Source organism: Anabrus simplex, chromosome 9 (genome assembly GCF_040414725.1).
Source record: "Anabrus simplex isolate iqAnaSimp1 chromosome 9, ASM4041472v1, whole genome shotgun sequence".
Taxonomy (NCBI): Eukaryota; Metazoa; Arthropoda; class Insecta; order Orthoptera; family Tettigoniidae; genus Anabrus; species Anabrus simplex.
In genome coordinates, this window is record NC_090273.1 from 44,663,661 (window position 1) to 44,952,018 (window position 288,358).

Here is a 288,358-nt window from a genome sequence, read left to right on the forward strand (position 1 = left end):
AAGGATTTTTCCCAGAACCTAGAAGCTAGTTCAAGGTCTACTATGCCTATGCGATTAGAATTCGCCCTGTAGGTAGAGAAGTGGTAGAATAACACCGGCGGTATACCCTGCCTAACGTAAGAGGACACTAAAAGGATTCCCCAGGGCTATGAACTGGAGAGTGTAAGTTAAAGACCACGGGACCCTTAGCGGAGTCCTAGCATTGCTTTCACTTACTTATGCCAGGTTCTTCTGTTTAAAATGTGCTTAACAACGTGCTATCCACCCCTGTAGGTAAGGGCGGTAGTATAACACCTACGATATCCCCTGCGTGACGTAAGAGGACTACTAAAGAGGCCGCAAGGACTTTGAACTAGAGAGCATGAGTTGACGACGACGAGGCCCTTAGCTGAATCCTAGCATTGCTTCCTACCTTTTCACCTATTGTTCTTAAATAAATAATTACTTTAAGTAATGTCATAACGAATGCAGAACAAAAAAAGCATATATGTATTGGAGTCTTAATGAAGATCCCTCTATCGGTAGGGGCGGTAGAATAACACATACGATATCCCCTGCCTGCCGTAAGAGGTGACTAAGAGAGGATCCAGGGGTTCTTAACAACACCTACGGTATCCCCTGCCTGCTGTAAGAGGTGACTAAGACGGGCCTCAGGTGCTCTTAACTTCGGAACGAGAGTTGGCAACCTAGGGCCCTGAGCTGGGTTCTGACATTGCTTCCACTTACTTATAGCAGGCTCCTCACTTTCATCTAACCTATCCGACATCCCTTGGTCAGCTATTGATCCTTTCCCACACAAACACATCCTTTTGTAGGTAGGGGCGGTAGAATAACACCTACGGCATCACCTGCTTGCCGTAAGAGGTGATTAAGAGGGGCTCCAGGGAGCATGAGTTTGCGACCCTAGGGCCCTGAGCTGGGCCCTTAGTCCTGTAGAATCAAACTCGGCGCTTTCGAGTAAGAGGCATTAACAGACTTGTGCAGCAGTTGAATAACAAACACAGTGTGCCCTGTTTGTTGTATGAGCTTTTACCTAGAATCGAAGATACTGTTTCACCGTTGGATAGCCTTCCTGAAAACAACGCTAAGATGTAATTACTCGAAACTAATTCTATCAACAACATAGAACAGAAACGAACACAAGAATCTGTTTTACTTCCCGGTGCCTTATGTATGGCCAAAGGTCTATCAAGTAACAGGACATTATGTCACCTGGATTTAAGCCGCGGTTTCCATCATTTTATTTCAAATTAAATGTGTGTGTCTTACCTGTCTATACGCGAACAAGGTGATGTGTATTTTTGCTGATTTGTCATGTGATATCCGTTCACCTTTTTGCAAGCAGCAGCAGAAACTCACAGTATTCGCTCTCATTTGCTTTTATGACTTGGCGCAGACTACATGCATACGTACAAAAAAATGATGATTTGATCTTTTTCATTATTTATATGTAAGTATCTCAGGTAATTCATATATCTGTGTGTAGAGTAAATTAAAAATCGTGTGTAAGTTGTGTGTACGTGCTATCTCACAACATTCTTGCCGGTGTGTTCAGTTTTTCGAAAAAAGGACTGATGTGTACGCGTATATCAGTGTTCTGCACGATAACCCGTGATGTGGTGTATTAATATTTTGCAAATTTGCAATCACCGAGCGTGTTAGCTGCGCGGCATGTGCAATATGTGTTTCCGCGGTTCCTGATTTTCACACTAGGCAAATGATAGAGGATGAACGTTACCTGTATTCATATTTTGTAAATTATCGTTTACCAAGCGAATTGGATACGCGGTATGTGCGCTATTCATTTCCGCGGTTTCCGTTTCTCGCACTTAGCAAATGAGAGAAGTTGTACGTTTGCTGTATTCATATTTTGTAAATTGCCGTTTACCGAGCGGGTTGTCGACGCGGTAAGTGCACTATGTGTTTCCGGAGTCTCTCTTTTTTCGTACTTAACAAATCATAGAAGTAGTATGTTTGCGGTATTCATATTTTGTAAATTATCGTTGACCGAGCGAGTTGGCTACGCGGTTTGTGTGATATGTGTTCCTGCGGTTTCTGATTTTCGCGCTAGGCAAATGATAGAAGTCGTACGTTTGCTGTATTCATATTTTGTAGATTATCATTTACCGAGCGAGTTGGCTACGCAGCATGTGCAATATGTGTTTCCGCGGTTTCTGATTTTCGCACTACGCAAGTGAGAGAAGAGGTACGTTACCTGTATTCATATTTTATAAATTATCGTTTACCGAGCGAGTTGGCTACGCTGTATGTGTGCTATTTGTTTTCTCGGTTTCTTGTTCTCGCACATAGCAAATGATAAAAGTTGTACTTTTGCTGTATTCATATTTTATAAATTATCGTTTACCAAGCGGGTTGTCGACGCGGTAAGTGCACTATGTGTTTCCGGAGTCTCTCTTCTTTCGTACTTAACAAATCATAGAAGTAGTACGTTTGCTGTATTCATATTTTGTAAATTAGCGTTTACCGATCGAGTTACCTACTCGTTAAGTGCAATATATGTTTCCGCAGTTTCCGATTTCCGCACTTAGCAAATCATAGAAGTTGTACTTTTGCTGTATTCATACTTTGTAAATTATCGTTTACCGACGGAGTTGGCTACGCGGAATGTGCACTATGTGTTTCCGGAGTTTCCGATTTTCGCACTTAGCAAACGATAGAAGATATACGTTACATGTATTTATATTTTATAAATCATCGTTTACCCAGCGAGTTGGAGACGCGGTATGTGCAATATGTGTTTCCGAAGTTTCTGTTTTTCGTACTTGGCAAATCATGGATTGTATACGTTTGTTGTATTCATATTTTGTAAATTATCGTTTACCGAGCGAGTTGGCTACGCGGTATGTGCGCTAAGTGTTTCCCCAGTTTCTGATTTTCGCACTTAGCAAATGATAGAAAACATACGTTACCTGTATTCATATTTTGTAAATTAGCGTTTAGCGAGCGAGTTGGCTACGCGGTATGTGCGGTAAGTGTTTCCCCAGTTTCTGATTTTCGCACTTTGCAAATGATAGAAAACATACGTTACCTGTATCCATATTTTGTAAATTACCGTTTTCATTCATAACCATCAACTCTAAACATGCATAACTATGAAGACGTCGCCGTTGCAGTTTATAAACAGAATAATGGCAAGTGCTCACTCTAGCGTTATGCATGAGATAGCGTCGTTATAGTAATATATGTTTAAACTTAACCAATGGAGACATTAAGCTATGCCTTGGCAGAGCGGGAAGAGGAGGAGGCAGAGGAGGAGGTGGTTATAACAGCGTATGTATAGCCGCTATCTTGCGCAAGCTGTTCAGAATTCTAGTCTTGTTACCATAGCAGTAGGCAATATATTTCTCTTCTGTTCGACAGCAACAACAGCTTCGTCTTTAGAGTGTTCAAAAGAGCAGCTTCGTTTAAGTATATCTAGAAACTAGGTTCTCTAAGATAATAGTATGTTGAGAAGAGCTGCTCGCTATAAGATAGTATGTGTCGACAAGGGCAACTTGCTTTATAACGAAGATGGTAGTAAGTTGAAAAAGGCTGCTTGATAGTCCGCAGCGTAGCTAAGTCCGGACAAGATCAATTTAAATTCCGCGCTATAAAGTTCACTTCCTTTAAAATAGCAGCAATCAAGTAAGCCATCTTCAAAACAAGTGCACGTAGTTAAAGATGGCGGCTGTTATCTTGATAGATGTCAGTAAAAGCATGTGGAATTTCAAACTGCCCACTACCACGCGCATAAGGTAGCAGCCATGCAGATTTAGCCCCGTCAAGATGCCAGCACTGAAGATTGTGGTAGTCCCTTGTTTAAAGATGGCAGCTTGACAGATGCCAAGAAAAGCGTGTGGAATTTCAAATTACCCGCCACGACGTGCCTAAGGTAGTAGCTATGACGCTTAGTGCATAAACATGGCAACACTGACGTTACCAGCTGCCAAAAAACACATGACTTTGCTTATAGAGAAGAGCACTTGGCAAAGGTAGCAGCTATGGGATTTCGAGCCGTAAAGAAGGCAGCAATGACGTTAGCGATGCTCTGTTGTTTAAAGATGGCACGTGATTTTGTTTACAATTTCAAACTCCATGTGCGCTGAATTCAAATTTCCCGCGCGCAGTCACCTGACGCGCTCCGTGGTCTTGGATAGGCTCCTATTCAGGAACCGCTTTACTCTACTACTTGTCTCCTCTTTGTTTATTTTTTGTTCATCTTTTGTTTGTTCGGGCAATTTTATGAAAATAAATCCTATTTATGTTAATCTGATCTCTGCTCTGGATGCACGCCTTTTATACTTATATTCATTAGTGTAAGAGGCCGGGATCAGTTTCTTGCTGTCTAAAGCCAGATATTTCGTTAGTAGGTGAGATGACTAGGTGGATAATACGCGATATCATGCGGGAATAAATTCAGGAAACGAATTATTTTTTCTTATTTGGTACGCATGTTGAGTAATCAGTACCAAGGTGGGTTGGTTCTTCTAAGTTACTATTATCGTGCGTGATTGTGTGTGATAAGTCACATACTCTTGTGGGACTAAATTCCGGCACCAGATTGTTCTTCTAATTGTGTAAGCATATCAAGTATTCAGCACGAAGGTGGGTTGTTTCTTCTGAATTATTATTAGGGTACGTGGTTGAGCGTGATAAGTCACGAACTCTTGCGGGACTGCACTCTGGCACAAGACTATTTTTCTAACTCAGTATGCATGTTAAGAATTAAGTACGAAGGTTTGTTGGATACTCTAAATTATGACTGTTATTATTATTAATAAGGTGTGTGATTGTACATGATAAAGTTGGGAACTTGTGGAAACAATGAACTTTGTATTCCCTGTCCAAGCAAATGAGTTATTTCCGAGTATAGTCAACTTTCTCATTCAGTCATTTTTGCTGATATGTGCGTACCATTCTAAATGTAAAAACAGTGAACTTGGTATTTCATTGCTCAGCAAATTCTTCCAAATCTAATCAACTTGCACGTACAGTCAAATTTTTGCTGATGTGCGCATACCAGGCTAAATGCTAAAACGACGAACTTTGTATCTTATATCTCAGCAAGTACATACGATGAACAGGGTTCGAATTCATTATTTTCTAGCGTTAGAAATCCACCACGCGCCCTCCTTCTATCATATAATCAAGGTAAACTTTTTTGTTTAGAACACCATGGGAAATGTATACTGACTGTTCAAATCTTTACTGTAAGATAACAACAGATATATATATATATATATATATATATATATATATATATATGTTCTACGTCCTCTCTAACAGTACTGAACCTGTACAGAGTGTCAACATATCCTGACTTGTCGGATGGAGACATAAAGTCTTAGCGACCATGTAGAGGAAGGTCATCTACCGCAGGAAGGCATCTGTCCGTAAAAGTGTGAGTAGGAGGAGGAACTCGGCTAAGCCCGGTCGGATGAGGAGAAGGAGGACGAAGGACGCGGCTATGGCTTCTCCTGATTATCTCGTTTTATTACCAGATACCCCTTCCCTCTTCCTCCTCCCTCTCCTCCTCCTCCTCCTCCTTATAAGGTGCAGTTTTACAGATAGATAGATAGTTGATATTTGCCGGTTGCAGTGTAAAACTGTATATCATATCTACGTGTAAAATATCTATTATGTTTATTTGTAATCAATGTAGTGCGATTTTTCAAGACTTGACAATCTTCAACGACATAAAGATGAAAAACATAACTTCAGAATACAGTATATGCATGCAAACAATGTACTGCTACATTCTACAGACGTGATAATCTCACACGACATGTAAATTTTAAACACGTTTGTTTAAGTAATCTACCAGTAAAACGCTTAGGAACTTTGACTAAATGTCAAAAGCGTAACCCAAACGATAAAACATCGTCTCAGCTTCCTACAAGTTCGGTTACTAACCTCAGACAACCAGATAAAGAGGAGATGCATAAAGAAGAAGAATAAGAACTCAACGATTTTTACCATTGGATACTTTTCATTCTACTTTACTTTCTAGGCCGACTACACGTTCTGTTGTTGTGCAAGCATCTCAAGAGGAGAAGCAAGATATGGTTATAGAAGATAAAGAAAAAGTTTTAACCGCTACTTTTCAATCACACCCTGTTAAGTTTTATCTACTGATAACATTCCAGAAGCACATAACGCATCGAGACAACTTCTTCCGTTTCCTACGCATCGACTGTCTACACATATTAGCAAAACTCTGTCACCCTAGGCAGATATAAGATACTGAGAAGACATTATTTTACTCGTTGAACGATTACAACTCTTAAGAGCTTAATAAGATTCTGGATACATAGTGTTCGAACGAGAGGTTCAGAAATAGAAGACGAATTACGTCGTAGGCGTATTATTCTCTAAATACGCACATCAGTTACAATAACGATATCATTGTGACATTACATTAGAAATAGGATAAATACCAGAAGTAGTGTGTAAATAAATATTTTATAAAATTTAAAATGTTCTACTTATTATATTCCCTTTTACACCTATCGTAAAGGCACGAGATTACAAGAGAATAACCTTAATAACGAACATGACTAAACATGCATAACCATGTTGTCGTCATCGCTGCGGATGAGGAAGAGGAGAAGGGATTGTGCTGTCCTCATGACGTCACACTTTCGGATACAGAACTACGAGGAGGAAGAGGAGGGAATTGAGCTGACCTCCGTAACTGTCAGGAGGAGGAGGAGGGATTGTGCTGACCTCAATGACGTCACGCTGTCGGATACAGAAGTGTGAGGAGGAGTGGGGATTGAGCTGAACTCCATAACTGTGAGGAGGAGGATGGATTGTGCTGGCCTCCGTATCGTCAAGCTCACAGATACAGAACTGTGAGGAGGAGGGTCTGTGCTGTCCTGAACGGGAGGAGGACGGCTAGGCCCCTTTGGAGGAGCACGGCTATGTCCTGTGGAGGAGGAGGAGGAACGCGGCTATGTCCCTTCGAAGGAGGAGGAACGCGGCTATGTCCCATGGAGGAGGGAGAAGGTTTTACCTGACCTCCGTGACGTTATGATGTTGAGAATGGCAGCTAGCAATAAAACCATAATCCCCCTTGGTTAGGCCAACTGGCTTGGTTAGCCTCGTTCACTTGTTCAATATGTGCAAGTGGTTAGGACCTGTCAAGACAGCGGCTGTCAAAAGCACGTGGATTTTAAATCCCGCGCCCACTACGTTGTTAACATGGCAACTGAGAGGTTAGGACCTGTTAAGATGGCAGCACGGAGGTCAGCAACGCTCACTTGTTCAAGATCCGCGCCCACATAGTTGGGACCTCTCAAGATGACAGCTGTCAAAGGCACGCGGTACTTGTCACTTATTAAAATTCCGCGCTTCCACGCAGTTAAGTTGGCAGCAGTGAGGTAGGACGGTGTAAAGATGGCAGCATTGAGGTTAGCCACGTTCACTTGTTCAAAAATCCACGACAACGTGGTTAGGACCTGTCAGGTTGACAGACGTCAATGCACGTGGATTTTACATTCCGCGCCCTCCACGTTGTTAAAATGGCAACAGTGAGGTTATGAAGTGTTAAGATGGCAGCACTGAGGTTAGCAACGTACACCTGTTGAAAATCCGTGCCCACGTGGTTAGGACCTGTCATGATGACAGGTGTCAAAAACACGTGGATTTACAATTACGCGTCCCTACGTGCATAACGTGGCAACAATGAGGTTATGCCTGTCAAGATGGCAGCAGTGAGGTTAGTGACGTTCTCTTGTTCGAAAAAGTGACTGTCAAAATGCACGTGGATAAGCACGTGATTTGTTTGTAAAAAATGTGACCTCACGGCCACGTGGTTATGACGTCATGGGTTCAGTAACCTTGGCCTGGGTCAATGACTTCGGGTGCTGACTCAGCAGAAAAAATGCTGACGAGGTGGTTCTCAATCACCACTGCTCTAGTACTCACGCACCAACTGTGATTTGTGGTTGTACACAATAGCACCGCACGCGATAATGCATTCCATGAGTTGGCGCTGTATGTCTTGTGCGAATGCAATCAGTGTGATGCTTCTTCCCCTGTCCGCGGTGAACCAAATTGCGGCCAGCATTTTCAAACAAACAGAACCTGTACTCGTCCGTAAAAAACTATACAGCCACTCCAGTCCCCAGGGCCGTCGTTCCATACAACGTTGCAGTCTAACATATTTATGTACATTAGTCAAATGTAGATGGCGAAGTGCACGACGCACCGGTAACCCAGACCGTAGTAAACGGTGACGGACTGCCACTCCTGATATTTTCAGCATGCTATTTGTTCGGAGCATCGACCTAGGAAGATCTGTAGCCCCTACTTGCACCATATGTGAGGAACCTGCGTGTATTATGTATATGTAAATGGCGGAAGTGTAACGTGTTGAATGTGAGGAAAGGAACATTAAGGACGACGCAAACACATAGACAACGGGCAAGGGATATTAACCATTTTTACAATTAAAACACCGTAATAGACCGGGAATCGAACCCGGGACCGGTGGGGGACAGGCGAACGCGTTGCCTCCTACACCGCGGGGCGGGACAAGATGTCACTCCTGATAGTGTACGAAGTTGCGCCAGAATCGAGGAGCATGCAGATCTGTCCTGCAATTGCCTATCGGATGAGGTATCGTTCTTCTCGCGAGTTGGTCTGGGTGGTGCGACCAGACCCATCTCGTCGTATTCTACGGCCTTCTTTTGAATCATTCTGTATACACCCCTTGCACTGCCGACACACTTCGTCCCACACTAGCAGCAATTTCCCGGATGGATGAATCACGCTCTCTCAAGTCAAACTCACTCATTTGGCGGTATGGTTCTCGCATACGTCTGCGAGGCATCCTGCACGTCTGCTCTAGCCACATTGATCCCTTACGTTCGGCTTGTAGCGACAACGAGAGCTGCATGCACATTTTACCAGTCAGTGGTGGCGCGCCGATATATTGATGTGGACTTTGAACCTGTGGGCCGATATTTTTCAAATGATAATAATTTCAGCACAACATACTAATACACATGTTCTGTGAATATGAACTTCCTATGTCTAGTCTTTCAAGATGTTGTTATTTTTGATGAACATGAGTGTATATTGCTAAATTATAAGTATTAGTAAGTTCATCCGGCCCCATGAAGTAGGGGTAGCGTGCCTGCCTCTTACCTGGTGCCCTCAGGCTCGATTCCAGGCCGGGTCCGGTATTTTTACCTCGATCTGACGACTGGTTCGAGGTCCACTCAGCCTACGTGATTAGAATCACCTGATTGTGATGTAAGAGCCCCGGTCCTGAAAGCCAAGAATAACGGCCGAGAGGATTCTTCGTGCTCACGACACGACACCTCGTTATCTGTAGGCCTTCGGGCCCTGCAGCGGTCGCTTGGTAGGCCAAGGCCCTCCGTGGCAGTAGTGCTATGGGGTTAGTTGGGCAGTTGTAAGTGCTGTTAATATCGTGGTTTATAATGTATGATAGCATCAGTAATTTGAGAATTAATAACTCTGTTGATTATAAATAAACAAATCAAATCGAATGGGACAGAAAACTTCCAACCTGGCAGAACTTAATGCTTCACCAAATATGTGGGCATTTCGTTCTTTGATCTGTTCTAGTGTGGGGGTGTTCTGAGAGATGTTCTGTAATTATATATGATGCGTTCTTCCTTTAGTTCTTGTCTAAATCATATCTTGCTTTCCAGGTGACTACAACTACGGCGTCGGCGACAGCAGCCACAGAAGCGGTTTCAGCAGCCACGGCAGCGACGGTGGCCATGGTGGTGATGGCCACGGTGGTGGTGGTGGTGCTGGTGGTGGTGGTGGTAGCGGTGGCCGCGTTGCTGGTCGCTACGGCTTCCGCAAGGGCTTCGGCAAGGGCCGCGGCATGGGCTTCGGCAAGGTCTTTGGCAAGGGCATCGGCATGAGCTTCGGCAAAGGCTTGGGCATGGGCTTCGGAAAGGGCCGCGGCAGAGGATTCGGCAAGGGTTTCGGCAAGGGCTTCGGCATGGGCATCGGCAAGTTCTTCGGCAAAGGCTTCGGCATTGGCTTCGGCAAGGGCCACGGCATGGGCTTCGGTATGGGCCACGGCATGGGCTTTGGCATGGGCTTCGGCAAGGGCCACGGCATGGGCTTAAAAAAGGGCTTCGGCAAGGGCATCGGCAAGGGCTTCGGCAAGGGCCAAGGCATAGGCTTCGGAAAAGGCTCCATCGGCAAGGGCTTTGGCAAGGGCTTCGGCAAGGGCTTTGGCTGGACCTTCGGCAAGATTTTCGGAAAGGGCATCGGCAAGGTGGTGAAGGCGGGCCACAGCAAGATCCACCGCAAGATTCACGGGGGCGGTGTTGGTGGAGGTGATAGCGATTGGGTTGGTGGTGGCGGTGGATACAACAGCTACGATGGCGGTGGCGGCGGTGGTGGTGGCGGCAGTGGAGGTGGCGGCGGTGGAGGTGGCGGTGGCCTCGGTGGTGGTGGCGGTGGTGGTGGCGGTGGCGGTGGCTGTGGCGGTGGCGGTGGCTGTGGCGGTGGCGGTGGCTGTGGCGGTGGCTGCGGCGGTGGCGGTGGCTGTGGCGGTGGTGGTGGCGGTGGCGGTGGTGGTGGCGGTGGCGGTGGCTGTGGCGGTGGCGGTGGCTGTGGCGGTGGCGGTGGCGGTGGCTGTGTGGGCATAAGCCACGGTGGCGGCAACGGCTTTGACAAGTGGGTGGGGGGCCGCGGCAAAAAACGCGGGGGCGGTGGTGGTGGTGGCGGCGGTGGTGGTGGCGGCGGTGGTGGTGGCTACGGTGGTGGTGGCGGTGGGGGTGGTGGGCTTGGCGGTGGTGGTGGAGGTGGCGGTCGCTAAAAAGACGACGAATACTCGCACAGCAGTGATCGTAAGTAAATTAATGTCTTGCTAAACATAAACAATTGAGGGGGATTCACAAAGCATGGCATCTGCAAAAAATATTAATTTTCAGGAGAATGTTTTTAGTTAACTCACAAATGAAACATAGTATTTTTGCTCTTTAATATAAGTTTAAAGTGAAGGATGTAACTGAAATAGACAGTGGAAATTTTACATGTTTTTTGAACTAAATACCCTCTCTAACTTAACAAAGAAAATAACAATATTTTACAAAAGTCAACGTCTACACACTTCTATTATCAGTTTCTAAACTAATTAATCAAGATTTTCAAGATAAAACGTACTGTCCTCAGACATTTAAAGCTTATTGTGCAGTAAAAGGAAGAATAATAAATCTCAGGCATTTACATGTCTTTACTGATTAATTTTGCAAAAATATTTTAAAGATTTTTCTTTAAATAATAGGGCGCTTCACTGATCAACACAACATTATCCACACATATGAGGTTTCTTAATCAGAATACACAGATGCTGTTTTATCGCTTTATCCTCATCATTCTTCTGACAAATTCGGCACACGTCTTCGTGAAATGTTAACGCTTCTGGTGAAGACACATGAAAGTACTTCACGAACTTATTTATGTCAGCACTCTTTTTTATTTCACTAAAATGATTTATGAATGGAAGTTTCGTAGCTGTACTAATGGTCTTTGCATTACTTATTCTCGGGTTAAGAACTTGAGCTTCAATGCTGGACCCTGCGTATATTGTTTAAAAGGACGTCAGTCAATTTGAATGGAAGTCTCTTCTTCAATATTTGCTGAGATATAGATTTCATATCAAATATTTGCCAGTCTCTACCAATATTATTAGGCATTTACCATGTTTTCCTACTATCGCATGATATTCTGATGGAGAAGTGATCGTGTCTACTCTTCTGTACTCTTTCTCAATATTCCCAAAGATGCTGTCTGGGAGGTGGTAACTGTGACCTCGGATGGGGAAAAATAAAGAATCTTCTTGAAACCAGTAGAATGATCTATTATTTCTATGAGAATGAACGAGACTGTATATCTTTTTCTGTGAGCCACATGATTCCGAGAAGAGCCGTAGGTCAAGGTCATTTTTCTCTTTCCTTCTTCAAATTGCTTTCCAGATTGGTTATGTTGTAGTTCTATGCAAATATATTGCACCTTTACAAGGCTTCAGTACATAAATAAATAGTCGTGGCACATAAATATGATATCAGTATAGAGCGCCTTTGATGAGAGCTTCGAACGCAGCCCGACGTCAAACTTTCATCTCCCTTATTAGAGTAAAGTTCTAGCTCTTTCATTCGCAGGAACTGGTGAACGAAGTTCTCGCAGAACCGCGTCTGCACTGTCGCATAGTATCGCCTAAAATACAACTCCAGACGCAGATTCTGCTGTGTCTCAGTTCCCCAATATTTCTCCAAAAATCGACGCATGAACTCCTCGTAGCCATCAAAGCAGTATTTGAAGGCTTTAAACCGTATGAGTGGCTGCTTTGCGAGGTACCGTTCGACTACTCTCAAGTTTTTGTCTGCTGAGATATTATGATCCGTAAAGTAATGGTCCTTTTCAAAAACGAACCCCTTTGGCATCATCTGGAAGTTCGAAGCGAACTTCCTAGGTTCGTCACGATTTAAGCAAAGAAAGTTGTACAATACCATCGAACCAAACTCTTGCAGCGTTGAGCTACACTGTGGCATAAAACGAGTTGGATTGGTTTCATTTACCTGGGATGAATCCCCCATCATATCAGATTCATTGCGATTTCCTAAGATTCCCTGATCTTTCTCTTGGACTTCTTCAGTATCGACTTAAACATTTCGTGTCCTCAAGAGTCTTGAGTTTTGAGATTCTCGACCTCTTCTTGGAGTACCAAGATCAATCTCTCGTGGACGTCAATCTTGATCGTAGCTTCATGAGCCTTCACCTCAAATTTTTCTATCTTCTCTTTCAATCTTGAAACTTGCCTTGAGTTTCCCGTTGCTTTCCCTCGACGGTAGTACTCAAGTCTACCTTCGCTTGGTCCACCTGCTGGTCAATACAATCTTTACGCTTTGTGTCTGTATTATCCACAACCCGTATTATTTGTCCTTCAATCTCTTGAGATCTTAATGACAAATTCTCGAACTTCGCCCGTAAATCTATCATGGCTTCTGCACCTGAATTTACTTTTGTTTCCACCTCTTCAAATTTTCTTTCTTGTGCGGCCACATTTGTTTCCAATCCGGTTATTCGTTCATCCAGAGGGGTGCTCTTTTGGTCTAGTTTTAACTTTAAGGAGTCTATGCCATTCGTTATATCACTGACGTGGGAGGTAAAATGTCCTTTAAGCTCCGCGGCATGGGCTTTGCACGAGCCTCGTATCGCTCTAAACGTGCAGTGTGCTGTCCCACCTGACTAGTGTGCTGATCTGAGCGTTCATTTAGTATACTGTATTGCTCTTTGGTTTCCTCGTTTGTCTGCTCTTGTTTCTCAAAACGTTCGTCTAGTTTATTTAAAAGTTCCGGCTGCCTTCCACTTTCAATCTTCATCTGCTCAATAATTCACGCATTGGTCTGTACTAATTTATTAAACTGTTCCTGCAAAAGCCATGTCTGCCTGTCACTCTGTTCGGCCTTCATCTGGGCGAACATCGCTTTCTTCGCCTCCATATCCATATCGATATCTATTTGAGAAATCTGTACCCCCTGAATTGAGCTGCTCGCAATGCCTCAGTTCATATGATTTGTTTTCCTAAATTAAGGAAGTTGTGCCCCTTTAAAAAAATAACAACCCGTATTATGCCGAAATCGGCTTCACAAGAAATGCATCACGCCTCCTAATAGTTACTTGTGTTTCCTTAGTATACCCGTAAATAATTAAAAAATGTTATCCCGAAATATTATTAAAATAAATTTATGTAGCCCTCAGTTAAAGTAAATATCATCCTAATTCGCTACCTAAATGGGCTCGGCAATTTACGTACACCGGAAACATGGAATATTTAATAAACATTGGGCGCTCTGAGCTTCAAGATTGGTAAGGTGCACTAGCAGACAGTTGCCCGTCCACGAGCTGACAACATTTCGCTGTTCATTTTTGAATATACGAGTAATGCGATGTGGCTTCCCCTCTTAACCGCACTACCTTATTTATTTACCTGGGACTTATCCCCTAAAATACCAATGCCTGCTACAAATGCATCGCCTTTAGCATAGACCCGTAACCAGAAGAATTTGAAGAGTTCTATATAGTCATTTTATCCTCAATATTGGGAAAGACATTTTATTGTTACTCTGAAGTTCCACAACTCCACACTTTCATCGGGTCTGCCATAATTTTGAGTGACTGTCGTGTATGTTTCCACTTAATCTGGATACACGACCGCTTCATTCTTCTCCCTATATTCATTAAAATGTAATTTATTCCAGTCATTCATATAAATACCTTTACGTGTGACATACCTGTCTATGGTAGTGGCTTAAGCACGCTATCCGACATATTATTCATAGTGGCTACTATATTCACACGCACTGATTCTATTTCATATTCCTCTTTCCGAACAAATTTGATATACAGATAGATTCGGCGTTTCCATGCCTTCAGTTCTAACTATACCAATTTGGTAATACTACTTTACTGGGTACTCCTTCTATAGTAGTTGTATTCGAACTAAGCCACGCGTTCAGAAGCGAAAGTATATCCCGGATTAAGGGTATAGAATTTTGATCCTAAACAACAATGGACCACGTTCTTGGGCGTCAATTTTATAGCGCCGCAAAGCAATATAGAAATTGCCCAAACAATATGATCACGCCGCACGTGCGGAAGCCAAGTTTATGTACCTGTTCAAGGCCTCAGTACATAAATAAATTATCGTGGCATATAAATATGATTATCAGAATTGAGCAGGTTTGATGAGAGCTTCGAACTCAGCCTGGCGTTGAAGTCCCAACTCCCCTACTTGAGTAACATCCTAACTGAGTCGTAGAGTATTACGGGACAGTGGTGCGTTTGGTAGGCAAATACTAATTATCTCTATAGTAGGGGAACCATTATTGTGAGAGGAATACGTCTACACTAATAAATGAGGAGAATTATTCTGGTTTTGAACACAAGTTTAATAGACTAAAAACCACATATTAATATCTACACGGATATGCCATTTCACTATAAATTACAAAAAAAAATGATATTTAATCTCGAGTGTTTTAAATGTCCGTAAGTCTAATTCTCAATGTCAATTTACACTAGAAAACCCTTTAAATCTCGAGAATGCGTCGCCTCTCTGATTATTTAATTATTAAATAAACACTTCTCACATTACGCACTATAACATTTTACACAGGAATTATTAAATATGGACATAAACAGCGGCGGTTCATTCTATTATGACGTTAATTAACACATTTTCCAAATAGCAAATAGTAAATAGCAAGTTACGATATCCTGAGGTAAACATTTATTTATCATGAGTACACTTTCAAATATATGAAGGTCGCATGACGGCATTTATCTAGCAAGCTATTTCAATCATCTATGAGCTACTGTATGAAACAAGGCGCTGGTTTAATAGGATTATCCTAACACAAATAACATGACATGATTTAAACAACGTTGCCTCCTGTGAATAACACATATAGCGATCCAACATAAAGAACATCACATAACATAACATTTTAGCACTCTCTAAAATAAAAAGACAATGAAAAGATACACTTCACATTCACAAGATGGACCACAGATGGCACAGTCCACCTGTAGTTGGCAACAGTGAGCATTAGGTTCTCACTGTCTCCTAGGAATGAACCCAAGGTCTTCCAGCACATAGGGTATCTTTGACCCGAAATTTCTTACATTTTTAAAATAATTATGGAAAGAAATGTTGGGATTCTTCCTCTAATGAACACTGGAATCTATGCGTCGGCAGTAATATCTAAATTGTGGCGTGTGACCGTTGTATCGAGAAAGAACTACCTAGCTGCCTGCATTCTCATTCCAGTACGGAGGAGCAAATTTCACCCTGGCTCTCCCTTGTCGGTTCCCCTTATTATTCATACTCTCGCAGCAAATAACTTCATCTCTATATTTCCCCGGCTACTATCCGTAGCAATATCGCATGTCGGCTCTAATCTAGCCTTAATCATCACAATTATAATGCCGTATTCCACCTTGTGCTTATCCATTACACATTGGAGAAATTCACTTTTCATCTCTCAGTACAACCTCTGGATCACAGCCTGCATAATAAGCTTTGCCTTCCCTCACGGTACCACAAACACGTACTTTCTTAAGATGAAACCCTGCCACTCGGGACAAAATTTTACCATACACTCACGAACTAAATAACACTCGAACATACCGCAATGACATATCTTCATCCGTTGGTCCAGCAGTATTAAATTACAGGTAGGAGAACTTTCCTATCTCATGTGAGAAGTGCATAAATAAACAAATTGAAAATCTTTGCTGACTCATATTAATTTATGAAACGGTGATGATTGGAGTCACTTAATGAATATTTAAAACCCTTTTACTTTACGGCACTTCTCACTTAACTCTAAGGCCATAAAATTACGTCATCAGAAACCATGAAGAAAATACCCTATAAAAACCAATTAAGTAAAATATTATCATCCCTCTGAAACAGTGTATTAACAGTCAATGTTCTGATACATTTACATGCATAATTACTGATATAATATTTACATGATGCTACTAGCTTTATGCAAATGAAATATTAAAAATGTACTCAACACTTCTGCATCACGAAACAACTCCTCAGGTAGGTACAAGCATGGATTTACACCGACATCATGATGGCTTCAGTGGCGTAGAGTCCCTGGTTTAGATGCTGGTGAGTCGCCTGCATGGTGGCTGGATCCTCGTTCGACGTTCGACGATCTGTAAGTTCTCTGCCGTACACGATGAATATCAGGCAAACAGCTCGATGTCTCGTTCAACACGACCTCCTCGCTGGTTCGATTATGAAAATGAGAAGAATTGACTTAGGGTAAATGTGTTAGTCAATGTTACACATTATAAATCACTTTGATTCGAGTATTCTAATCTAGCAACGGTATTGTTCAGTCGCCCTTTACTAATCTACAGTATCCATTTTGCTTATCTCGTTCATTCACATCAGATTTAGGCCCTGAAGCTACACTCGTTCTTCTGGTTAACGTCACTGGATATACATTGTCGATTCTTTCAGCATTTTACGCGTTAATAACGGTAACTTGGCTTACTTCCCTGCACTAGTCATAGGTAAGATGAGCTATTCGCTGCATTTTGTACCTACTTGGCAGACGCTGCCCATTTATGATACCGACAATAAGCCGTCCATTATTTCACCACGTCTTCCTCCTAACTAACATTGATACACAGTTAATAATTCCTAAATCACTCCCTCGCCGTCTTTGCCTGCGCACTTGGTTAGACGATATGCATAATTTATGGTAATTAAGTCGCATTCGAATCAGTCATTTGCGTGGTTTAACACGCGACTTCCTATCACATGAACAACTAACCCCACAATTTCGTGCCGATTTATGAATTTTCTAGCGACGAACTTTAGATGCACTGTACATGCAAATCACTTCCTTATACTGTGATCAAATTTACAGAAAACCACAAATATTCATTATATCACCGTGCTACACTGTACACAATTACATTTTCAACTTTAACACATTGGAGACCGTGTCTTAAGGTGGCATGTGGGCAGGCAGACCGCCATATTTGGAAGGTTTTTAAAAAAATTGTAGAAAATGGTAGGTAGGTTGCAATTGTAACGCGTACATATCATGAAAAAATTAAAAGTGTCTATTCTACAGATTAAAATGTTGCATTAATATCTACTGAGTACTTTTCACATTACACATTTTCCAACGGTATGCCTTTTCCAAAAACAACAAAAAGTCTGACAACAAAGTCTTACAAATGATGAGCTTAAGTGCGGAATAGTTTGAAGCATTCAGGGACACAAAGTGCTAAAGAACACATTTGATACCACCATTATGTTTCTTTCCTCGTTACTTTCCGCTTTTCCTTTATCTGCACGGGCGTTGCTAGTGCATCCGAATCACCAAAAGTACCCGGCGAATGTGAATCAGTCCCTGCCTTTGAATTATCATCGCTTGCGTCACTTCGTTCTAAATGAAAATCCAGTCGTATGAAGATCGTGAAACATTAGCTAAATAAACTACAAAGTGCAAAATCACACCTGGGTAAAATATGATAGAATAGGTTATAAATACCTTCATCACTAACATGAAGCTCGATATCAGGGTCTATATCTGAATCATCTACCTCTTCTTCTGGACCACTGTCATCAAAAATCTCTTCTAAAATCTCTACAATTCCACCTTCATTTAATGATCCAATAATTATAGCAGAAACAAAACGCTGTCTAAACACTTCGCACGATGTAAACAAAACTCTGAAAGCGCGCGCCTTGAGCAGCTGGGAGCAAGACTGGAAGCATGGAGTGTACAAGCGAACTTGAGCAAAAATTAGCTGCTATAAGTTCAAGAAAACAACGACAGAGGACACGAACGCACGGTATAGCTGTTATAAAAGTACTTTAAAGTGGTATGTATACTTCCTGAGCGAATCTCGTCCTGGCTGTGTTGATAATATAACACATACGCAGGCCCGAGTTAGCCTCGGGCGCGGTCAGTCTGAGCTGTTACCCGACCCTGATACACACTCGGGCTCGGTCTCCAATGTGTTAACAAAGAACTCGGTCAACAGTAGTAACGCGTACAACCAATAGCAAATTGACGTAGTCACCGAGAACAGAAAGTAGAATGAGGTCTGTTTCGAGGCGCTTTCATTTATAGGCAAGCAGTCCTGATGCGAATGGTGAGGGACAAACACGCCCCTTTACCAAACTTTGCCCCGCTAATCCGCGATCCTCGACCTTGACTAAGGTATCAATTCAAAGTTTTTGCGCTCCCATTCTCACTGATCGAGTTTCATTACGATCGCATCGTAGCTTTTAGTGTAATCTTGAAAGCGTCATCTGGCATTTTCCAGTAGGCGCTGCCAAGCCCGTGGAATTCCTACAGCTTGCTCGTGTTGTCAGAGCCCAACATCTGTTTCTTATTAAGTCATACACTTGTTTAGTGCGTATTTATTTTTAATTCAGTTATGTAGAGCACTTCTTGGCCTCAAAATTTGGCGAAAAATTCCCTGATTCAGAGGAATATTAACTTTTAAATATCCATCATACTTCGTGACATCAGCGATTATTATTATTACTTTATCATTATCTGTTGAAAACTGTAAGTTGTTACTGGTGCATATGCAAGGGAATTCATGGGATTATTATATCTCGTACGTTGAGACGACTACTTGAGTCCTGCATGGTGACCTAGATTCATAGTCACGTGAGGCTTGCCTCATTCGAACTCCCTGGCACAAGAGAGAGAACATCTTCAAATCCAGGCGCTTGTACTCGCTTTCCAATCTAATCACGCGCAATGAGCATTCAGCCACGCGTACCAACAGAGAGCCACTCGTGTCCCGGAACGGGTGAAAAGTGATAATTTGGACACTATTTGTCGTACAATCGCGCGGAAAACAGCATACTTAATCTTCCGGGTAACATGACATGCTCTTGGTGATGCTGTGAATGATCACAATATAGATATCAATTTTCAGTAAGTGCAGTGTAGATGTTCACTTTTGTGAAAACCCGCTGCCAGCAGATTTTAATTTGGTGAAAACTCCATGATTTTGTTCACCTTTTACGTCACTAGATGTTAAGTTTAGCTAAATTTTGTCTACGCCAATGAATCCTGCAGGTACTATAACATAAAGACACAACAATATCTCACAATTGATTATTTTGTTGATGTAAAGGTCTGTGAAACCTCCCCTCAATTCCATCTTCGCTTATCGACTAGAAGAGCTCTCAATAATCACGGATAAGGATTATGTTATACTGTACTAGCAGATGTACCCGTGTTTCGCTACGGTGTTCCACACTGTATAAGGTTTTGTACGGAAATTGCTGTGCAAACAGTGAGTAGGATTATATTAAAATGCACGCCACTTATCGTTATCCGAGAAACTGGCATTCACAGTGGAGATGTGGTGTTATCATTATAAAGACAGGCACATTTTCCCAATGCCAGTCAGAATCGAGTGGGGTTTTTTTGATTATAATCGCGAAATGCTGCTCTATCCAAAGCTAAGCGAAGTGGATAAATTGTAATGATAGCAGTTACGGATTCAAGAAACGGTAACAGAGGAAATATTCAGACGCAGGGATTCTTCGATAAGGTGACTTATGGTGTTATTGTTAAGCCTGAAGAGGTAAGGCAGAGACAAGAAATAAAATAGGAGAACGGAAGTAGAAAAGAACTACAGGAAAATATATAGCAATGTCATAAACAGATTCAGGTGCGAAATGATGGCCTATAGCCCGCAGTATTGTGGAAATATGAACAGCCTCTCTTTGTGCTATTCGAATACAATTATAAACCCCAAGGGGATTCCACAAATATCACGGAGACTGGCAGCCTGATGCCTCTCCCTCGTCTTCTACTCCACGGTACGGTCTTATTTTCTTCATTCTTAATGTTAATTTTAATTGTTATCTCATGGCATGCTCGGATAAAGTGAGCGAAGTGCCGCCCTTGTTACTAGGCCGCGGAGCGGGGAGTGATGAGTCAACTGGAGGCAGGTATGCTGGACCGGTAAGAGAAACTCACTGTATTAAGCGGGTCATGTAACGAAAGAAACTCTGAAGCAAGTCAGAGGGAAGCGTGTGCCTGGGACCCTTAAAAGTGAACGAGCTGCCTGAACGGTTAGTCCTATTAAACATTGGAGCAGAGGAGGTGAACTTAAAATTCGATATGCCAGGAAAAGACTGTAAATGGATTTTCTTCGTAACTCAAATTATTTCCGTCAAAACATTAATAATAATTTTTCGTTTGAATTTGTACTTACACAGATACTTATTAAAATAAGAACTTTATAATAAAAACACCCCAAATCGATTCTGGCTGGTAGTAGGCCTTCATATGTGAAACGACGTATGGCGACCTCCCCGTCATATTTCTGTGATAACGCTAAAAGCTATCCAATTTAATAAAATCTTACTCACAGCATGAACATTACGGGTACATCAGCTAGTACAATAATATTTGACTAATTCGTCCTCTTGAATTCCAAATTTACCTTCGTATTATGATATTTCCCACTTTAAAAAACACCACTCAAGATTACTCGTCTAAAGCGTCATTCCACGACGAATCTTCAGTGACTGCCCGGAACATACCGCTTAGTCGAACAGCTCCTCTCCATTCTCCCTAGTCTTCGCAGCGCAAAGTTTGCAATATTTTCGTAATGTTACTCTTTTCTCGGCAATGTTAAATTTTATTTCCTAGTATGGGCATTGCCCAGTGGAACCATTTATATCATATAGAGTATAAATTCATGGTGTTTATACAACACAATTTACTCTCTCCAGTTATACTTTAAAATCTCCCACATTTTTAAGAAATAGTAGGGCTAACTAACATTTCTTCAGGCAGTTTGTTCCATGCGCCATTACCCCAGTTTGTAGGAGAGAACTTTTTCTAGTTTGTCATCGGAGCGCTCTTTCTAATTTTACGTAAATAGTCATTCTTACTTTGATTTCTGCCCAGGCTGGCTGATCTGTACATCCGCTGTACATCCCTTTAAGACGCCGTATGTTCCGTCTATGCTGCAAGGATTGCCATCCCAATGTCTTAATCATCTCTGAGACAATCGGTGCGCGAAATGTTCCCAAGTACAAACCTTGCCGCCTTTCTCTGAACCACTTCAAGTTTATGTTTTATCATTGCATTTGAAAACGTGATGCATGTAATTTTAGTTGTATTCTACTTACTTCCTTTTGTTTGTTTTTATGTCCACTTTCTAAACACTCCAAATCACTTTGTACGTTTTTGCCGTCTGATTGTGGCGTAATTTTCCTCTGAATTGATGCAGACGTCCGCAAATTGTCTGACCTTTCACTCTATATTTTACGCAAATCATGTATAATTAAAAGAAACAACACGTGCCCTGACGTCACATTTATTTCGCTTGATAAATGGTCCTCCACATTGATGACTTGCGTTCTGCTACAAAGAAATTCCCCGCTTCAGATTACTACCCTATTATCAAGACCAACACTATCCAACTTTTTTGTTAATAGTCCATGGGGGACTTTATCAAATGCCTTTGCCATTTCGATGATTATCCTATCTACTTGCCCCCTATCACCTCAGACGTCAGCTATGTCTTGGATAACTCCAACTAGCAGTGTTTCGCAGGAATGACCAGTTCTGAAGCCATGTTGACGCTGTATAGCCAACGATTTTCCCTCCAATCAGTAGCGCCAATCGGGGAGGGGGGAGATAGGGGGAAGGAATAATTTTTTAAAAAAATATTCTTTCCTTTATTTTCTTTAATTATTAAGAAAAATTACGCAAAAAAATGTCGTTCTTCGCGGCTAACGGATTTGTACAGCGTCATAGCAACTAGTGGAAACTTTGCAAATGCTGTGAGGAAGGGTAGCAGGGATAAGCAAGGTCACGGATACACAGGTAAGATTCACACGCTTGCCGCGCGCATTCGTCTGTCTGGCAGTCTCTTTAGTGCGCGTTAATTTCTTATTGTGTAGTCAAATGCTAAAAGATCTTTAATTGCAAATCACGCCGTACATCTTTTTAATTGTAATACACTTGTTATGTTGTTCCTTTGGTGAAAGTTATATTGTATAATACTGAATCAAAAAACTAATAGTATCGCATTTAAGTTGGTAAACTGTCAACCTTTAACTCTCTATTGAAATTCTATCAGAGAGCATTCAAAACTTACCATTATGTACTTTTATTTCTCAGTTTTGATGTATATATAACCAAGCCCGGGTACTTTTGTTGTCTGTATCACTAGCGAAACTTTTAGTGATACCTGGACTGCCTAGTGCTGAATCGGTGGACCTCGGCAATCTTCGAGATTCGTATAGGCAACCTTTGGCACACAAACTATGAATCGCCATGAGACATCTGGCTGACATTTTACGTTCTAGCACTGTTGTTGTTTACACAGCAAATCCAAAATATAAAATGCATGCTAGCAACATGATTCGCATCGACAAATGTTATATAGTATGGGTGTGACACAGTTGTTCGTTTAAAAATAATAGAGGTTTAGAGAATTCCTATCGATCGGTCATAATATATATTCAAACATATTTCATTTCCATTCAGTTCGCAGTATTACCGGAACCCGCATAGCTCCCTAAAATTTTCGCGAGTAATAATTTTTTGCTCTCCCCCTACTGCTAATTTCCAGTCGCCACTACTGCCTTCCAAAATGTTGTAATACACTCCGCAATTAGTTGTTCCATTTGCTTTCAAACTATTGCAGTCAAACTAACAGGTCGATAATTTCTCGGAATGGTCTTATCCCCTACTTTGTAAACTAGGACCACAACAGCCCTTTTCCAATAGCTTGGGGCTCCCCATTATTTAAAGAGGAAAACACCCAGAACCAGCGGAATTGCTTTTCTTTATATTTTTTTTTTTCCAGATCACGATTCAAGTAATCGTGGTAAGGGTCCCATACAGAGGAACGATAGTCCAATTGCGGTTTTATCAATGACTTACACGCCACTCCTTTTCATCCTAAGCACAATCCAACTTTACTGAGAGTTACCAACGCTATTGGGAAACCCTAATCTCAAATGAGAAGGATGGAAATCTAAAGCACATTATAATATAAGCATCAGGCACATTCTTCTATTTACAAAACATGAACGCAGTGACATAAAACGTCGCTAGCGTTTCTGAATGCAAGGCATCCGAGAAAGGTATTTCAGCCCAGGCAGTAAGTCCTCCCCTTGCCTCACCTCTCACAGCTTGAGGATGAACGCCGTTAGGTACAGGGACCTGGGGGAGGGGGGGGGATAGTTGCGCTAGGCTTCGGTCCATCAGATCGCCACTGCTAGCGAAGGAGAGATAGCGTAAAGACTCCAAGTTATCCGGAAGTTTCCGACTGACTGACACGAGCGTTTCTCATCGTACCGTATATATGTCCTCACCTCATACTTATAACTTAATTATGCAGATAACAGAGTGTTGGTATTTCACTCCCTTTTGCTCCTACATCCTAGCAGGAAGAGACTGCAGGCTACTGTTATAGGAGTAATAACGTTTATCTTCTTTAGGTGGATCTGCTAAAATGAAATACAGTCTTTTAAGTTTACTGTTCTCTTTGGTTGGTTGGAATCTAACCTGTGATCATGGGTCGCACTCCACCACTGATCTCCCAAGGAAAGTAGTATACCAGTGAGCGTTGGATACGACTGCTGGTAATGCTGTAAATATTCAACATTTTAATATTATAATAATAATAATAATAATAATAATAATAATAATAATAATAATAATAATAATAATAATAATAATAATAATAGTGGTGCATGACATCTGTATATGCTTGGTGGTGAGCTATTGAGAATGAAATTAATTGCGAAGACGTGTTAACCTCCCAGTCCCTAAACCAGGGGAATTAATCATACAAGGCGTGTTATGCTGAGAAATGAAGCATCCCCATCGGACCAAAGGCAAGCATCTGTCCATTTGGCCACAAAGCTGTTCTTTAGTTTGCTAAACCTTAGGCTACCAACTCGACTGATCAGGTGCTGATTATTGACAGTAGCAGAGACCAGGGCAGTAGCTTGTCAAACAGCCTTGACAACACAGCAGGCTACTCATTGACTTTTTTTTTTTTTGCTAGGGGCTTTACGTCGCACCGACACAGATAGGTCTTATGGCAACGATGGGATAGGAAAGGCCTAGGAGTTGGAAGGAAGCGGCCATGGCCTTAATTAAGGTACAGCCCCAGCATTTGCCTGGTGTGAAAATGGGAAACCACGGAAAACCGTCTTCAGGGCTGCCGATAGTGGGATTCGAACCTACTATCTCACGGATGCAATCATTGACTATTGGCTGTAGCTCAATTCGCTTAGGGCTTGACATTCACTAAACCAGCAATAGAAAATTGGTAACCTAAGTCTAGTGGTAGCTCACGTCTTGATCCCAGCATACGTCACTGTTTTACTTACAACCTTGTTAATGAGATTACCCCAAAATTTCCCACTGCCTCTTCCACTCATTGTGCCTTCTGAATGATGATCTACAACGAATTAATTTTATTTCTCCTGCTGTAGGTTCAGTTGTAATTAGCTATATTGAAACATACGAATATTACATTTACTCATCTCGATAATTATTTTCCAGATGACTACCAGTACTGACGTCTCTCAGGTAAGATTTTTATTGCCGGTATTTTTATTATTATTATTATTATTATTATTATTATTATTATTTATTTATTTATTTAAATTATTATTTTTAAATTATGTAGGTGTTCTTACAGGCATTTATTATACTGTTACTTTTCCGTTATACTGAACCCTTTACGGTCCTTTCCAGGATACCTACCTTCCTTATCTATTATAAAATGGGTATGAGAACTTTCTCTTGGATCGTTTACGGGTTCTTCGCCACTTTCTTAGGCAAGGGGCGGTTTTCAGTAAATTAATCTATCTACTAAATGTGAGGAATCGAGTCAAAGAAATCGATGTTTATTTGAGTAATTTAAAATGAGGTCGAAGAGACACGTGACATTTTAACAACGAACTCGGTCTTGTCCGTAAAACAAATAATAACAATAATAACGCCGATGAGAGGTACTGGGTTTGGAGACCTTAACTCAACTGCCTGAGAAGCATCCTTACTAAAAACCACTGTCATAAGTTGAAAGTGAATAAAGAACATCTGGTGATCCCAAAGATCGGCTCCCATGTGAGACTGCGTGTACCATCATAATGATTCGTGATGATCCTGAACCCGTATTATGAGCTCTGGACTCTTGGTATAATTAATGCAGTCCAGTCAGTATAAGCCACACAGCGGTTGTACGGCAAGGACCCTTAATTGAACCGATGTGACTTGAGACTGTGTCATTGACCGACATCTAACTTTGTAATTTACGTTAAAGTCATTGTGGTTGAGGAGCGCAAGGAAAATGATGCTATAATGGCAAATGGCCCTTATCTAAGTCACTGAGGTTGATGCGCCAATGACCATTCAAATTTCTAAGTTGAAGGCTGAACACAAGTAAGTTCTGGGGATATACTAAAGACAATGGGTTGGGATATAGTACCATATCTGAAGTACTTATTTGATTATTGTTTGGCCGAAGGAGCTATACCAGATGAATGGAGAGTTGCTATAGTAACCCCTGTGTATAAAGGAAAGGGTGATAGACATAAAGCTGAAAATTACAGGCCAGTAAGTTTGACATGCATTGTATGTAAGCTTTGGGAAGGCATTCTTTCTGATTATATTAGACATGTTTGTGAAATTAATAACTGGTTCGATAGAAGGCAATTCGGTTTTAGGAAAGGTTATTCCACTGAAGTTCAACTTGTAGGATTCCAGCAGGATATAGAAGATATCTTGGATTCTGGAGGTCAAATGGACTGTAGGGCGATTGACATGTCTAAAGCATTTGATAGGGTGGATCATGGGAGACTACTGGCAAAAATGAGTGCAATTGGACTAGACAAAAGAGTGACTGAGTGGGTTGCTATATTTCTAGAAAATAGATCTCAGAGAGTTAGAGTAGGTGAAGCTTTGTCTGACCCTGTGATAGTTGAGAGGGGAGTTCCTCAGGGCAGTGTTATCGGACCTTTATGTTTTCTTATATATATAAATGATATGAGTAAAGGAGTGGAATCGGAGGTAAGGCTTTTTGCGGATGATGTTATTCTCTATAGAGTGATAAATAAGTTATAAGATTGTGAGCAACTGCAACGTGACCTCGAAAATATTGTGAGATGGACAGCAGGCAATGGTATGTTGATAAACGGGGTTAAAAGTCAGGTTGTGAGTTTCACAAATAGGAAAAGTCCTCTCAGTTTTAATTACTGCGTTGATGGGGTGAAGGTTCTTTTTGGGGATCATTGTAAGTATCTAGGTGTTAATATAAGGAAAGATCTTCACTGGGGAAACCACATAAATGGGATTGTAAATAAAGGGTACCGATCTCTGCACATGGTTATGAGGGTGTTTAGGGGTTGTAGTAAGGATGTAAAGGAGAGTGCATATAAGTCTCTGGTAAGACCCCAACTAGAGTATGGTTCCAGTGTATGGGACCCTCACCAGGATTACCTGATTCAAGAACTGGAAAAATCCAAAGAAAAGCAGCTCGATTTGTTCTGGGTGATTTCCGACAAAAGAGTAGCGTTACAAAAATGTTGCAATGTTTGGGTTGGGAAGAATTGAGAGAAAGAAGAAGAGCTGCTCGACTAAGTGGTATGTTCCGAGCTGTCAGCGGAGAGATGGCGTGGAATGACATTAGTAGACGAATAGGTTTGAATGGCGTCTATAAAAGTAGGAAAGATCACAATATGAAGATAAAGTTGGAATTCAAGAGGACAAACTGGAGCAAATATTCATTTATAGGAAGGGGAGTTAGGGATTGGAATAACTTACCAAGGGAGATGTTCAATAAATTTCCAATTTCTTTGAAATCATTTCGGAAAAGGCTAGGAAAGCAACAGATAGGGAATCTGCCACCTGGGCGACTGCCCTAAATGCAGATCAGTATTGATTGTGTATTACAATCGTTTATGACCAAGCTTTCCACTTTAATAACTCCGCAGCACATCTGATGTTCAACAAATCAAAATCAAAAGTGATAGCAACAAAAAACGCTCACAACCCTTCTGGCAGTAAAGTCCCTTGCCATCGGGTATATCCCCTTAATAGTTACGTTAATAAGTTGAGATTTCCCAGCAAAATATACTAAGTATTCCAGAATACATTTTCAAGTCGGTCACTTTGTTCTATGTTAATTCTCAGAATATGATTTCAGTGAGTTTAATAATATAATGAATTGAAATAATCATATAATCCTAATTAAAAACAAATTCTACCTGCCCGGACGAAAGGTTTCTTTAAAAATTCCTAATTATTTCAACGACAGAATTTGTCTTGTTTATTGCTTGTATTTTCTTCATCGCTGCTGGAAATGCGATACCTTTTGTAGTCTCCAGTACTATTTATTTATTCCATGACGTCACTCAACAAGTTTACATTAATACTAACAATTATTAAGAAATTAGCTTGGATAATCCTAACATTAAATTCTACAATCTGCATAAAATAACGCACAACTTGAAGTAACAAATCCCCGTCACATCGCTTCGTGGCATTAAAAATAAGACTTTGTACAACCCTCGAATAATGTCAGATAACATTCATTTACCGATTCTCAATTTTAACATCCCTGAAAATTGTTATATCCAACCCTATCGTCTCATTTCCGTCGCTTCAAAAATGAAATCAAATCTTTACTAAACGAGGCTGTGCTGAAGAATGAAATCCGATTCCAAGCATGTATTACACATGACAAATTCAAGTTACAGTTAGTTCCTTTCTAGCAGCGAGCTAAATCAAATAACTGCTGGCTTGAGTAACGGAACACACTTCTCCTCTCTGTTTATCGCGAGACGACACACACATGGCTGCTGGTCGTGCTTTAACTGGCATTTAATGAAACAACAAACTCGCTTTCGCTGACAATTCACAAAAATATAATTCTTGACCTACAGGAATTATGCGAGGAGGTTTAATTTAGGACTTCACTCAAATATGCTCATCCATCACGGTCCTACAGTTTCACGAGGAATACTACTTATGGACTGATCCTTTCCCATCTCTATAAATTACACAAAATAGATACTCGAGTTTCTTACACTGAACATCCCGGCATCAGCACTGCAGGATTTCAACAACCTAATTCACAATCCCTCATTTCCTCCCATTTCGCAAGACTTGAAACACTCACTCGACAAAAAATCTCGACACGACACTAATACGGAATATCTCTCTCGGGTCGTTTACAACGCTGTTACACAAATACTCTGTGACAATTAACCATCTCTCCCCGCACATCAGAGTTAAATGTTTCCAAAACCGAAATTCACAATCTTGAATTACAAAAATTTGACTGTTATTTTTCTCTCATTAATTCTACACCAATTCCTACAGACTTCGGTTTAGCAATCCCTGTAACACAATTTGATCGATCTCGCCTCGTAACTTCCCTTGAATAAAATTTACATCACTTAACACAATGGTTTGCCTTTACACCAGCTTTAAATGAATAACCGCGGATTACGCTAAAAAGAATTTCGTCTTTACATCGAACAGAATTTTTACGATAACTTGATGTCTTAACTTTTTCAAACCACATAGAGAAAATAAACGTACGAAAATGATACTTTTATACATTAAATTCGTTTATCCACCATTAAAATCTACTATTCTACAACACTTCACATGCTAGTTTCATGACTTTCCCAATTATCCAAGAAAATAAACAAATGGCCTTTTGTCATATTTCTCTGACATTTTCACAAAATAATAGGGTGGCCAAAATGCATCACGGATACACACACAAGAAATATGTAATGACGTCATGAAATAGATAAAAGCATTTTTATCAAGGTGGTAATTCACATACCTGTTACTCGCACGTCTTCTCCCATCTTTACAGATTCACCAGAATCTCAATCTTTATATTTAGCCATCTCGACAGATAGTGCCTTTACAAACACAATTTTCTTTTATTTCCATTCACCTGAAAATAATGATACATACAAAAATACCCTTCACACGCTTTCTTCCTTGCACGGACCAGACACATCCGTCGAATTTCGACCCGCACACGCAATAATAATTTTTATTTATAACTTCAATTGCAAGAATTGCAGGATCGCGGCACTAGAATGACCGTCTGTTACCTGTCACTAAAAAAACGTGATGATTCAAAACCCATCTCCACTGGAAATGATATTACAGTCACCTTCGGCCAAAACCTATCTTCCCTTTGAACTTAGTCTTTCAGACGCTGATTTATAAAGTTACTCTGAAATACGTGGACTCGCCTCGAATTAAATTGACACAATGCGTGATTTCAAGATGGCGCATCGCTCTTTTATAGTTTTTATTCCCACTCTCATTCCATTTTAATTTACCACCAAGAATTTTGCAGACACTGTTCCCACCCCATAAAAATGTATTGAAGGCAGGTGTCACTCTAACACAAAATTTTTAATTTAGTAGCAATTTCTTAATGAGCATTTAAGAAATTCTTTCAACGAATTGAATTGTTAAATTCCCTCATAATATAGTCTCTATATTTGGTCGATGTAACCGAGTTTGAACGAACAAGTGCGTCTTTTGACAAGTTTCCTTCTGGAGCTATTTAGCGTCTAAAATCTCAATCATTAATGACCAAATTGTTTCACATACAGTTTCCTAATATTTATTACGGCAGTTTCATTGTCAATTCTTTTTAAAATATACTTTTTATTAGAATAAGTAGTCCGCTGCATCCATGCTCCTTTTCCACGTGCGGGGGACGTAACTTCTTTAGCGTGAGAATGGGAACTAACACCTGCGCTCAACGTTCCGTCTATGTTCACAGATAAAAAGTAGGTAGAGCTCCTGACTCGTAATTTATATGAGACTTCATGTAATGACTTTAGGACTCTGCTTCGTTATCATAGAAATGTCATGGGTTCAATATATTTTCCGCTTACGTCAACTCTTGAAACTGCACATGCAGTATTATTCAGTCATTCATTCACGGATAGAGCCATCTGTGGACCACAATTTACTGCCATTTTGTCATGTAGACTAATGCCCTTCTCTCTGCACTCCCGCCACAGATCCTTAAGTCTTTGGCTTCTCCTTCCTCTTTCCAACGCCAAGATGTTCCGTGGCTTGGCCTATGGCTTTTAGGATAGATCCCTCTCTCCCTAAATGTTGTTCTCTGCTGTATCTCTTCCAGCTTGACATCCACTCATGCTAGGTCTTTGTGCATTTGTCAAAGCCACTCGTTCTGTGTTTTCCACTTTTCTTGTAGAAGGAGTATTGGCCAACTTATCTTGATTCATCCTTATTATTATTATTACTATTTCGTTTCACCATCTTTGGTGTATGTTCTTTAAACCAGCTGTGTTTTGTTTTGTGGTAACGGAAGAAGTCAAAGATGTGTTTGGTTAATCTATTAGAGTCCATTCCGAGAAGGTGACCGTAAAAACGTATCCAATTTTCATATACTGCATTATCTGGGAGATTTTCAGTTTTCTGGTACAGTGTTTCATTCTTGACATACTATAACCTTTCAATGGTCTCTAGGTCGAGTATGAAGGAACCATTGAAAGTTATAACAAAAATAGATCAACAGAAATTGTGCAGAAGTACACGTCCAGCGGGAATACGTCCAATCTATATGTCAAACTACGTACGTAAACCGAGATAAGTCGCTCACTTAAGAGGAAATTTAATGGAGTGCAACCAGGAGGAAATCATAAGCTCAGAACCCCGTGGTATTCGGATGATTGAGTTAAGAAAACATGAGTTGGGATACGAATAGAGACCAACAAAAAAAGATCACATCAACGGCTGTGGAAGAAGTTAAATCTCATATCGATGGCTTTCTTTAAAAACCTCGTAAATCCGAATGCTCTTCCCACCCATTATATTCCTTAAGACTGGTCACGCCTCCCAGCCACATATTTAAATGCAGTCCATCAGAATAATTATCGTTGTGGTTATTTTCCTATGTTGATGTGTAAAGGAAAATGAACCTTAAATACATTATACTGTAGGAGTGTGTAAATTCGCCATGCAAACAACATCCCTACAATACGGTACGGTAAGGTCCATATTCATTTACACATCGGCATAGGAAAATGAACAAAGCGAAAGTTATTCTGATGGACTGCATATAAGTATATGTCCGGGCGGCGTGACCAGTACTAAGGAATATGATGGGTAGGAAGAATATTAGGACATACGAGGTTTTAAAAGAAAGCCATCGATATGTAACATTCAGGTCCACAAACGTCACGCGGCGGAGGCCATGGAACGGTTCTGAATAGTGCAAGTTTAATCATCAAGAAGGCGTGTGCGGAGTAATGTATTGTATGCATTGAGAAGATGAATGAATGGCAGAGTGTGTTCCTTTGCGTATTTCCTTGAAGGAAGAGAGCGACTGTGTTAGACAAAATGTTCCTCAAATGTCAAGAACAAATGTAAGGGAGATTACAGCATAGTAATTTTAGTATGAATCATAAAATGCGAACCGAAGTATTATTGTAACATTATAAACTAAGATTTTGTTTTTATGTCAGTGAATTTAAAAAATCTAAGAAGGTTGATTTAAGAACAGCTCTGGTTCATGTTGAGAAGGAATTGATGAGATTATAAAGGATTTTAAGACATCGTAAGGTTTTAAAGAGCTCAATAACCGATTAAGCAACGTCAATATACGAAAGGCGAGTGTCGTGAACAAAATTGAGGATTTAAAATCTATTTGGCACTGTACTAATCTCATTTGTACGAGTTTAAGGGTGGAAGAACAACGAGACTGGTTATTATTATGATGAATCCAATCAAGGCGGAAATTTGGGCCTAAGTCAAGACTGGTATCTTGATGGGTCCGAGTTCTGATAGAATAACCACAATGATGTGGAAATGAATGTCCATGACTACCGCAACCAAAAGGATGGGATGAACACCAGACTCGCCAAATGATAAGTACCCAGGCATTGTCTTCCTTTATTCTATCTGTAGAGAGCTTATAGTAGTATTAGATTTGTTATCAGATGATGCAGGTGATCTACGGAGTATACAGCTTCAGTAACCTAACGTGACTGCCATTGTGTATCTGTCAGAGAATCATAACCTGATCATCGGTAAGAGTAATAATTCGGTTTACCGTGAATGTCAAGTGATGAAGGCATACAAGTGTGGTAATATTTTATGGAATTTCCTGATACTGTCTGAATGATTGTAAGAGTCTATTCGTAAACAAGGTAATATTGAGTGCTGTGTATGTAATTCTGGTGAGTGATTTTACGTAACTAATGAAAATGTCGAGATCTTCTATAGAATGTCTTGTGCCACACAATAATTTAGTGAAGTGCGTGTATGCTGTCAATTATATGATGATTTTATACGCGAATAGTTGAGGTACTTCGAGTGCATGCGCTTGTGTATTTAGAATGATGATGTAGGCATGGTGCACATTTTGAGATGAGATACGGTAAATGTTAGGGTCGTCGAATATATTATGATGGGGTAATGTGATTATTATGATAATATGGTTTGTTGAGAATGATACTATTGTAACGTAGTGAGTCCTCGAGAATGTCATTGAACCTAGATTGGTAATATTTAAATGAGGTGTTCATCATGCGAGTATTAAAGATTTTTGGATAGGCAAGCGATATAACGTGATGTTAGTATTTTCCAAGGTATCCCGGAGGTATTAAATGTTGAACGTGTGTTGTTTAAGAGGTTAATGTCACCTGTTTCAGTACGTTAGCATTCAGAGTAGCTGCTTGTAGTAGTTAATTTTGAGCAGTCGTGTTATTCACAGGAAATCTTTGGAGGAGAGCGGACCCAGTGTGGACATCCCGATATTACCGTTTACATTGAATATGCCAGTAGTTAGACGTTGTTTATTTTAGGAACGGCGAAGCTGAAAGTTCCAGATGAGTACTGTCATCATCATGATTGGTTTACGTTTTGAATTTATTTGGTCGTTTTGGCTGATTAACAGATGATTATATTTTTATGCAACGTTAGGAAGACTGGATCGTTGGGATATTCAAGTTGTATGTTCGATAGTTAGATAGTTAAACGATCAAAAGAGATATAATATGAAAAGGCAGACTGTGGGCTTATATGTGACTCAGATGAATGAATAATGTGAATGATACTTTATGATTGGCAGATTTTCGGAGAACCATTAATAATTCATTATTTGTGGATAAAAATTTCAGAAATATTGTGGTGAATTGTTTATGAATTTTTAGGAAGTTAACGTCAGATAATGTTTATAATGTATTAGTGAAACCAACAAAGATTAATCAGTGTGATATTTTTTCATTATTTTCCATCATGTTGTCTAGTAAAATGATTATTACAATTATTATATTTTCTTTCATGAATTGTTAATTAAAGTGGAATATCCTTCCAAAGTTTTATTACGATCTTCTCATTTCAAATTATAATTGAATAGTCTTATGCAGTTAAGTAGGACGTAGAAGTTACTCTGTGTTTTGAGCCTGACGTTGGAAAGATATAACCGGTACTAGCCGAATGACCATGCCCGTGAGAGGAATTTCTTGCGAACCGTTGACACTAGCCGAGGTCTAATTGAAAACAAAACATGTCATTTCGAACTACCCACATCCTCGAACGGTTATAATATATTATCCTGAAATGTGGGTCCTATGATCTTTGCTAAAATTTTCCTTCATTTTAGCTCCAGTTTCTCGATCTGGTAGTAAGTTACAGACAAAAGGACCTCTGGTCCTACTTGTAATTAGCTTTAAATAAGTATATTTATATTCTGTATCTCTCAATTCGCTACGAAATCACTGCTAAACAGGCTGAGAGATTTTGTTGAAATTTAACATTTACACCGACGCATAACCAGGTGGTTCACTAGCTACATATTATTAACTTGGTACATAGTGTCCCAGGACTACTGTAGAGTTCCAAATCGGTATTCTCAAATAACTCCATTAATATTAGTTTTTTCTGGAAAATCGTAGCCAACAAAATGAATGCAAAATATATGTACTTTATATTTTACAACCGGAATTACCTCGCATCGATACAGGCAGGTCTTACGACTACGACAGGATTTGAAGGGGCTAGAAGTGGAAAGGAAGTGGCCGTGGCGTTAATTAAGATACAGCCCGAGGATTTACCTAGTGTGAAAATGGGAAACAACTGGAAAGGATCCTCCAAGCCGTCGACGGTTGGGTTAGAACCCAATACCTCCCGAATGCAAGCTCACAGCTGGGCACCCTTAACCGCATAGACAACTCGCTCGGTGATAAATATATTTCCCAAAACTTTATATTCTGCAGGGTGGTTTGAAGCAACGCGAAGCGGGCCAATGAGCGTTAGTCATATTGATAAATAATTTGAAAAAGTGCAATTCGAGTTCTCGTGCCTTTGTCGCTTTGTCAGCTTCTAACCTCAGCCCAGGGCCTCTCAGGGTGCACGCACCGGTGTTTTGCGCGGCACAAGATGAAAAAGAGGGCTTCACTAGCTTGACCAGAGTGCAGATCCCCCACTTTTCCATTTTGAGTTATAGCTCTCTCTCTCTCCCTCTCTCTGTTTCCTTACGCCTGTCTCCCTCACTACGTTTGTCTCCCCCTTCCTCACTTGCCCAGCAGCGCTCCGCAGTCCAAGCAGAGTTGAACCGAACTTAGCCGATCTTAGCAGAGTCGCCCCGAGTCAAAGTGCTGGTCCGAATCGAGCCAAGTCGGGCCGATGCACGGAGCACAAAACCCCTGCGCCTCGGTTCGCACGCGTCAGATTTTGAGCGTTTGAGAGGCCCTGCCTTAGCAAATCAGATCACTTGAAGGGCAAATTTAAATGAGCTTTGCCAGGCGATGTTGCTAAATCTGCACGCGGCTTAAGATTATTTTGGGCGCCATGCCCAGAAGTGAGCATCAAGCACAAACAATCCATGGGATTTAGCCGGTATTGCCGTAGCGCGGTCGTGAGGTAAGTATTTAAATTGAAGTTCTTTTCTTCAACTGGTGCCTTCAAGCCAGTAGAATAATTAATCTACCTGGCCTGCTGTAGGAGCATTCATTTATGATGCTCGAAATGGCCATACGCAACAACGTGATGTTGGAGAAGTCGACGAACGTTGGAGGGGGTGCAACTAAGCAGGAATCGAACATTACGGTATTTATTCAAACGGTACGTGAGGACTCTGTGGATAGTTCGGGGTGAAAACAACAATAGCGCGTAAATTTTAACTCTATTCAAATGCATACTTGACATTAGACAAACCGGGCGAGTTGGCCGTGTGGTTAGGACCGCGCAATTGTGAGCTTGCATGCGGGAGATAGTGGGTTCGAACCTCACTGTCGGCAGTCCTGCAGATGATTTTCCATATTCCCACCAGGCAAATGCTGGGGTTGTACATTTAATTAAGGCCAGGCAGCTTCCTTCCCATTCCTAGGCCTTCCTTATCCCATCGTCGCCATACGAGCTCTCTGTGTCGGTGCGACGTAAAACAAGTGGTAACGATATTATACGAATGATGAACTAGTAGATATTCTGCTTTTTCTTGAAAGTGTCACCCTTATGGCCCGAATTTTGATGACATGTCAACTTTTAACTGGTGCACCAGACACAATTCTGACATATAAAGATCCTAATTATACCTCCATTATACAGAATATGTACTTGTACTTGGTACTTTTTATTTTTCAAATTTTCTCATTTTCTGCCATTCATTTTTTTACATTTACGTCGAGTAACGAAAAGAATACCAAGTGAATGGTTTTACGTAGGAAAGAAGATGGTATCCGTGTGGTCTCAAAGCAGGAAAGGCCCTGATCGCGAGAGTGGCAACATTTAAATACCAGGGTTGTCCCATCAATGATGACTGGACCCTTGCTCATGAGATCCCTTGCAGAATTGAACAGAACACCTTTTCAGAAACTTAGAACACCTTTTTGGAAGCCGTGACCTTCGGAATATGTCACCCTCCAGGACACTGCCTTTTGGGGTGGTAGAAATGGGATCTCTCGCTGAGTCCGAGAGAAAACCAACCCTGGACGGTAGACTGATTAAATAAAAATATTAACATTAATAATGTAAAGGGAAATTCAATAATTACCACGGTACATATTTCATTATTGTTTACAGTGATTGATTTTTAAATGAAAATAAGTAAAATTTGTTATACTATGTGTAACACTGGCATGCTTGCTGCACAAGAAATACAGCTGTCAATTTTATTTGTATTACAAGATAATGATTCAAGATTACCTCGATTAACGTTCACATGTTTATTTTCAGGATCTGACAGTATAGAAGACTACAAGGGACCAATTCATCGTTTTTATAGCTACTTTATATTGTTAGTACACAATTGTAAACCTTCTGTGTCGATATGTAATACATAGGGTGATTCATTAAAATCTCACTCTTAATGTCGTGTTTCTTATTTCTTTTGTCTCTTATCTTCAGTCAGCGGTTTGAGCATAAGTAGTATGAGCTAGGGGATTCCAGGGCAATGGGAGCTGAATCAGCATTTTCCCATTAGGTGATTGACTCCGTCCGAGGTCATCGATATCACGACGTCATGACCACGTGCTGCCATCTTGATAGGGCCTATCCTCAATTCTGCCATGTTAAGCACGTGCGGCGCGGAATTTTGGAAAAGTGACAGCTGTCAAATGCCAGCTTCCATCTTGACGGGTCCTATCCTTACTTTTTGAGCAGGTGGGCGCGGAATTTAAACACGAGAACGTCGTTAACCTCACTGCTGCCATCTTGACAGGACGTAATAATCTCACTGCTGCCATCTTAACCACGTGGGGCGGGGAATTTTGAAAAAGTGACAACTGTCAACATGACAGCTTCTGTCTTGAAAGTTCCTAACAACGTTCACTGCTGCCATCTTGACAGGTCCTAATCCCGTGCACTTGTTTTGTCGCGGAATTTTAAGAATTGATCGATCCCATAACCTCACTGGTATTATCTTGACGGGACTTAGCCACATGCCTTTTTGTGTATCGCGGAATTTTTCAAAAAGGGAACGATCCTAACCTCACTGCTGTTATCTTGACGGGACTTATCCACATGGAGGTGAGGAACGTCTAGGGGGCCTAACCAAACAGAACCTAGATTTACGGCTAGATGCCCTTTCCGCCACTACGTTAGAGGGGCCTACTTTCAGGGCTAGCTTCCATTCTCGACGTGCCCCTCGCGACACCATCTTAGAGGGGCCTAAGGAGCCTGGTTTTAAGGCAAGATGCCCTTCTCGACATGCCCCTTTTCCCGACACCATCTTTGAGGTCGTGTAAGGACTATAGTTAAGGCTAACTGCCCTTCTCAAGATCCCCCTTCCCCGACACCATATTCGCGAGAACCTCACTCCACATGCTTTTAGAGGATTATAGTTTTAAGGCTAGCTGCCCTTCTCGATATAGCCCTTCGCCGACACCAACTTCCTCCTTCTCCTCGTGACGTTACGTAGGGCAAATAAATCCCAATCCTCCTCCTCACAGTTACGGAGGTTAGCTCATTCTCTCCTCCTCCTCCTCCTCCTCCTCCTCCTCATCCTTACAGTTACGGAGGTCAGCTTAATGCCTCCTCCCCCACCTCACAGTTATGGAGGTCAGCACAATCCCTCCTCCTCCTCCTCCTGCTCCTCCCCCACCTCACAATTACGGAAGTCAGCTCAATCCGTCCTCCCCCCTCCTCCTCAAACTTTTACCGTTATCGGACAGATGCCCCTCCTACGCTGGATGGCCCTTCTAACGACACCGTCGCTAAGGATTTACGTCACCATCTGATGCGTGACATCCCCTGCTGAACAAGACACATCATGTTGTTAATCAATCCTATTACAGAGGACCGGAAATGCTGTGCTCTTTACTGGGAGCATATTTTTATGTTTATAACATATACAGTCTATCGCTTACTTACAGTAAAGTTTTAAACGGTCAACATGCATTCCCATCGTGTTCTGAACAGAAAAACTACACCCCCCTCTCTCTCCTTATTTCGCGAAAATAACATCAACTTTTTTTTTTTGCTAGGGGCTTTACGTCGCACCGACACAGATAGGTCTTATGGCGACGAAACATCAACATTTTATGTCACAGACAAAAATAGTCATCGTAAACTCTCTCTGTTTGAAAAACTCTTGGATTCGAACCCCGTCTCCCGTTCATCGTCAGAATGAAAAATCTCTGATACATGCAATCTCACTGGATTAATGCAAGAATAAATATACCTCACTCCTTTTGTCGTATGCTGTCTACACATGTTTAAATACACAGTCACCGTTACTGAAACTCTCTGATGTGTAAGATAACAACAGACTATACATGTTAACAAACGCAGTACTTATTTAACGTTATATGCGCACAACATTCGCTCTCGTAAAACCGAACACACGAAAAATTACGGAATTTATTGTAGGACAAGCAAATGCTGTGAGGTAGCCCTTACACTCATACATTTCATCACTACGTGCAGAAACGTACACGAGTTTTAATTCTCTGCACACTTCATTCACAGATATAACAATTTCATTTTTAGTATATAATTTGGATATCCTGAGATACTTACATGTGAAAAATGACACCAAGGTGTCGTTTTTATTCACTTTCTCCCCATATGCTTTAGTTGTGGGCTAATCACCATTGAAATTCGTGTCTTATAACTCTAATTTTCCTCAAACTAGATTCTTTCTTTTTCCTTACTACTTCACGTTTTATTTAATTAACAACTTCTCTGAGCATAGCGCTCATAGTTTTGGTTGACACCTCCTTAAGTTTTGTGTTTCTGGGTTGTCTGGCAGCCGTGTGTGATTTTTTTAAATAACGTGAACTGTCGGTAGCCGTTCCTGTTGGAGATTACCCCGTGGTGAAGCATGTAAAAAATCTAATGTTGAACGTCTTGATGAAGATAATGTTGCTAGAGTTAGTGCCATCCTTTCTGATCAGCCTTTGCTCTACCATGAATTCGAAGATCATCAGAAATCTGATCCTGAATTAAGTGAAATCACCAACAAAATTAAAGAAGGGATTCTAGTAAAGCCTTACTTCCTAGTCAAAGGTGTCCTGTGTTGTAAAGGTCGTGGCGACCATTGTTTCAAAATTGTTGTTCCTAAGGTTACTAGTACCAATTACCTTCAAATATTTTCACTACTCTCCATTTGGGGGGCATTTAGCGACGTTTAAAACTAGGCAGAGAATTAGGCAGTTTTTAATTTGGAAAAAGATGGACAGAAATATCCAAACCATGGTTAAATCTTGCAAAAGTTGTGCTATCAGTAAACCTAGTCTGAACAACCGTGTTGGTTTGTTATCATCTTCCTAAGCCTCTCGCCCGATGGAGAGATTATTTTTCAACTATGGGCGGCTCTTACTTAGCTGTTTGTTATTACCGTATAATATCTGACCTGTACACTTTATGTTTTTCCTTTACTGGGTTTTGACATTTATTTCTCATGCCAAGTCTGGTATGATAGTGAGGTGGACTAATGTATTGAGTATTGCGAGTCTGCCATCCGTCATTTACCTGCTGATGCTATGGTATTTCAAATATGTTATGATTCTGTGTAGTAGATATGTATCTTTCCTCTTGTACGGGGGTGCCTACTTTATTGTAGTCACCTGAGCTATTGCTTGCTTGATTTTATTTCTTCACCTGGGTGATTATTTCTAAAATTATTAAAAATTGGTTATCGAATATTACCTAACAGGGGCCATGATTTAAACATGGGTTATCATCGTTTTTATCTTTGGTCTTCTACAGGTTTTGTAATCTTAATCCTTTTTTTACCTCTTGAAAATTATTCCAGCTCTGTCTCTTAATTCACCCCTTGTAGTAGAAATTGGTTAAGATGTTGTGTCTTATATCTACTTCTTTATAATTATTTTGGGGGCATTATCGGTCTTTGATAATTTACTCTATTTCTCAGTTCATTTCACGTTTGGTTTAACGCTTTGAAACTTATCATCACTACTTGTTTCTGAGCAGTAGCTATTGCTCTATGGTCTAAGTCAAACCGTTCGGGTGTTGTTAGTTATTGGGTAGGTCTGTTAATCTGTGTTGGAGTTGGTAGCCTGTGTCTTTACGGTCTTCCCTCCTCTAACTATTGGTTGCTCTGCCTCATCATTTCTAATTGTTCTGTGTCCCTCTTCGTAATTATTCTGGCAACCGACGGTGGTATTTCTATCCTAAGTAAGCTCTACCTAAAGCCGTACATGACTTGGAGAATTTCTGATGTCGAAACTAGTATCCATCTTATTTTGAAATTTGATTTTTTTAAACCACATTTCTTCTATTGGTTGTATTAACGTTATCTTTTCCTATGTTCAACGGTGTTGGGGTATTTGATTTCACGCACTACTATAACCACTATGAAGCTAATATATTTACTTGAAATTGGTAATCTATTTGAGTATCATGTTGTTCTGTTGTAGATTGTATGTGGGTGCGTTGTAAGTGATCATTTTCCAGTTGTTGGTATTATGTTAAGCTGTGTAATATGAGCATGGATTAATAACCTGAGAAGTTTATCTTCTTTTGCCTTAGTGGTTGGTTTAGTAGTCCAGCATGTGGTGATGGTGAGATATTGCACTATCGATTTGTTAAGTTGAAGGGTGGCATGTTGTTGTGGAGTGTCTTTATCGTTTAGACTCTTGGTGGGTTAACATCTGTTATGTGGAGTTGCTATGAGTCAATATTGATTGTCTTATAACACTATGGTGGGTGGTTAGGCACCTTTGTTGAACCATTGTGTCCTAGTGGAGATGGAAATGAGTAATTTAGTGTGTATCTGCAACTCGTGTAGAATAGTATTATCTTGGTGAGTGTAATTTGTGTTTATCCACATAACCTGTTGCTCTGATGTCATCTTTGTTTCCTTTAATGATATTGTAAAGCTCAAATAAGTTTAACCTACCTCCTATGGTGTTTTTCTCAGTGGAATTTTCTAAAATTCGAGGATATTGTTGATTTATCACCTTATCGTTCTGCGTTTAGGTCGGATGAGCATGTGATTGTCTACCAAAGTTCTGTCGCTACTGGAGTCATCCTACTATTTGTTTATGGGATCTCGTAGTAGAGTTGCCTCATTCTTCTACATGTTATCGAGAGAATTCTATCCACCAACATCATTACCTGCTATGTATATTTTATTTACCCGTTCTCCTGTATGATAGGAAGTGGCCCTGTTATTTATCTGTTCCTCTGTATGCTGAAGTTTCTAAAACATTAGCTTGAGTTATGACAAGTTCATTTTCTTTTTTTTTAATTGCGTTGTAACCACGATTTGTAATGTTAACTTTCCGTTTGTAGTTTTAACTTAACTTGATTTACTATTTGTTTCTCTTTTAATTTTTCCTGGGTGGACGTTTTCCCTGTTACCATTTTCAATTTAATCTTAGTTTTTTGAAATAAATTCTGTTATATTTTTTCAAGAAAAGACATGCTGTTCTTTTTTTTAAAGCTAGCATTTTGATACCAGGTACTGTTGTAATTTATCGACGGGTTTAACTGTGACACCTTTCCATCAGTTCAGGTAAGTTTCTCTTCTTGTTTATTTTGGTGGTATTTTCGGGGTGTCTGATTTCGCTTCCTGTTTTCCTTTGTGAACTAGCTCATTTCCTGTAACAGCTATTTTGTTTTTCCTTTTATAGTGCCGTTATCGTAGTGTTTGTGTGTTTCACTACGTAACAGGTCAGTAAAGAAAGGACATGTTATTAGGGGAAGGGTAGTAACACACACACCTTTTTCTATCGAATAGCATTGTGAGCTTAGCATAAGGATTTACGTCCCCGTCCGAAAAACAAAATGACTATTAACAGCGTCCTCTCTCTGCGGAGAGATATTTTAATTTAACCATGGCACACACACAGAGAATGGAATACTTACTCTGTTACTTGAATGGCTTGGACGGCGCTGTCTTTCTTGTCTCAAAGAAACTGGTTCAATCCTGTTTTCAGCTGTGCGGGTAGAGGGAGAGTGGGCGAGGTACCGGAAATAGAGTCATATAATGTCTGTTGTGAACTTACCTTGTTTATAAAATGATTTTCCCCTTTTAGTCACTACTTACGTCAGGCAGGGCAGTACAATAAAAATATCTCTAATATGGCTATAAATCGAACATAGTCAAAAAAATTAATCTGTTTGGCTGAATAGCTCGGACGACTACTCTGGCGTCACCCTTTTAGTCACATTTCTCAACAGGTTTTTGATAATTAGAGGTGGTGATGGGGGTGGTGATTATTGTTTTAAGAGGAAGTACAACTAGGCAACCATCCTACTACCATAATACTTAGAGTATACTTATACATGACATAATAATAATACTTAGAGTCCTTAGAGTTGAAGAAGATAGCCAGAACAGAGAGTATCTCTCTCTCGGATGCAAGCTTACAAACGCACGCCCCCCAAACCGCACGGTGTACAACTAGAGAGAATGGCCAGTAACTTGCTCCCTAGGAGATTCTCACCTGCTATGCAGAACAGAGGGTATACAGGAGGAGAGGAAAACATAAACAACGTTAATGAACTCTGTTATAGATTGGCCTAGAGTAAATTCGTTTTTTAAACCCAATATCTCTCGCTCTAGGAATTTAATCTCTAGATGAGTAGTCACTGTTCTTGTTCTGTTAAGAGGTGTAAATTAAACGCGTGCCTCTGGTGTGTGAGCATTATACAAGAAATCACTAATAATGTTCATCAAGTATTTTTGATGGTAAAATTATACAAGATAAAAAGGAGGGAAGGGGCTTCTATCTGTAAAACTGTGCCTAATAATGAGGAGGAGGGGAGGGAAGGCGTATCTGACGATAAAACTAGATAAGGAGGAGTGAAGAGGATCTATCCATAAAACTGGGCTACACGATGAGGAAGAGTAGTGGACCCAAGGTAGTGACCGCGGACCGTCCAAACTCTTGCCCTTACAGACTTTGTATTTCTATAACAAAAGGAAAAGTGTTACTACTTATATTCACGTAACAATCAGTTCTACTTATAGACAGTTGTTATTGCCGGCGGTTGCAGAGTAAACCTACACATCATATTTACCCAAGTGTACACATTAATAGTGAAACATCTATTATGTATATGTGTGATCTTTGTAGTGTGAATTTTCAAGAGTTGACAATCTTAAACGACATAAAGCTTTAAAGCATAACTTCGGAATATTTTCATGAAAACAATGTACTGCTTCATTAAATAGGCGTGGTAATCTCACACGACATGTAAAATCTAAACACCTTTGTTTAAATAATCTACCAGTAGAACGCATAGAAACTTCGACTAAATGTTGAAAGTGCAATATAAAAAAGCGTGATCCAAACGTTACAACATCGTCTCAGTTTACGACAAGTTCTGTTACTAACCTCACACCCCCAGATAAAGAGGAGATGCATTTGGAATAAGAAGAAGAACTCAACGTTCCTTTTCTATCGGAACTTTTTCATTCTACTTTATTTTCTAAGCCGACCACATGTTTGTAACTGTGCAAACATCTCATCAAGGGAAGCAAGATGCAAGATACCTTAAAGTCATTAACTTATTCGTTGAAAGATTACAACTCCTAAGAGCTTATTAAGATGCTGGATACACAGTTTATGAACGAGAGATTCGAGAAATAGAAGAAGAACTGCGTCGTAGGAGTGTTATTGTGCAATAGCTCTTTAAAGTGAAGACGCACATCAGTTACTACAACGAACTCATTGTGGACATCACATGTAGAAATCTGATAAAAACCGGAAGTAGTTTGTTTCATTTTGTAAATAAATATTTTATTAAATTTAAAATGAGCTGACCACCGTAACTGTGAGAAGGAGGGAGTGAGCTGACCTTTGTAACTGTGAGGAGGAGGAGGAGTGGTTGAGCTGACTTCCGTAACGTCACAGGTGGGAGGAGGAAGATGGTGTCGGGGGGGGGGGCATGTCGAGAAGTGCAGCTGGAATTAAAACTATAATCCTCTGAGGTTAGGCCACCTTTAAGTTCGTGCCATGTCAAGAAGAGCAGCTAACCTTAAAACTATAAACCTCTAAGTTTAAGCCCCCTCTAAGATGGTGTCATGTCGAGAAGGGCAGCTAGTCTAAATCCTCTGAAGTTAGGACACCTGGCTATGTCCCGTCAAGATAACAACAGTAAGCTTAGGATCGTCCACATTTTCAAAAGTTCCGTGGCACACAAAAGCATGTGACAAAGTCGCCGTCATGCTACAAGTGCACGTGGTTATTACCTGTAAAGGTAGCAGCTGTTATCTTGACAGCTATTACTTATTAAAATTTCGCTAGCAGTGAGGTTAGGACCTGTCAAGATGGCAGCAGTGAGGTTAGTCATGTTCACTTGTTCAAAACCTGCGCCAAAGCAAGTGCACGTGGTTAGGACTTGTCAAGATGGCAGCAGTGGGGTTAGGACCTGTCAAGATGCCATCAGTGTAGTTAACTACATTCGGTTGTTCATATTGTGCGCCCACGTGGTTAGGACTCGTGAAGATGCAACCTATCAACTTCACAGCTGTCATAAGCACGTGGATTTTAAATTCAGCGCCCCCTACGTGGATAAGATGGTAGCAGTTAGGTTAGGCCCTGCCAATATGCTAGCTAGGAGGTTAGCGACGTTCACTTGTTGAAATTCCACGCCCACGTGGTTAGAACACGTCAAGATGGCAGCTTTCATCTTAACAGGTGTCAAGAGCGCGTAGATTTCAAATTCCGCGCCACATACGTGGTTAAGATAGCAGCAGAGAAGTTATTCCCTGTCAAGGTGGTAGCAGTAAGGTTAGCGACGTTTGCTTGTTCATATTCCTCGCCCACGAGGTTAGGACCCGCCAAGATGGCGGCTGTCAACTTGACATCTGTCAAAAGCACGTGGATTTCAAATTCCGCGCCCCATGTGGTTAAGATAGCAGCAGTGAGGCAAGGTCCTGTCAACAAGACAGCAGTGAAGTTAGCGAAGTTCTCTTTTCCAAACAAAGTGAGGTTAGCGTCCATCAAGGTGACAGATCTCGTGTTGACAACTGTCAAGAGCACGTGGCGTAGCACGTGGCCTTCTTTGTAAAAATGTGACGTCACGGTCACGTGGTCATGACGTCATGAGGTTAATGACATTGGCCGGGGTAAAAGAGCTCGTGGGAAAATGCTGATTCAGCTCCTATTGACTGGAATCACCCTAGCTCATACTACTAGCATACAATGTATATATATGCTCATGTAGCCAGGCGTCGACAACGACCAGCATATTTGCTGAAATTCAGATGCATTAGTATGGCATTTAGTCATCTGCTTAAGAGGATCTTCGACAAGCATAATATCACTGTCCAACCATGCTACATCAGGTGGCCCTCCAGCCCCTTACTTTTTACTTATAAGTGTCCCGCATCCAGTAATGATCGACGGGATGCCTAATCGCTGGTTTACAAAGGAGCGCTACAACGTGCTGTATTTCGGATGTGAAATACATAGCAATCATTCTACTAAAGACGTCCTGTAACAGGATGCATTCGTAAGCACGCCGTACATGCAGAAAATAATGTTTAAATACAAATTGTTTTATATACGTACAGACATTCCACTTTACCAAATAGTTGTGTGTATGTGCCTTAACAAACAGTTAGTATTAAAAAATCTATTCGCTGATATATGTGTGTAGATGGCAGGCGGATGTTTGGATACTCCTGCGCATACCATCTGCCAGCTTCGGCTGCATTCCGCCCTGATTCTACATAGATCGAAATTATGTATGTGCATCGTCGTTGTTGAAGACATTGTTAATATGTTGACAGACGTACCGAGTACCAGCCTACAACATTTTTATTTTTTTGCTAGTTGCTTTACGTCGCACCGACACAGATGGGTCTTATGGGGACGAAGGGACAAGGAAGGGCTAGGAGTGGGAAGGAAGCGGCCGTGCCCTTAATTAAGGTACAACCCCAGCATTTGCCTGGTGTGAAAATGGGAAACGACGGACAACCATTTTCAGGGCTGCCGACAGTGAGGTTCGAACCTACTATCTCCCGAATACTGGATACTGGAGGCACTTAAACGACTGCAGCTATCGAGCTCGGTCAGCCTAGAACTATAGGTTGGAAAATGAGGTTTACTATCGCTAGGGGAGGTAGCATTGAGGAGCATGCAGTTAGTAGCCATACGGTTGTTATCTCTTCGTATTCTGCCGTAACCTTCCTGCAAGCAGTAATACCCCTGTTAACATAAGTTTTAGTCATCCCATACATCATTAGTGCATGCGGGACACTTATCAGTACATCGTTCAACGCTGGTGGGCCATCTGGTATGTTACGATCTTGGTGATTATAGTTTTAACATCCTTAGGCCTGACATTTTGGAAGTAGGTCAAGTTTAAAAATCCGAATGTTCTACAAAAGACAAATATTGAATACGTTTTATATTTCAATTCGTAGCCCACAAATTAGTATCGGTAAAAGTTTATAATTCTATGAATCTCAAGTATAACACCACAATGGTTCTAGGTTGAAATAGAGAAAATCTAGGGCATCCTTCATAACCTTACTTCACATCCTGACGTTAATCGACATTTCCTGTGAGAAAGTGATTACAGTTTAGAATAAAAATATAATTTCAGGAAGTTTTATAGTTCACTTAGCTATGTTACATCTCAATTATCTGTGAAGAAATACATATAAAATGGTTGAAAAATGAGAAATCTTATATTCACTGGCAAATCTGCCAACTTTCATGATGTAGAATTGTCAGTAGTTTGCAATATACTTCGATATTGACAGTAATTTAATGTTCAAGCTAAGTTTTCAACAATTTGGTGAATTCACATGTTTCTGATTAAGAGGTGTTGGTAGTGGTGATTATTGTTTTAGGAGGAAGTACAACTAGGCAGCCATCTTTTATACAACACTGATTAGAGAGAAAAATGGAAGGGATGCGACACTTCGAAAAATGATGGTATCGGCCAAAGAAAGACAAGCGCCACGAAGAGCGTGAAAATAAGGGACTCCCCAGGAATCGAAAATTCATACTGTTCGGGTAGGAAAAGGACAAGAGTTGACCAAGGGAGGTCAGATGGGATAGATAGGAGTCTGGCGCATGTAAGTGGAAGCAATGCCAGGACTCAGATAAGTGCCCCGTAGTCGCCAACCCACGCTCCAAATTTGAAACTCACAGGGACCTCTAATAGTCGCCTCGTACGACAGGCGTTATTCTACCGCCCCCACGCAAAGGGGGATCTGATTGTGAAGTCTTGAATGAATGTTACCTTTAACTGAATCTATTCCTATGACAGTTGCTACTCTGTGTTCGTAATACGTCAGAACGAAATACGAACAAGTGGCGTGGTTGGGGTCACGTAGTTATCCGCTTGCATTTGGCAGATACTGTGTTAGAACCACATTGTCGGCAACCCTGAAGATGGCTTCCCATTATCACACCAGGCGAATGTTGTGCGGGCTCCAGCGAAATGAATAGCAGGATATAAAAAGGGAAAGCACGTCGAAACAAACATAATGACTTTCTGAAACACACACATTAAAAATAAAGATATATTCCATTTACATGGTTTTGAATGCAACACCCTATATTTAGTCGCCATCACGTTCAGCGCATTCCTCCCTGCGGCGAACCAAAGTTTGCATCACCCGCTAACTATGTTCAATGGGATCTGCAGCTCGGCTGTTAAATGCACCAGGAAACGCACCGTAAAATTTCGTCGGGCATCTTTACCTTGTTCGTTTAGTTTCTGTGCAACTAGCATTTTGTACGGGTGGAAGTGTCCTGCAGGGAACTATCTGACATCCATAGCGCCAAGGCATGTCCGGCAACAGAACACCGACGACATCAGATAAGTGCTTGACGGGCCTCTTATACTCGTTCTGGGTTCCGCCATATCATTCATCGTTCCGAGCTTTTCATCTTTGCATACGTTTCAGCAGTCCTTAATTGTTGCACCCACCAGAAACTCGTCCGACGATCCCGAACTCTACGACGTCAACCCAACTGGAAATGGCAACGAAATGGTCGCTGAACGGTGATGGGAGACTCGTTATTTTTTAAATACGCCTCAACGGCGAATGCTGGATGCTCCGAACTCCACAAGGCCATACTTACAAATGGCAGTCCTTCCTCGATGCAGCGCGCGCATGCGCAACAGCGGTGCTGTACTACATAACACAAGTCAGGCTACTCATTCCGCCGGACCTGTACCTTATTTAAGGCCACGGTCGCTTCCTTCCCACTCCTGGCCCTTTCCTCTCCCATCGACGCCGTAAGTCCTATCAGCGTCGGTGGGACGAAAATCAAACGATCATAAATGTCTCCCAGTCATGGCCCACCCATCAAGGGCTGCTAATTTCAGACGACAACCAGCCATAATACAAAGCCTCCACGGTTGCTAGGTAACATTGTCTGACCATCCATCCTCGTCTTACATCACTGCCTGCACGGTTACGCTTCCGTCACACATTTTGTCCTGTCACGTTACACACATTTATACATGTATATCAAACTGAATGTACTGAAACTGTTGAAAGAATGTGAATTGAACATTAAGGACTAAGCTGGCGTTAAAGAGAATAGTTTTAATAAAATTCAACTTTCCTTGTGCAGAATATAAATCTGGATATTACAGATATAAATCAATAGGGGGCATGATGGTGATGATGATTATTATGATGATTGATGTGTTAAGGGGCCTAACAGCTAGACAATCTGACCCTTGTGGTACGAAGAGCAACGAAATGACGCGATCATTAAAAATATCCACTGACTAGAATCTAAAAAGAACGTGGATCAAAGACAATCAATGGATCCCGCTCATAATGCCTTAAGTTCTGGGATTATGCCTGTTGTCCAAAGGGGTCCAAAACCCAGGTAACCGGTCCCTCTTAATAGAACTAATCACTAGTAAAGCAGAACCATGGTGTTCCTCACACAGTGGTACTAATTACAGGCTACCTATACTCATGGTGTTGTTCACATAATGGTACTACTCATAGGTACCGCAGACACATTCTGAACACAGTGGAACAACCCCCATTCGAACGCAGTGCTTGGGACCTGTTCCCGCTAGTCAACCCAACAACCTAACTAACAAACCCTCGTGGACCTGTCGAGACTGGCTAAAGACTGCCAGGAATTGAATTCGGACATCATAAACTAAGGAATAGCAGTAAAAAGGCAAGCACAAAATGATTAGGAGAATAAAATAAGGTTTATTGATATAACTTGGTAAATAGAAGAAAATGAGAACACAATAAAACAATTAGGGGAATACAAAGGGAGAAATGATACTCACATTTATAATCTTTTAGGGCATTGTGAACACAGTCGAGTCATTTGAATCAAAAGATCATATATTATGCTTTTCAATATATGCGTCACAAGGAGCCTAGCGAAAATTGATTACAATAATAATCAGTTCTTCCTTTTCTTGACAGAAATTACTAAAATTTGAGACCGAGCATTTCTTTCCTCAGAACAAAACGTTAATGATACGTGAAAGAAACAACGCTTCACATAAAAAGAATACTATCATGGCAACGGAATGGACAAGACCACAAATAAATTCATTCCTGTATGAAAAAAGTTAGAAACCAACAATCTCCAAGGACACGTTATTCCCCCATAAAGATGCCAGAAAAGTAAACCTGGCAGAAAAGGGATAAATAAGGAACACAATAACTATATTAAGGGAGTTGCATTTGTTACGAAGTAAATAAACAAGACTTAGATAAAATAAATAAAACTGAGATAATATTCCTAAAATGGGCAAATTAATAGGCAGAAACAGTCGAGAACAAGTGTAAGATAAAATAATAAGTAATAGAAATAAAGCAACATCCGTAACACACGAAAAATAACATGGATACAGCAATCATACATCAACACACACACACACACACACACGCAGAGACCAAAGTAAGCAAGGTAGAATAAATGATGTAGTGACAAGACACGTTACGACGAGACTCGTAACAGCATGACAGAAGTAACCATAGGCTCGTGAGCTTGATCCAAATGCACAGATCAGAACCCTGGGCTGCAGAAATATAGGCAAGGCTCACCCAGTCGTCAACATAACAAAATATGAGCATGAGCACACACGCTACGTAACACTTTCACATCGCCCGAAAAGACAATAATGAAACGCACATTAGCGTCAAACCATATAGACAGAATATAAGCTCCAGCCAGACGTAGAAACCTAAGAGAATGATAAAAAGTCTCTAACAAAATCATACACAAACACATCATCCACACGGATCACATGGGCCAGTGTTATCTCCCGCCCCTACGTAGCGATAAATACACAAGCAGACGAGAAGAAGATGAAAGACATAGAAGGTCTGCAGCAAATGAAATAAAATCAATCTACAGGACAAAAATCTCTCAGCATGTAAGATCAATCATATCTATGCCAAGCGAAGAAAGGCAAAAAAGATAAATACCTGAAGTCTTGAGAAATAGAACCCGTAGATTCTATTTAAACATAAACATTGATTCAGAACAGAGAATCATGTAGGGCAAATAAGTAATCATTTTAAAATACTAGTAGAAATCTATTAAAGTAAACTGATAGCCCAACACCTCTATTTCTTCAATCCAAGTCATTCTTGCCTCTCTCTCAAAGAGTAAAAGAAGCAAAGAATAGTAAGAAAGATATGCTACGTCTATCTTTCATAACAAGAGCTGCCACCTGTCAAATAAACGTGAAATACATGTCAAGTTCAAGAATACTAAAGCAGTCAGATTAATCTATGGCTTCGATAAAGAACACGATGTCAGAAGGTACAAAAATATGTGTAACTTGGTGTGTCACAATAGATACAAGACTGTGCAGTCGAGCACCCGCTCCCCCGCCAAGGTGGGATGCATTCGATGGTACTAATCACAGGCAGCGCCCACATAATGGTACTGTTCCTAGGTAACGTAGACCCACGGTGTTCCTCATATTATGAAACTAATCACAAGTAGTCTCATGGTTCTAATTCCATCATACCCTTGTCGCACCTCTTAGTTACCTCTTCCAAGAGGCAAGAGATACCGTGGGTGTATTATTCTCCTGCGTCCCCACCCACAAATGGTAAGAGGAGCCTCTACATCCTTAGATTCACCTATAATATTTCACTGTGTGTAGTCTCATTGCAAGTTGGTGGCCCCTTTTAGTCACCTCTTACGACAGGCATAGGGCACCGTGGATTTAAATTTCATTTGCGTTCCCAACCCACATAGGCTGAAAGGAGGCCTAACAACCAGAGATTCACCAATAATATTCCATAGATTGTTACGATTTTCAAGATCTCCAAACCTTGGTTACAGATCTTGGATCAGAATGGCTGTCAGTGGGAAGATTGAACCTGAACACTTCCAAAAATCAAAGTTAGCCATGTCAAGCACATGGGTTCTGACACATTGAGCGTGTATATCTAAAACACACCCTAGGCAGTGGCGTGACGTCATTGGACTAGGACTTGCCTGGTCCCCTGAGTGTGTTGTATTCCCTCAATTATATCAATTAATCAAATTGCATCACCCAGAAACGTTTAACATGACGACTGTGTACCTCCATGTGACCGCTCCCCTTAACGCGCACGTAAATTTGGACTCATCCACGCTTGGCTGAAGAGGAAGGGACTGGGTTTAGATTCCTAGTCCTCTCTGCTAGATATAAGGTCCGTATGCACCGGCTTGCTGTCGTAATAATGTTTAATAGCACCATGCTCTTTAATAGGATTTCCTTAGTGATAAATATTTCTAGTAGATTATTAGCTAATTCCAGTCAGTGTTTCAGTGCAGTGTTACAACGATTTTAAGCAGAAGTGTGTGTTTCACGCTGTGTAATAACATGGAAAGGGGCTAGCTACGAAAATCTATTCCTTTGCCTTGTACGTCATCGGCAGAAGGTATTGGGGGACTGCTGTACTCGGACAAACACAATCCAGTCACGATTGCAAATAGTCAGAATTTGTACTTTGGATCGTCAGTTTAATACTTCTTATGGCGACTTGAATTTTCAGAATTACCAAGATAACACAATACGAGGAATGCTTATACCGAACATTAGTAGAAGTACGAAAATGAAGACGTATCTTCATCATTTCGAGACAATATTATATTTTTCAAAATGGTTAACTGCATGCCAAATCTCAAAAATAAATATGTTTCTGACCTTGTGTTCTTTCTCGAAAGAGATAGATGAGTTTGGAATAGTAATGATTTCTCAGTCATCAGTAAATTTTATGAAGCAAATTTCCGTCATGAAAAGACTCGGTCGCATTTATCAGCAGTAACGAGATGTAAAACTTTCGCTAAATCAAGAATAGACTTTCAGGTAGTAGAAGTAGAAGTACGAGAATGAAGACGCGGGGTGGACATTTCAAAGCGTAATGCAGAAGTAGATTTCAACAGAGAAATAATGAAAGGATTAGTTGATGTAGCTTGCCCATTTGCGAAACAAAAGCTGCCTTTCATAGGTCACGAGGAACACAAGGAATCTCTCAACCGAGGAAACTATGTTGAGTCAATGTAATTGCTAAGAAATTGTACACACATTCACAAAACACCGAAGTACTGAAAGGTACCTGACATTGAATCCAAAACGACATTATTGAAAGTGTCAGTGACGTAATTATAGGCACAATAAAAAGAGAAAAAATATAAAATATGCAGCTTTCGTCGGAATAATGATTAACGAACTACAGATGTTGAAAAATTATCGCAACTTTCCACTGTAACTCGTTATGTAAAAGAGGGCAAAATTCAGGAAATATTTTGTTTCACTGACATCAGAAAATATCGCTCTGCCTTTTCCGAAACGAGATCTAAGATGAGCTAAAAGTACTCTTCATAATTATAATCTATCCAGCTGAACTATTTACATATTTATTACTTTAGCAACGACTTATATCAAATCATCTGAAAAGCAAGACAGCTACAGAGTCGTCATAGACGACTGAATAGCAGGAATATATAAAAATTTATGGCGTGATTTTATGATGCTATTATCTGACTAATATATTCCGCGTGGCCTTAATAAGACAAGAAAGAAGGATGGTTAAGATCGCAGTGAATGCTGCGTAATCCAGGAATCATGCGTTATAAAATTCAAATATTCTTATTCATACAGGTAAGTAGCCTAACTTATGTAATTTTGGAACTTGGGACATTTAGTGGGTGTCTACGAGACCGACGTACGCATTAGATTTGCGTCAATTCATATAGAGAGAAGTAAAAACAAAGAAAGTATCACATAAAAGGCCGTTCAGAGTGCTGAGATGGTGCAATCAGAACGAGGAACAAGGACAGGACAAACTTCACATCTTGATACATCATCGTATTTTTCTTATTGTTTAATTATCACATTTGAAGGCCAAAGATAGAATAGGGTGAAAGTACCGAAATATGAAAAATGTGGGTTTTGTTGTAATAAGGGAATGTTTTAGCCATGTCGTATATGGTGCAAACTTGTGCATGTGCCTGAGGTCCTTGGGTTAGTCGGTAGGATTTTCAACAGGTAGAGCCACAGTCCAGTGTGTCCAACGGAGAGTGGTGGGGAAGGGTGATTGTGCCAGCATCTCACGCTGCAATTCTTCTGTGCTGCTCAATGTGCTATCACTCATGTACTTTTTAATTTTTTAGCCACTTAACTAAAGAAATGTATAGAAGCTAAATATTGTCTCGTAACTATATAAAATGTACTGGATGTACACTACTAGTGTCCGAAAGTTAAGCATAATCAATAACCGTGGCCATACCGCCTGGTAGGAATGTCAGACGGATTGCTGAAGAAACGGAAGCTGACTCACACACCATATGTGACACAACTTGTCCAAAGAAACAGTGTCCGACGGGTTCTCATAGCTAAGGTATACCTTGGACAACAACTAACAAAACTTGGCAATGTCTTCCACAACAAAATATGCTGTTAATAGGGTGTATGGTTACCCCTAACGGCCACACATGCTTCGCAGCGACGTGGCATGCTCTTTGTTAGATGGGCCAAGAGCTCTGGTGGCAGTCGACCCTATTTCTCCGAAAGGGCAATTCGAAGGTCTTGGAGGGTCCTTGGTGAAGGCAGACGGGATGCAATTCGCCACCCCAATGCATTCCAGGCATTGAATATTGAATTTTCACGACCGCATTGTAATCAAAACTGACTTTCAACGTATTAGGTCGTGTTACGTACATGTAGTACGTGTTGAAGAGATGTTAAGTACAGAACAAAAATGGCCAGCCGGACACCAGTGGGAGGTTGTGGGTTCGGATCCCACTGGTGTCCGGCTGGCCATTTTTGTTCTGTACTTAACATCTCTTCAACACGTACTACATGTACGTAACACGACCTAATACGTTGAAAGTCTGTTTCCTTTCCAGGCATGTTCTGTAGGATTCAGATCCGCAGACATCGCTGGACAGTCCATGCGATGATTGTCTTCAGCAGCCAGGAATTCATCCAACAGAGAAGCGCGGTGCGGTCGGGTATTATCGTCCATTAAGAGGAAGTCTGGACTAACCGCACCTCTGAAGAGTCGAACATGTGGTCTCAGTAGCTCATCCCTGTATCTCTGAACGTTAACGGTGTTCCTCGGACCAACCCATGAAGATGTGCAGGTCCGTAGGGCTATTCAACATGATACCGCTCCACAATGGTGCCATCACCACCATACTGGTCCCGTTTCACGATATTCCTGTGTTGTATCGGCTACGCGGTTCTATCAAAATTAATGTGCTACGGAAATTGTTCTGCAAACTGAAGCGGGATTCATCTGCGAACAGCACAATCCTCCATTAATTTGTTTGCTAGTTGTTTTACGTCGCACTGACACAGATAGGTCTTATGGCGACGATGGGACAGGAAAGGACTAGGAGTGGGAAGGAAGCTGCCGTGGCCTTAATTGAGGTACAGCCCCAGCATTTGCCTGGTGTGAAAATGGGAAACCACGGAAAACCATCTTCAGGGCTGCCGACAGTGGGATTCGAACCTACTATCTCCCGAATACTGGATACTGGCCGCACTTAAGCGACTGCAGCTATCGAGCTCGGTGCTCCATTAATTCATGGTCCAGTTTCGATGTTTACGACTCCACAGTAAACGGGCCCGCCTCTGTGCTGGAGTGAGAGGGGCGCACACCGCTGGACGTCGGGCAAACAGTCCTGCTGTTCTGAGTCTCCGACACACAGTTTGCCGGGAAACGACAATCCCTGAGACGGATGCAATCTCCGCCGAAAATTGCCTTGCATGTGCACTTCGATTTCGTCGGGTGGTTAGGGCCAGATATCGGTCCTGCTGCGGGGTGGTTACCCTTGGTCGAACTGGTACTGGCCTACGACTAACATCTCCTGTGCCACGAAATCGTCTCCAAACCCTGGAAATGATACTTTGTGGCACATTCATGGATTCGGCGACATCGGTCTGTGTCTGGCCTGCTTCCAGGCGGCCGAGTATTCTACCCTGCAAAACGGGGTTCAAATGGCGTCGTTGTGCCAGTTTGTTGTCATGTTCACCTCGAGGGTACACTCTGGACACAATAACAGGGCAAACACGACTGAGGGAATATGGGGCGCAGGCACTGGCCTTGTGTTTAACTTGCGGTTACGCCGCTAGTCAAAGCGGGGAACACTCCTTTCATATACAAAGCGAACACGTAATGTTGGTAAGTGCATTTATCGTGTGATTTGCGATCTATTTCCTGTTGCCCTGCTTACTCACAAACTTATGCTTAACTTGTGGACACTAGTGCAGTATACTTGCACTTAAAATAGCAGTAGGTAATCGTTAATTACTGGTCTCCTTTGCTAGAGGAGGGTGAAAGTCCCTTTGTGTTCGGGAACTCTATTATTGGCACTTTCCCCTTTTCATCTTTGGTCCTCAATTGTGTAAGTGTACATCATCTGCAGAATTTAAAACATAAGTTAAATTCTTCTAATTTTTCTTCTTCTTCTGTATTTCCCAGTTGCAGTCTCCTGGGTTGTGTTGTGAACCAAGGACCTGCACATTTCTTTTTATCTCTCCACCGCTCCCTTCCTTCCTCCAAAATTTCTTCTACATTAACTCCTCCCTCCTCTACGAGTACACTCTCTTTGACTGTATCCATCCACCTCTTTCTGGACCTTCCCCGTTGTCTTCCTCCTATTATTCCCGCCATAAATATTCTCTGTCCGCCTCTATGGTGTAGAGGTTAGTGTGATCACCTGCCACCCACGAAGGCCCCGGTTCGATTCCCGTCTCTGGCCTGAAATGTGAAAAGTGGTGCGAAGTCTGGAACGGGTTCCACTCAGCCTCAGGAGGTCAACTCAGTAGAAGTAGATTCGTTTCCTACCTCAGCCTTCCTCAAAGTGGTTGTCCGTTGTTTCCCCACTTCTCCACCAGGCAAATGCCGGGATGGTACCTGATTTGAGGCCACGGCCTATTCATTCCCTCTTCCTTGTGTATCCCCCCCGATCTTCCCATCCCCCCACACTGCCCCTGTTCAGCATACAAGGGGAGGCCGCCTGCACAAGGTATGAGTACGGTACGAAAATTAGCCTTTCTAAATTTATGTCAGTAGGTAAGAAATCCAAGAGAAATGAATGTCAGACTGGGGACAGAAAGCTGGAATAGACAGATAATTTCAAGTATATAGGATATACGAATATGGAACTTAAATAGTGGCAACTATTTATTTACAACAGATACAAAAGAGTTACATGTTAGCAACCTTTACTGTTCTTCAGTGTAGCCACCAGCGTTGTGTGTTGCCAGCGATGTGGAAATCGTAGTATACATTTAGCAGGGCCTGTTCTGTTGATGGCGCGAATGGAGCGGTCTACAGCCTGTAGAATCTCTGCAACAGTTCTGTAGCGAATGCTCACGAATCTTCTCGTTTCGATCACTGTCCAGTAACGCGGCAAGAGCATGCACTTCTTCTTCACTCGTAGGACGACCTGGCCGATGAATGTCCGCCACAGTTTGCCGACCATCGTTGAAGGCTTTTAAGCAACGTGCCACTGTTATGTAAGGCAATGCAGATTCTTCGCAAGCCTCTTGAAGACCTTGATGACACAGTCGTTCTGTACGACCTCTGGCACATTCAATCTAGATCCAACTCCATTGTTCCTGTTTGGTAAACATAGTGACAACGTTACGTTAGACCGTAGCTCACACATGACTGTGTTTCTCTCGCTTGTGCGCACGCAGGTGATGTGGGAAGGGCGAGTCAATTTGCTCTGAGGTAAGGTGTACTATTGTCGCGCCCACCAAATTAGGCGGGTGAGGAAAACTGCGCTGTCGTCAGATATGGGAACGGCGAAGCGACAGATTGTCGAGAGTCGCTTACCTCCGAGCACGGATTGGCAACGCTGATCGTGCAGTGCTGTCTAGTTGAAGCCCATCCGCTCCAGTCCACCTTACCCGAGTCATTCCCTGTCATGCGGCTGTTGAGCTTGCACCGTAAGCGCAGTTAAAGATGGATAGTGAATGTGTTCAGCGTGGTGTTTTTTCGGGTCCATTATCTTAAGAGTACTGTTGGCTACTGAATGCATGATTCGAAGCAGTGTATCGATTCATTCAAGTGTCCGAGTGAATCGATTCACAGGAACGGCGAGCTCATGGCACACGATTCAGCTTACTCCTAGCGGACAGTGCTGAGTGGCGCACTCACTGGACGTTGACGGGGAGCCGAGCTTCCGCTGCAGCGAGACATTGAATCATGGCACATCGAAAGAATCGTGAACGAACGCGGCTCAGTGAGACACATGATACACACGGCTCCTTATCGGCTCACTGGACACGCGGAGAGCCGAGCTTCCGCTGCATCGAGACATACAGTGATCCATGGCACACGGAAAGAATCGTGAACGAGCCGGCTCAGTGAGACACAAGATACGCACGGCTCTTTATCGGCTCACTGCAGCTAGACATGCAGTGAGCCACGCTACACTGAAACAATCGTATGCTATAATGGACTCTCGAGCTCAGCTCATTTAAAAATAATACCCATTTGCATTCACTGTCCTCTTCTTACAGGGAGGTTTAAATAATAGATGGATTTATTTGCAGTGTTAAAAAGGTAGTCACAACATAATTCTGAAGTAGCTAGTAAGTAGGTAGGCTATTAGGTTATACTATTTATTAGTTTAATGAATCTTAGTATTATAACTTAATTGACATTTGACAATTAAACTCGACTCTAGCCTGCCCTATGACTATGAGTCATGCTCATGACCACTCAAAAGTACCTGTTTTATACTGGGAAGAACGGCTTAGTATTTTCTCAGTTCATATGTCACATCGTTGCACAAGACTTCAATCATATGTGGACAGACGCAATAACAGTATGTTGAATCAGAAAACCAGCGGGCTACTGTACATCTCGGGTAGCCTATACAAAATATGACGATTTAAAAAAATCCTCAGCTGATAGAAAAATACATATTTTCAAAAATGACTGAGCGAGTTGTCGTGCGGTTAATATCGCGTGGCTATGCGCTTGCATTCGGGGGATGGTGGGTTCGAATCCCACCGTCGGCAGCCGTTAAGATGGTTTTCCGTAGTTTCCCCATTTTTACACCAGGAAATGCTGGGACTGTACCTTAATTCAGGCCATGGCTGCTACCTTCCTAATCCTAACCTTTCCCACCCTGCGTCGCCGGAAACCTTCGATGTATTAAAGTAACTAGCATTTTTTCTAAGAAAGGAGTTCATAGTATGAAGACCAGGTGGCAGCTGTGAGCACTGAATGCTGTTGGTGCTGTCTCAGCACATACTACACAGATGCAGTAGGAGCGGTGACCAATGAGCCGTGAATCGGATCACTGTATCGATTCAGTAACGTGAACGGAATCAAATGAATCGATTCAGTAAAATGAATCGAATGTCCCATCACTACTTAAGAGGACGAAGTAAGTACGAGAAACGAGCAAGAAACTCCTCTGAAGCGTCGTCAGTTGGAAGGGCTAAAGAAGAAGGATTTATCCAGCCAGAGAAAATCCGTAATTGTGAATGTATTGCAATACGTGCAGAAGTTGGCCGACTCAAATATTTTTCAGACTGTGAGCTTCAAGAAAAGCCAAAAATTGACTGCAAGAATGTGTAGTGTTAGCTTTCGTTCGGTCCAGAGATGTGTTCATGAAGCGAAATATTCACCCAACCATAAAATGCTTTCATCTCCAAGGGAAACTTGATAAATTAGCTCTCTCTTGGGGCCATGACGTAGTAAGTTTGCCACCCTACCACTGCCAATACCACCGAATTGAAATAATTTGGGCTCAAGTCAAGAGAGAAGTGGCAGAGAGGAACAAAACATTCAACATAAAGAACGTAGAAAAACTCACGTCAGAAGCCGTGACTGCTGCAAACTGGGAAAAGTGCTTCAATCGCGCGGAAAATCCTCAAGCAGACGATTGGGCCAAGGAAATAATAAAGGACGAAACAATGGATTCATTCATCATCAGTGTAAATTACGACTCGACAGTGAGATGAGTGATGACAGTGACTATCATAAGAAATCATAGACTGCCTTTTAGCTAGAAACCGATTCTTAATTCATTGTAAATTAATGTAAACCGATTCTTTAAAGTAGTTATTTTTCTATATTACTTAGCCCAGTATGTATTATTTAAATATTCAAAGATATAATGTAACAAAACCGATACAGATTAATATGTAATCCGAAAGCATTTACGGCGTCCTGCAGCCTGTGCTGGCGCGCGCGCCCCGAAATGTCTCAGTTAGTGTCATTTACATGATCGCTTTCCGGGCAATTTTCCAGGAAAACTACAAGACTCACGGAAATATGTTTCAGATAAAAATGTAAGTCAGGCGATTTTTTACATTTTTCCCGCAGACAAAATTTTATTGGCTGAAGAAATAAAAACTTGGCCGCTTACTGAAATTTTCAATATATGATTCTACGGATTTAAATTTACTCGTTCAAGATTTTATTTTTAATAATTATTTAAGGTGGTTTGTGTGGAAAATAGTCATACCATTGAAATCAGCAGTCTTTTCTGGAGTTTGTAGTATAATTTGTCTCGAAACATTGTATTAAGTAACATCAGGAGCTTGAGAGAGAAAAACCGGCCTCGCGCTCCGAAATGATGTGCTCAGTTAAGACATTTCTTCGCCAGTTACTACATAACCTTGGCAACAGCGTAATTTCTCTGACCCGCCTAATTTGATGGCCGCGAAAATAGGTATGTAACCAACGTGTGCTATCAGCTACAATATTAGATTCCGCTGCATAGCGTCTCGACAACAGTGTTGCCACTATTTAAGTTCCAACCCTCGTATGTTCTTCCAGGTTGGTAGTATAATAAGTTAGATTGAATCAAGGTGCATTAAAGCTAATGCAGTGAGCTCGGAGTTGCGGTCAGCAGCATTGTGTAAGAAGGAAGGCAGTTCCTGGACGAAACTATCTTTACATCGGTCGGAGTTCAGACCAATTATGCTTTACGGGATAGAAAGCTGGGTTGACTCAGGATATCTTATTCATAAGCCAGAAGTAAGAGACTCGAAAGTAGTGATAATGATGATTAGTGCAAACAGGAGGGAACAATAGCAAGAGGGTACTCGGAATGAGGAGATAAAGACTCAGTTCAAAAAGATAAGAGATAGAGTATAGAACTAAACGAGACCACAGAACTAGTTACAAATAGAGGATTATGGCGCAGATTATTAAATTCACAGTCTTGCAAACTGACTTCTATAATGAAGATGTAAATTAGGATTAAGAATTAGAACACATATAAAAACTATTATTTATAATTATTTTTAATACGTCCGGAGTGGAATCCCCCCCCCCCCCCAATATCAGCGATGGATTCCACCTCTGCCGCCTCAAGGACAATATCCCTGAGAGTGAGACATTTGGTTGTGGATAAAACAGGGGAGGAGGACCAGTACCTCACTCAGTCACTCTCACCTTCTATGCTGAGCAGGGGTCTTGTAAAGGATTGGAAGGGATGGGCAAAAACGGGGGAAGGAAGCGGTCGTGATTTTAGGTCAGGTACCATCCCAGCATTTGCCTGCAGAATAAGTGGAAAAATCACGGAATGTCATTTCGATAATTCTGTGCTGATAATCGAACGCCCCTTACTCATTTGACCTCCCGAGGCTGAGTGGACTCCGTTCCCGCCCTCGTACCTACTGTCCATCTCACAACATTATCGAGGTCAGTTTGCAATTGCTCACAACCTTGTGAGTTATTTATTACTCTGTATGGAATATCATCCACAAAAAGCCTTATCTCTGATTCCACTAATTTACTCACATCATTTTTGTACATAACGAAACATAAAGGTGCAATAGTACTGCCTTGAGAAATTCCACTATTAATGGGTACAGGATCGGATGACGCTTCACCTATTCGAATTTCCTGAGTTCTGTTATCTAGAAACATAGCAACCCATGCAATAAGTTTGTCTAGTCCAATTGTACTCATTGTTACTGTAGTCTCCCACGATCTACCCTATCAAATGCCTTGGATAGGTCAGTCGCGATTAAGTATCTCTATATCTTGCTGGAATCCTACAAGCAGAGATTCAGTGGAATAACATTTCCTAAACCCGTGCTCCCTCCTATCGAACGAGTTATTAATTTCGCAAACATGTCTAATATAATCAGAAATAATTATTTCCAACAGCTTACATGCAATACACGTCAAACTGACTGGCCTGTAATTTTCGGTCGATGTTTATCACCCGGGGCTACTATAGCAACTCTCCAGCCGTTTGGTATAGCTCCTTCATGCAGAGAGTAATCAAATAAATACTTCAGATATAGCACAATATCCAACACGTTGTCGTTTGTATATACGCAGAAACCTTATGAAGCTTTTCTAGCTTTCAACTTCTGTATCTTATTTTTAAATGTTTTGTTATCATAAGTAAATTTCAATATTTCGAGGTCGCCTACAGGCGTCAGATCAAAAGACCTGCACCTGGCGAGCCGAACATGTCCTCGGACACTCCCGGCACTATAAGCCATACGCCATTTCATATTTTCAATACTTCGTTAATATTAGTCGCCTCCTCTATTACGTCCTCTTGTAACTGCCAACAATCTTTACATACTGCTGACTGAATACTTCTGCCTTCTGTTGATCCTCCCACGCACACACACTCCCCTTGTGCAGTAATGATTCCTGGAATGTCCATTTTGGTATCTATTTCTTCCTAAGAGTACCTACTCTAAATATAAACGTTTCCGTTTTTCACTAAAATCTGTATGACAGCGAATTATGCTTGCCATCATGTTATCCTTAGCTGACGTCTTCGCTACGTTCAATTTTCTTTGTAAGTTCCTTTAATTTCTCCTTACTTCAACAACAATTTCTAACTATTTCTTTCCAGCGTGCACTTCGTTTAGTATCTTTACTTCTTTGCCATTCCTCACCACCTTTCAAGGTACGTACCTGTTTTCACATTCTTCAACAATTGCTTTAAACCAATCCCGCGTCCTGTTTACATTTTTATTTTCGTTTCCAACAGATCATAGGCAGATAGATAATCTATTTATAGTAAGGGTTATTCTGCCCGAAGGCAGGTCCGAACCTCCGCAGAGGTGTTCCTGAGCCGGAGTTTACGTGCGGTAGGGTGGCCAGTTCCTTCCCGCTCCTCCATTCCCTTACCCCCCCACCAACAGCGCGTGGCAACCCATCCAACTCCTGACCACGCCCAATGTTGCTTAACTTCGGAGATCTCACGGGATCCGGTGTTTCAACACGGCTACGGCCGTTGGCCTTTTTATAGTATCAAAGTTAAAGGAAGCTGCCCCTGTCATACACTTAAACAGTAACATAATTATTTTTTTTTTTTTTGCTAGCGGCTTTACGTCGCACCGACACAGATAGGTCTTATGGCGACGATGGGATAGGAAAGGCCTAGGAGATCGAAGGAAGCGGCCGTGGCCTTAATTAAGGTACAGCCCCAGCATTTGCCTGGTGTGAAAATGGGAAACCATGGAAAACCATTTTCAGGGCTGACGATAGTGGGATTCGAACCTACTATCTCCCGGATGCAAGCTCACAGCCGCGCGCCTCCACGCGCACGGCCAACTCTTCCGGTCTACTTGTATGTTATGGGGAAATAGAACAATATTACAGAAAAAAGGGTGCATTTGTGAAGATAACATAAACACTAAGTTTGTAAATTTAAATACAAACGAAACAAAATAGAAAAAAATAAAAGTTACTCTTGTACTGTGAGTTTCCATCCAAGTTGAGAAAGGTACAGAGGAAGAATAAAGTAGAAATGTGGGAGGGGATTTAAAAGAAAAGAGGACGTGGAAGTAGGAAAGTGATAATATCTTGCTGCCTTGCAATTTGTGTTTTCCCATCAGATATTTTTTGCATGCACGTTTAAAATTATTGGACACTGATAACGCTCTGACGTCTTGAGGCAGGTAGTTGCAGTTACTGTGGAGGAATTTCCATATGCTGAGGACTTGTGACTGGGTATGGTAAGGATATGCTCTTGTGATTTCGTGGTGCAATGAGAGATTACAGAAACGTTCTTTAAGATAAGGATGAGAGATCAGTTTTAAAGTTCGTTGCAGTAAGTTTAGAAGTGAAGATTACGTCTGGCTTGTAGCGGAGCCAGCCGACTTTCGTGTAGGACGATGTCACATGGTTTGTGTATCCAAGGTTGCAGATGAACCTTACACATGGCCCAGTAACTTCTGCAGTGATTCATCTGTGCAGTCGCTGTAAACTGTATCACTATATTACTTTTAAGAACACCCTCACACCTGTTTAATAAGCGATATGGTACTGTGTAACTGTCCTACTCTTACGACCTTCTATGCTTCACATTTATGTTGCCTTCTTCTGTGAATCTGTCTTGGGACATGGGTCAACTGGGCATCCTCCATGATTTTCGGTCCTGAGCACCTTGCTTCAGTTGTTCATAGCCTCTACCTTGCTTGACATCTGTCAACGTCCCAAACTTTCTTCCTCCTCCTCTTCCATATACTCTTTTAAACTACGACAAAAACAGCTTCGTCATCACTAATACCCTTTCCCACGATTGCCTCGCCGAATACCTCTGATGTGTGGTGCGACTTTAGCAAAAATATTAAGAAAATTGAAAGGATTGCTAATGTGCACGATACAGAGACGATATCAATCATTTTCGTGTAAGATTTGTATGTTTGTCTTTCATTCTGATTGAAGTGAATGGCCGAGAAAACGGCTCTCACATCAAAAAAGGGTTGGAACTTGAAAGCCTAGCCTCAAACACCCTAATATCAGCGAACCAGAGGACATCAAGATGTGATGACCAACAATATCCTGTCATATCCTATGGACTAACAGGCTCGGGACTGGATTTGGTTCTAATGCACTAGTGCTTCTACTATGAAAACACCAGTTAAGGTGGCTTGATGCCAAACAGATTATATTGAAATATTACTGAGTTCTCTGCACACAATAATACATATATATACAATTATATGCAAGTGATAAAGATTCTTCTTGCTGCTAGAGAACTTCTCACTCTACACACATTGGAGCTAACTAAGCAGTCTTTGGTTCCCAATTATTACTAGTGAATACTGATCTTCCGAGATGAAAGATGGCTTCCACGATGTCTTCTTTCTTCGTTTGTCGCGGTTACGAGCACTTTTTAACACTCACTAACTTCACTCCCTTCACACACCTCAATCCAGCTCTGTTCACCTGTAAGCGTTAATGTCTGTATGGGGTCTCGGGTGTTGGACTCCGTAGCTATACTGGATCTACTCCTTTAGTAGTTACTTTTTCCCAACTGTCTGCTTCGCCGTCAGTAAAGTTCTTAATCCCCGCTCGAGTCTATGACCTGAATGCTCCACGCCACTTACGTGAGCTTCCTCTTACGTGACCTCTGTAGAGATTTGCGAACTACTCGTTGGGCTCCTTCAGAGACCTTCAACTCGCCCTCATTAAGAACAATCAATGTTCATATACAGTACAGTCACTTCCTCTTAATAAGTGCCTTTATACTGTTGATATATGTTTGTGAGGATCAGATCCTTGCCTAAATACTTGTACTGTGCCCTAGTCGCCTGTTGCTACCCGAAAGGCTTTAATTTCGTTCTCACGGTCTTAACTAACCCGCTCAAGTGCTATTCCAACCCTCTACTCTAGCATCCTAGATTAGATGATTTCCGGGCAAACTGCCCTGAATGATTTTCAACAGTGACTTAGTGATCACCGATTCCCTGACTGTAGGTTCCGACTTCGAGCACTTACTTGATTACCGTCTCGCGGCTTTACCGGCTTACCGTCCCGCTGGACTTCCCAACTGACATGCTGCCCCCGACTTCTCCACCCAACTGATACCGACTGCCTTCCTAATCTTTTCTTACCTCCTTAAGTCACCTTTGCTGTTCTCTAAAATACCGCGCAATATCGACTTCGAACTCCTCGTAATTCTGATTTGTCGTTTTTCTATTGGTCAGTAACATCCCTTCTCTAATAAAGTTATCATCTCTCAGTTGTTCTGGAAGCTTGAATATCTGAAATTTTTTCTGTCTACGTGAATCTTCTAAGCTTCGTTCTGCTGCCCTTTGACCGTGTACCCACCATGCTAAGGAAGTTACAAACATCCTGTGTGTACCTTAATGTTTCACCATGCCTAGCTGGTTTCAACTTCTCAAATCTGTATTGTCTTGAGATTTCCAATATTTGCCTTAAACTTATTTCCCTAATATAATTATATTACTCTGACACTCTCAAATCTTGGACCTGGCATTTTCACTACTGAGTTGTGAGATACACTAGGATTGAGTTTCCTCTATTCTTTGACTTTTTGACTCTTATTTTACATTACTCTTTGTACTGGGAAGTCTCGGTTCCACTCTAGGTCGGACCGTTTGCTCAATCGTGTACAGACTGCGGGCGGCGCCGTGTCAGCGACACGACAATCCTCCGCTCCTAAAATCTATCAACAATTACGTTACACTGATTGACCATTGTCGGTAAGTGTGCTGTGTTCCTTCTGCTGCCGGTAGGGAGTACTACATACACATCAGTCACCGACGGGTACAACATAGCTAGTAGGACAAGACCCAGAAAGTAAACAGAACTGATGAATTCACAACCTTTGGCTACTAAATAACGAAAACCATTATGGTAGGGATAAATATTAGAGAAAATTTAGTTCGATTTGGTCTATGCTCTTACTAAGATATGGTTTACATTCGTCATCATTAATCGCTTGTTTTTTTTGTCTTTTACAGGTAGTCTTCAATGTACTTGCTGGTAAGTCCGTATCGTTATTTTAATATACAGGGAGAAGCGTAATTCGCGCACTCGGGCGTCGCAGCGCGACTCCTCACATGCCAGCAATAAAAAAATGTCTCTTACAAAATTTCGTCTTGCGAGTATATCCGGCAGAAAAACGACGTTGAAGAGTAGGAATCTGGCAACACTGTAACCACATGAAGGGTAACTAGCTCTGTCAGCACACCTTACTCGTGCTGTACAGTTGGTGCAGTGGATAGAGTTTTGGGTTAGCATGTAGGAGGTCGAGTGGTCGATCCTGGGTTGAGGCGTATGTTTTTTATTTCGTAAATGTAGTCCAGGTGGTATGGTATCTGGCATCTTAATCGTCAACAGCGATTGCACTGGGTCCTCTAGAAACCATTTGCTCTTACATACTCATCATCATCATCATCTGTTTACCCTCCAGGTTCGGTTTTTCCCTCGGACTTAGCGAGGGATCCCACCTCCACCGCCTCAAGGGCAGTGTCCTGGAGCTTCAGACTCTTGGTCGGGGATACAACTGGGGAGTATGACCAGTACCTCGCCCAGGCGGCCTCACCTGCTATGCTGAACAGGGGCCTTGTGGAGGGATGGGAAGATTGGAAGGGATAGGCAAGGAAGAGGGAAGGAAGCGGCCGTGGCCTTAAGTTAGGTACCATCCCGGCATTCGCCTGGAGGAGAAGTGGGAAACCACGGAAAACCACTTCCAGGATGGCTGAGATGGGAATCGAACCCACCTCTACTCAGTTGACCTCCCGAGGCTGAGTGGACCCCGTTCCAGCCCTCGTACCACTTTTCAAATTTCGTGGCAGAGCCGGGAATCGAACCCGGGCCTCCGGGGGTGGCAGCTAATCACGCTAACCACTACACCACAGAGGCGGCCCCTATAGATTAGTACCAACTATTATTCTTGCCTCGTTCAGGTCCATTATATTTCGTTGGGGAATTACGTTACGTTACGTTGTTTCAGCGTTACAAAATGTTGTAAATATAGGATACATGTGACCTCAGAAACGGTGTCTTACTGTATTACAGTAGGTAATGTCAGATGGAAATTAGCAAATGAAAAATGCGCCTCAACCCAGGATCGAATCTGCATGCCAACCAAATACTCTACCCACTGCACCAACTGTACAGTACGACTAACTTCTGCTGACAGAGGTAGTTACCCTACATGTGGTTACAGTGTTGCCAGATTGCTACTCTTCAACGTCGTTTTTCTGCCGGATATACTCGCAAGACGAAATTTTGTAAGATAAATTTTTTTATTGCTGGCATGTGAGGAGTCGCGCTGCGACGCCCGAGTGCGCGAATTACGCTTCACCCTGTATAATTTTACGCCGTTTACGAATATTAAATACACCATTAGTTACTATCTGGGAAGACAGTTTCGTAGGCTAGTGTAATCACTTATTCCTTCTTTGTCTGTCTGTTTTCCTTTCTTCATCCATCCGTTTTTCTACATTTTTCTTCGTGGAAATCCATGAAACTGTTGTTCCGTAATCTGTACATTGTTCGGTTTGAAATATTTCTTTCAAGGTTCTCCTCAATTTATCGAAACGATTAAATCCGTTGTCAACCTTCTGAAAATCTATTTCCGTAGCGCATTGTCATGCATTCACACCTCCGTTTCATTGTTTATATAGAACAGGCAGTAAAGGAAATCAAAGGGGAATTTGGCAAGGGAAGCACAATCCGAGGAGAGGAAATCAAAACCCTGAGATTTGCTGATGATATTGTTACTTTATCTCAAAGTGCAAAAGATCTGGACAATTAGCTGAATGGAATGGACAGAATCTTGGATAAGGAGTACAAAATGAAAATAAATAAGTCCAAAACAAATGTAAGAGTGCAGTCGGACAAAGTCAAGTCATGCAGGAAATATTAGATGAGGAAATGAAACCTTAAAGGAGGTTGATGAATACTGTTAGTTGGGTAGTAAAATAACTAATTATGGTAGAAGTAAGGAGGATATAAAATACAGACTAGCACAAGCAAAGAAGGCCTTTCTTAACCCATTTATTCCCACCAAGGTCGTTAACGATCCATGGGTGTATATTCCCCACTCCCGATTCATACAATGTCTGAATTATTGCAATAATGCTCTGCATTGTTGTTTGTACCTCAAAATCTTGGCAACTTTCACGACAATAATGCGCTAGCTGTTTCCTTACTTATAAATGCATTCGTATTCTACAGAAAATGCATTACTGAGAAGAAATGAAAGTATCACTTAAAATGGCATGATATACCAGGTGGCTCCCGAGCGCCATACTTTCTACTTATGTCCCGCATGCACAAATGATGAATGAGATGTCTACCAACTGATTTTCCCAGGGCACTACTGCTAGTGGGTAGGTTACGTCAGAATATGAAGAGATAAGGACCAGCCTGTCGTTCGCAGCATGTTACTCAGCGATACAGGTCTAATGCACCCCTTGCAATAGTAAACATCGTTTTCCATCGCATAGTTCTAGGCTGGATTATGGTACAGCCGCACTATATTTGCTGTCAGCATGTTGGCAATGGCTAGTGTGTTCATCAGTGACAAATACACAGACATTAATTTAATCTGGATAAAAAAGCTTGGAATGCAGCCGAAGCTCCAAACAGACGTAGGCCTATGCCTTCTACACACGTATTTCGCCAAAGAGTATTAGTTTTTGTTTCATACAAGCAACTCTATTATCGAGTGGATTGTCTACACGTGTATAAATTAATAAGTTATTAAATTTCCTTTTCTGCATCTTTGGCATGTTTACAAACAGTAGCGGTGATTAGGGGGTGGGGCGCAGAGGAACAGTCGCACCTCCCCCACATTTTGGAATAAACATTACATTTTTATTTCACTTTAGCCACCTGGAACTAGGAATTATTTTATAAAAGCTATTTGTACAAGCCTTGTTGCCTTATCTGCTAATTCTCTCCTTTACTTTTTAATTATTATCATAATTGTTGATGGAAATACGCACAAAATGCCGTTCGTCGCGACTAACCGATTTGTATAGCGCTACGGCAAGTAGTGGAGACTTTGCATGTGCTGTGAGGAAGGGTAGTAGGGGTACATGTTTTTGTGACAAGGTCGTGGACACTGAGTTATGATTCACCCGCTTGCCGCGCGCATCCGTCAGTCTGGCAGTCTCTTTCAGTGACTATTATTTTCTTAGTGTGTATTCAAATTCTAAATTATTTTTAATTGATAATCATGCCGTACTTCAATTTAATTGTACCGAGCGAGCTGGCCGTGGGGTTAGGGGCGCGCAGCTGTGAGCTTGCACCCGGGAGATAGTGGTTTCGAATCCCATGGTCGGCAGCTCTGAAGATGGTTTTTCCGTGGTTTCCCATTTTCACACAAGACAATTGCTGGGGCTGTACCTTAATTAAGGCCAAGGCATCTTACCTTCCACGCGTAGCCATAAGTCCTACCTGCGACGCTGAGTAGAGGGGCTAGGTGCGTCCTAAAGCGGGCCATTCGAGGCCGCGGAGCGGGCCACGTGATCGCTGTGGTCATAGCGCAAAAATTTGAATTTTTGCGGGAAATTTGAATTTTTGGCGGGAAATTTTAATTTTGCCGGGAGATTTGAATTTGTAAACAAAGCTCCGTGCTTTTTGACAGCTGTCAAGCGGCCATCTTTAAACAACAACGCATCGCTAACCTCAGTGCTGCCATCTTGACGGCACTAAACCACATATTTGCCACCTTAGGCACGTGGTGTCGGGCAATTTGGAAAATTCTACGTGCTTTTGACAGCTGTCACCCACCATCTTTAAACAACAACGCATCACTAATCTCAGTGCTGCCATCTTGACGGCACTAAACCTCATAGTTGCCACCTTATTCACGTGGTGGCGGCAATTTTAAATTCCACGTGCTCTTCAAAGCCACGTGCTTTTTTGACAGCTGCCATCCTTAATCAACAAAGCATCGTGCTGTTACCTTTACGCCACTAAACCTTATATGCACGTAGTAGCGGGTAATTTGAAAAATGCCACGTGCGTTTTTGGCAGCTGCCATCTTTAAACAACAGAGCATCGTGCTTTCAACTTTACGGCACTAAACCTCATACCTTTTGCATGTGGTAGCGGGCAATTTGAATTTTCACGTGCTCTTCAAAGCTACGTGCTTTTCGACAGCTGACAGGCTGCCATGTTTCATCAACAGGGCACCGTGCTGCTATCTTTACCTATAGGCACGTGGTAGCGCGCTTTTTGAAAAATTACATGTGCTTTTTTACAGCTGCCAGCCGCTATCTTTAACTACATGCACATGGCTTGCTATTATCTTGACGGAAGTAAACTTTATAGCGCGGAATTAAACAAGACAAGCAAGCAAGTTGCTACTTGTCGATACACCGCCATCTTGTAGCAAGGTGTACTTCTCCACATACTATTATCTCAGAGAACGATCGTATGCCCTTCTTGACGGTCCCCATCCAACGGGGAAATCTCTTACCTAGTAAGGATTCAAAGTGACAAAGCACGCAGCGTACACGACGGGGAATCAAGCAGAACACTAAACCTCTACAGCCTTGGTTTACGATGCGACTGCTGCTCAACACGACTGTTATAACTAGGCTACTTGTATCCTCGATCTCGAGGTGTCTGGGAGCGAGAAGCAAATAACAAGTAGACATGCTTTATCTTAAAATATTCTTTGCTTCTTGTGCGGCAACTATAAGAACGCATTTCTGGTCTGCGAAATTTCTGACCTAGTAAGGAAGAGAACTAAGAGACAAAGCATGCACCCTGCACGACGGGAGAGGTAAGAAACGACATTCAACTTCTACATACTTACATGTAATCGAAGGGGTAGAGGAAAAAGAATAAATCAGCCCTTGCATGTAGTCTGCTCTTAGTACTGCGAGTTTCTGCTACTGCTTGCGAAAACATGAAGGGAAGTGTCTTAGCAAAAATACACATTACATTGTTCGTGAAGTAAACACTGGACACTGCGATTCAAAATCCCGGTAACTTAATGTCCTGTTATTTGATTGACCTTAGGAAGAGCATCCGGCCGTAAAACAGATTCTTGTGTTGTCGTCAAGAAGGCAATCTAGCAGTAAAACAGTATCTTTGATTCTGGCGAAAAGCTCAGCGCACACTCCGTCTGTTAATGCCTTTTCTTCGAAAGCGCCGAGTATACAACTAGCTCAGGGCCTCGTGTTATTCTATTTACAGGGAATGTGTTTAAAAGGAACAAGAAGTGACCAAGGGGTAGTCAGATATGTTAGAAGCAATGCCAGGACACAGCTCAGAGTCCAAAGGTTGCCCCTCTTAAGTTAAGAGTCGGAACTCTCTCTTAGTCACCGCACACATAGGTACACTAACATTACTTATAGCCCCGCCTAGTAGCTATGATTGTTAAGGCGCTGACACCGGGGTTAGCCGGTTCGAGTCCCGTTGGTCGAAACATTACAATGTTAGCTTGATTCTAGCTAGGCCAGCTCAGGGTCCTGAGGGTTAAAAGCTTACACTCTCGTAGTCCCACCCGAGATAAACCCCACTATTAGTCATAGCAGACAGGGAATACCATGGGTAGTACTCTACTGCCCTTACAGGTGAAAGTAAGGAGTCTAGCCAGGACTCAGCTCTGGGCCTGCTAGTGTTCTGTCTAGGTACAGAAACAACTTATAAGAATTTATAATTACTAAATTGCGTACGAAACGCCTGCATTAAATTCTAGCGACGTTAAGATTTGATCAGAACTCTTGGTGCTAGAGTAGGCTATGTGCCGGCACCGGGCTGTAGTTTTACACGAACTAAATGCTGGGAAGCTGTAAGGGCATAATGCGCTGTTGATCTGTTGGACAGGGGGCCTTAAGCCTTGTGCAAACCCCTTGGTGCTGGAGTAGGCTATGTGGCGGCACCGGGGTTTTTTACTCCCTCCGAGATGCATATTAAGCTGCTGATCCGTCGAATGAGGACGTTCAGCTTTGTGCAGACCTCCTTGATGCTGGAGTAGGCTATGTGCCGGCATCGGACAAGAAATACGGTGTGTGTTATTCTTTACCTCTTACAGGGGATGTGTTTGTAATCTCTTACAAAAACGTTGTTGTTCGAAGTCGTACTTGCTGGGAGGAGAGATTGAGCTCCAAGAAAAGACAAGCTGCTGCTAGACTCGGCCAGCGCATATTCCCTTATCTCTGGAATGTCGTACACAGCCCTTTTCGCTGAGTTCGAAGTCCATCGCTCGCTCGGAACTGTATCATAAGAAATTACACAACAGTAGCTCAGTCAGTTGTAACATGCTCTGTCTATTAATATGTCAATCGCTAACACAAAACCCTACAGACTCATACTAAGTGCCTAGCTCAGAGCCCGAGGGTCGTTCCCATGTTAACAGGCAGGGGATACCGTTGGCCGCGCCCAGCTCAAGGCCCCAAGGGTCGCTCCCAAGTTAACAGGTAGGAGATACCGTCGGCCGTGTCTAGTTCAGAGCCAGTGGGTCGCTCCCAAGTTAACAGGTAGGAGATAACGTCGGCCGTGTCTAGTTCAGAGCCAGTGGGTCGCTCCTCAAGTTAACAGGTAGGAGATACAGTCGGCCGTGTCTAGTTCAGAGCCAGTGGGTCGCTCCTCAAGTTAACAGGTAGGAGATACCGTCGGCCGTGTCTAGTTCAGAGCCAGTGGGTCGCTCCCCAGTTAACAGGCAGGAGATACCGTCGGCCGTGTCTAGTTCAGAGCCAGTGGGTCGCTCCCAAGTTAACAGGTAGGAGATAACGTCGGCCGTGTCTAGTTCAGAGCCAGTGGGTCGCTCCTCAAGTTAACAGGTAGGAGATACAGTCGGCCGTGTCTAGTTCAGAGCCAGTGGGTCGCTCCTCAAGTTAACAGGTAGGAGATACCGTCGGCCGTGTCTAGTTCAGAGCCAGTGGGTCGCTCCTCAAGTTAACAGGTAGGAGATACCGTCGGCCGTGTCTAGTTCAGAGCCAGTGGGTCGCTCCCAAGTTAACAGGTAGGGGATACCGTCGGCCGTGTCTAGTTCAGAGCCAGTGGGTCGCTCCCAAGTTAACAGGTAGGAGATACCGTCGGCCGCCTCTAAGCGTCCAGCTCAGAACCCGAGGGTCGTTCCCAAGTTAACAGGCAGGGAATATCGTAGGTGCTGTTAAGAGCTCTGCAACTCTCAAATTCAGAAGAGACCTCGGGGCACTAGCCAGGGAATACCGTCAGCCGCGCCCAGCTCAAGGCCCGTTGTTGTCAACTTACACACTACAGCACGTTTGTTTCGCTTAGACTCAGCTCACGGCCCCGTTCTTGTCAACGTACACACTACAACACGTTTGTCTCGCTAGGACTCAGCTCAGAGTCCCGACAACACGTTTGTTTCGCTAGGACTCAGCTCACGACCCCGTTGTTGTCAACTTACACACTACAGCACGTTTGTTTTGCTTAGAATCAGCTAAGGGCCCCGTGGATGCCAACACACACACTACAGCACGTTTGTTTCGCTTAGACTCAGCTCACGCCCCGTTGTTGCCAACATGCACACTACAGCACGTTTGTTTCGCTAGGACTCAGCTCAGAGTCCCGTACACTCTCAGTCGCTCCCAAGTTAACAGTCAGGTGTAGGCGTTGTTAAGAGCCCTTCTCTTAGACCAGGCAAGAGATACCGACACGAGAAAGAAAAGCTAGGGAGAGGGCCTTAGCCTACTGCTCCCCCCGAAGGCCTGTGCTTTTGTAGTTTTTAACTATACCGACCGCTACTTTGAAGAAGGAAGTCAGTGCGTAAACTTTTGTTACAACTGTACTGCAGAAAACCTCAGGTATCGCCGCCGTGATCGTGAATGACTGGGAGAACTTCGCTCAAACTTCACGTCAGTGTGTCTATTAGCGTACGCTTATCGTCTGTTGACTGCGCTCTCTGCCCGCGGGGCGAAATGCCCATCGTACGCACCTCTGGTCCAGAGGAACCCGGGTTCTATTCGAAGCGAAGTCGATGGTTTTTACTCTCATCGTTTAGTTACTTTGGCACGGGGCCTGGGTGATTGTGCCGTCTTCAGTATTAGAATTCATCATAGCCAGAACCACATCTTCACATCATGTAGGTCACCGGATCAAAGCGAAAGAACTACCCTGGCCTGTTCGGAGGTGACACATCATTGTTGTTTAGTTTATTGTTATTATTAACGTCCCCTTAGAGCCTCCGGGGCTCAGGCGGTAGCGCGCCAGTCGCTCACCGCTGGGCTCCGTAGTTCAAATACCGGTCACTCAATGTAAAGTTTGGGCTGAACAAAGCGGAGACATGACAGGCCTTTCTCCACATACTCTGGTTTCCCTGTTATTTTTATTCCAACAACAGTCTCCAGTATCACCGTAAGCATTGACCCATGGGAGATGGACAAACTTCGGCAGCCGGCACAATTCCTATCCTCGCCGCTAGAATAGGGCTTCATTCATTCCATTCGTTATCCGACCGAGTGACTGGAATCAGGCTGTGGATTTATATGTATATATTTATAAATGCTTTACGATACTTCCTACTAATTCGAGTGTTTCTCTTTGTTCTTCTAGCGCCGCCTTTCTATCTCCCACCGCTTTATCCCGATAAAGGTAAGTAACATTGTGCAGTTCTATAGACAAGTAGTAGTCTCCCACAGTGTGTCATATTGTTCATTAATGCCCTCACTGATGTACTTGAAAAATTCATGAACAACAACACATCAATTTATTCATTACTACATTTAATAATTTAATATTAGATCTACATTTAAACCTATTACTGATTACGTCTCTTACCCTACTCTATTTTCGTTGATGCTTGTTTTATTTTTCTTATGCCATTTTGCCACATATTTTTATAACACCAAAAAGTTGCAATTCTTACTCGTGCAATCCATTTCTTATTGAATAACTTAACAATTGTGTAGAAGTCTTTCTTTCTGGTTGTTTTATATCCTCTTCTTAGATATTTTACACTAACTGCCTCCGTCTCCCTACAAACTGTCAATAGATGCACCTCTTCCACTATTTTCCCACAAAGTAGATAACAGTTCTCGTCATGTTTTTGTCTCTGACCCTTATTCTTATATAGTGCTCTTAGCCTCCACACCATACATCTCACTTCTCTCTTTGGAAGCCTTTATTTCTTAACTGAAATTTCTTGAGTAATTTTATGGAATTCGGATAGCGTCCTTTTAGTCTTCCATTCAGCCAAAATCATTTGCTTCTCAATATCCTTCACTCTAATCGTTACTTTCTTGCACCACTTCTTGTCTTTGTTTCGCATCTCTCTTTCCCAATATTCTCCCATGCCTACTCTGTTAAGCATACTTTCAACTTTCGTAATCCAGCAGTCATTAGTTAAATGATTCATCTGATGTTGGTACGTTAATCTCAACACTCCACCCCCCACCCCACCCCGTTTCCCCTTCATAAACTCACCCAATCTCTGATTACCTCTCCAGCTTGTATGCTTATATCTTCACACAGTATTCTGACTCCGCAGTTCGCTGCACCTCCTTGTAAACACATTATCGTTTTGCAGAATTTATTACTAATTACGTCTAGTTCTTTAACTTAACAGCATCTCTTCATATGACTTCGTTTTTTCCCATTTCAGATGAATATGGAGTAGAATTCCGGCGAAACAATTTTAAGACTCCTGGTAAGTATCTTTACGTTCCATGGTATGCACAAGTAGAAACTTACGGTTTACCAGCGAGTAACAACATCGCTCTCTTACAACTCGTTCCAGTTCAATTTCGACAAACGATTCGTAACTTATCAGCCAAGCTGCTGGGTTGTCAGATCGTCTGAGTCAATTCAACACGCAGACTGCCGAGCTGGAATACAGTAGCGAGCCTGCGCATTGGTTTGACTAGTCTTAAGACTGAACTACGTCACACTGGGTCGTATAAGAACACCAGTGCTTAAACATTTTGCTATCACAAGGAGAATAAACATATTCACCGATTATCGTCCTAAAGCGAACAGGAAAGATCGGCTAATTATTGCGGATGATATTTTTAGCATAGGGTAATAAATAAGTTACTAGATTGTGAGAAACTGCAAAGAGAATTCGACAAAGTTGGGAGATGGACAGCAGGCAATGGTACGCTGATAAACGGGATTAAAAGTCAGGTTTTTAATTTCACTAATAGGAAAAGTCCTCTCAGTTTTAATTAGTACGTTGATGGGTTGAAAGTTCTTTATGGAAATCACTGTAAATACCTAGGTGTTAATATAATGAAGAATCTTCATTGCGGTAATTACATAAACGGGCCTGTAAATAAATGGTGCAGATCTGTGCGCATTGCTATGAAGATATTTAGAGGTTGTGGAGGGAGTAAAGTGAGAGGGCATTAAGACCCAAGGTAAAACATGGTTCCAGTGAATGGGAACATAACCAGGAATGCTTCTTTCGAAAACAGAAAAATTCCAAAATAAAACGATCGGTATTTGTTTTGGGCGATTTCTGACAAAAGAGTAGCGTTATGAAAATGCTATAACGTTTAGGCTGAGAAGACTTGGGAGAAAGGAGACGAGCTGCTCGACTAAGTGGTATGTTTCGAGCTGTTTGTGTGTAGAAGGCATAGGCCTACGTCTGCTTGGAGCTTCGTCTACATTCCAACCAGGTTGTCCAGATTAAAATAATGTTTGTGTATTTGTCGCTGCTGAACACACTAGCCATTGCCGATATGCTGACCGCGAATATAGTTCGGCTGTACCATACACCAGCCTAGAAATGTGTAGTGGAAAACGATGTTTACTATTGCAAGGCGTGCATTAGACCTGTAGCGCGGAATAACATGCTGCGAGCCACAGGCTGGTTCTTATCTCTTCATATTCTGACGTAACCTACTCGCTAGCAGTAGTGCCCCTGTGAAAATGAGTTGGTAGATATCCCATTCATCATTTTAGCATGCAGGACATTTGTACGTAGAAAGTACGGCGTTCGGGAGCCACCTGGTATACATTTCTATGATTGGTTTGGTAAACGTACATTCAGATTAGGTATCTATATACAGAAAAAGTACTCACTTGAGTCATAACTATTGTTTTATTGACTATAAAACTTGTCTGGGTCGTTAACGACGCGGTGGGCAAATACCAGGTGGCTCACGAACGCCGTACTTTCTACTTATAAATGTCCCGCATGCAAAAATGATGTGTCAGATTATGAAGAGATAAGAACCGCACTTTCGCTCGCAGCATGTTACTCAGCGTTACAGGTCTAATGCACCCCTTGTATTAGTAAACCTCGTTTTCCACCACACAGTTCTAGGCTGGTGTATGGTACAGCCGCACTGTATTTGCTATTTGCATATCGGCAATGGCTAGTGTGTTCAGCAGCGAGGAATACACAGACATTATGTTACTCTGGACAACCTGGTCGGAATGCAGCCGAAGCTCCAAACAGACGTATGCCTTCTACACACGTATTTCGTCGAACAGTATTAGTTTTGGTTTCATACAAGCAACTCATTTTTCGTGTGGAATATCTAAACGTATATAAATTAATAAGTTATTAAATTTCCTTTTCTGCATCTTTGGCGTGTTTACAACAGTGGCGACGATTATGGGGTGGGGTGAGGAGGGACAGTCGCTCCCCTCCCCACTTTGTGGCGTGAACATTACATTTTTATTCCACTGGAACTAGGAATTATTTTTAAAAAGCTATTTGTACAAGCTATGTTTTCACATCTTCTAATTCTTTCCTTTACATTCTTTAATATTATTAACGTAATTATTGGCGGAAATACGCACAAAATGCCGTTCATCGCGGCTACGACAAGTAGTGGAGACTTTGCATTTGCTGTGAGAAAGGGTAGCAGGGGTAATTTTTTGCCAAGAATGTGGATACTGAGTTATAATTCACCAGCTTGCCGCGCGCATTCGTCAGGCTGGCAGTCTCTTTAGTGTTCGATATTTTCTTAGTGTGTATTCAAATACTAAATGATCCTTAATTGCGTAATCATACCGTACATTTATTTATTTCTACCGGGCGAGCGGGCCGTGCGATTAGGGGCACGAAGCTGTGAGCTTGCACCCGGGAGATAGTGGTTTCAAATCCCACTGTCGGCAGCCCTGAAAAAGGTTTTCCGTTTTTCCCCGTGTTCACACCTGGCAAGTGCTGAGACTGTACCTTAATTAAGACCACGGCCGCTGCCTTTCCACGCGTACCCATTTCCTGTCTCATCGCCGCCGTAAGTCCTATCTCTGTCGGTGTGACGTAAAACCAATTGTAAATAAAATATGCAGTTGTAATTGTACTATCAACGGGAGATAATTCCAATGTTCCTTTCACTGGGCTAAATTATTTCTTTTGTGTTATGTTATTTATTAAGCAAATGCATTTAACATGTCCCGTGGTTTGTTTGTGACAAATGGTGAAAATTTTAATATACAGTATCGAATCAAAATCTCAAATAAACTATTATTAAAAATAAACCGCGGGGCAGGTTAATTACATTTACATAATAAATAACATAACACAAACAAAAGAATTTAGTCCGGTGAAAGTAAAGTTGGTATTATCTCCCGTTGAAATTACAATTATAATTAAATATACTTTTTTTACAATTGGCTTTGCGTCGCGCCGGCATAGATAGGTCTTACGGTGACGATGGGACAGGGAAGGGCTAGGTGCGGGAAGGAAGCGGCTGTGGCCTTAATTAAAGTACAACCCCAGGATTTGCCTTTTATGAAAATGAGAAACAACGGAAAACCATTTTCAGGGCTGCCGACAGTTGGATTCGAAACTACTATCTCCCGAGTGCAAAATCACATCGGCGCGCCCATAACCCAACGGCCAGCTCGCCCAGTACTGTTAAATAAAAGTACGGCATGATTATGCAATTAAAATTCATTTAGTATTTGAATACAAACGAAGAGACTAACGGACATTAAAGAGGCTGCCAGACAGACGAATGCGCGCGGCAAGCGGGTGAATTATAACTGAGCGTCCACGACCTTTGGCCAAAAAATACGTACCCCTACTACCCTTTCTCACAGCACAGGCAAAGTCTCCACTACTTGCCGTAGCGCTATACAACTCGGTTAGCCGCGACGAACGGCATTTTATGCGTATTTCCGCCAATAATTATGTTAATAATTAAAGAAAATAAAGGAACGAATTAGAAGATAAGACAACAAAGCGTGAAAGCGTGTACAAATAGCTTTTTTAAAATAATTCCTAGTTCCAGCTGGCTAAGTGGAATAAAAATAAAATGTTTACTCCACAAAGTGGAGAAGGACTGTCATTCCTCGCCCCACCCAATTATCGTCCCTACTGTTTGTAAACACGCCAAAATGCAGAAAAGGAAATTTAATAACTTATTAATTGATATAAGTGTAGACATTCCACCCGAAAAATAGTTGCTTATTGAAACAAAAACTATTACTGTTCGACGAAATACGTGTGCAGAATCCATACGTCTGTTTGGAGCTTCGGCTGCATTCCGAACGGGTTGACCAGATTAAAATAATGTCTGTGTATTCCTCGCTGATGAACACACTAGCCATTGCCGATAAGCAGACAGCAAATATAGTGCGGCTGTACCATACACCAGTCTAGAACTATGCGGTGGAAAACGAGGTTTACTAATACAATGGGTGCATTAGACCTGTATCGCTGAGTGACATGCTGCGAGCGACAGGCTGGTTCTTATTACTTCATAATCTGAAGTAACCTATCCGCTGGCAGCACTGCCCCTGTGAAAATCAGTTGTTATCATCTCATATATCATTTTTGCATGAGGGACATTTATAAGTAGAAAGTACGGCGTTCGTGAAACACCTGGTATATAATTATCTGCTTCCTTTTTATTTCTTTATGGGTTTATAGTTTTATGTTGTGTAGTTTTATCAGGGCTTCGTAAAGTCTGACAGTGTTGAAATACTCGAGCAACTCGATACACTGGTTAAGTTTTCTTGAATGAACGAAAACGACATGAACAATTGGAGCAAGATTCTTATGACTGCTGTGTACAAGATTTGTGCTGTACGATGGTATGTGGTGTTATTACCCTCCTCTCCAGTGAATATGGCGTGCATCCCTTAGGAACTGTGAAACGCTATTCTGCTGCCACTAAGTGTAAGATATATGCAGATCAACCAAATGTAGCCAAAAAGTACAATAACTACCTGGGGGTTGTTGATCAGATGGACGGCAATATCTTCACTTACCCGATTGCAATCAGAGGAAAGAAGTGGTATGTCCCTATAACCTTATGGATGTTTGACGTAGAGCAGAACTATGTCTTTAAACTGGCAAAATTAATGGGATACTCATCGGACATGCTGAAGTTCCGCTGAGAATTTTCGAGGTCAATTCTAACCAAGATCGCTTCCAGGATCACATCGCCTCCTAGCTACTCTTCCGATAATACCTACGTTATCACGAAAGGAGAAGGCAGAACATCTCATTGTCATGCAGCAACCACGCTCCATGATAAGGGTTTCTTGGAATTCCAAAGGGCTTAAGAGGATCCAGACAGATTTCTTTAACTTCCTACATACAGAACCAACAATTGTAAAGATACATTTTCGGAGGAAGAGAACATCTTTTAACATAACTTGTTATTTTGTATGGTATGTGGTTCGTAATAATGGAGCATTTGGAGCAGGATATAGCTTAGTCATATTTTGTAACTATAGAATAGTAAAAAGTGTCAAATGAGCAGTTATTCTATGTATAAACTGCAAAACAGCAGAAGTAATAGAAAAAGTCAACTTCATTTCTGAAGACACAGAATCTGCCCGCCGACTTCTTAATAAAACAAGTGATACAAATCATAACATTATTTAATGCATGTAGTATGAGATCTGTATCTCTAATGACCAATATAGCTAAAGATCATAAAGAAAATTATATAAAAAGCAATACGGGCATATACCGGTATGTGTTAAGAAAAGGAATTTGCTCACTTCCAACATGAATACAGGAATTAGAAACATGTTTTTGAAGACTTTCATCTGGAGCGTAGTATTGTGCGGGAGTGAAACATAGACGATAACTAGCTCAGAAAGAAAGAGAGCAGAAACTTTTGAAATGTGGTGTTACAGAAGAATCCTGAGGGTGAAATGAATAGATCGAGTCACGAATGAAGTGTTACGAAATCAAGCTGGTGAGAGAAGATGGATTCGGGTAAATTTGACCATAAAACGTAAAATGGTAGGACACATCTTAAGACACCCAGGACTTGTGCAGTTGTTTTCTTAGGGAAGTGTAGGTGGTAAGAACGGTAGGGGTAGACCGAGATATATATATGATAAGCAGATTAGAGCAGATGTAGGATACAGCGGTTACGTAGAAATGATCAGGTTAGCACACGATAGGGTGGCGTGGAACGCTGCATCAAACCGGTCTATGAACAGATGACTCAAACGATAACAATTCTGAACCAGTTAGAAACAACATCGAAGCCACTCTGAACTGCGCTGTTGAGGAGCAAGAGCAGCTGAGCGAGCATGGAGGGGAAGTGCATGACGTAATACGTACTAAAGACCATTGGGGATGCGCGTTATCCTCACACCACACGAAGAATTCGAGAATAGATTCCACGAAATTTAGGCGTTATTAAAGGACTTGCAGGTGTTTTCTACTCCCTTCTCAGTCGATGTGCACATGATTAGCCTGGAACTGCCGCTGCAGCTAATTGACTTACAGTGTGAACTGAAATGAAACATTATGATTATGAGGATGATTTTTGCTTAAAGGGGCCTAACATCTAGATACTCGGTCCCTAATGGTACGGAATGAGATGAAATACAATGACGATATAAAAGTTTAGAATCATTCACTGACCAGAATAAAAAACGTAATGTTGAACAATGAATGGATGGATATGAAATGAAAACAATGAGTGGCCCACTTTCCCAGAAATTATCATAAACAATAGTATTATTGACCAAGAGACAGCTTCTAAAGCACAATCCTGAATCGAGGATGCTTGTTGTTAAGGGGGTCAAAAATCCAGGACAACGAGCCCTCATAATTTTACTTATCGCTATAAAGTTGAACCATGGCTGGTATTTGTCATGTTACGGTACTAATCAAAAGTAGCGCTGACTCACGGTGTTCCACACATTATGGCACTACTCACAATTATAATGTGTCGCACAGGTAACGCAGACCGATGGTGTTTCTCACATAATGGCACCACTCATATCAAACGCAAACCCATATACACCGGTTTTTTTTGCTAGGGGCTTTACGTCGCACCGACACAGATAGGTCTTATGGCGACGATGGGATAGGAAAGGCCTAGGAGTTGGAAGGAAGCGGCCGTGGCCTTAATTAAGGTACAGCCCCAGCATTTGCCTGGTGTGAAAATGGGAAACCACGGAAAACCATCTTCAGGGCTGCCGATAGTGGGATTCGAACCTACTATCTGCCGGATGCAAGCTCACAGCCGCGCGCCTCTACGCGCACGGCCAACTCGCCCGGTATACACCGGTTTACCCATGGTGTTCCTCACACAGTGGGTACTAATGCGAGGCAACGCCCAGACCTGTGGGGTTTCTCACAATGGTACTGATCATGGGTACTATAAAACCCATACTGATTCACTCCCTGTTGCTACTAATCACAAACCTATTTTGTACCTAATATGGTGGTTTTACTCGCAAGTAAAGGCGACCCATGGTGTTACCCTTGTGATGGCACTAATCACAAGTAGTTTCACGGTTCTTGGTCGCACCTTTTATTCGTATCTTACGGCAGGCAGGGGATTCCGTGGTCGTATTCTTCGTCCGCGTCCCCCACTCACAGGGTGTAGTTTATAAACACAAATTTGTTGACTGAACTATAGTGAGTGTTCAGAAACAATGTGCAACTGGTATATCATATTTAGAAGGTTGGTCATAGTGATAAATAATTTGAAAGAAATAATTTGATATCTCGCACCATTGTCATTGTATCAGCTGATGAAATTAGCCAATCAGATCGCCTCGCGGGCGTGTTCAAACGGGGTTGGCGTGACACTGTTGCTAAATCTCCACATGACTTAAGAACGACTTGAGAGCCAAGCTGAGAAATCAGATTCATGAACAAACAAACGTTGGTTTTGTCAACGTTACTTTGGCGCAATACTGTCAGCTAGGAGGTCCATATTCGAACCCCTCCCCCGACGAAGTTTTATTCTTCGAATTTGTAAGGAAGAGGAAGCCTGGGCACCCAGAAAGAGGTGAGGGAAGACCGACACAGATCATGGCATAGGAGAGAGCTCAGAGTGCGAAAGAAGAGACTGTGGATTTAATGAAGGTACAGCACCAGAATTTGCCTGGAGTGAAAACTGTCTCATGGCTGTCGAGTGTGGGGTTCGAATGCACTATCTCCCGAATGGAAAAAGACCAAAACCACTAAATCACTCGCAGAGTCAAATAGTGAACCAGTTCAGGACAGAAAACGATGGAAGAGACTTGTTAGAAACAGCAAGTCTGCACAGTGTGGGATAAGCTGCAGAGGAAGACCTGGCAGGTTCGATCCTGGTTCAGTCCAGTGGTATTTGAAGGTGATCGTCAGACTCGTGTTAGCATTGGTCGCATTCATCGCAGGATCTCCCCGCCTATGTCAATGTTTACTCAAGCACCAAACAAGAAAGTGCTGGGCTAACTGGATTGTAGGACCTCTCTGCATCTAACCCTGGTCGTCAAGTAGTATGCCAGGAATACATTTTATTTCTCTTTCAATAATATGCAAACAACGTGGACGAACGCTCCCAAATTCTGCCAACCCATGTCAAACAATAGGCACTTTCTTGCAAGTTAATATAATGTATGCGTCAAAGTTAGACGAAAATTAATATAATCTAATACAATAGATATTCAGTATGCTTTCAAATAAATAACCTAAGGGATGTTATTCCCGGTAAGCTTGATTTGCATTGCTGGTGAATTTATCAGATAATTTAAATCCAAGCAACCACAAAACGCCACCTGTCCATCTTAACTCCGTGTTATCTTAGAAATGTTTCTAAAGCACCTCTTAACATATAATACTGAGAACTCCAATTCATCACGTACACTACAAAAATATTGGAGTTTGATGGCCTAACTCTTACTGTGTCCGGACAGTGTATATAAACTGGTATGAATATAAATATCATTTATTTAAAAAACCTGAAAATAACGTGAATTTCTGTCCTCTTTCTTTCATTATTTTCTGCCTCTATTTCAACCTCAGGTATAGCCGCAGTGATCGAGAATGACTGGGAGAACCTTGACGGCCTGTGACGTAACCACGTCAGTGTGTCTGATTAGCATACGCTCATCTTCTGCTGACAGCGCTGTGTGCCCGCAAGGCGAAATGCCCATCGTACGTACCTCTGGTCCAGTGGGTCCCGGGTTCAATTCGAAGCGAAGTCGATGATTTCAATTTTCATCGCTCAGTTACTTTGGCTCGGGGACTGGGCGATTTTGCCGTCTTCAGCATTAGAATTCATCATAGCTAGAGCTGCATCTTCACATCTTGTAGGTCACCGGCGTCAAAGCGAAAGAACTCCCCTGGCCTGTTCGGAGGTGACACATCATTGTAGATTTGTTTACTGTTATTTTTAACGTCCCCTTAGAGCCTCCGGGTCTCAGGTGGTAGCGCGTCTGTCTCTCGCCGCTGGGTTCCGTGGTTCAAATACCGGTCACCCCACGTAAGGTTTGGGTTGAACACAGCGGAGACATCACAGGCCTTTCTCCACGTACTCCGGTTTCCCTGTTAGTCTATTTTTATTCCAGCAACACTCTACAGTATCATTTCATCCGTCAGACCGTAAGCATTGACCCAGAGGAGATGGACAAGCTTCGGCAGCCGACACAATTCCTATCCTCGCCGCTAGAAGGGGGCTTCACTCAGTCCATTCGTTACCCGATTGAGTGACTGGAATCAGGCTGTGGATTTATATTGTATATTTATAAATGTTTTACAATTCTTCCTACTAATTCGAGTGTTTCTTGTTGTTCTTCTAGGGCCGCCTTTCTACCGCCCATCTCTTTATCCCTATGAAGGTAAGTAACCTTGTGCAGTTCTATAGACAACTAGTAGTTTGTTCATTAATGTCCTCACGGATGTACTTGCAAAATTCATGAACTGCAACACATCAAATTATTCATTACTACATTTAATACACTGACTGACAGAGCAAATGCAACACCAAGAAGGAGTGGTCAGAACTTTATGCCAATTGCAGGGTAGACTGACGTCACTGAGGTATGCTCATGATGTGAAATGCGCCGCTGTGCTGCGCACGTAGCGAACGATAAATGGGACACGGCGTTGGCGAATGGCCCACTTCGTACCGTGATTTCTCAGCCGACAGTCATTGTAGAACGTGTCGTCGTGTGCCACAGGACACGTGTATAGCTAAGAATGCCAGGCCGCCGTCAACGGAGGCATTTCCAGCAGACAGACGACGACTTTACGAGGGGTATGGTGATCGGGCTGAGAAGGGCAGGTTGGTCGCTTCGTCAAATCGCAGCCGATACCCATAGGGATGTGTCCACGGTGCAGTGCCTGTGGCGAAGATGGTTGGCGCAGGGACATGTGGCACGTGCGAGGGGTCCAGGCGCAGCCCGAGTGACGTCAGCACGCGAGGATCGGCGCATCCGCCGCCAAGCGGTGGCAGCCCCGCACGCCACGTCAACCGCCATTCTTCAGCATGTGCAAGACACCCTGGCTGTTCCAATATCGACCAGAACAATTTCCCGTCGATTGGTTGAAGGAGGCCTGCACTCCCGGTGTCCGCTCAGAAGACTACCATTGACTCCACAGCATAGACGTGCACGCCTGGCATGGTGCCGGGCTAGAGCGACTTGGATGAGGGAATGGCGGAACGTCGTGTTCTCCGATGAGTCACGCTTCTGTTCTGTCAGTGATAGTCACCGCAGACGAGTGTGGCGTCGGCGTGGAGAAAGGTCAAATCCGGCAGTAACTGTGGAGCGCCCTACCGCTAGACAACGCGGCATCATGGTTTGGGGCGCTATTGCGTATGATTCCACGTCACCTCTAGTGCGTATTCAAGGCACGTTAAATGCCCACCGCTACGTGCAGCATGTGCTGCGGCCGGTGGCACTCCCGTACCTTCAGGGGCTACCCAATGCTCTGTTTCAGCAGGATAATGCCCGCCCACACACTGCTCGCATCTACCAACAGGCTCTACGAGGTGTACAGATGCTTCCGTGGCCAGCGTACTCTCCGGATCTCTCACCAATCGAACACGTGTGGGATCTCATTGGACGCCGTTTGCAAACTCTGCCCCAGCCTCGTACGGACGACCAACTGTGGCAAATGGTTGACAGAGAATGGAGAACCATCCCTCAGGACACCATCCGCACTCTTATTGACTCTGTACGTCGACGTGTCTCTGCGTGCATCGCCGCTCGCGGTGGTCCTACATCCTACTGAGTCGATGCCGTGCGCATTGTGTAACCTGCATATCGGTTTGAAATAAACATCAATTATTCGTCCGTGCCGTCTCTGTTTTTTCCCCAACTTTCATCCTTTTCGAACCACTCCTTCTTGGTGTTGCATTTGCTCTGTCAGTCAGTGTAATTTAATATTATGTCTACATTTAAACCTATTACTGATTATGTCTAGTACCCTCCCTTATTTTCGTTCATGTTTATTTTATTTTTGTTACGCCATTTTGCCACATACTTTTTGGAATACAAAAAATTGCAATTCTTACTCGTGCAATGCATTTCCTATTGAATAACTTAAAAATTGTCTAGAATTCTTTCTCTCTTTCTAGATTTTTTATATCCTCTTCCTAAATATTTTACACAAACTGCCTCCGTCTCCCTACAACCTCTCAATAGATGCACCTCTTCCATTATTTCCCCACAAAGTAATAACGGTGCTCGTCATTTTTCTCTCTCTGTCCCTACCATACATCTCACTTCTCTTTTTGGAAGCCTATATTTCTTAACTGACATTTCTTGAGTAATTTCACGGAATTAGAATGGGGTCATTTTAGTCTTCCATTCTACCAAAGTCATTTGCTTCTATATATCTTTCGCTCTAATCCTTACTTTCTTGCACCATTTCTTGTCTTTGTTTCGCATCTCTCTTTCCCAATATTCTCCCATCCCTATTCTGTTAAGCATACCTACAACTTTCGTTAACCAGCAGTCATTAGTTAAATGTCTCATCTGGTGTTAGTATACTAAACTCAATACTCCTCCCCCACACTCCACCCCTTTTCCTCTTCTTAACCTCAGCCAATCTCTCATTAACTTTCCAGCTTGTATGCTTATATCTTCACACAGTATTTGACACAGCTGTTGCTTTACTTCTTTGTAAACACATTATCGTTTTGCAGAATTTATTACTAATTACGTGTAGTTCTTTAACTTAACAGCATCTCTTCATATGACTTCGTTTTTTTTCCCTATTTCAGATGAATATGAGGTAGAATTCCGGCGAAGCAGTTTTAAGGCTCCTGGTAAGTATCTTTACGTTCCCTGGTATGCACAACTGGAAACTTACGGCTGCTTTCCAGCGAGTAACAACATCGCTCTCTTACAACTCGTTCCAGTTCAATTTCGACAAAACGATTAGTAACTTATCAGGCAAGCTGATGGATTGTCAGATAGTCTGAGTCAATTCAACAAGCAGATTGCCGAGCTGGAATACAGTAGCGAACCTGCGCATTGGCTTTGACTAGTCTTAAAACTGAACTACGTCACACTGGGTCATATAAGAACACCAGTACTTAAAGATTTTGCTATCTCAAGGAGAATAAACATATTCAACGATTATCGTCCTAAATCGAAGAGGAAACATCGACTAACTTTTGCGGATGATGTTTTTAGCATAGAGTAATAAATAAGTTTATAGGAAAAATCATAACATTAAAATAGTTTTGTTATTATATGTATTTTAATGTTATGATTATTCCTGTAACGTTGTCTTTGTCTAGCATATACATGTTTTAGTTATCACATAATCTGTTTAATTTTTATTTGGCTGAAGATGGCAACTAAGTGGCTAAAACTAGTCCCAAGACTGATGTAATATTATTTGCTTGATTTATTGCATTGAAAAGAGGACCCTCTTTTGAATTTATGTCTTATGCAGTATTCAAAGTTAAAATTAAGAAATTTTCTCATAAAAGAGGCAGATAAAATGGCATGCGGCCCGGAAACATACTAAAAAATCACTGAACCATAACTGAAGGAGGGAAAAGGACGAGAACCAGGTGTAGCACAGAAGGGATCGTCCAGAATTCAAATCTTTCTAAAAGGTACGAAAAATAATTCACAAATGGTTGAATTAATAGCCTTTGATATATAGCCTCACAGCTCCTTGCATCGAGTTACTGAGAAAGTCCAAGCTTGATGACCAAGACTTTTAAAATGAACATCGCGCAGTTCACGGCCGATGTAATGCGGCGATATGTAGCCTGAAGTGCTCTGGGTACGAAGTCGCAGGACAAAATCAATTTGAATGTCATTTTGCTCACCCAGAGTGTCGTAGAAGAAGTCAAGATGATCAGGAAACAAACAGTATTACGCGAAGTCCCTCCACACCACACCACATTCTCAAGTAGACTGAATTTCAGGTGACGGCGTGAGGCGTTTTCATTCCCCGCCCAAGAGACGGAGCGGGTCACTCGGAGGGTGACGCCCTCTCTCGGGCCGAGAGAAGTGGTAGAGGTCAGAAGACATCCTGAAAGAGGAAGATGGGAAAATAAAGATATTATGTATTGAGAGAGGAGAGATAAGGGCCTCTTGGCTATGGAAATGGGAATTTTGGGGGATGCGTGTAAGGAGTGGAAGTTCAGACTAGAGCAGGGCCTCTCAAACGCCAAAAATCTCACGCGTGCAAACAGCGGCGCAAAGTTCCTGTTCAAAGTGCATCGGTACCGCTCGCCTCGGCTCGGAATAACGCTTGGTCTCTGGGCTACTCGGCTGAGCTCGGCTCAACTCGGCTCAACTCAGTTCGGATTTGAAGCGCTACGGAGCAAATGAGGAGGAGGGAGACAGGGGGAGCGAGCGAGACAGGTGTGAGGAAAGAGAGAGACAGCGCTATTGCTCCAAATCGAGGAGTGGGGGTTTGCACTTTTGTCAGCCAAGCGAAGTTGTCTTCTGCACCGTGCACAGTGTATGCACCGGGCGCATGCATCCTGAGAGGCCTGCGGGTTGAGATGATGGGTGAGGAGTTGGAGGATTGTGGCTATATTTCATAAAGAAGTGGTGAGAAGTCCGATGAGACCAAGTGTCGAAGGTGGTGGGAAGAAGAAACTAGTTGGGGGAAGGGGTGGACGGACGGGTTGCCGAGGTTGATATGGAGGAGGGGTAGTCCGGGTGCGACGACGTGTGTTGGTGGGTGATGTACGATAAAAGGTTTGGGAGGGAAGCGAGAGGGTTCCTTTTCGTGGAGATGGCGATATATGTACGCTCCGCTGCTGGTGAGGTGCTGGACGTCATCTTCTGTAGGGAGGTGGAGTCGTACCAAGAAGGTCGGACCAGCGGCGTTCATGATTCGGAAAGCCCTGCGTGCAGGAATGCCTTGAGCTTGGAGTTTTTGGAGTACTTCAGATTCATGTATAGTTGGATCGACGCCTGGGATAACACATCTAGCCATTGCTTGGTGAGATGGTGCTGGCGGTGGTGCGGCTTCTGTTAAGGTAGCGGAGGTCGTAGCCGGTGGCGTGGCAGATGTGTCTTCGGTTTCCTCGTGCTGAAGGTAGCGGGGTGGGATATAAAGGAGACTGGGTCGTTCAGTGGTTGGTGCTATGGGAAGGGATGATTACATTAAAGGTGAAGGATGCGAGTATGCGAACTTGGTGATGGGAAGATAAGGAGAGATAAGGGCTTATGTCATTATTGTAGTGGTGGTGGTCATAGCGGAAAGTTAGGTGTTCATAATGGGGAGGCTAACGTCAATCGCGGAGTGGGCCGCTTGCTTGACTGATTCCGGCGGGGAGTTGTAGTAAAGACGTTGGGCCATCCGGTGGTCAGAAAATATGAGGATAGTCTTCTGTAAGGTCGGAGCTGTCCGAGTACGGAGAGATCGACGAAAGACGTCAGATGGGGTGGATGGTTATTTTATACTGACTCGGTGATAAAGAACAGGAACAAGTTGAAGAATCAAGTTTGTTCCAGAAGATGACTTCAAACTGACGTCAGAATGACATGGTGACCGGCTTTGATGGCAGCGGACGATAACAGATGAAGAGGCGACAATCCGAAGTGTAGGGGACGACGTACGTGCAGGCAAGGTAGCTTTACTGTGTAGATAATATTAGGGAAGCGTTATAAGCTTTAAAATAAAATAACACAATGAGACATAAATTGCTCACAGCACAAATTAGGAGTACAAAACAGACGTCGTGCAATTGTATTACCGTACCTCTTGTGGTGATGGTTGATCTTGTTGCGCTGAATTTTCTCTCAGCAGAATTATTAGTACCATGCATTATTTATTTACTTAGATTTATTTATTTATTTATTTATTTATTTATTTATTTATTTATTTATTTATTTATTTATTTATTTATTTATTTATTTATTTATTTATTTATTTATTTATTTATTTATTTATTTATTTATTTATTTATTGTGAACATAACAGGTCATGAGTCCCAATTACAATGTTCACGACAATTGTTACTTAGATTTTAAAAATACGAATTAAAACAAAAACAAATATACAGCTGGAGTAATCTTAAAACTTAATTCCTGTGACACACAAGTCACATTACTAAATAATCAAAATAATTGAAGTTAATATAATATTACATTACAGTACTAATACATTCTAATTATATTTAAAGCAATTATTTTAACAGGATTTCCACGTGGAATGTAATACATTTAAAAACATGGTTTACAACATCTATACTAGTGTTCCTTTTTAAAAATAATATCTTCATAATCTATTAAATTATATTCAGAAGTACAGTGTTACATGTCGAAATGAATGTAGCTTTGGTCATACTAAAAATATCAACATAGGAATGAATATTATTGTAGAGTCTGATTGCTCTGTTAATTAGCAGTTCTAATACATTTCAGTCTTAGCCTTTGATAGAAAGAATATATTTCTAGGACGAATTTGTTTATGTGGCACAAAAATGTTATTGACTTCAATATGTTTGAATCATCAATCACAAAATAAATTATTTTTTTCAGGTAAGTCAAATCTTTGCAACTTCGTCTGTGGCGCAAGCTATTCACACCATATTCCTTCAGTACCCCTGAATAATTTATCAAGGTTGGGTAATTTCCTGTGATATTATAAGTCATGAATCTTAAAAATTTGTTTTGAGCACTCTCGATAGATTGATATTTTTTGTGGTCATTGGGTTCCAAATAATTGACCATACTCAGTCTGGGCCTTACAAATTATTAAAAAAAGATTAATGGTGTCTTTGGACGAAATGATAATAAATTCCATATAGTGAAGCCTAACATTTTAAGAGCATTATTCGCAATTTTTTAATATGGTCGTTGAATCTTAAATCTTCATTGAATGTTATTCCTAAATCCATTTTCGTCTCTACATGAGTTAATATGTCAGTATCCATTGCATAGTTATATTTAATCTTCCGTTTCTTCCGAATAAATGACATGGCTACACATTTACCTATAATAAAATTTAACTTATTCTCTTTGCTCCAGTCTACAAGAGAATCTAAATCGTTTGGAAGTTGTGGTCAATCAGGAACTGTTTAAATGGATTTGTATATTTTAATATCATCAGCAAAAATAAGAATTTCAGATGATGTTATAGTTTCGGGTATGCCATTAACAAAGTTAGAAATAGCGAAGGCCCCAAGTTAGGACCTTGAGGAACTCCAGAGTTCACATCCAATTTGGAAGATGTATGATCTTTGTAACTTAAAACCTGAGTTCTATCCTCTAAGTACGATACCGGTAAGTTTTGTAATGTAGTAGAAAATCCAAAGGAAGAAAATTTATTTACTAAACAAACATGATTAGCCTTGTCCAGAGCTTTTTAAAATCCGTGTAAATTACATCAACCTGAGCATATTCATCTAATCTAGCGGATACATATTCAGTAAAGTTGCAAATATTGGTTTCTGTGGATCTTCTCGCCATGAATCCATGTTGTCTCGGTGAGATACAATTTCTAACATAATCATAAAATTGTTTGAACAATGTAATTTCAAAAATTTTGGCTGGAACACAAACAGTAGTAACAGGTCTGTAATTACTGAATTGTTGTCCGGCTTCACGGTGTACAGGGCAACGCGCCCGCCTGTCAACCTGCGGCTCTGGCTTCGATTCCCGGCCGGGTCAATGGTTTATAATTTAATTAATATCCCTGGCCTGGGGACTGGGTGCTTGTGTCGTCCTTAACGTTCCTTTCCTCATATACAACACTCTACACTTCCGCAATTCCACTTACACGCAGGTTCCTCTCAAATGGTGAACGAAGTGTCAAAAAATCTCCATAGGTCGATGCCACTAACAAATATCATTATTGTTTAAAAAACATGCATATTAACATCTGGTGGTTTCAATGAGGTGCGTGTTGTCTTGCTACTCCTGAACTTAATTTGCGTTGTCAACAAATAGACGCTCCGTTAAATAGGAAGCGTAATGATACCACGCTTAACCCGCGAGTGGTCGCATGTGAGATATTCTCTGACATTAAACTTCATTTAAAATAAATACGTAGGTGGATCAAAAGGTTAGTTGCACTAACGCGCCACAGCATGGCGCTGTGTGTCGCAAACGTGGGCACAGCGGAGAAATATACAGACACTGCCCACACGTCTGTTAGGCAGGTCGCTGTGGTGTCTCGTCTGGTATTGTGGGAATAGCGGCCAAATGCAATGGCGCGTCAACTGGACGTTCACTCCAAATATGAGGTGCGTGCGACAATCCGATTCCTAAGGGCCAAAAGGAAGAATTGCACGGACATTAATCGTGAAATTAGTGCTGTGTATGGGGTGCGGACCATTTCCCGGCAAGTTATCGTAAAGTGGTGTCGGCAATTCGAACCCGGACGCACGGATATCACGGACAATCACCGCAAAGGCAGGCCCGCAACGTCCAGGACATGTGTAAAGGTCAACAGTGTGAATGCGATCATTAGACGGACTCGGCGCATTAAACTGAGAGAAATCGCGACGCAGCTGAACATGTATGGCAGTGTGTTCGCTACTGTATACGAGGACCTTGGATATCGTAAGCTGTATCAAAGATGGGTCCCACGTCTTCTCACCGATGAGCACACGGGACGTTTCCAATCCTCCCTGGCATTTTTGCAACGCTATGCCGCAGACGGCAACCGGTTTCTGCGGCGAATCGTCACAGGCGACGAAACGTGGGTCAACCACATCACGCCCGAAACGAAGCGAACATCAGTGGAATGGGTGCATCCCTCATCACCACAACGAAAGGAGGCCAAGGTTCAACCTTCAAGCGGTAAGGTTATGGCGACAGTGTTCTTTGACATGGAGGGTATGCTGCACGTGGAATTCATGCCGAAAGGAACGACGATCAACAATCAACAATCAACTTGGCAGCAGTGAGGTTAGGCGGTGTTGAGATGGCAGCATTGAAGTTAGCAACGTTCACTTGTTCAAAAATCCACGCCAACATGGTTAGGACCTGTCATGTTGACAGCTGTCGAAAGCACGTGAATATTAAATTCCGCGCCCTCCACGTGGTTAAGATGGCAGCAGTGAGGTTAGGCGCGGTTAAAATGGCAGCACTGAGGTTAGCAACGTTCACTTGTTCAAAATCCACGCCCACGTGGTTAGGATTTGTCAAGGTGACAGACGTCAACGCTTGGGGATTTTAAGTTCCTCGTCCTCCACGTGGTTAAAATGGCAACAGTGAGGTTAGGAACTGTTCAGATGGCAGGATTGAGGTTAGCAACGTTCACTTGTTCAAAATCCACGCCCACGTGGTTAGTACCTGTCATGATGACAGGTGTCAAAGGCACGTGAATTTTAAATTACGAGTCCCTACGTGCATAACGTGTCCTGTCAAGATGACAGCTGTCAAAATGCATGTGGCCAAGCACGTGGTTTGTTTGTAAAAAATGTGACCGCACGGTCACGTGGTTATTACGTCATGGGTCAGTGACATTGGCCGGGGTCAATGACCTCGGATGCTGACTCAGTTGATAAAATGCTGACGAGGTGTTTCTCAATACCAACTGCTCTACTACTCACGCACCAACTGTGATTTGTGGTTGTACCCAATAGCACCTCACGCCATAAGGCCTTCCATGAGTTGGCTCTGTATGTGTTGTGCGAATGCAATCAGTGTGATGCCCCTTCCTCTGTCTGCGGTCAACCAAATTGCGGCCAGCATTTTCTAACGAACAGAACCTGTACAGAAACTATACTGCCATTGCTGTCCCCACGGCCGTCGTTCCATACACCGTTGCAGTCTAACAGGTTTATGCACATTTTTGTCAAATGTATGCGGTGAAGTGGAAGACGCACCGGTAACCCAGACCGTAATAAACGGTGACGGACTGTCACTCCTGATTGTTTTAAATGCTATTTGTTCGGAGCGTCGACCTAGGAAGATCTTTAGCCCCTACTTTCACCATATGTGAGGAACCTGCGTGTATTATGTAAATAGCGGAATTGCAACGTGTTGAATATGACGAAAGGAACATTAAGGGCGACGTAAATACATAGTACACAGGCCAGGGATATTAATCATTTTTACAATTAAAAACCCCTAATACGACCGGGAATCGAACCCGGGGCGGTAGGTTATAGGCGGACGCGTTACCTCCTACACAGCGGGGGCCGGATAAGATGTCATTCCTGATAGTGTACGATATTGCGCCAGAGCCGAGGAGGACGCAGATCTGTCCTGCAATAACATTCGAATGAAGTATCGATCTTCTCGCAGGTTGGTCTGGCTGGTGCGACCAAACCCATCTCGTCGTGTTTTACGGTCCTCTTTTGAATCATTCTGTATACATCCGTTGCACTGCCAACACACTTCGTCCCACACTAGCAGCAATTTTCGCAGATGGATGAATTACGTTCTCTAAAGCCAAACTCACTCATTTGACGGTACGGTTCTCGCATACGTCTGCGAGGCATCCTGCACGTCTGCTCAAGCCACATTGATCCTTTACGTTCGGTTTATAGCGACAACGAGATCCGCAGGCACATTTCACCAGTCAGTGGTAGTTCGCCGAAATATCGATGTGGACCTTGAACCTGAGGGCTGATATTTTTCAAATGATAATAATTTCTGCAGAACATACTAATGCACATTTTCTGTGAATATGATCTTCCTGAGTGTATAATGCTTAGTTATTAGTATTAGTAAGTGCCGCCGTCCCCATGGTATAGGGGTAGTGTGCCTGCCTCTTACCTGGAGCCCTCAGGTTAGATTCCCAGCCGGGTCCGGTATTTTTACCTCGATCTGACGGCTGGTTCGAGGTCCACTCAGCCTATGTGATTAGAATTGAGGGGCATCTGATTGTGAGATAAGAGCCCCGGTCTAGAAAGCCAATAATAACGGCCGCGAGGATACTTCGTGCTCGCGTTCAGGCCTTCGCGTTGAGCAGCGGTCGCTTGGTAGGCCAAGGCTCTCCATGGCTGTGATGCCATAGGTTAGTTGGACAGTTGTAAGTGCCGTTAATATCGTGGTTTTTAATGTATGATAGCAACAGTTATTGGAGAATTAATAACTCCTTTGATTATAAATAAACTAATCAAATCAAATGAGACAAAAAACTTCCTACCTGGCAGAATTTAATGCTTCACCAAATATGAGGGCATGTCGTTCTTTGGTCTGTTATAGAATGGGGGTGTTCTGAGTGGTATTCTGTAATTATATACTGTATGCTGCCCTCTTCCTTTAATTTTTGCCTTAATCATATCTTGCTTTCCAGGTGACTACGACTACGGCGGCGGCGACAGCAGCCACGGCAGCGACGGCGGCCACGGTGGTGATGGCCTCGGTTGGGTTGGCCACCGTGGTGGTAGTGGCGGCGGTAGCGGTGGCCGCATTGCTCGTCGCAAGTTATTCGGCAAGCTCTTCGGAAAAATCTTCGGCAAGGGCTTCATCGGCAAGATCTTTGGCAAGGGGCACGGGAAGGGCCATGGCAAGGGTCCCGGTAAGGGCCACGGCAAGGGCCACGGCAAGGGCCACTGGTGGGGTGGTGGCGGTGGTGGCGGTGGTGGTGGCGGTGGTGGTGGTGGTGGTGGTGGTGGTGGCTACTTTGGCGGTGGCGGTGGTGGTGGCGGTGGTGGTGGCGGTGGCGGTCGCTAAGAAGACCACGAATACTCGCACGGCAGTGATCGTAAGTAAATTAATGTCTTGCTAAACATAAACAATAGACGGGTTCACAAAACATAGCATCTAAAAAATATTATTTTTCAGGAGAGTGTTTTTAATTAACTTACAAATGAAACATAGTATTTTTGCACTTTTTTTTGCTAGGGGCTTTACGTCGCACCGACACAGATAGGTCTTATGGCGACGATGGGATAGGAAAGGCTTAGGAGTTGGAAGGAAGCGGCCGTGGCCTTAATTAAGGTACAGCCCCAGCATTTGCCTGGTGTGAAAATGGGAAACCACGGAAAACCATTTTCAGGGCTGCCGATTTTTGCACTTTAATGTCATTTTAAAGTAAAGGATATAGCTGAAATAGATAGTGGAAATTTTACATGTTTTTGTACTAAATTATCTAAATTAACAAAGAAAATAACAATATTATAGAAAAGTCAACGTCTACACACTTCTATTATAAGTTTCTAAACTTCTTAATAAAGATTTAAAGCTTATTGTACAGTAAAAGGAAGAATAATAATTTTGCAAAAATTATTTTGATATTTTTTCCTGTAAATAACAGGGCACATCACTGATCAACACAATATTATCAACTCATATGAAGTCCCTTCATCAAAATACACAGACGCTGCTTTATCTCTTTATCCTCATCATTCTTCTGACAATTCCGACACACACCTTCATAAAATGTTAACGCTTCTGGTGAAGACACATCAAGGTACTTCACGAAATACTTTATATCAGCACTCCACTAACGTGATTTATGAATGGAAGTTTCAAAGCTGTACCAATGGTTTTTGCATTACTTATTCTCGGCTTAAGAACTTCAGCTTCAATACGTATGTAATTTTCAAGGTAGTCAGTCAATTTGAATCGTAGCTTCTTCTTCAATATTTCCTGAGATATAAATTTCATATCAAATATTTGCCAGTCTCTACCAATATTATTAGGCATTTACCATGTTTTTCTAGTATCGCATGATATTCTGATGGAGAAGTGATCGTGTGTACTCTTCTGTACTCTGTCTCAATATTTCCAAAGGTGCTGCCTGGGAGGTGGTAACTGTGACCTCGGATGGGGGAAAATAGAAAATCCTCTTGAAACCAATAGAATGGTCTACTATTTCCATGAGAATGAACAAGACTGTATAATTTTTGTTCTGTGAGCTACATGATTCCCAGAAGAGCCGTAGGTCAAGGTTCTTAACCTCTTGCCTTCTTCAAATTGCTTTCCAGATTGGTTATGTTGAAGTTCAGTGCAAATGCGTTTTCGTTTTTAATATATTTAATATATATATATATTGCAATTGTCGTAGCACATGAATCCGATATCAGAATGGACGCCTTTGATGAGAGCTTCGAAAGCAGCCCGTCGTCAAAAATTTCATCTCCCCTACTAGAGTAAATTTCCAGCTCATTCATTCGCAGGAGCTGGTGAACGAAGTACTCGCAGAACCGCGTCTCTGTCGCATAGTATCGCCTCATCAATCAATACTGATCTGCATTTAGGGCAGTCGCCCAGGTGGCAGATTCCCTATCCGTTGCTTTCCTAGCCTTTTCCGAAAAGATTTCAAAGAAATTGGAAATTTATTGAACATCTCCCTTGGTAAGTTATTCCAATCCCTAACTCCCCTTCCTATAAATGAATATATGCCCCAGTTTGTCCTCTTGAATTCCAACTTTATCTTCATATTGTGATCTTTCCTACTTTTATAGACGCCATTCAAACCTATTCGTCTACTAATGTCATTCCACGCCATCTCTCCGCTGACAGCTCGGAACATACCACTTAGTCGAGCAGCTCTTCTTCTTTCTCTCAATTCTTCCCAACCCAAACATTGCAACATTTTTGTAACGCTACTCTTTTGTCGGAAATCACCCAGAACAAATCGAGCTGCTTTTCTTTGGATTTTTTCCAGTTCTTGAATCAGGTAATCCTGGTGAGGGTCCCATACACTGGAACCATACTCTAGTTGGGGTCTTACCAGAGACTTATATGCACTCTCCTTTACATCCTTACTACAACCCCTAAACACCCTCATAACCATGTGCAGAGATCGGTACCCTTTATTTACAATCCCATTTATGTGATTACCCCAGTGAAGTTCTTTCCTTATATTAACACCTAGATACTTACAATGATCCCCAAAAGGAACTTTCACCCCATCAACCCAGTAATTAAAACTGAAAGGACTTTTCCTATTTGTGTAACTCACAACCTGACTTTTAACCCCGTTTATCAACATACCATTGCCTGCTGTCCATCTCACAACATTTTCGAGGTCACGTTGCAGTTGCTCACAATCTTGTAACTTATTTATCACTCTATAGAGAATAACATCATCCGCAAAAAGCCTTACCTCCGATTCCACTCCTTTACTCATATCATTTATATATATAAGAAAACATAAAGGTCCGATAACACTGCCCTGAGGAACTCCCCTCTCAACTATTACAGGGTCAGACAAAGCTTCACCTACTCTAACTCTCTGAGATCTATTTTCTAGAAATATAGCAACCCATTCAGTCACTCTTTTGTCTAGTCCAATTGCACTCATTTTTGCCAGTAGCCTCCCATGATCCACCCTATCAAATGCTTTAGACATGTCAATCGCGATACAGTCCATTTGACCTCCAGAATCCAAGATATCTGCTATATCTTGCTGGAATCCTACAAGTTGAGCTTCAGTGGAATAACCTTTCCTAAAACCGAATTGCCTTCTTTCGAACCAGTTATTAATTTCACAAACATGTCTAATATAATCAGAAAGAATGCCTTCCCAAAGCTTACATACAATGCATGTCAAACTTACTGGCCTGTAATTTTTAGCTTTATGTATATCACCCTTTCCTTTATACACAGGGGCTACAATAGCAACTCTCCATTCATCTGGTATAGCTCCTTCGGCCAAACAACAAATAAGTACTTCAGATATGGTACTATATCCCAACCCATTGTCTTTAATATATCCCCAGAAATCTGATCAATTCCAGCCGCTTTTCTAGTTTTCAACTTGTGTATCTTATTGTAAATGTCATTGTTATCATATGTAAATTTTATCAATCAATCAATCAATCAATACTGATCTGCATTTAGGGCAGTCGCCCAGGTGGCAGATTCCCTATCTGTTGCTTTCCTAGCCTTATCCGAAATGATTTCAAAGAAATTGGAAATTTATTGAACATCTCCCTTGGTAAGTTATTCCAATCCCTAACTCCCCTTCCTATAAATGAATATTTGCCCCGTTTGTCCTCTTGAATTCCAACTTTATCTTCATATTGTGATCTTTCCTACTTTTATAAACGCCATTCAAACCTATTCGTCTACTAATGTCATTCCACGCCATCTCTCCGCTGACAGCTCGGAACATACCACTTAGTCTAGCAGCTCTTCTTCTTTCTCTCAATTCTTCCCAACCCAAACATTGCAACATTTTTGTAACGCTACTCTTTTGTCGGAAATCACCCAGAACAAATCGAGCTGCTTTTCTTTGGATTTTTTCCAGTTCTTGAATCAGGTAATCCTGGTGAGGGTCCCATACACTGGAACCATACTCTAGTTGGGGTCTTACCAGAGACTTATATGCACTCTCCTTTACATCCTTACTACAACCCCTAAACACCCTCATAACCATGTGCAGAGATCGGTACCCTTTATTTACAATCCCATTTATGTGATTACCCCAGTGAAGATCTTTCCTTATATTAACACCTAGATACTTACAATGATCCCCAAAAGGAACTTTCACCCCATCAACGCAGTAATTAAAACTGAGAGGACTTTTCCTATTTGTGAAACTCACAACCTGACTTTTAACCCCGTTTATCAACATACCATTGCCTGCTGTCCATCTCACAATATTTTCGAGGTCACGTTGCAGTTGCTCACAATCTTGTAACTTATTTATCACTCTATAGAGAATAACATCATCCGCAAAAAGCCTTACCTCCGATTCCACTCCTTTACTCATATCATTTATATATATAAGAAAACATAAAGGTCCGATAACACTGCCCTGAGGAACTCCCCTCTCAACTATTACAGGGTCAGACAAAGCTTCACCTACTCTAACTCTCTGAGATCTATTTTCTAGAAATATAGCAACCCATTCAGTCACTCTTTTGTCTAGTCCAATTGCACTCATTTTTGCCAGTAGTCTCCCATGATCCACCCTATCAAATGCTTTAGACATGTCAATCGCGATACAGTCCATTTGACCTCCAGAATCCAAGATATCTGCTATATCTTGCTGGAATCCTACAAGTTGAGCTTCAGTGGAATAACCTTTCCTAAAACCGAATTGCCTTCTATCGAACCAGTTATTAATTTCACAAACATGTCTAATATAATCAGAAAGAATGCCTTCCAAAAGCTTACATACAATGCATGTCAAACTTACTGGCCTGTAATTTTCAGCTTTATGTCTATCACCCTTTCCTTTATACACAGGAGCTACTATAGCAACTCTCCATTCATCTGGTATAGCTCCTTCGGTCAAACAATAATCAAATAAGTACTTCAGATATGGTACTATATCCCAACCCATTGTCTTTAGTATATCCCCAGAAATATGATCAATTCCAGCCGCTTTTCTAGTTTTCAACTTTTGTATCTTATTGTAAATGTCATTGTTTCATATGTAAATTTTATTACTTCTTTGGCCTTAGTCTCTTCCTCTATCTCGACATTATCCTTGTAACCAACAATCTTTACATACTGCTGACTGAATACTTCTGCCTTTTGAAGATCCTCACATACACACTCCCCTTGTTCATTAATTATTCCTGGAATGTCCTTCTTGGAACCTGTTTCTGCCTTAAAATACCTATACATACCCTTCCATTTTTCACTAAAATTTGTATGACTGCCAATTATGCTTGCCATCATGTTATCCTTAGCTGCCTTCTTTGCTAGATTCAGTTTTCTAGTAAGTTCCTTCAATTTCTCCTTACTTCCACAGCCATTTCTAACTCTATTTCTTTCCAGTCTGCACCTCCTTCTTAGTCTCTTTATTTCTCTATTATAATAAGGTGGGTCTTTACCATTCCTTACCACCCTTAAAGGTACAAACCTGTTTTCGCATTCCTCAACAATTTCTTTAAACCCATCCCAGAGTCTGTTTACATTTTTATTTACCGTTTTCCACCGATCATAGTTACTTTTTAGAAACTGCCTCATACCTGCTTTATCAGCCATATGGTACTGCCTAACAGTCCTACTTTTAAGACCTTCCTTTCTATCACATTTATTTTTAACTACCACAAAAACAGCTTCATGATCACTAATACCATCTATTACTTCAGTTTCCCTATAGAGCTCATCTGGTTTTATCAGCACCACATCCAAAATATTTTTCCCTCTGGTTGGTTCCATCACTTTCTGAATCAGCTGTCCTTCCCATATTAACTTATTTGCCATTTGTTGGTCATGCTTCCTGTCGTTCGCATTTCCTTCCCAATTGACATCTGGCAAATTTAGATCTCCCGCTACAATCACCTTTTTTTCCATGTCATTTCCCACATAGCTGACTATCCTATCAAATAATTCCGAATCCGCATCAGTGCTACCCTTTCCCGATCTGTACACTCCAAATATATCAAGTTGCCTATTATCTTTAGAAATGAGCCTTACACCTAGAATTTCATGTGTCTCATCTTTAACTTTTTCGTAGCTTACAAATTCTTCTTTCACCAGAATGAAAACTCCCCCTCCCACCTTTCCTATCCTATCTCTACGATACACACTCCAGTGCCGTGAGAAAATTTCTGCATCCATTATATCATTTCTCAGCCATGATTCAACTCCTATTACAATATCTGGTAAATATATATCTATTAAATTACTTAATTCTATTCCTTTCTTTACAATACTTCTACAGTTCAACACTAACAATTTTATGTCATCCCTACTTGATTTCCAGTTCCCTGTTCCCTTATCACCGCTCCCTAGGCCATCCCGTTTCCCTGAATGTACCTCCCTATTACCCTTCCAAACAAATTTCCTAACTTATACGTACCACTGCGGTTTAAATGAAGGCCATCCGAGCGCAGATCCCTATCTCCTACCCACCCATTAGGATCTAGAAATTTCACTCCCAGTTTCCCACATACCCACTCCATAGTCTCATTTAAATCCCCAATCACCCTCCAGTCAGTATCCCTCCTACACAGTATTCCACTAATAACAATCTCCGCTTTCTTAAACTTCACCCGTGCTGCATTTACCAGATCCCACACATCTCCAACTATGTTGGTACTTATATCAGCTTGCCTTACGTTGTTGGTACCAACGTGAAACACTACCACCTTCTCCTTCCCCTCCTCCCTCTCTTCTACTTTCCTCAACATCTGCCTCAATCTAATTCCTGGATAACATTCTACCCTGGTTCCCTTTCCTCCACACACTTTCCCCACGTGTCTAACGATGCAATCCCCCATGACCAGAGCCTCAACCCTACCCACCTCACTTGATCCCCTCCCCTCCTGGTCAGCCCTATCTTTCCTGATAGCTGCAGAAGCTACTTCCTCCTCCCTTTTCTCCTTCCCATGACCCTGTTCCACCTGTCTTTTCATATCCTCTACTCTACATTTCCCTTTCCTACCTTTTCCCTTCCTCCTACTTCCACGCATCTCAGCAACAGTTCCCTGTCCCTCATCTTCCCTCTGTTGGTCTACCTGGAGTGACTCGTACCGATTTCGCACAGACACCTGTCCTGAATTCTGATCCTGAATAGAGCCCTTGGCCTGCAATCTCCTTCCCCTTAGAACATTAGACCACCTGTCTTCTACAACTCTTCCCTTTCCTTCCCCTCCCTCTTGTACACCTACTGTAACCTGTACATTGTTTGAGGGAGTCCTATCTTCCTTCCTGTCTTCTGTGAGAATCCTAATTATCTCCCTCAAACTTTCCAACTCCTCCCTCATACCCCTCAATGCCTCACCACACCCACAATAAGTACACTCGCGCTCCTTAGCCATTCTTTACGGGGGGAGGGGGAAATTTTAAATTAAAAAATAAAATAACTTATTTGCAAAAAAAATGAACGGAGGGATATATTGTCTGGGATAGTACACAACAATAAGGTAATTAATATACGACTACACTACAATACTACTTAGTCGTGCTCTATTTTTTTATTCTACAACCCCTAACAGGATAAAATCTGCTGTTAATTACTGAATATCGAAAGTAATACACAGGAACTACACAATTCCAAACTGCAATTAAGCCTTTCCTAATTTCAACAATATTTTATTAAGTGTTTCTACGGATACCTCTACTACACCAGTACTACACAAATATTTTACAATAATAAAATAAGCACACTCAATTCTAATAGGATATTACTCGTATACTACTGTACAGTACACTACAGTAATTTTTAAACTACTTTCAGACGTATCCTAATTACGATACCGGTACCGTACCGTATGTCACTACTAAGCACAACAGAAATGAAATTTGCAAGAACTACTGTACTCAAAGATTACCAACGAAGCTAAATGCTTAGACAAATTATTATTAGTATTACGGTCTAATAGATATACACGAAAGATAACACACGAATATAGCAGGCAAGATTCGGCACTATCTAAATGTACTGTATCTATACTACAATGTATCTACACTACACTACACTGCGTTTGGTTAAATGCTTAAATATCAAAAGGTTTGCCGTACACGAAGAAAAACACGAATATAACTGGCAAGATACTATCTAATATATTATACCTTATCTTCACTACAATTTTACTGAAATGTGGTTATGTGATTATTACAGCTGGTGGATTACTATTATTTTCCCTACTCCACGGGACGGAGAAAAAAAAGTGTCCTTAATTAGGCCTACTGAAAAATACGAGGTTGTCTACAATAATTTCTCAAATATTTCTATCAAAACTACTACTACTACTACTCCAGGGACTTGAACTGCAATTACTGGGATATATGAACTTTATTATTATTAGCTAACCGCTCACAAATACTGGAAGATCGAGGGAACGAAATATAAATTACGGATACTAACTACCTACTTAGAAGTTACCAATGAATGGAATACAAGGTCAGCTGATTTTTATTTATATTTACTTGACTACACTACACCCTTTGTTCACGACTGTAGCCAACAATGCAATATTTGAATATGAGGAGCGACAATAATCAATAACAATACGACTGTTAACTATTACCGTGTAATCTCTTTAACTTCTTTTTAAATGGAAGTCTGCAGGCCTATCGTGTTTTTTAATGTAGTAAATTATATCCTTCGCGATAGTTTGAACGGATATCTATACGAAATACCGGAGAAGTTGCTGCAGAAGTTACGGTACTATTCCTTACGATAATCTGCCTTTGTAAGTACAACCAACGAACCTACAGATATTTACAAATATTTCTAAAGTTAATATTGTTACCTAAAGTATTGCCTAAACCTAAATTCCAAACAAGGTGCACCTAGCTAGCCTACTTAACCTAGAAAACGTAATTTACTGAAGACCAACTGAATTACTTGTTACAAAACTTAAATAATTATTACTACTCCCAATTTCTACCAACAAGCACTAAACACCACTATATAAACAGCACTAAATGAATCAGATATACACAAAATTAAGCTATTTCAATAGGTTTTCACTACTTTATTACTTTATTACTTTATTACATCTTTGGCCTTAGTCTCTTCCTCTATCTCGACATTATCCTTGTAACCAACAATCTTTACATACTGCTGACTGAATACTTCTGCCTTTTGAAGATCCTCACATACACACTCCCCTTGTTCATTAATTATTCCTGGAATGTCCTTCTTGGAACCTGTTTCTGCCTTAAAATACCTATACATACTCTTCCATTTTTCACTAAAATTTGTATGACTGCCAATTATGCTTGCCATCATGTTATCCTTAGCTGCCTTCTTTGCTAGATTCAATTTTCTAGTAAGTTCCTTCAATTTCTCCTTACTTCCACAGCCATTTCTAACTCTATTTCTTTCCAGTCTGCACCTCCTTTTTAGTCTCTTTATTTCTCTATTATAATAAGGTGGGTCTTTACCATTCCTTACCACCCTTAAAGGTACAAACCTGTTTTCGCATTCCTCAACAATTTCTTTAAACCCATCCCAGAGTCTGTTTACATTTTTATTTACCGTTTTCCACCGATCATAGTTACTTTTTAGAATCTGCCTCATACCTGCTTTATCAGCCATATGGTACTGCCTAACAATCCTACTTTTAAGACCTTCCTTTCTATCACATTTGTTTTTAACTACCACAAAAACAGCTTCATGATCACTAATACCATCTATTACTTCAGTTTCCCTATAGAGCTCATCTGGTTTTATCAGCACCACATCCAAAATATTTTTCCCTCTGGTTGGTTCCATCACTTTCTGAATCAGCTGTCCTTCCCATATTAACTTATTTGCCATTTGTTGGTCATGCTTCCTGTCGTTCGCATTTCCTTCCCAATTGACATCTGGCAAATTCAGATCTCCCGCTACAATCACATTTCTTTCCATGTCGTTTCCTACATAGCCTAGAATACAGCTCCAGACGCAGATTCTGCTGTGTCTCAGTTCCCCAATATTTCTCCAAAAATCGACGCCTGAATTCCTCATAGCCATGAAAGCAGTATTAGAAGGCTTTAAGCCACACGAGCGGCTGCTCCGCTCAAGCGATTGTCTGCTGGGATATTATGGTCCGTAAAGAACTGCTCCATTTCAGACAAGAACCACTTTGGCGCCATATGCACTTCTTAGGTTCATCACGATTTAAGCGTAGAAGGTTGTACAATGCGATCGAACCAAGGTCTTGCGGCTGTTTCACAAAACGTCCCTAATGTCCACATTGGACTGTACTAATTTATTAAATTGTTCCTGCAAAAGTCCTCCCTGCCTGTCACTCTGTTCGGCCATCATCTGGGTGAACATCGCTTTCATCGCCTCCATATCCATATTGATAACTATTTGAAAAATCTGTACCCCCTAAATTGAGCTGCTCTCAATGCCTCAGTTCACATGATTTGTTTTCTAAATTTAGGACAGTGGGTTCCTTTCAAAAAATAACAAATTGTATTATGCAGAAATCAGCTTCACAACAGCTGCGTCACACCTAATAGTTACTTGTGTTTCCTTAGTATACCCTTAAATAATTCATTAATATTATCCCGAAATATAATTAAAATAAATTTATGTAGCCCTCCGTTAAAGTAAATATCATCCCAATCCGCGACCTAAATGTGCTCTGCAATTTACGTATACCGGAAACATGGTATATTTAATAAACATTGGTTGCTATCAGCTTCAAGATTGGCAAGGTGCACTGACAGACAGTTGCCCGCCTACAAGCTGACAACATTTCACTGTTCATTTTTAATATACGAGTAATGGGATGAGGCTCCCACTCTTAACCACGATATCTCATTTATTTACCTGGCACTTATCCCCGAAACTACCAATGCCTGCCACAAATGCATCGGCTTTAGCATAGACCCGTAACCAGAAGATTTTTAAGAATTCTATCAAGTCATTCTATCCTCAATCGTAGGAAAGTCATTTTATTGTTTCCCTGAAGTTCCACAACTCCACACTTTTCTCGGGTCTGCCATTATTTTGAGTCACTATCGTGTATGTTTCCACCTAAACTGGACACACGATCGCTTCACTCTTCCTCCAGTCACTCATTTAAATACCATTACGTGTGACATAAATGTCGATGGACGTGGCTTAAGCACTCCACCTGACACATTATTCATAGTGGCTACTATATTCACACGCACTGATTCTATTTCGTATCCCCTTTCCGAACAAATTTAATATACGGATAGATTTGGCGTTACCATTCCTTCAGTTCTAACCATACCAATTTGGTAATACTACTATACTGGGTACTTCTTCTATAGTAGTGCAATTCGAACAAAGCCACGCGTTCAGGTTATATCCCGGAACATGGGTATAGAATTTTGACCTTAAACAACAATGGACCACGCTCTTGGGAGTCAAGTTAATAGCGCCGCAAAGCGATATAAAACTTGCCAAACGACGAGATTACGCCCCACGTGCGGAAGCCAAGTTTATGTTCCTGTTCAAGGCCTCAGTACATAAATAAATTGTCACGGCACATAAATATGATATCAGAATGGAGCACGTTTGATGAGAGCTTAGAACTCAGCCTGACGTCGAAGTCCCATCTCCACTACCAGAGTAACTACCTGGCTGAGTCGTAGAGCATTACGGGTCAGTTGTGCGTTCGCTTGGCAAATAATAATTATCTCCATAATAGGGAAACCTTAATTGTGAGAGGAATACGTCTACACTGATAAATGAGAAGAATGATTCTATTTTTGAACACAAGTTTGATAGACTAAAGAAACACATATTAATATCTGCACGGATATGCCATTTCACTATTACAATAAAAACATATATCCAAATTTATCTCGAGTATTTTAAATGTTCGTAAGTCTATTTCTCAATGTCAATTTACACTCGATAACCATTTGAATCTCGAGAATGCGTCCCCTATCTGATTATTTAATTATTAAATGAACACTTCTCACATTACGCACTATAACACTATGCACAGGAATTATTAAATATGGACATAATACAGCGGCGGTTCATTCTATTATAATGTTAATTAACACATTTTACCGAATAACAAGTTACGATATCCTAATATCAAATGACCTGAGGTAAACATTTATTTATCAAGAGTACACTTTCAAACACATGGAGGTCAAATCACGGCATTTATTTAGGAAGCAATTTCAATCATCTATGAGCGACTGTATCAAACAAGGCGATGGTTTCATAGGATTTTACTAACACAAATAACACAACATGATTTAAACAACGTTGTCTCCTGTGAATAACAGATATAGCGACCCAATATCCAGAACATCACGTAACATAACATTTTAGCACACTCTAAAAGAAAAAGACAATGAAAAGATACACTTCACATTCACAGGATGGATCACAGATGGCACAGTCCATCTGTACTTAGCAACAGTGAGCATTATGTGCTCACTCCCTCCTGGGAATGAACACAAGGTCTTCCGGCATATGGGGTATATTTGACCTAAAATTAACTACATTTTAAGATAATTATGGAAATAAATGGTGGGATTGTTCCTCTAGTGAACGCTGGAATTTATGCGACGGCGGTAATATCTAAATTGTGGCATGTGACTGTTGTATCGAGAGAGAACTAGTTAGCTGCCTGCATACTGATCCCAGAACAGGGGAGCAAATTTCGCCCTGGCTCTCCCTTGTCGGGGGCCATAAATCACGGATTAGCTGACAGCAGCTCTTGCCTTCATTCCCTGGGCGTAAAGGAACACCTCGGTTCCTCTTATTATTCATAATCACGCAGCGAATTATTTCATCTCTTTATTTCACCGGCTACTATCCGTAGCAATACCGTACGTCGGCTCTAATCTAGCCTTAATCATCACATTTATAACGCTGTATTCCACCTTCTACTTATCCATCACACATTGGGGAAATTTACTTTTCATCTCTCAGTACAACCTCTGGATCACAGCCTGCAGAATAGGCATTGCCTTCCCATACGGTACCAAAAATACGTGCTTTCTTAAGATGAAATCCTGCCACTCGGGACAAAATTATACCACACACTAACGAGCTAAATAACACACGAACATTTCCCAATGACATATCTTCACCTGTTGGTCCATCAGTATTAAATTAATGGTAGGAGGACTTCACAATATCATGTGTGAAATGCACAAATAAACAAATTGAGAATCTTTGCCGACTCATATTAATTTAGGAAACGGTGATGATTGGAGTCACTTAATGAATATTTAGAACCTTTTACTTTTCTGCACTTCACACTTTACTGTAAGGCCTTAAAATTACGTTATCACAAACCATGAAGAAAATATCCTATAAAAACCAATTAAATAAAATATTCTCATCCCTCTGAAACAGCGTATAACAGTCTATGTTCCGAAATATTTACATGCATAATTACTGATATAATATTTACATGGTGATACTAGCTTAATGCAAAGGAAATATTGAAAGCGTACTTAACACTTCTGCATCACGAAACAACCCCTCAGGTAGGTACAAGCCTGGATTTACATCGACATCATGATGGCTTCAGCGGCGTGGAGTCCATGGTTCAGATGCTGGTGAGTCGCCTGCATGGTGGCTGGATCCTCGTTCGACGTTCGACGATCTGGAAGTTCTCTGCCGTACACGATGAATATCAGGCAAACTGCTCGATGTCTAGTTCAACACGACTTCCTCGCTGGTTCAATTATGAAAATGAGAAGAATTGACTTAGGGTAAATGTATTAGTCAATGTTACATATTATAAATCACTTTGATTCGAGTATTCTATAATCTAGCAACGGTATTGTCCAGTCGCTCTTTACTAATCTACAGTATCTCATTTGCCTGTCTCCTACATTCACATCAGATTTAGGCCCTGAAGCTACACTCGTTCTTCTGGTTAACGTCACTGGATATACACTGTCGATCCCTTCAGCATTTTACGTGTTAATAACGGTAACTTGGCCTACTTAAACTGCACTAGTCATAGGTTCGTCGAGCTGTTCACTGTACTTTGTGACTGATTGGCGGACACTGCTCATTTATGATACCGACAATAAGCCGTCCATTATTTCACCAGGTCTACATCCTAACTAATATTGATACACAGTTAATAATTCCTCAATCACTCCCTCTCCGTCTTTGTCTGCGCACTTGGTTAGACAATATGCACAATTTAGGTAATTAAGTCGCACTTGTATCAGTAATTTACGTGGTTTAACACGCGACCTCCTATCAGATGAACAACTATCCGCACAATTTCGTGCCGTTTTATGAATTCTCTAGTGATCAAGTTTAGATGCACTGTACATGCAAATCACTTCCTTATACTGTGATCAAATTCACATAAAACCACAAATATTTATTATACCACCGTACTACACTGTTCACAATTACATTTTCAACTTTAACAAAGAACTCGGTCAAGTGTAGTAACGCGCACAACCAGTAGCAAACTGACGTAGTCACCGAGAATAGAAAGTAGAAAGAGGTCTGTTTCGAAGCTCTTTCATATATAGACATGCAACCCTGATTCAAGAGGTGAGGGACAAACACGGCCCTTTATCAAACTTTGCTCCGCTAATCCGCGATCCTCGACCTTGACTCAAGTATCAAATTAAAGCTTATGCGCTCCCATTCTCACTGATCGAGTTTCATTACGATCGCATCGTGGATTTTCGTGTAACCTTGAAAGCATCATCTGGCATTTTTCAGTAGGCGATGCTAAGCCCATAGGATTCCTACAGCTTACTCGTGTTGTCAGATTCCAACATCTGTTTCTTATTAAGTCACACAATTGTTTAGTGTGTATTTATTTTTAATTCAGTTATGTAGAGCACTTCTTGGTCTCATAATTTGGAATATTAACTGGTAAATATCCATCATATACTTCGTGACATCAGTGATTAATATTATTATTATGAGTTGAAAAAACCGAGCTCGATAGCTTCAGTCACTTAAGTGTGGCCAGTATCCAGTAATCGGGAGTTCGTGGATTAGAGCCCCACTGTCGGCAGCCCTGAAGATGGTTTGCCGTGGTTTCCCATCTTCACACCAGGCAAATGTCTGGACTGTACTTTAATTAAGGCCACGGCCGCTTCCTTACACTTCCTAGGCCTTTCCCTTTCCATCGTCGCCATAAGACATATCTGTGTCGGTGGACGTAAATCAAGTAGCAAAAAAAAGTTGAAAAACGTAAGTTGGTACTGGTGCATATGCAAGGGAATTCATGGGATTTTATATCTCGTATGTTGAGACGACTACTTGAGTCCTGCTTGGTGACCTAGGTTCATAGTCACGTGAGGCTTGCCTCATTCGAACTACCTCGCACAAGAGAGAGAACATTTTCAATTCCAGGCGCTTGTACTCGCTTTCCCCTCTAATTACACGCAATGAACTTCCGGTCGCGCGGGCCAACAGAGAGCCACTCGTGTCCCGGAACTGGTGAAAAGTGCTAGTTTGGACACTATTTGTCGTAGAATCGCGCGGAAAACGACATATTTAATCTTCTGGGTACCAGGACATGCTCTTGGTGATGCTGTGAACGATCACAATATAGATATCAATTTTCAGTAAGTGCAGTGTAGATGTTCACTTTTGCAAAAACCCGTTGCCAGCAGATGTTAAGTTTGGTGAAAACTCCGTAACTTCGTCCAACTTTTAGTTAACCAGATGTGAAGTTCAGCTAAATTTTGTCTACGTCAATGAATCCTGCAGGTACTATAACATAAAGACACACCAATATCTCAAAATTGATTATTTTGTTGATGTAAAGGTCTGTGAAACCTCCCCTCAATTCCATCTTCGCTTACCGACTAGAAGAGCTCTCAATAATCACGGATAAGGATTATGTTATACTGTACTGGCAGATGTACCCGTGTTTCGCTACGGTGTTCCAAACCGTATAAAGTTTTGTACGGAAATTGTTCTGCAAACAGTGAGTAGGATTATGTTAAATTGCACGCCACTTAGCGTTATCCGAGAAACGCCACTGGAAGGACCCCATACGTTGATTGCGATGTAAGGTGCGCGTTGGAAGTTTTGATAAAAATGGCAGGCAAAGTTTTCAACCCCAATTCACAACCGAGTTTCTACTATAACGACGGACTCATTTGCCTACTGGCATTCACAGTGGAGATGTGGAGTTATCATTATAAAGACAGGCACCTTTTCCCAATGCCAGTCAGAATCGAGTGAGGAGTTTTGATAATAATCAAGAAATGCTGCTCTAACCAAAGCTAACGCGAAGTGGATTCTGTATATTGTAATGATACCAGTTACGGATTCACGAAAGCGGTAACAGAGGAAAAATTCAGGCGCAGGGTTTCTTAGATAAGGTGACTTGCGGTGTTATTATTAAGCCTAAAGAGGTAAGGCAGAGACAAGAAATAAAAGAAGAGAACGGAAGTAGAAAAGAACTACAGGAAAATGTATAGCAATGCCATAAACACATTCAGGTGCGAAATAATGGCCTATAGTCCGCAGTACTGTGGAAATATGAACAGCCTCTCTTAGTGCTATTCGAATACAATTATAACCCCCAAGGGTATTCCACAAATATCACGGAGATTGGCAGCCTGATGCCTCTCCCTCGTCTTCTACTCCACGGTACAGTCTTATTTTCTTAATTCTTAATGTTAATGTCATGCCCGGATAAAGTGAGCGAAGTGTTGTCCTTGTTGCTATGGCGCGGAGCGGGGAGTGATGAGTCAACAGGAGGCAGGTAAGCTGGACGTGCCTGCCGGCCAACCGATAAGAGAAACTCACTGTATTAAGCGGGTCATGTGTCAAAAGAAACTCTCAAGCAAGACAGAGGAAAGCGTGCGCCTGGGAACCTTAAAACTGAATGAGCTGCCTGAACGGTTAGTCCTATTAAACATTATAGCAGAGGAGGTGAACTTAAGAGTCGATATGCCAGGAAAAGACTGTATATATACTTTCATCGTAACTCCAATAATTTCCCAGAAAACATTAATAACTTTTCCTTTGAATTTGTACTTACAGAGATACTTATTAAAATAAGAACTTTATAATGAAAACACCCCAAATTCTGGCTGGCAGTAGGCCTTCATATATGAAACGAAGTATGGCGACCTCCCCGTTATATTTCTGAGATAACGCTAAAAGCTATCCAATTTAATAAAATCTTACTCACAGCATGAACATTACGGGTAGATCAGCTAGTAAAATAATATTTGCCCGATTTGTCCTCTTGAATTCCAGCTTTATTTTCGTATTATGATATTTCCCACCTTTCAAAACACCACTCGGGGTTATTCGTCTAAAACTTCATTTCACGACAAATCTTCAGTGACTGCCCGGAACATACCGCTTAGTCGAACAGCTTGTCTCCTTTCCCTCAAGTCTTCGGAGCCCAAAATTTTCGTAATGTTACCCTTTTGTCGGCAAAGTTAAATTTTATTCCCCAGTGTTACAGTTGGGCATTTCCCAGTGGCACCATTTATATCATATAGAGTATAAATTCATGGTGTTTATATAACACAATTTATTCTCTCCAGTTATACTGTAAAAAACACATTTTTAAGAAATAGTAGGGCTTACTAAGATTTCTCCGGGTAGTTTGTTCCATGCGCCATTACCCCAGAATAGTCATTCTTACTTTGAATTCTGTATTGTGCCCTATAATGCTTTTGATTCCAGTCAGGCAAATGCCGAATTCGAATCAAGAACATTATAGTGACCAATACATCCAAGAAAAGATGTATGTACGGCACATGTCTTACCTTGCAGGGCGTATCCACAATCTGCAGCTCAGTAGAACATGAATCAGGGTATATGGGTAGAAATGAGGGCATAAAAGATAACTTAGGTGGATACGAAATGATGCAGGGTAAGAGAAAAATCCTACCAAAAAAATATCTAACAGAAAACATCGCTGCATTAAAAGTTTTACAATCAGGGATTTATTACATAAAAATACTATCTATATATATATATAAAGTAACTTGTCCTGACTGACTGACTGACTGACTGACTGACTGACTGACTGACTGACTGACTGACTGACTGACTGACTGACTGATTCATCATCGCCGAGCCAAAACTACTGGACATAAAGAAATGAAATTTTGGGCATGGATTCATACTAAGATGTAGGTGCTCGCTAAGAGAGGATTTTTGGATATTCCATCGCTAAGGGGGTGAAAAGGGCGTTGAAGTTTTGAAATGAGTGTATCTATATCTCAAAACTTTGAATGTTTACAGATGTAAAAATTGATATTTAGATTCTCCATTAAAAATAAGGAAACACGTATTTTTTTGTTTCCAGAAAATCCCAATACAAGGGGTGAAAAACGGTGAAAAAGTGGTTGAATGCCTTTAATCAGAAAACCGGTACTTATATCACAGAAACTGAAGATATTAAAGACCTGAAAATTGGTACTTTTGATCTCATTGAAAAATAAAGAAACACGTATTTTTTGTTTTTGGAAAATCCAATTAATGGGAGGGTGAAAAGGGGGGGTGAATTTTTAAAAACAGTGAATCTATATCTCATAACATTTAAAGTTTACAGATGTAAAAGTACATATTTAGAATCTTCATTAAAAATAATGAAACAAATATTTTTTTGTTTTCAGTAAATCCCAATAGGAGGGGTGAAAAGGGGTGAAAAATTGATTGAATGCCTTTAATAAGGATACGTATATCTCAGAAACTGAAAATATTACAGAGCTGAAAATTGGTAGTTTTGATCTCTTTTAAAAATAAAGAAACACGTATTTTTTTGTTTTAGGAAAATCCAATTAATGGGGGTGAAAAGGGGTGAATTTTGAAAATGTACGCATCTATATCTCATAACTTTTAAAGTTTACAGATGTAAAAAGTGGTATTTAGAATCTTCATTAAAAATAAAGAAACATGTATTTTTTGTTTTCGGAAAAACCCACTAGGAGGGGTGAAAAGGGGTGAAAAATGGGTTGAATGCCTTTAATGAGGATACTTATATCTCAGAAACTGACGATATTACAGACCTGAAAACTGGTGTTTGGAATCTCCTTTAAAAATGAAGAAGCGCGCATTTTTTGTTTTTCGAAAATCCAATTAATGGGGGGTTAAATGAGGGTGAATTTTTAAAATGAGTATATCTATATCTCAAAAATTTTAAAGTTTTTAGATGTATAAATATGTATTTAGAATCTCCTTAAAAAATAAAGAAACACTTATTTTTTGTTATCGGAATATTTCAATAGGAAGGGTGGAAAAGGGTGAAGATGGGTTGAATGACTTTAATGAGGCTACTTATATTTCAGAACCTGAAAATTGGTGTTTGGGATCTCCTTTAAAAATAAAGAAACACGTATTTTTTCTTTTTGGAAAATCCAATTAATGGGGGGGGGATGAAAAAGAGATGAATTTTTAAAATGAATGTATCTATACCTCAAAACTTTTAAAGTTTATAGATGTAAAAATTGGTATTTAGAATCTCCTTTAAAAATAAAGAAACACGTATTTTTTTGTTTTCGGAAAATCCCAATGGGAAGGGTGGAAAAGGGGTAAAAAGGGGTTGAATGCCTTTAAAGAGGCTATTTATATTTCAGAACCTGAAGTTATTACAGACCTGAATATTGGTATTTGGGATCTACTTTAAACATAAAGAAGCAGGTATTTTTTCGTTTTTGGAAAATCCAAATAACGGGGGTTGAAAATGGGGGTGAATTTTTAAAATGAGTGTGTCTACATCTTTAAACTTTAAAAGTTTAAACATGTAAAAATTGGTATTTAGAATCTCCTTTAAAAATAAAGGAACACGTATTGTTTTGTTTTCTGTAAATCCCAATAGGAGGGGTGTAAAAGGGTTGAATCCCTTTATGAGGACACATATATCTCAGAAACTGAAGATATTACAGAACTGAGAATTTGTATATGGGATCTCCTTTAAAAATAAAGAAACACGTATTTTATGTTTTTGGAAAATCCAATTAATGGCGGTTTACTGGAGTGAAAAATTGGGGTGAATTTTTTGAAAGACTATATCTACAGAATATCTGAGAAAGGTAAAATGTTACAGACGTAAAAAGTGAGTATTTGTCATTTCCTGTAAATGTAAAGAAACATAGGTGATTTGTTTTTGGAAACTCCACTTAAGGGGAAATAAAAAGGGGTGAAATTTTAAAATGAGAATATCTACAGTATATATCAAAATCTTAACATGTTACAGAAGTGAAAATGGTATTTTCATCTCTATTAAAAACAAAGAAACGTGTATTTTTAGTTTTCGGAAATACCACTTGGGGCTGTGTGTAAAAGTGACTGAAAATGGTGTTGATTTCTTTTAATTAGGCTACTGATATCTCAAAAATGAAGATGTTACATACGTGAAATTTGATATTTGGAATCTGCTTTAAAAGTAAGGAAACACGTATTTTCGGAAAATCCAATGAAGTGGGTGGGGGTGAAAGAATTGAAAAATTACTTGACTTAATTGTATGAGAATACATACATCTAATAAAAACTAAAGTTGTTACAGACGTGAAAATTGATATTTGGCTCTCCTTTAAAAACAAAGAAAAACGCGTTTTGAAGGGGAAACCATCTTGGGCGGTGGGAGTAAAAAGGAGTTGAATTCCTTTCATGAGGACACACAAATCAAAAACTGAAGAAGTTAAGAGTCGTGATAATTGGTATTTAGAAGATCATTTGCTATTAAAGAAACAAGTATTTTTTCCCGGAAAATTCACCTGCGGGGTGGGGGGGTGAAAGTAAGTGAAAAAAGGTGAATTATTTTTATGGGGATACTTATATCTCAAAACTGAAGGTAATAGACGTGAACATTGGTGTTTGGAATCTCCTTTAAACATAAAGAAACACGCCTTCTTTTAATTTTTCTTTGGGGCGGGGGGGGGGGGTGTAAATATACTTAACGGCGGTGGTGTGTAAAAGGAGGTGAGACCAATTGATTTTACTTTTCATAACGTACTTATAAGGAGCCTCCGTTTCTCACTCGGCAGCGCGCCGGCCTCTCACAGCTGGGTTCCGTGGTTCAAATCCCGATCACTCCATGTGATATTCGTGCTGGACAAATCGGAGGCGGGACAGGTTTTCTCCGGATACTCCGGTTTTCCCTGTCATCATTCATTCCAGCAAAACTGTCCAATATTTAATTTCATTTGTCATTCATCGCTCATTGCCCCAGAGGAGTGCTTCGGCAGCCGGCACAATTCCTACTGTCGCCGCTAGATGGGGGCTTTATTCATTCCATTCCTGACCCTGTCGAATGGCTGGAAACAGGCTGTAGATTTTCGATGTACTTATTCGGATCATAAACCGATCATTTTAATCTTTCCTGGGTTCGATTTCAACAGCCATCTTTTCCTTCGGAGAACATTCTTAGATTACAGTAGACTCTCCTGGCATATAAATAAAAATTTAAACACATTTGAAATAAACGATAGGAATGAGATTCACCGTCAAATTATTCACCTCTATAATAAGGTCAATAATGCACGGAAGTATGTCATTCCTATCGCCAGAAATCCCGCACACTTGCCTACGCGCGACAATGGTGCTGGTCACATTGTCAACAATGACAATGGTAGCAGATGTAATTTACCGCCAAGTAGCGGTCTTGCATCTTGCTGTGGGGTCCAGAACATCTAATGATAATAATAATAATAATAATCTTTCTTTCTTTCTTCTTTATTCGTGTCAGAAGTATCAACTTATAGATATTTAACAAAAAGCAACATCTACATTTCTACTATACAAATATACAAGTCTATTATACAATCACAGATAGAGCAACAATATTCAAGAGCTAGATGATGCTTGCCCAGTATTGGGCGACGTCAATAGCGTTGGGGGAGGCTGCAATCAAGTCATAATAATAATAATAATAATAATAATAATAATAATAATAATAATAATAATAATAATAATAATAATAATAATAATTTCGTGTGGCTATTTCTAGCCGAGTGCAGCCCTTGTAAGGCAGACCCTCCGATGAGGGTGGGCGGCATCTGCCATGTGTAGGGAACTGCGTGTTATTGTGGTGGAGGACAGTGTTATGTGTGGTGTGTGAGTTGCAGGGATGTTGGAGACAGCACAAACACCCAGCCCCCGGGCCATTGGAATTAACCAATGAAGATTAAAATCCCCGACCCGGCCGGGAATCGAACCCGGGACCCTCTGAACCGAAGGCCAGTACGCTGACCGTTCAGCCAACGAGTCGGACATAATAATAATAATAATAATAATAATAATAATAATAATAATAATAATAATAATAATAATAATAATAATGTTCTGGACCGTCGTCAGATTGTGCGGACCGCGCTGGAAACTGGTCCTGGCCTGGTAATGACTACGAATACCGTCAAGCCGCGGGTTCAGTACCGCCAAGGCACCCAAGACGACACCACGCCGGATCTCCTTCAGGATTTGATCCATACTAAAAATGCTTATAGGAAAAGATGGCAAAGATTTAGGGACCGAATTGACCGCGTGGAATACCTGGACCTACCTCGCGAAATCGATTGCTGGAAAGAAAGGTTGAAAAATGTGACGAACTTTGCCGTAATCTCTCAGAAAACGAGTCAGATCGCGAATTTCGGAGGATTATATATAAAACGTTAAGCATTGAATTATAAATTTCAGTATAATACCGTAGCGAAGCACGGGTATCTTGCTAGTTTACAAATATAAGAGCTTTCAAATGTGACTGGGGTAAACATAATGTTGAGCCGATGATTACCAGTTCATTGCCTTTACGAAACAGCTTTGCTGTAACAAGCATGGTACAATTGTGTAAGTAATGAAATACAGAGAAAATGGATATCTGCTGAAATACACATCTAACAGTAATCTCCACATCCTCAAATTTTACTATGCCTCGTAACATCGAACCCCGGTGCAAACAAATATAAACACATAATGTACAGTGCCCTGACCTGGTATCGATCCCTGGTCCAATGAAGAGCAAGGCGTTGAATAATCATATACAAAAAAACAATTTAAAAAGGAACACAACCATCTTGTCCAGGGATCAACATAAAACGGGCAAAGCGTTAAAATAAAGCAGAACAAACAGAACTAAAATCTCTCCCTGCGTCAAAACATCAAAGTCGTCCTTCCCCTCTACACACTCGACAAGCTGCAGACAGCAATATACCGAGTTTCAAGACTGTGACGTCAGACACAACAACCCTCACCAGCGGTTCACTAGACAGGCGGCTGCCCACACAATTTATGAGCACAGCTGACTGACTTGTAGGCTGAGTGCAAGGAAACTTCGCTACTCGATGTATTTCACATAATCTGGCTGCTAAAGTGCTCTCTTAAATACCCATGGGCTACACGCCCTCATCTCAATGCCACAAGCAATACAACAAATCTCATTTCCGCCTCCAATGGGCTCATCCTTAATAATACAAAGGCACAATTCAGTAAGCTATCATCACATAGCCATAATAAGGCACCTCATATGCATCTAATACACTCTTAATCTGTGCTGGGGCTCTCTCATATCAATTCATACAGTCAGCTACACGCATAATGCCCAAATCTCTCAAACATACGGACACGCCCACCCTGTCGGATAAGCTAGGTGAGTTACGGGGTAAATCCTGATCTCAAATACACAACCTACGTCTGCAGAGACATATGCCTAAACGCTACACTATAAACAGTGCTTGTCTGTCAGACTTACCTAACATGACCAAGGGAGTTCTACCTGACCCATGAAGATTACGTGTACACTAATATAATACTATCGAAATGAAATCTAATCACACTAACAAGGAATATACAACCTACTACCTACACTAATGTACTGGGTTCGAGCTTGAGGCATAGCTATTTATCCCCAAGAATTTTCCTACCATAAACTAACCTGTTGGCTGACGGCCCCCCCTGTTCCTATCTAAATTTAAATGGCATGCTTGAATTAGAATTGGAAAGCTCTGACCTTATATGATTGATGACATGACGGAGCGGCCCTTCCTGTGGACCACTGAATGTACCACATCATGACAAACTGCGACGCTTGCAGCAGATACCGGCGGACGACTGGAGACATTCTATCTGGCGTGAATCCTTCTTGCAGCTCCTTAGATGGTTGGAAGATGCCCCTTCGACGTCGCGCTGATCAGGTACGCCCAACATTCCTGGATCGATTCCCGATGTCGTGCCGGCTTCAGCTCCCGTTGTGGCTTCCTCGCAATGATTATGTTAGAAGCTCGTACTGGCTTGATGCAGGGGTAACTGAAAAAACTACTTATTACAGACTGTCCAGACTCGATGCCTGTTTCCACTAATATCGTGCCTCACACGTTACATTGACCAAGTCTTGTTCGGAATTTTAAACCTGGTACACTATAGTTTTCTTCATCAAACTTGGTAACACTGTTATTTTATTCTTTCACTCGGACAACATGTCGTGGTACCAGAACTACCCTGAGCCTACATTTATTCTAGCATTACGTCAGTTACAACTTGACCTCACAGAAATATGAAGCTACTAGTTCATCAGTCTATTATAGGCAGTACCTCATCTCACCACAGCAGATCAACACAGGTAATATCAAGAATTCAGCTGAATATGCGGGTTAATTACTTACTTTCTTCCAGATTCAGTAGTGCTAGTTGTATGTGCAGCTCGAAGGTAAAACATTGTTCTCGGTGCCGACTCGCAGCGTGACGACTTCGTTCAAGCAGCCTTACGGTCAGAGAATGAGGCTGACGTGCCAGGCGGACCTGCATTTATAATCAGGTTGGCGTAGCCACGCCACTTGATCACGTGCAGGATACGCGCGCCCGCGACTCGAAGTTCTCCCGCACAAAGCACGTCAAGTACCCTACTTAACGAATGCATTTATGATTACAGCAATGTTGCATATCAAAATTGAGCATAAATTATGCAGGTTGCAATTCTTGTATCAGGTCCAATGCATCTCTTTCGTAACCAGAGATATTAAATTAATTCCTTCTTCCCTCCGAAGGTTAGTTTGCTGCGATCCGGGGAGCGTCCCCGATCTTCATTAAGAGGCTTCGCTTGGGCCATAAATCCCTTTAATGAGTCTCTGGAAATTTTCATAATGATGCTCTAGCTCTCTTCCCACGAGAACGCTTCTTCTGGAATCTTTCATGAAATAAACTATAAGACAATGACTTCCTTGGTGGTCTCAGGTAATCCCAATATCTAATACGAAAATCCATACTATTGGTCCATGAACTGTATGGTTCAGTATATCCTCTGTACATCCATTGCAGGCGCCGTATGATCCGTCTATGCTGCAAGGATTGCCATCCCAACGTCTTAATCATCTCTGGGACACTCGGTGCGCGAAATGTTCCCAAGTACAAACCTTGCCACCTTTCTCTGAACCACTTCAAGTTTATGTATTATCCTTCCATTTGAAAACGTGGTGCATTTAATTTTAGTTGTATTGTACTTACTTCTATTTGTTTTTGTTTTCTTTGTCCACTTTCTAAACACTCCAAATCACTTTGTACGTTTTTGCCCGTCTGATTGTGACGCAATTTTCCTCTAAATTGATGCACTCATCCGCAAATTGTCTGAGCTTTTACTCTGTATTTTCCGCAAATCACGTATAAATAAAAGAAACAACACTGACTCTAGAACGTTTCCTTGTGTAACTCCTGACGTCACACTTATTTCGCTGATAATTGGTCCTCTACTTTGATAACTTGCGTTCTGCTACATAGAAATTCCCTGCTTCAGATTACTATCCTATTATCAAGACCAGCACTATTCCACTTTTTTAGTAAGAGTCCATGCGGCACTTTGTCAAATGCCTTTGCCATATCGATGAATATCCTTCCTACTTGCCCCCTCTCACCTCAGACGTCAGCTATACCTTGGATAACTCCAACTAGGTGTGTTTCGCAGGACTGACCAGTTCTGAAGACATGTTGCCGGCTGTATAGCCAACGATTTTCCCTCCAAACAGTAGAAGCGTTCGGAAAGGGGGGAGATAGGGGGAAGGATTTAAAAAAAAAATATACAAGCACTGTTGTCTTATCAGCTGATTCTTTCCTTTATTTTCTTCAATTATTAAGTAAAATACGCACAAAATGCCGTTCTTCGAGGCTGACCGATTTGTACAGCGTCACAGTAAGTAGTGAAAACATTGCAAATGCTGTGAGGAAGGGCAGCAGTTGTGTATATTTTTTGCCGAGGTCATGGATACACAGGTATAATTCACCCGCTTGCCACCCGCATTCGTCAGCCTGGCAGTCTCTTTAGTGCGCGTTAATTTCATATTGTGTAGTCAAATGCTAAACGATTTTAATTACATAATCACGCAGTACTTCTTTTTAATTGTAATACACGTGTAATATTGTTCCCTTGGTCAAAGTTATATTGTATAATACAGAGTCAAATAACTATTAGTATCGCATTTAAGTTGGTATACTGTCAAACTTCACCTCTCTATTGTAATTCGATCAGAGAGCATTCAAAACTTACCATTTTGTAGTTTTGACTTTCAGTTTTAATGTATATATACCCCCGACCGAAAAACACATAAAACTGGCTACTTTTTGTTGTCTGTATCACTCGCGAAACTTTTATTGACACGTGGACTCCCTAGTGCTGAATCGGTAGACCTCGGCAATCTTCGAGATCCGTATTGGGAACCTTTGACACGAAACTATGAATCGCCATGAGACATCTTGCGAACAGTTTACGTACTATTACTGTTGTTGTTTACACAGCAAATCCAAAATATGAAATGCATGCTAGAAACAAGATTCGCATCGAGAAATGTTATATAATGTGTGTGTGACGCAGTTGTTGGCTTAAAAATAATGAAGGTTTAGAAAATTCGTATCGATCGGTCATACTATCGATTCAATTGATATTTCATTTCCACTCAGTTTTCTGTATTACCGGAACCCGCCTAGCTCCCTAAAAGTTTCGCGAGTAGTAACTTTTTACTCCCCCCCCCCCCCCCTTCTGCTAATTCCATTCGCCTCTACTGCCTTCCAAAATGTTGTAATATACTCCGCAATTAGTTGTTCCATTTGCTTGCAAACTATTGCAGTCAAACTAACAGGTCGATAATTTCCCGGAATGATCTTATCCCCTACTTTGTAAACTAGGACCACAACAGCCCTTTTCCAATAGCTTGGGACTCCCCATTATTTAAAGGGAAAACACCCAGAACAAGCTGAATTGCTTTTTGTTTTGTATCTTCCAGTTCTCGAACCAATTAATCATTGTAATGGTGTCCGGCTCCATGGCTAAATTGTTAGCGTGCTGGCCTTTGGCCACAGAGGTCCCGGGTTCGATTCTCGGCAGGGCCGGGAATTTTAATCACCATTGGTTAATTTCCCTGACACGGAGGCTGGGTGTACGTGTTGTCTTCATCATAATTTCGTCCTCATCACAACGCGCAGGTCACCTACGAATGTCAAATCAAAAGATCTGCACCTGGCGAGCCGAACCCGTGCTGGGATTTCCCGGCACTAAAAGCCATACGCCATTTCATGGTAAGGGTCCCATACACAGGAACGATACTCTTAACTGCGGTCTTACCAATGACTTATACGCCTCCCCTTTACATCCTAACCACAACTCAACTTTACTGAGAGCTACCAAGGCTATCTGAAATCCCTAGCCTCAAATGAGAAGGATGGAAAACTAAAACACATTATAAAATAGTAATGTATGTACGTATTTATAATATAAACATCAGGGATATTCTTCTATTTACACAACTTGAACGCAGTGACATAAAACGTCGCTAGCGTTTCTGGGTGCAAGGCATTCGGGAAAGGTATTTCAGCCCTGGCGGGGGGGGGGGGGTATAGTTGCGCTAGGCTTCGGTCCATCAGATCGCCACTGCTAGCGAAGGAGAGATAGCGTAAAGACTGCAAGTTACCCGGAAGTTTCGGAACTGACTTACACGAGAGTTTCTCATCGTATATACTTCCTCACCTCAAACTTATGACTTGAGTATACAGATAACAAAGTGTTGGTATTTCACTCCCTTTTGCTCCTACATCCTAGCAGGAAGACACTGCAGGCTACTGTTATAGGAGTAATAACGTTTTCGTTCTATAGGTAGATCTGCTAAAATGAAATGCAATCTTTCAGGTTTACTGTTCTCTTTGGTTGGTTGGAATCGAATATGTGATCATGGGTCACACACCACCACTAATCCCCCGAGGAAAGTAGTATACCATTGAGCCTTGGGTGCGACTGCTGGTAATGCTGTAAATATTCAACATTTTAACATCATAATAATAATAATAATAATAATAATAATAATAATAATAATAAAAATGGTGCATGGCATCTGTATATGTTTGGTGGTGAGCTATTGAGGATGACATGAATTGCGAAGACGTGTTAACTACCTAGTCCCTAAGCCACGGGAGTTAATCGTACAAGGCGGATGATTCAGAGAATTGAACCAGACCCATCGGACCAAAGGAAGGCAATCTGTCCATTTGGCCACAAAACTGTTCTTTAATTTGCTAAACCTTAGGCTAACAACTTCAATGATCAGGTGCTGATTATTGACAGTAGCAGAGGCCAGGGCAGTAGCTTGTCAAACAGCCTTGATACCACAGCAGGCTATTCATTGACTATTGGCTGTAGCTCAATTCGCTTAGTGCTTGACATTCACTAAACCAGTAATCGAAAAGTGGTAACCCACGTCTTGATCGAAGCATACGTCACCGTTTTATTTACAACCTCGTTAATGAGATTACCCCAAAATTTCCCACTGCCTCTTCCATTCATTATGCCTTCTGAATGATGCTCTTTATCTACAACGAATTTATTTTATTTTTCCTATTGTATGCTTAGTTGTAATTAGATATATTGAAACATATGAATATTACATATTGTACTCATCTGGATATTTTGTTTCCAGATGACAACCAGTACTGACGTCTTCTATGTAAGATATTTATTACCGGTATATTAATATTATTATTATTATTATTATTATTATTATTATTATTATTATTATTATTATTATTATTATTATTATTATTATTATTAAGCGTTTGGTCGTTTAAGGAGCACATATAATTAGTTAGCATTGGTCTTCTTGGTTTTATTTCCTTCCCAATATTTCCCATCCTCTCGCAACTAGTCTGTCGTCTTTCTCATACCGATGTGTTTTCGAGTTTCAAATATAAGACAAAACACACAGGGAACATAACACTTTGGACTACTAGTTTAATTAGTAGGGATAGGTTCGATCCCCTCCAAGAACTCTCCATCCCACCACGAGCTCCGCTGCTCTTTTCCTCACTGTCTCATGAGGAAGTCGAACTTGAATCTGAACTCCCAAGACGAAAGATCATAAATACTGTCCGCCGTAGTGTCAATTAACACCTCGCGTTCCTGAGATTTCGAAGTGTCTCTAGCTAGGTGTTGCACAGCAAAACAAGAAACTTAAAATTAAAATAAAATGTTTTTTTAAGTTGTTCGTACCGTACATAAAACAACAAGCTACGAAACCTAAGTCAAGAACTAGTTGGCGGATTGGAACCTTGAATATTCTCACACTGTCAACTAAAAGTGAAGAAATAGATGATGTGGTGGAAAGGACGAAATTCTGGTCATGGGAATGACTGAAACGATATGGAAGGCAACTGGAATGAAACTAGGCTATAAACTATACTGGAATGGAAATAACTTGGAGTCAATAAATGGAGTGGGCTTTATACTTAATGATATTGATGTTTAATGTTAGTGTTCCCTTTATTATTATTATTATTATTATTATTATTATTATTATTATTATTATTATTATTATTATTATTATTATTATTATTATTTATTTAAGTTTTTCTTTTTAAATTATGCAGGGGTTCTTATGGGCATTTATTATACTGTTACTTTTCCGTTATACTGAACACTTTAAGGTCTTTCCGAGGATACCTACCTTCCTTACCTAATAGAAAATGTGTATGAGACCTTTCTCTTGGGTCGTTTATGGGTTCTTCGTCACTATCGTAGGTAAGGGACGGTTTTCAGTAAATTAATCTCTCTACTAAATGTGAGGAATCGAGTCAAAGAAATCGATGTTTATTTAAGTAATTTAAAATGAGGTCGAATAGACACATGGCATTTTAACATCGAACTCAGTCTTGTCCGTAAAACAAATAACAACAATAATAATGCCGATGAGAGATACTGGGTTTGGAGACCTTAACTCAACTGCCTGAAAGGCATCCTTACTAGAAACCACTGTCTTAAGTTAAAACTGGTATAAAGAACACCTGGTAATCCCAAGATCGGCTCCCATGTGAGACTACATGTACCAACATAATGATTCGTGATGATCCAGACCCCGTAGTACGAACTCTGGACTCTTGGTATAATTAAGCCAGTCCAGTCAGCATATGCCACACAGTGGTTGTACGGCACGGATCCTTAATTGAACCGATGTGACTTCCGACTATGTCATGGACCGACATCTAACTTTGTAATTTACGTTAAAGTCATTGTGGGTGATGACCGCAAGGAGAATAGTGCTATAATGGCAAATGGCCCTAATCTAAGTCACTGAGGTTGATGACCCCATGACCATTCAAATTTCTAAGCTGAAGGCTGAGCACAAGTAAGTTACAATAGTTGATGACCAAGGTTTCCACTTTATTAACTCCCTATCAAATCTGATGTTCAACAAATCAAAATCAAAATTGATAGCAATAAAGAACGCTCACAACCCTTCTGGCGGTAAAGTCCCTTGCCATCGGGTATAGTTACGTTAATAAGTTGAGATTTCCCAGCAAAATAAAACTAAGATTTCCAGAATACATTTTCAAGTCAGCCACTTGGTTCTATGTCAATTCTCAGAATTGATTTCAGTGAGTTAAATAATTTAATAAAATTCTACCTGCCCGTACGAATGGTTTCTTTAAAAATCCCTAATTATTTCAATTACAGAATTTGTCTTGTTTATTGCTTGTATTTTATTCATCGCTGCTGTAAATGCGATATATTTTGTAGTCTCCAGTACTATTTATTTCATGACGTCACTCTACAAGCTTACATTAACACTAAAAATTATTAAGAAAATAAAATAACGCACAACTTGTAGTAAAAAATCCCCGTCACATCGCCTTGTCACATTAAAAATAAGACTTTATACAACATTCGAATAATATCAGACAACCATTATTTACCGTTTCTCAATTTTGACATCCCTGAAAATTGTTATATCCAACCTTATCGTCTCATTTCCGTCGCTTCAATAATGAAATCAAATCTTTACTAAACGAGGCTATGCTGAAGAATGAAATCTGATTCCAAACATGTATTACACATGACAAATTCAAGTTACAGTTAGTTCCTTTCTAGTAGCGAATTAAATCAAATAACTGCTGGTTTGGGTAACGGGACACATTTCTCCCCTCTGTTTATCGCCAGACGACACACACATGGCTGCTGGTCGTGTTTTAACTGGCATTTAATGAAACAACAAAACTCGGTCTCGCTGCAAATTCACATAAATGTAATTCTTGACCAACATGGATTATGCGAAGAGATTGAATTTAAGACGTCACTCAAATATTCTTATCCATCACGGTCCTACAGTTTCACGTGGAATCCTAATTATGGACTGACCCTATTCCCATCTCAATAAATTATACAAAATAACAACTCGGGTTTCTTACACTGAATATCCCGGCATCAGCACTACAGGATTTCAACAAACTGATTCATAATCCCTCATTTCCTCCCATTTCGCAAGACATGAAAACCTCGCTCAACAAAAAATCTCGACACGACACTAATACGGAATATCTCCCTTAGGTCGTTTATAACGCTGTTACAAAAAACTCTGTTACAATTAACCATCTCTCCCCGCACATCAGCGCTAAATGTTTCCATAACCGAAATTCACAATCTTGAATTACAAAAGCTTAACTGTTACTATTTTCTCATTAATTCTGCACCCATTTCTACAGACTTAGGAATAGCAATCCCTGTAACAAAATATTATCGATCTCACCTCGTAACTTCCCTTGAAAAAATTTACATCACCCTTCACACGCTCTCTTCCTTGCACGGACCGGTCACAGCCGTTGAATTTCGACCCGCACACGCAATAATAATTTTTATTTATAACTTCAATCGCAGGACACAAAGGTCACGGGTTCAATATATTTTCCGCTTACGTCAACTCTTGAAACTGCACATGCAGTATTATTCAGTCATTCATTCATTCACTGATACAGCCATCTGAGGACTACAATCTACTGCCCTTTTGTCATGTAGACTAATGCCCTTCTCTCTGCACGTTCGCCAAAGATCCTTAAGTCTTTGGCTTCTCCTTTCTCTTTCCATCACCGAGATGTTCCGTGGCTTGGCTTATGGCTTTTAGAATGGATCTAACACTCCCTAAATGTTGTTCTGTCCTGTATCGCTTCCTGCTTGACATCCACTCATGCTAGGTCTTTGTGCACTTGTCTAAGCCACCCAGGCTGTGTTTTCCACTTTTCTTGTAGAAAGAGTATTGGCCAACTTCTCTTGATTCATCCTTATTTTTATTATTAATATTATTATTATTATTATTATTATTATTATTATTATTATTTCGTTTCACCATCTTTGGTGTATGTTCTTTAAACCAGTTGTGTTTTGTTTTGTGGTAACGGAAGAAGTCAAAGATTTGTTTGGTTCATCTATTAGAGTCCATTCCGAGAAGGTGACCGTAATAACGTATCCACTTTTCCATATACTGCAGTACCTGAGAGATTTTCAGTTTTCTTGTAGTGTTTCATTCTTTACATATTATAACCTTTCAATGGTCTCTAGGTCGAGTATGAAGGAACCATTGAAAGTTATAATAAATATAGATCAACAAAAACTGTGCAGAAGTACTCATCCAGCGGGAATACGTCCAATCTATACGTCCTACTACGTACGTAAACCGAGATAACTCGCTCACTTAACAGGAAATTTAATAGAGTGAAATCAGGGGGAAATCATAAGCTCAGAACCCCGTGGTATAGGGATGATTGAGTTAAGAAAACATGAGTTGGGGTACGAATAGAGACCAACAAATAAAAGAGCACATCAACACCCGTGAAGAAGTTAAATCTCATATGTAACATTCAGGTCCAGAAACGTCACGCAGCGGAGGCCATGGAACGGTTTTGAATAGTGCAAGTTTAATCATCAAGAAGGCGTGTGCGGAGTAATGTATTGTATGCATTGAGAAGATGAATGAATGGCACAGTGTGTTCCTTTGCGTATTTCCTTGAATGAAGAGAGTGACTGTGTTAGACAAAATGTTCCTCAAATGTCAAAAACAGATGTAAGGGAGATTAAGCTTAGTAATTTTAGTATGAATCATAAAATTCGAACCGAAGTATTACTGTAGTATTATAAAATAAGATTTTGTTTTTATGACAATGAATAAAAAATCGAAGAAGGTTGATTTAAGAACAGCTCTGGTTCATGTTGAGAAGGAATTGATGAGATTATAAAGGATTTTAAGATATCGTAAGGTTTTAAAGAGCTCAATAACCGATTAAGCAACGTCAATATACGAAAGGCGAGTATCGTGTAAAATTTGAGAGTTTAAAATCTATTTGGCACTGTACTAATCTCATTTGTACGAGTTTAACGGTGGAAGATCAACGAGACTGGTTATTATTATTATTATTATTATGAATCCAATCAAGGCGGAAATGTGGGCCTAAGTCAAGACTGGTATCTTGATGGGTCCGAGTTCTGATGGAATAACCACAATGATGTGGAAATGAATGTCCATGACTACCGCAACCAAAAGGATGGGATGAACACCAGACTCGTCAAATGATAAGTACCCAGGCATTGTCTTCCTTTATTCTATCTGCAGAGAGCTTATATTACTATTACATTTGTTATCACGTGATGCATGTGATCTAAGGAGTATACGGCTTGAGTAACCTAACGTGACTGTCATTGTGTATCTGTCAGAGAATCATAACCTGATCATCGGTCACAGTAATAATTTGGTTTACCGTGAATGTAAAGTGATGAAGGCATACAAGTGTGGTAATATTTTAGGGAATTTCCTGAAACTGTCTGAATTATTGTAAGAGTCTATTCTTAAATAAGGTAATATTGAGTGCTGTGTATGTAATTCTAGTGAGTGATTTTACGTAACTAATGTCAATGTCGAGATCTTCTATAGAATGACTTGTGCCACATAATAATTTAGTGAAGTGCGTGTATGCTGTCAATTAAGTGATGATTTTATACGCGAATAGCTGAGGTTCTTCGGGTGCATGGGCTTGTGTATTTAGAATGATGATGTAGGCATGGTGCACATTTTGAGATGAGATATGGTAAATGTTAGGGTCGTCGAATATATTATGATGGGGTAATGTGATTATTATGATAATATGGTTTGTTGAGAATGATACTATTGTAACGTAGTGAGTCATCGAGAATGTCAATGAACCTAGATTGGTAATATTTAAATGAGGTGTTCATCATGCGATGTATTAAAGATTTTCGGATAGGCAAGCGATATAACGTGATGTTAGTACTTTCCAAGGTATCCCGGAGATATTAAATGTTGAGCGTATGGAAATCATCGAAATATGAATTTGTGGCACGGCATGGAGGTAAGACGAGGGTATTAACGGAGGAATTTGAGAGGATCTTCGATTAATGACTCAAATAAACCGTGAATGTGTTGTTTAAGAGGTTAATGTCACCTGTTGCAGTACGTTAGCATTCAGAGTAGCTGCTTGTAGTAGTTAATATTGGGCAGTAGTGTTATTCACAGGAAATCTTTGGAGGAGAGCGGATCCAGTGTGGACATCCCGATATTACCGTTTACATTGAATATGCCAGTGGTTAGATGTTGTTTATTTTAGGAACGGCGAAGCTGAAAGTTCCAGATGAGTACTGTCATCAATAAATTCAATTCAAATTCAATTCAATCAACATGATTGGTTTACGTTTTGAATTTATTTGGTCACTTTGGCTGATTAACAAATGATTATATTTTTATGCAACGTTAGGAAGACTGGACCGTTGGGATATTCAAGTTGTATGTTCTATAGTTAGATAGTTAAACGATCAAAAGAGATAGAATATGAAAAGGCAGACTGTGGGCTGATATGTGACTCAGACGAATGAACAAAGTGAATGATACCTTATGATTGGCAGATTTTCGGAGAACCATTAATAATTCATTATTTGTGGACAAAAATTTCAGAAATATTGTGGTGAATTGTTTATGAATTTTAGGAAGTTAACGTCAGATAATGTTTATAATATATTAGTGAAACCAACAAAGATTAATCAGTGTGATATTTCTTTAATTCTTCTCCATCATGTTGTCTAGTAAAATTATTATTACAATTATTATATTTTCTTTCATGAGTAGTTAATTAAAGTGGAATATCCTTCCAAAGTTTTATTACTATCTTCTCATTTCAAATTATAATTGAATAGTTTTATGCAGTTAAGTAGGACGTAGAATTTACTCTGTGTTTTGAGCCTGACGTTGGAAAGATATAACCGGTACTAGCCGAATGACCATGCCCGTGAGTGGAATTTCTTGCGAACCGTTGACACTAGCCGAGGTCTAATTGAAAACAGAACATGTCATTTCGAACTACCCATATCCATGAGCGGTTATAAAATATTATCCTGAAATATGGATCGTATGACCTTTCCTAAAATTTTCCTTTCTTTCAGGTCGAATTTCTCCATCTGGTAGTAAGTTACGGACAAAAGGACCTCTGGTCCTACTTGTTATTAGCTTTATATAAATATATTTCTATTCTGTATTAGTTCGCTACGAAATCACTGCAAAATAGGCTGTCAGATTTTCTTTCAAATTTAACATTTACACCGACGCATAAGCAGGTGGTACACTGCCTACATATTATTAAGTTGGTACATAGTGGCCCAGGAGTACTGTATAGTTCCAAATCGGTATTCTCAAATAACTCCATTAATATTAGTTTTTTTAAATCGTAGTCAAAAAATGAATGCAAAATATATGTACTTTATATTTTACAATTGACTTTACGTCGACCGATACAGACAGGTCTTATAGCGACGATAGGATTCGAAGGGGCTAGAAGTGGAAAGGAAGTGGCAGTGGCCTTAATTAAGGTACAGCCCGAGGATTTACCTGGTGTGAAATTGGGAGACCACTGAAAAGGATCTTCCAAGCATCCGACGGTTGGGTTAGAACCCAATACCTCCAGAATGCAAGCTCACAGCTGCGCGCCCCTAACGGCATGGACAACTCGCTCGGTGATAAATGTGTTTCCCAAAACTTTATATTCTGCAGGGTGGTCTGAAACAACGCGAAGCGAGCCAATGAGCGTTAGTCATATTGATAAATGTTTTGAAAAATTGCAATTCGAGATCTCGTGCCTTTGTCGCCTTGTCAGCTTCTAACCTCAGCCCAGGGTCTCTCAGGGTGCACGCACAGGTGTATTGCGCGTTGAAAAAGAGAACTTCGGTAGGTTGACCAGAGTGCAGATACTCCACTTCTCCATTTTGAGTAATTGCACACTCTCTCTCTCTCTCTCTCTCTCTTTCCCTGCGCCTGTCTCCCCCTTCCTCACATGCCCAGCAGCACTTCGCAGTTCAAGCAGAGTTGAACCGACCTTAGCCGAGCTTAGCCGAGTCGCCCTGAGACAAAATGCTGGTCCGAACCGAACCGAGTCGTGCCGATGCACGGTGCACAGAAGCCCTGCGCCTCAGTTCGCACGCGCCATATTTTGTGCGTTTGAGAGGCCCTGCCTTAGCAAATCAGATCACTTGGAGGGCAAATTTAAACGAGTTTTGTCAGGCGAAGTTGCAAAATCTGTACGCGGCTTAAGAGTGGTTTGTGCGCCATAGCCAGTAGTGAGCATCAAGCACAAACAATACATGGGATTTAGCCGGTATTGCCGTAGCGCACTTGTTGTGGCGCGGTCGTGAAGTCCGTATTTAAATTCCTCCCTGGGGGAAGTTCTTTTCATCAACTGGTGCCCTCAAGCCAGTAGAATAGTTGATCTACCTGTCCTGCTGTAGGAGCACTCATTTATGATGCTCGAAACGGCCATACGCAACAACGTAATGTTGGAGAAGTTGCCGAACGTTGCAGGGGGTGCAGACTAACCAGGAATCGAACATTACGGTATTTATTCAAACAGTACATGAGGGCTCTGTGGATCGTTTGGGGTGAAAACAACAATAGCGCGTAAATTTTAACTCTATTCAAATGCATAGGTGACATTTTACAAACAGGGCGAGTTGGCCGTGCGGTTAGGACCACGCAATTGTGAGCTTGCATCCGGGACATAGTGGGTTCGAACCCCACTGTCGGCAGTCCTGAAGATAGTTTCCCATATTCCCACCAGGAAAATGCTGGGGTTGTACCTTTAATTAAGGCCAGGCAGCTTCCTTCTCATTCCTAGGCCTTCCATATCCCATCGTCGCCATACGAGCTCTCTGTGTCGGTGCGACGTATAGCAAATGGTAACGATATTATACGAATGATGAACTTGTAGATATTCTGCTTTTTCTTGAAAGTGTCACCATTACTAGCAGTTTCCCGCTGGCTCCGCCCGCAATGTAACTTACAAAGTATGGTGTAGTTCGTTACTATCCTCACAGATGTATTTGCAGTTTCGAGTTAATGAAATAAAGCACATGATCTGCTGTGGTAATAGAATGTAATATTATGTCAACAAAACATTTGAAAATACATCACACAAAGAAATTGAATTAAACGTTCTTTGGAACAACAGTACGCGCCGAACTGTTAAAAAGTCCTCCAAATATCTTCATAATGGAGACAAATGTACTCATAACTTTTCTCATAGTCTACCAGTTTAAGTATTTATTACCTCGAAAGGAAGCACTTAATCTACTGAGTGTTTTTAGACCATAACAAACTGCGTACCTCAATTAGAACAAAAGACATGATTGGTTCAATGAGAAAAAATGTTGAAGAAATGAGACGTCAAATTGAATGTGCACTCATAACTTTCCTCAGAATCAACCCATTTGAATAGTTAAGAGCTGAAATGAAAGAACATGATCCACTGAGTGTTTTTAGATCAAAACGGACTCAGCATCTCAATTAGAACGAAAGATATGATTGCTTCAAGGAGACAGAAAATTGAAAAAAAACAAATAATTTGAGGAAGGCGAAAGTTAAGTGATTTATGGTACCTGATGACAAATCCGTGCATGAATACCTTTCAGTAAAAAAATGAAGGAATTCGATCGGATAGAATGGCCGGACTGACTGACTTTAGTTTTCATATTTCTTTAAATATATAAATGGCCCTGATTTCGATGACGTGTCATCTCTTAACTGGTGCGCCAGACATAATACTGACGTATAAAGATCCTAATTATACCCCCATTATACAGAAAATTGTACTTGTTAACTGTTTTTTCGACATATTTGGTACTTTTTATTTTTCAAATTTTCTCATTTTCTGCCATTCATTTTTTACATTTACGCCGAGTAACGAAAAGAATACCAAGTGAATGGTTTTACGTAGGAAAGAAGATGGTATCCGGGGTTGTCTCAAAGAAGAAAAGGACCGGATCGCGAGAGTGGCAACATTTAAATACCAGGGTTGTCACATCAATGATGACTGGACACTTGCTCATGAGATCCCTTGCAGAATTGAACAGAACATCTCTTCAGAAACTTAGAACACTTTTTGGAAGCCGTGACCTTCCGAATATTTCACCCTCCAGGACACTGCCCTTGGGGTGGTAGAGATGGGATCCCTCGCTGAGTCCGAGGGCAAAACCAACCCTGGACGGTAGGCTGATTAAATAAAAACAATAACATTAAAAATGTAAAGGGAAATTCAATAATTACCACGGTATATATTTCATTATTATTTACAGTGATTGATTTTTAAATGAAAAGAAGTATTTTTGTTTGAAAATTGTTATACTGTGTGTAACACTGGCATGCTTGCTGCACAAGAAATACAGCTGTCAATTTTATTTGTATTACAAGATAATAATTCAAGATTACCTCCGTTAACGTTCAAATGTTTATTTTCAGGATCTGACAGTACACAAGACTACAGGGGACCAATTCGGCATTAATATAGCTACTTTATGTTGTTAATATACAATTGTAAATCTTCTGTGTTGATATGTAATATACATTATATTATGGTTCATTAAAATCTCATTAATGTCGTGTTTCTTATTTCTGTTTTCTCTGTTATCTTCAGTCAGCGGTATGAGCATAAGTAGTATGAGCTAGGGGGATTCCAGAACAATGGGAGCTGAATCAGCATTTTCCCACGAGGTCATTAACCCCGTCCGAGGTCGTCGACCCCACGACGTCATGACTATGTGCTGCCGTCTTGATAGGGCCTAACCTCAATGCTGCCAAATTAAGCACGTGGGGCACGGAATTTTGGAAAAGTGACAGCTGTCAAATGACAGCTTCAATCTTGACGGATCATATCCTTACTTTTTGACCACGTGGGCGCGGAATTTAAACACGAGAACGTCGCTAACCTCACTGCTGCCATCTTGACAGGACGTAACCTCACTGCTGCCATTTTAACGACGGAGGGCGCGGAATTTTGGAAAAGTGACAGCTGTCAAATGACAGCTTCAATCTTGACGGATCATATCCTTACTTTTTGACCACGTGGGCGCGGAATTTAAACACGAGAACGTCGCTAACCTCACTGCTGCCATCTTGACAGGACGTAACCTCACTGCTGCCATTTTAACGACGGAGGGCGCGGAATTTTGAAAAAGTGACAGCTGTCAACATGACAGCTTCTATCTTGAAAGTTCCTAACCACGTTCACTCCTGCCATCTTGACAGGTCCTAACATCACTGCTGCCATCATAACTACATGGGGGCGCGGAATTTGATATAAGTAACAGCTGTTATGACAACAGCTGCCATCTTGACAGGTACTAACCATGTGCCCTTGTTTTTTCGTGGAATTTTAAAAATTTATTGATCCCATAACCTCACTGGTATTATCTTCATGGGACTTAGCCAAATGCTTTTTTGGGTATCGTGGAAATTTTTAAAAAGGGAACGATCCTAAACTCACTGCTGTTATCTTGACGGAAATTAGCCACGTGGAGGTGCGGAACGACTAGGGGGCTTAAGCAAACAGAACCTAGATTTACGGCTAGATGCCCTTCACGCTACTACGTTAGAGGGGCCTACTTTTAGGGCTAGCCGCCATTCTCGACATGCCCCTCGCGACACCATCTTAGAGGGGCCTAAGGACCCTAGTTCTTAAGGCAATATGCTCTTCTCGACACGCCTCATTTCTCGACACCATCCTGGAGAGAACCTCACCCCACAGGCTTTTAGAGGATTATAGTTTTAACGCTAGCTGCCCTTCTCGATATAGCCCTTTGCCGACACCATCTTCCTCCTCCTCGTGACGTTACGGAGGTCAATTTAATCCCTCCTCTTCATCATCACAGTTATGGAGGTCAGCTCAATCCCTTCTCCTCCTCCTGCTCCTCCCCCACCTCATAATTACGGAAGTCAGCTTAATCCTTCCTCATCCTCCCCCTCACAGTTACGGAGGTCAGCTCAATCCCTCCTCCTCCTCACAGTTTTACCGTTATCGGACAAATGCCCCTCCTACGCTAGATGGCCCTTCTAACTACACCGTCGCTAGGGTTTTACGTCACCATCCGATACGTGCCAGCCCCTGGTGAACAAGACAAATCATGTTGTTAATCAATCCTGTTACAGAGGACCGGAAATGCTGTGCTCTGTACTAGGAGCAATTTTTATGTTTATAACATATGTAGTCTGTTGATAGCTTACAGTAAATATTTGAACAGTCAGCACACATTTCCATTGTGTTCTAAACAGAAAAACTACACCTCTCTCTCTCTCTCTCCTTATATCGCGAATATAACATCAACATTTTATGACGCAGACACAATAGTCACCGTAAAAATCATGGATTCGAACCACGTCCCTCAGTTCATCGTCAGAATAAAAAATCTCTGATACATGCAATCTCACTGGATTAATGCAAGAATAAATATACCTCACTCATTATTTCGTATGCTGTCTACACATGATTAACAACACAGTCACCGTTACTGAAACTCTCTGATGTGTAAGATAACAACAGACTATACGTGTTAAAAACGCAGTACTTCTTTAATGTTATATGCTCACAACATTTGCTCTCGTAAAACCGAACAGACGCAAAATTTCGGAATTTATTGTAGGGCTAGCAAATGCTGTAAGGTAGCCCTTACACACATACATTTCATCACTAATACAAAAACATACACGAGTTTTAATTCTCTGCACACTTCATTCACAGATATAGCAATTTCATTTTTAGTATTTAATCTGGATTACCTGGGATACTTACATGTGAAAAAGGACATGTTATAAGGGAAGGGGTAGTAACACACACCCCGTTTTCTATCGAATAGCATTGTGAGCTTAGCATAAGGTTTTACGTCCCCATCTGAAAAACAAAATGACTATTAACAGCATCCTCTCGCTGCGGAGAGATTTTTTAATTTAACCATGACACACACACTCAGAATGGTGTATACTTACTCCGTTACGTTGAATGGCTTGGACGTCGCTGGCTTTCTTGTCTCAAAGAATCAGGTTCAATCCTGTTTTCAGGTCTGTGGGTAGAGGGAGAGTGGGCGAAGTACCGGAAATATATTCATATATTGTCTGCTGTTGACTTACCTTGTTTATAAAATGATTTTACCCTTTTAGTCAATACAGGGCAATACAACAAAAATATCTCTAATATGGCTATAAATCGAACATAGTCACAGAAAATAATCTGTTTGGCTGAATAGCTCGAACGACTACTCGGGCGGCACTCTTTTAGTCGCCTCTCTCAACAGGTTTTTGATAGTTACAGGTGGTGATGGGGGTGGTGATTATTGTTTTAAGAGGAAGTACAACTAGGCAACCATCCTACTACCATGATACTTAGAGTCCTTAGAGTTGAACAAGATAGCCAGTTTTTTCGAACAGACTATCTCTTTCTCGGATGCAAGCTTACAAACGCACGCCCCTCCAACCGCACGGAGTAATACTAGAGAAAATATCCAGTACCTCGCTCCCTAGGTGATTCCCACCTGCTATACATAACAGAGGGTATGTAGGAGGCGAGGAAGATATAAACAACGTTAATGAACTCTGTTATAGATTGGCCTGCAGTAAATCCGTTTTTAAACCCAATATCTCTCGCTGTAGGATTTTAATGTGTAGTTGAGTAGTCACTGTTCTTGTTCTGTTAAGAGCCATAAATTAAACGCGCGCCGCTGGTGTGTGAGCATTACACAATAAATCACTAATAATGTTCATCAAGTATTTTTTGATCGTAAAACGAAACAAGATAAGGAGGAGGGAAGAGGCATCTATCTATAAAACTGGGCCTAAAAAGGAGGAGGACGGAAGGGGTATCAGACGATAAAACTAGATAAGGAGGAGGAGGGAAGAGGATCTATCCGTAAAACTGGGCTACACGATAAGGAAGAGGAGGATATCTATCCGTATAACTCGGCCAGACGATGAGGAGGAGGAGTGGGCCCAAGATAGCGACCGCGGACCGTCCAAACCAAAGATCGCAACGCTGTTGTCTCTTCCCCTTACAGAATTTGTAGTTCTATAACAAAAAGAAAAGTGTTATTACTTATATTCACATAACAATCAGTTCTACTTATAGCCAGTTGTTATTGCCGGCGGTTGCAGTGTAAAACTACACATCATATCTACCTGTATGCACATTAATAGTGAAACATCTAATGTTTATGTGTGATCTTTGTAGTGTGATTCCTTCAAGACTTGACAATCTTCAACGACATAAAGCTGTAAAGCACAACTTCGGAATTTTCATGCAAACAATGTACTGCTACATTTCATAGCCGTGGTGATCTCACACGACATGTAAATTCTAAACACATTTGTTTTAGTGATCTAGCAGTAGAACGCATAGAATCTTCGATTAAATATTGAAAGTGCAATATAAAAAAGCGTGATCCAGACGATACAACATCGTCTCAGTTTACGACAAGTTCTGTTACTAACCTCACACCCAAAGATAAAGAGGAGATGCATAAGGAAGAAGAAGAATAACTCAACGTTTCTTTTCTGTCGGAGCATTTTCATTCTACTTTATTTTCTAAGCCGACCGCAGGTTCGGTAGCTGTGCAAACATCTCATGAAGAGAAGCAAGATGTAAGATACTGTAAGGACATGAACTTATTCGTTGAACGATTACAACTCCTAAGAGCTTACTAAGATGCTGGATACACAGTGTATGAACGAGAGATTCGAGAAATAGAAGAAGAACTGCGTCGTAGGCGTGTTATTGTGCCATAGCTCTTTAAAGTGAAGATGCACATCAGTTACAACAACGAACTCCTTGTGGACATCACATGTAGAAGTAGGATAAAAACCAGCAGTAGTTTGTTTACATTTGTAAATTAATATTTTATTAAATTTAAAATGTTGTACTTATTGCATTCCCTGTACAACTATCGTAAAGGCTTGAGTTTACTAGAGAATAACCTAGATAAGGCACATGACTAAACATGCATATCCGTAAAGATGTGATCGCTGCGGAGGAGGGGGAGGGATTGTGCTGACCTCCGTAACTGTGAGCAGGGAGTGAGCTGACCTCTGTAAGTGTGAGGAGGAGGAGTGGTTGAGCTGAATACCGTAACGTCACGAGGAGGAGGAGGAAGATGGTGTCGGGGAAGGGTCATGTCGAGAAGTGCAGCTGGAATTGAAACTATAATCCTCTGTGGTTTGGCCCCCTCTAAGGTCGTGCCATGTCGAGAAGATCAGCTAGCCTTAAAACTATAATCCTCTAAGTTTAAGTCCCCTCTAAGATGGTGTCATGTCGAGAAGGGCAGCTAGTCTTAATCCTCTGAGGTTAGGCCCCCTGGCTTTGTCGCGTCAAGATAACAGCAGTAAGGTTAGGATCGTCCCCCTTTTCCAAAAATTCCGCGGCACACAAAAGCATGTGGCAAAGTAGCCGTCATGCTACAAGTGAACGTGGGTATAACCTGTCATGATAGCAGCTGTTATCTTGACAGCTGTTACTTATTCAAATTTCGCCCCCATGTGTTTATATTGCCAGCAGTGAGGTTAGGACCTGTCAAGATGGCAGCAGTGAGGTTATTCATGTTCACTTGTTCAAAACGTTCTCCACAGCAAGTGCACGTGGTTAGGAATTGTCAAGATGGCAGCAGTGAGGTTAGGATCTGTCAAGATGCCAACAGTGTTGCTAGCTACATTCGCTTGTTCATATTCTGCGCCCACGTGGTTAGGACTCGTGAAGATGGAACATATCAACTTGACAGCTGTCATAAGCACGTGTATTTTAAATTCCGCGCCCCCTACATGGATAAGATGGTAGCAGTTACGTTATGCCCTGATAATATGCTATATGTGAGGTTAGCGAAGTTCACTTGTTGAAATTCCAAGCCCACGTGGTTAGAACACGTCAAGATGGCAGCTGTCGTCTTGACATCTGTCAAAAGCACGTGGATTTCAAATTCCGCGTCCCACGTGGATAAGATGGCAGCAGTGAGGCTAGGTTGTGTCAACAAGGCAGCAGTGTAGTTAGCGACAATCTGTTTTCCAAATAAAGTGTCATATTGACACCTACCACGTGGCCTTGTTTGTAAAACAATGAGACGTCACGGTCACGTGGTCATGATGTCATGAGGTCAATGACCTTGGCCGGGGTCAATAAGATCGTGGGAAAATGCTGATTCAGCTCCCATTGTACTGGAATCACGCTAGCTCATATTACTAGCATACAAGGCATGTATCTGCTCATGTAGTCAGGTGTCAACAACGACCAGCATAGTTGCTGAAATCCAGATGCACTAGCATGGCGTTTAGTCATCTGCTTAAGAGGATCTTCGACAAGCATGACATTACTGCCCAACCATGCTACATCATGTGGACCTCCAGCCCCGTACTATTTACTTATAAGTGTCCCGCATGCAGTTATGATGAACGGGATGCCTAATCACTGGTTTACGAAGGAGTGCTACAACGTGCTATATTTCGGATGTGAAATAAATAGTCATTTTACTACAGACGTCCTGTAACAGGATGCATTCGTAAACACGCCGTAGATGCAGACAATAATGTTTAAAAACAAATTATTGAATATACGCACGGACGTTCCACTGTACCAAATAGTTGTTTGTATATGCATTAACGATCAGTTAGTATTAAAACTCTATTCGGTGAAATATATGCGCAGAAGGCAGGCGGATGTTTGGATACTCTGCGCCTACATCTGCCAGCTTCGGCTGCATTCCGACCAGATTCTACATAGATCGAAATTATGTATGTGTAGTCGTCGTTGTTGAACACATTGTTAATATGTTGACAGACTACCGAGTACCAGCCTACAACTATAGGTTAGAAAATGAGGTTTACTACATCTAGGGGGCATTTAGCATTGAGCAGGTTGCAGTTTTTAGCCGTACGGTTGTTATCTCTTCGTATTCTGACGTAACCTTCCTGCAGGCAGTAATAACCCTGTTAAAATCAGTATTAGACATCCCATTAGTGCATGCGGGACACTTAAGTAGATCGCTCGTGAGCCATCTGGTATTATAGTTTTAACCTCCTTAGGCCTGACATTTTGGAAGTAGGTCAAGTTTAAAAATCCAAATGTTCTACAAAAGACAAACATTGAATACGTTTTATATTTCAATTCGTAGCCCACAAATTAGTATCCGTAAAACTTTATAATTCTATGAATCTCAAGTATAATATCATAATGGTTCTAGGCTGAAATAGAAAAAATTTAGGGCATCCTTCATAACCTTACTTCAGATCTTGACGTTAATCGATATTTCCTGTGAGAAAGTGATTTATAATTTAGAATAAAAAATAATGTCAGAAAGTTTTATAGTTCACTTACCTATGTTACGTCTCAATTATCTGTGAAGAAATGCGTATAAAATGGTTGAAAAATTAGAAATCTTATATTCACAGGCAAATCTGCCAACTTTCATGATCTAGAATTGACAGTAGTTTGAAACATACTGTAACATACAGTAATTTAATGTTCATATTAAGTTTTCAATAATTTGGTGAATTCAATGTTTATGATTAAGAGGTGGTAGTGGTGGTGATTATTGTATTAGGAGGAAGTACAACTAGGCAGCCATCTTCTGTACAGAACTAATTAGAGAGAAAAATGGAAGGGATGCGACACTTCAAAAAATGATGGTATCGGCCAAAGGAAGACAAGCGCCACGTAGGGAGTGAAAATACAAGACTCCATAGGAATCGTAACTTAATACTGATGGGGTAGGAAAAGAACAAGATTTGACCAAGGGAGGTCAGATGGGATAGATAGTAGTCTGGCACAGGTAAGTGGAAGCAATGCCAAGACTCAGATAAGTGCCCCGTAGCCACCAACCCATGCTCCAAAGATGAAAGCCCCTGGAACCGCTAATAGTCGCCTCGTACAACAGGTAGGCTGTACCCACGGTGGGTGACATTCTACCGCCCCCACGCACAGGGGGAATCTGATTGTAAAGTCTTGAATGAATGTTACCTTTAAATAAATTTATCCCTATGACATTTACTACTCTGTGTTCGTAATACGTCACAACGAAAAACGAACAAGTGGTGCGGTTGGGGTCCCGTACCTATCCGCTTGCATTCGACAGATACTGTGTTCGAACCACATTGTCGGCAACCCTGAGAATGGCTTCCTATTTTCTCACCAGGCGAAATTTGTACGGGGTTCAACTAAATGAATAGTAGGATATAAAAAGGGAAAGAACGTCGAAACGAACAGAATGACTTACTAAAACACACACATTAAAAATAAAGATCAATATATGCCATTTACTTCGTTTTCAATGTAACAGCCTACATTTACTCGCCATTACGTCCATAGAATTCCTCCCTACGGCGAAATAAAGTTTGCAACTCCCGCTCCAGTATGTCCAATGGTATCTGCAGCTCGGCTGCTAAAAGCGCCAGGAAATGCACCGTAAAATTTCGTCGGGCATCTTCACCTTGCCCGTTTAGTTTCTGTGCGACTTGCATTTTGTATGGGTGGAAGTATCCTGCAGGGAACTATCTGACTTCCATAGTGCCAAGGCATGTACGGCAGTAGAACGCCGAGGACTTCAGATAAGTGTTTGACCGGCCTGCTACACTCGTTCTGGGTTCCGCTATATCATTCGTCGTTCCGAGCTTTTCATCTTAGCATACGATTCATCAGTCCTTAATTATTGCACGCTCCAGAAACTCGCCCCATGATCTCGGACTTTATGACGTCGGCCCAACTGGAAATGGTAACGAAAAAGTCGCTGAACGGAGATGAGAGACTCGTTATATTTTAAATACGCCTCAACGGCGAATGCTGGGCGCTCCGAACTCCACAAGGACATACGAACAAATGGCAGTCCTTCCTCGATGCAGCGCGCGCATGCTTAGTTCGCGCATGCGCAACAGCTTTGCTGTACTACATGACACAAATCAGGCTGTTCATTCCGCTGGACCCTGTACCTTAATTCAGCCACGGTCGCTCCCTTCCCACTCCTAGTCTTTTCCTTTCCTATCGTCGACATAAGACCTATCAGCGTCGGTGGGACGAAAATCAAACGATCATAAATAAGTCTCCCGGTCATGGCCATTCATCAAAGGCTGCTAATTTCAGATGACAACCAGCCATAAGACAAAGCCTCCACGGTTGCTAGGTAACATTGTCTGACCATCCTGCACGGTTACACTTCCGTCACACATTGTCCTGTCACGTTACACACATTTATACATGTATATCAAACTGAATGTACTGAAACTGTTGAAGGAATACGAATTGAACATTAAGGACTAAGCTGGCGTTAAAGAGAATAGTTTTAATAAAATTCAACTTTCCTTGTGCAGAATATAAATCTGGGTATTACAGATATAAATCAACAGGAGGCATGATGGTGATGATGATTATTATGATGATTGATGTTTTAAGGGGCCTAACAGCTAGGCCATCTGACCCTTGTGGTACGAAGAGCAACGAAATGACGCCATCATTAAAAATATCCACTGACTAGAATCTAAAAAGAACGGTGTTGAAAAATAAGCGTGGATCAAATACAATCAATGGATCCGATTCACAATGCCTTAAGTTCTGGAATTATGCTTGTTGTCCAAAGGGGTCCAAAATCCAGGTAACCGGCCCCTCATAGTAGAACTAATCACTGGTAAAGCAGAACCATGTTGTTCCTCGCACAGAGGTATTACTCACAGGTATCGTAGGCTCATGGTGTTCCTCGCATGGTGGTACTAATCACAGGTAATGTAGACCCATGTTACTCTACGTCAGGCATTATGACATCACTCGCAGGTAACACAGACCCATGGTGTTCCTCACATAAGGGTAGGACTCACAAGCAACGCCGACCCATGATGTTCCTTACACAGTGGTACTAATTACAGGCTACCTATACTCATGGTGTTGCTCACATAATGGTACTACTCATAGGTAACACATACCCATTCTGAACACAACCCCCATTCGAGCGCAGAGCTTGGGAACTGTTCCCGCTAGTCAACCCAACAACCTAACTAACAAACCCTCGTGGACCTGTCGAAATTGGCTAAAGACTGCCAGAAACTGAATTCGGACATCTTAAACTAAAGAATAGCAGTAAAACAGGCATGTACCCAGCATATAACGATTACGAGAATAAACTAAGTTTTATTGATATAACTTGGTAAATAGAAGAAAATTAGAACACAGTAAAACAATTATGGGAATACAAAGGGAGAAAGTATACTCACATTTATAATCTTTTAGGATATTGTGAACACAGTCGAGCCATTTGAATCATAAAAACAAACATTATGAATTTCAATATGTGCGTCACGGGAGTCTAGCGAAAAGTGATCATAATAATAATCAGTTCTTCCTTTTCTTGACAGAAATAACTAAGATTTGAAGCCGATCATTTCTTTCTTCAGAAAAAAACTTTAATGATACGTGAAAGAAACAACGCTTCACATAAAGAGAATACTATCATGGCATCGGAATGGACAAGACCAGAAATCAATTCATTCCTGTATGAAAAAAGGTAGCAACAATATTCAAGGAAACTGTATACCCCCATCAAGTATGTCAGAAAAGTAAACCTGGCAGAAAAGGAATAAACAAGGAACACAATAACTATATTAAAGGAGTTTCCATTGTTACGAAGGTAAATACACATGTCTTCAATAAAATAAATAGAACTGAGAGAATATCCCGAAAATGGGCAAATTAATAAACAGATACAGTCGAGAACAAGTGTAAGATAAATTAACAATTAATAGAAATAAAGCAACGTCCGTAACACACGAAAAATAACATAGATACAGCAAACAAACGTCAACACACACACACGCGCAGAGACCAAAATAAGCAAAGTAGAATAAATGATATAGTGTCAAGACATGTTACCACGAGAATCGTAAAAGCACGACAAAAGTAATCTTAGGCTCGTGAGCTTGATCCAAATGCACAGATCTGAACCCTGGGTTGCAGTAATATAGGCAAGGCTCACCCAGTCGTCAAGATATCCAAATCTCAGCACACAAGCTATGTAACATATTCATATCGCCCGAAAAGACGAACATGAAATGCACAACATTAGCGTTAAACCATATAGACAAAATATAAGCTCCAGCCAGAAGTAGAAACCGAAGAGAATGATAAAAAGCCTCCAACAAAATCATACACAAACACATCATCCACACGGACGCCATGGGCCAGTGTTATCACCCACCCCTACCTAGGGATAAATACAGAACAAGCAGACGAGAAGAAGATGAAAGAAATAAAAGGTCTGCAGCAAACGAAATAAAATCAATGTACAGTACAACAATCTCTCAACATGTAAGGTCGATCATAACTATCCCAAGCGAAGAAAGGCAAAAGAGATAAATACCTGAATTATTGAGTAATAGAATCCGTAGGTTCTGTTTAAACATAAACATTGATTCTGAATGGAGAATTATATAGGACAAATAAGGAATAATTTTAAAATACCAGTAGAAATCTATTAAAATCATCTGATAGCCCAACCCCTCCATTTTTCAATCCAATTCAGTCTTGCTTCTCTCTCAAAGAGTAAAAGAAGCAAAGAATAGTATGAAAGAAGTGGTTCATCTATCTTTCAAAACAAGAGCTGCCATCTATCAAATAGAGGTGAATTACATGTCACGTTCAAGAATACTAAAGCAGTCAGATTAATCTATGGCTTCGATAAAGAACACAATGTCTGAAGGTACAAAAATAAGGGTAACTTGGTGTGGCACACTAGATACAAGACTGTGCAGTCGAGCACCCGCTCCCCGCCACGGTGTATGCACACGATGGTGCTATTCAGAGGCAGCGCCCAGACCCGTGGTGTTCCTTATATAATTGTACTATTCCTAGGTAACATAGACCCATGGTGTTCATCACATTATGAAATTAATCACAAGTAGTCTCATGGTTCTAATTCCATCATACCTTGGTCGCACATTTTATTCACCTTTCCGACAGGCAAGGGATACCGTGGTTGTAATATTCACCTGCGCCTCCACCCACAGATGGTAAGAGGAGCCTCAACAACCTGAGATTCACCTATAATATTTCACTGTGTGTAGTCTCATTGCACGTTGGTGCCCCTGTTAGTCACCTCTGACGACAAGCATAGGGCACCGTGGATGTAATTTTCATCTGCGTTCCCAACCCACATAGGCTGATAGGAAGCTTAACAACCCCATTCACCAATAATATTCCATAGACTGTTATGATTTTCAAGATCTCCAAACCTTGGTTAAATATCTTGGATTAGAATAGCTGTCAGTGGGAATACTGAACTGGAACACTTCCAAAAAACAAAGTTAGCCATGTCCAGTACATGGGTCCTGACACATTAAGCGTGCATATCTAATACACACCCTAGGCAGTGGCGTGACGTCATTGGACTAGGACTGGCCTAGCCCCTGAATATGTTGTATTCCCTCAATTATATCAATTCATCAAATTGCATCACCCAGAAACATTTAACATGACGAATGTGTACCTCCATGTGACCGCTCCCCTTAATGCGCGTGTAAATATGGACTCATCCACGCTTGGCTGAAGCGGAAGGGACTGGGTTTAGTTTCCTAGTCCTCTCTGCTCGATATAAGTTCCGTATGCACCAGCCTGCTGTCGAAATAATGTTTAATAGCACTATGCTCTTTAACAGGAATTCCTTACTGTAGTGCTAAATGCCTTTGCTCGGAGATGTAATGTTACTCTCATTGTCTTGTCTCAGTTTCATCCTTGGCTTTGACAATGTAAAAGTGACTGAGGTATGAGCGAAGCTAGTAATACCATTCCTTACGCAGCCAGTCCCTGTTATGAATGGTGTGAAAATATCGCTCACAGGGTCAGTTGGTGCATGCATTTCGGTCGGCTTGGAGACTGATATGTAATAGCGGATTCTGGCTCAGTGAGGAATGCAACGGGAAACTACCTCACTTCTCATTTCCCTGGTATGTCTCTTCAGTGACGCCTAGGCTGTTTGACAGCTGTTGGCGGAGCTGTGGAGTATCAAACCAGCCTTCGGGCTGAATACCCAACATTCACAAATATTTGTAGTGGATTATTAGTTAATTCCAGTCAGTGTTTCAGTGCAGTGTTACAACGATTTCAAGCAGTAGTGTGTGTTTCACGCTGTGCAATAACATGGAAAGAGACTGGCTACGAGAATCTATTCCCTTGCCCCATACGTCGTCGGCAGAGGGGAGTGGGGGACTGCTGTACTCGGACACACACAATCCAGTCACGATTGGAAATAACCAAATTTTTGTATTTTGTATCGTCAGTTAAATACTTCTTGCGGCGCCTTGAATTTTCAGAATTACCAAGATATCACAATACAAGGAAAGCTTACACCGAACATTGATAGGAATATGAGAATGAAGACATATCTTTCCCATTTTGAGACAATATTATGAATCTTCAAAATGCATGCCAAATTTTAAAAATAAATATTTTTCTGGCCTTGTGTTCTATCTCGAAAGAGATAGATGCGTATGGAATAGACTTGATTTCTCAGACATCAGTACTTTTGTTTGAAGCAAAGATCCGTCATGAAAAGACTCGGTCGCATTTATCTGCAGTACCGAGATGTTAGACTTTCGCTAAATCAACAATAGACATTCAGGTAGGTGAACAACGCGGGGTGGATGATTCAAAACATAATGGCGAATTTGATTTCAACAGAGAAATAATGAAAGGATTAGTTGATGTAACTTGCCTATTTGCAAAACAAAAGCTGCCTTTCATAGGTCACGAGGAACACAAGGAAACTCCTAACCGAGGAAACTATGTTGAGTTTTTACAATTAGTATACTACGAAATTGGACACACATTTACAAAACACCTAAGTACTTAAAGGAACGTGACATTGAATCCAAAACGACATTATTGAAAGTGCCAATGACGTAATTCTGGGCACAATATAAAAAGAGAAAAAAGTAAATAATGCTTAACGAACTACAGATGTTGCAAAATTAAGGCAACATTCTACTGTAACTCGTTGTATAAAAGAGGGCAAAATTCAGGAATTCTTTTTATTTCACTGACGTCAGAAAAGATCGCTCTGTCTTGCTCGAAACGAGATTTAATATGAGCTAAAAATACGCTTCATAAATATAATCTTTCCAACTGAATTATTTACATATTTATTACTTTAGCAACGACTTATCTTATATCAAATCATCCGAAAAGCAAGACAGGTGCAGAGTCTTCATAGACGACTGAGTAGCAGGAATACATATAAAACTCATGGTGTGATTTTATTATGCTATTTTCTGGCTCATATATTGCGCTTGACTTTAATGAGATAAGAAAGAAGGATGGTTAAGGTCCCAGTGAGTGCTGAGTCCTCCAGGAATCATGCGTTATAAAATTCAGATATTCTTATTCATACTGGTAAGTAGTCTAACTTTTGTAATTTTGGAATTTGAAACATTTAGGACAATCTTCACAGTCCAATGTGCCCAACTGAGATTGGTGGGGAAGGGTGGATGTGCCAGCATCCCACGCTGCAATTCTTCTGTGCTGCTCAGTGTGCTATCACTCATGTATTTTTTAATTACCTAGCCACTTAACTAAAGAAATGAAATTTATAGAAGTTAAATGTTGTCACGTAACTATATAAAATGTACTGGATGTACACTAGTGTCCGAAAGTTAAGCATAATCAATAAACGACGCCATACCGCCTGGTAGGAATGTCAGACGGATTGCTGAAGAAACGGAAGCTGACTCACACACCATATGTGCCAAAACTTGTCCAAAGAAACAGTGTCAGAAAGGTTCTGATAGCTAAGGTACACCTTGGACAACAACTAACAAAACGTGGCAATGTCTTTCACAACAAAATACGCTGTTAATAGGGTGTATGGTTACTCCTAACGGCCACACATGCTTCGCAGCGACGTGGCATGCTCTCTATCAGATGGTCCAAAAGCTCTCGTGGTAGTCGACCCCATTCCTCCGAAACGGCAATGCGAAGGTCTTGGACGGTCCTTGGTGGAGGCTGACGGGAAGAAATTCGCCTCCCCCAATGCACCCCAGTTATGTTCTATAGGATTCAGATCCGCAGACCTCGCTGGCCAATCCATGCGATGAATAAATTCCCCAGCCAGAAATTCTTCTACCAGAGCAGCGCGGTACGGTCGGGTATTGTCGTCCATTAAGAGGAAGTCTGGACTAACCGCACCTCTGAAGAGTCGAACATGTGGCCTCAGTACCTCATCTCCGTATCTCCGAGCGTTAACAGTGTTCCTCGGACCACCCATGAAGTTGTGCAGGTCCGTACGGCCATTCAACATGATGCCGCTCCACATCATGACGCCACCACCAACGCCTAAATACGTGTACCCTTCCCTAGTCGCCTGTTGCTACCTGAAAGGCTTTAATTTCGTACTCGTCATCTTGACTAACCCGCTCAAGTGTTCTTACGACCCTCTACTCTAGCATCCAAGATTAGATGATTTCCCGGCAAACTGCCTTGATTACTTTTCAACAGTGACTTAGTGATCACCGATTCCCTGACTGTAGGTTCTGACTACGAGCTCTTACTTGATTACAGTCTCGCGGCTTGACCGGCTTACTGTCACGCTGGACTTCCCAACTGACTTTCTGCTGCCGACTTCTGCTCCCCAATTGTCGCTCCCAACTGATACCGACTGCTGACTGCCTTCCTAATCTTTTGTTACCTCCTTAAGTCACCTTTGGTGTTCTCGAAACTACCGCGCAATGTCGACTTCGAACTCCTCGTGATTCTGATTTGTCGTTTTCCTATTGGTCACTAACTTCCCTTCTCTAATAAAGTTATAATCTCTCAATTGTTCTGGAAGCTTGAATACCTGAAATTTTTCTGTCTACGTGTGTCTTCTAAGCTTCAATCTGTTGCCCTTTGACCGTGTACCCGCCATGATAAGGAAGTTACAAACATCCTGTGTGTACCTTAATGTTTCACCATGCCTAGCTAGTTTCAACTTCTCAAAGCTGCATTGTCTAGAGATTTCCAATATATGTCTTAAAAATATTTCCCTAATATAATTATTTTACTCTGACACTTTCAACACTTGGACCTGGCATTTTCACTACTGAGTTGTGAGATACACTTGGATTCAGTTTCCGCTTTTACTTTGACTTTTTGAATCTTATTTTACATTACTCTTTGTACTGGGAGGTCGCGGTTCGACTCTAGGTCGGACCGTTTGCTAAACCGTGTACAGACAGCGGACGGCGCCGTGTCGGCGACACGACAAACCTCCGCCCCTAAAATCTATCAACAATTATGTTACACTGATTGACCATTGTCGTGAAGTGTGCTGTGTTCCTTCTGCTGCCGGTAGAGTGTATTACATACACTATCAGTCAGCGACGGGTACAACATAGCTAGTAGGACAAGGCACAGGAAGTACACAGAACTGATGAACTCACAATCTTTTGTTCCTAATTAACAAAAACAATTAAGGTAGCGTTAAATTTAGTTCGATTTGGTCTATGCTCTTACGAAGATATGGTTTGCATTCGTCATCATTAAACGTTTGTTTGTTTTGTCTCTTACAGGTAGTCTTCAATGTGCTTGCTGGTAAGTCCGTATCGTTATTTTAATATATAATTTTAAGCCATTTACTGATATTACATACAGCATTAACTAACTATCTGGGAAGACAGTTTTGCAGCCAAAAATCACTTATTCCTTCTTTGTCTGTCTGTTTTCTTCATCCATCCGTTGTTATACATTTTTCTTCGCGGAAATCAATGAAACTGTTGTTCCGTAATCTTTACATTGTTCGGTTTGAAATATTTCTTTCAAGGTTCTCCACAATTTATCGAAACGATTAAGTGCGTTGTCAACATATTAAAAATATATTTCCGTAACAAACTGTCATCCATTCACCCCTCCGTTAAATTGTTTATATAGAATAGGCAGTAAAGGAAATTATGATCGGTGGAAAACGGTAAATAAAAATGTAAACAGACTCTGGGATGGGTTTAAAGAAATTGTTGAGGAATGCGAAAACAGGTTTGTACCATTAAGGGTGGTAAGGAATGGTAAGGACCCACCTTATTATAATAGAGAAATAAAGAGACTAAAAAGGAGGTGCAGACTGGAAAAAAATAGAGTTAGAAATGGCTGTGGAAGTAAGGAGAAATTGAAGGAACTTACTAGAAAATTGAATCTAGCAAAGAAAGCAGCTAAGGATAACATGATGGCAAGCATAATTGGCAGTCATACGAATTTTAGTGAAAAATGGAAGGGTATGTATAGGTATTTTAAGGCAGAAACAGGTTCCAAGAAGGACATTCCAGGAATAATTAATGAACAAGGGGAGTGAGAATGTGAGGATCTTCAAAAGGCAGAAGTATTCAGTCAGCAGTATGTAAAGATTGTTGGTTACAAGAAAAATGTCGAGATAGAGGAGGAGACTAAGGCCAAAGAAGTAATAAAATTTACATATGATAACAATGACATTTACAATAAGATACAAAAGTTGAAAACTAGAAAAGCGGCTGGAATTGATCAGATTTCTGGGGATATACTAAAGACAATGGTTGGGATATAGTATCATATCTGAAGTACTTATTTGATTATTGTTTGGTCGGAGGAGCTATACCAGATGAATGGAGAGTTGCTATTGTAGCCCCTGTGTATAAAGGAAAGGGTGATAGGCATAAAGCTGAAAATTACAGGCCAGTAAGTTTGACATGCATTGTAAGTAAGCTTTGGGAAGGCATTCTTTCTGATTATATTAGACATGTTTGCGAAATTAATAAGTGGTTCGATAGAAGGCAATTCGGTTTTAGGAAAGGTTATTCCACTGAAGCTCAACTTGTAGGATTCCAGCAAGATATAGCAGATATCTTGGATTCTGGAGGTCAAATGGACTGTATCGCGATTGACCTGTCTAAAGCATTTGATAGGGTGGATCATGGGAGACTACTGGCAAAAATGAGTGCAATTGGACTAGACAAAAGAGTGACTGAATGGGTTGCTATATTTCTAGAAAACAGATCTCAGAGAATTAGGGTAGGTGAAGCTTTATCTGACCCTGTAATAATTAAGAGGGGAATTCCTCAAGGCAGTATTATCGGACCTTTATGTTTTCTTATATATATAAATGATATGAGTAAAGGAGTGGAATCGGAGGTAAAGCTTTTTGCGGATGATGTTATTCTCTATAGAGTGATAAATAAGTTACAAGATTGTGAGCAACTGCAGCGTGACCTCAAAAATGTTGTGAGATGGACAGCAGGCAATGGTATGATGATAAACGGGGTTAAAAGTCAGGTTGTGAGTTTCACAAATAGGAAAAGTCCACTCAGTTTTAATTACTGCGTTGATGGGGTGAAAGTTCCTGTTGGGGATCATTGTAAGTATCTAGGTGTTAATATAAGGAAAGATCTTCATTGGGGTAATCACATAAATGGGATTGTAAATAAAGGGTACAGATCTCTGCACATGGTCATGAGGGTGTTTAGGGGTTGTAGTAAGGATGTAAAGGAGAGGGCATATAAGTCTCTGGTAAGACCCCAACTAGAGTATGGTTCCAGTGTATGGGACCCTCACCAGGATTACCTGATTCAAGAACTGGAAAACATCCAAAGAAAAGCAGCTCGATTTGTTCTGGGTGATTTCCGACAAAAGAGTAGCGTTACAAAAATGTTGCAATGTTTGGGTTGGGAAGAATTGAGAGAAAGAAGAAGAGCTGCTCGACTAAGTGGTATGTTCCGAGCTGTCAGCGGAGAGTTGGCGTGGAATTATATTAGTAGACGAATAAGTTTGAATGGCGTTTATAAAAGTAGGAAAGATCACAATATGAAGATAACGTTGGAATTCAAGAGGACAAACTGGGGCAAATATTCATTTATAGGAAGGGGACTTAGGGATTGGAATAACTTACCAAGGGAGACGTTCAATAAATTTCCAATTTCTTTGAAATCATTTCGGAAAAGGCTAGGAACGCAACAGATAGGGAATCTGCCACCTGGGCGACTGCCCTAAATGCAGATCAGTATTGATTGATTGATTGATTGATTGATTGATTGATTGATTGATTGATTGATTGATTGATTGATTGATTGATTGATTGATTGATTGATTGATTGATTGATTGATTGATTGATTGATTGATTGATTGATTGATTGATTGATTGATTGATTGATTGATTGATTGATTGATTGATTGATTGATTGATTGATTGATTGATTGATTGATTGATTGATTGATTGATTGATTGATTGATTGATTGATTGATTGATTGATTGATTGATTGATTGATTGATTGATTGATTGATTGATTGATTGATTGATTGATTGATTGATTGATTGATTGATTGATTGATTGATTGATTGATTGATTGATTGATCAAAGAGGAATTTGGCAAGGGAATAACAATCGAAGGAGAGGAATTCAAAACCCTGAGATCTTCTAACGATATTATTTTATCTGAGACTGCAGAAGATCTGGAGAATTAGCTGAATGGAATGGACAGAATCTTGGGTAAGGAGTACAAGATGAAAATAAATAAGTCCAAAACAAATGTAAGAGTGCAGTCGAACAATGTCAAGACATGCAGGAAATATTACATTAGGAAATTAAGTCTTAATAGTAATGTTATTTGTTTTACGTCCCACTAACTACTCTTTTACGGTTTTCGGAGACGCTGAGGTGCCGGAATTTAGTCCCGTAGGAGTTCTTTTATGTGCCAGTAAATCTACCGACACGAGGCTGGCGTATTTGAGCACCTTCAAATACCACCGGACTGAGCCAGGATCGAACCTGCCAAGTTGGGGCCAGAAGGCCAGCGCCTTAACCGTCCGAGCCACTCAGCCTGGCAATTAAGTCTTAAAGGAAGTTGATGAATACTGTTAGTTGGGTAGTAAACAACTAATTTTGGTAGAAGTAAGGAGGACATGAAATGTAAACTAGCACAGTCAAAGAAGGCCTTTCTTAAGAAAAGAAATTTGCTCACTTCCAACATGAATACAGGAATTAGAAAGAGATTTTTGAAGACTTTCATCTGGAGCGTAGTATTGTGTGGCAGTGAAATATGGACGATAACTAGCTCAGAAAGAAAGAGAAGAGAAACTTTCGAAATGTGGTGATACAGAAGAATCATGAAGGAATAATGGATAGATCGAATCAAGAATGAAGAGTTACTAAATCGAACTGGTGATAAAAGATCGATTCTGGTAAATTTGACCATAAAAAATAGAATGGTAGGATACATCTTACGATACCCAGGACTTGTGCAGTTGGTTTTTTAGGGAAGTGTAGGTGGTAAGAACGGTAGGGGTAGACCAAGATATAAATATGATAAGCAGATTATAGCAGATGTAGGATGCGGCGGTTACGTAGAAATGATCAGGTAAGCACAGGATAGGGTGGCATGGAACGCTGCATCATACCAATCTATGAACTGATGACTCAAAAGATAACAATTCTGAACCAGTAAGAAACAACTTCGTAGCCAGTCTGATCCGCGCTGTTGAGGAGCAAGAGCAGCTGAGCGAGCATGGAGGGGAAGTGCATGACGTAATACGTACTGAAGGCGAATGGGGATGCGCGTTATCCTCACACCACACGAAGAATTCGAGAATAGATTCCACGATATTCAGGCATTATAAAAGGACTTGCAGGTGTTTTCTACATCCTTCTCAGTCGATGTGCAAATTATTAGCCTGGAAAGGCCGCTACGGCTGATTGACTTACAGTGCGAACTGAAATGAAACATAATGATTTTGAGGATGATTTTTGCTTACAGGGACCTAACATCTAGGTCCTCGGTTCCTAATGGTACGGAAAGAGACGAAATGCAATGACAATTTAAAAGTTCAAAATCATTCACTGACCAGAATAAAAAACGTAATGATGAAGAATGAATGGATGGATATGAAGTGAAAACAATCAGTGGCCCACTTTCCCAGAAACTATCATAAACACTAGTAATACTGATCAAGAGATAGCCTATAAAGCACAATCCTGAATCGAGGATACTTGTTGTTAAGGGTTCAAAAATCCAGGTCAACGCCCCCTCATAATGGTACTTATCGCTGTAAAGTTGAACCATGGCTGGTATTTGTCATGTTGCGGTACTAATCAAAAGTAGCGTTGACTCACGGTGTTCCACACATTATGGTACTACTCACAATTATTATAGGTCACACAGGCGGTGTTTCTCACATAATGGCGCCACTCATGCCAAGCGCAAACCCATACCTACCGGTATTCCCATGGTGTTCGACACACAGTGGGTACTAATGAGAGGAAATGCCCAGACCCGTGGTGTTCCCCACAATCTTACTGATCATGGGTACTATAAAACCCTAGTTCCTTAACTTAACAGCATCTCCTTATATGACTTCCTTTTTTTCCCATTTCAGATGAATATGGAGTAGAATTCCGGGCAAACAATTTTAAGGCTCGTGGTAAGTATCTTTACGTTCCATGATATGCACAAGTAGAAACTTACGGCTGCTTTCCAGCGAGAAACAACATCGCTCTCTTACAACTCGTTCCAGTTCACTTTCGACAACACGACTCGTAACTGATCAGGCAAGCTGATGGAGTGTCAGATCGTCTGAGTCAATTCAACACGCAGACTGCCGAGCTGGCATACAGCAGCGAGCCTGCGCATTGGCTTTGACTAGTCTAAAGACTGAACTACGACACATTGGGTCATATAAGAATGAAATTATAAAAAATTTGCTACCTCAAGGAGAATAAACATATTCAACGATTACCGACCTAAACCGAAGAGGAAAAATCGACTAATTTTTGCGGATGATGTTTTTGTGCGTAGGCTAATAAATAAGTTGCTAGATTGTGAGCAACTGTAAAGAGACTTCGACAAAGCTGGGAGATGGACAGCAGGCAATGGTACGCTGATAAACGGGATTAAAAGTCAGGTTTTTAATTTCACTAACAGGAAAAGTCCTCTCAGCTTTAATTATTACGTTGATGGGTTGAAAGTTCTTTATGGAAATCACAGTAAGTACCTAGGTGTTAATATAAGGAAGAATCTTTATTGCTAATTACATAAACGGGCCTGTAAATAAAAGGTACAGACCTCTGCGCTTTGTTATGAAGATATTTAGGGGTTGTGGTAAGGAATAGAGGGAGAGGGCATTAAGACCCAAGCTAAAATATGGTTCCAGTGAATGGAAACATCATCAGGAATACTTCTTTTGAGAAGAGAAAAATCCAAAATAAATCCCTACGAATATATTTATGAAAATGAATTGTTATGTAGTTATTTTAATAAATCAGGGCAAGAATGCCTAATCCTATCTGTTTTATATAGTACAATACAAAGTACAGTATAATATCCCTCAATCAAGAGGAATTATTGGTGTCTCTGAGGGGGGGGTGTTAACTCCTTGTAGGTCTGTAAGATCAATACTGTTTTCTTAACGTGGCTTCAGCTATAGAAAAGTGCAATTGAAAGTTTTAAGAAATATACTTGCATTAAAACTGCTCTGGAGTGTAAGTTTCTCCCACAGATTTCCGTCTCCTGTTACGCAAAGCTTACTGCTATTACAGGTAGAGCGCGATTATTGAAATGGTAGTCGGAAAAATCTTTGAAGCCAATATTGTCCGACAACGTGAGAGAAAAGGGCGTTTGCTCCATCTATATGCGCCGTGCTACTACCCATCAAATCCGGTATTATCGTTTTAAAAGTAGATTTTGGGGCAAAATTGATAACGGTATATGGAACAGGAAGATTTAGGGAATTTTAGGGTTAAAAGTTTTAGTAAAAAATCCCAACGTTTCGGTCACGACTCGTCTTAATAACACAAACACATTTTATATGAGTATATGATTTTTTAAGTAGGAAGGTATACTTTTAACCCTCGACTTAGTTACTGTAAGTATAAAGTTTTACAGTCTGTCAAAACACTAATTGTAAGTCCTACGAAGGTCGGTCAAATATAAACAGGATCTTTGTTCCTGAACATCAACAGTTGGTAGGACTGGCCCGCGCTTCTGCTATGCTTAGGCGGACAGTTAGGAGTGGGAAGAGCGTTCTGTTAGATGTGTCCCGCCGTTTCCTCAGTAACGCTCACGATATCGGTACAACTGCTGCACCCCTCCACTGCACAACGCATAATTATAAAGTTTCTTGCTCGTTAAGCAGTTACAGTGGTGGAAATTAGCCAGAGATTACCTGCACAGTTCGGTGATCAAACATTGTTCTGGACGCGTGTGTTTGCCTGGCATAGGAAGTTCAAGGAAGGACGAGAACGTGTGGAAAATCAGCCAAGATGGACTGTTAGCTGGCAAGGTTCTTGCAACCCGCTCTTGCGATCGGCGAGGCACTTTGCTGATTATATTTTTGCATGAGTGACGCACAATGAATGCTGCTTATTACTGCGAGCTGCTGAACAAGGCGAGGGTTATATATCGCCGCCAAAATGAGGCCAACAGATTCAACAGGTCATCCTCCACCACGACAATGCACGGCCCCATACTGCAGCCTTAACTGTCTCCACGCTACAAGAAATGCACTGGACTACACTTGATCATCCTTCTTACAGCCTGGACTTGTCGCCCTGCGATTTCCATTTGTTCGGACCGCTTAAAGAAGCTCTAGGAGGGCAACGATTTGAAGATGACCAGAGTGTGGAAGACTTGGTGCGTAACTGCATGGTGACACGACCCTGTTCTTGTTTACGATGGGGGCATCAAAAATCTGCCTGTTGCAGATGTGTCTAAGCGCCATCGTAGCACATTTTGACATCTTCAGTGTAGTGCGTAGAAAGATCGTCTTGTATCTATGCCACATATGATTAATAACCATATTGTAACGTGCTGCCACCAGCGAGCAAGTCTGGCACTATAAAGACGACTGTGATGTGTGGACCATACATGACTAAGTGCTGAGATGGTGGTAATATTACATGAGAGCTTATCAGTATCCGACTTACCTAATTACTTACTGTTGACGACGATGATAGAACATACCAAACGGAAGAAAATGCCTGTACTAATGAATCAAACATGCCCAATGTCTTTACACCAGAAAACTGGTTGACTGGCATTGCATCCGCAAAACAGGAAGAAGCCTCATTTACACGTCCCTCACATGGGCAGCAGCATGTTCCATTCCTGCAAGCCACTCCAGAATAAATTACCAACCGGAAAAAATGTATCGCTGGACAAAAGTGCAGTGGTTTCAGATTCGACACTTTGTTCTCCAAACAGACAGCCCACTTAAGTTCACAGCTTTCTAAAACTTTCAAGAACGTGTTACAGTGACCGTTGATCTGAGCAAGAGAACAGATGGTCGCACAAGTGGATTTAGGGGCACAACACCACTCTTGTACCCTCAAGGGCACAGGATAACGACTGAAAAAAGACTGACCTCTTGGAGTTCTTGAAGTATGTCTATCCCATTAATCATCACTTCTACAGAAATCTGGCAACAGTGGAGGAAACATCAGATCAGGATAAAGAGCGTATATTATATTTTAATTCCTATGATAGTGTATCCGTAGTTATCCAAAGAGCAAAAATATATCCCAATTGTCTTTACACCCTAAAGCTTGATGACTGTCAGAGGGCATATCATAGTATTATTTCTTTTAGGGCATAATTTGTAGAATTTGTAGTACTGATACGTAAACTAGCGTAAGAGAAACTTTGGAATAATTTTCATTATGAAAGAGGATGCATTTTTCATTGTCCAAGGGCTTCAACAAATGAATTTGATAGCTGCTATAACTTTAAATCCCTCGTTGACTTCGTCCTTCATTCAGTCAAAATATGGCAGGTGGTGCTTAGTTACCTCTGGTACTGAACCATCCAATTTATGTCGCAAAAAAGCTAAACAAATCATTCTTAATGTTCATACTAATTTAAAAAATTCCCACTCATCATCCTACTTTAAAAAAATATTCTGAACAAAATTTCACACTTCTTGCATTAGCGGTTAATGAATCCCGCAATAGGCTACTTTGACTTAAGTGCCTGGAATGTGGGTTAGGATATTCTTTCCTGTAGTAAATTGCCTGAATTTACGCGACGTCTTCGCTAATCAAGACTTTCTAGAAGGTTATCATTTATCAATAAAAATAATGTCTTACAAGATGCTCTGTATTTATATTCTATACTTTTATTTCCTCTAAATAATTAACGTACATTTTCTCCCTAATACACATACACTATAAGATAAAGAAGCACTACTTCTCCTCCCCTCTCTAGTGAACAAAGTTATAGAGTATAGAATTTCCCCTCAGCCCCTACTTAGCTACCAAGACCGAAGCAAGGAAACTGGCTCCTGTCCAAACCCCAGCAATTCACAATCGTTGACAAGTTTACTTTACGTAACAAATATATGTAATGGCATAGTTCGAGAACTGACCGTTCGTTCGTTCGTAATCGGTTTACCCTCCAGGGTCGGTTTTCCCTCGGACTCAGCGAGGGATCCCACCTCTACCGCCTCAAGGGCAGTGTCCTAGAGATTCAGACTTTGGGTCGGGGATACAACTGGGGAGAATGACCAGTACCTCGCCCAGGCGGCCTCACCTGCTATGCTGAACAGGGGCCTTGTGGAGGGATGGGAAGATTGGATGGGACAGGCAAGGAAGAGGGAAGGAAGCGGCCGTGGCCTTAAGTTAGGTACCATCCCGGCATTTGCCTGGAGGAGAAGTGGGAAACCACGGAAAACCACTTCCAGGATGGCTGAGGTGGGAATCGAACCCACTTCTACTCAGTTGACCTCCCGAGGCTGAGTAGACCCCGTTCCAGCCCTCGTACCACTTTTCAAATTTCGTGGCAGAGCCGGGAATCGAACCCGGACCTCCGGGGGGTGGCAGTTGATCATGCTAACCACTACACCACAGAGGCGGCTCGGGAACTGACCGTCTAGTGAATATTGAATTTTCACGACCGCATTGTAATCGAAACAGACTTTCAACGTATTAGGTCGTGTTACGTACATGTAGTACGTGTTGAAGAGATGTTAGGTACAGAACAAAAATGGCCAGCCGGACACCAGTGGGATCCGAACCCACAACCTCCCGATTTCGCGTCGGTTGCTCTACCAATTGAGCTATGGTGGCCTAGGCCATCTTTGTTCTGTTTGAAAGGATCTGAGCTACAGGTCTGGCACTGCTGCTAGCACACTGTAGAGTGCGTTTAAGTCGCCCGTTGTGGGGCATGTCAATGAATATTGAATTTTCACGACCGCATTGTAATCGAAACAGACTTTCAACGTATTAGGTCGTGTTACGTACATGTAGTACGTGTTGAAGAGATATTAAGTACAGAACAAACAGAACAGTACAAACAGAACAAAGATGGCCTAGGCCACCATAGCTCAATTGGTAGAGCAACCGACGCGAAATCGGGATGTTGTGGGTTCGGATCCACCTTGGGTCCGGCAGGCCATTTTTGTTCTGTACTTAACATCTCTTCAACACGTACTACATGTACGTAACACGACCTAATACGTTGAAAGTCTGTTTCGATGACCGTCTAGTGTCTCTGTGGTGCATTACAACTGAGAGTTTGCACAACAGGATGGTACCATGACAGCCCCTCGCTAGTCCCAGCAAGAGGCAGATGCGTGATTACGGTGTAAGCAGAACCGTGGTCTGTTTTATGAAGGGTAGTTGAATGTGAGCGTTGAAATCTGAGAATGTTGGAGTTTGAGCAACACGCAAATTTCAAGTTATGCCAATATCCGCTAGCGAAACGTTTGAGATTATGAATCCGAAACCGTACGTATCACCTCGAGACGGTTCCTCTTTGTGGAGATGGCGATATATGTACGCTCCGCTGCTGAAGAGGTGCTGGACGTCGTCTTCTGTAGGGAGCTTTAAAATAAAATAACACAAGGACACGTCAATTGCTCACAGCGCAAATTAGGAGTGCAAAAGAGTTACAAACAGATGTCGTGCTATTGTATTACCGTATCTCTTTCGGTGATGATTAATCTTGTTTTGCTGAATTTATCTCAGCAGAAGCACTAGTACCATGCATTGTTTATTTACTTATTTTTATTTATTTATTTATTTATTTATTTATTTATTTATTTATTTATTTATTTACTTATTGTGAACTTAACAGGTCATGAGTCCCAATTACAATGTTCACGACAATTGTTACTTAGACTTTAAAAAATACAAATTAAAACAAAAACAATATATAGCTGGAGTAATCTTAAAACTTAATTCACCGGGCGAGTTGGCCGTGCGCGTAGAGGCGCGCGGCTGTGAGCTTGCATCCGGGAGATAGTAGGTTCGAATCCCACTATCAGCAGCCCTGAAGATGGTTTTCCGTGGTTTCCCATTTTCACACCAGGCAAATGCTGGGGCTGTACCTTAATTAAGGACACGGCCGCTTCCTTCCAACTCCTAGGCCTTTCCTATCCCATCGTCGCCATAAGACCTATCTGTGTCGGTGCGACGTAAAGCCCTTAGCAAAAAAACTTAATTCCTGTGACACACAAGTCACATTACTAAATAATCAAAATAATTAAGGTTAATATAATATTACATTACAGTACTAATACATTCTAATTAAAGTTAGTATATATTTAAAGCAGTTATTTTAACAGGATTTCCACTTGGAATGTAATACATTTAAAAACATGGTTTACAACATTTATACTAGTTTATACTAGTTTTCCTTTTAAAAAATAAAATCTTCATAATCTAATAAATTATATTCAGACGTACAGTGTTACCTGGCGAAATGAATGTAGCTTCGGCCATACTAAAACTATCAACATAGGAATGAATATTATTGTAGAGTCTCATTGCTGTGTTAATTGGCAGTTCTAATGCATTTCAGTCTTAGCCTTTGATAGAAAGAATATGTTTCTAGGACGACTTAGTTTATGTGGCACATAAAATGTTATTGAATTCAATATGTTTGAGTCATCATTTACAGAATTAATTATTTTATACAGGAAAGTCAAATCTTTGCAACTTCATCTGTGGAGCAAGCTATTCAAACCATGTTCCTTCACTATACCTGAATAATTTATCAAGGTTCGGCAATTCCCTGTGATTTTATAAGTCATGAATTTTAAAAATTTGTTTTGAGCACTCTCGATGATTGATATTTTTCGTGGTCATTGGGTTCCAAATAATTGAGCCATACTCAAGTCTGGACATTACAAATGACTTAAACGAGATTAGTAATGTATTTGGATGAAATGATAATGAATTCCGTATAATGAAGCCTAACATTTTAAGAGCATTATTCGTAAGTTTTTGAATATGGTCGTTGAATCTTAAATCTTCATTGAATGTTATTCCTAAATCCATTTTCGTCTCGACACGAGTTAATATGTCGGTATCCATCGCATAGTTATATTTAATCTTCCGTTTCTTCCGAATAAATATCATGGCTACACATTTACCTATAATAAAATTTAGCTTATTGTGCTTCCTCCAGTCTACAAGAGAATCTAAATCGTTTGGAAGTTGTTGTCAATCAGACACTGTTTTAATAGGTTTGTATATTTTAATATCATCAACAAAAATAAGAATTTTGATGTTATAGTTCCCGGTATGTCATTAACAAAGATTAGAAGTAGCAAAGGCTCCAAGTTAGGACCTTGAGGTACTCCAGAGTTCATATCAAATTTGGAAGATATATGATCTTTGTAACTTACAGCCTGAGTTCTATCCTTTAAATACGGTACCAGTAAGTTTTGTAATGTTGTAGAAAATCCAAAGGAAGAAAATGTATTTACTAAGCAATCATGATTAACCTTGTCAAAAGTTTTTTGAAAATTTGTGAAAATTACATCACCCTGAGCATATTCATCTAAACTAGCGGATACATATTCATTAAAGTTGCAAATATTTGATTCTGTGGATCTTCTCGCCATGAATCCATGTTGCCTCAGCGAGATACAATTTCTAAGATGATCATAAAATGGTTTGTACAATACAATAATCGAAAATTTTGGCTGGGGCACAAACAATATTAACAGGTTTATAATTACTAAGTTGTTGTCCGCCTCCGCGCTGCAGGAGGCAATGCGTCCGTCTGTCACCCTGCGGCCCCGGCTCCTATTCCCGGCCGGGTCAGTGGTTTTTAATTGATAGTATTTAGTATTTATTTATGAACAAACAGGCTTTCCGCCCCATTACATGTTCACAAAGCAATAAGACACAATATTAATAATTATAATAAAATATAACAATAATAATGAAATTAATCATAAAATAATGATAATAATATAATAATAATTATTATATTTAACTAAATAATAATAATATAATAATGATAATAGTGATAATAGGAATAAATAATAACAAAAATGATAACAATTCTGTAGCAGTCATCGGCTCGAGGATCCAGCAAACTCATCACTTGTCCTTATGCCTACATCAACTTTCGTCACATTCATTTTCCCTGACCTACTCCTGATCAATACCAAAACATCGACAGTCAGCACTTACATTCTAACCTGCCATAACACAAACAAAAGTCCTCCACGTTCACAACTGGTTTTTAATTGTAACTGAGTAATATCCCTGACCTGGGGACTGGTGGTTTGTGTCGTCCTTAACGTTCCTTGCCTCACATACAACACTCTACACTTCCGTAATTCCAGTTACACGCAGGTTCCTCTCAAATGGTGAATGAAGTGGCAAAATATCTCCATAGGTCGACGCCACGAACAAATATCATTATTGTTAAAACAAACATGCATTGTTAACATCTGGTGGATTTAATGACGTGCGTGTTTTCATGCTACTCCTGAACTTCATTTGCGTTGTGAACTAATAGACGCTCCGTTAAATGGGAGGCGTAATGATACCACGCTTAAGTTCCGCGATCGAGAACTCACCCCTCCATGAAATGATGCGCGTGGCGTTCTTGAGTGTCATGATGATGAACTAACTCATCTGAGCAGAGCTGGAACGATCCACAAGAGGTAATGCTTGCCCCCGCTTGTTGCCTCATAATATTGATAATAAACTAGGATCAACTGAAACGAATTTTATCCTTCTGGTGAATGTAATGAACGCTTGGTATTATTGGTGTTGCTACCAACTGTATCAATCATCAATTGTCCCATTACGAGTCGACTCTTGTATGAGCTAGCTCCCCCCTTGTTCCTTGAGAGCTAGTCGTTCATTTACGAGCCGACTCTTTTATCAACGAACGGCTTTCACCATCAAATGCGACTCCAAGAAGGAGCTATCTAGTAACATTGACTCTCGTTCATTTCTAGCCAATACTATGCTTCAGATAATCACGTGACATACAGATGCCGCTTTCTTTTTTAGAGTCTAGCCTCTTCCCGCACTCAGTCAGAGAGTCAGTGCAGTGCTTGTGGTCTGCATGGCATGTACGTCATTTGTGCCATAATGAAACAATGAAATGAAATAAACAGGATGGTACTGAGCAATACTTATCAGTTTACTTCTTGCAGGCACTCATAATCTATGAAGGATGTACTGTAGATTAAGTAGGTTAAGAGCAATAACCGACACCAAGTTCGCGGTGTTGTATGTTGGGTATTCAGCCCGAAGGCTGGTTTGATCCTCTGAAGCTCCACCAACAGCTGTCATAAATAGCCTAGGCGTCACTGAAGAGGCGTACTAGGGAAATGAGGAATGAGGTAGTTTTCCGTTGCTTTCCTCACCGAGCCAGCCGCTGCTATTACATATCAGTCTGCCAAGCCCACTGAAATGCATGCACCAACTGACCCTATGAGCGATATTTTCACACCATTCATAACAGGGACTGGCTGCATAAGCAATGGTATTACTAGCATCACTCATACCTCAGTCACTTTCATATTGTCAAAGCCAAGGATGAGACTGAGACAGGTCAATGAAAGTAACAAATTTGATATAGCCCATACCAGAAGACATAGTGCACTGTAAACACTACATCTCGCCAGCAAAGGCATAAAGTTCGCGGTAACTATCCCAAACTAAGCACTAAGAACAGTCACTATCCAAAATACTGAATACACCACCCGGCAAGTAGAAACGACATAGTTTCATTCTGTCCGAAATAATTAAGAAATACTCTGACAAATCCTCACCTATTTCTTACATGCGGTCATAGTAATGAATCAACATACTGCTAACAACATTCGGTTTTACGGTACACTGGATAAGATTATATACCGTAGTTTTAAATCGCATTAAGGAAAATAGAAAATAACGCTAGAATTGGCTTTAAAATACAGGCTAAATAACTCATGCCAAGTGTATACCGCAGTATATTTTCAAATAATATTTATTAACGTGTAGTCGTGTAAGGAGTCCGACTCCTTAGCTGGATGGTCAGATCTAAGCCCTTCGGTGCTGAGGTCTAGGATTCGATTCTCGGCAAAGTCGGATATTTTAAACTCTTCTGATTAAATTTTAGACTCGAGAACTGGGTGTTTGTGTTTGTCCCAAAACTCTCCTCTTCATATTCAGACAACAGACCACACTGCCAATTACTACAGAAACACGCAGTAGTGATTACGTCCCTCCACACAGGGTTAACGTCAGGAAGGGCATCCGGCCGTAAAATGGGCCTAATCCACATGTGCGAAACAGTCTGCACCTGCGACCCCACAGGTGTTTAATCGTTCTTGAAAGAAGTGGAACTACTACTACGAAACGTTTTCATTCCCCCCCCCCCCCCCTGAAGGGGCAGGCGGGCCTCTTAGACTGTTTCGCCGTCTCTCAGGCCGGGAGATTTGTTACGGTGAAGGAGATGTGCTGAGATGTTGAGGGGGTAAGCGGCCGTGGTCTATAGTACGAATTGTCCCGGCATTCGCCTTAGTGCAGGAGAATGGAAACCCACGGAAAAGCTTTCTCAGGACAGCCGACGGGCGAGGCCAGGCGAGAAATGCAGCACTGTGCCCCAGGCCCTTCTCCCGAATGCAGAGGCGTAGAGCCACGGTAGAGCCGTGGCCACCTCTGAAGTGGAAGAGTGTGTGACATACTGTACGCGGAAAAAGGAACAATACTGTGCGTACCGTTGTAGGAGGTGCTATACATGGTAATATGTACTTGTGTGCTGATAGTATTTTCCATTATTTTTGTTAAAGACCGCATTTAATCAGTTATGTTTCCTACGCCGCATTATTGAATGAAAGAGTATGTTGTTCCAACGCGGAGAGTCGAGCGAGAAAATTTCTGAAGCTCCAGTCGAAATAGGATATTCGGGTGACATCTCTTGAGTGAAATGTAAACTACGTGAACAGGAATGGAGACTCATCTGGAAAAAATCCAGTAGACTGCCGAGGTCGTACGGAAGTAATGTCAAAATCTCGAACATACGTCTCGTACGATACATTCAATCACAAAAGACAGCATTTTAAGAAGAATGGAACTTAGATGTCATCCGTTAATACTGTAAATTTGAGATACGTTTTTCTTCTTCTTCTCCTTCTCCTTTCTAATCCATTAATACTGTATATTTGTCAAACGTTCTTCTTCTTTTCGAATGGGCTTACTTTGGACCACGCTTGCTCAACTGTTGGGCTTTGATATTTTCCCAGTATTGTCGCATCTTCTGCTGGTGTAATTCCTTTCTCTCTTTTGTCCAGGGGTAACTTTCCTTCAGGGATTTTCCTTAAATCCATGGACTTTCTGCAGGATGCGTCTCACAGACTGTCTGTTTTGGAGATTTTTTCTTCCCAGTTCTTTTATATCCTTCTCGGCTTCGGTCAACCAATTGGTACGAACTTTCTTGTTTTGCCAGAAGGTGAACAGACGGTTGGTCAGTCGGTTTGGAGGCAATCTTGCAACATGGCCATAGAAAGCTACCCTTCTTTCCCTTGCACAGTCGGAGAGCCTCTCAGTATGTTCGTAGAGCTCAGAGTTATATCGTTTTCGGGATTCCCCATCTTCCCTTACCTGGCCTGGGACCTTCCTGAGGATTCCCCTCTCTCTGACTTCCAATTTTTCCACCAGATTTCTTCGGTTCAAAGAAAGACACTCCCTGGTCTATGACTGATGTGTAAAGTTTCAGCTTCTTGTTGTAGGTGTTGTTAGTCAGTTGGTAGGCTAGTTCCAACTTGTCGACTCTCATGGATAATGATGCTCTTTCTGATAAGTTGGGTTCAATCTATTCGCCGAGATATTTATATTTCTCTGTCCCCTTGATGTTTCCTTGCTCTAGTAAAATCTCTCTTTTAGTTCCTTAATATTGGTGAAGAATTTTGTTTTCTTCAGCGACACTTGAAGACCCTCTTTGGCAGCCTGCTTCTTGAGGCAATTTACCTGCATTGTTGTCATTTCAAGAGAATCAGCAGTCAGTGCCTTGTCATCTGCAACGTCTATCGTTCTAACGGCCCAAGCAGACACCACTCTGAACACCAAAGTTATCACTTCCTTGCGCCATTCTCTCACAACCTTTTCAAGGACACAGTTGAAGAGAAGTGGAGAGAGTTCATCCCCTTGTCTTACTCCAGTTCTCATCTCGAAGCTTTCTGAGATCTCGCCTCTAAATTTAACCTTGGAATGGGTGTTGGTCAAGGTTTCTAGGACGAGTCTGCGGGTTTTGCTGTCCAGCCCTAGTCTCTGGAGTACGTTGTTAAGGTTTACAACGGTATCGTAGGCCTTCCCAAAATCAACAAAAGTGACGACCATGTGTATATAAAGCTTTATCATTGGATTTATTGCCAATGTTGCGTCGCTATCTGTTGTAATAGATGTGAACTATCTCGCGCTATCTCCTTCCTTCAAATAAAAACGGGAGTCATGCGTAGCCTAGAAAATGTAAAATAACACTACATTCTGCTTTCAACTCATGCCTTAGTACATACCATAGTAACTTACTTAGGATTACATCTTTAAACAATTATTTATATACGTGTAAGTAGAGCCAATATCTCGAACATATGTCTGGTAGGGCCCATACAGTCCTGAAGGAGATCATTTTAAGAAGAATAGAACTTGGGCAAACTAATATTAAATGTCATCCATTAATACTGTATATTTGTATTGCATTTCTTCGTTAGAGTCTATACCTTTTTATCGTTGGATTAATTGCCAATGGTGCCAGCAGTGCATATATTAGTTGTACGTTTGTTTTCTATCAAGAGTAGCGTGCCAGACTGGACATTGTGTTGCCATCTGCTGTGGGAAATGTAAACTATTTGCGCTATCTCGTTAGTTCCCGGAAGTCATGAAGAGCGACCGGAAGTCATAAAGAGCCGTCTTCTCTAAACCGGTGAAGGAATGAAGGAACGAACCTAGAGGTGGATAGCGGCCTTTGACTTCCTTGGCTCGCTCCAACATTCCCGCTCCCAACAGTCGATGCCTTTAAACGACTCTCAGTTAGGAGCGGGAGCGAATGATCTAGGTTACGCCTGGACACGTAGCTAGCGTGAGGCCATGTGAGGTTCAGAACGCGATCTTTACAGACGTCGGCTTCGACCGCAGGCCTAAGGGCATTAACCGTACAGAACCTAGTTCGAAGCCTAAGGATACAAGGTAAACCTAAGAGACTTACGCTAAATTCCGTAATTTATGCTAAAGCTCTTTCTAACCGTCGACTGCATAGCGAAGTCAACGCTTCAAAGCTTGTTCCTTCATCAACATTTTTCACCTCAGAGTTGGAGTCAGCGCGCTTTTCCTTTTTCATAGAGAGCGAGTGAGCCACATAAATTTTAAGTCCTCTAAGCCATGAACTTGTACGCAAGAGACAGCAAGTGCGAACCCTCACTCTGAGGATAGTTTTACGTGGTTTCTCACTATCACATCAAGTTGACATATCTATATCGCTCTAGCATTGAAACTACATTCTGTTCAAAATGCCGAGTTCAATTCCCAGTCGGGTTGAGGATTTTTTAATTTCTCGCAACTCAAACGTTAGGTGCTAAGTGATGTAAACATTACAGCAGGCGTTGGCAGTTACATTAAGCTAGCACACTTGGGCATCAAACTTGAGTCTCTGAAGTTAAAGCCCTTGTAGGGTTAAGCCTAGGGTAGAATCCAGGGCCTGTAAGGTTAAGCTTGGAGTCTAATCCGTGTCTGTTAGGTTAAGCTTGCACTTAGAAGGAGGAGGAGGTAGTCATACGTTACTAAGTATAAGAGGAGGAGGAGGAGCAAGTCTTAAGTCTATGAAGAGGCGGAGGTGAAGAAGGAAAGGTACACTCTGAAGTCACTCAGCTTCGAGCCCCAAGGATGCTTCATAATATAACGACGTTAAGCTTGGAGTCGAATGCGTGCCTGTTAGATTAAGCTTGGAGTCTAATCCGTGTCTATTAGGTTAAGCTTGCACTTAGGAGGATAATGAAGTACTCATAAGCTACTAAGTCTATGAGGATAAGGAGGAGAACATCCGGTGTTCCAAACACCGAAAACCAATAGCGCGTTACGCATCAGCTCACAAGTTAGCATCTTTGACTCTGCAGCCGCTCAGCTTCAAGAAATTGAAGTAGCTTTCTAAAGTTATGTCTCTATGAACGAACCACATATATTAAGCTTTAGACCATCTCCCAAGTCGCACACCACCATCGTGTTCCAAGTTCAGATCTGAGCCTTATCCCATAGGTAATTCCCTTTTGCCCCTTTTCCCTTTACCCCTTTTGCCCTATTAGCCTTTTTCCCTTTAGCACTTTAGACCTTTTGCCGTTTATCACTTTTGCCCCTTTACTGTTTATCCCTTTTGCCCTTTTTCCATTTAGGTCTTTTGCCCTTTTGCCTTTATGCGGTCGCTCAAATCCAAGACCCAAGATAGCCTTTCAACGTCACGTCCCTGTGAATAAAGCATTAGTATTTAGTCTTATAACATTTTCCTAGCCCCATGTGTAGTAGCTATCTTTTTCCGAGTTCAGCATCCACCGTTACGCCCCTATGAATAAAGCGTATGTATTCATCCTTAAAACATTCCTAGACCCATGTGTAGCCGTCTTTTTATTTCGAGTTCAGCTTCCAAAGTTACGAATAAAGCATGCATTAAGCCTTACGCTATCTCCCTTGCCCCAAGCGTAGCAGCCACCTTGTATCAAGTCCAGCTCCAAGTCCGGGGAGGTTAAGTTAGATTATTGCGTAGTCAGTGGAAGACTAAGCCTGCACTTTTATTCAGGGTGTAGGGAAGGGCAACCGCTTAGGTTTGCCTTGGTCCGCGTAAGTTTAAGCCTGCACTTTCATGCGGTTAGTCCGGTTATCGAAATTAATTTCTGTTAAGTTAAGCTTACAATCGTTTGCGGTTAGCCTGGGAGATTCGTTTCAGCTTCGTGTCCAAAGGTGCTTCTCAAATGTTGCGCCCCCTATGAATAAAGTGCACGGATTAAGACTTACATTTTCTCCCTAGTCCCATGTGCATCCGCCATCTTGTTAATAGTTCAGATCTGAGTCCCCGAAGTCACCTTCCGATAATACGCCCCTATGGATAAAGCATACGTATTGAGCCTTATAGCCGCAATCTTGTTTCAAGTTCAGCTCCAAGCTCCCTTAAGGGAGGTGGTACACCCTATCTTCACAATGTTAAATTTGCCAAATTCATGTTCCTTTTTCTCAAAGACCACTGCATAGAAATTAGTAGGATTTAGTAGGAATTTAGTAGGAATGAAGCAGTATGCACACTTTAAGCTTGGTTTTATAGGCATTAACCAACAATGTTATTTACTTTGAGGTCAATTTTCTTTTAAAAAATCATAATTTGAATAACTATAATTTTAAAATATAAAAGACAGAAGTATTATATGAACTCAGTATATTTTTAACTCCAAGAAGAGTCAGGATTTCTCAGAAATTAAAGCCGAAGAAGCAAAGCGAGCAGAAATGAATAATTATAGAACACCAGAAGGTTATAACTAGGATAAAAGGGCGTACCCATAGTTACCAAAGCAAAACAAACATGAGCCAAAGATGATAAGTTGAATAGAGAACAAGATCCCGAAATACGCAAATAAAATATCTGAGCGAGCCAGGAACATAGATGAGACAATAAAAAAAAATTATAAAGCCAAAAGAAAACATTCATACGTTACTGAAAAATAACACCGATCCGACAATCACACAACGCACATGCACATATACACATAGTCACCAAATATGCAAAGTAGAATAAAACGCAGTATCAAGATAATAACCGTAACAACATGATAAAAGTCAGTCGATGGCTTATGAGCTTGATCCGAGAGTACAGATCAGATTATCTGGGTCGCCGCTATGTAGGCAAAGCTGCCCCTGTCCACACAATAACCAAACAACACCAGCTATGAAACACACCCATATCACATGAAACGGCGAACGTGAATCGTACAGCATTAGCGTTTTAAACATATAACACAACATGGGCTGAAGCCAGACGTCGCAGTCGAAGAGGATATGAACAGGTCTCAATTGGAAAAGAATCCACAAACAGCCGCACACACACACACACACCACACACACACACTTATCGCAGTGGATCAGTGTTACCCTTCGTCCCTACGTAAGCAGAAATATATATCCAGTAAACATAAAGAAACGGGGAAGACACGTAAATTGGTCCACCACAATAAAGATAAAGAAAAAAATACAGAACAGGCATAACATAGAACACTGACCTAGCATAACTGTGGCAAGCCAAGGAAAAATAGATTTAAACAAATACTTCGAGTTCGAAGAAAGATAATCCAAACATTTTTTGGCTATTTATTTTACGTCGCACCGACACAGATAGGTTTTGGCGACGATGGGACAGGAAAGGCCTATGAATGGGAAGGAAGCGGCCGTGGCCTTAATTAAGGTACAGCCCCAGCATTTTCCTGGTGTGAAAATGGGAAACCACGGAAACGTCTCAGGGCTGCCGACAGTGGGGTTCGAATACACTATCTCCCGGGTGCGAGCTCACAGCTGCGCGCCCCTAGCCGGACGGCCAACTCGCCTGGTCCAAACATATTAAGTAATCACGTACACTGACTCCAAGCAGAGAGTCACGTAGGGAAAATCATGAATCTTTTTGTAGTACCATTTAAAAGATACGAGAATCATCTCGTAGCGTTGCATCTCCACCTTTTTTTACCCAAGCCTTGTTCTAATGTTTGTCAGAGAGCATACAAAGCAAGTTTTAGACTCAAAGAAATGCTTTGGCAATTCATAATTACATGTGGTGCTATCTGTCTTATCGGGAAGAAGTAGGCGTCAAGTTAGAGAAGATTTACCATTTTAAATTAACTGAGTAATGACATCGATATCAGAGAATAAAATGTGAAGACAATTAGGGGTAGCACAATTATCACAATTACCTAATGAATAAAATTTCCGACCCGGCTTACTTTCCCGCTGACCACACGTTAACCTAACTTGACCTCCCCGGACTTGGACCTGAACTTGGGACAAGATGGCGGCTTTATTCATAGGGGTGTAACGTTATAAAGCGACTGAAGAGGAGGTGGTACACAAATAAGGGACAAATATACATATTACGAATTTTAGTTATTTGAAATATGTTAAATACATTTTCATTAGTTATATAGATGAAAGTCGTTCCTAACGTCTCATATCGCACTTAAATGCCAAATTGACACTTGAGGTTACGCCCACAAATATTTCTGAAATATAATCCGTAATTTCAAACTTCACAGTACATCAGTGCGAGCTGGTGGACTATCTTTGTTTCTACAATGCGTAGCAACTATTTTCGCTCTTGAAATGTTTGTTGGGTCATGTCTGGAGTTAGTTTGTTATGATAATGAAACAAACATACTTTTAGAATGCCTCCTTATGACAGAATTTTTAAGAAACATGCCGGAATAGATGGAAGAAACAGACTTGGGCCAACATGTGAAATAGTTGGTAATCAGAAGGCCGGTAGTGAAAATGATGCAGTTTCGGCATACAATGAGAGGTGTGCAAGCCGATTGAGGGTTCTGAGAGCATTAGGCATTGAGCCAGGCCAAAACATGGAAAGGATTTGCAATGAAATTGGTATACTAGCGGTAAAAAAAATCAGACATACAGGCCCAGGTGTAACCCCAAAGCGACAGAGAAAAATGAAAAGATCATGTGAAGATGCTGAAATTGACTCAGATCCAGATTATTGGCCAGAAATGCACTGAGGTATCGTTAATCTTTGATTCTACTTCTAAACCCCCAAACCCCATGGCACAACAGCCCATGAAAGGCCTTGGAATACCAAGCGACCGCTGCTCAACCCGAAGGCCTTCAGATTACGAGGTGTCGTGTGGTCAGCACGACGAATCTTCTCGGCCGTTATTCTTGGTTTTCTAAACCGGGGCTGCTATCTCGCCGTCAGATAGCTCCTTAATTCTAATCACGTAGGCTGAGTGGACCTCGAACCAGCCCTTAGGTCCAGGTAAAAATCCTTGACCTGGCTGGGAATCGAATCCGGGGCCTCCGGGTAAGAGGCAGGCACGCTACCCCTACACCACGGGGCCGGCACTGTTTCTATTTATATCAAAATATATATTTTCAACTTTATGTTCATTTTTCTTTAGAACAACTAGAGTTAGGAATGATATGTGTAAAGAAGTGGCATCAGAGATAAGGCTGTTTGCAGATGATGTTGTTCTGTACAGAGTAATAAATAAGTTACAAGATTGTGAGCGGCTGCAGGGTGACCTCGATAGTGTTGTGAGATGGACGATGCGCAATGGTAGGATGATAAACGGGGTTAAAAGTCAGGTTGTGAGTTTCACAAATAGGAAATCTCCTCTCAGTTTTAATTACTGCGTTGATAGGGTGAAAGTTCCTTTTGCTATCATTAAGTACCTAGGTGTTAATATAAGAAAAGACCTTCATTGGGGTAATCACATAAATATGATTGTTAATAAAGGGTACAGATCTTTGCACGTGGTTATGCGGGTATTTAGGGGTTGTGGTAAGGATGTAAAGGATAGGGCGTATAAGTCTCTGGTAAGACCCCAACTAGAGTATGGTTCCAGTGTATGCAAACCTCACCAGGATTACTTGATTCAAGAACTGGAAAAAATCCAAAGAAAAGCAGCTCGATTTGTTCTGGGTGATTTCCGACAAACGAGTAGCGTTACAAAAATGTTGCAAAGTTTGGGCTGGGAAGACTTGGGAGAAAGGAGACGAGCTGCTCGATTAAGTGTTATGTTCCGAGCTGTCAGTGGAGAGATGGCGTGGGAGGACATCAGTAGACGAATAAGTTTGATTGGTGTCTTTAAAAGTATGTAAGATGACAATATGAAGATAAAATTGGAATTCAAGGGGACAAATTGGGGCAAATATTAGTTTATAGGAAGGGGAGTTAGAGATTGGAATAACTTACCAAGGAAAATGTTCAATAATTTTCCAATTTCTTTGCGATCATTTAAGACAAGGCTAGGAAAACAACAGATAGGGAATCAGCCACCTGGGCGACTGCCCTAAATGCAGATCAGTAGTGATTGAAAGAGAACTGAATTGTTAGATGCTTTTCGAGAAGGTTTGACGGGTTGTTGGATTATTTTGTTTTGTCTTGGGCGGCGACAATATTTCTTTTGTCTTAAAAATACGCTATATTATCTCCAATTGATGCTTCGTTCTAATGAAAGAAATGTTTTGCAACTACTGCCTGCTATTAACTGAACCAGTTGGTATTGCCCTTCCCTGCGCCTCTATTGGTAAGGTAAAAGCAAGAATTTTGTGAGATGGTTATTAAAGAGGCGAAAGCCTCGTATGTTTTTCTGACACCTAGTAGAGGTCTAGCTAAGGTCATTGCCCTCTAGTTGAGTAGAAGTGCAATATACGTTCGCGGATTTTGCACAAGAGAGCAAACCTAACCTTACAGTCGCCATCTTGAGGGCCTAACTACACTTTAACGGCTAGTTGCCCTTCTCGACGTGGGCAGTCGTTATCTTTGAGGGGCTTAATATTACAGACGTAGTTTTACGGCGAGATGCCCTTCCCGACGCTATCTTGAGTAGGAGAACAATGATGATTCTCTCCGGACGTTGTTTTAAGTAGTAGGGCAATGGAGATTGACATAAGCACATAGAGGAGTCTAACTGCACAGTCCCATAGTTTTACGGCAAGATGCCCTTCCCGACGCAAATTGTACAAGATGGCGGCCATACACACTTCCTTATGAGTCGGCTTAGACTCAACTCGGCATGACTTTCTACACACATTTTGACTGGTTCGAGTAGGTTTTCTGCAGTCACTTAGAAGGCATGATGCATACCTCTTTACCTCGGTGACCAGGAGATCGATTCCCTCGGTAAGGATATGGACTTTTTTCACCTAAGCGGTAGTTCACGCAGGCTTTCAGGCTGAGCAATGGTCACTTGGTTGGCCAAGGCCCTTCCCCAACAAAGGGGTAGTTCGTGCAGGCCTCGTCCGTCAAGTGAAGGATTTTTTCCCACAACCTAAAAGCTAGTTCAAGGTCTACTCAGCCTATGCCATTAGTAAGAGACATTAACAGACGTGTGCAGTAGTTGGATAACAAACATAGCGTGCCCTGTTTGTTGTATGAGCTTTTAGCTAGAATCAAAGATACTCGTTTACCGCCATATAGCCTTCCTGACTACAACGATAAGATGCAATTACTAGAAACTAAGTCTATCAAGTAAGAGAACAGAGACATACACAAGAATCTGTTTTACGGCCGGATGCCCTTCCTAACGCCAAAGGTCTATCAAGTAACAAGAGATTATATCACTGAGATTTGAACCGCAGTTTCCGTCATTTTATTTCAAACTCGATGTGTGTGTCTTATTTGTCTATGCGCGAACAGGGTGATGTGTATTTTTGCTGAATTGTCATGTGATATCCGTTTACCTTTCTGCAAGCAGTAGGGGAACCTCACAGTATTCGCTCTCGTTTGCTCTTATGACTTGGCGCCGACTACACGCATACATACAAAAAATCTGATTTGATCTTTTTCATTATTTACATGAAGTATCTTAGGTAATTCATATATCTGTGTGTAGAGTAAATTACAAATCGTGAGTAACAGTGTGTGTAAGTGCTATCTCGCAACTTTCTTGTCCGTGTGTCCCGATTTTCGAAAAAAGGAATAATGTGTATGCGTATATCTGTGTTCTGCACGATAACCCGTGTTGTGGGTAATTCATATTTTGTAAATTTGCAATCACCGAGCGTGTTAGCTGCGCGGAATGTGAACTATGTGTTTCGGCGGTTCGTGATTTTCACACTAGGCAAATGATAGAGGATGTACGTTACCAGTATTCATATTTTGTGAATTAGTATTTACCGAACAAGTTGGCTACGCGGTATATACACTTTGTTTTTCCGTCCGTTTCTGATTTTCGCACTTAGCAAATCATAGAAGTTGTATGTTTGCTGTATTCATATTATGTAAATTATCGTTTACCGAGCGATTTGGCTACGCGGCGTGTGTACTATGTGTTTCTGCAGTTTCTTATTTTCGCACTTAGCAAATGATAGGAGATGTACGTTTACTGTATTCATATTTAGTAAATTTTTGTTTACCGAGCGATTTGGCTACGCAGTTTGAACGATATGTGTTGCCGCGATGTCTGATTTTCGCACTCGGCAATTTGCTGTATTCATATATTGTAAATTATAGTTTAACGAGCCAGTTGGCTACGCGGTACTGCGCTATTCGTTTCCGCGGTTTCTGTTTTTCGCACTTAGCAAATGATAGAAGTTTTACGTTTGCTGTATTCATATTTTGTAAATTAGCGTATACTGACCTCGTTGGCTACGCGGTTTGTGCACTATGTGTTTTTGCTGTTTCCGAGTTTTTGCACTAAGCAAATGATAGAAATTGTACGTTTGCTGTATTCATATTTTGTTGATTATCTTTTACCGAGCGAGTTGGCTACGTAGTATGTGCAATATGTGTTTCTGCGGTTTCTAATTTTCGCAGTAGGCAAATGATAGAAGTTGTACTTTTGCTCTGTTCATATTTTGTAAATTATCGTTTACCGAGCGGGTTGGCTACGCGGTATATGAACTATGTGCTTCCGCTGTTTCTGATTTTCGCACGTAGCAAATGATAGAAGTTGTACGTTACCCCTATTCATACTTTGTAAATTAGCGTTTACCGAGTGAGTTGGCTACGCAATATGTGCAATACGTGTTTCCGCGGTTCCTGATTTTCGCACTGGGCAAACGATAGAAGAGGTACGTTACCTGTACTCATATTTTTAAATTAGCGTTTACCGAGTGAGGTGGCTACGCGGTATGTGGGTCGGACACAATTAGCTTCACGCGCGACATCTATGTGGAGCATATCACCGGTGTCCGACAGAGGTGACTAAGTACCCTGACTGGGGTTTTCCCACGGTTTCCCCCAGCCTCTCAAGGCGAATACCGGGGTAGTAAGGTCACTTGAGGCCGTGGTTGTGACTGTGAAGCAGAAAGAGATTGCTTTCCCGATCTTGACGGACTACAGCGATGTAGTGAGTTCTTGGTGCTTGTATAGTGAAGTGTAGTGTAGTGTAGTGTTCATGTTATAAAAGAACAGTTCTGGACACTTTTATGCCAGTTTTTATATCATGAAATTGCAGTGCTTTTTGTTATTTTTATTGTAATTTTTTTTAAAACATTGTTTAATAAAAATATGTGTTTCCGCGGTTTCTGATTTTTTTGCACTTAGCAAATCATAGAAGTTGTAGGTTTGCTGTATTCTTATTTTGTATATTATCGTTTACCGAGCGAGTTGGCTAAGCGTTATGTGCAATATGTGTTTCCGCGCTTCTCATTTTCACGCTATGCAAATGATAGAAGTTGTATGTTAGGTGTATCCATATTTTGTAAATGAGCATTTACAATCATAACCATCAAGTCTAAACATGCATAACTATGATGACGCCATCAGTGCAGGTTATAAACAGAAAAATGGCACGTGCTCACTCTAGCCTTATGCACGAGATCGCGTCGTTTTAGTAAGGTATGTTTAAACTTAACCGATACAGATATAAAGCTATGCCTTGACAGAACGGGATGGGGTGGTGGCAGAGGAGGCAGAGGAGCGGAGGAGGAGGTGGTTATAACAGCCTAGGTATAGCCGCTATCTTGCGCAAACTGTTCAGAATTCTAATCTTGTTGCAGTACGCAATAAATTTCTCATCTGTTAGAATCCTATAAAATGCATCTTCTTAGGACAAAAGTGTTACCTACTAACAGAATCAGTGTTCTCAACACCTGCAACGGCAACAGGAGCTTCGTTTAAGATGGTACGTATGTCATCAAAAACAAAGTTTTAGAATGTTGAAAAGAGCAGCTTGGTTTAAGTATACCTTGAAACTAGGTTCTCTAAGATAATAGTACGTTGAGAAGGGCAGCTCGCTATAAGATAGTATGGTTCGACAAGAGAAACTTGCTTTATAATTAAGATGGTATTAAGGTCAAAAGGGCAGCTTGCTTTTGTGCAGCGTAGCTAATTCCCGTGAAGTCAATTTAAATTCCGCGCTATGAAGTTTACTTCCGTTAAGATAGCAACACTCAAGTAAGCCATCTTCAAAACAAGTGGACGTAGTTAAAGATGGCGGCTGTTTTCTTGACAGATGTCAGAAAAAACATGTGGAATTCCTAATCGCTCCCTACCACGCGCATAAGGTAGCAGCAATGTAGATTTAGCCCCGTCAAGATGCCAGCACTGAAGTTTGCGATAGTCTGTTGTTTAAAGGTGGCAGCTTGACAGATGTGAAAAAAAGCATGTGGAATTTCAAATTACCCGTCACCACGTGACTAAGGTAGTAGCCATGACGCTCAATGCGTAAATATGGCAGCACTGACGTTAGCGATTCACTGTTGTTTAAAGATGGCAGCTGACACCTGCCAAAAAAGCACATGGCGTTCTTTATGAACAAGAGCACGTGGCAAAGGTAGCAGCTATAATGCTTAGTGCCATAAAGGTGGCAGCACTGACGTTAGCGATGCTCTGTTATTTAAAGATGGCAGCTGCCAGCTGTCAAAAAGCACATGGCTTTGTTTACAAATACAAACAGAATTCAAATTTCCCACGCGCAGTCACCTGACGCGTTCCGCGGCCTCTGATTGGCTCGTATTCAGGAACCGCTTTGCTCTACTACTTGCCTCCTCTTTGTTTACTTTGTGCTCATCTTTTATTTGTTCGGGCAACCTTATGAAAATCAATCCTATTTATGTTAACCCGATGTCTGCTCTGGATGCACGCCTTTTATACTTATATTCATTAGTGTAAGAGGCCCGGATTCAGTTTCTTGCTCTCTAAAGCCAGATATATCGTTAGTAGCTGAGATGATTAGGTGGATAGTACGCGAACTCATCCGGTAATAAATTCAGGCACCGAATTATTTTTTCTTATTTTGTACGCATGTTGAGTATTCAGTACCAAGGTGGGTTGGATCCCCTAAGTTATTATTAGCGGGCGAGATTGTGCGTGATAAGTCATGCACTCTTGTGGGACCCAATTGCAACACCAGATTTTTCTTCCAATTGTGTAAGCATATCAAGTATTCAGCATGAATGTGGGTTGTTCTGAATTATTATTAGGGTGCGTGGTTGTGCGTGATAAAGTCTAGAACTTGTGGAAACAATGAACTTTGTATTCCCTGTCCCAGAAAATGAGTTATTTCCAAGTCTAGTCAACTTGCTTATGCAATCCTTTTTTGCTGATATGTGCATAGCAGTCTAAATTCAAAAACAATGAACTTGGTACTTCATGTCTCAGAAAATACTCCCAACTCTATTCAACTTGCACATACAGTCAGCTTTTTGCTGATATGTGCATACTCGGCTAAATGCTAAAACGACGAACTTGGTATTTTATGCCTCACCAAGTATATACGATGAACAGGGTTCGAATCCATGATTTTCCAGGATTCGAAACCCACCGCGCGCCCTCCTTCTATCATATACTCAAGGTAAACTTTTCTGTTTAGAACACCATGGGGAATGTATGCTTTTTATTCAAATCTTTACCGTAAGACAACAACAGTCTATATATATATATATGTTCTACGTCCTCTGTAACAGGTTTAACCTGTACAGATTGCCAACATATTCTGTCTTGTCGCATGGAGACATAAAGTCTTAGCGAAGATGTAGATAGGAGGGCCATCTAGCGCAGGAAGGCATCTGTCTGTAAAAGTGTGAGGAGGAGGAGGAACGCAGCTAAGCCCCGTCGGAGAGGAGGAGGAATGCGGCTATGTTTCGTCGGAGAAGGAACGCGCCTAAGCCCTCCCGGATGAGGAGAAGGAGGAGGAGGAACGCGGCTATCCCCACTCCTCATTATCTAGTTTTATTATCAGATACCCCTTCCCTCCTCTTCCTCCTTATAAGATAGATTGATAGACAGTTGTTATTTGCCGGCTGCAGTGTAAAACTGTATATCATATCTACCTGTAAAACATATGTTTATGTGTAATCATTGTAGTGCGTTTGTTTTTCAAGACTTGACAACCTTCAACCAACATAAAGCTGTAAAGCATAACTTCAGAATATATTGCACCGTTCCCGCGTCCAGGTGAGGATACATGAGATCCAGACTAGCTCTTGATAAATGATTTTATCTGATTAATGTTGCTGGGTTGTGGGTTCCGCATGAGAAAGTACGCCGATGGCCTATGGTGAATCTCAACCTACGCAGAAGGACGTCTCCAACACGCTATCAGTCGCATACCATACTTGCACGTCGCCAAAATTAATCGCAAATTTCCGCTTACTACGATATTTCAACTGATTCGCATGTGTCGCCAACGAAATCACAATCAAAAAATGAGTTATTACAGTCTTACATCTAGTTCTTATACTAAGTAGGCATTAAAAGAATTATGGAGTTTCACCATTCAACTTTTATTGACTATTCAGTCCAAATATTAAGGAAATGTTACCTAACATATCATTAGAAATGCCTCACACAACGTAGATAGCTTCGCAATGTTATGAATATCCCAATCAGTTACAGTTAAGTTGAGATAAAGAAAAATAAGTTTTGAAAAACTCGTAATAAGTAGCTGAAATCTAGGCCCTAACTATCGATTCATTAACCCTGGCCTGTTAAAAATCTAAGTCATAGATAAATAATGTTCGAAGAATCAATTGAGAAATTAAAACATATTAATCAAATAAAACATACTAAATAGAGTTGTAAGAATTATATGCATCCAACTGGTTTAAAATGAAAAGAAAATTATACTCATTAATATATACATCATTTCAGATTATAGTTTCAAAACAGAATGTAGAACGCAGTGAAAATAGCCAAATAAATAATTCATTTAGATCTGGAATCTCTTCTCGCTGAGCTGAATTGCTCCTCAAAGTCACTTAAAGTTCTGTCATTTAACCTTTAACTCAAATATGACTACTGAAACGAATGTCACTTTGTGCTAAACCTAATATCTGTGTTCATACACAGTAGAAAATCATATGGGGAAGCAATATCTGTTTTCTAAGGACTTCAGTTAACTAAATATACTTGAAAGTTCACTTTGTTTTTCATATTTCATAAGATCTGACCTCCATATAAGCAAATTCAGGTCCACTCTAAGTCGTGATTGATTTCAAATTAATACTTTCATATGGATTATGTGGTTAATTCACATAATTATTATCTTAATCCATGGTTAAAATTCAATTTAAGTGCGTGTCTGGTTGAATGTAGCATTGCCAAGTGTATTTAATTAACTTTCTAGCAAATTATACCACAAGTGGAAAAATTGGCATGTTAGAAGACTCTACCTTCATCTAAAAATCCGTACATGAATGACTAAGTCACCAGTGATGTGTCAACATGCTCACATAAAATCAGGAATTAGGTTACCATGTATGAGAGTACTTGAAAATGGTCATAAATAACTCAGTGAAGGCCTAAATATTATCGTTATTAGCCTCTTGGCTCATCTGATGTTCCTATATACTCAAACAACACTGGGTTGATGGCATTGAGATCGTATCCTAACCTACTTTGTGTATCTGGGAAGGAAAACATCAATTTAAAGCAGTACGTTTCAATATATATCTTAGCATGCATAATTTGCACGTACTATCATCTCACAGAAGACTACTATGACCAACCTCTCAAATAAAAATAAATATCACTATCACAACTTAACATCCGCTTATATTATTACTTCATTCAGCATTTACTATTTCAAATATCACGTAATATCCATATCAATGCATTTCAAGCACCCATCTCATTAAATACGATGCATATGTGCCATAACCTTCACATATAAAAACATTATCCTTACCGTCATAGTGTCAAAGAAAAGTGTATCATAATACTAAGCTGTACTACTATATTTCGTCGTAAACATTCCCTAAATACGATCTCTTAGCTTTCTATTCCGATAAAGCCATCACACATGAATATTGACATTCATATTACACTTTAACACTTCACTGATAACGATTAAAAACATCTATTACTTTCTCTCACACCACATTGATAAATTTGCGAACGGCTTTCACTGGTATATTACGCCTATATATGGGATCGACAGTAACATCAGATGAATACCTATACCCATGTAATTACACTTCAATATATTATACGCACGCACAATGTCACAAAACATATCAACACATAGCCAAAAATAAAGGTTTCTACTTACGAAATACGACTCATAGGGGACTTAACTTTGCTTATTGGACCCTGCTTGCCATCTCGCTGTTGGTCTTCGGGAATGGTAGACCTCGCTCCATGGTTCTGCTTTAGGTAATCGGGTCCATCTCGTCTTCTCAGCTGACTTTCAATCCTCCTGGGTCATCAATCTCGTAAAGCGCCACCATAGTCGGAGTAGTCTCTGCCTTGATCTTTTACAACATCATAGTGGTCTCTGGTACGTTAGGAACAGAATAATACAATGTATTAGTTAATGTTGTCATCTTGCAATTTATCTTCGTTTCGTAATGCCTATGATATCAGAATAGTTTCGATATAGTAGTTCTAACTGTGCTACTATTTGTAAAAACTCTCTCGCTTGCCGAACGAATGCGATTTCTCCGTGCTTATTAGAAATGCACTTGACAGCTGGTTGGACTCTGCTGTTTACGATGTGCAGTATCAGACAAATATAAAACTTCTAAGTCCAGCCGTGACGTATTTGTCGTACCAGACTTGCTAACTCCTTTTGCTGGTCTTTAAATTTCGCGCAGTTACTTAATCTATGAAGATGGCGTTGAGCGGGCTGCCGCGGATTTTTATTCTCCGTCAATATTTGATCTCAAAACCTGATAAGCTGGCTTCTTTCTTTGCTCGACTCCGTCTTACTTGCCGTAGTGCTGAATTGTGAAGAATGTTCTAATGGAAGTCTCTTTTTTCTTAATAATTGGTTTAAATAATCCGCTTCTGTCATTCTTTTCTCACAGCCTTCTAAGTATGGTTCTTTCGGTGACTACCGGTTGAAAGGATTATCATTTCGGTTCGTACCGATGTTAGTTGCTTTCACATTGACCTCTTAATGGCTTGAACGCCATTTTTGTTCCTACTGATGCAAATATAGAACGGTGAAATGGCACAATATACATACAAACAATGTACTGCATTATTCAACAGACGTGATAATCTCACACGTCAAGTAAATTCTAAACACATTTGTTTAAGTAATCTACCCGTAGAACACTTAGAAACTTTAACTAAATGTCAAAACGTAATCCAAATAATACAACATCGTCTCTGCTTACTACAAGTTTGGTTACTAACCTCACACCACCAGATAAAGAGGAGATGCATAAGGAATAAGAACTCAACACTTTTTTACTATCGGAGCCTTTTCATTCTACTTTATTTTCAAAGCCGACTACACATTCTGTGCCTGTGCAAACTTCTCAAGAAGAGAAGCAAGGTGTGGTACTACATGATAAAGAAGAATATTTAACCGCTCCTTTTCAATCAACACCTTTTAAACTTTATCTACTGATAAGAATGCAGAAGCACATAATGCATCAAAACACGTTCTTCCGTTTCCTACGCATCAGCTGTCTACGCGTATTAGCAAAACTCTGTTACCCTATGCAGATGTAATATACTGTATAGACATTAACTTACTCGTTGAAAGATTACTACTCCTACGAGCTTATCAATATGCTGGAAACATAGTGTAAGAAAGAGAGATACAGAAATAGAAGACGAATTAAGACGTAGGCGTATTATTGTGTAAAGACGCGCATCAGTTACAACAACGATCTCTTTGTGACATTACATGCAGAAATAGGATAAAAACCAGTAGTAGTGTGTAAATAAATATTTTATTGAATTTAAAATATTCTACTTATTGCATTCCATTTTACACCCATCGTAAAGGCACGAGTATACTAGAGAATAACTTTGATAACGAACATGACTAAATATGCATAACCATGTTGACGTCATCGCTGCGGAGGAGGAGGGGGAATAGAGAATGTGCTTTCCTCATGACGTCATGCTTTCGGATAAAGAACTATGAGGAAGAGGAGGGAATTGAGCTGACCTCTGTAACTGTCAGGAGGAGGAGGAGAGATTGTGTTGTCTTCCATGACATCACGCTGTCCAATGCAAAACTGTGAGGAGGAGGAGGGGATTGAGCTGACCTCCGTTACTGTGAGGAGGAGGGATTTTGCTGTCCTACGTATCGTCACGCTGACAGATACAGAAATGTGAGGAGGAGAGACTGTGCTGTCCTGGAGGAGGAGGATGATCGCGGCTAAGCCCTGTCGGAGGAGGAGGACGGCTAAGCCTCTTCGGAGGTTGAGCACGGCTATGTCCCGTCGGAGGAGTAGGAGGAACGCGGCTATATACCTCCGTGACGTTACGCTGTCGAGAAGGGCAGCTAGCTATAAAAACATAATCCGCCGTGGTTAGGCTCCCTGACTTTGTTCTGTAGCAGCAGTGAGTTTAGCCGCGTTCACTTGTCCAACAAGTGCACGTGGTTAGGACCTGTCAAGACAGTGGCTGTCAAAAGCACGTGGATTTTGAATCCCGCGCCCAGTACGTCGTTAAGATGGCAGCAGTGAGGTTAAGCCCTGTTAAGTTGGTAACAGTGAGGTTAGCGACTTTTAATTTCTCAACAAGTGAACGTGGTGTCAATATAGCAGGTGTTACATTGACAGTTGTCAAAAGCACGTGGATATTAAATTCCGCGCCCTCCACGTGGTTAAGATGGCAGCAGAGAGGTTAGGCCCTGTTAACGTGGCAGCACGGAGGTTAGCAAACCTAACTTGTTCAATATCCGCGCCCACGTGGTTAGGGCCTGTCAATATGACAGCTGGCAAAAGCACGCGAAATTGTCACTTATTCAAATTCCGCGCTCCCACGTGGATAATTTGGCATCAGTGAGGTTAGACGGTGTTAAGATGGCAGCACTGAGGTTAGCAACGTTCACTCGTTCAAAAGTCCACGCGAACGTGGTTAGGGCCTGTCATGTTAACAGCTTTCCAAGACACGTGAATATTAAATTCCGCGCCATCCACGTTGTTAAGATAGCAACAGTGGAGTTAGGCCCTGTTAACATGGCAGCACTGAGGTTAGCAACGTTCACTTGTTCAAAATCCACGCCCACGTGATTAGGACCTGTAAAAGTGACAGACGTCAACGCGCGTGGATTTTAAATTCCGCGCCCTCCACATGGTTAAAATTGCAACAGTGAGGTTAGGAAGTGTTAAGATGGCAGCACTGAGGTTAACAACGTTCACTTGTTCAAAATCCGCGCCCACGTGGTTAGGACCTATCAAGATGACAGGTGTCAAAATCACGTGGATTTTAAATTCCGCGTTCCTACGTACATGAGATGGCAACAATGAGGTTAGGCATGTCAAGATAGCAGCAGTGAGGTTACCGATGTTCTCAAAATGCACGTGGCCGAGCACATGGATTTGTTTGTAAAAAACGTGACCTCACGATCACGTTGTTATGACGTCATGGGGTCAATGACCTTCGCCGGAGTCAATGACCTTGGCCTGTGTCAATGGCCTCGGGTGCTCAAAGCAGAACAAATGCTGACGAGGTGTTTCTCAATCACCACTGCTCTACTACTCACGCACCAGCTGTGATTTGTGGTTGAACCCTATAGGACCTCACGCCATAAGGCCTTGCTTGAGTTGGCGCTGTATGTCTTCTGCGAATGCAATCAGTATGATCCCTCTTCCTCTGTCTTCGGCGAACCTAAATTCGGCCGGCATTTTCAAACAAACAGAAACTGTACTCGTCCGAAAACACTATACTGCCATTCCTGTCCCCAGGGCCGTCGTTCCATACACCATTGCAGTCTAACATGTTTATGTATAATAATCAAATGTACGGGGAGAAGTGGACGACGCACCGGTAACGCAGACCGTATTAAACGGTTACGGACTGTCACACCTGATTTTTAAATGCTATTGTTCGGAGCGTCGACCTAGGAAGATCTTTAGCCCCTACTTGCACCATATGTGAGGAACCTGCGTGTATTATGTATATGTAAATTGTGGAAGTATAAAGTGTTGAATGTGAGGGAAGGAACATTAAGGACGACGCAAGCACATAGTCCCCAGGCCAGGGAAATTAATCATTTTTACAATTAAAAACCCCTAACCCGGCAGAGAATCGAACCCGAGGCCGGTGGGTTACAGGCGGCCGCGTTGCCTCCTACAGCGCGGGGCCGGACAAGATGTCACTCCTGATAGTTTACGATGTTGCGCCAGAACCGAGGAGCGCGCAGATCTGTCCTGCAACACCATTCGAATAAGGTATCGATCTTCTCGTGGCTTTGTCTGGCTGGTGCGACCAGACCCATCTCGTCGTGTTCTACGCCTTCTTTAGAATCATTCTGTATACACCCGTTGCACTGCCGACACACTTCGTCCCACATTACCAGCAATTTCCCGGATGGATGAATCACTCATTTGACGGTATGGTTCTCGCATACGTCTGCGAGGCATCCAGCACGTCTGCTCCAGCCACAATGATCCATTACGTTCGGTTTGTAACGACAACGAGAGCCGCAGGCACATTTTACCAGTCAGTGGTGGTTCGCCGGGATATCGATGTGAACCTTGAACCTGCGGGACGATATTTTCCAAATGATAATTATTTCTGCAGAACATACTAATGCACATGTCCTGTGAATATGAACTTCCTATGTCTAGTCTTTCAAGATGTTCTGATTTTTATGTACATGAGTGTATATTGCTTATTTATTAGTAAGTGCAGCCGGCCCCATGGTGTAGTAGTAGAGTGACTGCTTCTTACCTGTAGCACTCAGGTTCGATTCCCGGCCGGGTATATTTTTACGTGGATCTGACGGCTGGTTCGAAGACCACTCAGCCTACGTAATTAGAATTGAGGGGCCATACAGCCCCGGTCCAGAAAGCCAAGAATAACGGCCGAGAGGATTCTTCGTCCTAACCACACGACAACTCGTTATCTGCAGGTCTTCGGGCTGAGAATCGGTCGCTTGGTAGGCCAAGGCCCTCCATGGCTGTAGTGCCATGTGGTTAGTTGTAAGTGCTGTTATTATCGTTGTTATTTTAATTTATGATAGCATTAGTAATTGGAGAATCCATAACTCTGTTCATTATAAATAATCAAATCCAATCGAATGAGACAGAAATCTTCCAACCTGGCAGATTTAATGCTTCACCAAATATGTGGGCATGTCGTTCTTTGTTCTGTTCTAGAGTGGTGGTGTTCTGAGAGATGTTCTGTAATTATATGTGATGCGTTCTTCCTTTAGTTCTTGCCTAGTTCATATCTTTCTTTCAAGCTGACTACGACTACGGCGGCGGCAACAGCAGCCACGTCGGCGGCCACGGTGGTGGCAGTGGCGTTGCCCGCGGTGGTTTTCGCTCCGGCCGCAAGTGGCGCGGGGGCGGTGGTGGTGGCGGTGGGGGTGGTTACGGTGGTGGCGGTGCTGGTGGTGGCGGTGCTGGTGGTGGCAACGGTGGTGGTTTCAACGGTGGCGGTTGCCGCCCTGGCCCTTGCCGTGGCCCTTGCCGTGAACCTTGTCGTGGCCCTTGCCGTGAACCTTGCAGTGGCCCTTGCCGCGGCCAGGGAAGCGGTGGCGGTGGCGGCGGCGGTGGTGGCGGTGGTGGTGGCGGTGGCGGTGGTGGTGGTGGTGGTGGTGGTGGCGGTGGAGGTGGCGGTGGTGGTGGTGACCTCGGTTTTGGTTTCCGCTTTCGTCGCCCTAAACCTTGCCGTGGCCCTTGCCGTCCCCCTTCCCGTCCCCCTTGCCGTCCCCCTTGCCGACCCCCTTGCCGACCCCCTTGCCGTCCCCCTCCCCGTCCCCCTCCACGTCCCCCTCCACGCCCCCCTCCCCGTCCCCCTTGCCGACCCCCTTGCCGTCCCCCTTGCCGTGGCTACTGGAACGGTGGCGGTGGCGGTGGCGGTGGTGGCGGCGGTGGCTACTTTGGTGGTGGCGGTGGTGGTGGCGGTGGCGGTAAGGGGGTGTTGGGCCGCGGCAATAGCCACGGGGTCGGTGGTGGTGGTGGCGGTGGTGGTGGCGGTGGTGGTGGCGGCTGGGGTGGTGGTGGTGGCGGTGGCGGTGGCGGTCGCTAAGAAGACGACGAATACTCGCACAGCAGTGATCGTAAGTAAATTAATGTTTTGCTAAACATAAACAGTTGAGAGGGGATCACAAAATATGGCACCTACAAAAATATTAATTTTCAGGAGAGTGTTTTTTAATTAACTCCCAAATGAAACACAGTATTTCTGCACTTTAATATCAGTTTAAAGTAAAGGATATAACTGAAATGGGTAGTGGAAATTTTACATGATTTTTGAACTAAATATTATCTCTAAATTAACAAAGAAAATAACAATATTTTACAAAAGTCAACACCTGTACACTTCTATTATCAGTTTCTAAACTTCTTAATCAAGATTTTCAAGATAAAACCTACTGTCCTCAGACATTTAAAGCTTATTGTGCAGTAAAAGGAAGAATAATAAATCTCAGACATTTACATGTCTTTAATCAGGTGTATTATTGATTAATTTTGTAAAAATATATTTTTTTAATTTCCTAAATATGAAAGGGCACTTCACTGATAAACCCAACATTATCCACACATATGAAGTTTCTTCATCGAAATACACAGACGCTGCTTTATCTCTTTATCATACATACATACATACATACATACATTTATTGAACATAACAGGCAACTTCACCCCTATACATGTTCACACGCAAAGTAAAATAAATAATAAAGAATGATAATAATAATAATAATAATAATAAGGATAATAATAATAAGAATAATATGTAGCAGTCATTAGCTGTAGCAGTCCCTCACTCAATGTTCAAACATATTCATCCAGTGTCCTTATTGTGCTCTGTACTTGCGTCACATTATTGTTCCTGACCTACACCTAATCAATAAATCCAAACAACAACACTCAGCATTTCAGCACTTGCATTCCAGCTAACTTTAAAACAAACAGACCATGCAATCCTGTATCATTTCCCAACTCCACATAACTAAGTACTCTATCCCTATATTCCCTAATCCATTAGAATTTTATCATACTATCCCCTTCCCTTATATGCATAACTATTCCACCCCCCTGTTCCCCTGCCTACCCTCTAACTCACTCTCCTTCATTTTACTCTCGCATGCCTTTTTTGTCGCACATAAATACCTGTTCAATTCACCCCCTTTTTCCCATTGTGTAATAATCCATCTCAGGATTGCGTTCTCATCCCCTCTCCCCAATATTTCCCGATGCTCGGCACTCAATAATCCATGTCTTAACCCCCTCGTTACCTCACAGTCTCTTAGCAAGTGAAAATCATCATTCACATCTCCGCAAAGTACACATCTTGTCTTATCCCTCCCCTGTATCCACCCTGTATTCCTTTGCAAACCTAAAAGCCACCACATCATCCCATACCGTTTTGACCTATCGACGTATCTAATATTCAACCCTGCTATCTCCTCTATTTTCGTCAAAACCGTCAGCGAATTTCTTAGTCTGCTTTCCCCCAATAATTTCTGCCTATGGATATCTCTAATTCTCCTTTCCAGTATATTCATCCCTCTCACTTCTGTCTTCGACCAAACCTCCCCCCACAGGTGTCCTAATCCTATCCTCTCCAAATATCCCTTTAATTTTTCTAACCATCCACCCTTATACATGCTCTTAAATTGCTGTGCATACGCTGCCTGTAATACTCTCCCACCTTCCTGTCTTTTTAAATTCATCAAGTATCTAACTATTCTTTTCACACCCTCTGATTCCAAATTCTCCCCACACATTAATTCCGCCCCTACATTTGCTGTACACCTCGGTAAGCCCATTACTAACTTAGCAAAACTACTAACAATCCTTCTTAGTTCCTCTCTTTTCTCATCCAGCCCCCAAACTTCTGAGCCGTATAATACCCTCCCAACGATTACCGACCTGAACACAAGTCTCAGTGTTTTATAACTGATCCCCGGGTACTTGACTAGCAAATTTCTGACTGAGGCTAAGGCTGCCAATCCTCTATATTTCACCCTTTTGATCTGGTCACTCCAAGTTCCTTTATCATTAAAAATAACTCCTAGATATTCCAACTTCCTTACCTGTTCCAATCGTTCTCCCTGAATTACCCAATTACCTTCTATCTTTCTTCTTTTGTCCACCTGTACTACTAATATTTTAGACTTATTTCCATTAATTTTCAATCCCCATTTCCTCGCAAATAGCGTCACTGACTCTAAGGCCCTATTCATCGCCCCTGAGGTTAGCGTCATCAATAACACATCATCCGCAAATATCAGTCCTGGTACTTCAAAACCATTAATTACTGGTACAGCCCAATTTTCTGCCCCAAACCCCTCTAAAATATCGTTGATAAATAAAATAAACAGTATTGGCGATAACTTGCATCCTTGTTTTAAACCCACCTTGGACTCTAATGGTCCACTCAGTCTCCCTTCTCCCAATTTTACACAAAACCTGACAACCCTATATATTCCTTTCACTGCCCTCAACATCTTCTCCGAAATCCCTAGCCTGCCTAATTTCTCTAATAGGGCCTCTCTATTCACCTTGTCAAAAGCTTTCTCAAAATCTATTGCTGCTACATAAACCGTACTTCTAGCCATATTCTTATACTTTTCTAAAATAGTCTTTACTATCATTATATTATCCACTGTTCTTTTCTTTTTCCTAAATCCCCCTTGGTAATCTGTCAAAATTTCATTTTCTTCCGCCCACGCGCTTATTCTATTCGCTAACACACCAGTATATATTTTACTCAAAGAATCCAACAGAGATATACCTCTATAACTGTTCACATTGTTCCTACTACCCTTCCCCTTGTATGAAGGGCATTCCTGTTTCCCATTCCTTAGGGTAATTACCTCCCTCAAATATTCTATTGAATAGTTTAACCATGCCCTCTATCATTATCTCACTTTTACTAATTTCCTTCCAAAACTTGTTATTTATACCATTACACCCCCCGGCCGACTTCGCTCTGGCTCTGCTTATCACTCTCAGGATTTCCTCTCTTGTGATTTCTTTATCCAGGTCATAAATTACCACTCTCCTATTCCTCCAAATTATTTCTTCTCCCGAACCTCTCCATCTATCATCCCCCTTTTTTCCTAGTAATTCATCAAAGTGCCTGACCCATTGCACTTCCTCAATACTCGTTCTCTCTATATTCCTTCCACCCTTAATAATTTTATTAATCTTATCCCAAACTCTCTCAAAATTATTTGTCTTGCAGTCATCATTTATGGCTTCCATTTGTTCCTCTAACCACGTCTTTTTTGTCTCAGAAATTTTCTTTTTATACTCCTTCCTCAATCTACAGAAAAACTCCCTTTCTTGGCTCCCACCTTTCCTTCTATATTCTCCTAACGCGTCCATCACCTTCCTCCGCATTCCTTCACACTCCCTATTAAACCATTCTTCTCCCTCTTTCTTATTTCCCTTTCTAGCTTTCGCCTTCTGCGCTATCATCTTTATTGGATGTAGCAACAATTCCAAGGCTTTATCAGTATTATTCTCTTCTAACGCCCCTTCCCACCCATATTTCAGAAGATGTAACTCCTCTTTTACTACCCTATTCCAATCCCGGCCCACCTTCTCTGTCCATTTATACTTATTATAACCACTCCCTCGTTTATCATTTGTCTCATCTTCCTTCATTGTACACTTCTCTTCCTCCCTTTTCAGCATAACCCTCACCGGGAAATGGTGTGATTCAATCCAGTCTCTTATTTCCATTCTTACAACTTCCTCAATCATCCCTTCCGAACTTAAAACCATATCTATCACACTACCACCCTTCTCAGTAACATATGTCAATTTCCCCGTCCTGTCACCCTCTATCCACCCATTCAGAATATACAATTTTCCCACAGCACACATCTCTAGGAGCTTCTCTCCATAACTATTTGTAATTTTGTCCTCACTCCTTCTACTTTCCAACAAACACATTCCATCCTCCCTACTATAAACTGGGCTCTGTTCCCCTATTCTCGCGTTCCAATCCCCAAATAACAACATATCCTCCTCACCTGGATACATTCCCCTTATCCTACCAATATCCACCAATAACTCTTCAAAAAAAATATTTGCATATGCTGAATTACTAGGGTGGCAGTAAACAAAAGCTAGACTTATTTTCTTCCTCCTTCCCTCACTCCCTCCCAAATTCAATCTCAGCCATATGGTTTCCATCATATCGGTCTCTATATCCTCTACTCTTTCACTAATTTCTTCCCTAATTAGAACTATCATCCCTCCTGGTGCTCGTCCCTTATTCCTCTCTTTTCTTCTATATTTATATTTTATCTCAAACCCCTTATATGAAATCTCCCTCCCTGTTTCCAACCACGTCTCCAAGAGTGCCACAACATCAAAACTTTCAATTACTTCCCGAACTTTCTTGTTTCCTAATTTGTTCCTTAGTCCCTCAATATTCACACATCCTATTTTCCAATATAGTTATAACTTTCCCTCCCTCCCTTCTAGGTCTCCCCCTCTATTCTTACTTCTAGTAGTTATCGACCTCTCGTCCTCTGTATCCTCCATCCCTTTACGTACTTTTCCCCATATGTCTTTTAAGCTCTTACTTCTGACTTTACTCATAATTTTTTTACCTTCCTGTCGATCTGTCTCCTCTTGACCTTTCTTGTTCACTACACCACTTTACCCTGCTCTCACCGCTTCTTGCTGCTCACCCCCACTCACCCCCTCACTATTTTGGACTTCTGAATCCACCTTCCCTTGTCCTTTCTTGCTCACTGCACCACTACACTCTACTCTCCCAGTTTCTTGCTGCTCACTCTCACCGTCCACTTCACTATCTTGATCTTCTGTCTCCCGGCTGCACTGCCCATTCTCTTCTGAGATGCTCTCCTCTCCTGCCACGTCCCTCCTCCTCTTCTTTTCTTCTTTCTTCTTCCCATCTTGCCTTGTCCTCTCACCACCCTCAACCCTCTCGTTTTCGTCCATTTCCTTTAGCTTCGTCACTGAATATACTATAACCCATCGCCCGTTTGTCACCTCCAACCTCAGACCTCTTATTCGGGCCTTTAGCCCCTGGTTCCTCGTTCTTCATAGGTGCCTATTCAAGATCTTCATATTTTCACTTCCTTCTCTTCCCATGTCTCTTTTCACCCTTATTTTCTGTCCCTGTAAATTCTTACTGTTACCTACCACAATTTCTGCCATTAGGGTAGATAAAAATTTTACCCTAATTGGCCTCCGACCTTTAGTCTTACCAATTCTCTCTACATCGTCTATGTCTATCTGACTAAAGTCTATCTTCATTGAATCACGTATAACTTCCACCACCTTAGATATCAGTTCAATCTTGCTCTCCCTCGCCCCTTCCTCAACTCCATATATAAATATGGCTTTCTCCAATCTCTCCTGCTTGTACCCCTCCGCTTCTTTCTTCATCTTCATCACCTCCTCTTTCAGATGTTTCACTTCCCCTCTCAATAACTCGATTTCTTTCTCATTATTGTCCACTCTCCTGCTCGATTCCTCTGTCTTCGTTTCAAGCCATTTCTTCATGTTCTCTATCTCCTTTCTCTGCTCCTCCATCATGTCCTTTATTTCCTGCACCTTATCCCATTGACACTTTTCCTGCATAACTTCATTTACAACCACCCTGAGTGCGGCCAAATCCTCCGTACTATATTTTCCACTGGTATTTGGGCCTGGGTTTACTTCCACCCCCCCCCCCCCCAATAACCAGTAGCACCGCTATCACTGTCACTACCAGCACCGCTTCACTCATTTTTAATCCGTCCGTACTTATCACCAATCCACTCCTGGTCTCCTTCTTCTGCCTTGCCTGCCATTTCCCAATAGCGGCCCGGTACTGTTCAATGCCGACCATGTTTACAGCACGCACTTCACTACGCAACCTCTCTCCTCGACCGCTCGAGCTAGACTGTTATCTCTTTATCTTCGTCATTCTTTTGAAAATCCCGGCAGACACCTTCATGAAATGTTAACGCTTCTGGTGAAGACACGTCAAGGTACTTCAGGAACTACTTTCATGGTCTTTGCATTACTTATTCTCGGGTTAAGAATTTCTGCTTCAGTACTGGACCCTGCGTATGTTTTTTTAAAAGGACGTCAGTCATTTTGAATGGAAGCTTCTTCTTCAATATCTCCTGAGATATAGATTTCATATGAAATATTTGCCAATGTCTACCAATATTATTAGGCATTTACCATGTTTTCCTAGTATCGCATGATAATCTGATGGAGAAGTGATCGTGCCTACTCTTCTGTACTCTTTCTCAATATTTCCAAGGATGCAGTCTGGGAGGTGGTAACTGTGACCTCGGATGGGAAAAAATAGAGAATTTTCTTGAAACCATTAGAATGATATACTATTTCCATGAGAATAAACAAGACTGTATAATTTTTGTTCTGCGAGCCACATGATGCGGAGAAGAGCCGTAGGTCAAGGTTCCTTTTCTCTTTCCTTCTTCAAATTCCTTTCCAGATTGGTTATGTAGTAGTTCAGGGGCAATGCGATTTCGTTTTTAATATATTGGACCGTTCCAAGGCTTCAGTACATAAATAAATTGTCGTGGCACGTAAATATGATACCAGAATGCAGCGCCTTTGATGAGAGCTTCGAACGCAGCAGGGCGTCAAAGTTTCATCTCCCCTACTACAGGAGCTGGTGAACGAAAAACTCGCAGAAACGCGTCTGCCCTGTCGCATAGTATCGCCTCGAATACAGCTCCAGACGCAGATTCTGCTGTGTCTCAGTTCCCCAATATTTCTCCGAAAATCGACACCTGAAGTCCTCATAGCCATCTAAGCAGAATTTGAAGGATTTAAACCATATGAGCTGCTGCTCCGCAAGGTAGCGTTCGACTACTCTCAAGTGTTTGTCTGCTGGTATATTATGATCCGTAAAGTACTGGTCCATTTCGGACACGAACCCCTTTGGCAACATATGGACCTTCGATCCGAACTTCTTACGTTCGTCACGATTTAAGCAAAGAAAGTTGTACAATAACATCGAACCAAACTCTTGCGGCGTTGAGGTACGCTGTGGCCTAAAACGAGTTGGATTGGTTTCATTTACTTGGGATGAATCCCCCACCATGTCAGATTCATTGCGATTTCTTAAGATTTGCTGATCCTTTTTCTCAGACTTCTTCAGTAATGACTTAAACATTTCGTCTCCTCGAGAGTCTTGAGTTTTGAGATTCTCGACCTCTTCTTGGAGTTCTAAGATCAATCTCTCGTGGACGTCAATCTTGATCGTAGATTCATGAGCCTTCAGCTCAAATTTTTCCATCTTTCCTTTAAACCTTGAAATTTGCCTTGAGTTTCCCGTGTCTTTCCCTCGACGGTAATACTCAACTCTACCTTCGCTTGGTCCATCTGCTAGTCAGTATAATCTTTACGCTTGGTGTCTCTATTATCCACACCCCGTATTATTTTTCCTCCAATCTCTTGACATCTTAATGACAAATCCTCGAATATGGCCTGTAGATCAATCATGGCTTCTGGTCCGGAAATCACTTTTGTTTCCATCTCTTTAATTTTGCTTTCTTCAGCGGCCATTTTGTTTCCACTTCAGTTATTCGTTCATCCAGACGGTGCTTGTTTGGTCTAGTTTTAACGTTAGGGAGTCTATGTGATTTGTTATACCACTGACGTGTAAGGTAAAATCTTCGTTAAGCTCCGCGGCATGGGCTTTGGACGACGTCTCGAATCACTCTAAACATGCAGTGTGCTGTCCCACCTGACTAGTGTGCTGACCTGAGCGTTCATTTAATCTACCTAATTGCTCCTTGGTTTCCGCGTTTGCCTGCTCTTGTTTCTCGAAACGTTCGTCTATTTTATTTAAAAGTTCCGCCTGCCTTCCACTTTCAAACTTCATCTGCTTCCTAATGTCCGCATTGGTCTGCACTAATTTATTAAATTGTTCCTGCAAAAGTCCTGCCTGGCTGTCACTCTGTTCGGCCATCATCTGGGCAAACATCACCTTCATCGGCTCCATATCCATATCGATACCTATTTCAGAAATCTGTACCCTCTGAATTGAGCTGCTCGCATTGCCTCAGTTCACATGATTTGTTTTCATAGATTTAGGAAGGTGTGTTCCTTTTAAAAAATAACAACTCGTATTATGCCGAAATCAGCTTCACAACAGCTGCGTCACACCTCCTAACAGTTACTTGTGTTTCCTTAGTATGCCTGTAAATAATTCAGAAGTGTTATCCCGATATACAATTAAAATAAATTTATGTAGCCCTCCGTTAAAGTAAATATCATCCTAATCCGCGACCTGAATGTGCTCAGCAATTTACGTATGCCAGGAAACATGGTATATTTAATAAACAGGGGATGCTCTCAGCTTCATGATTGGTAAGGCGCACTAGCAAGCAGTTGCCCGTCTACGAGCTGACAACATTTCACTGTTCATTTTTGAATATACGAGTAATGGGATGAGGCTTCCCCTCTTTACGCGATATCTAATTTATTTACCTGGGACGTATCCCCTAAACTACCAATGCAAGCTACAAATACATCCACTTTAGCATAGACCCTAATCAGAAGGTAAGTAAGATAAGGGTGTGTTCTGCCCGAAGGCGGGTCCGAAACTCCGCAGAGGTGTACCTGAGCCGGAGTTTACGTACGGTAGGGTGGCAAGTTCCTTTCCGCTCCTCCATTCCCTTACCCCCACCAACAGCGCGTGGTAACCCATCCACTTCTCGACCACGCCCAACTAACCAGAATAATTTAAGAAATTTTATCCGGTCATTTTATCCTCAATATTGGGAAAGTCATTTTATAGTTTCCCTGAAGTTCTACTACTATATATTATTATCAGGTCTGCCATAATTTAGAGTGACTATCGTGTATGTTTCCACTTAATCTGGATACACGATCGCTTCATTCTTCTCCCTATATTCATTAAAATGTAATTTATTCCAGTCATTCATTTAAATATCTTTACGTGTGACATAAATGCCTACGGTAGTGGCTTAAGCACTCTATCCGACACATTATTCATAGTGGCTACTATATTCACACACACTGATTCTATTTCGTATTCTTCTTTCCGAACAAATTTAATATACGGATAAATTCGGCGTTTCCATTCCTTCAATTCTAACCATACCAATTTGGTAATACTACTTCACTGGGTACTCAATCTGTAGTAGTGGTGTTCGAACTAAGCCACGCGTTCAGAAGCAAAATTATATCCCGGACTATGGGTACAGTATTTTGACCCTAAACAACAAAGGCCGCTCTTGGGCGTCGAACATATAGCGCCGCAAAGCGATATAGAAATTGCCAAAACGACGTGATCACGCCCCACGTGCAGAAGCGAAGTTTACGTACCGGTTCAAGGCCTCAGTACATAAATAAATAATCATGGCACATAAATCCACCTTGCGCTTATCCATTACACATTGGGGAAATTCACTTTTCATCTATCAGTACAACCTCTGGATCACAGCCTGCATTATAAGCTTTGCCTTCCCTCACGCTACCACAAATACGTGCTTTCTTAAGATGAAACCCTGAGACTCAGGACAAAATTATACCATACACTCACGAGCTAAATAACACACGAACATACCCCAATGACATATCTTCATCCGTTTGTACAGCAGTCTTAAATTATAGGTAGGAGGACTTTCCTATCCCATGTGTGAAGTGCACAAATAAACAAATTGAGAATCTTTGCTGAGTCATATTAATTTATGAAATGGTGATGATTGGAGTCAATTAACGAATATTTAAAACCCTCTTAGTTTACTGCACTTCACACTTAACTCTAAGGCCTTAAAATTACGTCATGCACTACAAAATTTAATTTTAATTAAAATAAAATGGTTATCACAAACCATGAAGAAAATATCCTATTAAAACCTATTAAGTAAAATATTCTCACCCCTTACATGCATAATTACTCAGTTAATATTTACATGATGGTACTAGCTTCATGCAAAGGTAATATTTAAAGTGTACTCAACACTTCTGCATCACGAAACAGCTCCTCAGGTAGGTACAAACATGGATTTACACCGACATCATGACGGCTTCAGCGGCGTGGAGTCACTGGTTCAAATGCTGGTGAGTCGCCTGCATGGTGGCTGGATCCTCGTTCGACGTTCAATGATCTGGAAGTTCTCTACCGTACACGATGAATATCAGGCAAACAGCTCGATGTCTCTTTCTACACGACGTCTTTATTGGTTCAGTTATGAAAATGAGATGATTTGACAGGGTAAATGTGTTAGTCTATGTTACACATTATAAATCACTTCGATTCGAGTATTCTAATCTAGCAATGGTATTGTCCAGTCACCCATTACGAATATACAGTATGTCATTTGCCTATCTCCTTCATTCACATCAGATTTAGGCCCTGAAGTTACACTCGTTTGTCTAGTTCACTGGATATACACTGTAGATTCTTTCAGCATTTTACGCGTTAATAACGGTAACTTGGCCTACTTCACTGCATTAGTCATAGCTAAGTCGAGATATTCACTGTTTTTTGTGACTGCTTGGCAGACACTGCCCATTTATGATACCGACAATTAGCAGTCCATTATTTCACCAGGTCTACCTCCTGACTAATATTGGCACACAGTTAATAATTCCTAAATCACTCCGTCGCCATCTTTGCCTGCGCACTTGGTTAGACGATATGCATAATTTATGATAATTAAGCCGCACTCGAATCAGTCATTTACGTGGTTTAACACGCGACCTCCTATCAGATGAACAACTATCCGCACAATTTCGTGCCGTTTTATGAATTCTCTAGCGATGAACTTTAGATGCACTGTACATGCAAATCGCTTCCTTATACTGTGATCAATTTCACAGAAAACCACAAATATTCATTATATCACCGTACTACACTGTTCACAATTACATTTTGAACTTTAACAAAGAACTCGGTCAATTGTAGTAACGCGCACAACCGGTAACAAATGGACGTAGTCACAGAGAATAGAAAGTAGAATGAGGTTTGTTTCGAGGCTCTTTCATATATAGGCAAGCAGCCCTGATGCGAATAGTAAGGGGAAAACACGCCCCTTTATCAAACTTTGCTACGCTAATCCGCCATCCTCGACCTTGACTGAAGTATCAAATTAAAGCTTATGCGCTCCCATTCTCACTAATCGAGATTCATTGCGATCGCATCGTGGCTTTTCGTGTAATCTTGAAAGGGTCATCTGGCACTTCTGGCACTTTCCAGTAGGCGGTGCTAAGCCCATGGGATTCCTACAGCTTGCTCGTGTTATCAGTGTCCAACATCTGTTTCTTATTAAGTCACACACTTGTTCAGTGCGTATTCATTTTTAATTCAGTTATGTAGAGCACTTCTTGGCCTCATAATTTGGCGAAAAGTTCCCTGATTCCGAGGAATATTAACTCATAAATATCCATCATATATTTCGTGACATCAGTGATTAATATTATTATTAACAGTTGAAAACTGTAAGTTGGTAGTGGTGCGTATGCAAGGGAGTTCATGGGATTATTATATCTCGTACGTTGAAACGACTACTTGAGTCCTGCGTGGTGACCTAGGTTCATAGTCACGTGAGGCTTGGCTCATTCGAACTCCCTCGCACAAGAGAGAGAACATTTTCAATTCTAGGCGCTTGTACTAGCTTTCCCCTCTAATTACGCGCAATGAGCCTTCGGTCGCGCGAGCCAACAGAGTGCCACTGTGTCCCGGAACGTGTGATAAGTGCTAGTTGGGCACTATTTGTCGTAGAATCGCGCGTTAAACGGCATACTTAATCTTCTGGATATCATGACATGCTCTTGGTGATCCTGTTAACGATCACAATATAGATATAAATTTTCAGTAAGTGCAGTGTAGAACTTCACTTTTGTAAAAAAAAAAAAAAAAAAAAAAGTTGCCGGCAGATGTTAAGTTTGGTGAAAACTCCATGACCTCGTCCACCTTTTTTAAGTTTAGCTAAATTTTGTCTAAGCAGTTGCAAATGTTTTACGAGTACGTTGGGGTATTTACACCATCTTATGTCGATATAGGGTAACAGAGGCTTGTTGTGAACTTTTATCCTATATGCAGACAATTGATGTGTTAGGGACTTGTTTTGATGTAATACATGCTTCAACAGTAGCGTTACCAGGTACAAACTTAACTCGTTTCGATCGCAATGAAGCATTGAAATTTCCTTCTTCCTCATCTAGCATCTCTTCTTGAGATGTTTGCACAGCGACAGAACGTGTAGTAGGCTTAGAAAATGAAGTAAAATCATCACGCTCTAATGGCAATGAAACATTGAGATCTTCTTTTTCCTCTTCTTCTACTTTTCCTTTACTACTATTTTGATCAAAATCGTTATCCTAACTAACATATCTTGCCTCTCTTTATCTTGAAGTGTGTGCTTAGTAAGAGAACTTGTAGCAGGCCTAGACAGCAAGGGAGAATTAAAAATCTCTCGCAGATGTGTACTTTTTAGAAATAAATCAGTGTTCGCTTGACTACGGTTGATCTCTTCTCGATGAAGCTACATAACACGCGGCTTCGTAACGTTGAGCGTTGTATGCGTTCATGAACTCTCTCCTACAATGTTTGCATTGAAAAATGTTCTTACATGATAAGACGTCCCTTGTGATAGCTTCGGGAAGATGCTTTTCCACACTCTTTGCAAATATACCTAGAAATAGGTTTTCCATGACGAACATTATCTTCTGCTAACAGATTCTCCTTTAAATCTGCTAGACACTTGTTACACTCTACTTCGATGATGCGAACAGCTTAACGATTAACAGTAAACGAACACAAATGCATATAACGAAGGTAGCAACAGGGAGGGTTAACCGCGTCAACATGGCAGCATGAGGTTAGCGATTTTCTGTTGTTTAAAATTCCACGCCCACGTGGTTAAAGACGGCAGCTGACAGGTGTTAAAAAGCACGTGGATTTTAAATTCCGCGCCACGACGTGCATAATGTGGCAGCGATGAGGTTTAGCGCCCTGAAGATGGCAGCAGTGAGTTTAGCAAATGCTCTATTATCCTTAAAAGTGAGGTTAGGGTCTGTCAAGATGGTGGCTGTCCAAAAGGCACGTGGTTTTGTTTACAAACAAGAGCAAGTGGTCGTGGCGTCACGGTCACGTGATATGCTGCAACACAAAACGAAGTTTAAAACCCACGCCAACATAGTTAGAACTTATCAAAAGCACGTAGATTTTAAATTCCGCCCTCCACGTCTTTAAGTGCAGCACTAAGAATAGTCATGTTTAAAAATATTGTGAACTTTGTAGCAGTAAGAATAGCGATGTTTAAAAATCTCGCGTTGATAGCAGCAGTAAGAATAGCGATGTTTAGAAGCGTGTACACATCGCCTATCGATTATGAATTTATCGACTATCGTACTAAATTTATTCCGCTAGAATGTGCTACGATCGCATCTGGGCGCTGCTATCTTAGCATGACCTATGTTCATTAACTTAACGACGTAGGCGCAAAATTTAAAATCTACGTGCTTTTTGACAAGCTCTAACCCCGTGGGAATGGATTTTTAACTTCGGGTGGTAACGCAGCATACCACCCAATGTCTTAATCATCTCTGAGACAATCGGTGCGCGAAATGTTCCCAAGTACAAACCTTGCCGCCTTTCTCTGAACTACTTCAAGTTTATGTATTATCCTTGCATTTAAAAAGCGTGATGCATTTAAGTTTAATTGTATTCTACTTACTTCCATTTGTTTGTTATCTTATGACCACTCTCTAAACACTCCAAATCACTTTGTAGGTTTTTGCCGTCTGACTGTGGCGTAATTTTCCTCTAATTGATGCAGTCGTCCGCAAATTATCTGACCTTTCACTCTGTATTTTCCGTAAATCAAGTATAAATAAAAGAAACAACACGGGTCCTAGAACGTTTCCTTGTCTGACGTCACATTTATTTCGCTTGATATTTGGTCCTCTACTTTGATAAATTGCGCTCTGCTACAAAGAAATTCCCTGCTTCAGATTACTACCCTATTATCAAGACCAACATTATCCAACTTTTTTAGTAATAGTCCATGCGGCACTTTGTCAAATGCCCTTGCCACGTCGATGACAATCCCATCTACTTGCCCCCTCTCACATCAGACGTCAGCTATGCCTTGGATAACTCCAACTAGCTGTGTTTCGCAGGAGTGACCAGTTCTGATGCCATGTTGCCGGCTGTATAGCCAACATTTTTCCCTCCAATCAGAAGCGGCGATCGTAGAGGGGGGAGATAGGGGGAAGGAATTCATTATTTTTAATGTACAAGCCCCGTAGTCGTATCAGCTGATTCTTTCCTGCATTTTCTTTAATTATTACGTAAAATACGCACAGATGTTCGTTCGTCGCGGCTAACTAATTTGTATAGCGACACAGCAAGTAGTGTGAGGAAGGTTTGCAGGGGTATATATTTCTGCCAAGGTTTTGGATACACAGGTATGATTCATTCGCTTGCCGCGCGCATTCGTCAGCCTGGCAGTCTCTTTAGTGCCCGTTAGTTTCTTATTGTGTAGTCAAATGCTAAACGATTTTAATTTCACAATCACACCGTACTTCTTTTTAATTGTAATACACGTGTAATATTGTTATCGTGGTGAAAGTTATATTGTATAATACTGAATCAAATATCTAATAGTATCGCATTCAAGTTGGTATACTGTCAACCTTTACCTCTCTATTGAAATTCGATCAGAGAGCATTCAAATCATACCATTTTATAGTTTTGAATTTAATTTTTCATGAATATATACCCCCACCCGAAAAAAACCAAAACTGGGTACTTTTCGTTGTCTGCATTACTCGCGAAACTTTTAGTGATACGTGGACTCCTTAGTGCCGAATCGGTAGACCTCGGCAATCTTCGTGATTCGTATTGTCAACCTTTGGCACAAAACTATGAATCGCCATGAGACATCTGGCGGACACTTTACGTTCTAGCACTGTTATTGTTTACACAGTAAATCCTAAATGTAAAATGCATGCTAGGAACAAGATTCGCATCGAAAAATATTATATAATGTGTGTGTGACGCAGCTGTTGGCTTAAAAATTCCTATCGATTGTTCATACTATCGATTCTATTCCTATTTCGTTTCTATTCAGTTGGCAGGATTACCGGAACCGGGCTAGCTCCCTAAAATTTTTGCGATTAATATATTTTTCCTCTCCCCCTACTGCTAATTTCCAGTCGCCACTACTGCCTTCCAAAATGTTGTAATATACTCCGCAATTAGTTGTTCCATTTGCTTGCAAACTATTGCAGTCAAACTAACAGGTCGATAATTTCCCGGAATGGTCTTATCCCCTCCTTTGTAAACTAGGACCACAACAGCCCTTTTCCAATAGCTTGGGGCTCCCCATTATTTAAAGGAAAAACACCCAGAACCAGCGGAATTGCTTTTCTTTGTATTTTTTCCAGTTCTCGAAACTAGTAATCATGGTAATGATCCCATACACAGGAACGATACTCTAATTGCGGTCTTACCAGTGACTTATACGCCTCTCCTTTACATCCTAACCACAACCCAACTTTACTTGAGAGTTACCAAGGCTATCGATGAAGCCCTAACCTCAAATGAGAAGGATGAAAATCTAAAGCACGTTATACGGTAATATAAGCATCAGGCACATACTTCCATTTACAAAACTTGATCCCAATGACATAAAACGTCGCTAGCGTTTCTGAGTGCAAGGCATCCGAGAAAGATATTTCAGCCCTGGCACTAAGTACTTACCTCGCCTCACCTCGCACGGCTTGCTGTTGAATGCCGGAAAGGTACGGGGACCGGGGGGGGGGGGATAGTTGCGCTAGGCTTCGGTCCATCAGATCGCCACTGCTAGCGAAGGAGAGATAGCGTAAAGACTCCAAGTTATCCGCAAGTTTCCGAACTGATTGACACGAGCGTATCTCATCGTACTATGTATACTTCCTCACCTCATACTTATGACTTAATTATACACATAACAGAGTGTTGGTATATCACTCCCTTTTGCTCCCACATCCTAGCAGGAAGACAATGCAGGCTACTGTTACAGGAGTAATAACATTTTCGTTCTATAGGTAGACTTGCTAAGCAATCTTTCAGGTTTACTGTTCTCTTTGGTTGGTTGGAATCGAATATGTGATCATGGGTCGCACTCCACCACTAATCCCCCGAGGAAGGTAGTATACCATTGAGCGTTGGGTACGACTGCTGGTAATGCTGTAAAAATCAACATTTTTATTATAATAATAATAATAATAATAATAATAATAATAATAATAATAATAATAATAATAATAATAATAATAATAAAATAATGGTGCATGGCATCTGTATATGTTTGGTGGTGAGCTATTGAGAATGAAATGAATTGCGAAGACGTGTTAAACACCCAGTCCCTAAGCCAGGGGAATTAATCGTACAAGGCGGATGATTCAGAGAATTGAATCAGGCCCATCGGACCAAAGGCAGGCAATCTGTCTATTTGGCTACAAAGTTGTTCTTTAGTTTGCTAAATCTTAGGCTACCAGTTCCAATGATCAGGGCAGTAGTTGTCAAACAGCCTTGACAACACAGCAGGCTACCCGTTGACTATTGGCTGCAGCTCAGTTCGCTTAGGGCTTGACATTCACTAAACCAGCAACCGAAAAGTGGTAACCTAAGTCTAGTGGTAACCCACGTCTTGATCGAAGCATACGCCACTGTTTTAATTACACCCTTGTTAATGAGATTATCCCAAAATTTCCCGCTACATCTTCCACTCATGATGCCTTCTGAATGATGCTCTTTATCAACAACGAATTAATTTTATTTCTCCTGCTGTATGCTCACTTGTAATTAGATATATTGAAACACACGAATATTACATTTACACATCTCGATGATTTGTTTCCAGATGACAACCAGTACTGACATCTCTCAGGTAAGATATTTATTACCGGTATTATTATTATTATTATTATTATTATTATTATTATTATTATTATTATTATTATTATTATTATTATTATTATTATGCGTTTGGTCGTTTACGGAGCACATAGAATTAGTTAGCATTTGTCTTCTTGTGTTTATTTTCTTCCCAATATTTCCCCATTCTCTCGCAACTAGTCTGTCGTCTTTCTCATACCCATGTGTTTTCGAGTTTCAAATATAAGACAATACACATAGGGTACATAACACCCGCAAAAGTAGACTGACATTCAATACGAAGAACAAAATTTTACTCACCGTTTGGACTACTAGTTTAATTAGTAGGGATAGGTTCGATCCCCTCCAAGTAATCTACATCCCACCACGTGCACCGTTGCTCTTTTCCTCACGGTCACATGAGGAAGTCGAACTTGAATCTGAACTCCCAAGGCGAATGATCATAAATATTGTCCGCCGTAGTGTCAATTAATACCTCGCGTTCCTGAGATTTCGAAATGTCTCTAGCTAGGTGTTGCACAGCAAAACAAGAAACTTAAAATTAAAATAAAGTGTTTTAAAGTTGTTCGTACCGTACATAAAACAACCAGCTACGAAACCTAAGTCAAGAACCAGTTGCCGGATTGAAACCTTGAATATTCTCACACTGACAACTAAAACTGAAGAAATAGTTGATGTGGTAGAAAAGACGAAATTCTGATCATGGGAATGACTGAAACGAAATGGAAGGCAACTGGAATGAAACTAGACTATAAACTATATGTTTGTTTGTCCAACCCTTGTCCCGTTTCCCTACGGGGTCGGGTATGAGGTGAGATGAATTTGTCGTGGCGGTTTTTTATGACCGGATGCCCTTCCTGACGTCAACCTCATCAGAGGAGTTAATGAGAGATGAAATGAATGACGTGATATATGATAGTAGGGAGAGGGTGAAACCCGGTGCCGGCACATAGCCTACTCCTGTCGAATAGCACCAAGAGGTCTGCTCAAGGCTTAACGTCCCCATCCGACGGACGAATCACCATCAACAGCGTCATATGCTCTCACTCCATATGAGCACTGCGGAGAGGCTTGGAATTTAATCCAGGCTTTTGGCACGCAATCTAGTGATTAGAAATTGTATACCACCACCTCCCCTACCCTGCCGGCCAACATTCTGATGGTGAAAATTTTTTCGACCAACGGGACTCGAACCGGCTAACCTCGGTGTTAGACCGTTTAGACTTCAGCGCCTTAACGATCATGGCCACCAGGCGGGCTCTAGACTATAAACTATACTGGTCTGGAAATAACTTAGAGTCAATAAATGGAGTGGGCTTTATACTTAATGATATTGATGTTTACTGTTAGTGCTCTTTATTATTATTATTATTATTATTATTATTATTATTATTATTATTATTATTATTATTATTTATATCAATTAATATTTTTTATATTATGGAGGGGGTCTTATGGGCACTTATTATACTGCTACTTTTCCGTTATACTGAATCCTTTAAGGTCCTTACCAGGATATCTACCATCATTACCTATTAAAAATCGGTATGAGAACATTCTCTTGGGTCGTTTACGGGTTCTTCTTCACATGCTTAGGTAAGGGGCAGTTGTCAGTAAATTAATCTTTCTACTAAATGAGAGGAATCGAGTCAAAGAAATCGATATTTATTCAAGTAACTTAACATGAGGTCGAAGAGACACATGGCATTTTAACAACGAACTCAGTTTTGTCCGTAAAACAAATAATAACAATAATAACGCCGATGAGAGATACTGGGTTTGGAGACCTTAACGCAACTGCCTGAGAGTCAACCTTAGTAGAAACCACTGTCTTAACTTAAAAGTGAAATAAAGAAAATCTGGTGATCCCTAAGTTCGGCTCCCTTGTCAGACTACATGTACCATCATAATGATTCGTGATGATCCAGCCCCTGCAATACGAGGTCTGGACTCTTGGTATAATTAAGGCAGTCCAGTCAGTATGTGCCACACAGTGAATGTGTGGCATGGACCCTTAATTGAATCGATGTGACTTGCGACTATGTCATGGACCAACATCTAACTTTGTAATTTACGTTAAAGTCATTGTGCGTGATGACTGCAAAGGAAATTATGCTATAATGGCAAATGGCCCTAATCTTAGTCACTGAGGTTGATGACACCACGACCATTCGAATTTCTAAGCTGAAGGCTGAGCACAAGTAAGTTACAATAGTTTATGACCAAGGTTTCCACTTAAATAAATCCCCAGCATATCTGATGCTCAACAAATCAAAACCAAAAGTAATAGCAACAAAAAACGCCCATAACCCTTCAGCCAGTAAAGTCCCTTGCCATCGGCCATATCGCCTTAATCGTTACGTTAGAAAGTTGAAATTTCCCAGAAAAATAAACTAAGATTTTCAGAATACACTTTCAAGTTAGTCACTTGGTTCTAAGTTAATTCTCAAAATACGATTTCAATGAATTGAAATAATCACATAATCCTAATTTAAAAAATTCTACCTGCCGGACGAATGGTTTCTTTAAAAATCATTAATTATTTCAATTACAGAATTTTCTTGTTTATTGCTTGTATTTTCTTCATCGCTGCTGAAAATGCGATACATTTTGTAGTCACTAGTATTATTTATTTCATGATGTCACTCAACAAGCTTACATTAACACCAACAATTATTAAGAAATTGGCTTGGATATTCTAATATTCAATCCTACAATCTGCATATAATAACGCACAACTTCAAGTAACAAATCCCCGTCACTTCGCTTCGGGACATTAAAATAAGACTTTGTACAACCCTCGAAAAATGTCAGACAACAATCATTTACCGATTCTCCATTTTGACATCCTTGAAAATGGTTATATCAAACCTTATCGTCTCATTTCCGTCGCTTCAAAAATGAACTAAATTCTTCACTATACGGGGCTATGCTGAAGAATGAAATCTGATTCCAAACATTCATTACACATGACAAATTCAAGTTAGAGTTAGTTGCTTTCTAGCAGCGAGCTAAATCAAATAACTGCTGGTTTGAGTAACGGGACACGCTTCTCCTCTCTGTTTATCGCGAGACGACAAACACATGGCTGCTGGTCGCGTTTTAACTAGCATTTAATGAAACAAAAAACTCGCTCTCGCTGACAATTCACATAAATATAATTCTTGACCCACGTGGATTATGCGAAGAGATTTAATTTAGGACGTCACTCAAATATGCTTATCCATCACGATCCTACAGTTTCACGTGGAATATTACTTATGGATTGATCCTTTCCCATCTCAATAAATTACGCAAAGTAGATACTCGGGTTTCTTACACTGAACATCCCGGCATCAGCACTACAGGATTTCAACAACCTAATTCACAATCCCTCATTTCCTCCCATTTCGCAAGACTTGAAACACTCGCTCGACAAAAAATCCCGACATGACACTAATACGGAATATCTCTCTTGGGTAGTTTACAACGCTGTTACACAAACACTCTGTGACAATTAACCATCTCCCCCGCACATCAGTGCTAAATGTTTCCATAACCGAAATTCACAATCTTGACTTACAAAAATGTTACTGTTATTATTTTGTCATTCATTCTACACACATTTCAGCAGACTTGGGAATAGCAATCCCTGTAACAAAATGTTATCGATCTCGCCTCGTAACTTCCCTTGAATAAAATTTACATCACTTAACACAACGGTGTACCTTTACACCAGCTTTAAATGAATAACCACTGATTACGCTTAAAATAATTTCATCGAACAGACCTTTTACGATAAGTTTATACCTCAACTTTTTCAAACCACGTATAAAAAATAAACGTGCGAAAATGATACTTTACTTTAGACATTAAATTCATTTCTCCACCATCTAAAACACTTCACATGCTAGTTTCGCGACTATCCTTATTATCCCAGAAAATAAACAAATGATCTTTCGTCATATTTCTCTGGCATTTTCACGAAATAATAGGGTGACCAAAATGCATCATGGATACACAAACAACAAAAATGTAATTACGTCATGAAATAAATAAAAGCATTTTAACAAGGTGGTAATTCACATACCTGTTACTCGCGCGTCTTCTCCCATCTTTACAAGTTCACCCGAATCTCAATATTTCTATTTAGCCATCTCAACAGATAGTGTCATTACAAACATGATTTTCCTTTTATTTAATTTTATTTCCATTTACCTGCAAATAATGACATATAAAAAATACACGTCACACGCTTTCGTCCATGCACGGACCGGACACGTCCGTCGAATTTCCACCCCCACACGAAATAACAATTTTTATTTATAACTTCAATTGCAGAAATTGCACACTCGCAGCATTAGAATTACAGTCTGTTACCTGTCACTGAAAAAATGACGTGATGATTCAAAACCCATCTCCACATGGAAATGATATTACAGCCACCTTCGGCCAAAACCTATCTTCGTGCCCCAGTGTCGGCAGCCCTGAACATGGTTTTCCGTTTCCCTTTGGATATAGTCTTTCAAACGCTGGTTTATAAAGTTACTCTGAAATACAGGGGCTCACCTCGAATTCAAGTGACACAATGTGTGATTTCTAGATGGCGCATCGCTCTTTTATAGTTTTTACTCCCACTCTCAATCCATTTTCATTTACCGCCAAGAATTTTGCAGACACTTTTCCCACCCCATAAAAATGTATGGAAGGCAGGTGTCACTCTAACACATAATTGTTAATTTAGTAGCAATATTATTCATGAGATTTTAAGAATTTCTCTCAACGAACTGAATTGTTAAATTACCTCATAAGATAGGCACTATATTTGGGCGATGTAACCGAGTTTGAACGAACAGGCGCGTTTCTTCTGGAGCTACTTAGCGGTCTAAAATGTCTATCATTAATGAACAAATTGTTTCACTTACATATTCCTGACATTCATTACGGCAGTTTCGTTGCCAATTCTTTTTAAAATCTCCGTTTTATTTTTAAAAAGTAGTCCACTGCATCCACGCTCCCTTTCCACGTGCGGGTGACGTAATTTCTTATGCGTGGGAATGAGAACTAACACCTGACCTCCACGTTTCGTCTCTGGTCAGAGATAAAAAGTTAGTAGAGCTCCTGACTCGTAATTTATATTACACCTCATGTAATGACATCAGGATTCTGGTTCCTTATGACATAAAGATCATGGGTTCTGCTTAGTCAACTCTTGAAACTGTACTTACAGTATTATTCAGTCATTCATTTACTGATACAGCCATCTGTGGACCACAATCTACTGCCCTTTTGTCATGTAGACTAATGCCCTTCTATCTGCACTCTTGCCAAAGATCCTTAAGTCTTTGGCTTCTCCTTTCTCTTTCTTCCGCCAAGAAGTTCCGTGGCTCGGCCTGTGGCTTTTTGGTTGGATCCCTCACTCCCTAAATGTTCTGTCCTGTATCTCTTCCTACTTGACACCCACTCATGCTAGGTCTTTGTGCACTTGTCTAAGTCACCCAGGCTGTGTTTTACACGTTCCTTGTAGGAGTTTTTGTTGGCCAACCTCTCTTGATTCATCCTTATTGTTATTATTATTATTATTATTATTATTATTATTATTATTATTATTATTTCGTTTCACCTTTTTGGGGTATGTTCTCTAAACCAGTTGTGTTTTGTTTTATGGTAACGGAAGAAGTCAAAGTTTCGTTTGGTTAATTTATTAGAGCATTCTGAGAAGATGACCGTAAAAACGTGTCCTTTTTTTATATACTGCAGTATCTGAGAGATTTTCAGTTTTCTTGTAGAATGTTTCATTCTTTACATATATTATCTTGAAATTTGGGTCCTATGACATTTTCTAAAATGTACCTTTCTTTTAACTCAAGTTTCTCCATCTGGTAGTAAGTTACAGACAAAAGGACCTCTGGTCCTACTTGTAGTTAGCTTTAAATATATATACCTATTCTGTATCTCTTAGTTCGCTACGAAATCACTGCAAAACAGCCTGAAAGATTTTCTTGAAATTTAACATTTACATTGACGCTAGCCAGGCGGTACGCCAGCTACACATTATTAAGTTGGTACATACTGGCGTAGCAATGGCATTCTCAAATAACTCCGTTAATATTAGCTTTTTGGAAAATCGTAGGCAACAAAATTAATGCAAAATACAGTGTATGCATTTGTTTTACAATTGGCCTTACGTCGCATCGATACAGATAGGTCTTATGGTGACGACAGGATTCGAAGGGGCTAGAATTGGAAAGGAAGCGGCCGTGGCATTAATTAAGGTACAGCCCGAGGATTTATCGGGTGTGAAATTGGGAAACCACTGAAAAGCATCTTCCAAGTTGCCGACGGTTGGCTTAGAACCCACTGTTTCGAGAATGCAAGCTCACAACTGCGTGCCCCTAACCGCATGGACAACTCGCTCGGTGATATACATATTTCCCAAAACTTTATATTCTGCAGGCTGGTATGAAACAACGTGAACCGGGCCAGCGGTCGTTAGTCAGAGTGATAAATAGTTTGAAAATATGCAATTCGATATCTCGCGCCCTTGTCGCTTTGTCAGCTTCTAACCTCAGGCCAGGGCTCCTCAGGGTGCATGCACCGGTGTATTGCGCGGTGCAAGGTGGAAAAGAGGACTTCGCTAGGTTGACCAGAGTGCACATCCCCCACTTCTCCATGTTGAGAAATAGCGTTCTCTCTCTTTCCTTACGACTGTCTCGCTCGCTATGCCTGTCTCCCTCTTCCTCACTTGCCCAGCAGCGCTCCACAATCCGACAAGATTTGGTCCGATCTTAGACGAGCTTAGCCGAGTCACCCCAAGACAAAATGTTGGTCGCAACCGAGCCGAGTCAGGCCGCAGCACGGTGCACAGAACCCCTGCACCTCGGTTCGCATGAGTGATATTTTGGGCGTTTGAGAGGCCCTGCCATTAGCCAATCAGATCATTTGGAGGGGAAATTTAAATGAGCTCTGCCATGCGATGTTGCTAAATCTGCACACGGCTTAAGAGTGGTTTGAGCGCCATAACCAGAAGTAGGCATCAAGCACAAACAATCCATGGGTTTTAGCCGGTATTGCCGTAGCGCGGTCGTGAAGTCCGTATATAAATTCCTCCCTGGGGTAGTTCTCTTCTTCAAGAGGTGCCCTCAAGCCAGTAGAATAGGTGACCTACCTGGCCTGCTGTAGGGGCAGACTAACCAGAAATCGAGCATTACGTTATTTATTCAAACGGCACCAGAGGGCTCTGTGGATTGCTCGGGGTGAAAACAACAAAAGCGCGTAAATTTTAATTCTGTTGAAATGCAACCGGACGAGTTGGCCGTGCGGTTACAGCCGTGCAATTGTAAGCTTGCATCCGGGAGATAGTACGTTCAAACCACGCTGTCCTGAAGATGGTTTCCCATATTCCCACCAGGCAAATACTGGGGCTGTACATTTAATTAAGACCAGGCCGCTTCCTTCCCATTACTAGGCGTTCCTTATCCCATCGTCGCCATACGAGCTCTCTGTGTCGGTGCGACGTAAAGCAAATAGTAACGATATTATACGAATGGTTGTCACATCAATGAGGACTGGACCTTAGCTCATGAGATCCCCTGCAGAATTGAGCAAGCCAGAACATCTTCTCAGAAACTTAGAACACTTTTGAGAAGCCGTGACCTTCCCAAATATGTCACGCTCAAGGACACTGCCCTGAGGGTGGTAGAGATGGGATCCCTCGCTGAGTCCGAAGGAAAACCCAACCCTGGACGGTAGACTGATTAAACAGAAACAATAACATTAAAAATGTAAAGGGAAATTCAATAATTACCACGGTATATATTTCATTATTGTTTACAATGATTGATTTTTATATGAAAAGAAGTATTTTTGTTTGAAAATTGTTATACTATGTGTAACACTGGCATGCTTGCTGCACAAGAAATACAGCTGTCAATTTTATTTGTATTACAATATAATAATTCATGATTACCTCGGTTAACGTTCACATGTTTCTTTTCAGGTTCTGACAGTACACAAGACTACAGGGGACCAATTCGGCATTAATATAGCTACTTTATGTTGTTAGTACACAATTGTAAACCTTCTGTGTTGATATGTAATATATAGTATGGTTAATTAAAATCTCACTCTTAATGTGTTTCTTATTTATCTTGTCTCTGTTATCTTCAGCCAGCGGTATGAAAATAAGTAGTATGAGATAGGGGGCTTCCAGGACAATGGGAGCTGAATTAGCATATTCCCACGAGGTCATTGACCCCATCCGAGGTAATCGGCCCCACAACGTCATGACCGCATGCGGCCACATTGATAGGGCCTAGCCTCAATGCTGCCATTTTAAGCACGTGGGGCGCAGAATTTTGGAAATGTGACAGCTGTCAAGATGATAGCTTCTATATTGAAAGGTCTTAACTACGTTCACTTGTTGAACAAGTGAACGCGGCTAACCTCACTGATGCCATCTTCACAAGCCCTAACTTCACTGCCGCCATCATAACTACGTCCGGGCGCGGAATTTGGTATAAGTAACAGCTGTTAAGATGACAGCTGCCATCTTGACAGGTCCTAACCACGTACACTTGTTTTGTCGTGAAACTTTATAAACTGATCCATCCCATAACCTCACTGGTATTATCAGCGACATGCTTGTTTTGTGTATCGCGGAATTTTTTAAAGGGAACGATCCTAACCGCACTGCTGTTATCTTGACGGGACTTAGCCAGGTAGAGGTGCGGAACGACTAGGGTCCTAACCAAGCAGAACCTATTTTTACGGCTAGATGCCCTTCCCCCCACTACGTTAGAGGGGCCTTTTTAGGGCTGCCTGCCCTTCTCGATATGCCCCTCGCGACACCATCTTAGAGTGACCTAAGGACCCCAGTTTCTAAGGCTAGCTGCCCTTCCCGATATCCCCCTTCCCGGATACCATCTTGGAGAGAACTTCACGCCACATGCTTTTAGAGTATTATAGTTTTAAGGCTAGCTGCCCTTCTCTATATATCCCTTCGCCGACACCATCTTCCGCCTCCTCTTCCTCGTGAAGTTACAGAGGTCAACTCAATCCCTCCTCCTCACAGTTACGGAAGTTAGCTCAACCCCTCCTCCTCCTCGCACTTTTACCGTTATCGGACAGATGCCCCTCCCATGCTAGATGCCCCTTCTAACTACACCGTCACAAAGGATTTACGTCACCATCCGATCCGTGACCTCCCCAGCTGAACAAGACAAAACATGTTGTTAATCAATCTTGTTACAACGGACCGGAATATTGTGCTCTCTACTAAGAGCATATTTTTTGTTTAGAACATATACAGTCGGTTGTTAGCTTACAGTAAAAATTTGAATAATCAGCATACATTCCCATCGTGTTCTGAACAGAAAAAACTACCCTCTCTCTCTTTCTCTCTCTCTCTCTCTCCTTATTTCGCGAATATAACATCAACATTTTATGATGCAGACACAATAGTCACCGTAAACTCTCTCTGCTCAGCATTAGAATAAACCATGCATCACGTGGAGTTCGAACTTGACAAAATCATGGATTCGAATCCCGTTCTCTCAGTTCATCGTGAGAATAAACAATCTCTGATACATGCAATCTCACTGGATTAATGCAAGAATAAAAATACCTCACTCCTTATTTCGTATGCTGTCTACACATGATTCATAACACAGTCACTGTTACTGAAACTCTCTGATGTGTAAGATAACAACAGACTATACGTGTTAAAAACGCACTACTTCTTTAATGTTATACGCACACAACATTCGCTATCGTAAAACCGAACACAGGTGAAATTACGGAAATTATTGTAGGACAAGCAAATGCTGTGAGATAGCCCTTACACACATACATTTCATCACTACGTGCAAAAACGTTTATTTCTATGCAAACCTCATTCACAGATATCGCAATTTAATTTTTAGTAATTTGGATGACCTGAGATACTTACATGTGCAAAAGGACATGTTATAAGGGAGAGGGAAGAAACGTAGTGAAGATATGAACGGAAAAATACAAACACACATTTTCACAGATTTTATGTTCATGTTTAATTCATTTCCTTCACTTTTTTGTACTTACCTTATAGGATTTATTCATGATTTGAAATAATAAATGTAATCTCTGCATTGAGATAGCCTTGTGTGTGAGTTCTCTTATCAAGTGAAAGCGCGTGGCCAGCCCAAGCTTGCACGCGTGTCTCTCTGTTGTTCTCAACAGGAAACGAGGTTTCAAATTTTCTGTGGAGACATCGCTTACCGACTGTCCGCTGCCTTTTCGCCGTGTCCCTAACATACTTACAGTATAGAAAGTGGAATTATAAAATTAATCAGTTTAAAATATTGCGCTGACCATGTAGTGTAGGGGGTTCCAATTACTACCTAGAGGGGTCGGGGCAAAATGCGAGGCTAGGCCTAGGGATTTTCGATAGAAGGCCAGCGTCTAAGCCACACAGCCTAGCAGGTGAAAGGAGGTGGTAGTATACAATTTCTTATTACTAGATTGTCTGCTCAAAAAAGCCTTGATTAAATTCCAATCCTCTCCACAGTGCACATATGGAGTGAAGACATATAACACTGTAAATGGTGTTTTGTCCGTCGGTAACCTTAGTCAGCATTCCGGGAGATATTGGGTTTGAATCCTACTGTCGTCAGCAAATACTTGGGTTGTACCTTAGTGAAAGACACGACCGCTTCCTTCCCTCTCCTAGGCCTTTCCTGCCCTATCATCGTTATAAGACCTATCTAAATGAGAAAAGCTGAAAGAAACAAGTAAGTCCTGTTTTACTCTACGGCGACTAGATAGCAGAGTAAACCGAATCTCTCTTGGGGCTGTCTATGGCTGAGTTTTATTAAATTTGTCTGGTAAACACGAGTTGTGTTACCAGGGACCTCCTTATATGCCGACTTCGTATGACATGGTGTGTCGATTGGACTTCCTCCGTTCTTCAAAAATCCGACTGCCTCTGCCAAGTTTCAGCCCGCTATCTTGGGATCCGGAGGGTGACACTCTACTACTAATCCACAGAGGCAAGTATTATAATTATAATAATACTTAGAGTTTGTCCGACTCCATGGCTAACTGGTTCGATTCCAGGTAATTTCGCTGACACGGGAGCTGGGTGTACGTGTCGTCTTCATCATCAAATAAAAAGACCTGCACCTAGCGAGCCGAACATGTCCTCAGACACTCCCGGCACTGAAAGTCATACGCCATTTCATTTCATACTTGCACATAAAATAATAATACTTAAAAGTCCTTACAGTTGAACAAGATAGCCAATTTTTTCGAACAGACTATCTCTCTCTCGGATGCAAGCTTACAAACGCACGCCCCTCTAACCGCACGGAGTAAAACTAGAGAGCATGCACAGTACCTCGCTCCCTAGGAGGTTCTCACCTGCTATGCAGAACAGAGGGTAAGTAGGAGGAGAGGAAATCATAAACAACGTTAATGAACTCTGTTATAGATTGGCCTGCAGTAAATCCGTTTTTAAAACCAATATCTCTCGATGTAAGAATTTAATCTCCAGATGATTAGTCACGGTTCTTGTTCTGTTAAGAGCCGTAAATTAAATGCGCCTCTGATGAGTGAGCATTATACAAGAAATCACTAATAATTTTCATCAAATATTTTTAATCGTAAAACTAAACAAGATAAGGAGGAGGGAAGGACGTCTGTCTGTGAAACTGGGCCTAATATGGAGGAGGAGGGAAGGGGTATCAGACGATAAAACTAGATAAGAAGGATAAGGAGGAGGGAAGAAGATCTATCCGTAAAACTGGGCCACACGATAAGGAAGAGGAGGATATCTGTATAAATCGGCCAGATGATGAGGAGGAAGAGTGGACCCAGGATAGCGACCGCGGACCGTCCAAATCAAAGATCGCAACGCTGTTGTCTCTTCCCCTGACAGATTTTGCAGTTCTATAACAAAAGGAAAAGTGTTATTACTTATATTCAATAACAATCAGTTCTACTTATACACAGTTGTTATTGCCGGCGGTTGCAGTGTAAAACTCCACATCATATCTACCTAAGTGTGCACATTAATAGTGAAACATCTAATGTTTATGTGTGATCTTTGTAGTGTGATTTTTTCAGGACTTGACAATCTTCAAATACATAAATCTGTAAAGCATAACTTCTGAATAATTCATGCAAAGAATGTACTGCTACATTTAACAGGCGTGGCAATCTAAAACGAGATGTAAATTCTAAACACATTTGTTTCAGTAATCTACAGGTAGAATGCATAGAAACTTCGAATAAATGTCGAAAGCGCAATTTAAAAAAGCGGGATCCAAACGATACAATACCGCCTCAGTTTATGACAAGTTTTGTTACTAACCTTACACCACCAGATAAGGAGGAGATGCTTAAGGAAGAAGAAAAACTCAACGTTTCTTTTCTACAGGAGCTTTTTCATTCTACTTTATGTTCTAAGCTGACCACATGTTCTGTAGCTGTGCAAACATCTCATGAAGAGAAGCAAGATGTAAGGACATTAACTTATTCGTTGAACGATTACAACTCCTAAGAGCTTATTAAGATGCTGGATACACAGTGTATAAACGAGAGATTCGAGAAACTGAAGAATAATTGCGTCTTAGGCGTGTTATTTTGTAGCAGCTCTTTAAAGTGAAGACGCACATCAGTTACAGCAACGAGTACATTGTGGACATCTCATGTAGAAATAGGATAAAAAACCGTAGTAGTAGTAGTAGTAGTAGTTTGTTTAATTTTGTAAACAATTATTTTATTAAATATAAAATGTTCTACTTATTGCATTCCCTTTACACCTGTCGTAAAGGCTTGAGTTTACTAGATAATAACCTAGATAACGAACATGACTAAACATGCATATCCGTAATGATATGATCGCTGAGGAGGAGGAGGAGGGATTGTACTGACCTCCATGACGTCACGCTGTAGGATACAGAACTGTGAGGTGGAGAGAATGAGCTGACCTCCGTAACTGTGAGGAGGAGGAGGGAATGAGCTGACCTCTGTAAATGTGAGGAGTTGGAGGAGTGATTGAGCTGACCACCGTAACGTTACGAGGAGGGGAAGGAGATGGTGTCGGGGAAGGGGCATGCCGGGAAATGCAGCTGGCCTTAAAACTATAATCCCCTGAGTTTAAGCCCTCCTCTAAGATGGTGTCATGTTGAGAAGGGCAGTTAGCCTTAATCCTCTGAGGTTAGGCCGCCTGACAATGTCCCGTCAAGATAACAGCAGTAAGATTAGGATAGTCCTCTTTTTCAAAAAATCCGCGGCACACAAACGCATGTGGCTAAGTCGCCGTCATGCTACAAGTGCACGTGGTTAGGAGCTGTCAAGATAGCAGCCGTTACTTATTCAAATTCCGCGCCCACGAGTTTATATTGAGAGCAGTGAGGTTAGGATCTGTCAAGATGACAGCAGTGAGGTTAGTCAAGTTCACTTGTTCAAAACCCGCGCCAAAGCAAGTGCACGTTGTTAGGACCTGTCAAGATAGCAGCTGTTACTTATGCAAATACCGCGCCCGCGTGGTTATATTGTCAGCAGTGAGGCTAGGTCCTGTCAACAAGGCAGCAGTGAGGTTAGCGGCGTTCTTTTCTCCAAATAAAGTGAGGTTAGGGTCCGTCAAGATGACAGTTATCATCTTCACAGCTGTGAAGAGCACGAAACCTAGCACGTGGCCTTGTCTGTAAAAGTAGGACCTCAAGGTCATGTGGTAATGATGTCATGAGGTCAATGACCTTGACGTAGTCAATGACCTGGTGGGAAAATGCTGATTCAGCTCCCATTGTACTGGAATCACCTGCTCATGTAGCCAGGCGTCGACAACGACAATCATGGTTGCTGAAATCCAGATGGACTAGTGTGGCGTTTAGTCATTCGCTTAATAGGATCTTCGACAAGCATGATATCACTCTCCAACCATGCTACATCAGGTGGCCCTCCAGCCCCATTCTTTCTATTTGTAAGTGTCCGACTCGTTGGCTGAATGGTCAGCGTACTGGCCTTCGGTTCAGAGGGTCCTGGGTTTGATTCCCGGCCGGGTCGGGGATTTTAACCTTCATTGGTTAATTCCAATGGCCCGGGGACTGGGTGTTTGTGCTGTCCCCAACATCCCTGCAACTCACACACCACACAACACTATACTCCACCACAATAACACGCAGTTACCTACACATGGCAGATGCCGCCCACCCTCATCGGAGGGTCTGCCTTACAAGGGCTGCACTCGGCTAGAAATAGCTACACGAAATTATTATTATTACTTGTAAGTGTCCCGCACAAATTAATGATGAACAGGGTGCCTAATCGCCGGTATACGAAGGAGCGCTACAACGTGCTATATTTCGGATGTGAAACAAATAGCAATCATTCTACTATAGACGTTCTGTAACAGGATGCATTCGTTAGCATGCCGTAGATGCAGACAATAATGTTTAAAAACAAATTATTTTATACACGTACAGACTTTCCATTGTACTAAATAGTTGTTTGTATGTGCCTTAACGATCAGTTAGTATTAAAAATATATTCGATGAAATGTGTGCGTAGAAGGCAGGTGGATGTTTGGAAACTCCTTCGCCTATAATTTGCTAGATTAGGCTGCATTCCGACCAGTTTCTACATAGATGGAAATTACTTATGTGTTGTATTCGTCGTAGTTGAACACATTGTTAATATGTTGACAGACGTACCGAGTACCAGCCTACAACTATAGGTTAGAAAACGAGGCTTACTACCGCTAGGGAACAAGTAGCATTGAACAGCATGCAGTTAGTAGCCGTACGGTTGTTATCTCTTCGTATTCTGACATAACCTTCCTGGAGGCAATAATAAACCTGTTAAAATCAGTATTAGATATCCCATTCATCATTAGTGCAGCGGGACACTTATCAGTAGATCGATCGACGCTGGTGGGCCATCTAGTATGTGACGTTGATGGTGATTATAGTTTCAACCTCCTTGGGCCTGACATTTTAGAAGTATGTCGAGTTCAAAAACCCGAATGTTCTACAAAAGACAAACATTGAATACGTTTTATATTTCAATCGTAGCCCACAAATTAGTACAGATAAAACTTTATAATTCTATGAATCTCAAGTAGAATATCATAATGGTTCTAGACTGAAATAAGAGTAAATTGGGGTGTCCTTCATAAACTTACTTCACATCTTGACGTTAATCGATATTTCCTGTGAGAAAGTTATTTATAGTTTAGAATAAAAACAAATAATTTCAGGATGTTTTAAAGTTTACTTACCTATGTTACATCTCAATTATCTGTGAAGAAATGCGTATAAAATTGTTGAAATATTAGAAATCTGATATTCACAGGGAAATCTGTCAACTTTCATGATCTAGAATTGTCGGTAGTTTGCAACATACTTCGATATTGACAGTAATTTGATTTTCAAGCTAAGTTTTCAAAAATTAGGTGAATTCACATGTTTCTGATTAAGGGACGGTGGTGGTGGTGGTGGTTATTGTTTTAAGAGGAAGTACAACTAGGCAGCGTCTTTTACACAACGCTAATTAGAGAAAAAACTGAAGGGATGCGACACTTCGAAAAATGATGGTATCGGCCAAAGGAAGACCAGCACCATGAAGAGCGTGAAAATAAAAGACTCCCTAGGCATCGAAAGTTTAATACTGTTGGGTCAGAAATGAACAAGAGTTGTCCAAGGGAGGTCGGATAGGATAGATAGGAATCCGGCACAGGTAAGTGGAAGCAATGCCAGAACTCAGATTAGTGTGCCGTAGTCACCAACCCACGCTCCATACTTGAATTGCCCTGGAACCCTAATAGTCACCTCGTACGACAGGCAGGGTGTGCCCACGGTGGGTGTTATTCTAACGCCCCCACGCACAGGGGGATCTGATTGTGAAGTCTTGAATGAATGTTACCTTTAAATGAATTTGTTCCTATGACAGTTACTACCCTGCGTTCGTAATACGTCACAACAAAACACGAATAATTGGCTCGGTTGGGGTCACGTAGCTATCCGCTTGCATTCGACAGACACTGTGTTAGAACCACATTGTCGGCAACCCTGAAAATGGCTTCCCATTTTCACACCAGGCGAGTTCTGCAGCTATCAAGAAATATGGAGCTGGAGGACAGGGGATCAACTGAGGTTGGGTAGGGTTGAGGCTTTGGTCATGGGGGATCCCGTCGTTAGACACGTGGGGAAAGTGTGTGGAGGAAAGGGAACCAGGGTAGAGTGGTATCCAGGAATGAGGTTGAGGCAGATGTTGTGGAAAGTATAAGAGAGGGTAGAGGGGAAGGAGAAGGTGGTAGAGTTTCACGTTGGTACCAACTACGTAAGACAAGCTGATGTAAGTACCAACATAGTTGGAGAGGTGTGGGATCTGGTAAATGCAGCACGGTTGAAGTTTAAGAAAGCGAAGATTGTTATCAGTGGAATACTGTGTAGGAGGGATACTGACTGGAGTGTGATTGAGGATTTAAATGAGACTATGGAGTGGGTATGTGGGAAACTGGGAGTGAAATTTCTAGATCCTAATGGGTGGGTAGGAGATAGGGATCTGCGCTCAGATGGCCTTCACGTAAACCGCAGTGGTACGTATAAGTTAGGAAATTTGTTTGGAAGGATTATAGGGAGGTACATTCAGGGAAACGGGGTGGCCTAGGGAGCGGTTATAAAGGAACAGGGAACTAGAATTCAAGTAGTGATAATATAAAATTGTTAGTGTTGAACAGTAGAAGTATTGTAAAGAAAGGAATAGAATTGAGTAATTTAATAGATATATATTTGCCAGATATTGTAATAGGAGTTGAATCATGGCTGAGAAATGATATAATGGATGCAGAAATTTTCTCACGAAACTGGAGTTTGTATCGTAGAGATAGAATAGGAATGGTGGGAGGGGGAGTATTCATTCTGCTGAAAGAAGAATTTGTAAGCTACGAAAAAGTTAAAGATGAAAAACATGATATTTTAGGTCCAAAGCTAATTTCTAAAGATAATAGGCAACTTGATATCTTTAGAGTGTACAGACCGGGAAAGGGTAGCGCTGACACGGATTCAAGATTATTTAATAAGATAATCAGCTATGTGGGAAACGACAAGGAAAGGAATGTGATTGTAGCGGGAGATCTGAATTTACCAGGTGTCAATTGGGAAGGAAATGCGAACGACAGGAAACATGACCAACAAATGGCAGATTTAATATGGGAAGGACAGCTGATTCAGAAAGTGATGGAACCAACGAGAGGTAAAAATATCCTGGATGTGGTGCTGGTAAAACCAGATGAGCTCTACAAACAAACCGAAGTAATAGATGCTATTAGTGATCATGAAGCTGGTTTTGTCGTAGTTAAAAATAAATATGATAGAAAGAAAGGTCTTAAAAGTAGGACAATTAGGCAGTACCATATGGCGGATAAAGCAGGCATGAGGCAGTTTCTAAAAAGTAACTATGATAGGTGGATAACGGTAAATAAAAATGTAAACAGACTCTGGGATGGGTTTAAAGCAACTGTTGCGGAATGTGAAAACAGGTTTGTACCTTCAAAGGTGGTAAGGAATGGTAAGGACCCACCTTATTATAATAGAGAAATAAAGTGATTAAGAAGGAGGTGCCGATTGGAAAGAAATAAGGCTGTGGAAGTAAGGGAAAATTGAAGGAAATTACTACGAAATTGAATCTAGCAAAGAAGGCAGCTAAGGATAACATGACGGCAAGCATAATTGGCAGTCATACAAATTTTAGTGAAAAATGGAAGGGTTTGTATAGGTATTTTAAGGCAGAAACAGGTTCCAAGAAGGACATTCCAGGAATAATTAATGAACAAGGGGAGTGTGTATGTGAGGATCTTCAAAAGGCAGAAGAATTCAGTCAGCAGTATGTAAATAGTGTTGGTTACAAGGATAATGTCCAGATAGAGGAGGAGACTAATGCTAAAGAAGTATTAACATTTACATATGATAACAATCACATTTACAATAAGATACAAAAGTTGAAAACTAGAAAAGCAGATGGAATTGATAAGATTTCGGGAGATATACTAAAGACAATAGGTTGGGATATAGTACCATACCTGAAGTACTTATTTGATTATTGTTTGGTCGAAGGAGCTATACCAGGTGAATGGAGAGTTGCTACAGTAGCCCCTGTGTATAAAGGAAAGGGTGATGGACATAAAGCTGAAAATTACAGGCCAGTAAGTTTGACGTGTATTGTATGTAAGCTTTGGGAAGACATTATTTCTGATTATATTAGACATGTATGCGAAATTAATAACTGGTTCAATAGAAGGCAGTTCGGTTCTAGGAAAGGTTATTCCACTGAAGCTCAACTTGTAGGATTCCAGCAAGATATAGCAGATATCTTGGATTCAGGAGGTCAAATGGACTGTATCGCGATTGGCCTGTCTAAAGCATTTGATAGGGTGGATCATGGGGGACTACTGGCAAGAATGAGTGCAATTGGACTAGATAAAAGAGTGACTGAATGGGTTGATATATTTCTAGAAAATAGATCAAAGGGAATTAGAGTAGGCGAAGCTTTATCTGACCCCGTAATAATTAAGAGGAGAATTCCTCAAGGCAGTATTATTGGACCTTTATGTTTTCTTATATATATAAATGATGTGAGTAAGGGAGTGGAATCAGAGGTAAGGCTTTTTGCGGATGTTATTCTGTATAGAGTAACAAATAATTTACAAGATTGTGAGCAATTGCAACGTGACCTCGATAATGTTGTGAGATGGACAGCATGCAATGGTATGCTGATAAATGGGGTTAAAAGTCAGGTTGTGAGTTTCACAAATAGGAAAAGTCCACTCGGTTTAATTACTGCGTTGATGGGGCGAAAGTTCCTTTTGGGGATCATTGTAAGTATCCAGGTGTTAATATAAGGAAAGATCTTCATTGGGGTAATCAAATAAATGGGATTGAAAATAAAGGGAACAGATCTCTGCACATAGTTATGAGGGTGTTTAGAGGTTGTAGTAAGGATGTAAAGGATAATGCATATAAGTCTCTGGTAAGACCACAACTAGAGTATGCTTCCAGTGTATAGGACCCTCACCAGCATTACCGGATTCAAGAACTGGAGAAAATCACAGGTAAAGCAGCCCGATTTGTTCTGGGTGATTTCCGACAAAAGAGTAGCTTTACAAAAATGTTGCAAAGTTTGGGCTGGGAAGAATTGGGAGAATATCAATATCAATATATCAATCAATACTGATCTGCATTTAGGGCAGTCGCCCAGGTGGCAGATTCCCTATCTGTTGCTTTCCTAGCTTTTTCCGAAATGATTTCAAAGAAATTGGAAATTTATTGAACATCTCCCTTGGTAAGTTATTCCAATCCCTAAGTCCCCTTCCTATAAATGAATATTTGCCCCAGTTTGTCCTCTTGAATTCCAACTTTATCTTCATATTGTGATCTTTCCTACTTTTATAGACGCCATTCAAACCTATTCGTCTACTAATGTCATTCCACGCCATCTCTCCGCTGACAGCTCGGAACATACCACTTAGTCGAGCAGCTCTTCTTCTTTCTCTCAATTCTTCCCAACCCAAACATTGCAACATTTTTGTAACGCTACTCTTTTGTCGGAAATCACCCAGAACAAATCGAGCTGCTTTTCTTTGGATTTTCTCCAGTTCTTGAATCAGGTAATCCTGGTGAGGGTCCCATACACTGGAACCATACTCTAGTTGGGGTCTTACCAGAGACTTATATGCACTCTCCTTTACATCCTTACTACAACCCCTAAACACCCTCATAACCATGTGCAGAGATCGGTACCCTTTATTTACAATCCCATTTATGTGATTACCCCAGTGAAGATCTTTCCTTATATTAACACCTAGATACTTACAATGATCCCCAAAAGGAACTTTCACCCCATCAACGCAGTAATTAAAACTGAGAGGACTTTTCCTATTTGTAAAACTCACAACCTGACTTTTAGCCCCGTTTATCAACATACCATTGCCTGCTGTCCATCTCACAATATTTTCGAGGTCACGTTGCAGTTGCTCACAATCGTGTAACTTATTTATCACTCTATAGAGAATAACATCATCCGCAAAAAGCCTTACCTCCGATTCCACTCCTTTACTCATATCATTTATATATATAAGAAAACATAAAGGTCCGATAACACTGCCCTGAGGAACTCCCCTCTCAACTATTACAGGGTCAGACAAAGCTTCACCTACTCTAACTCTCTGAGATCTATTTTCTAGAAATATAGCAACCCATTCAGTCACTCTTTTGTCTAGTCCAATTGCACTCATTTTTGCCAGTAGTCTCCCATGATCCACCCTATCAAATGCTTTAGACATGTCAATCGCGATACAGTCCATTTGACCTCCAGAATCCAAGATATCTGCTATATCTTGCTGGAATCCTACAAGTTGAGCTTCAGTGGAATAACCTTTCCTAAAACCGAATTGCCTTCTATCGAACCAGTTATTAATTTCACAAACATGTCTAATATAATCAGAAAGAATGCCTTCCCAAAGCTTACATACAATGCATGTCAAACTTACTGGCCTGTAATTTTCAGCTTTATGTCTATCACCCTTTCCTTTATACACAGGGGCAACTATAGCAACTCTCCATTCATCTGGTATAGCTCCTTCGGCCAAACAATAATCAAATAAGTACTTCAGATATGGTACTATATCCCAACCCATTGTCTTTAGTATATCCCCAGAAATCTGATCAATTCCAGCCGCTTTTCTAGTTTTCAACTTTTGTATCTTATTGTAAATGTCATTGTTATCATACGTAAATTTTATTATTTCTTTGGCCTTAGTATCTTCCTCTATCTCGACATTATCCTTGTAACCAACAATCTTTACATACTGCTGGCTGAATACTTCTGCCTTTTGAAGATCCTCACATACACACTCCCCTTGTTCATTAATTATTCCTGGAATGTCCTTCTTGGAACCTGTTTCTGCCTTAAAATACCTGTACATACCCTTCCATTTTTCACTAAAATTTGTATGACTGCCAATTATGCTTGCCATCATGTTATCCTTAGCTGCCTTCTTTGCTAGATTCAATTTTCTAGTAAGTTCCTTCAATTTCTCCTTACTTCCACAGCCATTTCTAACTCTATTTCTTTCCAGTCTGCACCTCCTTCTTAGTCTCTTTATTTCTGTATTATAATAAGGTGGGTCTTTACCATTCCTTACCACCCTTAAAGGTACAAACCTGTTTTCGCATTCCTCAACAATTTCTTTAAACCCATCCCAGAGTCTGTTTACATTTTTATTTACCGTTTTCCACCGATCATAGTTACGTTTTAGAAACTGCCTCATACCTGCTTTATCAGCCATATGGTACTGCCTAACAGTCCTACTTTTAAGACCTTCCTTTCTATCACATTTATTTTTAACTACCACAAAAACAGCTTCATGATCACTAATACCATCTATTACTTCAGTTTCCCTATAGAGCTCATCTGGTTTTATCAGCACCACATCCAAAATATTTTTCCCTCTGGTTGGTTCCATCACTTTCTGAATCAGCTGTCCTTCCCATATTAACTTATTTGCCATTTGTTGGTCATGCTTCCTGTCGTTCGCATTTCCTTCCCAATTGACATCTGGCAAATTCAGATCTCCCGCTACAATCACATTTCTTTCCATGTCGTTTCCCACATAGCTGACTATCCTATCAAATAATTCCGAATCCGCATCAGTGCTACCCTTTCCCGATCTGTACACTCCAAATATATCAAGTTGCCTATTATCTTTAGAAATGAGCCTTACACCTAGAATTTCATGTGTCTCATCTTTAACTTTTTCGTAGCTTACAAATTCTTCTTTCACCAGAATGAAAACTCCCCCTCCCACCTTTCCTATCCTATCTCTACGATACACACTCCAGTGCCGTGAGAAAATTTCTGCATCCATTATATCATTTCTCAGCCATGATTCAACTCCTATTACAATATCTGGTAAATATATATCTATTAAATTACTTAATTCTATTCCTTTCTTTACAATACTTCTACAGTTCAACACTAACAATTTTATGTCATCCCTACTTGATTTCCAGTTCCCTGTTCCCTTATCACCGCTCCCTAGGCCATCCCGTTTCCCTGAATGTACCTCCCTATTACCCTTCCAAACAAATTTCCTAACTTATACGTACCACTGCGGTTTAAATGAAGGCCATCCGAGCGCAGATCCCTTTCTCCTACCCACCCATTAGGATCTAGAAATTTCACTCCCAGTTTCCCACATACCCACTCCATAGTCTCATTTAAATCCCCAATCACCCTCCAGTCAGTATCCCTCCTACACAGTATTCCACTAATAACAATCTCCGCTTTCTTAAACTTCACCCGTGCTGCATTTACCAGATCCCACACATCTCCAACTATGTTGGTACTTATATCAGCTTGCCTTACGTTGTTGGTACCAACGTGAAACACTACCACCTTCTCCTTCCCCTCCTCCCTCTCTTCTACTTTCCTCAACATCTGCCTCAACCTAATTCCTGGATAACATTCTACCCTGGTTCCCTTTCCTCCACACACTTTCCCCACGTGTCTAACGATGGAATCCCCCATGACCAGAGCCTCAACCCTACCCACCTCATTTGATCCCCTCCCCTCCTGGTCAGCCCTATCTTTCCTGATAGCTGCAGAAGCTACTTCCTCCTCCCTTTTCTCCTTCCCATGACCCCGTTCCACCTGTCTTTTCCTATCCTCTACTCTACATTTCCCTTTCCTACCTTTTCCCTTCCTCCTACTTCCACGCATCTCAGCAACAGTTCCCTGTCCCTCATCTTCCCTCTGTTGTTCTACCTGGAGTGACTCATACCGATTTCGCACAGACACCTGTCCTGAATTCTGATCCTGAATAGATCCCTTGGCCTGCAATCTCCTTCCCCTTAGAACATTAGACCACCTGTCTTCTACAACTCCTCCCTTTCCTTCCCCTCCCTCTTTTACACCTACTGTAACCTGTACATTGTTTGAGGGAGTCCTATCTTCCTTCCCGTCTTCTGTGAGAATCCTAATTATCTCCCTCAAACTTTCCAACTCCTCCCTCATACCCCTCAATGCCTCACCACCCCCACAATAAGTACACTCGCGCTCCTTAGCCATTCTTTACGGGGGAAAAATTTTAAATTAAAAAAAAATAAAATAACTTATTTGCAAAAAAAATAAATGAAGGGAGGGATATATTGTCTGGGATAGTACACAACAATAAGGTAATTAATATACGACTACACTACAATACTACTTAGTCGTGCTCTATTATTTTTTTTTGATTTTTTTTTTATCCTACAACCCCTAACAGGATAAAAGCTGCTGTTAATTACTGAATATCGAAAGTAATACACAAGAACTACACAATTCCAAACTGCAATTAAGCCTATCCTAATTTCAACAATATTTTAGTAAGAGTTTCTATGGATACCTCTACCACACCAGTACTACACAAATATTTTACAATAATAAAATAAGCACACTAAATTCTAATAGGATATTACTCGTATACTACTGTACAGTACACTACAGTAATTTTTAAACTACTTTCAGACGTATCCTAATTACGATACCGGTACCGTACCGTATGTCACTACTAAGCAAAACAGAAATGAAATTTGCAAGAACTACTGTACTCAAAGATTACCAACGAAGCTAAATGCTTAGACAAATTATTATTAGTATTACGGTCTAATAGATATACACGAAAGATAACACACGAATATAGCACGCAAGATACGGCACTATCTAAATGTACTGTATCTATACTACAATGTATCTACACTACACTACACTGCGTTTGGTTAAATGCTTAAGTATCAAAAGGATTGCCGTACACGAAGAAAAACACGAATATAACTGGCAAGATACTATCTAATATATTATACCTTATCTTCACTACAATTCTACTGAAATGTGGTTATGTGATTATTACACGACCTGCTCGACTAAGTGGTATGTTCCGAGCTGTCAGCGGAGAGATGGCGTGGAATGACATTAGTAGACGAATACGTTTGAGTGGCGTTTATAAAAGTATGAAACATCACAATATGAAGATGAAGTTAGAATTGAAGAGGACAAATTGTGGCAAATATTCATTTATAGGAAGGGGAGATAGGGATTGGAATAACTTACCAAGGGAGATGTTCAATAAATTTCCAGTTTCTTTGAAATCATTTAGGAAAAGGCTAGGAAAACAACAGATAGGCAATCTGCCACCTGAGCGACTGCCCTAAATGCAGATAAGGATTGATTGATTGATTGATTGATTGATTGATTGATTGATTGATTGATTGATTGATTGATTGATTGATTGATTGATTGATTGATTGATTGATTGATTGATTGATTGATTGATTGATTGATTGATTGATTGATTGATTGATTGATTGATTGATTGATTGATTGATTGATTGATTGATTGATTGATTGATTGATTGATTGATTGATTGATTGATTGATTGATTGATTGATTGATTGATTGATTGATTGATTGATTGATTGATTGATTGATTGATTGATTGATTGATTGATTGATTGATTGATTGATTGATTGATTGATTGATTGATTGATTGATTGATTGATTGATTGATTGATTGATTGATTGATTGATTGATTGATTGATTGATTGATTGATTGATTGATTGATTGATTAGTACATAAAATAGGAAAGGACGTCGAAACAAATAGGATGATTTACTGAAACACACACATTAAAAATAAAGATCAATATATGCCATTTACTTGGTTTTGAATGTAACACCCTACAATTAGTCGTCATCACGTTCAGCGACTTCCTCCCAGAGGCGAACTAAAGTTCGCAACACCCGCTCCAGTATGTCCAATGGGATCTGCAGCTCGGCTGCTAAAAGCGCCAGGAAACACACCGTAAAATATCGTCGGGCATTTTCACCTCGTCCCGTTTAATTTCTGTGCAACTTGCATTTTGTATGGGTGGAAGTATCCTGCAGGGATCTATCTGATATCCTTAGCGCCAAGGCATGTCCGGCAGCAGAACACCGAGGACTCCGGTAAACTGCTTGACGGGCCTCTTTCACTCCCTCCGGGGTCCGCTGTGTCTTCCGTCGTCCCCGGCTTTTCATCTTTCCGCACGATTCAGAAGTCCTTTATTGTTGCAATCACCGTACAATCGTCCGATGATCCCGGACTTTACGACGTCAACCCAACTGGAAATGGCAACGAAATAGTCACTGAACGGAGATGGGAGACTCGTTATATTTTATATTCGCCTCAACGGCGAATGCTCGACGCTCCGAACTCCACAGCCATACGTACAAATAGCAGTCCTTCCTCGATGCAGCGCGCATGCTTAGTTCGCGCCTGCGCAACAGCGACGCCGTAATACATGACTCAAATCAGGCTGTTCATTCTGTCGGACCCTGTACCTTAATCCAGTCACGGTCGCTTCCTTCCCACTCCTAGCCCTTTCCTCTCCCATCGTTGCCATGAGTCCTATCAGTGTCTGTGCGACGAAAATCAAACGATCATAAATATGCCTCCCATCATGGCCATCCATCAAAGGGTGCTAATTTTAAATGACAACCAGCCATAAGACAAAGACTCCACGGTTGCTAGGTAACATTGTCTGACCATCCATCCACGTCTTACATCACTGCCTGCACGGTTGCTATGGTTACACATCAGTCACACATTTTGTCGTGTTACGTTACACAAGTTTTCGGTTGAAGTCCAGCCATAACATACATTTATGTCAAAATGAAAAACTGATACTCTTGAAAGAATGTGAATTGAACTTTAAAGCCTAGGCTGGCTTTAAAGAAAACAGCCTTAATAAAATTCAACTTTCCTTGTGCAGAATAAGAAATCTGGATATTACAGATATAAATTAATAGAAGGCATGATGGTGATGATGACTGATGTTTTAAGGGGGCCTAACAGGTAGGCCATCTGATCGTAGTGGTACGAAGAGCAACGCAATGATGCGATAATTACAACTTTAAAAATATCCACCGACTAGAATCTAAAAAGAATGGTGATGAGAAATGACCGTGGATCAAAAACAATCAATGGATCCTACTCACAATGCCTTAAGTTCTGGAATGATGCTTCCTGTCCAAAGGTGTTCAAATTCCACCTCACCGGCCCATCATAATAGAACTAATCACTGGTAAAGCAGAACCATGGTGTTCCTCACACAGTGGTACTAATTACAGGCTACGTATACACATGGTGTTGTTCACATAATGGTACTACTCATGGGTAACGCAGATCCATTCTGAACACAGTGGAACCAACCCCCATTCCAACGCAGTGCTCGGGACCTATTCCCGTTAGTCAGCCCACCAACCTAACTAACAAACCCCCGTGGACCTGTCGAAACTGGCTATAGACTGCCAGGAAATGAATTCGGGCCCCTTAAACTAAAGAATAGCAGAAAAAAAAGCATGTACCCAACACAGAACGATTAGGAGAATAAAACAAGTTTTACTGACATAACTTGGTAAATAGAAGAAAATTAAAACACAAGAAACAATTTGGGGAGTAGAAAGGGAGAAAGGATACCTACGTTCATAATCTTTTAGGGTATTGTGAACACAGTCGAGTCGTTTGAATTATAAAATCCAATCTTATGAAATTCAATATACGTGTCACAAGAGTGTAGCGAAGAGTGATTACAATAATATTCAGTTCTTTCTTTTCTTGGCAGAAATAACTAAGATTTGAGGCCGAGAATTCCTTTCATCAGAACAAAACGTCAATGATACGTGAAATATACAACGCTTCACATCAAAAGAATTATATCATATCATCGGAATGGACAAGACTAGAAATCAATTCATTCCTGTATGAAAAAAGATAGCAACAATCTTCAAGGAAACTGTATCTCCCAAAAAAAAAAAGGTCACAAAAGTAAAGCTGGCAGAAAAGGAATAAATAAGGAACACAACGAGATTAAGGGAGTTGCCATAGTTACGAAGGGAAATAAACAAGTCTTATATGAAATAAATGTAACTGAGAGAAAAACCCGAACCTGGGCAAATCAACAGGCAGATACAGCCGAGAACAGGGTAAGGTAAGGGTTATTCTGCCCGAAGGCAGGTCCGAACCTCCGCAGAGGTGTTCCTGAGCCGGAGTTTACGTGCGGTAGGGTGGCCAGTTCCTTTCCGCTCCTCCATTCCCTTACCCCCCACCAACAGCGCGTAGCAACCCATCCAACTCCTGACCACGCCCAATGTTGCTTAACTTCGGAGATCTCACGGGATCCGGTGTTTCAACACGGCTACGGCCGTTGGCAGCCGAGAACAAGTGTAAGAAAAATTAACAAGTAATAGAGTGTAATAGTAATAGTGTAAGATAAATTAACAAGTCCTAATAGAAATTATGCATCTACCGTAAGACACAAAAAATACATTGATACAACCATCATACGACATTAACGCACACACACGCAGAGACCAAAATAAGCAATGTAGAATAAATGATATAGTGTCAAGACACGTTACGACGAGACTAGTAACAGCATAACAAAAGTAATCATAGGCTCGTGAGCTTGATCCAAATGCAGAGATCAGAATCCTGGGTTGCAGAAATATAGGCAAGGCTCACCAAGTCGTCAACATAACCAAATCTCAGCACACACGCTACGTAACACATTCATATCACCCAAAAAAGGCGATAATTAAAAGCACAACATTAGGGTTAAACCATATAGACAGAACATAAGCTCCATCCAGACGTAGACACCTAAGAGAATGATAAAAGTTCTCTAAGAAAATCACACGTAAACACATCACCCGCACGGATAACATGGGCCGGTGTTACCTCCCGCCCCTACGTAGGGATAAATACACAACAAGCAGACGAGAAGATGAAAGATTTAAAAAGTCTGCAGCAAATAAAATAAAATCAATCTACAGAGCAAAAATCTCTCAGCATGTAAGATTAGCATAACTATGGCAAGCCAAGAAAGGCAAAAGGGATAGATACCTGATGTCTTGAGAAATAGAATCCGTAGATTCTATTTAATCATAAACATTGATTTGGAACGGAGAATCATACAGGGCAAATAAGGAATCATTTTAAAATACCAGTAGAAATCTATTAAAATCTTCTGATAGCCCAATGCCTCTATTTTTTCAATCAAAATCATTCCTGCCTCTCTCTCAAAGAGTAAAAGAAGCAAAGAATAGTAAGAAAGAAATGCTTCGTCTATCTTTCATAACAAGAGCTGCCATCTGTCAAACAGAGGTGAATTACATGTCAAGTTCGAGAATACTAAAGCAGTCAGATTAATCTATGGCTTCGATAAAGAACACGATGTCAGAAGGTACAAAAATAAGTGTAACATGGTGTAGCACACTGGACACAAGACTGTGCAGTCTAGCTCCCACTCCCCCGCTACGGTGGGATGCACACGATGGTACTATTCAGAGGCAGCGCCCAGACGCGTGGTGTTCCTCATATAATGTTACTATCCCTAGGTAATGTAGACCCATGGGGTTTCTCACATTATGAAACTAATCATAAGTAGTCTCATGGTTCTAATTCCATCATACCCTGGTCGCCCATTTTGGACACATCTTACGACAGACATAGGACACCGTGGATGTAATTTTCATCTGCGTTCCCCACCCACATATGCTAATAGGAGGCTTATCAACCTGAGATTCACGAATAATATACCATTGATTGTTATGATTTTCAAGATCTCCAAACCTTGGTTACAGATCTTGGATCGGAACAGCAGTCAGTGGGAAGATTGAACTTGAACACATTAAGCGTACATACCTAAAACACACCGTAGGCAGTGGCGTGCCGTCATTGGACTAGGACTGGCCTAGTCCCCTGAGTGTGTTGTATTCCCTCAATTATATCAATTTATCAAATTACATCAGCCAGAAACATTTAACATGACGACTGTGTACTTCCATGTGACTGCTCCCCTTAACGCGCATGTAGGATTGGACTCATCCACGCTTGGGGATAAAAAGGGAATTCTGGGCCAGCGACTAATGCGCAAGATGGCCGCTATACATGGGCTCTTATGGGACTAACCCACCGAGAGCTGGACCAGGAGCGAATGGGCAAGACGGCGGCTATATATAGGCTCTTATGGAGAAAGCTGGCCTAGGGTAGGATAGGCGGTATACATAGGACTTAAGGAGATGGCCTAGGGACTAATGCACAAGATGGCGGCCGTGTGCAACTTCCTAATGCTAGAGCTCCAGAGGCAAGACAGCCGCCTGGGAGGTACGCTGGTGTTGAAAAGGTGTATGTGTTACGTAGTGTACTTCAAGCCAATCGGGACGCTAGAAGGTAGAAAACTGCCATTAACACCACTGCGAGGGTTGTAGTCCCGTCTAACCGAAGTGTAGCAAGTTCTCTACACACTCTGTGAGGGCTCCAGCATCGACCGATCAAAGCCTGGGAGGTATGCTGGTGCTAAAAAGGTGTATGGGTTACATAGTGTACTTCAAGCCAATCAGGTCGCTAGAAGGGATTGGTTTTCATTTCCTAGTCCTCTCTGCTAGATTTAAGTTCCGTATGCACCGGCCAGCTGTCGAAATCTTTAATAGCACCATGCTCTTTAACAGGAATTCCTTAGTGCTAAATATATGTAGTGGAGTATTAGGTAATTTCAGTCAGTGTTTCATTGCAGTGTAACAAGGATTTCAAGCAGTAGTGTGTGTTTCATGTTGTGCAATGACATGGAAAGGGACTAGCTAAGAGAATCTAGTCCCTTGCCTCATACGTCATCGGCAGCGGGGTGTAAGGGGAGGGCTGCTGTACTCGGACATACACAATCCAGTCAAGATTGCAAATAGTCAGAATTTGGGTCGTCAGTTTAATACTTCCTGCAGCGCCTTGAATTTTAAGATTAAGCAAGACATCACAATACAAGGAAAGCTTACACAGAACATTAGTAGAAGTACGAAAATGAAGACGTATCTTCATCGAATCGAGACAGTATTATGATTCTTCAAAATTGTTAACTGCATGCCAAATCTCAAAAATAAATATTTTTCTAGCCTTGTGTTCTTTTTCGAAAGAGGTAGATGTGTTTGGAATAGTAATGATTTCTCAGACATCAATATTTCTTATGAAGCAAAGACCCGTCATGAAAAGACTCGGTCGCATTTATCTGCAGTACCGAGATGTTAAACTTTCGCTAAACCAAGAATAGACTTTCAAATAGGTGAACAACGCAGGGTGGACGTTTCAAAGCGTAATGCCGAAGTTGATTCTAACAGAGAAAAAATGAAAGGATTAGTTTGTGTAACTTGGCTATTTGCAAAACAAAAGCTGCCTTTCACAGGTCACGAGGGACACAAGGAATCTCTTAACCGAGGAAACTATGTTGAGTTCGTGCCGTTGTTACGAAATTGTACACACATTTACCAAACACCGAGGTACTTAAAGGCACGTGACATCGAATCCTAAACGGCATTATTGAAAGCGTCAGTGACGTAATTCTAGGCGTAATAAAAATAGAAAAAGTAAGAGATGCACCTTTCGTCGCAACAAATGCTTAACGAACTAAGGATGTTGAAAAATTATCGTAACTTTTCCACTGTAACGCTTTATGTAAAAGAGGGCGAAATTCAGGAAAGAATTCTATGTTTCACTGACGTCAGAAAAGATCGCTCTGTCTTGCTCGAAACGAGATCTACGATGAGCTAAAATTATCTTCATAATAATGATCTATCCAGCTGAATTATTTACATATTTATTACTTTAGCAGCAGTGATAGCTATTAATGACATCAAATATTTATATATAATATCCCTTCAGACAGCGTTGAAGTTATTCGGAGTGAAAATAGCAGCATCTGTCAGTAAGAAACTTAAAGTATGTGGAGAAGATAAAAGCAACATGTTTAAAGAGAGCCCTATGTTTGTCGAAATTCACCCCTTCGAGAATGAGCTAACTAGAGAAATGATGTTTTTGGAGGAAATACGGGACAAATTCTCTCTCCCATCAACTGCAGCATACCAAAGTTTATTTCGCGAACATCAGAGAAAGAAATCGGAAATCTGGTTGGACTTCTGCAGTACGGAAGCGATGATGGATGACAAATGGAAGAAAGCCAACTACGAGTTACGGTACATATCAACAAGACTTGCTATGCATGGTTTTCATTTCAAACTATGCTCCACGACGAAGTATCAGTCGCCAAATGAGGGATGCAGTGTGATCGCTATCACGTACTAAGGCGTGAAGGAAAGAAAATTCCTCTAATAAAGTTCTGCATTTAATTATTTTGTTTATCCTTTGTATATGGCAATTAGCTGCAATAAATATATTAATTATTACTTTAGCAACACTTATGTTATATCAAATCATCCGAAAAGCACGACAGCCGCAGAGTCATAGACGACTGAATGGCAGGAATTTATACGTTATTTTATTATGCTATTATCTGACTAATCTATTCCGCCTGACATTAATGAGATAAGAAAGGATGGTTAAGATCCCAGTGAACACTGCGTCCTCCAGGAATCATGCATTATAAGATTCACATATTCTTATTCATACTGGTATGTAGTCTAACTTATCTCATTTTGGAATTTGGGACATTTAGTGCGTGTGTACGAGACCGACGTACGCATTAGATTTGCGTCAATTCATATAGACAGAAGTAAGGACAAAAAAAGGATCACATAAAAGGCAGGTCGGAGTGCAGAGAGAGTGCAATCAGAACGAAAAACAAGGACAGGACAATCACATCTTGATACATGGTCGACTTTTTTCTTATTGTTTAATTATCACATTTGATGACCAAAGATAGAAGAGGGTGAAAGTGCCGAAAAATAAAAAATGCGGGTTTTGTTGTAATAAGGGGATGTTTTAGTCATATCGCATATGGTGCAGACTTGTGCATGTTCCTGAGGTCCTTAGATTAGTTGGTAGGAATTTCGATAGGTAGAGCCACAGTCCAATGTGTTCAGCTGAGTTTGGTGGGGAAGGGTGAATGTGCCGGCACCTCACGCATCTGTGTTGCTCAGTGTGCTATCATTCATATATTTTTTTTCATTTTTGAGCCGCGTAATTAAAGAAATGAAATTTATAGAAGATAAATATTGTCACGTAACTATATAAAATCTACTTACTGGATGTACACTAGTGACAAGTAACTAATCTCATTTTACATTTTACATTTTATTCCGATAAACAATGATTGAAATCAACAACATGTATCCTACTCACACGCTTCAACCTTAAAACATAACCATGCTTCTTTCTAAAGGAATATTCAAACTGTTTCAAACCCTAACATCAACGACTTTAACCAAGGTTCCGGTATTGTTAAAATTTCTTACGACCATATCTGCTGATGAAACCCCAACTCACGCAGTGATAAATTCTAGTCAATACGTTTTGAGAAACCCCTATTCACGCTTGACCAATCCAATCCACAATTGGAATTCTAGTCATTATAAAATAAGTTAATTCAAATTTAATTGTTCATAATACGAATAGAATTCAGAATAAGGTCAACGAGATTTGGATAAGAAATGTAATTAAAGCAACGTACAAAAGAAAGCCCTCTTAAATGTACAATTATATAAATTTCATTTATTTTTGGTCCAAATGTTGTCTTCGTTTGAATGGACTTCATTTCCAACTCCATGTGGACTATAAATTGAATATTAACGATTTTATCCAATATTCCGGTGTTGTAAAAATTCTTATGACTCAGGCGACTATAACAGCTGAAGAAACCCCAACTCACGCAGAGTTAAATTCTAGTCAATACTATTGAGAAGCCCAAATTCAAGTTTTGATCAATCCAATCTGCAATTGAAGGTCTGGTCATTGTAAAAAATGTAATTCATTGTTCATAAATTCTGGCAAGGTTATTGCACTTATTGTACATATTGTACATATTGTAAACTGTGTAAATAGCATAAGACAATTGTATTTAGTATTAAGTTAGTTTAATATAAGTTCCAATGTTTATATTTTTAATTCTTCACCTTAGGATTAATATAGGCTGAAGATGCCCATAACTAGGGCGAAACATGTCCCTAACTGGTGTGTTTCATTCATGTAGAATTTAACCACTAAATATATATATTTGTATTTAAAAGGTGGACATAATAATTTTAATCTTGAAAGAGTTTACTTATTGTATACTAGTGTCCAAAAAGTTAAACATAATCACTAAACGAGGCCATACGGCCTGATAGGAATGTCAGATGGATTGTTGAACAAACGGAAGCTGACTCCCATACCACATGTCACACAACTTGTCCAGTGTCAGAAGGGTTCTGATAGATAAGGTACACCTTGGACGACAACTAACAAAACTTGGCAATGTCTTCCACAAAATATGCTGTTAATAGAGTGTATGGTTACCCCTAACGGCCACACATGCTTCGCAGCGACGTGGCATGCTGTCTATCAGATGGTCCAAGAGCTCTTGTGGCAGTCGATCCCATTCCTCCGAAAGGGCAATTCGAAGGTCTTGGAGGGTCCTTGGTGGAGGATGACGGGATGCAATTCGCCTCCCCAATGCATCCCAGGTATGTTCTATACGCTTCAGATCCACAGTCTTCGCTGGCCATTTCATGCGATGAATGTCTTGCCCAGCCAGAAATTCATCCACCAGAGCAGCCCCATGCGGTCGGGTATTATCGTCCATTACGAGAAGTCTGGACCAACCGCACCTCTGAAGAATCGAACATGTGGTTTCAGTGCCTCATCCCTGTATCTCCGAGCGATAAGAGTGTTGCTCCGTATGGCCATTCAACAGGATGCCGCCCCACAGCATGACGCCGCCACCACCATAGTGGTCCCGTTCCACGATGTTCCTGTGGTTGCATCGCCTACCCGGTTCTCTCCAGATTAATGTGCGACGGAAATCGTTCTGCAAACTGAAGCGGGATTCATCTGTGAAGAGCACATGCCTCCATTCATTCATGGTCCAGTTTCGATGTTTACGGCTCCACAGTAAACGGACCCGCCTCTGTGCTGGAGTGAGAAGGACGCACACAGCTGAACGCTGGGCAAACAGCCCTGCTGTTCTGTGCCTCCAGTACACAGTTTGCCGGGAAACGGCAACCCCTGAGACGGCTGCAAGCTCTGCCGACTATTGCCGTGCATGTGCACTCCCATTTCGTCGGGCGGTTAGGGCCAGATATCGGTCCTGCTGTGGGGTGGATACCCTTGGTCGACCTGGTACTGAGCTACGACTAACATCTGTGTCTCGAAATCGTCTCCAAAGCCTGGAAATGACACTCTGTGGCACACTTAAGGATACGGCGACATCGGTCTGTGTCTGGCCTGCTTCCAGGCGGCCGAGTATTCTACCCTACAAAAGGGTGTCCAAATGGAGTCGTTGTGCCATTATGCTGTCACGTTCACCACGAGGCTACACTCCGCACACTATAACAGGGCAAACACGACTGAGGGAATATAGGGCGCAGGCACTGGCTGTGTTTACCTCGAGGTTACGCCGCTAGTCAGAGCGGGGAACACTCCTTTTCTATACAGAGCGAACACATAACGTTGGTAGGTGAATACGTCGTGCGATTTGCGGTCTATTTCCTGTTGCCCTGCTTACTCGTAACTTATGCTTAACTTTTGGACACTACTGTAGTATACTAGCACTTTAATGGCAGTAGGTAATCATTAATTTATGGTCTTCTTTGGTAGAGGAGGGTGAAAGTGCCATTATACTCGGGAAATTTATTATTGGCAATTTCACCCTTTTCATATTTGGTTCTCAATTGTGTAAGTGTACACCATCTGCAGAATTTAACAAATAAGTTAAAATCCTCATTTTACTTCTTCTCCTTCTTCTGTATTTAACAGTTCTAATCTTCTGGGTCGTGTTGTGAACCAAGGACCTACACATTTCTTTTTACCTCTCCACCGCTCCCTCTCTCCCAGCAAAATTTCTTCACCGGGCGAGTTGGTTGTGCGGTTAGGAGCGCGCGGTTGTGAGCTTGCATCCGTGAGATAGTGGGTTCGAATCCCACTGTCGACAGCCCTGAAGATGGTTTTCCGTGGTTACCCCTTTTCACACCAGGCAAATGCTGGGGCTGTACCTTAATTAAGGCCACGGCCGCTTCCTTCTAACTCCTAGGCCTTTCCTATCCCATCGTCGCCATAAGATCTACCTGTGTCGGTGCGAGATAAAGCCACTAGCAAAATATTTTCTTCTACATTAACTCTTCCCTTCTCTACACTCTCTTTCACCGTATCGTTCATCTCTTTCTGGAGCTTCCCCGCTGACTTCCTCCTATTATTTCCTCCATAGATACTTTCTGTCCGCCTCTGTGGTGTAGTGGTTAGTGTGATTAGCTGCCACCCCCGCGGGCCCGGTTTCCATTCCCGGCTCTGCCACGAAATGTGAAACGTGGTACGAGGGCTGGAACGGGGTGCACTCTGCCTCGGGTGGTCTACAGAGTAGAGTTGGGTTCGATTCCCACCTCAGCCTTCCTCGAAGTGGTTTTCCGTGGTTTACCAATTCTCCTTCAGGCAAATGCCGGGATGGTACCTAACTTCAGGCCGCGGCCGCTTCCTTCCCTCTTCCTTGTCTATCCCCTCCGATCTTTCCATCTTCCTACAGGGCCCCTGTTCAGGAAAGCAGGGAAGACCGCCTGCGCGAGACATGGTTATGGTATGAAAATTTGCTTTTCTAAATTGATGTCAGTAGGTTAGAAACCCAGAGAAATGAATACCAGATTAGGGACATAAAGCTGGAAAAGGTAAATAATTTCAAGTATTTAGGATTCTTCTTGGTTGGTAGTACCGGTATAGTAAGTAAGATTGAATGAAGGTGCAGTAAAGCTAATGCAGTGAGCGCGGAGTTGCGGTCAGCAGCATTCTGTAAGAAGGAAGTCAGCTCCTGAACGAAACTATCTTTACATCGGTCAGATTTCAGCCCAATTTTGCTTTACGGGAGAGAAAGCTGGGTGGACTCAGGATATCTTATTCATGAGCTAGAAGTAACAGACTCGAAAATGGTGATAATGATTATTATTACAAACAGGAAGGAAAAATGGCAGAAGGGTATTCGGAATGAGGAGATAAAGGCTAAGCTGGGAATAAGCTCGATAAGCTCGATGAAGTTGCAGGCATAAACTTGCCTCAGTGGTGGGGTCATGTGAGGCGAATGGAGGACGATAGGTTACCCAGGTGAATAATGGACTCTGATTCTGAGGGTAAGAGATGTAGATTGAGCGTGAGACATTTGGTTGTGGATAGAGCAGGGAAGAGAACAGAAGGAGTGAAGAAACCACGGGAAGTCGTTTCGAGAATGTTGAGGTGGGAATAGAACGCCCCTTACCTACTTGACCTCCCGAGGCTGAGCGGACAGTAGTAGGGCAGTGGGGCTCCCACACCCAAGCGTAACCACATTTTCGCTGCGTCAGCACCCGAGGTCATTGACCCCTAGTAGTGTACCTAGGCAGGTTCTGAACCCGAGGTCATTGGCCCCTAGTATAGTAGAGGGGCTAGGCCGATTTGCGTATTTTACGTAAGAGAGCGAGCCCAACCTCACAGTCGCCATCTTGAGGGGCGTAACCTCACTTTAACGGCTAGTTGTCCTTCCCGACGCCTAAGAGAGCGAGTCTAACCTCACATCCGCCATTTTGAAGGGCTTTCCTTACTTTTATGGCACGAAGCCACTCCCGACGACAATTGCACAGAATGGCGGCTATACACAGCTCCTTATGAGACGGCCTAGGGGCGCTTGCGCAAGATGGCAGCCATACACAGCTTCTTATAGAGAAAGATGCCAGCCGGACGATTGCACAAGATGGCGGCTACACAAAGACTCTTATGGAGAAAGATGCCGGCCATGCACGATTGCACAAGATGGCAGCTATACACAGGCTCCTCTATTACGTCCTCTTGCAATCAAAAATCTTTACATTCTGCTGACTGAATAATTCTGCCTTCTGTAGATCCTCCCACACACACTCCCCTTGTGTAATAATTATTCCTGGAATGCCCATTTTGGAATCCATTTCTTCCTTAGAGTACCTATACATACACGTTTCCATTTTTCACTAAAATCTGTATGACTCCCAATTATGCTTGCCATCATATTATCCTTAGCTGACGTCTTCGCTAGATTCAATTTCCTTGGTAAGTCCCTTTAATTTCTCCTTACTTCGACAACCATTTCTAACTATTTATTTCTAGCGTGCACCTCGTTCTTAGTCTCTTTATTTCACTACCACTCCTCGCCAAATTTAAAGGTACGTACCTCTTTTCACATTCTTCCAACAATTGTTCCAACAACCCCGCGTTCTGTTTACATTTTTATTACCGTTTCCAACCGATCATAGACAGATAGATAATTTATTTATCCTAGCAAAGGAAGCTGCCCCTGTCATACACTTAAACAGGAACAGAATTACATTGATAATTAATTACAAAGCATTAAAAAGCAACCTATGATAAACTTCAAATATATGTAGAACTACTGAACTATAGGTAACAGTAACTACTTGTACTAATCGTGCTACTTGTATGTTATTAAAATCAAGGGGGCATGGAACAATATTACAAAAAAGGAGTGCATTTGTGAAGATATACATAAACACAAAATACCGGTATGTTAAATTTAAAAAATAATTACAAAACGAAATATAATAGAATGAACGTTGCACTTGTACTTTGAGTTTCCACCCTAGTTGAGAAAGGCACAGAGGAAGGATAAAGTAGGAATGGGGGTAGGGATTTTAAAAGAAAAGAGGATAAGGAAGTAGGAAAGTGATAAGGTTTGATGTGAAGATAACATCTGTCTTGTAGGCGGAGCCAGCTGAGTTTTGTGTAGGACGATGTCACATGGTCTGCGTATTCAAGGTTGCAGATGAACCTTACACATCATTTTGCGAGCCCTGTAACTTCTGCAGTGATTCATCTGTGCAGTCGTTGTAAACTGTATCACTATATTACTTATAAACACTCGTTCATACCTGTTTTATCAGACATAGGGTACTGCGTATTTGTCCTACTCTTACGACTTTCTATGCTATCACATTTATTTTGCCTCTTCTTCTGTAAATCATTCTTGAGACAGGTATGAACTTGACATCCTCCATGATTTTCTGTGCTGAGCACATTGCTTCAGTTGTTCATAGACTCTACCTTGCTTGACATCTGTTAACGTCCCAAACTTTCTTCTTCCTCATCTTCCATATAATCTTTTAAACTACGACAAAAACTGCTTCGTCATCACTAATAACCTTTCCCACGATTGCGTCGCCGAATACCTCTGATATGTAGTACAACTTTATCAAAAATATAAACATTTTGAAAGGGTCGCCATCGTACACGGTACAGAGACGATATCCATCATTTTCGTAAGGTTAATAATTTTGTCTTTCAGTAACGATTTGTTTGTAATTTAAAACATAGGAAGTACACAGAACTGATGAACTCACAATCTTTGGCTCCTAAATAACAAAAACAATTAAGGTAGCATGAAATATTAGACATATTAGACATATTATAATTATTAGATTTCGATGCTATTATGAAGATATGGTTTACATACGTAATCATTAATCGTTTGTTTCTTTTGTCTCTTGCAGGTAGTCTTCAATGTGCTTGCTGGTAAGTCCGTATTATTACTTTAATACATAATTTTAAGCCGCTTACTGACATTACATACGGTATTTAGTATCCATCTGGGAAGACAGTTTTGTAGCCAATAATCACTCATTCTTTCTTTGTCTGTCTGTTTTCCTTTCGTTGTCCTACATTTTTCTTCGCGGAAACCTATGAAATTATTGCTCCGTAATATTCGCATTGTTCGGTCTGAAATAGTTCATTCAAAGTTATCCTCAATTTACCGAAGCGATCAAGTCCATTGTCAAACTTTTAAACACCTATTTCCGTAATTGCTTATCGTACATTCAGCCCTCCCTTTCAATGTTTGTACAGAACGGGCAGTAAAGGAAATCAAAGACGAATTTAGCAAGGGAACCACAGTCCAAGGAGAGGAAATCTAAACCCTGAGATTTGCTGATGATATTGTTATTTTATCTTCCCAGCTCGCTCCTTCGATTCTGAAGAGAGTGGAAGAAGTGAGGAGGATGCTGATCGTAACCCAAAAAAGGTTGAAAAATTGGATAGGGCATAATCTAAGACATAATGCTTTACTACGAGTAGCAATTGAAGGGATGATAAAAGGAAAACGAGGAAGGAGAAGGAGACAAGATAGTTATTAGACAGCATTAGAAAAAGGAAGGAAGATTATGCAGAAGTAAAGAAAAGCGCACAAGATCGAGAGATATGGAGGTCACAGCCATGATTGGACCTGTCGGATGGCAGGAAACAAACTACAGTATGATGATGATGATTGTTATTTTATCTGAGACTGCAGAAGATCAGGATAAATTGCTGAATGGAACAGACAGAATCTTGGGTAAGGAGTACTAGATGAAAATAAAAGTCCAAACAAAAGTAAAAGTGCAGTCAAGTGATGCAGAAAATATTAGATTAGGAAATCAGGTCTTAAAGGAAGTAGTGGTGGTAGTAGTAGTAGTAGTAGTAGTAGTAGTAGTAGTAGTAGTAGTAGTATTTATTCACTCATTATGTAGTTTACACATTGACAGGACTCTGTTTCTTATATACATAACTCTTCTAATAACATTATTACTTGAGAAAAATTAATCTTGTAACTAAACCACATATATTACAGAAGTAGTAGTATTATTCTAAACATATTAATACTTAAAATAAATTGAACTTCTAACTATCTCTTGCACAAATGAAATAAATTATTATTATTATTATTATTATTATTATTATTATTATTATTATTATTATTATTATTATTATTATTATTATTATTATTATTATTATTATTATTATTATTATTATTATTATTATTATTATTATTATTATTATTATAACAAAATCACACCAACCTCAACAGAGTCGAGTAGATACCAGTAAAATACCACATAAGGTGAAACCTTGTGTGTGGTAATTTAGAATATTAATTACATAGAGAGAAATATATTTTTTAATGATGCCTGAAGTACGAGTATGGGTATGAGTGAATGACGGACATGATCAACAGCACATGGTGGAGCATCGAATAGAAATTTAATATGGTGACGTGATAGTCTCATTTAGTTATTTCTTCAACAACAGTTTTATTATCCCTGACAATGGATTTAAGACACTTCAGACTCATTTTCTGACTTAATGAAGTAGTTTGTAAAGAACCGAAAAGGGCATTAAAGAATTTTGGAATGAAGTACAAGAAATTGCGCTTTTTTATGCTAAGTTTGGGTTCGTATAACATACAACGGTGGTACATCTTACTGCGTGTTGAATATTCATGTTTAATGTTTCAATTATATTTTTTGTTTTTGTTAATATATTTGTATATTTCAAGGGCATAGAGCTGTTTTACATTAAATATATTTCCTTCAGCATATAATTGACTACTTGGGTATAATCTTCCTTTTTGGTACATTATTCGTAATATAAGGTTTTGAACAACCTGTATTTTATTTATTACATTTTTGTAGGCTCCTCCCCATGCTAATATTCCGTAGCTAAGAATAGACTGAACTAAAGCGAAATAAACCTCTCTAAATAATTTCATACTGGATATGTACTGTATTTTAAATTGTGAAATATATAAACAGTTCTTCTGACTTTAAATCGGTAATGTGACTTTTCCATTTCATGTTCGAATCAATTAATAATCCCAAATACATAACATTACTTACTTTATAAATTTTTTAGCAGTTACAATTAAATTTACAGTTGATGTTGTGTACAGTTAATTCATCAAAATCGTTCCGTCTATCTGTTACTGAAAAATTCACAAATTTTGTCTTTTTGATGTTTAAAAATAATTCATTATTATCTAACCATGGTTTAACTTTAAGGAGTGCTCGAGTTGCTCTCTGTCTGACGAGATTCCAGCAATCACCCTCTACATAAATGACTGTATCATCTGCATATGTTACGATGTGCGTATGTTCGGTGTTTGCTATTGTTTTCTCTAGATCATTAATAATTATAATAAACAATAGTGGACCTAATACCGTGCCTTGTGGGACACCCTTATTTATCTTCATCGGTGTGCTTAGATGTTGATTAATTTTGACATACTGTATTCGATCTGTCAAGTAACTCTCAAGCAAATCCAGCACATTACCCCTAAAGCCGTATTTTTCCAATTTCTGGAGGAGCAAGCGGTGTGACACACTATCGAATGCCTTTTCAAGGTCGAGAAATATCCCTGTGGAGAGCACAGAAAAATTAAGATTTTCATATATTCTCTTTGTTAAGGTGGATATAGCATCAGTCGTTCCGAGATTTTAAATGAATCCAAACTGTCTGGGCGAAAGTATTTGGTGTTTTTCTAAAAATTGGTAAATATTGTTCTTTAAGCATTTCTCGAATATTTTTATATTGTTGTAGTTATCGAAATGGGTCTGTAATTTCTAATGTCATAAATATTTCCAGGCTTGTGAAGAGGTTTTACTATTGTTGTTTTAAGCTGCTGTGGAAAGTAACCTAAGGTGAAGGAATCATTGATATTATTCAGCAACGGTTCCTTTAATGACTCTATATTTTCTTTAATAATTCAACCCGAAATACTGTCTATTCCTACAGCTTTGTTTTCATGTACTTCACTCGAACATCTCTTCAGATCGTATTCTGTTACCGGTGCAAGGAAGCAAGTATGAGGGTTGCGAGCGATATTTAATGTGGAGTCGGAAATCTGTCTGTGATGCTTTGCTTTCTCAGTGGTTTCGTTAATGAAATAATTGTTAAATATATTTGAAATATTTATGTCATCTTTACAGATTTCACCTTTATATCTGATTTCCTTGATTTCTTCTTTTCTAACTGACCTTTGTGTTATTTCATTGACTATGCCCCAGACCTTATCCCGGTTATTTGCATTGCGATCGATCAGATTCCTATAGTACTCAGTTTTCGTTTTCATAATTAGATCATTTACTTTGTTCTTATATTTCCTGTACTGTTCTCTAATTTCCAAGTTATCATGGATGGATGGATGGATGGATGGATGGATGGATGGATGGATGGATGGATGGATGGATGGATGGATGGATGGATGGACGGACGGACGGACGGGTGTGAATTTAAAACGATCAGTGGATCAGACCTATAGAGCCTCACATGCACAGAAGCTCGCACAAAATCATAGTATTACGAACCAAGAGACTGCTTCTATACCAGGGTGCTGAATCGATTGTCCTTGTTGTCGAAACGGGTCCAAAATCCAGGTCAGTGGCCACTGATAATGGTATTTATCGCTAGAAAAGTAGAACCGTGGTATTTCCAATGTTGCGGTACTAATCAAGAGTAGTGCCGACTCGCGGTATTCCATACATTATGGTACGACTCACGGGTAATGAAATTCGCACGTGTATTAAAGACCTAATATGTTTGGAACATTGCGGCGCCCTTGACAGGCAACGCAATCCTATGGTGTTCATCACCTAAGTGTGCTAACCTCAGGGACTCGTACTATCCCGTGGTGTTCATCATATAGGGGGTACTAATTGTAGACAAGCCAGAACCATGTGTTCCTTCATCCCATGGTGTCTATCATATAGTGCTACTAATCACAGACCTATTCGGTACCCAACATAGTGGTACTACGCGCAAGTAAAGGCGACCCATGGTGTTCCGCGCGTGGTGGTACTAATCACAAATAGTTTTATGGTTCTAATTTGATCATCCCTTGGTCGCCCCACTTAGTCGCCTCTTACGACAGGCAGAGGATACCGTGGTGTATTCCTCGTTTGCGTCCCCCACCCACAGGGGTACATAAACACACACACACACACAGGGCCGTAGTTTTAAAGCAAGATGCCCTTCCTGATGGAAAATTGTACACAAGATGGCGGCTATACACATTTCATTATGAGCCGGCTTAGACTCAACTCAGCATGACCTTGCACACACATGCAGACCCAAACGGATGGTTCGAGCAGGTCTTCTGTGGTCATTTAGAAAGCATGATGCTTGGCTCTTTACCTCTGTGACCATGAGCTCGATACCCTCGGTAAGGATATGGACATTTTTATCTAAACGGTAGGTCACGCAGGCCTTCAGGCTGAGCAGTGGTCACTTTGTAGGCCAAGGCCCTTCCCCAGCAAAGGCGTTGTTCGTGCAGACCTCGTCCGTCAAGTGATTTTTTCTCCCTGAACCTAAAAGCTTGTTCAAGGTCTACTCAGCCTATGCGATTAGTATTCGCCCTGTAGGTAGAGAAGCAGTAGAATAACACCGACGGTATCCCCTGCCTAACGTAAGAGGCCACTAAAAGGAGTCCCCAGGGCTCTGAACTGGAGAGTGTGAGTAGCGACCACGGGACACTTAGCTGAGTCCTAGCATTGTTTTCACTTACTTATGCCAGGTTCCTCACTTTAAAATGTGCTGAACAACGTGCTATCCACCCCTGTAGGTAGGGGCGGTAACCCCTACGATATCCCCTGCGTGACGTAAGGGGGCTACTAAAAGAGGCCGCAAGGGCTTTGAACTACAGAGCGTGAGTTGACCACGACGAGGCCCTTAGCTGAGTCCTAGCATTGCTTCCTCCCTTAGTCAACTATTGTTCTTTAATAAATAATTACTGTAAGTAATGTCATAACGAATGCAGAACAAAAATGAAAAGCTTTCATATATTAGAGTGTTAATGAAGATCCCTCTATCGGTAGTGGAGGTAGAATAACACCTACCGTATCACCTGCCTGCCGTAAGAGGCGACTGAGAGAGGATCCAGGGGCTTTTAACAACACCTACGGTATCGCCTGCCTGTCGTAAGAGGTGACTAAGAGGGGCCCCAGGGGCGCTTAACTTGGGAGCGTGAGTTGGCGACCCTAGGGCACTGAGCTGGGTCCTGACATTGCTTCCGCTTACTTGTAGCAGCTCCGCACTTTCATCTAACCTATCCAGCCTCCCTTGGTCAGCTCTTGTTCCTTTCCAACAAAAACACATCCCCCTGTAACTAGGGGCGGTAGAATAACACCTACGGTATCACCTGCCTGTCGTAAGAGGTGACTAGGAGAGGCCCCAGGGGCGCTTAACTTGGGAGTGTGAGTTGGAGACCCTAGGACACTGAGCTGGGCGCTTAGTCCTGTAGAATCGGCTTTCGAGTAAGACGCATTAACAGACGTATGCAATAGTTGAATAACAAACATAGTGTGCCCTGTTTGTTGTATGAGCTTTTACCTAGAATCAAAGATTCTGTTTTACGGCCGGATAGCCTTCCTGACGACAACGCTAAGATGCAATTACAAGAAACTAAGTCTATCAACAACATAGAACAGAAACAAACACAAGAATCTGTTTTACGTCCGTCTAAGGGCAAAGGTCTATCAAGTAACAGGACATTATGTCACCTGTATTTGAGCCGCGGTTTCGATCATTTTATTTCAAATTAAATGCGTGTGTCTTACTTGTCTATGCGGCGCGAACAAGCTGATGTGTGTTTTTGCAGAATTGTCATGTGACTTCCGTTCACATTTTTGCAAGCAGTAGCAGAATCTCACAGTATTCGGTGTCATTTGCTCTTATGACTTGGTGCAGACTACATGCATACATACAAAAATTATGATTAGATCTCTTCCCCCGTTTTTCGCAGGTAATTATCTCAGGTGTGTAGAGTAAACTAAAAATCGTGTGTACGTGCTATCTCGCAACATTCTTGTCCGTGTGTTCCGTTTATCAAAAAAAGGAGTGATGTGTATGCGTATATCAGTGTGCTGCACGATAACCCGGGTTGTGGTATATCCATACTTTGTAAATTTACAATCACCGAGCGTGTTAGCTGCGCGGTATGTGCAGTATGTGTTTCAGCAGTTTCTGATTTTCACACTAGGCCAATGGTAGAAGTTGTACGTTTCCTGTATTCATATTTTGTAAATTGGTGTTTACCGAGCCATTTGGCTACGCGGTACGTGCACTAGGTATTTCCGCAGAGTCTGATTTTCGCACTTACCAAATCATAGAATCTGTCTGTATTCATATTTTGTAAACTATCATTTACCGAGGGAGTTGGCTACGCGTCATGTAAATTCGAATTTCCCGCGATTAGTCATGTGACCCGCTCCACGGCCTCTGAATGGCTTGTATTCAGGAACCGCTTTGCTCTAAGACTTGTCTCCTCTTTCTTTATTTTGTGCTCATCTTTTATTTGTTCGGGCAACCTTACGAAAATAAATCCTATTTATCTTAACATGACCTCCGCTCCGCCTTTTATACTTTTATTTATTAGTGTAAGCGGCCCGGATTGAGTTCCTGGCTGTCTAAAGCCAGATATTTCGTTAGAAGCTGAGGTGAGCAGGTGCATAATACGCGAACTCCTGCAGGATTAATCCAGACACTGAATTATTTTTTTCTTATTGTGTAAGCATGTCGAGTATTCAGCACGAAGGTTGGTTGGTCCTTCCGAATTATTATTAGGCTGCATGGTTGTGCATGATAAGTCATGAACCCTTGCGGGACTAAGTTCTGGCACCAGACTATTTTTCTAATTGTGTATGCATGTTAAAAATTCATTACGAAGATTGGTTGCATCATCTAAATTATGGTTATTGTTATTATTATTATTATTATTATTAATATTATTATTATTATTATCATCAATAGGGTGTGTGATTGCGCATGATAGAGTCGGGAACTTGTGGAAACAATGATCTTTGTATTCCCTGTCCCAGCAAATGAGTTAATTGCAAGTCTAGTCAACTTGCTCATGCAGTCATTTTTTGCTGATATGTGCATACCAGTCTAAATGCAAAAACAATGAACTTGGTATTTCATGTTTCAGAAAATACTTCCAAGTCTAATCAACTTGCGCGTGAAGTCAATTTTTTGCTGATGTGTACACACTAGGCTAAATGCTAAAACGATGAACTTTGTTATTTTATGTCTCAGCAAGTATATACGATGAACAGGGTTAGAATCAATGATTTTTCAGGGTTTGAAATCCACCGTGCGTCCTCCTTCCATCATTTAATCAAGGTAAGATTTTTCTGTTTAAAACACGTTGCGGAATGCATGCTGACTATTCAAATCTTTACTGTAAGATAACAACAGTCTATATATATATAATTTTCTATGTCCTGTGTAACAGGATTGAAACTGTACAGATAGTCAACATATTCTCTCTTGTAGGATGGAACATAAAGTCTTAGCGACGGTGTAGATAGAAGGGCCATCTAGCGCAGGAGGACAACTGTCCATAAAACAGTGAGGAGGAGGAGGAACGCGGCTAAGCCACGTCGGAGAAGAGGAGGTACACGGCTATGTCCCGTCGGAGGAAGAATGCGTCTAAGCCCCGTCGGATGAGGAGAAGGAGGAGCAGGAATGCGGCTATGCCTCCTCCTCCTTACCTAGTTTTATTATCAGATACCCCTTCCCTCCTCCTCCTCCTTACAAGGCGCAGTTTTACAGACATATAGTTGTTATTTGCCGGTTACAGTGTAAAACTGTATATCATATCTACCTGTAAACATCTATTAGGTTTATGTGTAATCATTGTAGCGCGTTTGTTTTCCAAGACTTGACAATCTTCAACAACATAAAGCTATAAAGCATAACTTCAGAATATATGCATACAAACAATGTACTGCATTATTCAACAGACGTGATAATCTCACACGTCAAGTAAATTCTAAACACATTTGTTTAAGTAATCTACGCGTAGAACGCTTAGAAACTTTAACTAAATGTCAAAATGGTAATCCAAATGATACAACATCGTCTCTGCTTACTACAAGTTTGGTTACTAACCTCACACCACCAGATAAAGACGAGATGCATAAGGAAAGAGAACTCAACGCTTTTTTTACCACCGGAGCCTTTTCATTCTACTTTATTTTTTAAGCCGACTACACTTTCTGTTCCTGTGCAAACATCTCAAGAAGAGAAGCAAGATGTGGTAGTAGAAGATAAAGAGGAAGATTTAACAGCTCTTTTTCTATCAAACCGTACTTTATGTACTGATAATATTGCAGAATCACATACTGCATCAAGACAAGTTCTTCCGTCTCCTACTCATCAACTGTCTACACGTATTAGTAAAACTCTGTTACCCTATGCAGGTGTAAGATACTGTAAAGACATTAACTTACTCGTTGAACGGTTACAACTCCTAACAGCTTATCAATATGCTGGATACACAGTGTATGAAAGAGAGATTCAGAAATAGAAGACGAATTACGACGTGGTCGTATTATTGTGTAAAGACGCACATCAGTTACAACAACGATCTCATTGTGACATTATATCTCAGAATAGGATAAAAAACCAGTAGTAGTGTGTAAATAAATATTTTATTAAATTTAAAATATTCTACTCATTGCATTCCCTTTCTCACCTATCGTAAAGGCATGAGATTACTAGAGAATAACTTTGATAACGAACATGACTATGCATGCATAACCATGTTGAAGTCATCACTGCGGAGGAGGAAGAGAAAAAGGGATTGTGCTGTCCTCATGACGTCATGCTTTTAGATAAAGAACTGTAAGGAGGAAGAGGCGGGGATTGAGCTGACCTCCGTAACTGTGAGGAGGAGGGATTGTGCTGTCCTCCATGACGACAAGTTGTCGGATACAGAACTGTGAGGAGGAGGAAGGCATTAGCTGACCTCCGTACCTGTGAGGAGGAGGAGGGATTGAGCTGTTCTCCGTATCGTCACGCTCACAGATACAGAACTGTGAGGAGGAGGGATTGTGCGGGCCTGGAGGAGGAGGAGGAATGCGGCTAAGCCCCTTCGTAGGAGGATGGCTAAGACACTTCGGAGGAGGAACACGGCTATGTCGCGTATGAGGAGGAACGCCGCTATGTCCCGTCTGAAGAGGAGGTGAAAAGCGGCTATGTGCCGTTGGAGGAGGAGGGATTTACTTGACCTCCGTGACGTTACGCTGTCGAGAAGGGCAGGTAGACATAAAACCATAATCCTCTGTGGTTAGGCCCTGGCTATGTTCTGTAGCAGCAGTGAGGTTAGCGGCATTCACTTGTTCAACAAGTTCACGTGGTTAGGACCTGTCAAGATAGCGGCTGTCAAAAGCAAGTGGATTTTAAATCCCGCGACCCCCACGTTGTTAAGATGGCAGCAGTGAAGTCACGCCCAGTTAAGATGGTAGCAGTGAGGTTAACGACGTTTAATTGCTCAAGAAGTGCACGTGGTGTCAAGATGGCAGCTGGTATCTTGACAGATTCAAAACCACGTGGATTTTAAATTCCACGCCCTCCAAGTTAAGATGGCAACAGTGAGGTTAGGCCCTGTTAAGTATGATGCCTCTTCCCCTGTCTACGGTCAGAATTTTCAAACAAACAGAACCTGTACTCGTCCAAAAACACTATAATGCCATTCCTGTCCCCAGGGACGTCGTTCCATACACCATCGCAGTCTAACATGTTTATGTACATTAGTCAATTGTATGCGGAGAAGCGGACGACGCACCGGTAACCCAGACCGTAATAAACGGTGAAGGACTGTCACTCCTGATTTTTAAAAATGCTATTGTTCGGAGCGTCGACCTAGGAAGATCTTTAGCTCCTACTTGCACCATATGTGAGAAACATGCGTGTATTATGTAAATGGTGGAAGTGTAAATTGTTGAATGTGAAGAAAGGAACATTTAGGACGACGCAAGCACATAGTCCCCAGGCCAGGGAAATTGATCATTTTTACAATTAAAAACCCCTAACCCGGCCGGGAATCGAACCCGGGGCCGGGGTTAACAGGCGGACACGTTGCCCCCTACACCGCGCGGACAAGATATCAATCCTGATAGTTTACGATGTTGCGCCAGGACTGATCTGTCCTGCAACGCCATTCGAATGAAGTATAGATCTCCTCGCGGGTTGGGTGGGTGATGCTACCAGACCCATCTCGTCGTTAAGTGCTGTTAATATCGTTGTTATTTTAATTTATGTTAGCACCTGTAATTGGAGATTTAATAATTCTGTTGCTTATAAATAAACAAATCAAATAAAATGAGACAGAAAACATCTAATCTGGCAGAATTAAATGTTTCGCCAAATATATGGGCATATTGTTCTTTGTTCTGTTCTAGAGTGGGGGTTTTCTGATTGGTGGCCGATAGAAGTTCTGTAATTATATATGATGCATTCTTCCTTTAGTGCTTGCCTAATTCATATCTTGCTTTCAAGCTGACTACAAGAACGGTGGCGACGACAGCAGCCACGGCGGCGTCAGCAGCAACCTCAGCAGCGACGGCGGCCATGGTGGCGGTGGCCACGGTGCTGGTGGTGGACGCCACGGTGGCCATGGTGGTGGCGGCCACGGTGGTGGTGGTGGACGCCACGGTGGCCATGGAGGTGGTGGCCACGGTGGCCACAGTGGCCACGGTGGTGGTAGACGCCACGGTGACGGTGGCCACGGTGGCCATGGTGGTGGTGGTGGACGCCACGGTGGCGGTGGCCACGGTGGCCATGGAGGTGGTGGCCATGGTGGCCACGGTGGTGGTGGCAACGGTGGCCACGGTGGTGGTGGCAACGGTGGAGGTAACGGCGGTGACTACGACGACTACTACTACTACTACTATGACTATTATGACTAATAAGAAGACCACGAATACTCGCACGGAAATGATCGTAAGCAAATTAATGTCTTACTAAACATAAACAATTGAAGGGGTTCACAAAACGTGGCATCTTCAAGAATAATAATTTTCAGGAGAGTGTTTTTAATTGACTCACAAATGAAACATGTTTTTGCACTTTAATATCAGTTTAAAGAACAGGATAGTAATGAAATAGTGCATATTTTACATGTTTTCGAACTAAGTACTCTCTCTAAATTAACCCAGAAAATAACGATATTTTTCAAAAGTCAACGTCTCCACACTTCTATTTTCAGTTTCTAAACGTCTTAATCAAGATTTCTAAGATAAAACCTACTATCCTGATATTTAATGCTTATTGTGCAGTACAAGGAAGAATAATAAATCTCAGGCATTTACATGCCTTTGTTCAGATCAATTATTGATTAATTTTGCAAAAATATTTTTAATATTAAAGTCCTGAAAATAACAGGGCACTTCACTGAGCAACACATCAATATCCACTCATATGAAGTTTCTTCATCAAAATACACAGACGCTGTTTTATCTCTTTACCCTCGTCATTCTTCTGACAATCCCGGCACACACATTCATGAAATGTTAACGCTTCTGGTGACGACACATCAAGGTACTTCACGAACTTCTTTATGTCAGCACTCCACTAACGTGATTTATGAATGGAATTTTCACAGCTGTACCAATGGTCTTTGCATTACTTATTCTGGGCCTAAGAAACTCAGCTTCAATACTGGACCCTGCGTATGTACTTTCAAAGGACGTCAGTCATTTTGAATGGAAGCTGCTTCTTCAATATTTCCTGAGATTTAGATTTCATATCAAATATTTGCCAGTCTCTACCAATATTATTAGGCATTTGCCATGTTTTCCTAGTATCGTATGGTATTCTGATAGAGAAGTGATCGTGTCTACTCTTATGTACTCTTTCTCAATATTTCCAAAGATGCTGTCTGTAAGGTGGTAACTGTGACCTCGGATGGGAAAAAATAGAGAATCTTCTTGAAACTAGTAGAATGATCTACTATCTCAATGAGAATGAACAAAACTGTAGAATTTTTGTTCTGTGAACCACATGAATCCGCGATGTGCCGTAGGTCAAGGTTCTTTTTCTCTTTACCTCTTCAAATTGTTTTCCAGTTTGGTTATGTAGTAGTTCAGTGCAAATGCGATTTCCTTTTAAATATATTGTACCTGTCCAAGGCTTCGGTAAATAAATAAATTGCTGTGGCACATAATTATATCAGAATGGAGTGCCTTTGATGAGAGCTTTGAATGCAGCCCGGCGTCAAAATTTCATCTCCCATACTAGAGTAAAATTCTAGCTCTTTCATTCGCAGGAGCTGGTGAACAAGGTACTCGCAGAGTTTCGTCTGCCCTGTCGCATATTATCGCCTCGAATACAGCTCCAGACGCAGCTTCTGCTGTGTCTCAGTTTCCCAATATTTCTCCAAAAATCCACGCCTGAACTCCTCATAGCCATCAAACCAGTATCTGAAGGGTTTAAAACACTTGAGCGGCTTCTCCGAGAGGTACTGTTCGACTACTCTCAAGCGTTTGTCTGTTGGGATATTATGGTCTGTGAAGTACTGGTCCAATTTAGACACGAACCCCTTTGACGTCATATGGACGTTCGATCCAAAACTCTTAGGTTCGTCACGATTTAAGAGTAGAAATTTGTACAATGCCATCGAACCAAGGTCTTTCGGCGTTGAGCTACACTGTGGCATAAAACGAGCTGGATTGGTTTCATTTACTTGGGATGAATCCCCCACCATTATCAGATTCATTGCGATTTCCCAAGATTTCCTGATCCTATTTTTCGGACTTCTTCTGTATCGACTTATACATTTCGTCTCCTTGAGAGTCTTGAGTTTTGAGATTCTCGATCTCTTCTTGGAGTTCTAAGATCAATCTCTCGTGGACGTCAATCTTGATCATAGCTTCATGAGCCTTCAGCTCAAATTTTTCCATCTAGTCATTTAAATCTTGAACTTTGCCTTGATTTTCCCGTCGCTTCCCTCGAGGTAATAATCAAATCTACCTTCGCTTGGTCCATGCGCTGGTCAGCATACTTTTTACGCTTTGTGTCTGTATTATCCACAACCCGTATTATTTGTCCTTCAATCTCTCGAAATCTTAATGAAAAATCCTTGAATTTGGCCCGTAGATCTATCACGGCTTCTGCTCCGGAATTCACTTTCGTTTCCATCTCTTAAATTTAGCTTTCTCGAGCAGCCATTTTCCTTAACCACTCCGGTTATTCGTTCATCCAGACGGGTGTTTGTTTGGTCTAGTCTTAACGTTAGCGAGTCTATGTGATTCGTTGTATCACTGACGTGGGAGGTAAAATGTTCTTTACCGAGCTCGATAGCTGCACTCGCTTAAGTGCTGCCAGTATCCAGAATTCGGGAGAGAGTAGGTTCGAACTCCACTGTCGACAAACCTGAAGATGGTTTTTCGTGGTCTCCCATTTTCACACCAGGCAAATGCTTGGGCTGTGCCTTAATTAAGGCCACGGTCGCTTCCATCCAACTCCTAGCCCTTTCCGTTGTCGGTGCGACGTAAAGAAACTAGCGAACCAAAAATGTTCTTTAAGCTCTGCGGCATGGGCTTTGCACGACGCCTCGTATCGCTCTAAACGTGCAGTGTGCTGTCCCACCTGACTAGTGTGCTGATCTGAGCGTTCATTTAGTATACTTAATTGCTCTTTGGTTTCTGCGTTTGCCTGCTCTTGTTTCTCAAAACGTTCGTCTAGTTTATTTAAAAGTTCCGCCTGCCTTCTACTTTCAATCTTCATCTGCTCCCTAATGTCTGCATTGGTCGGTACTGATTTCTTAAATTTTTCCTGCAAAAGTCCTGCCTGCCTGTCACTCTGTTCGGCCATCATCTGAGTGAACATCGCTTTCATCGCCTCCATATCCATATCGATACCTATATGAGAAATTTGTACCCCCTGAATTGAACTGCCCGCAATGCCTCAGTTCATGATTTGTTTTCTTAAATTTAGGAAGGTGTGCTCCTTTTAAAAAAGCAACAAAGCGTATTATACCGAAATCAGCTGCGTTAAACCCCCTAATAGTTACTTGTGTTTCCTTAGTATACCCGTAAATAATTCATAAATATTATCCAGAAATATTATTAAAATAAATTTATGTAGCCCTCCGTTAAAATTAATATCATCCTAATCCACGATCTAAATGTGCTTTGCAATTTACGTATACCGGAAACATGGTATATTTAATAAATGCTGGATGCTCTCAGCTTCAATATCGGCAAGGTGCACTAGCAGACAGTTGCCCATCTACGAGCTGACAACATTTCAAATTTCATTTTTTAATACACGAGTAATGGGGTGAGGCTTCCCCTGTTAACCGCGATATCTGCTTTATTTACCTGGGGCGTATCACCTAAACTACCAACGCCTGCTACAAATGCATTGCCTTTAGCATACACCCGTAACCAGAAGAATTTGAAGAATTCTATCCAGTCACTTTGTCCTCAATATTGGGAAAGTCATTGTATTGTTTCCCTGAAGTTCCACAACTCCACACTTTTATGGGGTCTGCCATAATTTTTAGTACTATCGTGTATGTTTCCACTTAATCTGGATACACGATCGCTTCATTCTTCTCCATATATTCATTAAAATGCAATTTACTCCAGTCACTCATTTAAATATCATTACGTGTGACATAAATGTTGGTATTGGCTTAAGCACTTCATCCGACACATTATTCATAGTGGCTAGTATATTCAAATGCTCTGATTCAATTTCGTATTCCTCTTTCCTAACAAATTTAATATACGGATAGATTCGGCGCTTCCATTCCTTCAGTTCTAACCATACTAATTTAGTAATACTACTTTACTGGGTACTCCTTCTATAGTAGTGGTATTCAAACTAAGCCACGCGTTCAGAAGCGAAATTATATCCCGGATTATGGGTATAGAATTTTGCCCCTAAAATAACAATACACCACGCTCTTGGGCGTTAAGTTTATAGCGCCGCAAAGCGATATATAACTTGCCCAAATGACGTGATCACGCCCCACGTTCGGAAGTCAAGTTTATGTATCTGTTCAAGGCCTCAGTACATAAATAAATTGTTGTGGCACATAAATATGATATCAGAATGGAGCACGTTTGATGAGAACTTCGAACTCAGCCCGGCGTCGAAGTCCCATCTCCCCTACTTGAGTAACATGCCAGCTGAGTCGTAGAGCATTACGGGTCAGTGGTGCGTTTGGTAGGCAAATACTAATTATCTCTATAGTAGGGGAACCTTAATTGTTAGAGTAATACGTCTACACTAATAAATGAGAAGAGTGGTTCTATTTTTGAACACAAATTTAATAGACTAAGAAAACACATTAATATCTGCACGGATATGCCAATTCACTATAAATTACAAAAAATGTATTCAAATTTCTCTCGAGTATTTTAAATGTCCGTAAGTCTATTTCCCAATATCAATTTACAATTGAAACCCTTTAAAATCGAGAAGGCGTTCCCTCTCTTGTTATATAATTATAAAATAAACACTTCTCAAATTACGCACTATAACACTGTACACAGGTATTATTAAATATGGACATAAACAGCAGCGGTTCATTCTATTATGACATTAATAAACACATTTTTTCCAAATAACAAGTTACGATACCCTAACATCATGTGGCCTGAAGTAATCATTTAGTTATCAAGAGTACACTTTCATGCACATGAAGGTCGTAACACGGCATTTACCTAGCAAGCTAATTCAATCATCTATGATCTACTGTATCATACAAGGCGCTTGTTTCATCGGGATTATATTAACACAAATAACACGACATGATTTAAACAACGTTGTCTCCTGTTAACAACAGATAAAGCGACCCAATATCCACAACATCATGTAACATAATATTTTAGTACTCTCTAAAATAAAAAGACAATGAAAAGATACACTTCACATTCACAAGATGAATCACAGATGGCACAGTCCATCTGTAGCTGGCAACAGTGAGCATTAGGCTCTCACTGTCTCCTGGGAATGAACCCACGGTCTTTCGGCACATGGGGTATATTTGACCTGAAATTCCCTACACATTTAAAATAATTATTTGAAAGAAATGATGAGAATCTTCCTTTAATGAACACTGGAATCTATGCGATGGCGGTAATATCTAAATTGTGGCATGTGACCGTTGGATCGAGAAGAAAATGCCTGCATTCTGATTACAGTACGAGGGAGCAAATTTAGCCCAGGCTCTCCCTTGTCGGGGGCCATAAACCACGGATCAGCTGACAGCTGCTATTGCTTTCATTCCCTGGGCATAACGGAACTACTCGGTTCCTCTTATTATTCATACTCTCGCAGCAAATAACTTCATCTCTTTATTTCCTCGGCTACTATCCGCAGCAATATCACATGTTCGCTTTATTCCAGCCTTAATCATCACATTTATAACACGGTTTCCACCTTGCACTTATCCATTACACATTGGGTGAAATTCATTTTCTAGGTAGATCTGCTAAAATGGAATGCGATCTTCCAGGTTTACTGTTCACTTTGGTTGCCTGGAATCGAACCTGTGATCATGGGTCGTACACCACCACTGATCTCCAGAGGAAGCTAATAAACCAGTGAGCGATGGGTACGACTGCTATAATGCTGTGAAATTCAATATTTTAATTTAATAATAATAATATATTTATTTACTGTACATGTGCTCTGCATGCTCCACTACATGAGTAATACTACATGCACTTACAATACATTTCCTTATAAATTCACAAACATAAATTACATTTCAATAATTAAATTTTTAGATATCTGTTAATATTATCAATATAAATCAATATCAGTCTTCTTTTTTTCTGAGAGCTTGAAAGTCCAGAACATTAACAAAATTGGAAAGTTCCTTTTAAATTCTTTTTAAATAGCACAGATTTCCGCATTGGCCATTATCATCTCTATTAACACTATTTTTCAAAAATTGCCTGATATTTTTCACTTCACTGTACTCGAAAATTGTATGGTCTATTGTCTGAGGGCTGCTGTTACAGGAACACTCGGAGTTACGTATAATTTTAAGTCTGTATAAGTACGAAGCAATATTTCCATGTCCAGTCACTATTGTGGTCATATTTGGTGTTAAGTTGATTTTGGATTTTAATCTGCCTGCAATTGTTGGAAAGAATTCCTTTGTAAGTGTGCCTTTCGATGTTTGTTCCCATTTTTGCTGCCATTCATGAATTGATTCTTCTCTGAGATTTTTCTTTAATGTAGAGATGGGTATTCTACCGAAACAGATTTCACTTTAATTTTGCAGCCTCCTTTGCAATTTTATCAGCCAGTTCATTGCTTTCAACACCTGTATGTGCCTTAACCCTTTCAAATTTTATTCTCCAGTTATTTTCTTTTAGAATAGCTGTAGTCTTTCTTGTATTTTCAATCAGTTGGTTATGATTTCTGAAGTCCGCAATGGAAACAATTGCTATCTTACTATCTGTGTAAATAATTGCTTTCTTATCGTCGTCATCCTCTGTCATAGCACTTACTAAGAATTTCAGAGATTTTAATATGGCAACTTGCTCCGACTGATTATTCGAACAGTTGTCTTGCAAGTTAAATTTCAATTGATCTACTAAATCATGAGATCTGTATATAGCTATGCCAGCTTCCACTCCTTCTTCACTTTTGCTTCCATCTGTGTAAATTTTCCATGGGATATATTCATTTAATGCTACTCTTTTGTCTTCGGTACCAGGAAACGTGGCTAAGTGGAACCATCTCATAGGTTTTTCTGGGTGATCAATGACATAATTCATAGTTGTTTTACCTGATTTGATATTGTATAGAGTAACAACCTCTCTAGCCTTGATATCTATTGGAGAAATTATTGAGATGATGCACAGGGCGGTACGATTTTGCTATTCTCGATAGGATAAGTCTTTTAACTCTCACGTATTTAATCAGATTGCATTTCTTTTCCAGGGATTCTATCCAGATCGGTGCAGCATATATCAGCATTGGTAATATTGCTCCTATATATATATTATTTCCAAAGCCTGGTGTTTTAGACTCCATCTTATTCTTGCCGATTTTGGTAATGCGTTTATTAATTTAATACATTTTCACTGACTTTGTTGATGTGGTCATTGAACTTGAAGCGAGAGTATATAGTTATTCCTAGATATTCCATCTTGTCTACTTGTTCAAGACGTTTCCAATTCATAAAGATGTCAATTGTCTTCTTCGCTTTTCTTCTTCTTGGATTAACATAACTTTTGAATTACTTTCATTGAAACGGGTTTTGTTGTCTGCTGACCACTTAGTAACCTTTCCGTAATTCCATATTCACAATATTTTCTGCTTCAATTTCAGTTTCAGCCCTGACTGCAATTATAAGGTCATCAGCAAATGCTATAGCTTTGGTGTTTTTTCCGTATTCCAAACTGAGCAGTGCATTATACTGTACATTCCAGTACCCCAGTCCACAACATTATCCTCGAGGACATCCTTTAGTAACTACTGTTTCGACTTGAATACTAGTGGAATTCATAGTAACTACTGTTTCGACTTGAATACTAGTAAAATTCATGAATGCCGTTCTATCCTTGAAGTAGCTCTTAGTAAGGTAGTACAAATTTCTCGGGCATTCAAAATCTTTAAGGGCCTTTAGGACACATAATAATGGTGCATGGCATCTGTATATGCTTGGTGGTGAGCTAATGGGGATGAAATGAATAGCGAAAATGTGATAAACACCCAGACCCTAAGCCATGGTAATTAAGAGTACAAGGTGGATGATTCTGAGAACTGAACCAGGCCCATCGGACCAAAGGCAAGCATTCTATCCATTTCGCCACAAAGCCAGACTTTAATTTTCTAAACCTTAGGCTACCATCTCCACTGATCAGATGCTGATTATTGACAGTAGCAGAGGCCAGGGCAGTAGCTTGTCCAACAGCCTTGACAACACAGCAGGCTACCCACTGAGTATTGGCTGTAGCTCAGGACGCTGAATGTTTGACATTCACTAAACCAGCAATCGAAAAGTGGTAACCTAAATCTAGTTGTAATATACGTCTTGATCGCAGCATACGCCACTGCTTTACTTACAACCTTGTTAACGAGATTACACCAAAATTTCCCACAGCCTCTTCCACTTATTATGCCTTCTGAATGATGCTCTTTATCTACAACTAATTAATTTTATTTCTCCCGTTGTATGTTCAGTTTTAATTAGATATATTGAAACATACGAATATTACATTTACACATCTCGATACTTTGTTTCCAGATGACTAACTTTACTGACCTCTTCCAGGTAAGATTTTTATTACCGGTATTATTCTTATGCGTTTGGCCCTTTAAGGAGCACATAGAATTAGTTAGCATTGGTCTTCTTAGTTTTATTTTCTTCCCAATATTTCCCCATCATCTCGCAACTAATCTGTCGTCTTTCTCGTGCCCATGTGTTTTCGAGTTTTAAATATAAGACAAAACTCATACGGTACATAATACCCGCAAAGTAGAGTGACATTCAATAAGAAGTACAAACTTTTACTCACCGTTTGGACTACTAGTTTAATTAGTAGGGATAGGTTCGATCCTCTCCAAGTAATCTACATTCCACCCTGTGCCCCATTGCTCTTTTTCTCACTGTCATATGAGGAAGTCGAACATGAATTTCAACTCCCAAGACGAATGATCATAAATATTGTCCACAGTAGTGTCAACTAATACCTCGCGTTCCTGAGATTTCAAAATGTCACTAGCTAGGTGTTGCACAGCACAACAAGGAACTTAAAATAAAAATGTTTTAAGTTGTTCGTACCGTACATAAAACAACCAGCTACAGAACCTAAGTCAAGAACCAGTTGCAGGATTGGAACCTTGAATATTCTCACACTGACAACTAAAACTGAAGAAATAGTTGATGTGATGGAAAGGACGAAATTTCTGATCATGAGGACGACTGAAACCGAATGGAAGGCAACTGGAATAAGACTAGACTATAAACTATACTGGTCTGGAAATAACTTGGAGTCAAGAAATTGAGTGGGCTTTATATTGATGTTTACCGTTACCGATCCTATTATTATTATTATTATTATTATTATTATTATTATTATTATTATTATTATTATTATTATTATTATGTATTACAATTATTCTTTTTTAAATTACGCAGGGGTTCTTAATGGACATTTATTATACTTGTACTTTTCCGTGATATTGAACCCTTTAAGGTCCATTCCAGGAGACCTACCTTCCTTACCTATTAGCAAATCGGTATGAGAACTTTCTCTTGGATCGTTTACGGGTACTTCGTCACATGCTTAGGTAAGAGGCGGGTGTCAATAGCTTAATCCATCTACCAAATGAGAGGAATCGAGTCAAAGAAATCGGTGTTTATTTAAGTTGTTCTTTTTTTTTTTTTTGCTATTTAAATTACGTCGCACCGACACATATAGGTCTTATGGCGAGGACAGGCCTAGGAATGGGAAGGAAGCGGCTGTGGCCTTAATTAAGGTACAGCCCCAGCATCTTCCTGGTGTGAAATTGGGAAACCATGGAAAACCCCACTTATGCCGCACTTAAGCGACTGCAGCTATCGAGCTCGGTATTTAAGTAATTTAAAATGAGGCCGAAGAGACACATGACGTTTTAACAACGAACTCAGTCTTGTCCGTAAAACAAATAATAACAATAATAATAATGCTCATGAGAGATACTGGCTTTGGAGACCTTAACTCAACTGCCTGAGAGGCATCCTTACTAGAAACCACTGTCCTAAGTTACAAGCGAAATAAAGAAAATCTGGAGACCCTTAAGATTCACCTCCATCTGAGACTGCATGTACCATCATAAGGATTCGTGATGATCCAGCCCCTATAGTACGAGCTCTGGACTCTTGGTATAATTGAGGCAGTCCAATCAGTATGTGCCACACAGTGGTTGTACGGCATGGACCCTTAACCGAATCGATGTGACCTGCGACTATGTCATGAACCGACATCTAACTTTGTAATTTACGTTAAAAAAGTCATTGTGGGTGATGACGGCAAGGAAAATGATGCCATAATGGCAAATGGCCCTAATCTAAATCACTGAGGTTGATGACCCCATGACCATTCAAATTTCTAAGCTGAAGGCTGAATACAATTAAATTACAGTAGTTGATGAACAAGGTTGCCATTTTAATAAATCCCCAGCACATCTGATGCTCAACAAATCAAAATTAAAAATGATAACAACAAGAAACGCTCACAACCCTTGTCGCAGTAAAGTCTCTTGCCATCGGACATACCCCTTAATCGTTACGTTAATAAGTTGAGAATTCCCACCAAAATAAACTAAGATTTCCACAGTTCATTTTCAAGTTAGTCACTTGGTTATAAGTTAATTCTCAAATACGATTTTACTGAGTTTAATAATTTAATATAATAAAGTATTCTCATAATCCTAATTAAAAACAAAATCTGCCTGCCCGGAGGAATGGTTTCTTTAAATATTCCTAATTATTTCAATTACAGTATGTGTCTTGTTTATTGCTTGTATTTTCATCATTGCTGTTGAAAATGCGATATATTTTGTAGTCTCCAGAACTATTTATTTATTTCATGACGTCACTCAACAAGCTTACATTAACACTAACAACTATTAAGAAATTAGCTTGGATAATCCTAACAGTAAATCCTACAATCTGCATAAATTAACGCACAACTATAAATAACAAATCCCCCGTCACATCGCTTCGTGACATTGAAAATAAAACTTTATATAACTCTCGAATAATGTCAGACAGCAATCATTTACCGATTCTCAAATTATAACATCCCTCGCTTTAAGAATCAAATCAAATCTTCATTAAACGAGTCTATTCTAAAGAATGAAATCTGATTCCAAACATGTATTACACATAACAAATTCAAGTTAGAGTTAGTTCCTTTATAGTAAGGAGCTAAATCACATAACAGCTGACTTGAGTAACGAGACACAATTCTCTCCTCTGTTTATCGCGAGACGACACGCACATGGCTGCTGGTCGTGTTTTAACCGGCATTTAATGAAATAAGAAACTTGGCCTCACTGACAATTCACAAATATATAGTTCTTGACCCACATAGATTATGCGAAAAAATTTAATTTAAGACCTCACTCAAATATTCTTATCCATCCTACGGTTTCACATGGAATCCTAGTTATGGACTGAACCTATTCCCATCTCAATAAATTACACAAAATAACTTCTCGGGTCTCTTACACTGAACATCCCGGCATCTACTACAGGATTTCAACAACCTGATTCGCAATCCTTCATTTCCTTCATTTATCGCAAGACTTGAAACACTAGCTCAACACAAAATATTTTAAATAGTTAATTATACACACAAAATCTCGACCCGACGCTAATACGGAATATCTCCCTTCGGTCGTTTACAACGCTGTTCCACAAACGCAATGTGACAATTAACCATCTCTCCCCGCATATCAGAGCTAAATGTATTCTAACCGAAATTCACAATCTTGACTCACAAATATTTTGCTGTTATTTTTCTCTCATCAATACTACACAGATTTCAACAGACTTAGGAATAGCAATCCCTGTAACAAAATTTTATCAATCTCGCCTCGTAACTTCCCTTGAATAAAATTTACATCACTTAACACATCGGTGTGCCTTCGAGCCAGTTTTAAATGAATAACCACGGATTCAGCTTACATGAATTTCGTCTTTACATCGAACAGAATTTTTACGTTAAATTAGAAATATAGAAAATAAACGTACGGAAATGAAACCTTACTTTAGACACTAAATTCGTTTCTCCACCAATAAAATCTACTGTTCCACAACACTTCACATGCTAGTTTCGCGACTTTCCCGATTATCCAAGAAAATAAACATTTTGTCATATTTCTCTGACATTTTCACGAAATTAAAGGGTGAAAAAAATTGCTCACGAATACATACACACAAGAAATATATAATGACGTCATGAAATAAATAAAGTATTTTAACAAGGTGATAATTCACATACCTTTTACTTGCACGTCTCCCATGTTTACAGATTCACCAGCATCTCAATTTTTTATTTAGCCATCTCGACAGATAGTGGCTTTACAAACATATTTTACCTTTTATTTAATTTTATTTCCATTCACCTGAAAATAATGACATATACAAAAAATACCCTTCACACGCTTTCTTCCTTGCACGGACCGAACACGTCTGCGGAATTTCGACCTACACACGCAATAACAATTTCTATTTATAAATTCAATTGCAGGAATTACAGGATCGCGGCATTAGAATGACAGTCTGTTACCTGTCCCTGAAAAAATGACGTGATGATTCAAAACCTATCTCTACTTGGAGATGATATTTCAGCCACCTTCGGCAAAAACCTATCTTCTCTTTGAACTTCATCTTCCAAGCGCTGGTTTAAAAAGTTAATCTGAAATACGTGGACTCGCCTCGAATTCAATTGACACAATGCGTAAATTCAAGATGGCATATCGCTCTTTTATAGTTTTTACTCCCATTCTCATGTCATTTTCATTTACCGCCAAGAACTTTTACAGACACTTTTCCTACCCCGCAAAAATATACTTAAGGCAGATGTCACTGTAACACATAATTGTTAATTTAGTAACAATGTTATTGATGAACATTTAAGAATTACTCTCAACAAATTCAACTGCTAAGTTACCTCATAAGGTAGGCAATATATTTGGTCGATGTAACCGAGTTTAAACGAACAGGCGCGTCTTTTGAGAATTTCCTTCTGGAGCTATTTAGCGGTCTAAAATCTCTATCGTTAATGACCACAATTGTTTCACTTATAATTTCCTAACATTTATTACGGCAGATTCGTTGCCAATTCTTTTTAAAATCTACTTTTTATTAGAACAAGTAGTCCACTGTATCCATGGTCCTTTTCCACGTGCGGGTGACGTAATTTCTTTAGCGTGAGAATGAGAACTAACACCTGTCCTCCATATTCCGTCTCTGGTCATAGATAAAAAATGCAGGTAGAGCTCCTGACTCGTAATTTATATGACACCTCATGTGATGACTTCAAGACTCGGGTTCCTTATGACAAAAAGGTCATGGGTTCTGCTTAGTCAACTCTTGAAACTGTACTTACAGTGTTATTTATTTATTTATTTATTTATTTATTTAGGATCAGCAACAGCATAATGCCGAATTACAAAGATCCGAGCTATGTACAATAGATATGAATCTAAAGTGAAAGATATATAAATATTTGCAAAGAACACAAATATACACAATAAAACTGTACAATCATATATGATACATATTTACGTAAACAACGATATTAACAAAGAAAAATACATTTACAGTAAATACAGGAACAGAACGGGAAATAACAAGAAGGAAAATTAAGTTATATTAGAAATATCATGACAGAAGGAAGGAAACGTTACGAAGATGTCTAGGTTCATGTTGATGGATAATGTATTAAACATGGCTGGAATACGTATAGAAAGGGACCTTTGGGTGAGAGAAAGCCGGGAGTAAGGAATATGGAATAGTGTTTTCATTCTGGTACTACGGGATGGGACGTGGAGGGGGAATAAGGAAGCTAAATCTGGAGACCTGAATAGACCATTAACTGCTTTGTATAGCAGCTTTAGGTCGGCTACTTTCCTCCGAACGGAAAGAGTCTTGAGGTTCAGTTTCCCAAGCACTTGGATAGTGCTTAGGTTCCGACATGCAGGGACCCTGGCTGTGACGATAGCACAGAAAAATATTGTACACCGTCAAGGTGGCAGAGGTTTGAAGAAGCAGAAATGAACCAGAAAGGAGAGGCGTATTCAACAATAGGTAAGATGCAGGAAACGTAGAATGCTCGGAGGGCATTTACATCTGTGATGTCAGAAAACCTGTAGAGTAAACCGAGGAGTGACATAGCACGTGAGGTAACCCTGTTTGTGTGCGAGACAAACAACAATTTACTGTCAAAATGCACTCCTAAGTCTTTTTGATTGTCAACACGAGCAATCGGTTGGTTCAGTAGGTGATATTCTTGTAGAACGGGGGATTTACGAAGTGTGAATGAAATGGTGGAACACTTGGAGGGATGAGGTTTAAGACGCCATGTAGTACACCAACCTGACAGTGAATCAAGAGCATTCTGTAATTGGATTGTATCTGTAGGGGAATCAATCTGCTTGAAGATTTTACAATCATCTGCAAAGAGAAGGATTTCACATGAATGGTGGGAAACAGTATCGATAAGGTCATCAATAAACAGGGCAAAAGGAAGTGGACCAAGGACACTACCCTGCGGGACACCAGAGAGGGTGGTGGTGGGAGAAGACCTGCATCCATCAAGGACCACGCGCTGTAGTCTTTCGCTCAGAAGTCTCAGGAGTCTCCCATGAACTTTAAACCGTTCACAAAGTTTGTGTGCAAGAAGCGTGTGATCCACGGTATCGAAGGTCTTCGCGATGTCGATATAGCATACATCAAGTTGAGAGCCCGCATGGATGGCAGATGTGGCATGATGGAGGAGGATAGCCAAGTTAGTTACGCAGGAGCTTCCAGGAAGGAAACCATGCTGCTGAGGGTATATATATGGAATTGTAAGCGCAAGCAAATGCTGATGGATGATCCTTTCACAAATGATTTATAAAGCAGGTAATATAGAGACCGGGCGATAATTTGCGATATCCGACCTCTGTCCACCTTTAAGAACGGGTGTGATATAAGCAAGTTTCCAGGAGCTCGGAAAGTAGCCGACTGAGAAGCACCGATTGAATATCACACTAATAGGGTGTAAAATACTTACTGCTGTATTCCTAAGGAAGATAGGACTGAGACCATCAGGACCAGTGGGTTTATTTTCTGACAAAGACGAAAGTAGGGAGTTCACTTCAGATTCAGTGGTAGAAATATTACTGAGGCTATGGGAAATCACAGGTTTGATTTTAGGAAACTCAGCATACTGCACAGGTTTAACAAAATTAGAGGTAAAATATCCATTGAATAATTCAGGTCTATCTGCTCCACTGGCTACAGAATGGTCCCAGGTCACCACTTCCGGTATTTGTTTGTTGTCTCTTCTGTTATTTATAAGTGACCAGAACCCCTTTTACTGTTGTGTCTTACTTCAAGGCAGGCTGCGTTGATATATTCTGAGTAATCCCGCCTTAATAAATACTTGTGGTGTTTGCGAAGGTCAGAGAATATTTTATAATTTCTCTCGGAGGGCGCATTCTTCCATTGTCTCCAGGCTACCGATTTTTTAGTTCAGCACTTTTAGTATCACTCTTCTTCCATGGGGGAATTTCCTGGACACCGAACGAGTAGGAATGAGGTCACGGATCACAGCAAGCGTCCAATCATAAAATAAGTCTACCGCATCTTGAACTTCACCCACTTGCAACAAATGCCATGGTGAAAGGGGCAGGGTACGATTCATAGTTTGCCAGTCAACTTTACGCCGCACAGGCACAGAGCTCCGAAGGACAGGTCGATGACATTTCGAAGCACGGGGAGGGGTGAGAGTGAAAGTTGCTTCAACGGACTTTTGGTTGGTGTTAAAAATATTTCGTCCCACAGAAACAGATGAGGGCTCGTTATAGGACAGCAGGTAGTCAAGAAGACTATTTCCGCAGTTGTTTCCCAAGACATGCTGTTTGAAGTTCAGTCCAGTAATATAGTGGTCCATATAAAATTTGTCCAGGCTATTAGAAGGCTGACCTAATAAAGGGGAAATCCAGGAGACAGACAGATTAAAGTCTCCTAGTATGACGATGTTATCTTTGGAATGAACGGCTTTAAGCACAGAGGAAAGAAAAGCTTCAGAATAGTTGAGATAGGAACGAGGTGGTCTATAGAAACATGCAATTAGATATTTTATGTTATGAAACGTAACTTCAACCCAAACAGCTTCACAGTCATTCATCAGGTCGGAGCGTAGGGTCGCATGCCATTTAGATTTGATAGCGATTAAAACACCCCCTCCCCGGGATTCAGTTCTACGATCGGCCCTGAATAAGGAAACTCTTTAGAGAGTGGGATTTCAGAGTCTAACACAAAATCCGTCAACCAAGTTTCACTTAAGGCGATAACGTCAAAAGCAGCTAATTCTTGAACATGAAGTTCACAGTCTGTAATCTTATCTTTTATGGAACAGATATTTTGACAGTACACTGAGAACTCATTATTCGTTGTCGGCCCAGGGTTAATTTGCACATCACCAGACAGGAGTAACAGTGTTAGTGGACCACAATCTTCTTCCCCTTTGTCATGTAGACTAATGCCCTTCTCTATGCACTCTCTCCAAAGATCCTTAAGTCTTTGGCTTCTCCTTTCTCTTTCTTCCTCCAAGATTAAATAAAAACAATAACATTTAAAATGTAAATGGAAATTCAATAATGACCACGGTACATATTTCATTATTGTTTACTGTGATTGATTTTTAAATGAAACTAAGTATTTTTGTTTGAAAATTGTTATACTATGTGTAACACTGGCATGCTTGCTGCACAAGAAATACAGCTGTCAATTTTATTTCTATTACAAGATAATGATTCAAGATAACGTCGGTTAACGTTCACATGTTTTTTTCAGGATCTGACAGTATACAAAACTACAAGGGACCAATTCATCATTTTTATAGCTACTTTATGTTGTTAGTACTCATTTGTAAACCTTCTGTGTTGATATGTAATATATAGTTTGATTCATTAAAACCTCACTCTAAATGTCTTGTTTCTTATTTCTCTTGTCTGTGTTATCTTCAGTCAGCGGTATGAGCATAAGTAGTATGAGGTAGGGGATTCCAGGACAATGGGAGCTGAATCAGCATTTTCCTACGAGGTCATTTACCCCGTCCGAGGCCATCAACCCCACGACGTCATGACCACGTGCTGCCATCTTGACCGGGCCTATCCTCAATGCTGCCATGTTAAGCACGTGCGGTGCGGAATTTTGGAAAAGTGACAGCTGTCAAATGACAGCGTCCATCTTGACGGGTCCTATCCTTACTTTTTGAGCACGTGGGCGCGGAATTTATACATGAGAACGTCGCTAACCTCACTGCTGCCATCGTGACAGGATCTAATAACCTCACTACTGTCATCTTAACCACGTGGGGCGCGGAATTTTGAAAAAGTGACAGCTTCTATCTTGAAAGGTATCAACTAGTTCACTGCTGCCATCTTGAAAGATCCTAACCTCACTGCTGCCGTCATAACTACGTGAGGTCACGGAATTTTGTATGAATAACAGCTGTTAAGATGACAGCTGCCGTCCTGACAGGTCCTAATCCCGTGCACTTGTTTTGTCGCGGAATTTTAAAAATTAATCGATCCCATAACCTCACTGGTATTATCTTGATGGGACTTAGCCACATACCTTTTTGTGTATCGCGGAATTTTTGAAAAAGGGAACGATCCTCACCTCACTGCTGTTATCTTGAGGGACTTAGCCACATGGAGGTGCGGAACGACTAGGGGACCTAACGGAACAGAACCCAGATTTACGGCTAGATGCCCTTCCCACAACTACGTTAGGGCTAGCTGCCCTTCTAGACATGCCCGTCGCGACACCATCTTATAGGGGCCTAAGGACCCCAGTTTTTAAGGCAAGATGCCTTTCTCGAAATGCCCATTTACCTACACCATCTTGGAGGGCGCGTAAGGACTTTAGAGAAGGCTAACTGCCCTTCTCAACATCCCCCCTTCACCGGCACCATCTTCGAGAGAACCTCACTCCACATGCTTTTAGAGGATTATAGTTTTAAGGCTAGATTCCCTTCTCGATATAGCCCTTCGTCGACACCATCTTCCTCCTCCTCGTGACGTTACGGAGGACAACTCGATCCCTCCTCCTCCTCCTCACAGTTACGGAGTCAGCTCATTCCCTCCTCCTCCACGTTACAATACGTAGGTCAGCTTAATCCCTCCTCGTCCTTCTCTAACTTACGGAGGTCAGCTCAATCCCTCCTCCTCCTCACAGTTTTACCGTTATCGGACAGATGCCCCTCCTACGCTAATGGCTCTTCTAACTATACCGTCGCTAAGGCGTTACGTCAACATCCGGTGCGTGACCTCCCCTGCAGAACAAAATAAAACATGTTGTTCATGAATCCTGTTACAGAGGACCGAAAATGTTGTGCTCTCTACTAGGAGCAATTTTTTTGTGTTTAGAACATATACAGTCTATCGTTATCTTACAGTGAATATTTGAACAGTCAGCATACATTCCCATCGTGTTCTGAACAGAAAAAAACTACATCTCTCCTTCTCTCTTTCTTTCTCTCCCTCTCTCTCTCTCTCTCTCTCCTTATTTCGCGATTATATAATCAACATTATATGACGCAGAATAATACATGCATCACATGGATTCGAACCCCGTTCTCTCAGTTCTTCATCAGAATGAAAAATCTCTGATACATGCAATCTCACTGGATTAATGCAAGAATAAAAATAACCCACTCCTTATTTCGTGTGCTGTCTACACATGATTCTTAACAGAGTTACCGTTACTGAAAGTCTCTGATGTGTAAGAAAACAACAGACTATACATGTTAACAAACGCACTACTTCTTTAATATTATACGCACACAATATTCGCTATCGTAAAACCGAACACACGGAAAATTACGGAATGTATTGTAGGAAAAGCAAATGCTGTGAGGTACACCTCACACACATGCATTTCATAACTACGTGCAAAAACATACACGAGTTTTAATTGTCTGCACATTTCATTCACAGATACATCTATTTCATTTTAATATTTTTTGGATTACCTGAGATATAATATTATGAGACATTATAAGGATATTATAAGATAATATAAGATGTTATAAGGGAGAGGGTAGTAACACACACCCCTTTTGTCTATCGAATAACATTGTGAAGTTAGCATAAGACTTTACGTCCCATCCGACAAAAAAATGACTATGAACAGCGTCCTCTCGATGAGGAGAGAATTTTTCTAAATTTAACCATGACACACACACACACAAAATGGTATATACTTACTATGTTACGTTGAATGGCTTGAACGGCACTATCCTTCTTGTCGCAAAGAAACTGGTTCAATCTTGTTTTCAGCTGTGTGGGTAGCGGGAGAGGGGGCGAGGTACCGGAAAGGTATTCATATATTGTCTGCTGTTGACTTACCTTGTTTATAAAATGTTTTTACCCTTTTAGTCACTACTTACGTCAGGCAGGGCAATGCCACAAAAATATCTCTAATCTGGCTATAAATCGAATATAGTCGCAAAAATTTATCTCTTTCACTGAATAGCTTAGACAACTTCTCAGGCGTTACACTTTTATTCGTCTCTCTCTACAGGTTTTTGATAATTAGAGGTGGTGATGGGGGTGGTGATTATTGTTTTAAGAGGAAGTACAACTAGGCAGCCATCCTCTATATAACCCTAATCAGAGAGAAAAACGGAAGGGATCCGACACTTCGAAAAATGAAGGTATCCGACAAACAAAAGCAAGGGCTACGAAGGGCGTGAAAATGAAAGATTCCCTAGGCCTCGGGAACCTAATACCATCGTTAACGGAAAAGACAATAATTGGCCAAGGGAGGTCGCACAGGAAAGATGAATGTGAGGTGCCTGGCAAAAGTAAGTGTAAGCAATGCCAGGACTCAGCTAAGGTCCCGTGGTCGCCAAACGACGCTCCAAAGTTCAGAGCACCCGCGGTCCCTTTTAGTCGCCTCTTACGACAGGCAGGAGATACCGTGGGTGTTATTCTACCGCCCCCACCCACAGGGGGAATTTGATAATTAGAAAAATGAATTTTTGAATGTAACATTCAAGCTTATAGATTTGAACAGAAGGGGCTTTTAATTGTCTACTGTAATGTTAGAGGCAAATCCTGGACTCAGCTAAGAGCACTGTAGTCGCCAACCCACGGTCCAAAGTTATAATACTCTAGGGAAATTGAAAAAAGATGCAGAAATGATTAGCGATGTTGCCATTCAAATGCTTGGGGAGGTGCGTTAGTCTGTAAAAGATAAGGGACCTATCTCTTTCGAGTACACAAGTACAAAGCCACGGAGCTTGAATTAAAAAATCTCAATCACAGAAAGTTATACTCTCTTTAAAGAAAAACAACGGGAAATTACCTTACTGATTTTTCTTTGTATGCCTCTTCTGTGCTGTGTACACATTAAAAAGGCATTTTAGTTACACAGCTTAAAACCGCCAGCCATTAACAACAACCACACTCGTGTGCAATAAAAAATGGTTTAGCATGCTAGTCTTTAGTCATAGAAGAGCCGGTTTCGATTCCCGACAGTGTCTAGAATTTTAACTAAGGTACACACTTAAAAAATACAACGATCACAAAACACATTTTAATCGTAGATTATATTGAAGAAAACATACATACACACACCTACCTTTGAAGAAAACATTAATCACTATCACCATTAATAGTGGATAGATGTAAGCTCGAACGTGAACACGCATCACAGTACTTACTTTAAAACGTGATAGAATGTCATATTGTAAGAATAAAGAAACGGAGAAGTACAGTTGTACTTTCTCTTAAAACAATAATCACTATTATTAATGATAATAGAAGATGTGTGTATAGTTGCATTTCCGTCCGTGGTTTCCTATTTTCAATCAACATAAATAGAAGTTACGAATTAACTACCCTCCAGCACACACAATGACGTTCTGTGAACATCAGGCAGAAGGGACCATTCTCAAATAAATAATCACTACTATTAACGTTAATAAGACGGTGGATATAAAGTTGTTCTTCCTCTTAAAACAATAATCACTACTATTAATGATAATAGAAAATGGATGTGTAGTTGTACTTCCGGTAACCTGGCTAGGAATTGAACCCGGTCTCACGAACTAGCCCATAATAAATACCAAGCAATGCTAGGACTGTATGCTTCAGCAACGGACAATATTGTTCCCTCACAATAATAACAATATTATTGGCTCTTCATCCCAAAAACTATTTTTACGAATTGTCGCGGATGCCGTGTTGGCGGAACTTAATCGTGTGGTAGTAAGTCTACCGACACTAGGCTGTTATATTTGATCATCTCCAAATGCCACCGGACTGAGCTAGGATCTACTTCCAGTAACCTGGCTCGGAATCGAACCCAGCCTCACGAACTAGCCCATAGTAAATACCAAGCAAATGCTAGGCCTGTACGTTACAGCATCCGACAATATTGTTCCGTCACAATAATAATAATAATAATAATAATAATAATAATAATAATAATAATAATAATAATGTTATTGGCTCTTGATTCCACGAACTACTTTTACGTATTTCGCCGGTTGCCGAGCTGCTAAAATACAAAGCAAATGCTAGGACTGTGACTCATCATCCAACAATATTGATCCGTCTCCTCGGTAAAATGATTAGCGATGTTACTATGCAAATGCTGGGGAGGTTTGTCTTTAATAGATACGGGACCTGTCCCTTTCGATTACACAGTCACATACCCACTGAACATGAATTAAAAAATCTCAATCACAGAACCTTGAACTCTCTTTGAAGTAAACAACGGGAAACTACCTTACTGAATTTTTCTTTGTTTGACTCTTCTGTGTTGCCTTAACCACAGTCGTGTGCAAAAAAAATCTACATCGTATTGTGTTAAGGAGATGGATTTTCTTCTAGTTTACGGTACAAATAATAACAAACACAGATATAAAACACATTACATAGCACACGCATTGAACTACGTAACACCATCTTCTAACGTAATGAAGATATGAACGGAAAATACACACACACATTTTCACAGATTTTATGTTCATGTTTAATTCAATTCCTTCACTTTTTTGTACTTACCTTATAGGATTTATTCATGACTTGAAATAATAAATGTAATCTCTGCATTGAGATAGCCTTGTGTGTGCGTTCTCTTATCAAGTGAAAGCGCGTGGCCCGCCCCAGCTTGCACGCGTGTCTCTCTGCTGTTCTCAACAGGAAACGAGGTTTCAAATTTTCTGTGGAGACAGCGCTTACCGACTGTCCGCTGCCTGTTCGCCGTGTCTCTAACATACATACAGTATAGAAAGTGGAATTATAAAATTAATCAGTTAAAAAAAATTTGCGCCGACCGTGTAGTGTAGGGGGTTGAGATTATTACCTAGAGTGCCCAGGGGAAAATGCGAGGATAGTACCTAACTTAAGGCTACCCCAATAGTTTACAGCCTGAGGGCCCCACACCACTGGGTTCGATTCCAGGCTAGGCCTACCGATTTTCGATAGAAGCCCAGCCTCTAAGTCACACAGCCTAGCAGGGTAATGGAGGTGGAAGAATGCATTTTCTTATTACTAGGTTGTATGCTCAAAAAAGCCTCGATTAAATTCCAATCCTCTCCGCAGCGCACATGTGGAGTGACGTCGTATAACGCTGTTAATGGTGTTTTGTCCGTCGGTAACCCTTAGTCAGCATTCCGGGAGATATTGGGTTTGAATCCTACTGTTGTCAGCCACTGAAGATAATTTTACACTAGGCAAATGATGGGGTTGTACCTTAATGAAGGACACGACCGCTTCCTTCCCACTCCTAGGCCTTTCCTAGTCTGTCATCGTTATAAGACCTATCTAGGTGAGAAAACTCGAAAGAAATAAGCAAGTCCTCTGTTACTCTAGGGCTACTAGATAGCCTGAGTTTTATTAAATGTGTCTGGTAAACACAAGATGTGTTACCAGGGACCTTTTTATATGCCTACATCGTACGACATGTTGTGTAGAATGGAGTTTCCCCTTCCTTCAAAAATCCGACTGCCTCTGTCAAGTTTGAGCCCGCTATCTTGGGTTCCGGAGGGTGACATTCTACTACTAATCCACAGAGGCAGGTGTTATAATAATAATACTAAAAGTATACTTACATATAAAATAATAATAACAATAATACTTAGACCCCTTAGAGTTGAACAAGATAGCCAGTTTTTTAGAACAGACTACAGTATCTCACTCTCAGATGCAAGCTTACAAACGCATGCCCCTAACCGCACGGAGTACAACTAGAGAGAATGCCCAGTAACCTGCTCCCTAGGTGGTTCTCACCTGCTATGCAGAACAGAGGGTATTTAGGAGGAGAGGAAAACATAAACGACGTTAATGAACTCTGTTATAGATTGACCTGCAGTAAATCCGTTCTTAAACCCAATATCTCTCGGTGTAGGAATTTAATCTGTAGATGAGTAGTCACTGTTCTTGTTCTGCTAGGAGCCGTAAATTAAACGGCCGCCTCTGGTGTGTGAGCATTATACAACAAATCTCTAATAATGTTCATCAAGTACATTTTGATGGTAAAACTAAATAAGATAAGGAGGAGGAAGGGGCATCTATCTGTAAAACTGGGCCTAATAAGGAGGAGGAGGGAAGGGGTATCTGAAGATAAAAGTACTGTAGATAAGGAGGAGGAGGATGGAAGAGGATCTATCCTTAAAACTGGGCTACACGATGAGGAAGAGGAGGATATATACACGTGTAACTTGGCCAGACGATGAGGAGGAGGAGGGGGAGGAGTGGACGAAAAATAACGACCGCGGATCCTCCAAACCAAAGATCGCAAAGCTGTTGTCTCTTCCCCTTACAGAATTTGTAGTTCTATAACAAAAGGAAAAGTGTTATTACTTATATTCACATAACAATCAGTTCTACTTATAGACAGTTGTTATTGCCGGCGCTTGCAGTGTAAAACTACAAATCATATCTGTCTAAATGTTCACATTAATAGTGAAACATCTATTATGTTTATGTGTGATCTTTGTAGTGTGATATTTCAAGACTTGATAATCTTCAATGACATAAAACTGCAAAGCATTACTTCGGAATATTTTCATGCAAAAATGTACTGCTACATCTAACAGGCGTGGTAATCTCACACGACATGTAAATTCTAAACACATTTGTTTAAGTAATCTACCAGTAGAACGCATAGAAACTTCGATTAAATGTCGAAAGCGCAATTTAAAAAAGCGCGATCCAAACGATACAAAATCGCCCCAGTTTAGACAAGTTCTGTTACTAACCACACACCATCAGATAAAGAGGAGATGCATAAGGAAGAAGAAAAACTCAACGTTCCTTTTCTATCGGAGCTTTTTCATTCTACTTTATTTTCTAAGCCGACCACATGTTCTGTAGCTGTGCAAACATCTCATGAAGAGAAGCAAGATGTAGGATACCGTAAAGACATAAACTTATTCGTTGAGCGATTACAACTCCTGAGAGTTTATTAAGATGCTGAATACACAGTGTATGAACGAGAGATTCGAGAAATAGAAGAAGAATTGCGTCGTAGGCGTGTTATTTTGTAACAGCTCTGTAAAGTGAAGACGCACATCAGTTACAACAACGAGTACATTATGGAGATCACATGTAGAAGTAGGATAAACACCGGTAGTAGTTTGTTTAATTTTGTAAACAAATATTTTATTAAATATAAAATGTTCTACTTATTGCATTCCCTTTACTAGATAATAACCTAGATAACGAATATGTCTAAACAAGCATATCCGTAACGATATGATCGCTGCGGGGGAGGAATTGTGCTAACTTCCATGACGTCACGCTGTCGGATACAGAACTGTGAGGAGGAGGAGAAGGAGGGAATGAGATGAGCTCCGTAACTGGGAGAAGGAGGTAGTGAGCTGATCTCTGTGATTGTTAGGAGCAGGGGAAGTGATAGAGCGGACCTCCGTAATGTCACAAGGAGGAGGAAGATGGTGTCGGGGAAGGGCCATGTCTAGAAGTGCAGCTGGACTTAAAACTATAATCCTCTGAGGTTAGGCCCCTCTAAGAAGGTGCTATGTCGAGAAGAGGAGCTAGCCTTAAAACTATAATCTTCTGAGAAGCCCCTACTCTAACATGGTGTCATGTGGAGAAGGGCAGTTAGTCTTAATCCTCTGAGGTTAAGCCCCTGGCTATGCCCCGTCAAGATAAGAGCAGTAAGGTTAGGATCGTCCCCTTTTTCAAAAAATCCGCGGCACACAACAGCATGTCGCTAAGTCGCCGTCAAGCTACAAGTGTACGTGGTTAGGACCTGTCAAGATAGCAGCTGTTATCTTGACAGTTATTACTTATTCAAATTCCGCGCCCACGTGGTTATAATGGCAGCAGTGAGGTTAGAACCTATCAAGATGGCAGCAGTGAGGTTAGTCATGTTCACATGTTGAAAACACTCGCCAAAGCAAGTGCACGTGGTTAGGACTTCTCAAGATGGCAGCAGTGATGTTAGGACATGGCAAGATGCCATCAGTGTAGTTAGCTACATTCGCTTGTTCATATTCTGTGCCCACGTGGTTAGGACTCGTAAAGATGGAACCTATCATGTTGACAGCTGTGAAGTGCACGCGGCCTAGCAAGTGGCCTTGTTTGTAAATAAATGTGACGTCACGGTCACGTGGCCATGATGTCAATGATCTTGGCCGGGGTCAACGACCTCGTGGGAAAATGCTGATTCAGCTCCCATTGTACTGGAAACCCCCTAGCTTATAATACTAGCATAGGAGGTATATATCTGCTCATGTAGCCAGTCGTCGACAACGACCAGCATGGATGTTGAAATCAAGATGCACTAATATGGCGTTTAGTCTATCCGCTATGCGCCTGCATTCGACAGATACTTTGTTAGAACCACATTGTCGGCAACCCTGAAGATGGCCTCCCATTTTCACACCAGGAGAATGTTGTGCGGGATCCGGCTGAATGAATAGTAGGATATAAAGTAGGAAAGAACGACGAAACAAATAGAATGATTTACTGAAACACACATATTAAAAATAAAGATCAATATATGCCATTTACTTGGTTTTGAATGTAACACCCTACATTTAGTCGCCATCACGTTCAGCGAATTCATCCCGGCGGCGAACTAAAGTTTGCATCACCCGCTCCAGTATGTCCAATTGGATCTGCAGCTCGGCTGCCTAAAGCCCCAGGAAATGCACCGTAAAATTTCGTCGGACATCTTCACCTTGTCCGTTTAGTTTCAGTGCAACTTGCATTTTGTACGGGTGGAAGTGTCCTGCAGGGAACTTTCTGACATCCATAGCGCCAAGGCATGTCTGGCAGCAGAACACCGAGGACTTCGGAAAAGTGCTTGACGGGCCTCTTCCACTCTCTCCATGGTCTGCTGTGATTTCTTCCTCCCGGGCTTTTCATCTTTTCACACGATTCAGAAATCCTTTATTGTTGCAATCACCGTACAATCGTCCGATGATCCCGGACTTTACGACGTCGACCCAACTGAAAATGGCAACGAAAGGGTCGCTGAACGGAAATGGGAGGCATGTTATTTTTTAAATACGCCTCAACGGCGAATGCTGGATGCTCTGAACTCCACAAGGCCATACAAATGGCAGTTTTTTCTCGATGCAGCGCGCGCATGCTTAATTCGCGCGTGCGAAACAGTGACGCCGTACTACATGGACTCAAATCAGGCTATTCATTCCGCCGGACCCTGAACCTTAATTCAGCCACGGTCGCTTCCTTCCCTATCCTAGCCCTTTCCTCTCCCATCGTCGCCATAAGTCCTATCAGCGTCGGTGCGACGAAAATCAAACGATCATAAATAAGTCTCCTGGTCATGGTCATTCATCAAAGGCTGCTAATTCCAGATGACAACCAGCCATAAGACAAAGCCTCCACGGTTGCTAGGTAACATTGTCTGACCATCCATCCATATCTTACATCACTACCTGCACGGTTACACTTCCGTCACACATTTTTAGGTTGAAGTCCAGTCATAACATACATTTATGTCAAAATGGAAATACTAAAACTGTTGAAAGAATATGAATTGAGCATTAAGGACTAGACTGGCGTTAAAGAAAACAGCCTTAATAAAATTCAAATTATCCTGTGCAGAATAACAAATCTGGATTTTACAGATATAAATCAATATGAGGCATAATAGTGATGATGATGATGATGATGACGGTGATGATGTTTTAAGGGGCCTAAAAGCTAGGCCATCTCACCCTAGTAGTACGAGGAGCAATGCAATAAAGCGATAATTTAAAAATACCCACCGAATAGAATCTAACAAGAATGGTGATGAGAAATGACCGTGGATCAAAAACAATCACTGGATCCTACTCTCAATGCCTTAAGTTCTGAAATGATGCTTGTTGTCCCAAGGGGTCCAAGATCCAGGTCACCGGCCCATCATAATAGAACTAATCACTGTTAAAGCAGAACCATGGTGTTCATCCCACAGTAGTACTAATCACAGGTAACGTAGACTCAGGGTGTTCCTCGCATGGTGGTACTAATCAAAGGTAATGTACACCCATGTTACTGTACGTCAGGCATTATGACACCACTCGCAGGTAACACAGACCCATGGTGTTCCTCACACAGTGGTACTAATTACAGGTTACGTGTACTCATGGTGTTGCTCACATAATGGTACTACTCACAGGTACCGCAGACACATTCTGATCACAGTGGGACCGACCCCCATTCGAGCGCAGTGCTCGGGACCTATTCCCGCTAGTCAACCCACCAACTTACTAACAAACACTCGTGGACCCGTCGAGACTGCCAGGAACTGAATTCGGGCCTCTTAAACTAAGGAATAGCAATAAAGAAAAAGGCATGTACCCAACATAGAACGATTAGAAGAATAAAATAAGGTTTATTGACGTAACTTGGCAGATAAAAGAAAATTAGAACACAAGAAACAATTTGGGGAATACAAAGGGAGAAAGGATATCCACATTCATAACCTTTTAGGATATTATAAACACAGTCCAGCCATTTGAATCATAAAATCCAATCTTATGAATTTCAATATACACGTCGCAGGAATGTAGCTAAATATGATTACAAAAATAATCAGTTCTTCCTTGACAGAAATAACAAAGATTTGAGGCCAAGAATTTCTTTCCTCACAACAAAACGTTAATGATACGTGAAATAAACAACGCTTCACATCAACAGGTAGCGCCCTACCCTAGACACTCCAGTATATAACACACAACTTCGCGAAGAAATATATATGAATTGTACCTTAAAATCCTTTTAGATGAGGGATGCGTTCATTACCAATGCCAGGGACCCACCAACCCGCCCAAAAATGTATGTTTACCTTTATAGCACAACGAAAGTTTTCACGCGCCATGCACCATTAGCCGGCCAGCTACGAGCACGGCCATTGGCCGATATGACGTCATTCCCATAATTCGTAACTCGCTGGTTCCGTTACCAACCCGTGCAGAACAAAAACGCAGCAAGAAACACACCAAGAAAAATATGTAATTTAGTAGCTGTAACCTATCTTTCCAAATCCAGGCCAAGCTCTGTCATGAGAACAGTGGCCCCCTTCGGGGGCCACACTCCCTTCGAGAGGCTCTTAACTATCGCCGCGGTGCATACTGCCCGCACGGCAAGAAAAAAAGTAATTTAGTGGTTGTAATCTAAAACGAATTTCGCAACAGTCCTCTGGACATTTCCTTAACAGTTGGCAACAATTCGGAGATCGCTGACAAATCGTACAGGACGCTTCTATCGGCAATCCTGTGAACTAAAAATAAAAGAGCTTCACCGGCCGCGGAGCTTCCGTTTACAGCAAGTGGAGTGAGTGGAGTGCCTACTCTAGGGCTATGCTCATCAAAAGAATACTATCATAGCATCGGAATGGACAAGACCAGAAATCAATTCATTCCTGTGTGAAAAAAAGGTAGCAACAAACTCCAAGGAAACTGTATCCCCCAAAAAATATGTCAGAAAAGTAAACCTGGCAGAAAAGAAATAAACGAGGAACAAAACGAGATTAAGCGAGTTGCCATTGTTACGAAGGTAAATAAACAAGTATTAAATGAAATAAAAAGAACCGAGAGAAAAATAGAAATAAAGCATCATCCTTTAAGACACGAAAAATAACATGGATACAGCAATCATATGACATCAACACACACACGCGCGCACAGAGAACAAAATAAGCAAGGTAGAATAAATGATATAGTGTCAATGCACGTAACGACGAGACTCGTAACAGCATAAAAAAGTAATCATAGGCTCGTGAGCTTGATCCAAATGCATAGATCAGAATCCTGGGTTGCACAAATATAGGCAAGGCTCACTCAGTCGTCAATAACCAAATATCAGCACATACGCTACGTAACACATTCATATCACCCAAAAAGGCAATAATTAAAAGCACAACATTAGGGTTAAACCATATAGACAGAATATAAGCTCCATCCAGACGTAGACACCTAAGAGAATGATAAAAGTTCTCTAACAAAATCACACGTAAACACATCATCCGCACGGATAACATGGGCCGGTGTTACCTCCCGCCCCTACGTAGGGATAAATACACAACAAGCAGACGAGAAGATGAAAGATATAAAAGGTCTGCAGCAAATGAAATAAAATCAATGTACAGAGCAAAAAACTCTCAGCATGTAAGATCAGCATAACTATGGCAAGCCAAGAAAGGCAAAAGAGATAAATTATTATTATTATTATTTATTTTCCTTAAATTGTACATGTACAATTTAGGGGTGGTAGATGGAGAAAGGGCAAGCCCCACATACAAAGAAGTGCCTCCATCTCCACATGTGTACATAAACTCTACTGAATATTTACATACAAACTTATGTAGACAATTTTAAATTTACATATTTACACTACAAACACTGTACCCTTAGAATAATAATTATCTTGATTTATCCTGAAAATATTAGAGTAAGAACACCCAGCCATTTATACTCTCGCTCAGACCCCTGTGTACACACTCATTCACAACCACTCACACACGCGCACGCATACACATTCGCCCACATACACCTGTACTTGCACCCATCCTTCTTGCAATTCTAATTTATACAAGTTATATACATCACATATAGGTTTATATTTACATATACATTTTCTTTACTTCGCGGAGGAAGTGAGGAAGAGGAAGTAGCTTTACCTCAGATGGTATAAGGTTCCACGTACGAGCAGCCCTTGAGTAAAACCCATTTAAATATGAGGTTGTTCTAGCGAAGGGAGGGACAAGAGTAACTCCTTGGCCTCTTTTAACAGAGCGGTAATTGAGCTGCCGGCGGTGGAAAGGGGAGAGGTGTGTGTTGTCTGTCAGGGATTTCCTAAGGAAGGCTACATCTATTTGTGTACATAACGAGTTCACTGGTGGCAATGACCTGGCTGTGTTTAAGGGGATGTGTTTGTTAATTAAACGTTCTGCTCGTCGCTGGATACCTTCTAGTTTCCTCATATTTTCCGCTGTAGTTGGATGCCAGGAAGGAAGGCCATATAATAGTATGGGCCGCACAAGGGAAATATAAGCCGTGCGTAGGGCTTTACTTCTTCCTCCCGAGAGACATCTACAGACGAAACCTAGCGCCCGGTATGCCTTACACCTCACTTCCTCCACGTGAAGTCTTGAGAAATAGAATCCGTAGATTCTATGTAATCATAAATATTGATTCAGAACGGAGAATCATATAGGGCAAATAAGGATTCATATTAAAATAGCAGTATAAATCTATTAAAATCATCGGATAGTCCAACGCCTCCATTGTTTCAATCCAAGTCGTTCTTGCCTCTCTCTCAGAGTGTAAAAGAAACAAAGAATAGTAAGAAAGAAATGCTTTATCTATCTTTCATAACAAGAGCTGCCATCTGTCAAACAGAGGTGAATTACATGTCAAGTTCGAGAATACTAAAGCAATCAGATTAATCTATGGCATCGATAAAGAACACGATGTCAGAAGGTACAACAAAAAGGGTAAGTCGGTGTGTCACACTAGACACAAGACTGTGCAGTCGAGCATCCGCTCCCCGCCATGCACATGATGGTACCAATCACAAGAAGCGCCCAGACCCGTGGTGTTCCGCACATAACGGTACTGTTCCTATGTAACGTAGACCCATGGTCTTCCTCACATTATGAAACTAATCATAAGTAGTCTCATGGTTCTAATTCCAACATACCCTGGTCACCCATGTTGGTCACCTCTTACGACAGACATAGGATGTAATTTTCATCTGCGTTCCCCACCCACATATGCTAATAGGAGGCCTAACAACCTGAGATTCACCAATAATATTCCATTGATTGTTATGATATTCTTGATCCCTAAACATTGCTTACAGATCTTGTATCAGAATGGCTGTCAGTGGGAAGATTGAACTCGAACACTTCCAAAAAAAAAAAAAAAAAGTAGTTGGCCATGTCCAGCACATGGGTCCTGACAGATTAAGCGTACATATCTAAAAACACACCCTAGGCAGTGGCGTGACGTCATTGGACTAGGAACGGCCTAGTCCCCTGAGTGTGTTGTATTCCCTCAATTATATCAATTGATCAAATTACATCAGCCGGACACATTTAACATGAAGACTGTGTACCTCCATGTGACCGCTCCCCTTATCGCGCGTGGTAGATTTGGACTCATCCCCGCTTGGCTGAAGCGAAAGGGACTGGGATTAATTTCCTAGTCCTCTCTGCTCGATATAAGTTCCGTATGCACCGCCAGCTGTCGAAATAATGTTTAACAGCACCATGCTCTTTAACAGATATTCCTTAGTGCTATATATTTGTAGTGGATTATTAGCTAATTCCAGTCAGTGTTTCAGTGCAGTGTTACAACGATTTCAAGCAGTAGTGTGTGTTTCACGCTGTGCAATAACATGGAAAGGGACTAGCTGCGAGAATCTAGTCCCTTGCCTCGTACGTCATCGGCAGTGGGGAGTGGGGGGCTGCTGTACTCGGACACACACAATCCACTCACGATTGCAAATAGTCAAAATTTGTATTTTGTATCGTCAGTTTAATACTTCCTGCGCCGCCTTAAATTTTAAGAATAAGCTAAATATCACTATATAAGGATAGCTTACACCGAACATCAGTAGAAGTTCTTATCTTCCTCATTTCTAGACAATATTATGATTTTTCAAAATTGTTAACTGCATGCCAAATCTCAAAAATAAATATTTTTCTGGCCTTGTGTTATTTTTTGAAAGAGATATATGAGTTTGGAATAGTAATGATTTCTCAGTCATTAGTAATTTTTATGAAGCAAATATCCGTCATTGAAAGTCTCAGTCGCATTTATCTGCAGTAACGAGATGTAAAACTTTCGCTAAATCAAGAATAGCCTTTCAGGTAGGTGAACAACGCGGGGGTGGACGTTTCAAAGCGTAACGCCGAAGTTGATTTCAACAGAGAAATAATGAAAGGATTAATTGATGTCATTTGCGAAACAAAAGCTGCCTTTCATAGGTCACGAAGAACACAAGGAATCTCGTAACCGAGGAAACTATGTTGAGTTCTTGCAATTGCTACGAAATTGTACACACATTTACAAAACACCGACGTACTTAAAAGCTCGTGACATCGAATCCAAAACGGCATTATTCAAAGTGTCAGTGACGAAACTCTAGGCACAATAAAAAGAGAAAAAGTAAGAGGTGCACCTTTCCTCGCAACAAATGCTTTACGAACTACAGATGTTGCAAAATTATCGCAACTTTCCACTGTAACTCGTTGTGTAAATGAGGGAGAAATTTAGGAAAGGTTTCTATGTTTCACTGACGTCAGAAAAAATCGCTCGGTCTTGCTCGAAACGAGATCTAAGATGAGCTAAATATACTCATTATAACTATAATCTATCCAGCTGAATTATTTACATATGTATTACTTTAGCAACGGCTTATGTTATAT